Raw genomic sequence first — 288,358 nt, 5'->3', positions numbered from 1 at the left:
TAACGCACACATTAAAAATGGGTTATTTTTGATGTCTCAAATTTTCTAAACCTGTTGTCCGATTTAAGGAATTTTTTTAATATGTTATAGCCTTATTTTTTAACAATATCGCTGTAATAATATTCGAAACACCCATAAAATACTGAAATTGGAACCCAAAATGTTTTTTATTCATTTGCTTATGTCGGATAATAAAAAAGTTAGGTACTCTAACAACTAGTCATGTTTCTCATCAATACAGGGTGTTTTTAAATAAATATGACAAACTTTAAGAGGTAATTATGCATGGAAAAATAATGATCGTTTACTTTATAAATGTATGCTTCGTTTCCGAGATACGGGGTGTTGAAATTTTTCTTAAAAACTGACAATGTATGTATTGCTCTAAAACCGGTTGAGATATGCAAATGAAATTTGCTATGTTTTAAGAGGTAGTTATTGCACATTTTTTGACATACAATTAAGAATTTTATAGTCACCTTTGTCGCGCATACGGGTCATATTACCCGTATTCGCGCCAATGATGCATATAAAATTCTTGATTGTATGTCAAGGAATACACAATAACTACCTCTTAAAACATACCAAATTTCATTTGCATATCTCAACCGGTTTTAGAGCAATACATACATTGCCAGTTTTTAAGAAAAATTGCATGTAAGTCAAAAAATGCGCAATAACTACCTCTTAAAACCCAACAAATTTCATTTACACATCTCAACCGGTTTTAGAGCAATAAATAAATCGTCAGTTTGTAAGAAAAACTTCAACATCCTGTATTTCGGAAACGAAGCATTTGCGAACATATGTTTATAAAGGTCATTATTTTTTCATGCAGAATTACCTCTTAAAGTTTGTCATTCTTATTTAAAAACACCCTGTATTGATAAAACATGGCTAGTCGGTAAAGTATCTAACTTTTTTATTATCCAACATAAGCGAATGAATAAAAAAACATAATGTTAAGAAAACCTGAATATTCCAAAGGGTGTTGCGAACTGTGAGAAAAAACACTGTTTGGTACACCCTAAACACAATGACAATTTACCCGTCTAGCAACAAGTATTAAAAAATCACTTAAATCGGACAACAGGTTTAGAAAATTCGAGACATCAAAAATGATCTATTTTTAAGGTGGTGGGTTAATTTTGGAAAAGTGTATAAAAATGTAAACAAAAAATACCCTAATAATTATAGGCGAATATGCGTCACAGCTTCTGTGGGTAGTTTGTATGTGAAAATCATTAAAGAAAGGGTGGAGGAACAGCTACAAACTTCAGATCAAAAGTTCCATAAAACTTGCAAGCAAAAGAAACTCCTATACTACAAAGCCAAATTTATCCCCAAAGGCGCTTTGTTTTTACCTGAACTTTTGGATTTTCTAACACCGTCGTGTCCCAGCATTTCTGGAGCTGCCTGCAGCGTGACTGTTAACAAATCTATAACGTTCTTTTCCTCGTAATAGATTAATTCTTCCAAACTAGCGAAAATGCTGGAATCATTGATGTTTTCTGAGGCTTCTTTGGTGATTGTCTTTTCCGCTACGTCAGGAGGAGACATATGTTTCGTTAAGGTCCTTAAAATATAAATATCTTGTTAATATAATACCAAATCAAATATAGTACTAATACTTTAGTAAATTGTTAAATTATAAATGGACAAGTTAGCCCTAATAAGTAGGCAACTCGTAATACACTGCGTTATTATTTGGATTGCCTGTCGAAAAAAAAACTATAAAATAAATATTATATCTTACATGTATATTTCTAAGCTAGAATTATCTGAGCCGTCATCATCATCGTCGGAATTTTCATACAATCTGTATGTTTCCAGCAAGCAATCGATGAGCTTATGGCAGCACAATTCAGCTCTTTTATATGCGATAATTTGAAGCAACCTGGTCACTGAAATACTCCTCATCGGAAATATAAGATAGGGACAAGTGTTCTTGCAAATATTGTTATCATTGGAGACGTGGTATTTCTTGTCCAAGACCAATAGATTGTTGTACGATACAGATATTCTAGAAAACAAGTTTTATTCACTAAAACACGTTCCCTGCCACGTTGAGATCAACACTAGTATTGCCTTAATGGGCCAAGTTGGTCCCATAGTCTAAGATCCGAATAGGAGATCGAAATGTACCCATCTGCTTGCTGGATGAAACATTTTTTTATTAAATTTCATACATAGACAAACACGACCAGCATGGGTTGCCTATCAAAATCGTGACAGGGGGGGGTTGTAGGGGTTGAAATCAACATTTCAAGCACATTTTTGTGAATTTTTTTAAAGTATGATAAAATTATGAATTAAATAAACGTATTTAGTATAATTCAAAGAATACTCAGAAAAAAATTCAAGGAAGAATATTGAAAAATAAGTCAACGGTGGCAATATTTTTAAAGACACCTCGAAAAAAAAAATGGATTTTGTGGTGGACATAAGAACTTATCATTGGATCATGGTAAACAAAAAATTCAAAAAGATTTTATTAGCTTATATTTTATGTTTATCGAGATAACGCTGTTGATTTATTTTAGTTTTATCTAATTTTGACTTTTTGGTATCACTCAGAAATCAAAACAAAGAATTTTTTTGCACAAAAAATGGTGAAAATCAACATATTTATTATTGTTAAACAAATAATAAGCATAAAACAAAAAATATCCCGACAGCATTATTCTCAAGGAATATCTAAAGAAAATATATATAAAATTCCAGGTGAGTTGGTCAAGTAGTTTTTGAGTTACAAAGTCTACAGCCTGAAAAAAGCAGTTTTAAGAAAAACGCGTTTAAAGTGTTGTCAACTTTTATTTTCAATTTCTTTTTTGTCTCAAATGGTAAAAAGATGCACACCGGAATATGTTTTTAAATTGCGGAGTAATTTACAAAAGAAAATAAGAATAGCTGTTGACCGTTTCTCACTACGCTCAAGCGCGCTGGCACGAACTTGCTGCAAATCGAGTCGACGGCAGGGAGGTAAGGAGATAGTGTTGAATAGATTCGACTCGATTTGCAGCAGGTTCGCGCCAGCACGCTTGAACGTAGTGAACAACGGTCAACATCTGTTCTCATTTTCTTTAGTAAATTACTCTGCGATTCAAAAGATATTCCGGTGTGCATCATTTTACGATTTGAAAGATAAAAAAGAAATTAAAAATAAAAGTTGACAATACTTTAAACGCGTTTTCCTCAAAACTGCTTTTCTCACAGACTGTAGACATTGTAACTCAAAAGCTACTTAACCGACCCGCCTGGAATTTTGTATATATTTTTTACACATTCCTTGAGGTAACGCTGTCGAGATATTTTTGTTGTATGCTTATTTTTTGTTTAACAATAATAAATATGTTAATTTTCACCCTTTTTTGAAAAAAAATTCGTTGTTTTAACTTCTGAGTGATACCAAAAAGTCACAATTAGATAAAACTAAAAAAACTCGACAGCATTACCTCTAGAAACTCATAAGCTAATAAAATCTTTTTGAATTCTTTGATTACCATGATCAAATGATGCGTTCTGATGTCCACCGCAAAATTCATTAAATTTTGAGGTGTCTTTTAAAAATTTGCCACCGTTGGCTTATTTTTCAATATTTTTCCTTGAATTTTTTCTTGAGTAATCTATGAATTGTACTGAATATGCCTATTTAATTTAAAAATAAAATAATTCTACCAAACTTTCAAAAAAAAATTTTGCTTGAAATATTGATTTCAACCTCTACGGTTCCCTTAAGGATAGCTATGACACGATTTTGATAGGCAACCCGTGCTGGTCGTGTTTGTCTATGTATAAAATTTAATAAAAAAAAATGTTTCATCCGGAAAGCAGATGGGTACATTTCGACCTCCTATTCGGATCCCGTACTACCATGGGACCAACACTTTTTTATTTATTTATTAACGGCACTTTTAAATGCACACTAAGAGAACAACGTTGTCTAGAAGATATACACTAAACTGCTAAACCAAACTTATATGGAAACATCTGATATTTTTTATTATTATAAGCGAATTAAAGCTAAATTTAATTTTCTTTCATTGCACCTCTGCGGAGCCTAACTACAGGTTATACATATTACCAAATCAACATACCTGAGAGCTATAGGGCTTTTCATCGATTGTCATTTGTTTCGAGCTTCTGTCATAATGTTGTATAATCCGTGTATAATTACCAGAGAACGGCAGTTCTCGCCAGTGGCGCACACCTACACCTCCTACACGCGACACTATATATACACGAAATTTTCGATTTTCTAAATCTGACTGAATTGAAAATTGGGCCAACTCCCATCTTAAAGTTCAGGAAAAGACTCACCCATTTATATGTCAACCATCCATTTTGGTCCAAGGGTGTAGATTTTACGGCCCTTCCTATTTAGGGTCTGTTTTTCGTTCTCGTCCCCAAAACTCCCAAAAACTTCAAAAATTTAACTCCGACCTTTGCGGCTTCTAATAGTCCTGATCATTACCTTTCCAACGCATGTCTAATTTTGAAAATCGGTTATACCGTTCAAAAGTTATCGAGCTCAGAAATATGAGTCAATTTTTATTTAAAAAAGGGAAAATGTTTGTGGATATGTATGTATGTATGTATGTGTGTGGAGAAGTTAAACCGATCTGAATTATTTTTTCTGTGTTTGAAGAGGGGGTGAGGGCCGATTCAGAACCGGTGTAGTTTGTGAGTTTTGACTACCCATAAGCCAGCTATAGGACTTGGTAGGTACAAAACGGCATATTTTTTGGCGGTATATATCCTCGGTTCAAGAAGAGACAGGAGAACAGTAAATATACCAAATCAATAGCGTTGAGTTAAGCTTTCAAATGGTGTCTAAGCTGTCAGGATCAGACATACACACGGCTCAGTATAGCCGAAAAACTGAAAAACTAAACTTTGAAAATTTTGGTTTTTCGACAATTACTCAAAATTTCAACCTACGAATAACGCCTATAACTGAGCGTTTGTAGAAGGACTCTAGACGAATCTAACGGTGTATACCTTATATCCGGGAAAATTCGAATTTTTAAGTTATAGGCTTCATAAATACGATCAAATCTATTTCTTATGGAAAAAACGGTTTTTCAAGCTCAATAATTCCTGTAATAGCTTCAGTTATCATAATTGACCTTAGATGCATAGAGAGAGAGAGAATATATGTTTATTGTCTAAGAAAAAATCTATTATCTAAAAATCTATATAAGATACTACTTGTCAATACGTTTCAAACTCATGTTTAGTGAACAAAATGTTAAGCCGTTTAGAAGTTATTAAGCTACAAAATTATAATCCACTTAACGATTATTCCCTAAATGGTTTATGTAGTTGTACTGGTTACGACTTTAATTTGATCTGGCAACGGACAATCCAAGTTTATTTACCGGCCATCCCAATATTTTTTTTTTCAATCTATTTCGAATAGAAAAAATCTAGTGTACATTCGATGGACACTAGATCATTTGCGAGATAATGCGACAAAGGCGACCATTTATAAAGCTTAAGGTGTAATCGAGAAACATTGCATTCAACTTTATACATTTAATTTATAAATAACTTTGAAAAACTCCTAATACAAGAATAAAAAACCGCTAAACGCCGCAAAAATGAGTGGCGCATACAATATTCCAGCTACAAAAGATCTGATATGAATATTACGTGGCGGGAAAATGAATTTTCATTTTGATGCAAAACAAAATTCTAGTTTTATTTTAAAAGATTTTTTCATATTTGCTAAATTTGAAGTAAACGCGCCACAAAAGAGTTTCAAAGTTCAAACTGTATCAAAGTTACTCTTTTGTGGCGCGTTTTACTTGAAATTGGGCAAATATTATTAAAAAATCTTTTAAAATAAAACTAGAATTTTGTTTTGAATCAAACATTTTCGGGCCACGTTATATTCATATCAGATCTTTTGTAGTTGGAATATTGTATGCGCCACTCATTTTTACGGCGTTTAGCGGTTTTTTATTCTTGTATTAATATACACGGATTATACGAAATATGACAGAAGCTCGAAACAGATGACTGTGAATGAAAAGCCCTATTAAAGTTGGTTGGATGAAAATTTTTTGTACCGATCATAATTCCTCCCCAGAACATGACATTCTCAGAACAGAGACCCCATCTCTGTATATAAAAACCTACACCCTTGAGGCACATATTTGAAAATGTGGCTGGCACGGAATGTGTCAATATAAACTTTCGATCAGAATATTACCGTAAAGTTTGAACTAGTAGACTTTCTCCATAATAAATAAAAAGGTGAGTGATTTCGTTAATTATCTCTTGAACAAAATAGATCAATTGTAGCTCAGCTTTCCATAGCATGTCTTTCCACATTTGCAACTTGTTAGCTATTATACAATGCACCTGATTTGCCGCTAATTTAGGAAGAATGTTCTTGTAAGACACCTCTATAGATTCAAGCGTTAATGTTATGTCTTCTACATCCTAAAATTATTAAAAAATTCATCGTAAATGGTAGAAAGATAACAAATTCTGTCAATACCTATACTACTTGTAGAAATATGTAAAATGTTTAACGATCATTTCTTACAAATAATAGAAAACATACTAAAAAGAATTCAAGAGAAAAACAATGGATGACCAACGAAATTCTTGAACTGAAGGAGCAGAGAAGACAATAAAGATAAAGATCTTGAAATAACAGTGGATGGAGGATAAATGGCTTGAAATGGAAGAGGTAGAATACAAAAAAGACACATTCAATATGTTCAGGCCTCTATCATAAGAAAACTCCTTATACAATTGTAGACTAGATAGGGAAAATGATGATAAATGAAGAAGCTATACGGACAACATGGTATACATACATAAATGAACTACATATTTAATAATGCCAGCCTAGATAAACAACAGGTATTAGGTCCTTAAGTTATTTATATTCAAGATACTTACTGTTAATTGCAGATCGTTGTCGTGAAGAAGGGGATTAAATTTCGAAGAATGTTTACTCTTTAAATTATTTAACAAGACTTCCAGTCTAGACGTTAATGAACCACAAGTATTTTCCAAGTTTCTGCAAGAAGCAAACAGTTCTTCATAGTTCAATATCTCCGGAGGCAACCATTTTTGAATAATGTGGGCATTCCAAGTCATCAGAGATATTTGGTGGTTTAGATATTTTCTATAAGTATCATTGTTGGCTTACAAACTGCCAGGATATCGGTTGTTTGTTATTAATGCCCATAGATAAAAGTGTTAGTAAGATTGTAAATGCCTTTGTTTAATCGATAAAACGTAAGTTACTTTCCCCTGCTACTTAGTTTTTAACAAACAATGCCGCATCATGTAATGTGTGTTGCCTGTATCGTAGATGCCATATCCGGGATATTTAAAATATTTGAAGGAAATTTTTAGTTTTTTTTTAATCGGGGGATCGTGGTATACCGCTACCGGTTTACTTTCAATACCGGTTTATCGCTAAAAGTAGTGAAAAACACAGGTACTTGAACATCTGGACAAAAGACACTGAAAAAAAAAAGAATATGTGTACTTTGTACGCACGTAAGAAGTTATACTTCTATTATATAATTTCAAAGAAATAAATATACTTAACAGGTTATTTGTATTAAATATATTTAAATATTAAAACTTTCTTACCTACCAGTTTTAAATTTTTTTTATTAAAACGATACCAAAAAGTAAAAAAAAATATATATATAAATAAACCGTCCGGGATTTGAACCCGGGACCTCTCGATCTCCGGTCACACGCTCTACCACCGAGCTAAACTGCCTTTGCTTTTACAGGTTACAAGATTTCTCATATTATACTGACAAATTTAATAGACCAAGTGAAGTATACAAAAACACTTTAAACATACTTACTATTATTATAAAATATCTTATTCCCGAGGAAGACAAATCCAAAGACAAAAAAATTATAATAAATAATACATTTACTAAAAACACTAATATATCCTTTTAATGACTTATTTGCGCTGATACATACATATCTTGAAAGATTGGCAACGAACTACATACTGTCTGTGTGCGCATGCGCCCGGCATTATAAAATTTCACTCTCGATCGTAAAGAAGTATAACTTCAAAAAATGAGAAGTAGATAAAATTCGAGAAAATACTTTCTAGAATAGTTAATTCATAATCTACCTCTAGAATATGTTGTTATGACTGAATAATTTGTATCAGAGTAAAAATGCATAAAGGTCTCACAAGTAATTTAAAAATCTTCATAAAACAGGATGTTCCGTTATCGATTTTAAGCAGGGGTACATGAACAAGACAAGTAGGGGTATCCGAGTAAATGGACAACATATTTATGTACGAACTAATAAAAGAGATGGTAAAAATAAAAATAGAAAATAGGTAAAATCGTCGGGATGGTAAAAATAGCTATGGAAAACCCAATAAACGAAATAGCATGAAAGGGTCATAAATCAAATAATTTTTAATCAAATGAAGAATTACAAGGAGACCCACTATCAACGACTTTGTTTAATCTGATCTGGAAGAAATAATCAGAAAAATCAAAATAAATAGGCAGGGAACAGTATTTAAAATTTGACCATCGATGTATGGCATTCGCAGACGATCTAACACTATGAACGATAAGTAAGAAAGAACTAATACATGCATATTCAAAATAGCTTTAATATTTTACTTGCGTTGTAAAATTTTATGAACGGGGCATGACGAACGGGAGATAAAAACAAGAATAGCTAAAAGAAACAAGAGTATGGAGCATTGAGATCATTAATGAAATCCAAATGTCTCAAGAAAAACAAAAATTGGAATTTACAAAACAGTTATCAGGCCTACAGCTACATATTATGTACGCGAAACATGGGTACTTAATAAATCAGAAAGAGACCTTTTAGAAAGATGAGAGAGAAAATCAAAGAGCAATATATGGAGGTGTGAAAACAGATGGTCAATTGAGAAGAAGGAATAATAAAGAACTTGAAGAATTATATAACGATCCAAAAATGAAGACAGCACTCAAAGCTCAAAGAATACGATATTTAGAAATTGCATTGAAAGAATGGGAAAGGAAAGCATGCCAAAAATGGTACTTTCACGAAAGCTAACACGAAAAAGAAGCAAAGGTAGACCAAGAGATGTAAGGGCAACGTGTAAAGACAAAAAAGTAATATTGACAATTAGAAAGAAAAAGCATTGGACAGAAATCAATGGAAGGAAGTGGTTAAGAAATGTATGGAAAGACTATAAGAAATATTAATTGTGTTTTATATTATTAAAATGTAAATAGTAATTGTAATGGAAAATGTAAACTTTTTAGATTGAAGTCAGTCTTATGTTTCTGATCAGTTCCTGAAATTATTACGGAAACAAATCATAAAGAGTATAACTGAAAATACTTGGTGTTTTAACGTGTACTATGTGTTGCGTATATCGTAACTGGAATATTTAAAATCCTTCCAATTAGTGATGTTGAAAAAGTAACTATTCGTTACAAAGTACTCGTTACTTACGAATACGGAAAGTAACGATTACTATACAGAGAGGCAAATCGTTACTTTGATTACTTCGTACTAATCGTATGAGAGCGAGTAACGACTATTTATTGTATCTACTTTGATTACTCTGATTACTTCGTACCAATCGTATCAGAGCGAGTAACGACTATTGTATCTACAACCAGTACACTTGATTATTTACTAGTTTCTAGACGGGCCAAAAAAAGGTGGAAATGATGTTTTTACAGTTGTTATATCTTTGATAAAGTTATATCGGAATACCTATACAAAATACCTATCTACTGAGAAATACGATTTTCGATTTGATTACCGGTACTCAAATACAAAAGTAATCATAGTAATCAAAGTAACGGATACTCAAAAGTAACTATAATCAACATCACTACTTCCAATGTTTTATGCAGCATGCATGTATTTCTAAATTGGTATATAAGGATTAAAGAAATAAAAGAGGATCATTCAAGTTAAAACTTTTTTTATTCAGCTATAACAAAAATATCTCGAATACAAAATACACAGCCCAATGTAGGGAAAACATAATAAAGGGTAATAAAAAGAAAGTAAATCGTATTACCGTCTTCAACAACAAAGAAATCAAATATATTCCAAATGTTTATCCTATAAATTGTCATGACTGGTTGTATGAACAGTATTTCACGTAATAATTTAATTTACAGCAGTAAATAGATTACGTATGAAAATAATCAAATAATATAAAGTAACAGAATTCTCCTTGCGGTAGATAACTGAAAACTAAAATGCAAAATTTGGCCTAAGATCGAATTAGCGAGGGCAAATAATTGTCAAGCTTTGCGTTTGCGTATTCTGTCTTGAACGTCCCTTAATAATTGATCGAAAGAATCATCGGTGGGGCCCCCACGCTGGATGAAGTATCCGCTTTCGTCTCTCATATTATCTGCAACAAACGCATTATATCAACCATCTTTAAGTTTAAGCTATAATTTAATCTACAAATTGAAATTAAATCGAAAAATATTAAAAATATTACTAAAAGATTTTTAAATTGAAAACTTATTGGTACATTTCCCTGGTGATACCTCCAAGGCTTCTCCAGTTTGCAAGCCAAATGAATGCTGCAGTGAAGACAAAAGGGATGGAATTCTACACTATGCAATTCACAACCCCCGTCTGCAGCTTGGTAAAGTTCCAACGGAAAATGCACCTAGTTACTCCACGGAGTAATACTGCTATAAAATAAAAATGTATACCATTTTTATTCAGTGGCAATGCGAGGCCAAAAATGTCTTAATTTTTACTTAGATTAGAGAGCGCAACCAGCACTCTTATCGACGATTTCACCTCTTGTTAGAGGCTCTTCAGATTTTGCATAGGTTACTTTCTCTAATCCAGTAAATTTTTCGACATATAATATTAGTCCCACACTGCAACTGACGTGAATGGATTAGGTGATTAGCGTCATCTGGCAATTGAAAGATTAAGTTTTTCAATCCTAATAGCAACATTAATAATATTGAAAAATATTAAAAATATTTTATGTATGTCGAAATATATAATTGTCGAAATGTCGAAAAATTTACTGAATTAGAGAAAGTAACCTATGCATTCTCTGAAGAGCCTCTAACAAGAGGTGAAATCGTCGATAAGAGTGCTGGTTGCGGTCTCTAATCTAAGTGAAGATTTAGGGCCGGTTGTTCGAACGCTAATCAACAATGATCACTATCAAATATTTAATTACTGTCACCAAAACTGTCAATGTCAACTTTTATTGGGTTGCTGAAAACATAACTGATTATAATTATGAGATTAGTTAATCAATTAACATAACAATTATTAACATAATTGATTAAGTAATTTCATAATTCTAATCAATTGTTTTCAGCAACCCCAACAAAGTAGACATTGACAGTTGGTGACAGTAATTAAGTATTTGATAATGATCATTGTTGATTAGCGTTCGAACAACCGGCCCTAAGACTTTTTGGCCTCGTATTGCAACTGAATAAAAATGGTATACATTTTTATTTTTATATTAGTATTACTCCTATAGAGTAACTAGGTCCATTTGCCGTTGGAACTTTACCAAGCTGCAGACAGGGGTTGTGAATTGCATAGTCTAGAATCCCTTCCCTTTGGTCTTCACTGCAGCATCCATTCAATTGTCAGATGACGCTAGTCACCTAATCCATTCACGTCAGTTGCAGTGTGGGACTAATATATGTCGAAAAATTTACTGGATTAGAGAAAGTAACCTATGCATTATCTGAAGAGCCTCTAAGAAGAGGTGAAATCGTCGATAAGAGTGCTGGTTGCGCTCTTTAATCTAAGTAAAAATTAAGACATTTTTGGTCTCGCATTGCAACTGAATAAAAATGTTATACATTTTTAAGAAATTAAATCCTTTTTAGATATATTTTCCAGCATGTGTCACTCTTATGTAAAAGAAAAATATTTAAGAACAAACTAGGACAAACAATTTACATAGTCTGATTTATCAAAGAAAGAAAGGGAAATGCATGCCAAGATCAGAAAAATGGCGAAAGATGAAGAAGATAAATGTAATACAGGAAGGTCTCGTTTTATGCGGTGGATACGTTTTGCAGAAAAGCGCATATAAAAAAATCGCATAAAAAAAAGAGTTTACTTGCATTGAAAAAGTAGGGATACGTTCCGCAGTTTTCTAAAATCACATAAAATGGTGGACGTTTGTCCACCAAAAATTGTATGTCTTTGATGTTTTTTTCCTCCATTGGACCAAAGAAAATCTTAAGAAGAAATTAAAAATAGTGCAGTCATGCAAGCTTTTTAGCTCAGAAATTTTTTACTATGAACCGATTTACATGAAATTTTGGAATTAGGCTTATCCTACCCTGAACTTCAAAAGTGATATTGACCCGAACTCCGTTTTCACTCTGGGGGTGGTTACCACCACTTTTCGGTGGAGGAAATTTTTTTTCAGAATAACCTCAGATATCGATAGAAGACCTAAATTTAAGCAAAAAATGTTGTATAAAGTTTTTTCAAAAACCCAATACTTTTCAAGTTATTGGCAATTGAAAATTCTTAATTTTCTCAAGATTTTCAACAGTTTTTTGCAAATATCTCCAAAAATATGCATTTTAACGATAATATTATACTGAACAAAATTGTAGCAGGTAAAAAAAATGAACAAATTGGTTTTTTAAAGAGTGTTCTATGTGCAATATTAAGCGAGATATTAAAGATCAAAGCCGTTTTTTATATTGTGTGAAATTTAATCGATGTATTCAATGCCATCTAGCGGAGAGCGAATAAATTTTATGCATGCTAATGAGAAATGACTTTATAGTGCTTACAATAAGCTTTAAAATGAGCAGTGTTAAAAGTCTTTTATACGTAAAATGAGTGAGCTGTAATGAAAAAAAGAGGAACATCCAATGGTTTTTTTTTAATCAATGGATTTCATAAGTGCCATTTCCACCAAAATTAAAATTAATCGTCTTCCGTCTAGAATCAACTTTAATATAAAGAGTGTGATGGATTCTAGCAGTTTCGCTGCTTTGGACCATATTATTTTTGAAAAAATCACGATTTTAAGAAAAAAAATTTTTGAATTTTTAAAAAACCACCTTCTTTTCATAATATCTCAAAAATAATGAACGATACGTAAAAAAGTGTAATAATAAAAAAAATAGGTTTTTTTTGACAAAAATTTTGGTTTATTTGTTTTTCCTATCACGCAAAAATTGAACAAGATATGATTGATTAAAGAGCGCGCGGTAGGGCAACCACAGTCTCTCTCGAGCCCTTTGACCCTTCACCGTTTCAAGATAAAAGGTTTTTCACTACATATTATACTGACAAAAGTTGTAGCTCTTTTAATTGCCTTCAAAATGGTTTTTATATTGTGACAGCTTCAAAATTGAAGTAGTTATGGTCCAAAAACTAATCGTATTTTTATCTACTTAGTAAACTAAATATTTTTAAATGTATAATCATACATATTCAATGTTTTAATTTAGGAGTAGTTTTAAGGGTTAAAGAACTTGAGCATATGATTTTCCAGCATAGCTTTTTCGAGAACGTGGAACGATATTTAAATCCTTTTTAGTTTATCAAAAGACATTTTTTATACAATTTTTAATCGAGTAGTTGATTTTAAGGGTTGAAATGGGTTAACAATATGATAATTAAGATAGAGAACGTAAAATATCATTTACTCTATATTTAAATTTTTTTATATCATACTAAATTAATTTTTTGTAATTTTTTTCGATTTAGGGGTTGTTTGCAAGGGTTGTACTGTTTTCAAGGGATGAAAATGAGTTTAACATGAGGTTATTGTGTTAGAAAACACTTCACAATGTCACTCTTTATTATTAAACCCGTTTTCTGGCGATAAAATGGCTCAATGTCAATTTTTCCATTAAAGGGTTGTTTTCACCTCTTAAAAATAAAAAACGGCGTTCGGGTCAGTATCACTTTTGAAGTTAAGGGTAAGATAAGCCTAATTCCAAAATCCCATGTACATCGGTTCATAGTAAAAAAATTCGGAGGTAAAAACCTATTTGACGCTTCAATTACTGCACTAAAACGCAGACTAACGATATTGAGATTGCAAAAACCTCCTCTAATGGAACATAAAACTTTACGACACTTAATTAAATGTTTCAATCCAGAATACTGCAACTTAAAATCAGCAACATTTAAACTCTTAAATACTTAAAAATTTAAATTTAATTTCAAAACAGTTACAGGTTATACCTTTCAATGCGAAACTCATGTAATAACTACATGCTACATCATATAACAAGGGGAATACCCGAATTGCAAACCGACAGATTACTGACATCTGGATGGGAATAGTTAATAATTATACTAGTTGTTAATAATAAAAATTTTTGGATGAATTACAAACCGCACAACTTCCAAATCGCATTAAAATAATCCGCATAAAAAGAGACCTTACTGTACTACAAAGATATATGAAGATAAATGGAAAGGAGTGGAACTAGGACTTCTTCTTTTGGCATCACACGCCTGGATAAGTTCTTTGCCTGTCTGGCTATGTCCTTTCATTCAGATATCTCTTGTACCCTTCTCCTCCATTGTCGTATATTCATGGTTTTCATGTCGTCTTTCACGTCATCCAACCATCTCGTTCTGTACCTTCTTCTTTTCGCCTTCCATTGTATCTTTGTGGTTTTTGTATCATCTCGCATGAGAGTCTTTGACTTTTCCCAATTCTTACAATGTCATACAATTTTTTCAATTCATTAACCTTGTCGTTTCTCCTGATTCTCCATGTGCCGTCTTCCTCTTGCACCGAGCCATATAACTTTTCTCAGTATCTTTCTCTCGAATGTCCTGAGTTGGGCTTCATCTTTTTTCGTCATTACCCAGGTTTCACAACCATAGGTTACTACGGGTCTAATCAATGATCTGTAGATAGTCATTTTGTATAATAATTTCGATGTCATCAATCTTTTGTTAGCATAGTATGTACGATTCCCACTGGAATTACATGCATTAATTTTGCTACTTAAGGAATTCTTCTGATTGAGTTATGTGTCAGAAATGTGAAGGCATCCACACATTCAATAGTATATGTAGTTGTCTATTGCCATATTATTTTTATCGTCAGGTGCCCTTTTGATGGTCATGTACTTAGTTTTTGTTTATTTTAAGTCCTCTTTTTCGTGCTTCAGGATCAATTTCCTTGAACGCTTCCATTAGTTGTGGCTTGCTCCTACTACTGATAGCTACATCGTCTGCATACGCAGTAATGTGTACTGTTTTGATATTTATATGGCCGGTTACATTGGTTTTTCTGATTTTGTCTCTTTTCACACTGTTTAGCTTGTTTAGGAGGCCTACAATTATGCAAATACAGTAGCGAGACCAGGACACTAACAGAGAGACAAGAATTAATGCCATGGAAATGAGGTTTCTGAGAAAAATAGAAAATAGGAAAAGAATAGACAAAATAGGAAACAATTAGACAAAACCTACATCTAGAAAACATAACGATAAAATAAGAAAGGATTGCAAAACAAGATCAAGAGCTAGATGGTCTCTGGAAAGAAGTTGTGAAAAGGGGTTTACTTTAGGAAGAAGTATGAAATCAACTACTTGATCATTTATTTTCATTCTTGTGGCACCCGTTTTTGTGTGAAGAGACTTTGTGATCATTCTGTACCTTAAGTATTCCCAGTATAGTGTTATGGTAGGGGAGCCCAAGCGGGGATTTTTGCAGTTACTCGAGCGCGTCAGATTAGCATATGGGGAGAAACCTGGTACTCTGCAGATGTACCTCTACCATATATTGGCTCTTAACACAGGGGAGTTCGTTAAGGGGGGCCCGAAAAAAAATATCTATCCTTAAAAAAAGTCGAAATTGTCAGATTAAGATACGGTAAGTTAAGTACATGCAAAAGAGTGTATGTTTCAAAAATCTGACGATTTGAGCCGGGCGTAAGGAAATGGGTGAGTCTCAAAGTTTCACAAGAAAAAAGCGAATAATTCGCGAAATGATTGACAAATCGAAAAACTAAAAAATATGTGCTCAATATTTTTTAAAAATCTATCGAATGATACCAAACACGACTTCCCACGGAGAGGGGTGGGGGGTAAATTTAATATTTTAAATACGAATCCCGCGATATTTCGCGAAATGAATATCAGATCGAAAAACTGTAAAATACACTTATTCAATATTTTTGAAAAATCTATCGAATGGCACCAAAGACGACTCCCCATGAACGTGGGGTGGGGGGTTACTTTAAAATCTTAAATAGGAGCCCCATTTTTTATTGCAGACTTGGATTCCTTACGTAAAAATAAGTAACTTTTATTCGAAACATTTTTTCGAATTATGGATAGATGGCGTTATAATCGAAAAAAACGATTGTTGGAAATGGAAAATTAAATTAAAAAATGGCAAGCGCCCACTAAAATGGAAAACTTTACTTAACTTTTTTTGGTTTTAGGACCTACTTTTCACAACCCAATATGTCCCCAAAGCGCTCGAGTGACTTCACATTTAGCATACTTTGCTCCCCTACCATAGACAATAATAAATTCAGAAAAAACCCGCCATTAAGGCGAATAATTCACCGATACTCTAATGAAACGTGTTATCATTGAAAAAATCCTTGTATTGGGTATTTCCTTTTAAATAAAAGCGCTGCAGGTCATCCAATTTTGACGTTGACATTTTCGCACACAGTTGCCGTATTGTTTGGATAGTAAGTAGTGTACGGAAATAGTAGAAGAAACTTTTTCAATACTTACCTAGATCAGAATAGGTGGTCTGGCAAAATATCCTTCGTCCTCCGAAACTTAAATCATATTTTGGTTGCCAGGGATCATCGTTTCCGTGTTCTATAGCTTCGTAGGCGTCTAATTTGTTGGCGAAGGTCACAAACCCGTAGTTATCACTACAAAAACAATCGTTAAAATATCTTCAAACATTTTTACAATAAATAAGTCAAAAAATATAAAAACGAAAATGTAGTCAACAATAAAATTTACATCGAGGGCGTTGATATCTAAAATTTAATTTATGGCATAGATAAAAGGATAACTATAAAGGTAAATGGCTAAATTGATGAACATTATTGCAGGAATAACATGTGGGATGAAAAGTTCGTAGGCTGACACATAGATGGCACTACTGGTATTAAATTCATATGATTTGTAGTCAGTCCTAACCTTCAAAAGATGCGTGTATAAATTTGACAGCTGTCGAACTATTATTTTAAGAGATATAGCATTTATAGTCGTAACTTTATTTAGAGTCTTAAAGCATTGCTTTTTGGCGAAAAAAATACTGTTAAAGCCAAAGCTTGGTTTGATAAACATTATTCGGACTCTGCACCAGGAAAATAAACCGTTGAGAAATGGTTTGCAAAAGTTTAAACGAGGAGAAATGAGCACAGAGGACGATGCACGCAGTGGATGCCCCAAAGAGGCTGTTACCGAATTTTTAGCGTCGATATATGTATCACAATGAATGAAACATGGCTCCATCACTTTACACCGGAGTCCAATCGACAGTCTGCTGTATGGACTGTAAGTGATGAACCGACTCCAAAGCGTGGAAAGACACAACAGTCGGATGGCAAGGTTATGGCATCAGTATTTTGGGATGCGCATGGGAATATTCAATGAAAAGGGAAAAATCATTAACAGCGACTATTACATTGCGTTTGAAGGACGAAATCGCAAAAAAACAGCCCCATTTGAAGAAAAATAAAGTGCTATTTCATCAAGACAACGCACCGCGTCAGAAATCAATGAAAACAATGGCAAAATTTCATGAATTGGGATTCGAATTGCTTCCGCAGCCACCGTATTCGCCAGATATGGCTACCAGCGACTACCACCTGTTCGCTGACCTCAAAACAATGCTCGCTGGAAAGAAATTTAGCACCAATGAAGAGGTAATCGCCGAAACTGAGGCATATTTTGAGGCTAAAGATAAATTGTATTATAAAAATGGCATTGAAAAGTTTTATGACCGCTATAATCATTGTATCGCTCTCGAAGGTATTGGATAATAAAATCAAATTTTATCAAAAAAAAAAAAGAAAATGTTTCTATGTTAGCCTACGAACTTTTCAGCCCAACGATGATAACACTCATATGGGCAGTTTGAATTACGACGAGAGTCTTTGCAGAAATATTATGATCATCATGGTAATCTTCTCTTCTTATTAAGCACAAAAGTGAAAAAAATAAATAACTCCCAAATAGCCTATTTCATGACCAGAAACTTAGATATACATTAATGCAAGGACGGCAAGGTGATAGTGAGACTAAGCTAACAATTTAAGTTGCTTGTGCTGGAAATTGAAGTAAAAAGTTAAACCAAACCAAAATATTGAAGAGGATCACAACAAATTAAGTGGTAGATAGAGAAATGAGAAGTCTCAGATCTTAAGCAATAAATCTGAAAATTCTGTTGGAACCACTTTATGGTTAACATCCTTAATATCTGCCGTTTATAATTTATAAGGTAAGGAGACGACGAATAAAGAAGACGAAAGGGACTACAATATGCAGTCACATTCCATCTATTCGTCTAGGAAAAATTCCAACGACAGTTGATTCCGTGTACTCAAAAGATGAGTAAAATGAAAAATTAAAAAACAGTTTGCTTCATTTCGGTTCAGAGGTGATCCACCATCCCCATACGTACGTTTCTGTCTCTCCAGACGTCTTCAGTAGGGCTACAAGAACACCTCTGAATCGAAACAAAACCAAGCTGCCTATTTAAGCAGAATAGTAACAATAAAAAAAATAGTACAGAAATGTACTTTCTGAGAAGTTGTCAGGTCTAAAGATTAGAACATGTAAGAAATGAAACAATTAAAGAACATATGAAGGTGGAAAAAACTATAATAGACGATATTGAAAGGAGACAGCTGACATGGTTCGGTCACGTTAAAAGAATGAATGAGACTCGCTGGCCGAGAAATATATTAGAGTGGGTCCCACCGGAGAGAAGAAAAAGAGGACGACCACGGAGAAGCTGGAGGGAAAATATTCAGGAGGCAATCGATTCGAGGCAATTAGATGAAGATATGTGTTACTTGGAAATACATGGAAAAACGTCAGGAAAGAAGTTTGAGAATAAACAGAGCTGGTGGTGGAGCATGGACAAATCTATGAATTGCATCTCATCTCCACTAGCATTCTTTACCTCAGCATTCGTATGGTTTGCAAATTATAGAAACCGTGACGGCGTTACCAGAAACTTGGCCTAAATAATAGTTATTTATGTACCAAGTCAGTAAAGTTACTCTTTATCGAACGAGTCTCATATTATGGGCAGAGCGAGCGAGGCGAATAGCAGACGAGTTCGATAAAGAGTCTTTACTGACGTGGTGCATACAAAATTTTATCGCCAATCATAAAAAACATTAACACTTACTTAATTACATCCTAATGAAAAAAGAGTGTGTGTACTTGGTACGCACGTAAGACGTTATACTTCTATTATTATAATTTCAACGAAATAAATATATTTTAAACAGTTTATTCGTATTTTTATTTAAATATTAAACCAATTTTAACACTTAAAATAAAATACCAAAAATTAAAAATACCGTTAATAGTTACGTTATTGTTTATGAAGTGTAGGCTTCCGCAGCGCAGTTGCTTTTTCCTTGATGAATAGTGGAAAATCTAAATAAATATATTTGCTAACAAATTATCATCAATATCTGTCACCGTCCTATATATAATCGAATCAACAAAAACACCATTTCATAATATATTTGCATTAATACAAAACTTAAAAGATTTAAGTATTTTATTAATTTTAGACGAAGTAAAAATTTCGTATGACAGTAATGACAATTACAGAATGCGCATGATGGCCGATTTCGATGTTTAATCGATAGTTGTTCCAGTAATCAATATTGAATAAGTACCTAATTACTAACTCTGTAAAGTTTCGACTTATGTTTTACGAATATAATTGCAAAATACTAGAGAATTTCACTTTCTGGCATAAATTTAATTAATAATAACGTAAATTTTGTACAATATTTTTAATAATTATCGTAAATAAATTTTAAGTTCACTCAAATAAATAATCGATTACTGCCATCGACCGCTTACATTCAATCTCAGTTAATTTGATTAATCGCGGCAGGTAAAGTAAAATTCTTCTTTCAGTACAATAAAGTGTTACTTTACTGCCGCAAATGGCGTCAAATGAGTACAATAATGAATGACTTTAGTGACGGTTGGCGATAAAAGTTTTATTTTAATATTATTTTTAATTTTATTGAAGTAAAACTTTCGCTTGTTGTAAGCAGATGCCGCCACGGCACCCGTATCGTGTTGTTTTGTTGTAATTCGGTACAAGCAGTCTGATTTGTTTTAGTTCATTCAGAGAAAGTCCTATAAACACTCTCAAATGCTAGCTTAGGAGCTTGAAACCGGTTAGGTTGTTTATGGCACTCTCTGAATGAGTTGAAATATAAGACGTCTCAAGTTTTCGTTTTGCAACAAAATTATTATTTAAATAAAAATCAGTTTTTATACCTTTAATTCCAATATATGGCGTCAAAGTCATTTCCAGAGCATCAAATGTTGTATTGACGAGTTGTATCAAATTAATTCATTTAAACGTTAATACAGTCGGAAAAAAGAAAGAATACCCATGAACGATCACATCAATCACTTATTTTGTATTTACTGTCTTTTTCTATAACAAACGTTTGTTATTTATAGAAAAAGACAGCAAATACAAAATAAGTGGCAAACGTTTGTTATTTATAGAAAAAGACAGCAAATACAAAATAAGTGGCAAACGTTTGTTATTTATAGAAAAAGACAGCAAATACAAAATAAGTGATTGATGTGATCGTTCATGGGTATTCTTTAATTTTTCCGACTGTATGGTATTTAAATTTAACTATGAAATAATGAAACTAGCGGTAATAAAATGTCATACTCACAAATAGCTGTGGTCTCTCGAATGCAAACTGATGTTAGTGATAGGACCGAACCGCTGAAACCTCATTTTGAGATCTTCTTTCGTAGAACCCTTGGCGACTCTGCCTACGTATATAACCCTGCGTTCCTCTATCTCTTTCAATCTCTCTTTTTCCCTGCGAGAATATCTAGGCGAAGACGACCTGGATCTGGATCTAGACCTAGACGATGACCTACTAATATATCGAACAGGTTAGAACATATTATACAATTATTATGTTGTATAACAAACCTTGACGAATATGTAGAACATGTAGAACTGTTAGAATTTGAGCTTCTTGAACTTTTTGAGCTTGAGCTGCATCGCGATGTTCCGGAACTTCTATTTCTGCAATAAAAATTTGCATTAAGACGGAACATTTAGATTTCAAAGTGCGTAGAATTGAGTAAGAATATATTCTTGCAAAGCCTAACCTCTTTTGACGACGAGCTGGAGATCTACTTCGTCTGCTGCCCTGAGAAGAATCTGACGATTCAGAAGAACTGGAGCTGACTCTCCTTCTCCTGTATCTGCTGGCTTTCGTTTGTTGTATAAGGGAAATATTGGTCTGGCATTCGACAGATTGAGTTTCTTGGCACACTCTATTTTTGGGTAAATATACAATTGTTTTGTCTTCGCCGTGTTCTAGTCTGTCCTTGTTCTCAGGTGCGATGTGTTTGGGATCGCAACTGTCGATCACTTTGGGAATATTTTCTATGACGGAAGTGATAAGTGAGTTGCCGTTGATCATATCACTGGCTTTTTGCAACAACGGCTTGATTTCGTCTAATCTCTCGACCGGTGCCAGAGGATCCAAGTTTTTCCGACGAACCTTCGAAAAAAAACATTCAACAGTTCAGCAGGCCATCCGAAATACATTAGGGCAGTCAATGAGGGTATTTGGCTCCGAATTCCATCCTACTACATCGATTTATTTGATATTTTCACAGTAAGTAGGGAATAGCTCAAGAAACAAAGTCTACCCTATATACTATGGCGCTTTTTTTTATATCTTGTTGGGAGTTCCCACCCCTTGAAGAAGATGGAAATTTTTTTGGTTACAATAACTACGGAAGTGGCTAGATAACCTAATTCTAAGCAAAACCTGTTCTATAATTTTTTTAGAGCTCAGTATTTTTTGAGTTATTCGTGGTTGAATATTGGTCATTTTCATTGAAAAATTACACTTTTTCGGATGGTGTTTTGCGAATACATTAACCCTCTTTAACCCAATGATTCTCACAAAACACATGACTTTATAATTGATTTTTTATACAGTAAGTATGTCCCTGTAAGTTGTATCCATATGGAAAACTTTTTTATTATCAATTTTACGAAAAAAAGTTGTTTTTTACAAAAAGCTCTGCATGGTCCAAAACCTATGATTTAACCATCAAATATCAAATTTTTTCAATATTATACGAGGTATGTCAAAAAGTTTGAATTTCACTCAAGAGTAAAGTAGCTTTATTTTTCACAATATTGAAAATTGCTATTATGAAAAGTTGTTTGGAATTAAAAACTGTATTCTAGTATGCAATTACATCCTTCTAATTGAAATTTTTTTTTTTTTGAAAAATTATGGATAACTAACATTATTTTCAGTTATTTTAATTCATATAACTCTTTTATTATTAATTTTACGAAAAAAAGTGATTCTTAATAAAAAGTTCTGCATGGTCTAAAATCTAAAATACAACTATATTTTGTCAAATTTTATCAATTTTATACGAGGTATGTCAAAAAATATGAATATCGCTCAAGAGTAAAATACGTTTATTTTTCACAATATCGAAAATTGTTATTATGAAAAGTTATTTAGAATTAAAAACTATGTTTCAGTATGTAATAATATCCTTCTAATTGAAATATTCTGAACTATAAAGGAATTGTACCCTCGGAGATCCATGGAAAAAATTTCCACCCAAAATAACAAAATTTAGTTCGGCAACACTGTGTGAAAGGTGATAGTAACATATCCTTTTTAAGATAAACACAACTGTAATTTAGTCCAAAGAAATTAATAATTTTTTTGCCAACAAAAATGGAATTTTTCAACCAAATAATGTTTCAAATATGATGTGCAAAATAATTTTTAATTGGATTCTGCTAATGGGCTTGCTTTTTTTGTCATTAAAGTAAAAAAAAAATTAAATTTCACTCATTAAATAATTATCGTCCGGTTATCGTCTTAATTATTTTAACTGTACTAATATCCGTCGAGTAATTATGAATGATTAATAGGTTGTTAAAACATTTTATCTATAGCGGCTTCTGGAATATCTTAAAAATATCGAATTTCATTGATAAAATGCACATATCCCACCGATCTTCGCTTCAACCATACTTTTTAGAAGGATGTAATTGCATATTAGAATATAGTTTTTAATTCCAAACAACTTTTCCTTATAGCAATTTCCAATATTACGAAAAATAAAGATACTTTACTCTTGAGTGAAATTCAAACTTTTTGACTTACCTCGTATAATATTCAAAAAATTTTATATTTGATGGTTAAATCTTAGGTTTTGGACCATGCAGAGCTTTTTATAAAGAATAACTTTTTTTCGTAAAATTAATAATAAAAAAGTTTTCCATATGGATACAACTTACAGGGACATACTGTATATTGCGGGCTTTTTCGATAGTTCAAACCTTGGCTGTCACATTCAGATGTCCTTTCTCTATACAGTTGTCAAGCTCTGTTTGAGTTAAAAGGTGTCAAAGTATTAGGTTTTGTTGATTTATTTTCTTGTTCTGTAAGTACGCGCCATTTTTAAGCCATCAACACACGAGGTTTCAGTTTACTGTTACTATTCTATTATATGTTCTTTATGAAAACTAATTCAAGTCGCTTATTATTTTGTTATGTTAGTTTGATTATTCACAAGTTTTAGGCACTAATACTGTATGGTTCATTTGCAATATAATTTTATAAAATGTATCTTACAGTTCACATTTAGCAGCATGATCCTATTTGTGACATTGTCAATTCGTATATTTGGTTTCATGCAAAGGGTAGAATATTATTTTTTATAATTCGCATATTTTTAAACTTACCTATATCAATTTGGCTGTTTATTTTTGAAGTTTGTTTCCGTTTTGAAATTGTAATTTTTTGTTCAGATTTTTACTCTTGGCTCTCAATTATGTTCAAAAATAAATTTAATTTGGTGGAATATAACGGCCAAGTGCAATTTAAAATATTTTACTAATTTCAAAAGTTGTTTTGATGATGTTTATGAGTTATCTTATCTTTTTTCTGCAAACCGAATTGAAATTTGAACCACCAAATTTTTGCTACATTATTCACTGTGGTCAACAAAATGAACCAATAATTAATACTAATCTATTTTTATCAAGTTACACCTACACAAGAGGCTTGTATTATAATTCCCTATAACCCTATCAAGTGTTATCTTTAATTGGTAAAATTCTCACGGTTTATATGGGTTTATTTATCGGCCAATTGCGAATGGTTATCAGTTGTGTATTGAAAAGTGAAGTCATTTTTCACGTGCAAGAAATCCATAAAATCTCGTGCAGCAAAGAGTTTATAATTATACATGTATTTTGTTTTGTAAAGAGCGATGTTTGTAAAGAGCTATATAATCGTGCTTTTGGCGTGCACAATGTATCTCTTAGGGTACCGCTTCCAAGACCTATCTGCCCAATGTATCTTACAAGATATATATTTTTTTCCACCTACCTCTACGGAAAGTATACTTTTCCGGACTTGATGTTAGGGAGCAAAGTTGTACTTTTCCTCCCTAGGGAGGAAAAATTTTTTCCTCCCTAGGGAGGAAAAGTAAAAGTGACGTCATGGTATTTCATTCATGAAATACAACTTATGGACGCCCTGTACAATATCTATTTTCTATTACGTAAGTATCTATACATTTTAACGTTTATTTATAAAACACCCTGTATTTTGGTGAATGGTAAAAAACAGTAAATTGTTATTTTGATTTAACAATGTTTACATTAATAATTTGACTTATATTTGACAGTTGACAGTTATATTGTACCTACTTGTTTGTTTTAGTTCTAATAAATTTTGTTGGTTAGTTACGTAAATAAATTAAGTAGAAATGAAAAAATGACTTGTTATTTGAGGAAGGTGGAAAAACCATATGTATAACATGGGAGTAAAGTGCCTTTTCCTCCCTTGAATGATTACTGCCCTCCGCTACGCGTCGGGCAGTAAACTTCATTCTCGGGAGGAAAAGTAGCACTTTCCTCCCTTGTTATACAAATAGCTATTAAACGCCTTTCTTGCGGGGTCGGAGGGGGCGGAAAAAATTTTATATGTATTTTTTGCTTAATGGGACCCTAAAACAATACAATTCTAAAAGGAAATTATCATGGGTTGAGGATTTCTTAGCTTGGGTTAAAAACTATGCTTCTAGCTAAAAAAACTATATAAACATTTTTGTAGCTGATAAAAAGAGATTCGTTTCATAAGTCTTCTGGTTAAAGCACAAAAAGAGATATGGTAGGTGAAATGAATTTGTTTTTTGGTGCATACTCAAATCGGTGTATTCAACTTGAAATAACAGAGAAACGGTCGATTTAAGGTGTATAATGCCACCAATACCTTTTATAGTGCTTGAAAAGACCTTTAAAGCGAGATATGCTGCAAAAAAAATTGATGACTAATATGTTTCAAGAAAAAATGATAAGTATATTTAACCCCTCATCCACCAGAATTTAAATGCATCCATCATATTCTTTCTACAATACCTTTTATTATAGATTTGTTTCTATGTTCCAAAAGTTTGACAGGTTTAAATGAATGGTTTTGAAAAAAATAAGATCAAATTGTAGAACTTCCTTTTTCTCCAAGTAACTCGAAAATGACAACGAGATACAAAAAAAAAAAAAGAATGTGTGTGTACTTTGTACGCACGTAAGAAGTTATACTTCTATTACATATTATGTGATTTTAACGAAATTGATATAATGTACTTTAAACAGTTTATTTATATTTTATTTAAATATTAAACTAATTTTAATACTTACTACTTTCCAAAAATTTTTATTAAGACAATACCAAAAATAAAAAAAAATAAAAGAATAAAACGCACACAAACACATTGAAAAATGCCACAAAGAAAAAATGATTTCTGAACGATAATAATTGTTGGCAAAAATTTTAAATTCGCATTTTCTGAAAAAAGCATTATATAACAAATATACTTACAATCATAAAATGCATAAAAAAATAAAAACTTGCATCGGGATTCGAACCCGCGAATTTGGGGACGCTTTGATTCGTAATCGAAGCCTAGACTCACTCATCCAATTACACATTATTTGTCATGTGGAAAAATAGGGCAACTGAACGTTTTACTGTTTGACAGTTATTCTGAATTTAATCAAATTATGTAGTTTGATTTTTGTGGAAGAAAATATTAAAATATAACAAAACAGTAAGAAAACAATATATTAGATGAAGATTGGTAGAACTTTTGTTGGTAATCAAATTAAACATGTAAATCAAAGCATTACATACCTACTAGATAAATAAATCTACGCCAAAAAATCATAATTTAAAAATAAAAATCGGACCTAATTTCGGATTTCTCTCTAAAATCCCCATTCTTGAGAAAATAAATTTATTCCAACCTAATCCAAATGTATAATTACACTATGATTATAATAAAAACTACTTACCAAATTAGAATGAGTTTTCCTTGTCCAAAATAGTCCAAAAGTCCAAAAATATAGGTATATGAAAACTATTTAAAAAGGCAGTATAACTATTAACTAACTTTTGTTTGTTGTTTGTTTTCCCACAAATTTCAAAACGCAACAACCATAAATAATCAAACCACAGCTGTGCCACAGCCGACATATTGAATAATTTTTGACATGTCATTTGAACATCCAATCAGAACAAAGTTATAATACGACTGCGCCCAGATTGAAGATTTTAATCATATTAAAATTCACCCTCATATCGCGCCTAAAGTAGTATAACTTCAAAAAGATGTACAAAAATGTAGGGATTATTTGACCAAAATTTGTTTTTTTTTTCATTACTGTATCTCTTATTATTTTCAAGTTATATGGAGAAAAAGGAAGATTTTTAAGAACATTTAAAAGTGCGCTCTATAATTTGATCTTATTTTTTTCAAAAACCATTCATTTTAAACCCTTCCAACTTTTGGTACATAGAAATAACACTATAATAAAAGGTATTGTAGAAGGAAATCGATGCATTGAAATTCTGGTGGAGGAGGGGTTAAATACGCTTCTCATTTTTTCTTAAAATACATTATAGTTATTAATTTTTTTTTGCAGCATATATCGCTTAGTTTGAATGTAATCGACATTTAATATTGCTCATTTTAAAGGTCTTTTCATGCAGTACAAAACGTATTGGTAGCATTATACACCTAAAATCGACCCTTTCTCTATTGCAAGTTGAATACACCGATTTGAGTATGCACCAAAAAAAACAAACTCTTTTCACCTACCATATCTCTTTTTGTATTATAACTAGAAGATTTATGAAGGAACGACTCTCTTTGTTTTTTTATAAGCTACAAAAATGTTTTATATAGTTTTTTAGTTAGATGCATAGTTTTTAAGGTATGTATTCGTAAAAAACCGTTCGAAAAGGTGTTACGTTTCAATGAAAATGGCCAATTTTCAACCACGAATAACTCGATAAGTATAGATTAAAAAATGATAGAACAATTTTTGTTCAGAATTAGGTTTTCTAGCCACTTTCGTAGTTATTTTAACCAAAAATTTTTCCACCCCCGAGAAGAGGTGGAAACCGCCTCCAAGATAAAAGCACACATCGGCATAGGGTAAACTTTGAATTAGGAGATAAGTAGAGGCTATTCCCAAAATTTCATTAAAATCCATGCAGTAGGATAGAATTCGGAGGTAATATCCTGTTCTTGCTCTGATTGACCGGCGTATATTCCCTAATAAAAACTCACCTTAAAGTCGGTGTTTACTCCTATGCTCACCAATGTCTTCATCACCATGTCTGGCGGTACCACCAGAGGTGTTGGGGGTGCCACCACCAATGCGTGTTCTGGCTTCTTCTCGCCTTTGGGAGGCGTATTCAGAACCTCCTTCGCCATTTTCTTCAGTTTCTCTTGGTGCTTTAATAACCTCGTGTTTTCGTCTTCGGGTAGAGGTGAGCTGCAAGTGCTAGTAACTGGAGAGCAGCTCTGTGAGTTGTTTTGTGACTTTCCGAAGCCTTCACGTCGGCGCTTGTATTCTTCGAAATTCAGTTTCTTCTTTTGGGCCGTTTTGTTGGCGTGGATCGTGTTTACCTAAGAAACCCAACATTCATTTTTAGTTCTTCTTTATAACAAACAAAATGAACTGTTTGGCTGTTAGATAGCTAGTTGCCTATTATTAACTCGACTTCAATCTAATAAGTAGTTTACTATCTGTTTTTGTTCCAAAGTTATGGAGATGGTAATTTATATTTACTTACAATTACCATCAACGACATTTGGAAATTCATGTATTTTACTGATATAAAAGCGACGAAAGGGCAAAATAAATATAAACCAATTTAAAGTTCTTCTCATGGCGTTTATTTCGAGCCCCATATGTTTCTAATAGGTGTACTAGATAACGACAAAAATGCTGATGTCTGTGATTATTTATCGAAGAAAAATTTTTGTTAAATCTTTCAGATATACTCAACCTATATTTATGTAGGTAGAAGGGACAAATCAAGGGATTCATTTCCCGGTAAGTCTATCAAAGGATGTTTTCCAGACGGAAATAACGGCAATCCATCACTGCGTGGAAGAAATAGAAAGGGAGGAAAGAACATTCAGTTCAGTTGCCATCTTCACAGAGTCAGGCAGTGCTTAAGGCACTCAATTTTGTAGAGGTCAATTCTAAGCTAGTATGGAATTGTGTGTGTGAGTGTCCTAAATAAACTAGATTACGGTAGCCTGGGTACCGAGGGTCATAAGGGCAATGAAAAAGCAGATGAAATGGCCAAACAAGGCTCATCAATGCCATTCGTTAGACCGGAACCCTTCTGCGGAGTTGCGAAGGCAGTAACAAGAACCGGTACAAGAAAGTGGATAGCTCACAAATCTTTGGAATGGTGGAGGAATTCGCCAGGACAAAGACAGGCGATACAGTTCATAACAGAACATTCGCCAAAATGTACGGCAGACCTAATAAGCAAAGACTGGAAAACACTCAAAGCCATAGTAGGAGTAGGTCTGCTAACAGGGCACTGTAAGCTGAATAGGCACTTAAAGCTGATGGGATTGGCAGATGATGAGATGTGCAGATTCTATATTCTGTCACCTGGAAGAAGAAACAGCAGAGCATATTCTATGTCAGTGTGACAGTCTGGAAAATGTGCGGTTCTTTGCATTAGGAGAACAAAATCCAACGGCAAATAGCTACATGGAAGATTCAGTCTCGAAGCTATTTGACTTTTTAAAAAGGGTCAGGCTAGAGAATATTATATAGGACTAGAGGACAACAATAGATCTGAAAAGGTAGCAGTGGAATAGGCCAGAAGGCCACCTCTTTAAATCTATCTATCTATCTACCATAATATATAAAATATATCATGTGAGCCAAGTACAGAAAATAAAAACCAATTAAAAAAGGTACCATAAAAACGTATTAGCTAAGAAACACGAAACGGCAAAAATATTTGAGAAAAAAGTAAACGAAATATTTTACTAAAAATAATGAATAAAATATGAGACAAAAAGAAGATATCCCGGAAGATAGGAAAGTGTCACTGATAGTACCAATATACAAAAAAGGAGATAGGGGAAAATGTAATAATTACATACAGATTATTGACGATGCTATGTACATGAATGAAATTCTTAAAAAAAAATCATAAACAAACGTTTAAGAATAATGACAAAACAGATATTATTAAACATAAAGTGGATTTAGAAATAACAGGAGTATACAAGATCACACATTTACTTTAAAACAAATAACATATAAAACGCTGTCGAGAGAAAAAGAAAATATACTTAGCATTTCTTGATCTAGAAAAAAATCTTCGATTAAGTACTAAGATAGAAACTATGAATAGTCAGAAAAAGGAATAAACAAGTCACTAAGAATGATACAAATAATGTAAAATGAAAACAACAATGCCCCAATTAGTAATAATTCAACATCAGATATTTTTACAATAAATTGTGGTTTAAGACAGGAAGGAGCACTCAGCCCCACACTATTTCTAATATTTATAGACGAACTTATTAAGAAATGCACACAGTGGCGTAGCTAGAATGGGTGACATCCGGGGCGGTAATCGATGGTGTCACCCCAAATCATAAAAATAAAGATTAAAGAATAAAGTTAAATTCAACGAAAATCCGATAAACGTATGTTTTGAATAATGGAAAAACTAAGAGCTTTTATTAATGAAATTGTAGTAAATAGGATAAAGTAGTTTATTTATTTTTTGTTTTACATTATGTGAATGAATTAAACTATTTTTTTTCTAGCTTTACTAGCTGCAAACTCTGAAATCACATTTTCTTTTTTTTTTGTGTTGTTTCATGTTCGATAGTTAATAAACCGAGGTTATTTAGCCTTGTTTTGCACCATTTTTGCTCTCAAGTAATTCTTGATTAATTTTAGCTTACTAAAACTTGTCTCACATGAAGCAACCGAGACACAAAGTTTGGGAGGGATTCCATGAAATCCTATTTCACAATTAATTTTAAAAAGTCTACAGCTAACCATTTAGAGGTTGTATTATTGGCCGCTTGTATTGAGACTGAGACTTGGTATTTCTAGCAGGTTACTTCTGATACCTCTTCTTGGTAAAAGTCACAAAATGTTGAAAGAGCTAATTTCAACTGTTCACTGTTCCTGAAAAGCAAAGTGTGTGTCTGTACAACCTAGAACAATGAAACCACATCATGAATCGTGAATCATCAAGTGCCCCTCTTTTGGTCGCTGATTGATCAACGGTTATGCCTTTACTTTGAAATTCAATCTGAGCAAAATCAGCAACTCTGATATCTAAATTTTCTGGTTGATGACATAATTCCTCAATTGCAGCAACAACACTATCAACATGATCTTCTAGCACTTTAACTGCAGCATAGTGAGCACTCCAAAGCGTTGTGGAAAGTCGTTTGACAGATGCTTTGCTGTATCTAATAAGCAATTCCCAGCAGCTAGTGGAAACAGGAAAAAATTAAAATTGCCTCTACTGTTCCAAAAAATGTTACACAAGATGTATTTTATGCAAGAGTGTTGGCTACATAAATTAATTTAATGATCAAAACATCCAACGAAAATAGCCTTTTTGTGTTTTGCTTTAATAATAGCTTGTATTCCTCCATGTATGCCGCTCATAACAGCTGCTTTATCGTATTCCTGTGAATGGACTTTTACATTTAAACCATCAATTTCAAGCTTATTGAGAATTTCGTAACTTAGATCAACCTATTTTTTCCTTTTAATGGAAAAAATCCAAGAAATGCCTCTTTGACCTCGGCTTTTCTTGATTTCGTGTGTTCACAAAATAATATCGAATTGTATTTTGATTGTAAAGTGAGTCAAGTTACAAATTAACGATTCGTTCTGTTGTGATCGGGTCTCTCGGGTGTCACCCCCGAACGGGTGACACCCGGGGCGGACCGCCCCCTCCCCCCCACCCTAGCTACGCCACTGAATGCACAACAAAGACTGGTGTAATTAAAAAAACTGAAAAATAATTTGGAGACATCGAGAGAAGTACTTACTGAAAACGGAATGAAGATAAATATCAACAAAACAAAAGTTATGCGAATAGGAGAAACAAGAGAAGAACTTAAAATAGAAATTGAAGGAACAAAAATAGAAGAAGCAGAAATCAATAGCAGAGTAAAGAAAGTGTTACCACTGTATGATAAAATGAGCTAAAAATTTACATGTAGAAGAGAAATATCACGGAATACAAAAATGAAAGTTTTCAAATCATATTAATATACATGTATATACAGCAAAAGATCAAGATAGAGGCTATAAAGATGAAGTTTTGAAGAAGAATTAAGGGTGTTACCACAATGGATAAAACAAGGAATACAGGGGTATAAGGAACAAACTGAAAATACAATCTACATTGGAGTTTATAGAACAGAGATAGCTGAGTTGTTGTGATCACTCGCACCGGATTCAAGATACCATACCAGTGAAAAGAGTGTGGGAAGCAAAAATATTGAAAAACAAAAAAAGATTAAGACCAAGAGAAACATGATGCAGACGACGCAAAGATGTTGATACGAAACCGCGAAAAATGGAAGATGTTTCCCTAGCAGTGAAAACTTTGAAAAGCAAATTTTCCTTCCTTGTCATTTACATATCCTAAGTTTATAACGTTATTGTTTACATTTCCAGTGAATTGGAATACAATATTAAAAAAAATTAAAAGATCAGATCCAATCCAAGAGCATACTAATAGATCATCATCAAATGCACCAGAGTGCATCGTGAATATAAGGACGATTGTTCTGAAGCACTCACCTTAAGTAACGAAACCATCAATTTCCCATCGGCCGTTTTGACAGTAGGCTGATTCCCTATAACGGTTCGTTCCTCTTCCTCCGCCGACTCAAATCCGGAGTCTTTCTTTGGATTCTTCGGGTAACTCTCGACCATATTCATACTACAATAATTGTGGTCCAAGTGCACATCTCCCACCAGCTTAATCATCTTGTTTCTCGACAATTGAGCACAGGCTTCTTGCATCCGAGGACAGCCGCGCTTCTTAGTCGGTATGGGGGGTATCACAGATATGGGTTTCCTCTTTCCTGATTCTTTAATACGCTCTATCAGTTCTTGAGGTAGATAGTCCAGGATTTGCTTGTTCGGTGTATTAGAGGTAGTAGATTCAGAGCACACGGAAGGCTTTTGTCGGCTATCAGAGACCTTTTGAGGTAAAAAAAAAAGTTAAAAAAAGTAAGTTCTTAATCTAATAGCACACAAAATGATATTTAAAAGACCATTTTATATTCTACCAGATTAAAAACAATGGAAAACCCCTGATTATACCATCCGAGGATTCTAAAAATGCAAGCCATACGGATTCTGAGACCATAGGAAGATGAGGGAATTTTACAATTTATAAATCACATCCCATCTGCTCAGGCGGTAAATTTCCAGCGAGAATGGTTTCCTTTGTACTCCAAATAGAGTAAACATTTTCTAGATTGAACTAGAATATGATACGACTGCCGTTTCGGGTTGCAATGAAATTGAAAATGTTTATTCATTTTTAAACGCTTTTCTTTACTTCAATAGTTTGAATCAAATCTTTAGACGTTAATTTGACTTCCTTTTCTCCAATGCAAATGAATGAAAATTTGCAGACATAATATGTATTCGCGGGAACAATACACGAATAGTCAATAAATTTTTTTTTTCTACGACCATTTAATAATATGCTCATTATTCGCTATTTTTTCATAGATAATAGCACCTATTACTGTACCCGTGAGTAATAATTCATTACTCACGGGTCATTACTCACGAGCTGAAGTTCGATTCAAGCGACGCATGCCACTTTTAATATTAATCGTATATAAACTGCAAATAAAATTACTTAGTTGTTTATTTAATACAATAATTATTGTAAATTATATCAATAATTCACTTCGAAAAATGTTTAAAGGAATTTTAACTGTAACAATTTTACGTTTATTTTTTACGTTTATATCTTGTTTACTAAAAATTTTGACGTTTATCATTTATTTTAGTGACAGTGACATTCGTTCATTTTGTTTATGTTAATTGGAATTTACAACTAATATTGTATTTATTTTTCAAGTTATATTGTGTTAAATATGTTATAATTATAACATATTATGTATAGTTATATTATTATATTATATATAGTTAAATGTAAATATACATTATAACTATTGAAATACATCCACCGACAACAGCCATTTCCTATTTATTAGATTAATTGACAGTAGGTACAAATTTAAGCTTATAATTTTTGGGAAACGAATAGAACTTATATTGACTATTTCTAGTTGTATTTTTACAATAAATAATAATTTCGTAATAGTAGGCAACCAATTATTCAGCTACGTACTAGGGTTAAATGGCATTTAGATATTCTTGTAAATTATTATAATTTAAATCTCGAGTAGTTGATAATTCTATTTTTTACTAATTAAAATTAAAAAAAAAGGTCATAGAAAAAGTATAGTATTCTACTCGCATGTAATGGCTATTACTCACTCTGATGAATTACGACACTCGCCTACGGCTCGTGTCGCAAACTTCATCGTCGTGAGTCATAGCCATCATTACATGATCGTTGAATAATATACTATTATGTTTATTAATAATTGTTTCAATAAAAAAAAACGATTGTAATGGAAAATGCTTAATTTCTCTTGTTTTTTACAATGTAGAAACTTGAACCTTTTACGGATTGTGGCTAATGATATGAACTATGTACACATAATTTCACTTTTTACGTTAATTGTTTACGTTATGCTTCATAAATAAAAAATAAAGTTTCAAATTTCGAACGCTCATATATTTGTTTATATAAAAATCGGCGCTTATTCGTATCAAATTTCAATATGATACGAAACAAAACTTCAACCAAAACTCGAATTCAAAAAAATTGGTGTTTTTATCGTAGTCTTAGAAAAACCACCGGTAGAGACGTTTTGTGCTACAATTAACATTAGAATTCGTTTTGTCGTATTAATTAATTAAACGTGTTTCTTTAGTTCAATCGTTTGGGTCAAATCTTTGGACGTTAATTTGACTGCATTTTCTTCAATACAAATGACTAAAAATTTACAGACATATGCATTCGCGGGAACAATAGACGAATAGTCAATAAAATTTTTTTTATTTATTAATTGTTTAAATAAAAAAACGATTTTAACGGAAAATGCTTAAATTCTCTTGTTTTTTACAATGAAGAAACTTGAAACTTTTACTGATTGTAGCTAATTATATGAACTATACATAATTTCACTTTTTACGTTAACTGTTTACGTTATGCTTCATAAATAACAATAAAGTTTCATATTTTTTGCTGATTCCGACTACTTTTCATTTTTGTACATCATAAATATATTTTATACATATTTTAATAAACATGACGATATATTTTAATGTTTGAAAAGTGTAAGACTAAAAAGTAAAAAATAAAAAAATATGAAAAAAATATTTTTAAGAAACGCTTTTCGTTAGTTACGAGTGACTAAAATTAAACATATAAAAAATCAACGAAAAAGCAAAAAATAAAAAAAAAATTGAAAAAATCTAATACATTCGTTTAAAGAAAAGCGTGGTGCGAAAACCGTTTATTCGATGAAGACGCGCCACGCTTTTCTTTGACAAATGTGTTAGATTTTTCAATTCTTTTTATTTTTTGCTTTTTAGTTGATTTTTTATGTTTAATTTTAGTCACTCGTAAATAAAGAAAAGCATTTCTTAAAAATATTTTTTTCATATTTTTTTATTAATTTATATATTTACTCTATTTGCCATACGAAGGGAACCATTCTCGTTGAAAATTTACCGCTTGAGCAGATGGGATGTGAATAATTATAAATTGTAAAATTCCCTCATCTTCCTATAGTCTCAGAATCCGTATGGCTTGCATTTTTAGAAGCCTCGGATGGTATAATCAGAGAAAGTTTTCCTTTATTTTTAATCTGGTAGGATATAAAATGGTATTTTAAATATCATTTTGTGTGCTATTAAATTAAACACTTAAACTTTTTTCTAGCAGATGTCGCTAGGGCATCCCTGCCATTTCGTTCGTTGCAATCCGTGACTGCACGCGGAGTATTATCCTGGTTCCGTCAGAGAGAAGAGTATATGTATCTCCTGATGAGGGGCCAAGAAGCCCCTAAACCGTAGCGATGCTTGCTGTACTCTCTGATTGAACTAATAGAATATAATAGCAATGCAGTTTCGGGTTGCAACGAAATTGAAAATGTTTATAAATTTTTACCTTTTGAGGTGTTTCGAGAGGTTTCTTGGAAGGTTGCAGCGGCTTTTCGGGTGCTTTAGGTAGTTTCTGTATGTATTCGTCGGGTTTGAGAGAAGGGGGATCCACGGATTGGGGTTTTGAGGTGCTCGTTGTGACATTTTTAGTATTTACAGGCTTCGGCGTCGACTTATTCGGGATCGGGGATGGGAGTTCTTTCTTTACGATCACGGGCGGGACAGGTTCCTTCTTTGCAACTACAACTACAGGTGAGACAAGTTCCTTTTTTATTACTAGAGGCGATTGTGGTTCCTTCTTTATCGCTATAGGCGAGACAGGTTCTTTCTTTACAATCAGAGGCAACTGTGGTTCTTTCTTCGAAACCGCTGGTGCTACAAGAGGAAAAGTGTGTTAATTTTGTTTACAAACTAAAAACAAAAGGAGAAAACAACGGACCACATAACAGCGATTTGCAGATGCATTAACAATCAGTTTAATCGGTATGACATCAATGCCATTATGTTGCTTATATTGTAACAACACCTTGGTTGCACCAACAGACCTTAAACTTAAGAAGTGCGGTAAGCTTAGCTTACGAAACATACGCGTTGCACCATTAAGCCGTAGATCAATTCTCAGCTTCCACAATGGATTGCCAAGTGGACTGCATCTTAAACTTCGTCTCAGTTAAGACGTGCTTAGATAAAAATCGAAAATATGGATCTATGAGCTGACTTTAGCTAAGCTGGAGCTTAAGATTTTTTGGTGGAACCAGGCATAAAAGATGTAATACATCTCTTGTAAAATAAAGAGACCCGCTGAATATTATAAAAACAAATTAAAACGTCTATTAAAACAATAAGATAGAAGTCAGAATAGATGGATAACTTACGGAACCTAGAGATACAGGTAATGAAATAAGACAGTAGGATTCACTAAGCCGTATGCTATTTAATCTAATCATAGATGAAGTCAAAAAGGGCGTCAATAAAGGAAGATACAGAATGGGGAATAATGAAATTCAAATTCTCTCGTCGTTACGCAGACGATACAATATTGATAACTCATAATAAAGAGAGCCTTCAAAGAATTGAAAATATGGTGCAACGTAAGCGAGACTTTGAGCGGCCCTCTCTATTGGGACCGTGCAAGTTCGGCAAAGCGACCTCTATTTCTACGCTCTGTACTTTTATTCGCACTTTTAATTATATTGGCCAATTATATTAGTCCTGGTTGCTGGATAATTGTCAAGACCATAGTCCAAAAAAATAATAAGAAGAAAAAATAAGATGCAGGTTATGTTTAGCAAACGTAAACAATTGTATGTAGTAAATAAAATCAGTTATTAAAATGCAGGACTGCAAGCAAAATACAATTAATTAAATTTACCTTTATATAATAATTGCATATCATATCAATATTGTGGAGCAATATATATTTTTTCTGCGTCAATGACAGAAGGTATGAAATATACGTCAATTTGACAATTTCAATTGACAATATGAATTATTTAAGATAGTTGCAATATTTCTCCGCGACTCGCGCACGGTCGTTTCTCGTTTCCCTTTCCAAGTACTTGCACACCACGAATAAGCTGAACTGGGATAATTGGCCTGGCCTGTTTGATTGGGAGGATAATTCAAATATTATTATTTGAGTTATTTTCAAGCAATTTCTGCAAAAAAAATTGAGTCACCTCTCATCGTCCAAATGTACTAACATTTTATATTATGTCCCGTAGTGAAGCTTTGCCACAGTGCGTTACGACACAGTCGACGTAGCCAACCGTTAGTGTAATACGAGGTCTATTTGTCTCGTAACGCAGCCAAACTGTTAAAAAGGAACTATAACAAACCTGGGAAATTACCATCCCAATAAGTTTCTTATCGTATAAGTACTACAACTTTTCACGAGGATTATTAAGTCCATAAAAATTCCAAGGTAGATCTTCACCAAAGTATACATATAGACAGATAGAGGCACAAGTTAGCGTTGAAATTTGGAAGCGAAAGATGTAGTATGTACTCGGCTAAAATGTACTAACTCGATATGTTATTGACTTACTAATCGTGGTATTTTCTTTCTATATAGTACAAATTTTATATTTTAGTATTAATTATTGTATGTATTATTAATATTATTTATTATTTAAACATATTAAAGTCAGAATTTGGTATTAGTTTTTTGAAAGTAAATTAAATGTAAGACCAAATACTTACGATGTCGGGATAGTATCACGAGGTTTTTTCCTGGTTTTCCCTCGTGATTTACTATGGAATCTCTAACGCGAGAATTTTACTGTCATCGTTGCATTTGTTTGTCTTTTTAAAGACAGATCACATGCTATGATTTTTTTGTGACGGATATTCTTGAGTTGGGATTGATTTCATGTAATCGAATGAACTATCTTTTAGTAAAGTCGTCCCAGGAACGCAACTCATAAATATTGGCGATATCATTTTATAGTATTCTACTTTAAAATGTATAATATACGTCTGAATTGCTAATATAAATGAGTCAGATTAAATAAATTATTAGAAGAATTTTTTTACTTAGCAACAACATTTTTGTTTATTTTAGCAGTATTTTGTATTTTGACAACGAAACCCGATTTGGGCTTCGAAACGTTAATAAAATTATTTTTTCAATTTAATTGTGGCTTATTTCCCACTAAATAGTTAATAAATAGCTTCAGAACAACATTTTTATCACTACTTTTTCTTATATAATAATAGACAATTTCAACTACCTATTCTCAAATTTTCATCCTTCCTTTATTTTTTTGGAGATTTTCGTAAAATTTTGCGTTCCCTGATCGGGCTATATTGAATAAATAAATGTGTCAGGTTCAACTACCATTATTATCAGATTGTAAAATCAGGAAATATTTTTAACATGATTGATTACTGTTATCTAATCAAAAATATTAGGTCTAGTTAGCTACCGCACGTTTGCCCATTCTGAAATCTTTTTTATATCGATTATATAAAAGTATAAATATATTACGAAACATGGATGAGTGTACCGAAATGACCCGAAAGTAGAATAGATACCATACGAAAATTAATATTTTCTGAACGTACTTTCAATTAAAATTGTGGTTTATTTGCATTAAATAGAGTACACACTAAAATGAAAGTCACTGTTTTTTTATATGGAGTTTGAAGTCTTGGACAATTACGGACAAAACTGAAAAAAACTGCCAGTTTTGTCATGTGGTGTTATCAAAAAATGTGAAAAATATCATGCAACGTAACAAACACGGAAACGTTAAGAAAGATGAAAAAGAAAGAGAAATACTCAACACTATGAAGACAAGACGAATGAGCTACATATTTTGGTCACATATTAAGAAATGAAAAATATGAGTTGATGCGATTGGTTATATAAGGAAAAGTGGAAGGAAAAGTGGAAGAAAAAAGGGGACCAAGAGTGGAAAAACAACAAGATAACTCTTTAGAACCGCTGCAGTCAGAGTAAAATGGCCCGTGATGATCGCCAATGTCCTTAATACTCCAGGGTAATAAGCTAGAAATAGACCATGTTCGGGACACTCAAAGATCCAGGTAGCTGACTACTTTTTTAGTTATTGTAGACCTATAGGAAGAAAACCTACCTGTTTCCTGCCTAGATTTCGCGTCCGTTTTTTAATTATTAACAATTTAGTGCAAAAAACGCGACTTTATCAATTTTTTGCACCCCATTCAAAAGCTAAACAGTTGACAAAATTACAAAATTTAATTTTTTAGAACATTGAAAAACCTTCAAAATGCCGATATTTGAAAGTTAAAAAGTTAATTTGTTGCTACGCAAACTGCAAAATAAGTGAAAATCGTTATTTGTTATTAATAACTTTTACTAAAACTACTTTAGAACTTTAGTGTTTCACCCAAAGTCGTGTATTGGGGTACTTAACAAACCCTCAAAATTTGAGACCGATCCATTAATTAGTTTAAAAGTTATTCTATTTGTTTATTCCAGAGACCTTTAATTTGCAATAACATAAGACAGAAAATAATGAAGATACGGCAATTCTGCGTATGTCAAATGAAAGTAGAAAGGTGATACAGCCGACTCGCGTTAATTCAAACCTGCGATAATTCGAACCTCTCTATAATTCAAAGTTATCACGAGTTCCCTACAAAATCTCTTTATATTTCAAACTAAATCAATACATTTTTATGCACTTGGTAATTCGAACGAAAAAAATCATTGCTATTTAACAAAACGACGCGTTAATTCGAACTCATCGGCGTCCAGCACTCGACAATTCAAAGTTGCAGAGAGAAAGATGCGGAAAGATCATAGTAAGTACAGTTTTCTGTACTTTTTCTTCTGTACTTTCTTTGTCTGTACCTGCTTCAAAAAATCAGGTTTCTTAAAAGAAGATCAGGAAAAGCTTCCAATACTTATGGATGATAAAGAACCAGCAATAGAACCATTAGTTGACATCAGCGGTGTGAGTTTTTCTGACTTTGTTCAAGTAGATGAAGATGTTGCTGTCTCAGGTTCACTAACTGATGGCGAAATTTTATCTGCGACAGATACGAATGAAAAAAAGTAACGATGAAGATTAGTACGATACATAAGAACCTTTGGCAGAGGTGTCAGTTAAGGAAGCAAGATCCTCATTCGATACCTTACAAACCTTCTGTCTACAAAACGAAAGTGATGAAAAAGCATATCAGGCACTTTTTTCTCTTAAAAAAAATTATTGAGCACTCGGAGCAGCAGCAATGTGCTTTGAAGCAAACCAGTATAATACAGTTCTTTCGAAAGATTGATTAATTATGAATACATACATGTATGTACACGAATGTACCTCTAAACTTTTGTCATCGTTATAGAATAGCAGTTAATAAAAACTAATAATTAATCAACACTTAATAATTCGAAGATTTATTTATTTTCTCTCACAAATTTCGAACCATGTGATATTTCAAACACTCAATAATTCGTAATGTTTTAAGAGTCCCTTGAGTTTCGAATTAACGAGAGTCGACTGTACTATCAAAATGTACTAAAAAAGATAAAAAATACTAATGCCAAATTTTTGAAATTTTGTAGTTTATAAACATTTAGAACAACTTTAAAAATATTGTCCGTAGAAAAAATCATTATACATATTCGAAAAGTTGGTACTTTACACGAATTTTTAAAAATGTTGTTCAGTTGGTGACTAGTCGTGGTAAGTGAAGGGGGAGCTGGGAGCCGACAAATGCACGAGTTCAAAAACTAAAAAAGGCAACTTAAAACTACTATCATTTTCTATATCTCGGAATCTACTGAATATATTTTGATCTTTCTTTTTTAATTTGTATGTAATTTTTCTGTACATTACAAATATGTAATTTGTCTATTTGCAATTTGATATTTATTAATTAATAAAAAGTTTAATGTGTTTAAACAATTTTTGAAAAAATAATTTTTTCCCAAGAATCCATGTTTTTATTCAGACTATTATTATGAATCATACAAAAAGTTGAGGTATACTTTAATAAATAAATTATCTTCAATAAATAATTATCTAATAAAAATAATTCATTTATTAAAGTGAACTTTAACTTTTTGTATGATCACTAATGATACTATGATTAAAAAAATAGATTTTTATAAAAAAATATTTTTGTTTAAACAATTGTTTAAAGAAATTAGACTGATTATTAATTAATAAATTGATAAACAAATTGCATATTTGTAATGTACGTAGAAATTACATACAAATTAAAAAAAAAAGAAAGATGAAAATCCATTGAGTTGATCCGGAGATACAGAAAATTGTATTAGTTTGAAATTGCTTGTTCGGTATTTTAACTCGGTGGATTCGTAGGTTCCCTCTAGTAACTGTTTGAACTACAATTTTGAAAAATCGTAGAGGGTGTTGTGACGATACAATGTTTATGCAAATTTTTTAACAAAAAATACAAATCCCATTATTTAAAATGGCATCAATGAAATTCCTTAATTATTATAAAAAAATTAGCTGTGAATTAAAAAAAACACATGGCTAACTTTGTTCCTAATGAACCCAAGCTAATTTTTTTTTATTTGAAAATTCGTGTTAAAATACTATCTTTTCGAATATATAAAAAGATTGTTCCTACGGACAGTAGTATAAACTACAAAATTTCAAAAATTTTGCATTAGAATTTTTGATTATATTGATTAATTTTTTTATCTTTTTTTAATACATTTTCATACTATCACTCTTCTACATACTTTCATTGGGCATACTCAGAATTGCCCTATCTTCATTATTTTCTGTCTTATGTTATTACAAAATAAAGGTCTCTGGGATAAACAAATAGAATAACTGTTAAACTAATTAATGGATCGGCCTCAAATTTTAAAGGTTTGTCAAGTACCCCAATACCCAACTTTGGGTGAAACACCAAAGTTCTAAGATAGTTTTAGTAATAGTTATTAACAAATAACGATTTTCACTTATTTTGCAGTTTGCGTAGCAACAAATTAACTTTCAAAAATCGGCATTTTGAAGGTTTTTCAATGTTCTAAAAAATTTTGTAATTTTGTGTCAACTATTTAGCTTTTAATTAAGGTGCAAAAAATCGAAAAATCGCAATTTTTGTACTAAATTGTTAATAAGTGCTATTACCCTGGACTATAAGGATGAGGCACACGAGGAAGAGAAGAAAGAAGATAAAAGCGACAGTATATCCTTAGTTCTTTGTGCCAAATACAGAAATATGTACCTTAAAAAACTATCTTTTTTTTTTTAGAAATTATAGGAAAGATGAGTCACCGTCAACACTAAGAAACTTATGAATGAATCATCGATCGGTGAAAATATGTTGATATAGTGATATCTATATCAATTTTGTACTCGGTTTAGACGAATAACAATCACGTAAATGGGAAAAATTAAATGTTTATTAACGGTTTAAATACCAAATTCATAAGGTTTAAATGTGTCGTATTTTAACAAATCCGTATTTCAAGGATAATTAATGTCTATGAGATATTACAATGTAAATATCAAAGCAAAATAAAATATATTCAAAACACAAATTTAAATAGACACATTATAGAAACGTCTGTTTTAACGACGCAATAAAAAAATTCACATGTGTCTATAATAGACCTGGATCCCGCGTACCAAAAAAGGTTGATTAATAGCAAGCTGAAAATTTGTTAATAGCTTAACGGTATCTAATCGGACAATCTTTGATGTACGGGAAAACTGGAACAGGGGAAGTTTTAATTGTGGAACAGGTTTCGAACGTCACACTACGACAACGTCCCATGTATTTTGTCGGACAGAACTTCCAATTGCTTTGTTACCCTTTCATTAAACTCTTATGCAAAAATCAGACTGCTACTATTTATCACCAACATAATTCCTGTTGGAACTATCACCAACCATTTTTTCATAATATTATATAAAGTTTGCTATTGAATAAACTTAAAAACAACCTTCTAGTTTTCACAATCATAATCTTGTCAGGATGAGACGTTACACAATAATTAAAATCACGTTCCACAATTAAAACTTCCCCTGTTCCAGTGTTCCCATACATCAAAGTTTGTCCGACTAGACACCGTTAAGCTATTAACAAACTTTCAGCTTGCCATTAATAAACTTTTTTTTGGTACGGGGCATCCAGGCCTATAAGACAAAGTTTGCCAACGTGAGATATTTAAAAGAACATTAACCCTGAGAGAAATAATATAGAAAAACATCTACATACGCTACAAAAAAATGTACTTCGTATTTAATGGGGAAGGCGGAAAATTTCGGCCGCAACACTTTTTAAATGCATTGATTTTTTTCGAATCCTGAGAAAACTAATAAATATTTTTGAAAAATTTAAAAGCAGAATGAAAGATTAAGTTACTACCGAGGGCTGAATGCTCCTGAAAACTTATATAATGTTTATATTAATAAATTACAGGGGTGAAAACAAAAGAGAACATTTAGTGCGATTTTTATTTCAAATATCTCATTCAAAAGAAACTTTTTGTTTATTCTAAGGGACTTTCGGCCCTCAGTAATAATGTAATCTTTCATTCTGCGTTTAAATTTTTCAAAAATATTTATTAGTTTTCTCAGGATTCGAAATAAAATGAATGCATTTAAAAATCATTGGAGCCAAAATTTAGCAACTACGCCCTTAAATAATGATAAAGAAATAGAAATAAATCTGATCATCGTCCTTCGAGTGACCTTGATCTATAGGAAATGTTCCATAAGAGCCAACAAACCAGAAAAGTAGACCTTGCAAATTAATAAACGAATATCGAATAGTTGAACGTGAATAACGTTGAATTTCATAAAAATAAAAGAGAAAAACACATAAAATAACTGTTTAAAATATCGATTTAAATACAGTTACAGAACAACAATTTCTATAAAGGGTCGTTTAAACACAGCGATAAATCAAACAACTTATCAAGGTCAATCGAGTTGTTGCAACTTATCATTGTGTGTAAACGGTGCATCGCACAACTTATCAAAGTTGGAGTTGGGTTGAAGGTGGTATCGCATTGAATCGCAGCGTCTAAACAGCGTTTCAACTTGTCATCACAACTAGTTGCTATGACTTATCGTTGTGTTTAAACGACGCTTAATGATAAGTTGCAACAACTCGATTGACCTTGATAAGTTGTTTGATTTATCGCTGTGTTTAAACGATCCTTAATAGTTGAAAATACAAAGGATTCAACTGAAGCCAACTGTTGTAAATCTACATAAATTACGAATTTACCTAGCCTAGAAGTCAGAACAATTAGAACAAAGCCTCTTCACCAACAAGGATCAGAGCAGGTAAACAACTATGGAGATCAAAGAACAGCCTCTCATTTTACCTGACATAAAACCTCGGCTTAAGTGACCATAAAGTTTGATTCAATCACTACAATTGATTGTAAAATTGTCTTATAGTTTAAAAATAAAAATACTCCTCTTCAAAAAGGGAGAAAAATCCGACCCGGGGAATTAATTTATTAAACGTAACACTAAAATTACGGACCAATGTGATAACAAACAAACTGAATACAATTATGCACAATATTATCATTAGCAAAAGAACAACATGGTTTTAGGTCGGAAGATCTTGCACCGACGGTATATTTATAATGAGGCAGGTTCAAGAGAAATCATTAGAAGACAACAAATCGGCATACTTATGTTTCGTGAACCTTAAGAAGGCATTTGACAGGGTCAAATTAAAGGATGTTATCCATTTATTGTACGCAAGAGAGGTGCTTCTACTAGGAATAATTAAAACGATCAAAAATATCTACCAGAACAACACAATAAAGGTAAAAGTAGATGAAGAGCTATTATCTGACCCAATTGAAGCTAGCAATGGGATAAGACAGGGACACTCCTAGTATTGGAAAATTCTCGAGAATGAAAAATCGGAGAATATTCTCGATATGGAGAATTTTCTGAGAATGAACCCCATGACGCACTTAAGAAGATGAAAAATAGGGTTTTAAAAATCATGACCTTATAAACAAAATTATGAGACGAAACAACAGTGTTCTTTGTATATAAAAAATATAAAAACCACAGAAAACACAAAATTTCTTTGATAAAAAAATGAAATTTTCTTCTTGACAGCAAATAATCGGTGTGGTATGATAAAAGATGAGACCTCAGATTCCGAATCTATTTCTATCATTAGCTCATCCTAGTTATCTACAATCTGCATTTCAATGTACTGATGAGTTGTGGGATTTTGTTTTTCACGAGTGGCCAGCTCAGTCATGGATTGGTCTATGTCTAACAATTTTAAATTGTGAGCAATAAAAGTTACCTTACGAGCCCGTTCAGCAGTGAGCCGGTTTCATTTAGAGGAGTGGATAAAAACCCATAAGTACTGAAACTTCTTTCAGTCGCTGCACTGGATGAAGGCATGCTTAATATATCAACTACTGTTTTAGTTAATTTTGTTCCGAAACATGTACCTTTTCATCATATGATTAAGTCCAGTTTTTCAATTGATTTTACAAAGTATGGGTTTCCAAAATATCCCTCCTTAGACCAATAAAGTGCAAAATCTGCCATTATTTCAGCCGACTCATCACCATATTTTAAAGTTGCTAAATTATCTACAAACTCAGTTTCCTCAACTTGTTCTTCTCTACTTAAATGAACACCATTTGCATATTTGCACGTTAATATTGCACCAAAACAATAAATATTGACACTGTAAACACCCTTGCTAGTGGTTCATGGGATTGGCAAAAACAATATATAGTTTGTTCGCTAAACTCAGACACAATTGGCTAGTGATTTCAGTTGATAATATTTTTGCTTTTGGCCAATTTTGCAAAATTACTAACTATTTAGTAATCATTAACTATTTAGTAATTATTTTTTTTTGCCAATTTAACCAAATTGGCAAAATTACTTACTAAAATCAAAATCACTAGCCAGTTTTGTCTCGAGTTGGCGAACCGACTATACCTACATATTTTTTAAATTATAATAATTTGACCCGTATCTAGTTTTTATTTTTGTTTCGGTGTTTGAAAATATAGAAAATTTTTGCCGAGAATATTCTCGAGAGAATTTTCTGGCCGAGAATATTCTCTTGAGAATATTCTCTTCTAACATCACTAGACACTCCCTGAGACCTGATTAGAGATGCATCAAGTCAAACTAGTTTGATTTTATTCAACAAACTTGACTTGAAAACCAAACTTTTTTTGTAAAAAAGTTTGACTTGACTTGATTTCAATACCTTTAGGTTTGACTTGAAATCAAACTTCTTCAAACAGTTTGAAGTTTGAATATCATATTGCGCAACGTGTTTATTTCCAATTCTAATTGAGAGCGTACCGACTTTTGTTTTGACTTATTTGGATATGTCTGAATCTGCTACTCCGCAAATTAGTTTGTAGTTCATATTATTAAGAAGTATATGCTTGACTTGGTTATTACGTTCGTTTTGAAGTGGGTGCTTTGTGAAATAATATCTGAACCTGAATATTTTTCGGCTCAGAATAAGTACCAGATCAAATTGAGTCTGATTTTGAAGGTATTCCCAGTGCAAAAATTAAGAGAAAAAAATATGCATATTTGTATTATGTAAAAATAAAGAACAGCGTTATAAAATGAAAAATAGTGAACTAATTCTTTAAGACATTGCAAAATCGCAAAAAATTAATTAAAGCTACTCTATCAAAAATATAATATTTTGTTGTTCTTTCATAAATTTTTGTTAAAGGGGCCGTTCAAGTATTACGAAACGCAATTTTTTAAGCTCTTACAACCTTTTAATCCCATCTGTATCCTTTCATCTTTTGTTGTGAAGAAAGGTCCAGCTATTTATTGCAAACACGTGTTACTGTGCTTGATCTGGTTAATACAAATTTTAAGATTTTTTCACTTGAATACTATTGTCCTATTGTAACATGAGCGGAGCGTGAGGGGGCAATATAATACAATCCAGGGGTTCTATGTAAAATATAAACGAAAGTTGAAAAGTTGGGAGATTGTTGTTCCGTAGTTTTTTATTTAAGTTAAAAAACAATGTTACGTAACGCGCTGTACGAACAGCGTATATCTAGGTACTAAATAAATTATTTTTCAAACTCTTTCAAACTAGGTATGTAGTTTGACAAACAGTTTTAATTTTCAAACCTGTACGATTGACCAGTTTGACTTGACTTGAAATATTTGTCAGAAGGATTGACTTGAGTTTGACTTGAAATTAAATCAAACTCAAGTCAAGTTCAAACATTCAAGTCAAACTTGTGCAACTCTAGACCTGATAATGGATGAAATAATAAAAAAAGTAAGAAAAAAAAAGTAAGAACCAAATGAGAGAAAAACAACTAAAAACATTCTGCCATGCAGACGATGCAATACTAATCTCTCAAAGTGAAGATGATTTTCTTTTATGCTGCACCAATTTAATACAACCGCTAGAAAATTTAACGTGTTAATTTCCCCAAAAAAAGACTAAATTCATGGTTATAACAGCAAATCTAATAAGGTGTAGATTGGAGCTGGAGGGTCAGATAATAAAACAAGTCATGGAGTTTAAATATTTAGGCATCACACTATCTAGCTATGGAAAGCTCAAAACAGAAGTGGAAGATCAACTGAATACAGCAAACAGAGCCGCAGGTTGCCTGAATGAAGCAACATGGAGAAATAAAAATATCGGAAAATAGGTGAAAGGCAGAATTTACAAAACAGTCATCAGACCACTAATGAAATACGCGGCAGAAACATGACCTAATACAGAAAGAACAAAGATAATGCTGGAAACAGCAGAGATGAAAACAGAAAAATCGATGGTAAAACACTATGGGATAGAGCTAGAAGTGCAGATATACAATGGAGATGCAAGGTGGACAACATTAATAACCGGGTAAAAAATAGAAGAGTAGAATGGAACAACCCATAACCCGAATGACAACAAATACTTACAGTAGTAAGGACAGCGAGAGAGAATTCCCCAATAGGAAGACGACCAGTGGGAAGACCACGAAAACAATGGAATGACAATTTACTGGAGGCACATTGAAAAACACACAGTCACTTCTACACAAAGAGAACAAAAATCAAAATTATTAACTCACCTTGTTCCTTAAGGTTGCTTGCAGAATCATCTTTTTTCCTTTTATCTATCTTTCTGTTTTTCTTATCACTTCCTTTCCTCCTGCCGTAACCATATGTGTAGTCATCATCAATTGCTTCTTGCTTAACCACCAACGCTTCTTCTTTTTTAACTACTTGTTTAATATTTACAGGCGTAGCTTCTTCTTCTTCTTCTTCGAAAATATGACTAGGAATACTTTCCGATACGAAATTATCTGGAAAATGTGGTATTTGCGTGGCTTCGAATTGTTCTAAGAGCGTCGTAAGATCCTTCGCTTCTAAAACAGGCGTGTTTTCCTCGCACTCTGATATCGTTTCTACGTCTACATCATCGTCGTCTTCCTCTATGATGTATCTTTGCGCCTGTAGATCCATTTTTTTCATTCCCGCTTTGAATTTTCGGGATGACGCGTTTGTATTGCTTGTACAACTTTCTGAGGAAGATGTAGGCGAGACATTTGCGCTGTTCGTTGATACGGGAGCTTGGGGAATGGGGTCTACGTCATTTAAATATTCAGTGATGTCGAAATTGCTTGTATTTAATAGATCTTCCGTTTCTGTACATGGCTGTGGTACATCTTTTGTATTTAATATCGGTTCTTCTATCGCAAAATCTGTAGAGGCCTGAAATTTTGCAAATATTGTCTGACTGAGTAAAGAAATAGTAATAGTCAAATAAAAAATCAAATTAGCATGGCCGTATTCTTGAATTTGAGATGATCTTTAACATATAAATGAGTCTTACAATAGGGAACTTGCATAAATTTTTAAATATTAAAATGATATTAAAAAACATAAGGTAACATGATCTTAAAAGGCTTGCATGCGAAAAAAACAAATATTTTAACCTGTACGCTAATTACGACGCTTTGAAAATGCTATAAAATTCAAATATATTAGGAGGCTCTTGAACGTCCTTCTATTGGTCCCACGTCACGGGCCACGGCTAGCAGTCGGAAACAATGCGATTAGGGTAGGTATCACGGGTATATTACATTGTAATCGTCTTTAATGGAAAATTCCTAGGTATTATTTATGTTCATCTTATACAGGGTGTAACAAAAATACAGGTCATAAATTAAATCACATATTCTGGGACCAAAAATAGTTCGAATGAACTTAACTTACCTTAGTATAAATATGCACATAAAAAAAGTTATAGCCCTTTGAAGTTACAAAATGAAAATCGATTTTTTCGAATATATCGAAAACTATTAGAGATTTTTTATTGAAAATGGATACGTGGCATACTTACGGCAGGAGCATCTTAAAGAAAAATTATAGTGAAATTTGTGCTCCCCATAAAAATTTTATGGGGGTTTTGTTCCCTTAAACCCCCCAAACTTTTCTGTACGTTCCAATTAAATTATTATTGTGGTACCATTAGTTAAATTCAATATTTTTAAAACTTTTTTGGCTCTCAGTATTTTTTCGATAAGGCAGTTTTTATCGAGTTGCGGCTTCTTTTTTAATATGTTTACATAAAAATTTTATGGGGGTTTTGTTCCTTTAAACCCCCCAAATGTTTGTGTACGCTCCAATTAAACTATTAATGCAATACCATTAGTTAAACAAAATGTTTTTAAAACTTTTTTGCCTCTTTGTATTTTTTCGAGAAGGCAACTTTTATCGAGATATGGCTTCTTTTTTAATACGGTTCAAAATATACCTAAAAATGTAAATCATACATAAATTTTCATATTTTTACCTAGTCTCCATAATCGTACTTAACCATATACAAATATGTGGTGGATTTGACAAATATTCAAAATATCTCGATAAAAACTGAATTTTCGAAAAAGTACTAAGAGCCAAAAAAGTTTTAAAAATATTGTGTTTAAGTAATGGTACTACAATAACAATTTAATTGGAACGTACACAAAAGTTTGGGGGGGTTTAAAGGAACTAAACCCCCATAAAAAGATGCTACTGTCAGAAAAATGCCATATGTCCATTTTCAATAAAAAATCTTTAATAGTTTTCGATATATTGGAAAAAATCGATTTTCATTTTGTAACTTCAAAGGGTTGTAACTTTTTTTATATGCACATTTGTACTAAGGTAAGTTAGGCTCAATCAAACTATTTTTGGTCCCAGAATATGTGATTAAACTTATGACCTGTATTTTCGTTACACCCTGTATATTGTAATAAGTAGTTCCCCAATCAGCTTAGTTTTAAACTAAAATTGATATATAACAACCGTTTATAACAATAGTTTGGTACCATTATATTATAGTATATGGTTTACCCCGTGGGTTTGATCTACCTACCTCTAATCGAAGGATGGATTTCGTATATCCTGGAAAAGATTATGGTGTAATTTGCATTATAATAAAGATTATATTTTATTGTAATGTTTATTAGTACCTACTGGAGCCTTTCATTATTGTGTTCAAAGCCTTCTGAGAAAAGATTATGGTGATTAGCAGACATACCAATAGAACTTGTACATAACCAACAAAATCCTTCTTTACAAAGTTAATAATAGGCATAAATAAGAAGAATCATTATTGTAATTTTACAAGTTAATATCTTTATCATCTTAGCTTATACTTACACCGCATTCCTCGGTAGACAGCAAGCTATAGTAGAAACCCGACTGTAGACCGCATACTATAGTAGCACCAATACTTTTTAGTTACTCTTACTTTTATTACTAAAAGTTTTGTTTATTTTTAAGATACTTGTTTCTTCTTTGTTCTTCAACACAAGAAACAACAAAAGTAATTTCATAAAAAAGAACTTTTTGATACATGTCAACAGAGATAAAATGTTAATATTTTGCCACAGAGTAAAACAAGATATTTCAACTATATTATTTATCTATGGGCAAACTGCATTAAATGCAATAGCCCACCGAACGGGCAAACGATAAGAGTGGTCTGTGACGTCAGAGCCCAGCTCTCGCTTTTGAAGTTGTTTGAAATGGAAATTTTAGGCGCGGAACTTTGATCACATGTTGTACGTACACTATTCATTGTTAAGACGTAATATTTTGAATATAACATTTTAAAACATAAATTAACAATTTTATGCAAAAAAATTTTTTAGTGCAAGTTCCCTATTGTATAACGTTTTATATACACCTTGTTTTTGGGGCTTAAGGCCATGATCTTAAATTAATTATTACTGACATTTCATCTTCTAATACTCATAACATACACATATCAATGATGATGCTACCAACACTCAGATATGTTTATCCGAAGCTGAAGCTAAAAAAGTTAACAGAACACAGATAAAACTGTTGAACACATCGTCGTTGATAATGTCTGTCACAAATGTAGACAAACGTCAGGAATATGAAGATAAATGCAAGGGGAGTTTTTAGCGCTATATTGGTTGATAATTCCATTATCAACCCTTTAAATAGGACACTCTGTATTATCTACATTTAAATTTCTCTCAAATATCCCTGTTTTTACTATGAAGTTTCACCTATCTACCATAGTAAACGCCATGAAAACCAACAGTACTGCACAGCAGCCTTTATATTTTGGCATCCAGGCTTATCATGCAAAATAAAAAGAATTCTCCCTGCAAGTTACTACAACCTACTGAAAGCCTACCTACACAAACGACAGTTTCAAGTAAAAGTTAAAGAAAAAGTATCGGAATGTAAACCTATTCACTCTGGCTTACCATAGGGGAGCATACTAGGACCATTATTGTACATACTCTATACATATGACTTACCTACAGTCGGAAAAATGAAAGAATACCCATGAACGATCACATCAATCACTTATTTTGTAGTTGCTATCTTTTTCTATAACAAACATTTGTTATTTATTGAAAAAGACAGCAAATACAAGATAAGTGATTGATGTGATCGTTCATGGGTATTCTTTCATTTTTCCGACTTTACAAATGATAAAACAACCATTGGGACATTTGCAGACAACACTGTTATTTTTGCAATGCATAACAATGCTATTGTGGCAACCCAAAATCTGCAAGAGCATCTAAACTCGCTTGAAATATGGCTGAAGTGGAAGTTTAACCTGCCCACCAGTTACTATCAATTAAATAAGAATACCACGAAGTAATCAAGTCAAATATCTGGGGCTTCACTTTGACAGTAAACTCAACTGGAAACACCATATAACAAAGAAAAGAACACAACGTGACCTAAAAACCAAAGAACTTTACTGGTTCAACGGAAGAAACAAATTGCAAATATATAAAGCTGTGATAAAGCCAATCTGGACTTATGACATTGAACTGTGGGACTGTGCTAGCAAATACTTCGTAACTTCAAAAAACTTAGTTAACACATTTGCGGTCATGACTGCATATGAAGTCATTTACTCCATAAGAATACGTGTATAAAATGACAGCGTGTCCGCGAATGTGTTAAGTTAATGCAGCATGGTACATATCAAAATAAACTCTACACACTGACCTAAAAATTCCATATGTAAATGAAGTCATTCGAGAAAACAACAGAAACCATCACAACAAACTAGAAGATCACCCTAATCCATTACTGCATCTACTACTGCAACCTTCAACAATAGAAGAAGCTGGCCATCCGACCTAAGAGGAAACTGAGGCAACATCACTGGATGTTTACCTCTCCACGCCACCACATGTACATTAGTTAATTTATTATATTATTGTACAACCAACAAATTGACTTATAGATGTATTATATCTGATTGTCAATAAAGGGAGAAAGAAAAAAAATGTGGACACCAAAAATGTCACATAAGTCATGCATGGAACGAATAGGGAATGCTTAAAAAATGAAAGAGTATCATAAATGAAATATTTTGAAAAAATACAGGATTGCACACTTAAAAATATGAGAAAATCGCAATTTTTTTGTAGTTTTGTAATGATTTCTATTAAAGTTAATTTGAAAAGTGGAACATATTGTTTACCTTTTTATGTAAAATGAATAATTATTATATAATGTAAATAAAAATGGTCATAACTCGTTAAGTACCCTGTATAGTATTGTGAAACTTTATATAATAAGAATATTGATTCTGAGAGGATAAATATTATGAGAAAATAAAATATACTGGATGTCCTATTTTAAAAATTGTATGTTTGATTTACACAGTTATTTATCATCCTGTATACAATACAATATAAAATGCAAATGAGCTGTGTCATAAAAACTGCTATCAATCATTTTCAAATGCAATATATCGATGGTTAAATGCCAAAACCTCACATGACAAAAGGTTCAAAAAAATTCCAAGACAGCATTAGCTAATGACTTATTTATCATGTCTAAACACAATAATCATACTTAATATCTTAGTAATTATACAACAAAACTTTCTAAATGCATTAAAAGACATATTTTTAAACTCAAATTATTATTTTGGTATTTTTAATTCGAAAAATAATTATTCAGAGAAATTTAATAAATATTAAATCAAGGTTTAAATTTAAGAAAAATAGTAAGATAAGCTTATAAATATAAATATGGTGATTAAAATGTAACCAAAACTGCTGAATACGTCAATTATGGGTGATTTCTATCCAAATATGCTTAGAAAATAATTTTAAAGTCAACTAAACAAGGACAATATGAGTCTAATCAGTACAAATACCCAGACAGACATAAAATATTTGAATAGCAACAAAATAGTGGTTTGTTAAAAGAAATATTAGTTTGATGAATATTTTTTTGCAAAGTTCTGTCTTTCTTTTACTTTTTAATTATATTTGTATACATTAGAAATTTATTTATTAATTGTCCCAGTATTTGATGGAGATTTCATTGCTAGCATGTTTACTTCTATCAATATTTTGATCTTACAAACAAATTGGAATTACGGAAAAGTACAACTTTTATAGCCTCTTTCAGAAATTCTCCTGGCTCAAATAATTGATATATTTTAATGTTTCAATGTGCATTTAAAAGCTTATTTATTCTCCTATAATATGTAAAAAAATCAGTAGTTTATGTATGAAAATTTTCTGTGCAGTAAAATTTTCAAATTTCCCTGGGCAAAACTGAATTGCAAACTGATTGTACAAAAATAGAAGAGTGGGACCACATTTTTTTTGCTCCATTCTTTTGGAGATCTTATGATCTAAGCAAATTCCAAGACAGTTGACCTTCAAACAAGTTTAAAATATGAAACTAGTAAATATAAATCAAGAAAATATTTAGATTGTGTAATTGTATAAAAGACAAAACTATCTGCATTAAATAAACGACAACAGCACTAGTTGAAATTACCCTAACAATTTAATTAACCCTGAGTTGTGAAGGGGTGTGGTATACCCCAGCCGGAAATATTTTGGTGTTTCGGCACTAACGCAGGGTTAAAGTAAACATCCAACACTATAAAAAAATGCAATGATAAGATCCAACTTAAAAAAGTGTTGTTACTAAAAGTAAACAAGAAATATGGTATCACTATTATAAAAATCACTCAAATAAGCAGTGCCTAGTTTAGAACTGCTGCAAACTGATTCAAAACAATCAACAAAACTTTACTGTTTACTTTTTTGACACCTGTACTAGTATGTCTAGGCAGTTATGTTATCTAGATTCTAGGACATAAATAATAATATAAACAAATTATAACAAGCTTAACCAAGTGATTTAACTATTTTTTATAGTCTTTAACATAAACGTGAATTAAAAACGATAATTATTATCGAATAGGTGTTAATAGGAGATACAAATATAAACAAATCTTGTACTCACATCAACGTTAATAAACTGTTGCCAATCACTCATAATCTTATGGAAATCATCTATACTAGGGGCTGTATCATTAATATTAGTTAGGTTCATATCACATACTGGAATAAGAGCAATGTCTCCATTTATCCTACAAAGAAAAACATTAGATTTGGTTCGGGTTGCGGTACAAACATTAACTCACTCTTGTTCTCCTTCCAAGGTCCATTCGTAACCGTTTGGAGTCAAACTGTGGATCGAATCCAGAGTTGTCCCCTCATCTGGATACGGATCCTAAAATTCGGATGATGTTAGTTAACTAGCACTGTAAAGGGGGTAAGAATCGAAGAAATGAATATTTAGAGACTTACCAGAAAGCTAGAAGAGTCGAAAGTAGAGAATTGCTCTCCATCTCGAAGCAGGTCCACATCCATAACCTACAAATCAATATGCTCCTACGTAATAAGCGGAATTTTTGTTATTCGCGTTTTAGGACACCGGCAATATAGTCAATATCATCTTAACTTATTAAAAACACTTAATTTAATACCCCAAAACACTAAATTTACGTAATATTCAAGTTATTCAGAATCAAACACAGATTATAGGTTATGGTTCGAAAGTGTGCATATTTTCCCGAATAATTCACTAACACTTATTTAGTCCTTATTGTTTCTATATCTACACTTAACTTTGATGTACAAAAATTGATATTCTTATACTAGAGACGATCTATAATATCTTTATAGTTTAGTATTTGTCAATAAACTAAAAATTGTCACACGTGAGTCAACTACCTCTTTACACCTAAAGCAAGCGCGCATGTGCGGCCCATGTGACGTACGGTACATTTCACTCGGCCAATCGGAGCTCACCCGGTATTTTAATCCTGTTAGGTTAGGCGGGAACTTTCTAAATAACTAAACAAAATTAACTCTAATGACTGGAAGTCCCAACTTTCTCATCGGAGTCAAAAACAACGAAATAATTTCCTATGAACCAACACCCAATGTTGCCATTTAAACATAAACATTTTTAAAAAGCATTCTTTTTTAAACAATCGCATGTTACCACAAACCATACGAGTGGGATTTCAGTTGTCGTCAGTATGGTGGGTTGCCTAATTAGTAGAAATTTTAATAGCAAAATCAATTTATGATTTTTAACTTATTTTTTTAAATTTGTATAAATTAATTTTAAATCATTTGCTCAAAAATAATAAGTTATTTGATGTAAAATAAAAATTACTTATCTAAATTTAAGAATATTTATTAATTTGATTTTTCCTTGGCGACACCTATCGCACAAAAGTTCTCCAAGATCGGATATTGTTTATATATTTTTTAATTTTTTTATAGAGTATGAATAAAATATTAACAATATCGTTTTTGAACTAATTCTAGACAAAATTGTTATCTATTTACGGTACTATTTCAAAACGTTGGTGACAGTTTCTACAAATAATTGATATGCAACGTAGACAAAAACGCAACAAATTGAAGCATAAAATTGTGTATTTATTCTATAAGCACATAATTACAATCTTATTTCAATACTAGATCAAAAACAAATTAATAAATAAAAACATTTTTGTTTTAAGTTATTTCCTGGGCTTGCTGAGCTACAAGTAGTAGAAATTTTAATAGTGAACAAAGAACAATTACTGATTTTAGTTTATACCTTTTGTTTCAAAATATGTAATCAAAATTAAAGTAATTTTACAAAAGATTATCAGCTATTTTTTATAAACTAACTGCTAGTTATAATAACTTTACCGCTTTAAAGTTTTAAAAATTTATTGTTTTATTTTGCGACATCTATCCCAGAAAAGATCCAAACCAGAATGTTGGTCGCCAACCTGACGATAGGTGGCAAAATCGGCGTTTGTGCCCATCTCATCGAATCATGACTCACATATTCCCAATCTTAGAATATAAAAGAAGGTTTGTTTTATATTCTAAGTACCCAATACGCATACGTAGAACATACTATATATTATTTATCTATGCGTAGAACAATCGCTGGCTCCAAATCCAACTCACATACTTACATGTTAAGAAAAATAAAATATGGAAAATTCGTTTTCAGCTTCATTTTGTCCAAATTTTCAAAACATTAAAAATGGTAAATTCTCGATAAATAATGTTAATCTGTCATTTTTTATGAACTGTAAACCTCCCCGAAATAGCTTTTCTCTTTAGTAATAATTGTATAAACTCTAACAAACGTACAATTTCGTCAAAAAATTTTATACCATAAATTTTTCATAGCCTCTATAGCCATCTCTAGCCTTTAGGTTTTGTGATGTATTTTCGGCAAATCTTAAAAACCAAAATTAAAAATGGTAAATTGTGGATAAATAATGTTAATCTGTCATTTTTGAGGGACTACTGTTGCCTCCCCGCATCAATTGCTTTTCTCTTTAGTAATCCTATAAACTCTAAAAACGTAGAATTTCTATAAAAAATGTATACCATAAATTTTTCATACACTATATTTTCGATTTTGTGATGTATTATCGGCAAATCTTACATTAAAATGGTAAATTCTCAAACATTAAAAAAAGGGACTACTACATATATGGCTGCCCCACTTCCCCTACCTTGTTGAAAATATTCCTGAAAAAAAACCCTGAAACCATGGAAAAGAAAGTGCGAAGGAGAAGGAATGGATATACCAGTATAAGGAACGAATATCTATGTATACCTAGTCGGTTCGCTAAACTCAGACACAACTGGCTAGTTATTTTTTAGTAAGTAATTTTGCCAATTTTGGGATTATACTTTTTTTTATTTAAACGATTTGTTTTAAGGATGTTTTTACTTTCTATTAAAGTATTTTTACTATGTTGACAATCTAAGTCAGCCAAAGAACCAATAAGATATAAATTGGAGTTAGAAAATCAAATTATACAAGTACCTAATAACTTTCAAATATCTGGTAATTAAGCTATCAGCCAACAACAATATCAAAGAACAGGTAAAAGATCAAATAATTACCTAAATTGAAAAAGACTGTATGACTTGTACACACTTCTAAGTAGGTCAAACCGGCAAACAGGTGTATGTTCTCAAAAAAATTGATAGTGTGTAAAAATTTGTTTTATTAATTAGCTAAGTACTTTCAGCACATCACGTGTGCCATCATCAGAGCTTCGTCCATAGGTATAAATCCTTCATAGAAGAGCAATTGCTAAAAACAATATTAAAATGTATAGATACTGGGCCAAGTCACAGATCTCGGGTGTAAAAACCCTTTAAAATTAATAAAAATCAATGGGAAAAACCCAATAGTTGGCTGTATACCATAGTTTAAAAAACTCATACAGAAGTAAAAACTTCAACTTGTATTCTGGTATAAAATCGTTTATTTAAAAACTATCTAAAAAGTCATCCAAATGGATTGCAACACGTTTTCGTTCTAATTCAGAACACCTTCAGTGCATTCTGCAGAGTAGTTTGAAACTAGCACACCATTCAAAGTGGTAACTGATAAGTTGGGATGTTTTAAGTGTAAACACAGCTTAAAGTGAGTTGGTAGCTCTGAGAGAGATGGCCATCTGGCACTTACTGTTCTGCGGTGATGTTCCATGCGGACTGACAGGTAGGGCAGAGAACAACGGGGCAAAGACAGTAGTTGTAGTTATAGAAAAACTGAATGTAAAATGTATTGAATAACATATTAGTAATAAATATGAATTATTCCATCGACAGTGGTCTTATTAATTAAACAATGGTTAAGGTACTTGAGGACATATCAATGGCGACGAGGATAAAAGTGGTAACGAAGTAAATACTAATTGTTTTATGTAAACCGATGTCCGGTACCTTTGTTAGTGAATCAAGATGGCGAACAAAAAGTTCGAAGAATTTATTCCAGATTTACAACCGTGGACTATTTACGAAGAAAGATTGGAACAACATTTTGTGGCAAATGGGGTTGAAGAGGAAGCTATTAAAGTGGCGATCCTAATCAGTTCGGTAAGTGCACCCACATACACCTTGTTGAGAGATCTATGTTTTCCAGAAGCTCCCAAAACCAAAACATTTGCAGAATTATCACAGTTATTAGCTACCCATTACGGAGGTCAAGTGAGTACATGGAGAGAGAGATGTACATTTTTTGACCTGCGGCAAGAAACTGAGGAAAAAATAGCGGACTGGTATGCTAGGATAAGAAGTGCTGCAGTTACGTGCAAGTTTGGGGCAGATCTAACCAAAGTGCTGCTAAATAAGTTCGTGAGTGGTATGTGTCCTAGTAAAATTCTCGACAGATTATGCGAAGAGGATGAAAAGGCGACGGTGGAGCAGATGGTGAGTTTGGCAATGAAGACAGAAAATGCTATTATGGCTTCAAAAACAAGCTCGAGGTCAACTGTAAATGTTCACGTGATAGATCATCAGCAAGCTTCGTCATCGTCGAGTTCTCGAGTTCGTCGGCAGGGACAGGATGGAGGTTGGCAACATGGGACAAGGCGGACAATGCATGGCAGCTCAAACGTCAATGTAAATTCAAGTGTCAATCAGATGTCGAAATGTAAGATATGTGGAAATAAACACAAAAATAGTTGTAAATATAAAGATTACATTTGTAATATATGTAAAAAAATTGGGCACTTGGCTAGGGTCTGTTTGGCACATAAAAATAGTGTTAATTTTATAGATAGTGAGGCGGAAGAGGACATTTATACATTAGACAGCATAGAATCAAGAATTGTTGATCTGTGCCATGTACAAGTCAAGGTAGACAATCCCTTTAAAATCCAGGTAAAGATTGAAGGCAAAATATATGAGATGATCATTGATAGTGGCGCTGGTATAAGTGCAATCACAAAAGAAACATATATAAATAATTTTTCTCATTTTAGGCTAACCAGTGATGATCTGTTGCTAAAAAGTTATGAAGGTAGTGTCTTTTCACCAGAGGGATATTTTATAATAGATATGGGCTATAAAAGCAAGAAAATACCAGTAAAGCTATACGTTGTTCAAAAAGGTTCTGCAAATATTCTAGGGAGAGACTGGATAAAGGCCTTCAATATTAGGCTTGAAATGATGAATCAAATTGTAAGTAATAGTAAAATTCTAGATCTAATAAACAGTTTTTCAAACGTATTTACTAGTAAGTTAGGAAACTTTAATCATAAGGAAATTTCAATTAAAGTTGTGGAAAATGCTAAACCAGTTTTTTGCAAGCACAGAGCTGTTCCTTTAGCCTATGCGAAAGAGGTAGAGTTAGAGTTAGATAGGTTAGAGAAAGAGGGAGTAATAGAATTAATAGACAATTCAGATTGGGGAACACCTTTAGTCTTTGTTCAAAAATCAAATGGGAAAATACGAATATGTGGGGATTACAAAACAACAATAAATAAACATTTAGAAGATGTGAAATATCCACTTCCAAAAATTGATGAATTATGGAATAAACTAAAAAAAGGTCAACGTTTTTCAAAAATTGATTTACAACTAGCTTATATGCAGTTCTCCTTAAATATTGAATCAAGTAAGTTGTTAGCGTGGAACACTCACAGGGGTTTGTACGCAGTTAAAAGATTACCATTCGGAATAAAATCAGCAAGTAGTATATTTCAACGAGAAATTGAAAATCTCTTTAAGGGCATGAAAAATGTAACAAATTTTTTAGATGATATAATAGTAACGGGGGAAACAGCAGAAGAACATATGACTAACTTGAGGGAAGTTCTTAGCAAACTTGAAAAGGCTGGGCTGACAGTTTGTAAAGAAAAATGTGTATTTTTTAAAGAGGAAGTTGAATACTTGGGGTACAAAATATCAAAAGAAGGCCTTAAGAAAACAGATAGTAAAATTGCTGCAATAATAAATGCACCTAAACCAGAAAATATAACAGAAGTTAGAGCTTTTACAGGGCTAGTAAATTATTACCATAAATTTATACCTCGGGCTGCCCAGATCTTAGAACCAATATACAAGCTTTTAAAAGGTAATGTAAAGTTTTTCTGGTCAAAAGAATGTGAAAGGGCATTCAATATTATAAAAGATATAATAGCATCAGATAATTGTTTAGTTTATTTTGACCCTGACCTTCCAATAATAGTAACAACAGATGCAAGTGACAAGGGTATTTCAGGCATGTTAAGCCAAGTTAAAGAGGGAGAGGAGAGAACAGTAGCATGTGTGTCAAGAACTCTCATGCCAGCAGAAAAAAAATATTCTACAGTTGAAAAAGAGGCTTTAGCAGTTCATTTTACCATAAATAAATTTTACCAGTACCTCTGCTGTAATAAGTTTAAATTAAGGACAGATCAAAAAGCGCTAGTTGCATTATTTGGAGAACACAGGAGCATCCCTAAAATGTCCGCAAACAGGATACAAAGGTGGGCTTTATTTTTGTCATCGTTTGACTACAGTATTGAACATATCAAGGGAATAAACAATCCTGTAGCTGATTATTTATCAAGGTCACCAGTGCAGGTTACGGGAACAGTAGAGGAACCAGCGGAAGGAATGACATATATTCATTTCACGGAGTCTATAGAATACTGGCCAATTAACAACAAAGTACTTAGAGAAGAAACAGACAAAGATGGCATTTTAAGGGCAATAAAGATGTATATTAAAACGGAAAGATGGCCCAAACATTTAAGTGATGAAATAATGCCATTTTACCATAAACGACAAGAGTTGTATTTAGATGAGCACATAATAATGTGGGGACATCGTATTGTGGTACCATCAAGTCTAAGACCACAAATCCTCGATGAGCTCCATGCAGGACATTTTGGAATAGTCAGGTGCAAGTCATTAGCGAGATCATATGTTTACTGGCCTAAAATAGATTCCGACATAGAGCATAGGGTAAAAAGTTGTGGTCCATGTTTAAAGAATAGAGACAACCCTCCATCAGAGTTTTCACCGTGGCCTGAAGTGGACAAAGTATTTGACAGAGTGCATATAGATTTTTTGCAATTAAAAAGCAAGTTGTGCTTAATATTGGTGGATGCTTACAGCAAATGGGTAGAGGTATTTCCTATGAGTAGGGCGACAGCAGCAGAAACGCAAGAAAAACTAAGGGAAGTTTTTGCCAGAATGGGACTACCAAGGTTATGTGTGAGTGACAATGGACCTCAACTAGTTGACAAAACCATGGAAATATTCTTTAAGAAAAATGGGATTAAGCATTTAACAGGGGCACCTTACCATCCATCCAGCAACGGAGCTGCAGAACGGTATGTCAGGACATTTAAAATGAAGCTGAAAACAGCCCTAGATGATCCAAGAAACTCTGGTATTCCACTGTCTACATTAATATCAAGATATTTACTAACATATCGCAACACAAAACACCCAGTAACAGAAAAGTCACCAGCTGAACTTGTATATAATAGATCATTGCGAACAAGAATATCAATGATGGCCGAAAAGCCCAGTAAAGAACAGCAAAATATTTCTATAAAGGAGAAAAGATGTTTTGAAATAGGAGAAAGGGTTATGGTAAGAGACTATAGGGAAACAAACCGAAAGTTGTGGGTGGCAGCTAAAATAATAAATAAAGTAGGTAAGAAAACTTATTATTGCAGATTAGATAGTGGTCAGGTATGGAAGCGTCATACGAATCAGGTAGGCAGGTGTAGCACTGAGTTTGCAAACAACAGGGAAAATGAACTTGACAGTAACAATGACTTTCAATATATAAAACTACCAAACGTAGTACATCCGGTAGGTGAGAGTATAACACAATCTGAATCAAATTTGGAGAAGTTAACGATGGAAACCCAAGGTGAGCCAGTTTTGCTGGACATGGCTACTTCTTCAGACACTGGCAACAGATCATCAACTGATACAGTTTACAGGTCAGATAATGAACAAAACATTATTGTTGATTATCCATCTGATAATATGTCTCAAACAGGTAGAAGCAGACGCGTTACAAATATGCCAAAGAAATACAATGATTTCATTCTAGAGTAAGTCAAAAAAAAAAAAAAAAAAAAATTGTTCAGTTAGGTTTTACATAATCATATTAATCATATTTGGGTAGATATAAATTAAGGGTGAGGGTGATAAGTTGGGATGTTTTAAGTGTAAACACAGCTTAAAGTGAGTTGGTAGCTCTGAGAGAGATGGCCATCTGGCACTTACTGTTCTGCGGTGATGTTCCATGCGGACTGACAGGTAGGGCAGAGAACAACGGGGCAAAGACAGTAGTTGTAGTTATAGAAAAACTGAATGTAAAATGTATTGAATAACATATTAGTAATAAATATGAATTATTCCATCGACAGTGGTCTTATTAATTAAACAATGGTTAAGGTACTTGAGGACATATCAGTAACCCTATAATATATGGTTTAAATATGTTATTTTAACAAAACATGGTGACTACAAGTCGATGGTTATTAGATATAATAGAACACATGCTCAAAGGGCAACATGGTTCCCTACTCGAAAATGCTAGGTACTTGCCAGTACAATGGGCACAGACCAACCAAGATACTTTTGTACAAGGTTCCTACAATGAACCTTGTACCAAGGTACAAGGTTTGTACTTGCCAGTACAATGGGCACATTAATAAAATTACATCTCAATTCTTTTATATTTTTTTATATTTTTAAAAGACAATATGGCTGCGCTACACCATTGTGAAAGTGAACAGCTGTCTTTTGTCTTTGTCTTTTAAAGATATAAAAAAATTTAGAATTAATTTTATTAATTGTAAAAGGTTTTTACACCCGAGATCTGTGGCTTGGCCCAGTATCTATACATTTTAATATTGTTTTTAGCAATTGCTCTTCTATGAAAGATTTATACCTATATGGACGAAGCTCTGATGATGGCACGTGATGTGCTGAAAGTACTTAGCTAATTAATAAAAAAATGTTTACACACTATCAATTTTTTTGAGAACATACACCTGTTTGCCGGTTTGGCCCAAATAATTAAAGCCAGTAGAACGGCTGGATGCCTAAACGACACAATTCGGAAAAACAAACACCTAAGAGTGAAAACAAAGGCTCAAATATGTATTTTAACTATTTAGAATGGGAAATAAGCCACAATATTATTAAAAAATGATTTTTATTAACGTTTCGACGCCCAAATCGGGTGCCGTTGTCAAAATACAAAATACTATTAATATAAACAAAAATGTTGTTGCTTAGTAAAAAAATTCTTCTAATAATTTATTTAATTTGACTCATTTATATCGGCAATTCAGATACATATGATACATTTTAAAGTAGAAGACTTTAAAATGATATTGCCAATATTTATAATTCAAATATGTAAGTCAGTTATTAGACCAATTATTAATAATTACACGGCTGAAACAAGACCAGACACAAGCAAAACACAAAGATATCTGATGGAGACCAACGAAATTAAGGTCTAAGAAGGATCTAAGAAGGAAAAGGACTACAGGACAGGGTAAGAAGTGAGGAAATCCGACGTATATGTGGGGCAGACAATATAAATACCTGGGTAAAGAACAGAAAAGAAGAGTGGAATCAACACAAAAGCAGGATGTCTGAATCAAGGATAGTAAGAATAGCCAGGGACAAGTCACCGTTAGGCAAAAGAAGTATAGGACACCCAAAAGTCACCGTTAGGCAACAGAAGTTCAGAACTATAGCTCAAGGAAAATATGTAACGGACAATTTAAGGGCAGAATAAAAGGCACCGTTGAAGAAGAAGTACTGCCTATATAAAAGAAAAAGAAGATAATCTAAATAGGTACATAGCGCGAAGCCTTCGAAATGTGGTTTTACAGAAGCGTCTTAAGAATTTCATTGGTGGATCGGGTGACTAATGTTTTTCAAGGCAAATGTATCGAAAAAGAGGACAGGGGAGGAGAATAATTTCTTGACTTTAAAATTTGAGAAACCCGTTCTACATTCTACAACCGGACTAATCTGAATCCTTTGCTTTTGTAGTATAAGTAATTACTATATTTTGTTTTTGTATTTGTAGGTTATTTATTAACGTAGGTACTATTTCTTCATGTAGGTATTCTCTACTAGAGGAGTATTTTTCTTCATCAAGAGGTATAAGCTTGAGCGTATCTAGTTTAGTTTTACCTCAAGCTTATTTTTGAGGTAAAACTATAACTGTTACGATTGAATAGCCATTTAAAAGACATTTCCAATGATGTATTACAATGTACAAATTTCCATTAAAAAACTCTCGATGACGTCATCAGGTTGACCTAGATGACAGTTCACATAGAGAAACGCCTAAGTAGAAACAGAAATAGATATAATAATAAATAATAAAAACAATAAATTTGAAAATTCTCGTGGAACAACTTTCTGGTAACATCCTTAATCTTTGCTTTTTACAAATTATAAGACGAGGAGACGACGAATAACAGAAACGAAATGGACTCTACAATATGCAGTCACAATCCGTCTATTCGTCTAAGAAAAATTCCAACGAAAGTTGATTCCGTGTAAGTAGGTACTCTAGATACCCTAGAAATAGATCCCTTTAAGGTTTTTTTTAAATACGTTCTAAAGAGATTGGAATAGCTAGGAAAGATCGAATAAGAAAAAAATTTAAAAAAGACGAATTAAAAATTGTGGTTGGCAGAGTATGTTGAAAAAAGGCAGCTAAGTTGATGGCGTCATCTGCAGCGACTAAAAAAAATGAAATACCGGTCAAAAAGATATGAAAAACTAGAGTACCAAGGAAATAGAAGAGAGAAAGATCTAGGGAGACCTGGAACGATGTAATAGCAAAACAACTGAACACAAAAGGAGTTAGGTACATGGAGATAAGCAAAGGTTGTGACATAAGATACGAAGGTCTGGAAGAGATTTGATGAATATTTTCTTGATCTTGTGTTTTTAGTATTCTACTCTGTGTCAATTTAAAAAGAGTATAAATAATATAAGAACTGTATATAACCACTATAAACGTCTTGCAAATAAGAACTTCAGCAGTGACAAACCCCTAAAAGACAAAGAAGGACAACTGCCAACAACAACGTAGAGCCAAATGAAAATTACCTAAGAATAAACGAGGAAACGTCAACGAAGAAAGAAATCACTGAAGCAATCTAGCACCTGAGAAACAACAATGCAGCAGGAATGGATGATATCCAAACAGAACTGTGGAAAGAGGATCTGAGAGAACCATGGAGCTAATAGCACCGCATTAGCAGAAATATGGGTTGAAGAAATCCTACCTACAGAATGGAAAAATGGAATTATAGTTAAGCTCCCAAAAAAGGGGACGCACAGCTATGCGAAAACTGGAGAGGAATAACATTGTTATGTTCCATAAAAAAATATTAGCATTTATTGTTGATCAAAGAATCAACAATATAATAGACACAACTCTCAGAAAAGAACAATCCGGTTTCAAAAGGGGAAGATCCTGTATAGACCGAATATCGACGGCAAGAATCATAGACGAAACTATATAGAGAAGAAAGCAGCTTTGACAATGGCTTTTATAGACTTTAATAAAGCCTTGGACAGCATAAAACAGATACAGACCTGTGGAAAATCTTAAAGCTAAATAAATTACCTCCTAAGACCATTGATATAATCAAAATGATGTATCAGTAAATATGTCAGGTATTGCATAAAGGGCAAATGACAGATAAAATAACAATAGAAGTAGGGATAGAAGTCCATATACTGGAAAAAAACAATTGAAAGAAAAAATGGGATCCCTTGGAACTACCTTCAGAACAAGAAACTATACTAAATTCACAATCAAGATGCAGTAGAAATAAACAAATCAAGACAATTCAATGTTACGAGGAGCACTTCCGAATTATGATTTTCAATGTATATACATTGTATAAATCTCAAATCATGATTTACAAATTTTATACATTGTAAATCATGATTCGATGTTGCTCCTCGTAACATTGAAGTGTCTTGGTTTGTTTATTTCTACTGCATCTGGATTGTGAATTTAGTATAGCAGATATGGAATACGCAGATAATATCTGTTTCGTAGCGAACACAATAGATGATATGAAGAACATGATAAGGAAGCTGGAGGTAAAATCGGCAGAAGTGGGTCTTAAAATCAACATTAACAAGACAGTAGAGATAAGAATAGCAATAACTAACTGTGACAAACTGTACATCAACCAAAAAGAAATAAAACAGGTTCAAGAATATTGATATAAACAGTGCAAAAGGTGGAGCTCAAGCAGATATTAAACAGAGAATACGAAAAGCACAACAAGCCTGTGGAAGCTTCTAAATATATGGAGATCAACGCAGATTAGCCAAAATTCTAAAATAAGGCTATCTAATACTAACGTGAAAACTGTGCTACTTTATGGGAGTGAAACATGGGCAATAACTGACGGAAATGTAAATAAAATTCAAGTTTTTGTAAATAGGTGTCTACGAAAAATTCTAAATGTATATTGGCCCAATACCACAACAAATGCAGCACTATATGGAGGAAAACTAAACAAGAACCCATCAGAACAACAATAAAGATGAAAAGATGGAACTGGCTGGGATACACCCTGAGGAAAGAAAATGCAGACAAAACAAAACAAGCGCTCAAATGGAGTGTAGTAGGACGAAGAGGCAGAGGATGTTGGACCAAACATGGAGAAGTACCATTGAAGAAGACTACAAAAGCACGAAGAAAACCTGAGGAGAGGTAGCAACCATGGACAGAAATAGAGAGGAATGAAGAAGCTTCTTGGGTATACCCTATTCCACGAATATATGACTGTTTTGGATTATCTCAACAACGAATACTTTGCTGTGCAAAATATGAAGAACGAAACTAAATTGCAAATTACATTGTTGCCTATTGAAATAATTATTAGAGCCATTTACTTTGGTACGTCTTATGGTTTTCTCGATAATCCAAAACAGTCGTATATTCGTGGAATGACCTATACCTATACCCTATGTACACCGCAGTCAATGGGAGCAAGAATAGGATATTACCTCCGAATTCTATCCTACTGCATGGATTTTAATGAAATTTTGGGCCTAGCCTCTACTTATCTCCTAATTCAAAGTCTACCCTATGCCGATGTGTGCTTTTATCTTGGAGTGGTTAACACCCCACCTCGGGGGTGGAAAATATTTTGGTTATAATAACCACGGAATTCGCTAGAGAGCCTAATTCTAAGCAAAAATTGTTCTATAATCTTTTTTTGAAAACTCAATACTTTTTGAGATATTCGTGGTTGAAAATTGGCCATTTTCATTGAAACATTATACCTTTTCGAACGGTTTTTTGCGAATACCTTAAAAACTATGCATCTAACTAAAAAACTACATATATTAAAACATTTTTGTAGGTTACAAAAAATAAAGAGACACTTGTCTTCATAAATCTTCTAGTTATAATACAAAAAGAGATATGGTAGGTGAAAATAGTTTGTTTTTTGGTACATTCTCAAATTGGTGTATTTCAACTTGAAATAACAGAGAAACTAAGCGATATATGCTGCAAACAAAATTGATAACGAATGTATTTTAAGAAAAAATGAGAAGTAATTTTTAACCCCCATCCACCAAAATGTAAATGCATCGTTTTCCTTCTACAATACCTTTTATTATAGTGTTATTTCTATTTTCAAAAAGTTGGACGGATTTAAAGTGAATGGTTTTTGAAAAAGAAGATCAAATTATAGAGCGCATTTTTAAAATTTATAAAAAGCTTCCTTTTTCTCCATGTAACTTGAAAATGAAAGTACATACAGTACATACAGTAATGAAAAATAAAAAAAAATTTTATCTGAAAAAGCCCTACATTTTTGTATGGTATCTTTTTTTCGTGTCTCTTATCTTTTTCGAGTTACATACATGGAGGAAAAGGAAGATTTTTAAGAAAATTTAAAAATGCGCTCTATAATTTCATCTTATTTTTTTCAAAAACCATTCATTTTAATCCAGTCCAACTTTTTGAACATAGAAATAACACTATAATAAAAAGTATTGTAGAAGGAAAACGATGTATTTAAATTCTGATAGATGAGGGGTTAAATATACTTCTCATTTTGTCTTAAAATACATTAGTGATCAACTTTTTTTGCAGAATATCTCGCTTAGTTTGAATGTAATCGACATTGCTCGTTTTAAAGGTCTTTTCAAGCACTACAAAAGTTATTAGTATTATCATTATACACCTAAAATCGACAGTTTCTCTATTATTTCAAGTTGAATACATCGATTTGAGCATGCAGCAAAAAAAAACAAACTCTTCTTACCTACCATAGCCCTCTTTGTATTTTAACTAGAAGATTTATGAAGGAACGAATCTCTTTGTTTTTTTATAACCTACAAAAATGTTTAATATAATTTTTTTTGTTATATGCATAGTTTTTCAGGTATTCGCAAAAATCCGTCCGAAAAGGTGTCATTTTTCAATGAAATTGGCCAATTTTCAACCACGAATACCCTCATTGACTGCCCTAATGCTCCTTTACGGAGTAACAGGATTGGATATATATCTAAATAATACAACCATTTTTGAGCAATTTTTAATTAAATTTTATAAAACTTTAAACTTTCACAACGGCTTTACCAACATTCTTCCCGCTCAACATATCTATGAAAGCCTGATAGGTATTTTCAAAACCTTCGGTAACAGTTTCTCGGTACTTTAGTTTGCCTTCTTTGATCCATTCCAGGTTCTGTTTGACAGCCTCGGACCATCTATCCACCCAAGTAGCGCACTGGAATCCTTGTAGAAACAGTTCGTTGCTTATAATTGGACGGTGGAATGACGTTACTAAAAAAATCGTTTTTATACAAAATATGGATAAAAATATAAAAGCTATTTGTATTTTAAATAAAAGAACTACAATGTGAGAAATATAGAATTAGAAATGATCAAGTAAGAAAATAACTGGACCAAAAATCCATAATAAATAAAATCACCAGAAAAACATTAAAATGGTTTGGGCACGTACCGGGAATGGGAGACGAAAGATGGCGAAAAGAGTAAAGATTAAAACTAAAAGAGTAAAGAAACGAAAGAGAGGACCGTCAAAAAGCTGGATAATAAATGAAATTATAAAACCAGAGTAACGAACTACATAGAAATGAAAATGATATCGAAAATAAAAGAGAATGGAAAAAGAGAATAGACACAAAGAAAACAAAAATCCGACGCCCTAGCAGGTAAAAGGAGTTTATAGAAGAAAAAGAAAGATTAATTTTTTTGCACCATTCTCCTTCATTATTTTTCCTATGTTTTCTTTCGTCTTTCATATTATCTTTAATCTGCATTATTTTATATTTCATTACTTGTTGAATGGAACTAAAGCATCACGGATCACTTTTGGTGATCTATCAATAGAAACGAGAAAGAAAAGAGAAGAGAACTCAAATTAGCTGGACATTAACTATATCCGGAAAATATCAAACCGGGGATGGATAAAATACAAAACAAAAGTAGGTTAATTTGACCAATGAACTATTGATCGTTAGGTCAAAAAACTAAATTGAAGGTTTTGGTATTTAGTACAAAAAAGAAGAATTCATCTTCAAGTATTGTAGTTACATACATGTATAATATCTATCGCTAAATATCTATCTGTGGGAAATATATATCGCTAAGTTTTTTTAATATTATGGACGCCAATGGAAATTTTGTCAAAATTTTGTTACGTCCGTTAATGTTTTTGTTTAGAAGAAGTAACCGTGTTCTACTGCATTAAAATAAAAAGGCAATAAATTCTAAGTTGCCGGTAATTTTTACGATCGTAATCCCCGATAATGTACCTACTTTATCATATTTCTTGATCACTACTGTTTCCTTTTTATAGGGCTTTTCATTCACAGTCATTTGTTTCGAGCTTCTGTCATATGTCGTATAATTCGTGTATTTTAATATTATACAACATATATGCATACAACATATAAGCTCGAAACAAATGACAATCGATGAAAAGCCCTATTGTTCAGAATCATTAGGCAACTTTCACATTCTTTTGAGGTACAAAATTTTTGAAGAAGGTCTCCAGGGTCTACCAAATATGTCAATAGTAAATACTACATAAATAGATATTATAATAGATCATGCAATACTAGAAATTGTTTATGATGTTTTTATCATAGTTTGCATGCTATTTTTATATAAGCGGACAGAATGGAAAATAAAGTATGTATAAACCAACCAAAGAACCAGCAAAATTCCTTACCTACATACATAAAGGAAGAAGAAGAAGAAATTTAATATTATCAACTCACCTTTATTAGTTTCATTATATTGTGATATTGATCCACAGAGCCCTACGCGTCCAAACTTTTTTAGATTCCATATAACTGTACTACTAATTTCACCGCCTATCTAAAAATATAGTGTCTTTATCATTACTTCTACTTATTGTGTTACATAATACATATACAGTAGGAAAAATGAAAGAATGCCCATGAACGAACATATAAAACACTCTGTATTTTCCTGTCACCGTGTCACACAAAAAATTGGCCAGCGCAAGTACATGCAATAATTATAATTACATGTACTTGCGCTGGGCAATTTTTTGTGTGACACGGTGACAGGAAAATACAGCGTGTTTTATATGTTCGTTCATGGGTATTCTTTCATTTTTCCGACTGTACGTCATATACCTAGGTAATTGATATCTTTGTGGAAAAGTTACGAAAATACTAAGAATATCTATACATACTTCGTTTGAAAATGATTGGAAATGCACTTAATAGCACAGCACATTTCTGGACCTCGGAGGTAAACTACACTATGTCAATTCGAGCAACTGTGTTTAGCCTGTGTTTGCAACAAAGTTTAGAGCACTTAGAATGCTAATAAAAATCTGATATATGCCATAATGGTTTGATAGACAATACGTCTATATTTGAATGATAATATATAATCAATTATTACGATTAAACTAATAAAACAAATGGATTAAAAAAACTTGTTAAAAAAAACACCATGTCGACATAGTGTAGTTTACCTCCGAGGTCCAGATTTGTATTTTATGTTGCATTTAAAATTAATAGAATCATCATAATAGAATATAATAGAATCTCTAATAGCTAGAGAGTAAGTAGGCGGTGTCCATGTTTAAGAAAACCAATTATACAATTAACAGAAGAACAACTTATCCATTTCTTCCAATGTTTCCGGTTTGCACTCACTGCTATCATTTTTTCAATAATATTTCCTCTTTTATCATCAATTTCGTTTATTCTATCTATCCATTTTTTTCTTGGTCTACACCATATTACCCGTGTGCACGCCAATGGTGAATATAAAATTCCTAATTTTTCCTAAAACCCACCAAATTCCATTTGCCTATTTCAACCGATTTTAGAGCAATAAATAAATCCTCAGTTTGTAAGAAACATTTCAACATCCCGTATCGCGGAAACGAAGCATTTGCGGACATATATTTATAAAGCAAACTGTCATTATTTTCTCATTAGCACATTAGCAATCGCAGAATTACCCCTTAAAGTTTGTCGCACACCCTGTATTGATGAAAAACACGGCTAGTTGTACCTAACTTTTTTATTATCCAACATAAGCGATTAAATAACAAAACATAATATTAAGAAAATCTGAGGCTACAGTTGGGTTTTCATTTCAGTATTTTATAAATGCTAGAATATTCCACAGAATGTGGTGAACTTTGAGAAAAAAAAACACAGTTTGATTGGTACATACACTCGGTATACAATGACAATTTACCTGTTTAGCAACAATATTATTACAGCGATATTGTTAAAGAATAAGGCTACAATATATTAAAAAAAAATCACTTAAATCGAACAACAGATTTAGGAAATTCGATTAATCAAAAATGACCCATTTTTGAGGCGGCGCCTTAATTTCTTGGAGTAGTGTAGATCATCTTCTTTAAAAATTATAGTAAATTATTCGAAAATAATAAATAAGAAATAGATATTATAATTTAAATTTTATAAAAAAATTAAACATCTATACTTAACGCATCTTATGTAACCCGTGGTGATGCTTGTCCCAGTATAAAGTCCGAATTGTAGCTTCAAGGCAAAAACAAAGTTGATGGTTAGCGTTTACAAAAACTTATAATTACCATCGGGTACTTGTTTTGTTTCTGTCATTAATCACATCGCAAAATTTACAACCAATAAATAATTATTTATTGCTAAATTTAGTTAACAAAGGTTTGATTGATTGCCACTATCTACATAGACATATTTTTATTACAGACAGAAGTGACAACCGACAAAAGTAGTAAAAAAATGCAAGGACAATAAAAAGCAATAAATATAAAAAGACTATCTTAAAACATACTTCAACAGCAAAAATGGTAAAGCAATAGGTCCAGACCAAATCCCAGTAGAAAGCTTGAAATCTTCTTCTTCTTCTTCTTCATCCTCTTTATAAGCAATTCTGCTTGTTCATTGGCGGATTGATACCTCTATGGAAGGTTGTAACTCCATCTTTTGCGCGGTCGGCCGATACTTCTTCTACCGATTGGTGATTTATCTCGTGCTATTTTGACCACACGTGTCTCCCCCATTCTGGTTATATGGTTATTCCATTCTTTTTTTCTATTTAGTGTCCATTCGTTTATACACTGTACGTTACATTATCTTCTAATATCTTCGCTCCTCTTTCGATCTCTCAGTGTATTTCCTGTAATTCTTCTCAGTACTCTCATCTCTGCCGTTTCCAGTAGTCTTTGTGTTGTGGCTGTATCGGGTCTTGTTTCTGATGCATATGTCATTATTGGTCTTACACTGGCTTTATAAATTCTTGACTTCATCTTAGTGTTAATATGTCGGTTTCGCCATATAGTGTTATTAAGGCATCCTGACAATTTATTTGCTTTTTGTACTTGATTTCTCACTTCTTTGTCTAGGTCTCCGTAACTTGACAATGTAATTCCAAGGTATTTTACTTCCATTACTTGTTAAATACTGATACCATCAATTTCTATTTTTGCTTCTGATTGGTTCTTTACTGATTACTATTGTTTTGGTTTTCTAAGATGAAATTGTCATATTGAATTCTTTTGGTCTTATGTTAAATCTGTGGACTAATCTTTGCAGACTATCTTCATCTTCATCTTGGGCTATCAATATTGCGTCGTCTGCGTAGCAGAGTATTTTTACTTCTTTGTTTCCCATTCTATATCCTCTTCCTTTGTTGACGTTTTTGATGATTTCATCCATGATTAAATTGAAAAGCATAGGACTCAGTGAGTCTCCCTGTCTTATTCCGCTGCCTATATCTATAGCAGGGCTTCCCAAACTTATTCGTACTGTGACGCCCTTGAGACTTTGGAATTTTTTGCGACGCCCCTCAACCCAACCCCCAATAAAATTTACCAGTTTTAGTAAGTACTAGCCTAGTAACAGGTTATAACAAAAAAAACTATTTGAATATTTATATTTTTATTAGAAATTAAGAACGAAATCAAAAAGTAGGTCCAAAAATAAAAAGGGATATTTTTTATGTAACTGGCTGGTTAACGTGACGGATGTGCTTGCTTTCTTGAGCACAGCTTATGAAACCGGTTCTCCAATTTGGAAATTGCCACTCTCATTTCTTTTTCTAAGTTTATGTTTGACCTGTACTTGTTTTTAATTACTGTCCCTGCAGAAAATTCCGTTTCGCACAAGTACGAAGTCGCAAATGGTAATAAAACCTTTAATGTTGCAGTGCTGATGGCATGATATTCATGAGAAACTGAGCTCCAAAATTCAATTCAAACAAATCCAATGTGTCCTTGTCGTATTGAAGCTTTAGGCTGGAACCACAGGACAATTCTGTCAGTTGTTCTTCTTCCTCTGTTGAAAGTGTCGATAATGTGGGTAACTGGAAAGGGTTTCTGACCCTGTCATATTACTCCAGATCTTCGGGAAAATATTTCTCAAAGTGTTCGCTCAATGATAACAAGTGTTGTGCAAACATATTTTTTAAAGAGGGATAGAATTTATATCGAGTTTTCTTGTAGAATACCTTGTAAAGCAGGGAAACAGTCAATTTCTTGATCTTCTAATTTTCTCTTCCATAAGAGCAACTTATTCTGAAACCCAGTAATTTTATCTGCCAATTGCAGGATATGAGTATTGTAATAAATATATTTTCTGTATTAAAAGTCCGCTCTGACACGCGACGCCCCTGGGACAACTCGGCGACGCCCCAGGGCGTCGCGACGCACAGTTTGGGAAGCCCTGATCTATAGGTTCTGTAAGTTGTCCATCTATTCTGACTATTCTGGCTTCCATTTTGTTGTTTTGGTAGATGTTCTCAATAGTTTTTATAATATCTAGAGTTTTTTATGATATCTAGAGAGGGTTTTCTCTATTATACAGAAGATGGATTACATCTTTGAGTCTTACTCTGTCAAGTGCTTTCTTTAAGTCAATCAGATATAGAAATGCTGGTCTATTATACTCTAGTGATTTCTCAGTAATTTGCTTTATGACGAATATTGCATCTGTACACGATCTTCCAGTACGAAAACCCTGTTGTTCATCTGCTAAACTTATCCTCTGCTGATTCATTACGTCTTGTAAGATTTTAGTTGTAAGTTTTAGGGTAGTATTTAACAAGTTGATACCTCTGTAGTTTTCTGGCTGCTTTTATCTCCTTTTTTGAATAGTAGAATTAGTTCGCTCGTTTTCCATTCTTCCGGTATATTATTGTGTTTTATGATTTTGTTAATTAATGTTGTTAATTGTTCTGTTATTGCTGCTCCACAATATTTCAGTAATTCGTTTGGTATTCCATCCTTACATGCATATTTTCTGTTCTTCAGCTTTTCGAGTGTTTTTTGTACTTCCTCTGCACTTATACTAACATCTTCATTTGTGGTAATTTCTGTTGTTTCCGGTTCTAGCATCATTTGGTCTTCCTATGCATAGAGCTTTTTTAGATAGTCAATCCATGTATCCTTTTCTATGTGTTTTGGTTCTATTAGTTCCTTTACCTCCGTTCTTTGACATCTTATAAAGCGCCATATTTCCTTTTGGAGACCATAAAAATCATGTTCCATTTCTTTCGAAAAACGTTCCCAGTGATCATTTTTTATTCTTCTTACTACTGCTTGAAGCTTGAAATAGGTACATAAAAATGATGAAATCTTAGACATTACAGCAGACTTGTTCAATGCAATACTTATACAAAACTGGATATGTGAAACAATGGATACTCTCCACCCTTTGCGTTATCCCTAAAAATACAAACGCCAAAGACTGCACTCTTTAATAGAACAATATCATTAATAAGTCATGTTCTCAAATTATTCTTCAAAATAATACATGGTTGTATAAATAAAAAACTGGATGAAGGAATAGATGAGAGTCAGTTTTGGTTCAGAAACAGACAAGGAACCAGAGAGACACTATTTGCTTTTAATATAATGACTCAAAGATGTATGGATATTAATGTGGATGTTCATGTTTGTTACGTTAATTTGGAAAAGGCATTTGACAAAGAAAGGTATGAAACATTAGTCCAAATTCTTAAGAAAAAAAAACATAGACAAAAGGGACTTAAAAATAGTAACAAACCTTTACTAGAATCAAAGAACACAAATTGTAATGTATAACGAACCTAGTTCAGAAATTGAAATCAGGAGAGGAGTTACGCAGGGATATATTCTGTCTCCACTACTACTATGCAATGTATAGAGTGAATCCATTTTGAAGAAGCATTATTATCTAAAAGTGAAGGAATAATAATTAACGGAAAAACTATTAAAAACATAAGATATGCAGATGATATGGTGATTACGGCAAGCTCTATTGAATAACTCCAACTAATACTAAATAAGCCAAGCAGTTTCTGTGAAAAATATGGACTAAAAATGAATGAAGCTAATTATGATAATAACAAAGAAAACAAATACACAAACAAACATGCATTTGGAAGATGTACCGATAGAAAATATTGATAAATACAAATATTTGTAATCCTAGATTTCAGAGAATAATGATCAAACAACAGAAATAAGGACCAGGATAGAAATAGCAAAAAATGCGTTTGTAAAAATGAAAGCAATTCTCTGCAATAAAGAACTAAGATTAGAACAGAGAGTAAGGACACTGAAGAAAGAAGACATACTTAAAAGGCAGAAAGATGCTTAAAATAGCATGGACACAGAAGAAAATGAACACAGACGTGTTGCGAGAATAGGGCAAAGAATAAGAAATAATAAACAAACTAAAATGGGGTAGTTCCCTAGGTTGGCTGTATACACCATATAGTTAAAAAACTCTAACTAACATGAAGTAAAAACCATTTCTTTGTAATAGGTATATTTACTAAAACTTTAAAAATCCCAATGGATTGAATAAAATATGTCCAATTCAGAACGTTTTCGAACCTATCAGTCATTAGTGAATTCAAATACTTGCTAAATAGCCCCAGAACCAAACAATGGTTGTAATTATAATTTAATCTACATTATTTTGAAGTAATATTGAAAAGGTTAAACGCCGATGTTAAAGGATATAACCTCAGGGAACATGGTGAAACCCTATCACGAAACTTAATCAACCATCTTAGGCCAACGTTGGTACTACCGTCACTTGGTAGTCAACGTTGGCCTAAGATGGTAGATATATTTCGTGATAAGGTTTCACCATATTCTCGGAGGTTATATCCTTTAACATCGGCGTTTAGCCTTTTCAGTATTACTTCAAAATAATGTAGCTTGAATTATAATTACAACCATTGTTTGGTTCTGCGGCTATTTAGCAAGTATTTGAATTCACTGATGATGGACTGATAGGTCCGAAAACGTTCTGAATTGGACATATTTTATTCAATCCATTGGGATTTTTAAATTTTTTAGTAAACATACCTATTACATAGAAGTGATTTTTACTTCATGTTAGAGGTTATTAAATAATAAACACAATAAAAATAAGAAAGAATATCTGGAACACGCAATGAGGGGACAGCGATATGAAATGCTAAGATTGATAAAACAGAGAAAGATAAAAGAAGAAAGGAGTATAGGAAGAACGAAAGTGCCATGGTTGAAAAATTTCAGGGAGTGATTTAGATGCAGTTGAACAGAATACTTCAGAGTAGCGGTAGATAGAGTAAAGATAGTGATGGTGATACCCAACCACCGATTGGTAAACTCCAGTTAAAGAGGAAGAATACTTCCACAAAATAAGAAAGAGGTGGAATATATACTTACATTATCAAAGTATGAGTCAACCCCATTTGGTGCATATTTCTTGATAGCTGCATCAATAGACTCAGTCTTATAGTTTATGAAATGATCGAAGCCTAACTCTTCAACCAACCATTTTCCCTTTTCGTCAGAGCCAGCAATGCCTATTACTTTGCATCCCTTGATTTTAGCAATCTGACCAACCAGACTCCCCACAGCACCAGCTGCGCCAGATACTACGATCGTATCGCCTGCTTTTGGTTTGCAAATATCTAGCAGACAAAAATATGCTGAATGCCTGAAACGAAAATGAAATGCAGTATATGTTAAGGATTGGTTAAAGTATATTTATATGTATGACCATTAAATTACTTTACAATTAATTGTTCTTGTCATTAAATGTACATTTTACTCTGTTTTTTATTGTCTGTTTTTAAGTTCGAGATATTCACTACTTACATTGTTCTATCTTTCGCTCTTTTTGGGCTAAACTATGTTATTTTTCATTACCTGTTTTATGCAAATCTGCTTATTTGTTTTCTTGTCTTTCTATCGTATCTAAGCGTCTAATTTTCAAATTTCCTTTGGTTACTTTTTTATGTTGGTTCTTCTTTTAAATGGTATCTTCTATAAGATACCATTTTTTGTCTGTCTCAGATAGGCCAGGAATATTACATATAGTGAAAAGTTTCTATGAAACACTATATCAAAGTCAAGTTATTCCAGAGCTCATACGAAAAGTACAGAATGTAGGATCGAGAAGAATATACCAGATACAGCATGGAAGGAATTTCAATATACCTACCCTCAAAAATATGAATAATAATAGAGCTCCAGGGGAAGATGGTGTAGTGATTGAGAAAATTAAATTAGGAAGTCCACTTTTGCTGTCACTAATCCAAACACTTAGTATTATATGCCTGCATAATGGACCGATTCCAAATAAAAAGACAAATTAGACAAATTCGGTTGCAATCCCCTTTTAGTGTTTTCCAAAGTTTACGAACGCGCAAGTGATCTAGGACTTGTTGTAAACTTGTTGATGAAAAAACCAAACATATTTTGGTTGCTAAAAGCATTTAAAATATTCAACAGAGAATCCAAATTAACAAATATAGGTACGTTTGAGCAAGTCAAAGAATTCACATATCTTGGATCGCTAGTAAATACGACAAACACGACAAGCAACGAACTAAAAAGACGCATAGTGATAACAAACAAAACTCTCCATGGTCTTTAAATCATCCTAAACTTTATCCCAAAACGACTAGAATGAAAATAGTCATGGCGTCGAAGATATAACTTTGAATTACACCGGCTAAAGGCAGAAACAAATATAGTGAACAGACACTAAGATGACATGGACACATTGCTAGGATGGCAGATAATGGCATTCTCGTACCCAGAGAACAGAAGACGCAGAGGACGACCGCGTATAAAATGGATTGATGATGTGGAAGAAGACCTTAAGATTTTAAGGGCCAGAAAATGAAGTGAAGTTGCTAGGAATCGACGGGAGTGGTGACTTCTTCGATAGCAGACCAAAATCCACAAAGGATTTTCAAGCAATTATGACAATACCTACTGATGAGTTCTAGACATTCGTTACAATACGTTAATACTGGAAGAATTCTCCAAAAACTATATTTCTTTCCTGAGTTGCATTTGTTTTACATTCTTGCAGTTTTCCATTAATTTTATTCATATGTTAATTTTAGCTAAATTTTCTATATTGTCCTGTCTGAATCCTTACTCGTTTCCTGCAATTAGTTCATATTCTTTGATAGTAATATTGTATTGTCTGCAAATATCAGTTTTATCATATACAGTCCATTGATATTCTTTTATTTTTTTCAGTTTAAATTCTTTAACACGTCTTCAGTGAATATCTTCGGCAATAGATGGTCTCTTTGTCTGACGCATCTTTTTGTTATGAATGCCAATTAACGATATATGCTATTATAGTAATTATGGGATCAGCATTCAAGACATTATGAGCTGTGGCATTGATGCAGATTTGAGAGTTTTAAATGGAATTTAAACGTTTCTTCGAATAGTTTTAACACTTAAAAAAACACATAGACAAAATATACAAACCCTGGTCTTCCTAAAACCCCTAGTAAAGCAGATAAGGAAATGTCTCCTAAATCTTCCTTGATCAATTGTGGTACTTTATCTTTTTGAGGGTGACTTCCGTTAGATATAGTATGTGTTCTCCAACCAAAGAAACCTACAACGATTCCTCCAACTGGAAATTTTGGATTTTTGCTTTCTAGGATTCTAAAACAATGAGTAAACAACGAGAATGTTTTGGTAATTTTGTATAAATATAATTGACGTAGTTAGAAGTAAAAGGGTTTAAGTGCATTTTTCTAAAAATATGCTCGAAGTACAGATTCGCATACTTAATAGTTATTTATGATATAAGTGTTAAAAGTACTCGTTTAAGGCACGCATGTGAAAGTTTGCAGAATGAGCGATAGCGAGTTCTGCAATTCACATGAGTGCCTTAAAAATGTACTTTTTAACACGCATATCATACAATATTTTTTCTACAAACGTAATTACAGGACAATATCTACAAAAACTTTTACTTGAACTTGACTGACATTCCATTTTTATATTTTTTTGACATGACATCAAAATTGTCTATACGGTCAATACGAATTGTAGTGCCATAAAAATTTTAAAGCACTAGTGTCTTAAAGTAGCATTTTTAACACTCGTATGGAGTGCTAAAAATTGCATTTTTAACACGGTTGTAGAAAACTGATATTATAACTTGGTGGTAAAAAGATTCAAACATATTTCGCCCAACAGTCGGAATCTATCGCCATTACATTTAATTTAATGAAAAAAATTGCAGTTTCCATTCGTAGTAAACGGGTTTACGTGCGCTTGAACCGTTCTAACACAATAGTATATTAAGTATGGAGAACGGTAAGGGTTTTATACCGATCGAAGATAATTGTTTGGAGGAGGAGCGGCGCGACGACTCCAATTATTGTCTGAGATCGGTTACCCTTAACGTTCGACATGCTTATAACGTTTTTTGCACGATTGATACCATTATAAATTATAAAATTAAACATTTTCATCATATTGACTAGTTTCATTCATTTTATCAAGATAGATACTTTGGTTGTTAGGTAGTAACTAGGGTGCATAACAACAATGGAGAATTGAGTTTTTATTTAGTTGTCAATAATTTTAAGTACAATTTTGATTATTATAAATTAAAATATGAGCGAAAGTGAATTTGAAGAAATTGAACGGGCTTGGGAAGAAGGGTGTTCCGCAATTATTTTCGAAAAATCCAAAATCCGTTATCAAAATACCTACCAAAGTTTTAAAAAATGGTGCGAAGGCAAGAATTTAAGAATCGAAGAAAAGACTCTATTGGCATATTTCGTTCAAAGACATATGCAGTTGAAAGCTCCTGGAAGCCTCTGGGCAGAATATTCAATGATTAAATCCACCGTGTTTCTTTATGATGGCATTGATATTTCCAAGTTTTCAACTTTGATCGTGTATTTGAAGAGAAAAAATGTTGGATACTACCAATGTATGCGATTCTGCAGGAGTTCCTGTTAGAAGTGAAACCACAGCCCAAACAAGTGGGATTTCATTAAATAATTTAACAAATTGTACCATAAGTTTCAATATTAATAAATAATTCGTTAGTTTTCTTTATTCTTTCAAAAAATAAATTAAAATTAAGAGATTTTTTAACTCGACGGTAAGTGAATTACTTACCTTCGAGTTGGAGTACTTACCGTCGAGTTGGATTACTTACCGTCGAGTTGCTAGTAAATGTCACCTACTGACGTAAAATCTGTCACGGTAAACAGTCAAAAATGATCAATCGTGCAAAAAACTATTTTTTGTATTCTGTAAAAACAAGTATGTAGTAGTAGTAGTAGTAGTAGTAGTAGTAGTAGTAGTAGTAGTAGTAGTAGTAGTAGTAGTAAGTAAACGGGTTTATGTGCGCTTAAATCATTTTACCACAAAACTATTTTTACTATTCTGTAAAAAAACATGTTAATATAGGATTAGTATCAAATAAATTAATATAGTCGGTTCGCTAAACTCAGACATAACTGGTTAGTGATTTTAGTAGGTAATTTTTTTTTTTTGGCCAATTTTGCCAAAATTGGCAAAATTATTAACTTTTTAGTAATTATTAACTATTTAGTAATCATATTTTTTGACAATTTTAGTAAATTGGCAAAATTACTTACTCAAATCACTAGCCAATTGTGTCTGAGTTTAGCGAACCGACTATATTAGATTTGTGCCGAATTTTGAAGACTGATTAAGTATTATGCAACGTGCCAGTTGTAGTTACACTGTGGATAACAGCTGGGATACAAATTATTAGTAATAGTTAACATCTACACTTGAACCGTTTTACCAGTAACATTTATCAACACCATGTACCGATTCAAGTACATTTTTTAATAATTGAAAAAAAGGAACGATATAGTAAGGGGAATAATATATACCCTTATATTTTTATCATTTTATTTTATAGAACATTGTAGACTAGGACTAGACTATGACTCCTAGAATTTATAAAACTCAAATAAATTTGAAGCTGATTATCTCAGAACTATCAAAACTGCACTAAACCCTTTTACGTCTGACCCCCCTCAATTATGATATTGGTATTCTATTAAAGCTGCTTAGGCTACGTATCAGTTATTCATGATTCTGAATACTCACCGATAAAATCACTTAGCACTCACCTGGCTACTTGGACTCCAATCATAGTTTGGCCTAGAGGTAAAAATGGAGCTCGCGCCCTTATAAAGGGATCAACGCTGATATAAAGTGCTTCTGCTAAGAATTCTAGAACATATTAACGTAAATCATAAATTAAAATACTGAACAATACAAAAAAATGTTGTCATATGCTGATCAAGGTCAAAAACGCGGACCATGACATTGATGGAAATATGGTGTATGGATAGACGTCGATTTTAAGAAGTATTGCTGGCTAAATGGGCGCAGTTCGCAAAGGCCATAAAAGAAGAAAAAAAGGGAGAAAAGGAGAAAAAAGAAAGACCTAAGCAAAAACTTCGTTTAAAAATTTCTTAATAAAAAAATCCGAGAAAGAAAATGAGAAACTAAGTACATATATTCATATACATAATCGTTTCTTTTCTACCTTTAGGTGTCGAGAGAGGTGTATCTAGATTTTGATGAATTTTCTCCATTTTTTTCTGTTCTTCTTCATTTGTATTGCTTCTTGCCAAGATTTACCCTTATTTTTTAATATTTCTGTCGCTGCTTCCCTATTTTATTGGTTTACTCCATCTGTTTTTCCGTATTGGACTATTATTTATGTACTAACTTCATAGCTCCCAAGAGCTTTTCTAGTCTTCCTCTATTGCTTCATATAGTCCTTCTACCAGTATAGCTCCTGTTTCCTCACTGTCTTGTGGTCCCATATTAGTTTGGCTGTATTTATCACAGTGTTTCTAAATTCTTTCCACTCTTATTCTATTTCTGTCATTTCTCCTTCATTGTCCATTTCCTTCTCTCCTTTTCCTCCTTGTATATGATTTTCGTTGTCTCTTTCCTTATCTATATGTTTTAAATATTTACTTGTATTTTAAAATCTTTTTATATACTTGGCTTGGTTGGTGTCATGGACTCCGCAAATTTTGTAATCCATTTTAAAAATAGTTCTAGGCTACCTAGACACCTGAAATTTTCAGGATAGCTTAGAACTAGCTAACAATGCACTATTTAACTGCTATTATACAGGGTGATTAATTATATAGTGGGGTGAAGCTCCGTAGATCCGGTATAGTAATGTATAGCGATAAAACTTAATAACAAAAATTGTAGCGAACTTTGAGCTTTATATTACAAAATTAGTTAGAATGTTACAGGGTGTTCGATAACATAGTGGCAGACCAAACTTATGTTTTTTTAAATAGAACACCCTGTATTTTATTTTATATTCGAAATCTTTGTAGCTTTTCGATTACAAAAATATAAAGGTTTGGTATATTATACGGGGTATTTACAAAGTTATAACCAATTTTCTATGAAAATCGTAACAAGTTTAACTACATGTATAAATAAAAGCAAGCACAATTTCAATGGTTTATTGACGTCATATTTTTTTATTTATTGTCAAAATTTTCGTAAATGTTTGTTTTGCTAATTTTCTTTATATTGAATACAGGGTGAATCAAAACGCAAGTACATTATTTTCTCAGTAATTTTAAATAGATTACCCTGTATTTTATATCATTATCGAAAAGTACCATTACTATACTATAATTTTTGTATAACATTCCCTATGTGTAAATTTATTAGTTTTAGAGATATTTTTATTTTTCAGAGCAAAATTATTAATAATTACGGGTCTAAATCTTTCCAAATTTTAAGTAAGCCATGGCTGAATATTTGTCTAAAACTTACAATTTACGATTACTGATTATCAATCTGTAATCAAAGTTGGCTACAATTTTTGTTATTAACTTTTATTACTATCTATTACTTATAACGGATCGACAAAGCTTTACCCCACTGACCAATCACACTGTATGGATAAATCGATTTTTTTTTAATTTCAAACTATTTTAAAAATGTGACGAATGCAATGATATTTTAAAGTACGTTAATAAATCGATATCTACAAATTGATGGTGCCTCAGTGGCATTAGACTGCACATCGAAAGGTCCCCAGTTGGAACCCGGCTGTTGCGTATATTTTTTTAAATTGTTTTAATAAATAATTAAAAGTTTATATACTTAAAATTATATATACCATTTTAAACAACCGTGGTATGATAAAAAATACTATTTTATACTAGTGTAATTTTTAGAATCATAATTATAAATAACAGTTAATACATCCAATAAAAATTCATATTTTGTCATGTTGTGTCCTACATATGTACATGTACAATAACAAAACCTTGATATTATAAAATATTTATTTATGAAACAGTTCGTGAAGTATGCTTTTTGCGAACGCACGCAATTTTTAGAGCACGAGCGACAACGGAGCGAGTGCTATAAATTGCGTAAGTTCGCACAGTTTCATACAATATTTTATCTACGATAAATAAATAAAAAAACCTGTAACTCTTCGTCAATGGAATTCGTTTCTATTCTACAATTTTTAGAACTTTGACATTTAAAAATTCTAACTACTGTCAAACCACAAAACTGTTAAAACTTTTGTTGTAATTCATTGCTCATATTGTCATCACCATGACAACGCGAAAGTTAAGGATTGTAATCATGATAACTCGAAAGTTAAAAATAGTGCGAAAAAGTAAATCCCATTTAAAAAAAAATTGTTATTTCACGTACACTTTAAATCCTTCACTCACTGCTATCTATAATGACAGTTTTCACAAACTAAAAACTTATACATAATACGACATAGAGAGTTACTTTATAAAGTACTTTATATTTACTCTGTCATATTATGTATAAGTTTTTAGTTTGTAAAAACTGTCATTATAGATAGCAGTGCGTGAAGAGTTTAAAGTGTGCGTAAAGTAACAATGTATTTTAAATGGGATTTACTTTTTCGCACACTTTCAATGGGTTTTTTGGCACACTTTCATATAATCAAATATCCTTAACTTTCGCGTTGTCATGGTGATGACAATATCAGCAATGACTTACAACAAAATTTTTGACAGTTTTGTGGTTTGAAAGTAGTTAGGATTTTTAAATGTCAAAGTTCTAAAAATTGTAGAATAGAAATGAATTCCAGTGACGAAGAGTTACAGTTTTTATATTTGTTTATCATAGATAAAATATTGTATGAAACTGTGCGTAAAGTACTTTTTGCGAATTTACGCGATTTATAGCACTCGCTCCGTTGTCGCTCATGCTCTAAATATCGAATACTTCACGAATTGTTTCATAAATAAGTATTTTTATTAGAGTGTAATTTTTGGAATTTTAAGCATTTTATCGTTAAATCGTTTATCGTTAAATTATTTTACATTCTTTCCTATAAATAATAAAAAGGTTTTATTATAAAATGTTCTTTTTTATAAAAGTGTAATTATTTTATTCTTATCCTCTGTGCTTCTGTTCTCTATTCTTTTGCTGTTAAATGTAGTTTCCAATAGGTAGTTGGTGAGAAACTACAATAATTAAAAAACGATGTAAAAAATTAGGATAATGATAAAAATAAAACAGATGAAAGAGCAAAAACAACAAAAAACGTTACGTTATGTACGGCATATATGCATATCTATGTAGGGCTCCGTAAGTATACAAATAAAATTAACAATACCTAATAAATAATAATTAACATTTGAAATACAAAATTATTAAACAATTGTGATTATATTTATAATAGTAAAAATATTTACAATAGAGGTGCTTTTCGAATTTTCTGATTGGCAAAGATATCTATAATTTTCGAAAAATCGCACGATTTTGCCAAACCATGCTCAATGCACAAAGTTGCTAGACCCATTTAACTGATCATGCTTCATGGTAGATGGTAAAAAATTAAAAAGAAAAAAGAAAATTATACTGTAAAATGTAAATAGAAATCACAAAATATTTTCATATCACTATAGTTCTAATTGTCATATTTACTTACCTCCATTCTTAATTTGTCCCAATTCTTCTTCCACTAGTTTCACGTTTTCTGGTTTGGGAAAACCTTCAAAATGTTTCTCGAAAAGAAAAACGTTTGCTTTTACCATGTTCGTAGCCAGAGATATTTATTATTTGTGTTTTCAAAATGACTTGCTAGATACATTTTTTTGAGATAAACCAGATTTATCAGTTCATGTTATGATAAATATTATCAAGCTGTGTTGCCAAAGTTTAATATTTTTCTTTTACATTCTTTAGCTTTTATTGTGAGTATTTTGATGATTTATTAATAAATACAAAAATATCCTATAGATATTTTGTTTTAAGTCATTTTTTAAAGTTTTGATAAGACACACAGTCTGACAGACAGAAAAATAAAGACGTATTACATATTAAGGCAATAAATAAATACAGCAATGGGAAAATTGGGACTTTCGTTTAAATCAGAAAATGCAACTTATGATTTCAGCGAGTCAATTTACTTACAGTTCGGTTAATTTTGTCTTAAGCTAGTATTATAGAATGTTGGTTTCACCTGTCTCTGGTCATCATCATAATCATCATCATTCTCTTTGCCTTTATCGCTATGCGGGGTCGGCCTCCCTAATTGTATTTCTTCCATCTTGGGTCATACCAATATAAATCCCTTTATCGAAATATCTTGTCTAAGCTTCTCCCCCAGGTCTTCTTTGGTCTTCTCCTTCTACATGTGTGAGGATCCCGCAGATTAGCAATTCTTCGTCCGTTATTCTTCTTCTCTTCACTCCACTCATCCATCTAATCATTCTCATTCCCTAAACATGCCTTCGTTATTCCTTTCTCTTCTTAACTGTCCAAAACTTAGTTCCGTATATTATAGTAGCTGGTTTTATGGCAGTTTTATAGAATTTTCACTTCTAATCGAGGAAATGAAACTGAAAAAATTGCAAATCCTCGCAATTTTTTCGTCCAGCATCGATTTGTACAAAAATTTGGGATTAGGCTCATTTCACCCTCTAGTTCATTTTCTATATTGAACCGTTGTATGTTTTTGGTTTTTTAATGATGAAAACTACCCCTAATTGTAAAAAATTATAAAATAACATTTTAAACTTCTATATTGTCAATATTTGGTCCTTATTAGTTACATAACTATTGTTTTATCCTTTAAGATATAATATCATAATATTTCAACCCTTAAAACCACGCTTGTTGGAGCTATATATAAAAAATTTACTTATCTCAAAAGAATAATTTCGGCTTGCATCAATTTACATACAAATTTGGGATTAGGATCATCTCACCCTGTACTTCATATTTTATATCATGCTCAATGGCGTTGATTATTTTTAGGGGTGTTAACTACCCCCTATTGTCAAAAATTATATAAAAACATTGTAAACATTATGTGGGTAAAATTTTGTTTTGATTGGTTAAATAATTATTGTTTTATGCTTTTGGAGATAATATCATAATATTTCAACCCTTAAAAACCACCCTTAATAACATTGCAATTTTTATAAGTAGATAATTTAATAGATCTATACAGAAAAAAAGTAGAATTAATGAATTACAAAAACATTTATTTACACAAAAATACGAATTTACAAGTATGTATGTACAAATACAAATAATACAAATCGTTTTTTAGTCATCTTCCAGTATATCAACCGGTTCTGTGGTATTATATACACTTGAAGATGCTCTAATAAAGGGACTATTCGACTTTTTCCGTCATAGCTCCGACGAACATAGCACCGTCATTTTTGGCGATAAAAAGTTTTTTCAAAAATGGTTTTGTAGGATTTTTTAAGAGCTATTATAAGACTATGTAAATTAAATTCCGTAAGATCCCTTAGTTTTTAATTGGGGTGGGTTTAAAGGTCTCGAATAAGGGGGTGTTTGCTCGTAAATAGAGGTTTTAAATAGCTATATCTCGTTAACTGTTCATTGTAATGAAAATCTATGTACAAGGAAATTTTAGTTATTAAAAAAGCTACAATTTATTAGTCTATCATTTTTTTGTATCTCCAGTACTTTCGGAGATATTTTCCTTTTAAATAGGTCAATCCTATTTCATATCCAAGGACTTCTTGGGTGTATTGATAATACAAATATAAAAGGAATTACAGAAAGGCGAAGACCATTTTTTTAATTAGGAGGGTAGTTATTGTTTTCACTGATTTGTTCGTAGAGAAAAGCAGGTACCGACCTTTTGTTGATCATAAGTCGCTCAATTTTTATGCTAAAAACTTTTAATTCTTTTTTTTTGAAAGTACTAATTGTATACTTGAAAAAAGATTATGTAAGTTTTCCTCGAAAAATGCAAAGTTTCCCGTTATTTGGCTTTGAATATTTCAAATTATGCATTTGACGAAAAAAGCTAACATTTAACATGCCGTATCTCGGTTTGTATGAATCATAAAAATATAGAAAAATAATTTGGTTTGTGTTACTAAAAGATACAGTTTTGATATCTACAGTTTTTTTGATTAAATGCATATTTTTCGAGTTACATATTCTCTAAAAACTCTCTAAAAAAGTCGATTTTTTCGTCGAAAAACTGTTACTTTCAAGCCCGAATAACTCGAAAAATATTAGTTTTACGAAGAAAATGTAAAAAACATTTTTCTCTTATAATTACTCTTTACATAGATTTACATGGTTAAAATGTAATAAAAAGTTCCCACCCCCCGAGATGGAGTGGCAACCACCCCCAAGGTTTTAGCGTATAGCGGCATGATATAGAAAATGATCCTTGGGCTATTCCCTACTTTCTGTGAAAATTTCAAGTTAATCCATGCTGGATTAGCTGATATATTTTTCTGGTGAGATGAATCTGGGTTTTCTACATGTCTAAAATCTACACAAAAAGGATATATCCAGAAAAACAACAGAGCAAAATGGTCCAGTAAGGAACATGCTCCTCGACAGACCTATTGAACTGAGGAGAAGAGGAAGACCTAGAACAAGATTCCTTGAAAATATGGAAAATATGTTTTTGAGGACGAAGACGCTTCTCAGTTCTCTTCTTTTCCTTTCTTTAATACACATGTACTAAGATTAATCTGTCTTTTTTCCACAGTTTTCTTAAACAAACCTATTTTCAACTTTTTTATTTTTGCCTTATACTTCTCTATAAAAATCGAAGATACTGAAGAAGCCAACTGTCGAAACGTCTGAAATAAAATAAAACGTCTTTTATATTGACGTAATTCCCGAAGACAATTAACTTGTTATGCATCATTTTGTGAATACCTTACTCGCTTATTCCAAATAATCTTTTTATTCTAACATTCGGTTATGTAACTATTATACTCAAGGTCTGAATCCTCCCCATAGCGTGGTCCGTGGTTCACCAGGTGGAGAAGAACTCGACGCATCGCGAAACAAAACACAAACAAGATTAAGGGAACCAGCATAGATAACATCAGATATGCCGATGATACCGTCCTAATAGTAGCAAGCAACGCACAAGAACTGCAAAATATAATAAATACGGTAGTTAGTCATAGCGAAATGTTTGGTTTACACCTAAACGTTTCCAAAACTAAAATTTTAGTATTCTCAAAGACACCAATAAACGTGCATTTTTATGCCAAGGAACAAATAATAGAGCAAATAACGCTCATAAAATATTTGGGAGCAAATGTCAATAGCTAGTGTAACGTGTAACCCATAAAAAGAAATCCTATCAAGATTCGAACAAGCGAGGAAAACACTCATGAACATGAAAACATTTTTTCCACCTACCTCTAACGAAAGTATACTTTTCCGGACCTGATTGTAGGGAGCAAAGTTATACTTTTCCTCCCTAGGGAGGAAAAGTAAAAGTGACGTCATAATATTTCATTCATGAAATATAACTTATTGACGCCCTGTACAATATCTATTTTCTATTACGTAAGTATCTATACATTTTAACGTTTATTTAAAAACACTCTGTATTTTGCAGAATGGTAAAAAACAGTAAATTGTTATTCTGATTTAACAATGTTTACATTAATAATTAGACTTATATTTGACAGTTGACAGTTATATTGTACCTACTTGTTAGTTTTAGTTCTAATAAATTTTGTTGGTTAGTTACATAAATAAATTAAGTAAAAATGAACAAATGACTTGTTATTTGAGGAAGGTGGAAAAACCATATGTATAACATGGGAGTAAAGTGCCTTTTCCTCCCTTGAATGATTACTGCCCTCCGCTACGCGTTGGGCAGTAAACTTCATTCTCGGGAGGAAAAGTAGCACTTTCTTCCCTTGTTATACAAATAGCTATTTTACAAGATCAGACCTTAGTCTGGAGCTCAGAATCCGAATGATCAAATGTTATGTGTTTTCTGTTTTGCTGTATGGCTGTGAAAGTTGGACAATGGAATCTGAAACAGAAAAGAGAATACATTCCTTTGAGATGTATATATACAGACGGGTGCTGAGAATTTCATGGACACAAAAAGTTTCTAACAATGAGGTACTTAGGCGCATGAACAAACAAAAAGAATTACTAAGAATAATCCAAGAAAGAAAAATACAATCCTTGGGCGATGTTTTTAGAGGGGAAAGATATGAACTATGTTCGTCCGCTATAACTTTTTCCCATGCGTCACGATTCATTTTCAAACAAATTAAGTCAAAACATAAAGTGAAACGAACGTCGATGTGTATATACATTTTGTATACTATATACTATATACTACACACATCGGCGTACGTTTCACTTTATGTTTTGACTTAATTTGTTTGAAAATCAATCGTGACGCATGGGAAAAGTTATAGCGGACGAACAATACACACTTCAAATCATATCATATTGGAAGGTAAATTACAGGGCAAAAGATCAGTAGGAAGACGTCAGAACTCTGAAATCAGTGGCTGAAAGACCTGAGAAGATGGTTTGACCGCTCATCCGCAGAAATTTTTCGTGCGGCAGTTTCTAAAACTACAATTACCATTTGGATCGCAAAACCTCAAAAGGAGACGGCGTAATAAGAAGAAGTATCTGTCCTAACTTCATAGTTCTCTTAAACAAACCTATTAATCAATTTGTTTTATTTTGCTTGTTCTACTTATTCATTCAAAATCGAAACACTGAAGAAGTCAACTATCGGAACGTCTGAAAAAATTGCCTTTTATATTGACGTAATTCCCGAAAACAATTAACTTGTTATGCATCATTTTGTTAATACCTTATTCACTTATTCCAAATAATGATCTTGTTATTCTAACATTCGGTAATGTAACTATTATTCAAGGTTCCTAAATCCTCCTCCATAGCGTGGTTCACCAGGTGGAGAAGAACGCCACGCATCGCGAAACAAAACACAACAGTCCGCCAAATCGTGCGGTCTACATCGATCGAGGTGATTTTTTTCAATTCTTTGACTCGTTCAGATGTCGGCGTGATTTGAAAAAAAAAACCGCGTTAGTGTCAAGTGCCATTCATATCCTCTAAAAGTTGGATTACGTCCAAAAAGTTTATTTTATTAAGGGTAAGTGAAAATAAGAAGCATTTTATTTTTTTTTATAATATACATATTCAGTTGATTGTTTAAAATCTGACCAGAAAAGGTTATTTTTGGTCAAATAATTTTTTTCTATTATAAATTACTAAACTGTGTATATATATTTAACTTTTAAATTCTCTTCTTTCTTGCTCATTAGTTTACTACAGCTACAATTAATCCACTGCTTTAAGATTTTCAGTCATGAGTTCTTTGTTCTAGTAACATTACGGTTTTTTGTGGAGTGAATTTGAAAAATATGAACTGCTGGATCCTCGGCATTTGTCTTATTTTGCTCTTCTATACTCGTTCCGTAAATGCATGCTAGTACAATTATTGTTGTAGAATGTCACAAGGATGTTTGGAGTGTCTTCTAGTTTCTTCCAAATAAAACTAGATCGTCTGCAAATGCGCACTCCGCTAGCCAAAACACCTATAAACTTTCTGCTCTTGTTTCTTTCATGGTATCATCCAATATAAAGTCAAACAGAATGTGATCTAATACTAACCTTTGTTATCACTGACTCTAAACTCTTTTGACTCCATGTTCTGACTCTCATCTTGTTCTTTGGGTTCTTGTATAGAATAATAATAGCTTTTCGTAGTTTTGTATCTATTTAATTTTGCCGTACCACAGGTAACCTAGAAGAAATGTACACCACTTTCTATAATGCCTCAAAAAGTATGATCCTACAAATAAATACAGAAAAAACCAAAATGATGGGACCAACACTCAAAAATAGAGCCAGAAACATCGGTTCCCAATTCAATGTTAATACTTCTACCTTTAAGTAGTAGGCTATTGATTATGTTCAAAATGGGAGAGCTAAAAGGAACTACAACGTTAACGAAATTTTATTGTCTCATATGGTCAATGGACCTCTATATTTGACAAAACCGCGGAGTGCTACCATTTAAAGGGGTGCGTTTTTGAGAAAGAGGTGAATTAGTCCCTAGGCACAGGGTGAATCAGAGTGAGTTCTATGCACTTTTGGTGCAAACACGTCTACAGGAGAATTGTTGCTGGTTAAATTTACTGTCGAAATATCACATTTTAAAGTCAAAAATATTTTTTTTTACAAAAATATATTCAAAAGAAAAGCAAGAAAAAAACACGAAAGAAAGCAGTTTTGTTTTTTGTCCCATAACTTTTTTCCAAAGGGATATAGGTATAGGCATTGCCTCAGCTAAAAATAACTTCCATCCTTTATCTTTAAAACAGTGTTTGGTTGAAGTGTCTAGGATTTATAATTTCTGAAATAGAATATTTCAAAATTCGCCGATCACAGTATTTTTGGACCATTTTTCCCATTATTTCGCAAACATTGTTCTCTAACTTTTTACTACGGATTTTTAGGTATAGGCAATGGTAATTTATTAAAAAGAGAAGTCAATTACCTTTAAAATGGTCGATTGTATGAGACTATACGACCATTTTTAAGCAAGTTATGCTTTTTCAAGGTTTTATACTTTTAATGATTTTTGATATTTTTTATGATTATTTTTACCTTTCTCATTATGACTTTTTTTCTTGTACATTTAGGTGTATACATTGTGGAATAAAAGAAGCTTATTTTCTTTACTTTAAAATAGTGTATGGCAAAAAATTCTAGGGCTATTCTTAAACAAGATATCCGTAGGATATCCAAAGGTATCCGTAATTTGAGAAAAATTTTAAATTTTTTTATTTTTTTCAATTAGTAGAACATAATTGCATATTATAACATTATTTTTAATTCCAAATTACTTTTCTTAATAACACTTTTCGATATTGTGAAATATAAAGGTACTTTACTCTTGAGCGAAATTCATATTTTTTAACGTACCTCGTACACTATTGATAAAATTTTATATCTGATGATTGCATCTTAGGTTTTAGACTATGCAGAGCATTTTATAAAAAATGTTTATAAAGTTAATAATAAAAAATTTCCATGTGGTTCCACCTTAGTGGGATCTATTGCATGTGTATATGTCACACTTTAAAAAAGCATATGTTGTTTAAAAATAGCCGTAGTATTTTTTACGATACACCTTTTTAAAGTAAAGAAAATAAGCTTTCTTTTTTATTGCACAATGTATATACCTAAATATACAATAAAAAAAGTTATAATAAAAAATTTAAAAAGTAATCGTAAAATATATCCAAAATCATTAAAAGTATAAAACTTTGAAAAACCATATCTGGCTTAAAAATAGTCATACAGCCTTCTACAGTAAACCATTTTAAAGACAATTGACTTTTCTTCCTATTAAATGTAACATTACATATCGCACCTTGAAAACCATATGGCAATATCTGCAATTTTTTCATGAAATGACCTTTGAATGCAGTCTAATAGGAAAAAAAATCTATTTTTTAATCCTATATAGCAGCGTTTGAAAAAAAAATTTAAATTCGGCACCAGAAATATACATCTCTATGGCTTTTGTCAAAAATCGATTCTTCTTTGTATACCATCAGGCATTATCTGCAGTAGTTGATGCTCTACGGTTCTAAAATTGGAACAAAACCCCAGATCTATATGGCAATATGTGCAAAATGTGACCCACGCTCGTAAAATGAAAGCAAGATCTACTAAGGAAACATCCTTTGAATGCAACAAAACATAGAGTGCTGCATAGAGATTTGATTGCAACACTGGAAATAAGCGACAAGACTATAACAAATTGATATACAACGTCGTACTGCAGATGGGTTTATCCCAAAAGAAAAGCGAATTATAACCGACAGACAATATATAAGCGACAGATTATAATATGCAAGACTTTGATTAAGTGTTAACACTAAAAATTTGTAATAAATAAGTACAATCAATAAAAAACTGTTATTTTATATGAATTTTTACTGTATCATGTGCGAAAATTGATATATTTTTTAAAACCATATGGCCGTATGTGCTAAAATACCTATTTCCTGGGGGAAATTTTACGTACTTTTTAATTCATATAAAAATATGTAAAATTAAAGACAATTGTGCCAAATACCAGGTTTGCAGCTTAATTTTTGGAATTACAGTAAATAAAATTAACTTTACAAAAACTTAAAATGCTCATAACTCAATATTATGATTTTTGCAGTTACTGCCCTATGGTTTTCAAGGTGCGATATACCATATACCTAAAGCTGCGTAGAAAAAAGTTACAGAACAATGTTTGCGAAGTAACAAGGATAATGTCCCAAAATCACTTGTGAGTGGCGAACTTTGCAAAATCATATTTTGAAGACTACAAATCATAGAGACTTCTACTAAACGTCGATTTATAGAGGAAGGATGAAGGTTTGTGTTCTGGGAAGCAATGCCTATACCTATATTCCCGTGGGAAAAAGTTATGGGGAAAAAACAAAATTGCTATCTTTCGTGTTTTTTTCTTGCTTTTCTTTTGAATATATTTAAAAAAAAAACAATATTTTTTACTTTAAGATGTGATATTTCGATAGTAAATTTAACGTGGAACAATTTTCCTGTAGACGTGTTTGTACCAAAAGTGTATAGAACTCACCCTAATTCGCCCAGTGCCTAGGGACTAATTCACCCCTTTCTCAAAAACGCACCCCTTTAAATGGTAGCACTCCGCGGTTTTTTCATATTTAGAGGTCCATTGACTATATGAAACAATAAAACCCCGTTAACGTTGTAGTTCCTTTCTAAAATACATAATCAATAGCCTATAGTGGACAAATTCACATAATTAGACTCTCTGATGACTAATGATAGATCCATAACGGATGAAATCGAAAGGAGAATAATTCTGGAAAACAGGAGCTATTTTGGGCTGCATAAACATATGAAAAGTAGAGACTTAAGCCAAAAAAACAAAAATAACAATATACAAAATCCTAATTCTGCCAGTGTTGACATATAAATCGGAAACATGGAATATCTCCAAGACAGATGAAAACTTCTTGCACATTTTGGAACGCAGAATCCTGGGAGGAATATTCGGTAGCATCTGTGGGAACAGTATTTTTGGAGGATCAGGTACAACTTTAAGATACACCACAAATAAAATAGATATCTGGTGGTAAAGACGTAACATATCTCTCATAAAAATAGGAAGACATCTGGCAAAATTACAGCAGAAAAACCTTCCTAGATGGATCCTAGACGAATTCCACGTCGACGTGGAACGACGCTTCCCACTGGTCACAGCCGGTGAGCAGTGGCGTGCTGGAACTTTTCAAGCGGCCCGGTGAATTTATAGACAAGCGGCCTCTCATCCTCATTTTACCTTTCATTTATAAGAATATTTTACTCGTTATTTATAAAACAAAAACCGAAATACAAAAATATAAATTATTTGTAAATCAAACATAAAACTTTGATTACTAAGGAAGTAAAAATCTTCTCTTGTAGGTAGATGGTATATAATTTATTAAAATTTTCTAAAAAAGATCCAAGTTGGACTTAAAGTGGGTACATCACTAGTACAAAACAAACGTTTTCGGACTAATCAGTCCACCATCAGGTTAAAAACTTCAGATCCAAAGTAGTTGCAACTAGCTACATAGGTAGGTCGAATGACCTACCTAGTCGAAGTACAATGATAGAAGTTTTGCTTATGAAAGACAGCGTAACAGCAAGCTATATAATCTTTACACTTTTCAGTACCACACGGAGGTGAAGCTTTCACGGTATCAACAACATTGTCATTTGTTACTTCATGTTCATTATCACTTAGATTAATAATATCATTCTTCATATTTTCTGTAGACTGAACATATTCATAGTTAACTCGATCTTCTATCTATAATTTCAGTATTTTGCAAAATCCTATTTTTAATACAATTTATTTATCAGCAAAATCAACGAGTTCTTCTCTAATTGCAGTCGCAGATATGGTAGGATAAAAATTTCTTAATTTTTCAGTAAATGATTTAGATGTCGTCAAAGGTATAAGTATTACCATGTTTTATTGTATCAAAATTTCTAGGATGTAGGTAGAGTGCCGGATGTAGATGACGATTTGCCTTGATTACATCATTTTTCGATACTTTTAAAAATTTGAATGAGTTTATCATTATGTATCTCATATTTTTGGAAAACTCTTGTGCAAAATTTTTTTCCATTTTTATATTCTGCAGTGTACCTACGTATTTATTAGATGTTCGAAGGAAATTGGAAAACCAGAAATATACTTGCATGAATGAAAATAAATATTATCTGTAGCAATCATTTATGTACATAGAGTCTTATTCATTTACTTAAACTGTATTTTATAATTTACAAAGATTAAAATTGTTTTTGAAATGTTTTGTTAATATCATTCGATTACAAATTAAACAATTTTTTTGTTATAACTAAAATTTTTTGTGAAAAAAACTTATTTGACCGGCCTCAAGAGGCCGCAGCCTCTCGGTGATTGCACCGTTTCATTTATATGGCCAGCACGCCACTGCCGGTGAGAAGTATACGAAGAGTTAGGCGAAAACTCTTATAGAATGATGGTGTAGATAAGGGGTCACCAATTAGTTTCCGTGGGGGTCCGTTTCGAAAACCTATGACACTTCCGGGTTCCGGATTTAATGCTACCTGTATCTGGTTGTTCTGATTTGGTTTCTTTGTGGATTCTTATTAAGAAATATCCCCTATAAACAAATCAGAAGGGGACCGGCCGAAATTTTTGGGCAGAAATTGTTTAACAATTTTCTTTAATAAATTCAAAATACCACCTTTTTCTCTCGAAAATATGTTTTTAGCATTTTGGGGTCATCTCAAACAAAAACGATCTTCTGTCATTTTCTCAAAACTTAATAGATTTCGAGTTTTAAGCGATTTAAAATCGAAAAAATGAGAAAATAAGCATTTCCGAAGCTTGAAAACTCATCTATAAATTATTATTTTTGCGGTTGTCAAGTGCCTAAATTGAAGTATTATTTGTTACGCACCTTAAAGTGCGACGCGCGGCAGCTTAAATGTTGAGTGGAGGCGTATAATTAACAATTAAAAACAACGGTCTAAATATATTGAAATAAGTCCCTATTACTCGTTAAAATCTTGAAATTGAATGTCAAAACTCAACTTAGGTACTTGTCCTCCTGAAAACTAATAATTTACATGAGTTTTCAAGCATCCAAAATGCGTATTTTCGAATTGTTTAGGTTTTAAATCGCTTATAACTAAAAAACTATCAACTTTTCAGAAATATGAAAAGATACCTTTTTTGTTTAAAATCACACAAGAAACCTAAAAATACATTTATCAAGGTAACAAGGTAATTTTGAATTTGTTTAAAATAATTGTTTCGCCCGGCACCCTTCTGATTTATTTAAAGGGGACATTTTTAATTTTTATTTTTCAATCAGAAAATTTTTCATAGAGGAGCAGCCTCACGACATGGACTAATATGAAAAAAAAAACTAATAATATCTGATTGTTTTTTTTTTAGCAGTCAATTTCAGTTCAATAGCAGTCTGATTTTTGCATGAGAGTTTAATGAAAGGGTAACAAATCAATTGGAAGCTCTGTCGGACAAAATACATGTGACGTTTTCGTGGTCTGACCGTTCCAAATTTTTAACCTGTTCCACAATTAAAACTTCCCCTGTTCCAGTGTTCCCATATATCAAAGTTTGTCCGACTAGACACCCTTAAGCTATTAACAAATTTTCAGCTTGCTATTAATCAACTTTTTTTCATACGCGGGATCCAGACCTATTATAATAAGTATAACAGTAAGGCGAAACCTCTTTACAAAATTAAATTAATTGTGAGAAAAATGACATTTTTTATTATGTACAACCTGTCTGAAGCTTGGAGTGAGTTTAGTGGAACTGTTTCTTATTAGGGAGTTGAGATATTCATCTGTTAGCTGAGATCTGTACCGATTTTTAATAAAGTTCATTCTTGATAAAGCGGCTTCGCACACATAGGTTGAGACAAACATATTCAAGATTGCCAAACACTATTTTCTGGATTTAATGGAGGTCAGCACAAAACTAGCCCACGGTCCGGATGCGGACCGCGGTCCGCTAATTGGTGACACCTGGTGTAGATGATGATGCTCAAAAAATAGGTACAGCAAACTGGCAATGGTTGGTAATGGATAGAGCTGACTAGCAAAATAGACTAGGGAAGGTTGAGGCCCTGCTATAGGACTAACACCAATGATGATGATTTTCTTCATCTGTCTATAATGATTTCGTTCTCGCAAAGAATGTGATTGTCTTCGTTTTCATTTATTATGGTTGTTGCCTTTTTTCTGTTTTTAAATTTCTCAGAGTTTTGTAGAATAACTTTTGGTTGGTGTGGTAGTCTTCTTCTATTTTATTAGCAATTGACTTAGATAAGATGCAGTGACGGTCTCGATATGTGTCATCAGATTAGATAGAGACCAGTTGGATATATACGATAAAAATAAGAATATTCACATGATTATTAAAAATAATTTTGTATTTTTTTATCAATTTCAGTATTTTTAAATATCTACAAAAATCTAATTACATTAAAATTTTTTTTCATGCTCATAGTTGTTTCCTTTCTCGTTTCTTATGTATATGCTAATATTTTTTTAAATATCCTTGAAATTTCAAAACATATAAAAAATGTTGATTTTTCTGAATTAAAACGTTTAGCGCATATTTATTATTTGCAGTTAATTAAGAAAACAATACAATAATAAAAACAACGAGTTTTATTCGATAAATTTTGATTTACTATACATTGTATACATACATAAAACGAATGTTGGTATATTATGCCAAGTTTTGGTAATTTCTCGTAAACTATCGCAAATAATTTTTCCTAAACTTCACTAATATTTTGCCTTTTTGTTTATTTTGAGTTGTATCATGATCATCATAATTGACTCGAAAATCCTGTGGATCTTGGCCTGTTCGAGAAGAAGTCGCCACTCACGTCGATTCCTAGTAACTTCCATCCATCTTCTCACCCTTAGAATCTTATAAGTTTTCTTTTACATCAGCAATCCATCATCTACGCGGTTGTCCACTACTTCTTCTGCTCTCTTGGTTTGAGAATGTCAATCTCTTCGTGTTCTCATCCTACCAATGTGTTCAGCCCATCTTAGTATCTGCACTTTAATAAATTTCACAATGTCTGGATCTGCATATCGCACCCTCAGTAATATAAGGGCTTAACTCAAAATTTGTGTAAATTGTGATTTTAAATGATATGGACACAAAATTAAATTCTCTACCGGTTAGCGCTGACAGAGAGAGAAAAATAAGATTAAATGGTTCACTAATTATATATTTGTGCCTCTCTCTTACTCTCCCGCCCTGCCTACCTCTTGTTTTTACTGCTACAAGGTAGCAATCAGTAACATGTCTTTCTATGACAGATATCCTGGTGAGTTTGTGTTTTAACATTTTGTATTATATAGAACAGTTTTTAGTTGAGCCGTTATATTATAGAAAATTTAATAAATAAATGGGTATAATTCATAATAGATCGCTATTTTTCATAAACAGTGACAGGGCATTCATAATATAAGGGATCAAATTTAAAGAGTTCCTTATTTCTGTTGTTTTTTTGTACCATATGGGACTAACTTGAAAGTATTTTTTTTTCATTACATGTAATTAATGTAATTTATTTATATTATTATTTTTTATCATGGCTATTTATAGTGTAATTATTATCAAGTAACAAATCTGCCAAATTTCACGTTTATAACTTAAATAATAAGCATGTTATTTGAAAAACTAGTTGTAATATTGGAAACCAGAATCTTTAAACGCGATTTCCCAACAATCTGATTTTTTTGCCTCTATATTACTGAGAGTGCGATATAGCGTAAAACGAAGATGGCAATATTATGTAGCTCATCGTTGACATACGGAGCAGAAAACTTGGTCTCTTCTGCTTAAAATATGGATTTTAAGCAGAAAACACTAGAGTAGGATACAAGTAGCAAGGATCAAATACCTCAGAAGAATGACAGGGTCAAGAAGGACAGATAGACACAGAAATGAAGAAATAAGAAACACACGTAAAATTAAACCGTTACTTGACAAAGTAAAGGGGAAAAATTAGCACGGTTTATTAATGTAACATGGATGGACACTGGACAGTAACAAGAAAGTGAAAAGAGTGGGAAGCTAAACCAATAGGGAAAAATAGAAGGGGCAGTCTTATAAATGAGTGAAACATCGACATAACAGAGATATTATACAATAAGAGTAAATCTTGGCAAGAAATAATAATAATCAATAAATGTCGAAGAACAGAAAAGAATGGAGAAAAGGTTAGATGTATCCCTCTCGGCACCTAACGGTAGAAGAGAAAGAATACGTATACGTGTATTCTATTTCCTTTTATTTTTTTCAACATGCTTCTTCTTAACGTGCCCTATCATGGGCACGTTACATTAACATGTAATGGCGAAACTGTCTCTGTCTCAAGCTATTCTAAATAATTGTTCTGCTTTCTTTATTCCTGTCCACTCCCTGATATTCTTCAAGCAAGAGGCCTGCTTTCTACCAATTCCTCTGCGTCCTTCGATTTCACCCATCATAATAAGTTGAAGAATATTATACCGATCTCCCCTTACTACGTGCCCAAAATAGGCCATTTTTCTATATTTGATGTTATCAAGCAGCTCGCGGGCAGCATTTTCTCTCTAAAGGACTGCCACATTTGTCAGCATAGCCGTCCATGGTATTTTCAGTGTAAGTCTGTGCAGCCACATTTCAAAAGCCTCCAAACTATTAATGGTGGATATTTTTAATGTCCATGCTTCGACACCATACAAGAGGACTGACCAAATGTAACATTTAATCATGAGCTTTCGAAGTTGAAGTTGCAAGTTATCATTACAGAAGAATGGACCTCATTTTTAAAAATGTCGTGCGGGCTATCTCGATTCTACATTTTATCTCTTTATCTGGATCTAGTTGTTCAGTAATATAGTAACCAAGATATTTAAAACTGGGTACTCTTTGAATTATAATATGACCATCAACATATAACCGTGAATCTTGATGGGCCAAACGGCTAAATACCATGTATTTTGTTTTTGAACAGTTTATGTTTAGGCGAAACTCTCTTCCCACTGTGTCAATGGCATTTAAAAGGTGTTGTACTGTAGTGCATTCATAAATTCATATCATCACTTAAAATAACTGTATCGTCTGCATATCTGATTGTATATATCAGAATTCTATGTCTTTCAACATGCAATGTTTTTTTTGTCTGTTCTATTTTGACATTCTTCATCAAACCATTATGTTTTCGCTAGGTTGCGTTTTCCGTATTTTTTTCGTGTGTCTAAAGATTATTTAGCGAATTCCTGTATGAAATCACTATAACACTTCTTATCCTTCATCTAAATTCCTGCAAATTTGACAGTTTTACAAAGTTTAGTTTTTTGTGCTTCTATACCTTGAACAATGAATGTTTTTATTTTTCACACAGTTTTCTTATATTCTCTATACCAGCGGTTCTCAATATTTTTGAGTCAGGTACCACCAAATACTTTTTATTATTTTTGGTACCACCTAACTAAAATACTTATCTAGCTAGGTGATCTAATTACCTATAATTGTGCCAATAGTGGTGCTGATATTTTGACTGTTTTGAGTTTTGTGTACCACCTCAAATAATGAAATGTACCACCAGTGGTACATGTAAAACAGATTGAGAACCGCTGCTCTATACAACTGCAGAACATTGCATGATTTTGTTTTTAGCATACCGCGTTCTGTCCATATGATTATGCCCAGCCAGGGCCTATTTTACCACTAGGCCCGTGAGGCACCTGCCTCGGGCCCTCATTTTAATGGGGCCCGGAAAGATCACCAAAACAAAATTTTTATTGCAATAACACAATAAGTTTTGAAAATTCTTTCATTTTACGAACAGGAAATGATAAATGATAAATGATAAACTGTTGATTTTCAAGCGACATTTACCTGTCATAAGTACATCTCCGTTATCTCCTATAGAAAACGACAATGTCGATAACTATTTTCCTAGCGATATAGGGGATTGGCCAAAACATTTAAATTTGGAATTTCAACAATATTTTTTAAATAATCGACCGAATCAATATATTGATAAAATTAGTGAATGTATTAGATTAATAGTTATGTATCTAACACATTCACTAATTTTATCAATATATTGATTCGGTCGATTATTTAAAAAATATTGTTGAAATTCCAAATTTAAATGTTACTGTTAAATAGTAGTTACTACTGGATAATAATAAAACCAGACATTTGCAAAGTGCGATTTTTAAAAAATGAAAGCTAATGGGGAAATTTATTCTTCTCGAGTAGTTAGTGTACAGTCCTAAAAATGTAGCCGTGTTTATAGTTACGTTTGTAAACTGATTTCCACGAAAATTATTGTTCTTCCAACATACGATAGGTACCTACCTACCTATGATGACTGGAAAAATATTCATAGGGCAGTTGAATGAGTCATCTCCTGAACATATTTCATCAATTGGTACGTTAGTCAAGAGAAGTAATACAGCAGGACAAATTGTATTATTAATGGAAAAAAGTTATTTAGAAGAAAAGGAACATTGGAGAAACGTTCTTCAACGAATAATAGCAACCATTAAATTTTTGTCCAGGAACGGTCTATCCTTTTATGGTAGAACAATCAAATTATTTACAAAAGGAAATGATATATAGGTACACAGTGTGTCGCATATAAGATGAGGACAGCCCTATATTTTGGCTATCAAAATAAATACAGATTTGAAGTTTTGCACAGTCATACAAGTTTGATAGCCGAAATATAGAGCTGTCTTCATCTTAAATGCGACACACTGTATCTTTTTAAACAATGTTTAATTGTTTAAATATAAATTTTATTTATTGTTAATAAATATTTAAATTTCTGGTGCAACTATATTATTTCTATTAAATAATTAGTTAATTTAAAAAAGTTATTATTATAATTACATCATATGTAGGGGCCCAAAAATTGTGTAGTGCCTCGGGCCTGATTTAAAGTAAAATAGGCTCTGTGCCCAGCAATGGACAAATTTATAATAGCAATCACGATGATTCTTCCCTTCAGTTCGTATACATAAAAAACTGTTATTGAACAATTTAAAAAACTATTTTTTACCAACTATATATTTTTTAATGAGAGTAGTTCTCGCAAATCAACATTTTGTTTTGCAATAAAACCAAAATACGATGTCAGAAGCAGACTTGTTTTCAGATAATTCTAAGAAATAAAACAAAATTAATCGGATCAAGGCGAAGCAGTCATGTTTCAGAAGATAATATTGAAATTTTCCATGAACTTGTTGCGTTTAGAATGCAGACACAATTACCGTCTTTCTTCGACAAATCTTCGTCTACGAGTTAATTGCCTTCAAATTATTAAACCATTAAGACTCGTTAATGAAGAAAATAGTCAAAGTAGTACCTAATAGGAAAATTATGTTCAAATATATTTTTGGAATAAACCATTATTATAAATTATAAAACAATTTTTTAACGTTATTTTCATTACTTTCTCAGTGTTTCAATCAGAATGTCAAATAAACGTCAAATTGAAAGGCAGTTTATTTAGAAGTTCTCCTAAAAATTATTAATTTTTAAGGTTTTTTCTTAACTTTTTGAGTATTACGAGTAGTATAAAGAAGTACTAAACCAGTGATCTGTAAGAAAGTGTGAAATTTAGCGCCTAGAAGTTAAATTTCAGAAAACAAATAATATGGAAGGTATACCACCCGAACCTCCAGATAAAGGTAAATTTTATGTAGAAATGGAAGGAGATGGGATGATGGAATATGAGGAATTAAATAAAAATAACAATAGAGTAAATAATAAGGTAACAAACAAACAAAACCAAACAAGTAGTACTATTGAGGTAAGTAACAAATTTAGTTGCAATAACGATGAAAATTTGACAAATTTAAATCAAACAGATAAGTCAGGTAAGCAAAATTTAAATAAAGCAATAAATTTAAGATTAAAACATAGATATCAATTTGGAGATAATGCACCTTATATAGTACACATAGAAAATAAAAACGGTAACATTGGTCGATTACACAGGATCGGCACGGCCCGTTTGATTTTAAGTGCAGTTCCTGAAATTGAAAATAATATCACACAAATTACAGTAGTTGGTAGAAATAAAATCAAGGTAGAACTAAATAATTTTGCTAGTGCTAATAAATTAATTGATTCTCAAATTCTTAAAAGCAAAGAGTATGAGGCATTTGTTCCAACGTTTTTTACTCAAAAGAAAGGTGTTATAAAATTGGTAGATAAAGAGATAGAAGATAATGATTTATTATCATTAATTAAACCTAGATTTGGAATTAAATTCGAAGTATTACATGTAAAAAGAATTATGCGGAAAGTGATTCAAGATAATGGTAATACTAATTATGTAAAAACAGGAACCGTAATTGTCACTTTTAAAGGTCAGTCTATACCAAAAAATGTAATAATAGAAAAAATGATATACGAGGTGGAAAATTATACACCCAGAATAATCCAATGTTTAAAGTGTTTGAGATTTGGGCATATAAGTGCCCAATGTAGAGGAAAAGATAGGTGTGAAAGATGTGGCGAAGAACACAACAAATCTAATTGTTCCAATCCGAATAATTTACTTTGTGTATTGTGCAAAGGAAAACACAGCGCTACTGACAAGGGAGCAGATTGTACAGAAAGACAAAAACAGGAATATATTAAAAAAATTATGAATAATGAAAATATAACATATTATGAAGCTAATAATAAATATAAAAAATGTTATTCAACAGTAAGTAAAGACCAAGAAAATACTTCAAATAAATATACAATATCTAAACGAAAAAGATCAAGTAGTATTGATTCTAGTAGTGTAGATAAAGAAACAATGGAAGCACGCAGAAAAATTTTGCAAACACCAAGAATACAAAGTCAGCCTTGTTATAATTTTAATAATCCCATTTATTCTAACACAACACAAACACAAAACGATAATCAAAATAATATAGGAGAAATAATAGTAAACTTTATTTCAGCAACATTAAATCAAATTAATCACAATTTAGATAAAAAAACGTTGGAATTATTAAAAAACAATATTTCACAATTATTATTACCTCGTGATGGCTAACGTTTCATTTCTTCAATGGAATGCGAGATCAATTAAAACAAATAAGGGTTATTTAGAAAAATTCTTGTATGACAATAAAATAGATATAGGATTAATATCAGAAACTTGGTTAAAAAAAAGTAATTTTATTAACTTTACTGGTTATAATGTCTTTAGGAATGATAGAGATGATGGATATGGTGGAGTAGCCATCCTTTTGAAAAAATTAATAAAATTTTACAACAGTCCTACTTTTCACCAAATTAATGACATAATGTGCAATAGCATATCAATTAAAATTCAATCCGGAAAAAAGTTAAACATTTATTCAATATACGTAAAACCAAATCTTAAAATCACTCTAAATGAATGGAAAAAGTTTTTTAATAGTCTAGAGAAGCCTTTTATAATTGGTGGTGATTTTAATAGCCACAATTATGTTTGGGGTTGTAGTACTGTAGATACTATAGGAAAAAATCTGTTAGAAGCTATTGAGGACTGTAATCTTGTAATTTTAAATAATGGTAAAGAAACTTTGATGCGTAGACCGAATAGCAATAATAAATCTGCAATAGATCTTACAATATGCTCAGCAAATATTAGTCATTTTTTCGATTGGGATGTTGTGGACGAGACATTAGGATCAAATCATTTTGCTATTATTATTAAGTCAAATATTAATGTTAATAAAGCGGAATGTGTAAATACAAAATTCAAATGGAACATAAATAAAGCGGATTGGTCTCTTTTCTCTTCTATCACTGATAATTTCATGGAAATAGATAATAATTTAAATTACCAACAATTTTTAAATAAATTAAACGAATATTGTAAGATATGTATACCGGAGAAGAGAACAGGGACTAATCCACGATTTAGAAAAACTTGGTGGAATGACAATTGTAAAAAGGTAATAGAAGAACAAAAACTAGCTTTACGCAAGTTTAAACTACAGTCTAATATACAAAATTATATAAATTATAATAAATGTGTAGCGAAAACCAAAAAAGTTGTATTAGAGAGTAAGCGTAATGCATGGAGAAATTTTTGTAAAACTTTAAACAAAAATACACCAATTAAAGATATGTGGAATCAAGCCAAACGATTACAAAACATTTTTAAACCACAAGTAAATCCAGTGACTGAAGGAGAATGGGTTGAGGAGTTTTTAAGAAAATTATGTCCAGATAATATATTTTCAAAAATTAATGTAATGGAAAGAAAAAACTCTATGCATCCACTTTCAATTCCATTTAGTTTCTGTGAATTAGAAATAAGCCTTAAGAATAAGAAAAATACTTCTCCAGGTATAGATAATGTACATTATATTATGTTGGCCAATTTACATCAAAAAGGGAAAGAAACACTATTAAATTTTTTTAATCAAATATGGTTATCAGAAGATATTCCAGATAACTGGAGAGAGTACCGGGTGATTCCTATTCTCAAAACAAATCGGAATCCTGATTCAGCAGAATCTTATAGAGGTATTTCATTGAGCTCCTGCATAACAAAAACACTGGAAAGAATGATAAAACTTAGGCTCGAAAGTTGGCTAGAAAAAAACAATAAATTATCACAAACACAATTTGGATTTCGAAAAAATCATTCTACTGTGGAAGCTGTGAGTCATTTGGTAACAGATATAAATTTAGCGTTTACGAAAAATTCTTCAGTAATCGCTCTTTTATTAGATGTTGAAGCAGCATACGACAACGTTAATTTAAATATACTATATAACAAAATGATACAAATAGGTCTGCCAGAATGCTTCTGTCAAAAAATAATAAAATTGTATGACTGTAGAAAAATTTATATATCGGTAAATAATAACACATTTGGTCCAAGAGTAGCGATGGGTGGTTTACCTCAAGGAGGAATATTAAGCCCTTTGTTATATTTAATTTACACTTCTGATATAGAAAAAAATTTAAACTCAACAAAAATTTTACAATTTGCAGATGATATAGTTATTTATCAAGAAAACATTAAAATAGAAAATGCAGTCAAATCCATTGAAGAAGGAGACAAACATATTAAAATATGGAGTGAATTACATGGACTAAATATATCTGATTCCAAAACCAAATTATGTATTTTTACAAGAAAACGAAAAGAAATACCCAATCACATCTTAATAAACAATATATCCTATCCTGTACAAAGTTATGTTAAATATTTGGGTATTACTCTGGATAGACAGCTTCTCTGGAAAGAACATATAGACAATATAGTTAAAAAAACAGAAAAAGGAATAAACCTTCTTCGATTCGTATCACACTTACGTTGGGGAGCAGATCCAAATATTTCTTTGTTGTTATTTAAAAATAATATAAGAGCTATATTCGACTACGGATCAATATTATACAGTGACGCATCACAGTGTCATTTAAATAAAATAGACAAAATCATTAATAAATCCCTTAGATTGTGTATAGGAGCCCTAAGAAGTACACCGATAAATAATCTACAAGTTGAATGCTGTGAAATGCCGATGGATATAAGACGAAAAAAACTTGGCATCAACATTTTAGTTAGATTGTATGAAAAAAAGGCAAGTTTAATTTCCAAAATACATCAACTGTTTTTAGCAGACTTGACAGAAAAATATTGGATAAAAAAGAAAACTTTAAATATGGTAGATTTATATTCAAAAATGACAATATATGATAAACAACTTTATAAATATGACATAAACCCAAATTATAATATTGACTTTAATAGTATGGAACAGGTTCAGGTATACTTTTTAAGGGACTATAGCAAGTTGCCTATATCTTTAAGAAAATTAGTGTTTATCTCCGACAGTTCACAAATGTTCAAAGATTATTGTATGTTATATACAGATGCATCAAAAAATATTGAAGGTGTGGGATGTGCCTATTGGGATAGCAGTAATAAAATTAGTAAAATGTTTAAACTAAATTCTATTATGAATATATACACAGCTGAATTAATAGCGATAATGGAAGCACTAAAATATTTATCTAATATAAATCATTCAAAGTTTATAATTTTTAGTGACAGTAAAAGTTTTCTTAGTAAAATTAGTGCTATAAATCCTAAATCAAAAGTGAACTACATTGAATTATATATCATAAATAAAATTAAAGAACTTCAGCAACAAGGAAAGTCTGTTAAGTTGGCATGGGTTAAAAGCCACTGTGGAATAACTGGAAATGAAATGGTAGATGAATTGGCTAAAAACGCGGTGACACAAGGAGTATTAACCCATTATCTTTGTACGCCAAAAGATATTGAATCAAATTTATTCAAAGAGATTAAGAAAGAATGGAAAGAAAGGTATATTGATGAAAACGTAAATACAGGAAACCACTACAGATCAATCAGAAACTATATAACGGATAAACCTTGGTTTTCTAAAATGGAGTCGACAAAAGATATGATAAGAACCATATGCAGAATGAGATTTGACCACTGTCTTACTCCATCATATTTATTTAAAATTAATATAGCTGATAGTCCACAATGTATTTGTGGACAGTTGGGCAATCTACAACACAAAATTTTGACCTGTTCTCTTATCTCTAATAAAGTTAATATGTTTTTAAATCCACTGTATTCTTTGACTGATGTCCACCATCCCATTAATTTAAATTATTTATTAACATTAGAAAATAATGAGTTGGTATACCGACTATTGTATAAACATATTTTAGATATTAAGCTTAAATTGTAATTGTAAAATATAGAGTAAGTATTTCTTGTAAATTGTTATATGTTAAAAGAAAAAGAAAAGAAAAGAAAAGAAAAAAAAAAGAAAAAAAAAGAAAAGAAATATAAAAAAAAAATAATAAAATAAAAATAAAAAAAAAAAAATAAAAAAAAAAATAAAAAAAAAATAAAAAAAAAAAGAAAGAAAAAATATAAAAAAGATATATAAAAAAAAATAGAAAAAAAAATATAATAATTAAAAAAAATATAAAAAAAAAAATATGTAGATAAAAATGAATGACGAACTTGGACAGTCCATAGTAAAATAGCTTTCGAATGAAGTAGAGGGCTAAAGAAGAATGTTGCAGTTTTTGCTGTGGAACTCTGAGAACATCATTTGGAAAAAAATTAATAAAAATATATATATATAAAAAATTATTAAAAAAAAATACAAAAATAATTATTTATTAGTAGAATTGTTTGTTATATTAGTATTAGTTTTAGGATAAGATACGAAAAAATGACTAATAAAATAAAAAATAGTAAAATTGGCGAATGGATTTAGTGTCCGCAGTCATATAAACCCAAACAAACAACAGTGTTTCAATTGCTTTAAAGACTTAATGTATTACTCATTATCACTTAACCCCCTACGTAAGTATTCACTGTTGAATACAGAACTTCCTTCAATAGTAACCATTTTTCTGTGTTTTGAGCAGCTTTTGAAGTGTTTCACTGATTTCATATGGTTTACACGTTGTGTAAATGGTTTTTCTCTACATTTTTTTGTCAGTTCTTGGTCACCATTCTAATATAATTTAACATTATACAAAACTTTAAACGTGAATGTGGATTCATAGACGGATGCTGAAGATACCTTGGACAGCAAGAGAAACTAATAAGGAAGTAGGACTAGGGAGGGTCAACACAGATACAGAACTGCTAAAGACTGATAAACACTCGAACATGTCTTATCTGAGACATATATTATAGGGAGATAAAATCGATATAGAATTCTATAACTAATCCTTAAAGGCAAACTAGAGGGCCGTAGAAGTGTAGGTAGAAAACAAGTTTCTTGGTTAAACAACATTCCTGAAAGAACGCAGATATCAAATGCACGACAATCCATGTTGCTGAAGATCGAGAATCCTTCGCAATGGTGATCGCCAATGTCGGATAATTGTGATATGACACGTGAAGAGAAAATATGAAGCTATCTCGCAATATTGCCTAATAACATGTAGCGTTTCTTTCTAATAAATTACATAGGGTGTAAAACGTTTACAGTTCTCAGAAAGCATATAGTAGAGTGAAAATATTGATAGAGAAGGCAAACGAATACAACCAAGATTTATGTTTAGCCTTCGTAGACTATGAAAAAGCGTTCGATATTGTCGAGATATTATGGGCGATAGAAAAAGTTCTAAATATCAGCAGAATAGACTCCAGGTAAAGGCAACGCTTACATAACATATATAAAACAACAACTATGACAGTCGAATGGGAAAATAAAACAAACAAAATTAATCCCATAGCAACCCATAGAGGTGTAAGACAAGGAGATGTCATTGTAATATCCCCAAAACTCTTCATAGCTCTGGAAGACGTCTTTAAAGGACTGGAATGGGAAGACATGGGTATCAACATAAACGGAAAGAAACTCAATCACCTCAGATATTGCAATGATGTTGTTCTTATTACAACCAACCAAGAAGAACTAGCTACGATGCTGATTCAATTAGTACAAGCATCAGAGAAGATAGGATTAAAAATGAACATGAGTAAAACAAAAATCATGACAAATACAAATGACAGAATAAATATAAATATACATAACGTAAATATTGAGGTTGTTAACGAATATATATATATATACCTGGGTCAAATAATCAAAGCTAATAAAGAGAACCAAACAATTGAAGTACAAGCATCAGAGAAGATTGGATTAAAAATGAACATGAGTAAAACAAAAATCATGACAAATACAAATGGCAGAATAAATATAAATATACATAACGTAAATAGTGAGGTTGTTAACGAATATATATATATACCTGGGTCAAATAATTAAAGCTAATAAAGAGAACCAAACAATTGAAGTACAAAGAAGAATCAGATTGGCGTGGGCAGCGTTTGGGAAGTTAATATGGATACTAAAAAGCACAAAGATACAACAGTATCTAAAAACCCGTGTATTAGATCAGTGCATCCTTCCTATTCTGGCGTATGGGTCAGAAACATGGACATTAACAAAGGCCAACATAAACAAAATAGAAATAATTCAGAGAAAATGGAAAGATCCATGTTGGGAATAAAACAGCAAGACAGAAAATCAAACAAATGGACAAGAGAGAAAACAAAAGTAAAAAATGTAACTGAACATATAACAGGGTTAAAGTGGAGATTTGCGGGCTACAATGCGAGAAAAGAAGATAAAAGATGTAATGCTCAAATACAAAACTGGAGACCGTGGACAGGACGAAAAAGAAGAGGAAGATCTCAGATGCGATGGAAGGACGATATTGTAAAATCTGCAGGAACTCACTGGAAAAGCGCAGCCAAGGACAGGCAGATATGGAAATATGTAGGAAAGGCTTATGTCCAAAGTTGGACAGAAATGGGCTAAAGCAGAAGAATACAGTAGCAGTAGAGTAATTCCTTAGTAATAGAACCATAATGGAACAATTATCTAAATCCAGTCAACGGTTAAGAAGAAAAATAGCTTCAAAATTAAGATACATTTTTTAAGGTGGTGCGTTAGTTTTGGAGAGTACTGTATATACACATAAATATGTATATTAGATTAAAAGAAATATGTAAATAGATCTACAGATAGTCCAAAAGTAAATTGATTGATTTCATAAATATTATTCGGGATCGATTTCGAACACAGAAATAAATATTTGATGTGGGTATAAATTAAATATAGACTTAAAGAGGAATTATCAATAATTTCCTTGAAATTGAGATCAATGGAACTTAATGTGTGCAATATACCTTTCGACAGAATCGAGTCGTACAAAAAGATCAATATCTAATATTTGTACAACTAATAATACGTTCAGGAGTTAAATAAATACTGAAATTTGGCAATTATTCACGGAATTGGTAGGGAAAACAATGTAAAAGATTTTTTAAAAGTCGTGATTTTATAACCGCCATTCCCATTAATAACGTGAAATATGTAGGTTTTCATCTTCATGGAAAATTAAGCTACGAAATGTCAAATAAAAGAACCATTTACAAGACTATACTGAAATCAATCTGGACAAATGGTATAGAACTATAAGGATTGTATGGGTAAGCCATCTAATCCAAAGATTATTTATTCAAACGTTCCAATCAAAAATGCTCAGAATAGTAATTGGCCCCTGGTATGTGTCAAACCAAACTGTACATAAAGTTCTAAACAGTTCTGAACATAAAGTTTCTACAGTTCATGGAATAGAAAAGATACAAGAAAAGATAGAACAGCACATGGACCATTACGACGAAGAACAAGCCAGATTCCGAAAAGTCAGATCATGTCTAGATAATATTTATGGTAGGGATTTATGGTATTTATGGTTTATCCCAAGCAGGGATTTTTGCAGTTACTCGAGCGCGTCAGATTATCATATGGGGAGAAACCTAGTACCCTGCAGATGTACCTCTACCATATTGGCTCTTAACATAGGGGAGTTCGTTAAGGGAGACCCGAAAAAAAATCTATCCTTAAAAAAATTCGAAATACGGAGAAAAATTTCCTCCGAAAATAGCACGGAGAAAACAAACCACGAAAGCACTATATGGAATAATATGGAACAATACTCTATAAATAAAAAGAGGTTCTTTCAGAGCATAGTGCTGAACATTACACTATATGGAGCGAAAGGATTGGTCAATGACAACAATACGAAATAAAATACGAACAATTGAATTGGACTTTATGAGAAGATGTATACAAATCACCAGAGAGTGAAGATGAGAATCAGAACAAAGGAAATAAATGGAACATAATATAACTAGAATGCTCAATTACAAAAAAGTTGGAAAACAGAGCCGTGCAGTGGGACGGGCATGTACAAAGAATGTCAGAGCACATAGGTGGCCAAAAAGAATTTTGGACTGGGATCTGCTGAGAAGAAGATGGGGAGGAAGACCGAACAAATTGGAAAAGAGTTGTACAGTCAGCTAAGATTCACCCAGGGTTGCAGCGCTACGTGATGATGATGGTTGCAGCGCTACGTGATGATGATGATCAGAATAGAGTGTTGTCAATGGTGTTGTGGAGGACGGAAACGGCGAACGTAAAAAAGCCGAAGAAGAAGAAGAAAGGACATCGCACACATCTTATGGAAAATATAATGTCACTCAAATTCAATAAAATTTATACCAATAGATTAGTTTTAAATTAACGATCAAATCTTATCATTGCGCCAACTCTCTATTTTCAAAAATAAGAGCAGAAATTGATATAAATAAATCTGAAATCAAATGGGTAGGTACATAAGTTAGAGAGAGAAAAAATATTTTAAAATACCCAGATTTTCGGTACTCCATAAATCAGCGGATTAGTTTCACTAATCCGCTTAGGCCCAGCGGGATTTAAGCTGTTATGAATAGCACTCAGAGCAATAATGATTGTAAACTAACATTTTATGGACTCCAAAAATGTGATTTCGATAAACTTTAATTGCAATTTGCGCCGTAATTAATCATAATTAAGAGTTGGCGCAATGATAAGAATTGATCGTTATATTAAAACGAATCTAATCGTATAAATTTTATTGAATTTGAGTGACATTATATTTTCCATAAGATGTGTGCGATGTCCTTTGAATTAAATAATCTCTTCTATATTACTGCAATAAAATAATGCTTTGAATCGTAGGTCTAATTGCTATAAGGCTATTGATTTTCTTTTTAAGAATAATTATTATTTAGTAACAATATTTTTCTATACCTATCGCAATATTTGGTCAACATGGAATTCCAAATTCGAATTTTGTTAATTTGTTTGTATGTCGTTAAATCATTAACGTCCTATTAGCTTTCGCTTAAGATGTTTATAAAAAGTTCAAGGTAATTATCAAAATTACCTTGTTTCTGTACACTATTTTGAAATATTCGTAATAATTTCAGTCGGCCCAAGACAAACGCTCCTTCTCTGTTAGTAATTTTGACGATAGTTCTCTTATAGTGAGTCATCAAGTAAATTTTACTGCTTTACAAAATCTTTTATTTTTAAATGATTAAAACGACAGACTAATAAATGGTGTTGGTATAAAATGAATAGTTTTATTTTTGTGGTTAAATAATGTTAAGTATTTTTTGGAATTCTGATAACGTTTGTGATTGGGAACTGCTATTTTACCAGGCGTTCTCGATTTATAAATATTCCCTCATCTATATCAGTTAGCGCCATGCTCATAATGTGCTCAGAATATATAAAATATATTGAATAAAACTGAGGACAGTCAGTATACATCCCTCTCGCACACCTCTTTTTATCAATAAATAATTAAATGTGTCAAGTTTCTATATACATACATAATATACTAAGGATTTCCACAGTTTTCACTGCATTCCTTCATTCAACCGTTCTCTCCAATTCTTTCTGTTTTGCCGGTCCCCTTCCTGTAGATTTTTTCTTTCCATTGCTTCCTTAACTTCATCTCTGAAAGATCTTCGGGGTCTGGCTTTCTTCCTTCTTCCTATCGGACTCCACTCTGTTATTCTATTCATCCAACGATTTTGGTCTGCTCTTCTGACATGTCCGTACCAGGTTCTATGTTCTTCTATTGTATGTAGTCTATTATATCTGAGTGCATTCCCATTCTTTTCTTAATCTCTTTGTTATTTATTTTATCTCTTCTTGTTACTCTGCAGCAGCTTCTCCTTAGGAATTCCATCTCAGTTGCTTTTATTTTGTTTTTGGTTTTCTTATTTATTGTCTAATTTTCACACTCATAAGTGAGGATACTTCTTGTCATGGTATTATATATTCTTATTAAACGCTTTTATTTAGTTCAATAGTTTGCGTCAAATCTTTAGACGTTAATTTGAGTGCCTTTTCTCCAATGCAAATGAATGAAAATTTGCAGACATATGCATTCGCGGGAACAATACACGAATAATCAATAAAAATTTTTTTGTTATGTTTATTAATTGTTTAAATAAAAAAAAACGATTTTATTGGAAAATGCTTAAATTCTCTTGTTTTTTACAATGTAAAAACTTTTACGGATTGTAGCTAATAATATCAACTATACATAATTTCACTTTTTACGTTAATTGTTTACGTTATGCTTCATAAATAAACAATAAAGTTTCAAATTTTTTGCAGATTCCGACTACTTTTCATGTTAGTACATCATATGTTTTATACATATTTTAAGAAACATGACGATATATCTTAATGTTTGAAAAGTGTAAGACTAAAAAGTAAAAAATAAAAAAATATGAAAAAAAATTTTTTAAGAAACGCTTTTCTTTAGTTACAAGTAACTAAAATTAAAAATATTATAAAATAAATCAACTAAAAAGCAAAAAATAAAAAAAAAATTGAAAAAATCTAAGACATTCGTTAAAGAAAAGCGTGGGGCGAAAACCGTTTATTCGATGAAGACGCGCCACGCTTTTCTTTGACGAATGTGTTAGATTTTTTTTCAATTTTTTTTATTTTTTGCTTTTTAGTTGATTTATTTTATATTTTTAATTTTAGTTACTCGTAACTAAAGAAAAGCGTTTCTTAAAAGTTTTTTTTTCATATTTTTTTTTGTTTTTATGCTAATGTTATTGTCCCACAGTGCCTGGTTCAATTTTCGTATGCAGTCTTGTTTGTTCTAGGCTATTTTTTATATCTTCCTCCGTTGTTCCTTTGTTTGATATTATGAAACCTAAACTTGTACTTGTCTGTTCCTTTTATTTGTTTACCTTCGTTTGTTTCCAGCTGTTTTATTTCTGCATTCTCCGTTGTTAGGTATTCAGTTTTCTTTAGGTTTATTTCCATTCCATTCTTTGTATATTCCTCTTCCAGTTTTCTCATTATAAAACTGATACCTTGTGCGATCACTATTTGGTCGTCAGCAAAACTTAGGGTATATAGATATTCGTTCCTATTCCTTCGCACTTTCTTTTCCATGGTTTCAGGGTTTATTCCAGGAATATTTTGAACAGGGTAGGGGATGTGGAGCATCCCTATAGTAGTCCCTTTGTCGTCTTAAATGGACTACATTTCTATTGCCCGTTTTGATAGCTACTTTGTTCTTCTTGTAGAGTGCTTTTACTGCTTTTATTAATATTCATGGAACTCCGATGTCTTCCATTGCTTCCCATAGCTTGGTTCTAGGTATCGAGTCATATGCCTTCTTAAGATCTACAAAAGCCAGATGGACGGATCTATTTTTGGCCATTCTTTTCTCTATTAGTTGTTCGACCGTGTAAATGTGATCTAAACATGCTGTCCCCGCTGTGAAACCTGCCTGGTCTTCTCCGATTTTTTCCTGTATATACATATATTTCTAATTTTTCTTTATGGTCTTTCCATACAGTCTGCCTATAGATGATATAATGCTGATTTCTCGATAGTTTTCGCAGTTTTTCTATTTCCTTTCTTATATATTATTGATGTCATATATTATGCTTGAGCCCATTCTACCAGTAAGTCTTCTCCATTCAGTGCTCTCTAAAACATTTTCTGTATCATGCGGAATAGCTTTTCCGATCCGTTTTTTATCAATTCATTTGGTATTCAGCCGGGGCCTTCTGTTTTTGTTCTTTAGAGTTTTGATCGTTCTTTTTACCTCAGCTAGATTAATTCGATTTCATCATGTGTATAGATTTCTATTCCATCTATTTCTGATTTTTGACGGGGCGGTTTTCTGTTAGCAATTTTTTATAGTATTCTTGCTATTCGTTTTTTTTTATTTGACCGATCTTGACCTGTCTTATTTCTTTGGAGCGACTTAAATACGCCATGATTATGAATTTCTCGTTCCTCCTATGTGCTCTTCTATCTTTGTGCATGTTTTTTCCATCTTAAATTTTTTTCATTTACCACTTTTCTATTTACTTCTTTATTTTTCCCTGTATAACGTCTAATTGGAACTCTAAAGGAATCACACTGTATCTAATCATACTTAGGTATTGATGGATTCGACCGTTACTTGATGGAAGTTCATTTTATCTAACAATAAAACACTGAAAACGTTTGTTTTCTATACTTCCGCAAAATTTATTTTAACTATGTGACTACAGCTGTTTCGGCAGATTGCCTTTCTCAAGTGATATAGTTTACAATGTGTTTGCCTTTTTAAGTCTTTAACTGAAGAGGTTGAGGAGTGGGGAGCTGTTTGTCTCGAGTTGGTCATTCAGAATTATATCTGTATTTTTCAGTTTATTAATTTCCATAGATTCTAAAAAAGATAGCTTAAGGCCTTTATTTTGGATATGCAGAATTTGAAACTCTTCATTGAAAGAATGATTATGATCTAGAAGGTGAAGTGCGTATGTAGAAGTGTCTGTTTTTCTATCGTTGAAAGCCCTTTTGTGTTCTGCTATCCGTTTGTCAAAAGTTCTGCCAGTTTGACCGATGTACGTTTTCGGACAGTCACCACAAGTTAGTTTGTACACACCACTCTGTAGTTGCTTTCTCTTTCGGCTTTTATTGTTCTTAATATATTTGCTTAAGTTGTTGTTAGTTCTGAAAGCTGGTGTTATTCCTTTCTTTTTTATGTATCTGGCTATTTTTGTTGTTATCTTGCCAGTATATGTGAGAAAGCAGAAGGTACTGGGTTCTTTCTGTGGTGGTGGATACACTAATTTCAGGGCTTTCTTATGGAGTTTTTGGTTTAAAATTTTGTTAACTGTTTGTTCGTTATAGCCGTTGTTTACTGCTATTTGTTTAATGATGTTTAGTTCTATCTCGAAGTTATTTTTTGTCATGGGAATTTCTGTCAGTCTATGTATCATGCTATGGTAGGCTGCTAATTTGTGTTGTGTAGGATGGGATGATGAATTGTGTATAGTTGTGTCAGTATGGGTAGGTTTATGATATACGGAGAACTCATGTTTGTTGTGTAGTCTGGTAATCGTTACATCTAGAAAGTTTATGGAGTTATTCTGTTCTGTTTCTATTGTAAACTCAATATTACTATGAAGTGAATTAATGTATGATAGAAATTGGTCAAGTTGTCTGTTAGTTCCTGTAAAGCATACTAGTATATTATCCACGTATCTCCACCAATATAAGAACTGTTTAAATACGGGATTTAATACGTTGAAATTAGTGTATCCACCACCACAGAAAGAACCCAGTATCTTCTGCTCTCTTGCATATACTGGCAAGATAACAACAAAAATAGCCAGATACATAAAAAGAAAGGAATAACACCAGCTTTCAGAACTAACAATAACTTAAGCAAATATATTAAGAACAATAAAAGCCGAAAGAGAAAGCAACTACAGAGTGGTGTGTACAAACTAACTTGTGGTGACTGTCCGAAAACGTACATCGGTCAAACTGGCAGAATTTTTGACAAACGGATAGCAGAACACAAAAGGGCTTTCAACAATAGAAAAACAGACACTTCTACATACGCACTTTACCTTCTAGATCATAATCATTCTTTCAATAAAGAGTTTCAAATTCTGCATATCCAAAATAAAGGCCTTAAGCTATCTTTTTTAGAATCTATGGAAATTAATAAACTGAAAAATACAGATATAATTCTGAATGACCAACTCGAGACAAACAGCTCCCCATCCTCAATCTCTTCAGTTAAAGTCTTAAAAAGGCAAACACATTGTAAACTATATCACTTGAGAAAGGCAATCTGCCGAAACAGTTGTAGTCACATAGTTAAAATAAATTTTGTGGAAGTATAGAAAACAAACGTTTTCAGTGTTTTATTGTTACATACTTAGGTATACCCTTATACCCATATGCCCATATAATATTTTCAATCATAACGTATAATTATTACCAAAGTAGTAGTTGTTACAAAATTCAATTTCGATTTGTGTCAAATCTAAATGAATCACTTTTGTACACAGCTTATATTTAATTCTTAATAAATCATCCTATTGTTGTATAATATTAAATTAATAATAACTACTTTCGTCTATTACACAGCTTATTGTTTTGACAACAAATACATCCATTACAACACTCTAGTCAGCATTATTGGCATTATCGAATATAATTATTATTGTTCTACTTAGAATGAGTTCATTTTTATGATAAAATTGTATGCAAAAATAATGATCTGAATGGTATATTTTATATTATGTAAAATACACTTAATTGTATAGCAAACGAATAGAAGTAAAAAAGAACAGAAGATAAGAGTAAAAAATACAAGAAAATAATTAAAATACATAAACTAAGGGAAGAAACAACGAAAATCAGATATAAGGAGGAGTTAGAGAACGAAATGGACAAAGAAGAAAAAATGACAAAAATACTACACGGATAGTGGAGAAAATTTAGAAATGCTATGATAATTATAGCATAACTACTACGTAGGACCACACGAAATAATAGAAAAGATAAATGTAATCCATAAAGAAAAATAAAAGAAAGGGAGAATTGTGGAAAGAGTAGGTAGGTACAATATAAGATAAAATGTAACAGAAATAAGAAAAATACAAAAAACAGAGAATAAAAGATAAAGAAATGTGCAAAATAAAATTTGAGACAAATTCGGAGAAAAATGGAAGAAAACCTAAAAGAAAATCTAAAATTCTCAAATATATAGGAGAAAAAAACAAAGAAAAGATTATTATACATAATGGCAATAATATAAATGTTAAATGACATAATAATTTTATTGTGAAAATTAGTGTGATTTCTCTATTTTCTCGTTTACTCTATTCCATCTCCACTCCTCCCCATTTACTGTAACTTTATTGTATCCTATTTTTACTTCTCTTCCCTTTTCTTTTTCGTCTTTAGCAAGTTCTCGGAGCTGTTTTTGTATTTTCCTCTCTTGTTTCGTCATGTCGTTGTTTTTAGGAAGAGTTTTTTATTTCTAATGTTTTTTAGTTTATATTTGTTTTCCGTTACTGTTTGTTTTGTCTTCACCATTGTTTAATTGGATGATATAGTGGGATTCCCTATTTTGATTACATTTCTGACATTTATTTCTAGCTACAGGTGGTTTTGTAAAAATAAAAATTTTGTAAAAAGTTCTGCTTGGCTTTTTTCAGATCTGCTTGATTTCTTGTATCAATATTCAGGACGCTTAAAACAATATTATTTTTCCTTTTCTCTTTATCGATCCATTCTATATTCTGTTTTATTTGTGTTAATTCTGCTTTTATACTTTCATTTTCTTTTCTGGGTTTCTCGTTCTCTTATTTTAACTTTTTTTATTTCCATTGCATAAGATTTTTGGTCTTCTCTTATTAGTTTCATCATATGTCTGTTATTTCTGTTTTCATTTTCACTTGTTTCATTTCTGATTTTGTGGGTGTTCGATGCGTTTTCTTACTGTTTTGAAATATCTCGAAATTTTCAGCCGCTCTTTTCCTATTCTGATCATCTGAATAGTCATCTGAGCTCATGGTTTTCTCGTGATATCCCTTGCAGATCTTGGGCAATATTGGGAGTCTCAGGAAACTGATTGCCGAGAAACTACTCCTTACAAAAAATAAAAGGAAATGTACAAAAAATGGTGAATAGAATATTCCCAATTATACTGAACTATTCACCATTCGCTTGAAAAATAATGAAATCATTTTAAAAACCTAACAATAATTTATTGTTTGACTAATACTCCACAAAGGACGAAACATCTATTTAGTTCTGTAAGTAGATAATTGTTAAATTGATAAGTTTCTCATTAGGATTGAATTCTTTGTTAACATGCACGAGTAAGGTCATTTTGTAAATTGAGTACATTTTAAGGAATTATATTTATCAAACAAATAAATTGATTAATTAAGTAAATTTAGAAGAGGTTTTTGAATAAATTTATATTTTTTTATAATGAGACAAACTCTTTGTACCTATCTTTGTTTTAATCTTTAATTTATTTATATCATGACGTGATGAATTTAAAGAAATTAATGAGTTAGTCGGCAAAAAAACCTTGGTGCCAAATAACTTACTGACATAACATAATATATTACACGATGAGAAATATCAGAAGAATAAGGAAATGCAGAGGAAAAAGGTGCCTTCTATTAACTATATCTTACAGAGTCTTACAACTTTGCTTCTGCATAGCTATATTGATACCGATTCATACAAAGAAGGTAAGAATTGTGCTCATGTGCAACATTTTTGACTTTGAATGTCTCTAAGTGACAGCAAAGCTTTTTCTGAAATCTTAAACTTTTCGCAAATTTCATACAGGTCAAAAGTATAGAAACCGACTTTATCGAGTCGTGTTTCGTTTATGGCTCTTTTGTAGCTATCCACTTGAAACGAGAAATAGCAAAAGATATTCTTCGGCGGTTCTGGTTCTGGGTGTCAATTTGTATCACCCCGAGCCTCTGACGATGCAGGGATCGGCGGAAACAACGTTGTAAGAGTCTATTGATATCGATTCATACACAAAAGTTTTGATGAATTGTGCTCTTGCGCACAATTGGTTTTAACTGCATCTAAGTGACAGCAAAGGTTTTGCTGAAATCCAAGTTTTCTCCAATAACCAATTTTGTATTACGATAAACTAATAACCTATTTATGAGGAAATTGATGAGGATATCAAAAACCCAAAATAATGATGAAAGCCTGACAATTAACGGTAAAACTTTAAAACAAGTTGAAAACTACAACTATCTTGGCACAATAATTAATCACACAAACGATTACTCCAAAGAAATCAAAGTTTGAATAGAGAATGCACGAACAAGCTTGAATAAATGAGAAAGGTACTTTGTGCAAGAGAACTGAAATTAGACTTGAGAGTTAGGCTGGCAAGGTGTTATATTTTCTCGACTCTGCTTTACGGGATAGAAGCATGGACACTTAACGCGTCGACTACTAAAAAGTTGGAAGCATTTGAAGTGTGGGTGTATAGAAGAGTCCTGAAGATATCATGGACCGAGCATGTAACAAACAATGAAGTCATGAGAAGAGTCAACAAAACAATGGAAATATTGGAAACCATCAAGACAAGAAAGCTGCAATACCTGGGGCATGTTATGCGTAATGAGAGATACAACATACTTCAATTAATTATACCAAAGGAAAAATCCAGGGCAAGAGAAGTGTAGGAAGGAGAAGAATCTCATGTTGTGTAACTTGAGGGAATGGTACGGATGCACATCAATCGAACCTTTCAGAGAAGCAGCATCTAAGAACAGAATAGCCATGACGATTGCCAACCTCCGTCGCGGAGATGACACGTAAAGAAGAATTAACATATTACCCTAGATATCATAAAAACTATTGAAAACATCTACCAAAACAACAAAATGGAAGTCAGAATAGATGGACAACTTACAGAACCTATAGACATAGACAGCGTAATAGACAAGGAGACTCATTGAGAGATACTCTACAAGGAGACTATACTCTTCAATTTAATCGTGGATGAAATCATCAAAAGAGTCAACAAAGGAAGAGGATACACAATGAGAAACAAAGAAGTAAAAAAACTCTGTTACGCAGACGACGCAATATTGATAGTCCAAGATAAAGATAAGAGCAAAATAATTCAATATGACAATTTCATCTCAGAAAAATAAAACAATAGTAATCAGTAAATAACCAATCAGATGTAAAATAGAAATTGATGGTATCAGTATTGAACAAGTAATGGAAATAAAACGACTTGGAATTACATTGTCAATTGTCAAGCTACAGAGACCTTAACAAAGAAGTGAGAAATCAAGTACAAAAAGCAAATAGACTGGCCTTAATAATATGGCGAAACCGGCATATTAACACTGGAATGAAGACAAGAATTTATAAAGCCAGTGTAAGACCAATAATGACATATATGCATTACAATTAAGACCCGATATCTCTACAACACAAAGATTACTTTAAACGACAGAAACGAGAGTACTGAGAACAATTGCAGGAAATGCGTTGAGAGATCGAAAGAGCATTGAAGACAGAAGAAAATGTAACGTATAATGGATAAACGAATGGACACTAAATAGAAAAAAAAAAGAATGAAATAACCACATAAGCAGAATAGGGGAGACACGTGTGGTAAAAATAGTAAGAGATAAATCACCAATCGGTAGAAGAAGTATCGGCCGACCGCGTAAAAGATGGAGTGACAACCTTCCATAGAGGTATCAATCCGCCAATGAACAAGCAGAATTGCTTATAAAAAGGAGAAAGATAAACTATTAATAGATATATATTTGATGATATACCGTTATTCAAACAAGGTTTTTCAATATACATATTCCTAATTGAAAACTTAAATATTGAATCAACTATGTAAGGAAAATCCATCTTGCGTTAGGAATAACTTCCCCGAAGGTCAATAAATTTTGAATCATAGCTATACGGAGAAAATAATGTACTTCCATGTGCAAAAAGTAAATATTTGCCAGTAAAGTTGTTAATTAATATGTAAACATGATTTTGCATATTTTCAATAATGTTATATGACATTAACGTAAGGAACATACCAAGAAACTATATAATAATGATTTCTTTTTAATGCACTTGGTTTATATTCAGGATAGGTAGGCTATTTTTCGGCTATCGGATCGATCGGACATCGGATAAGAAAGGAGTAGAAAAAAAAACGATAAAGATGAACGTATAAAGACAATTTAATTTTACTGCAGCGAGCTTTACAGAACAAAACAAGCTGTCCATAATGATTAAAAAAACAACTTATTAGGGGAGTGCAATTAGAACGAAAACATGCATTGTTTCGGAAAAACAAGCTTATATTTTTCTAAAACTTTTTTTGTTAGTTTATATACTTGTTAAAGTAAAAAGTTCTATTCGCAAATTTGGCCGCTAATTGTTTATTAATTGTTTAAACAACAACAATTGTTTTGTATAAATAATTTTAAAACTATCGTTAAATTCATCATTTTACTTTGATCAAATATGTTTCTATTTTGTTTTTGATTATGCTGAATCCGAATATGGTTTTTTTGAATAAAACATCATTTAGTAAGATTCTTGAAAGGTAATTGTGCAAAATTGAGAGTTTTATAAGAAAAATTGTATTAGTTACACATTTTTAAATCATTTTTAAACAAAATTAATGTAAGACTCACTTTCCGCCCACACCGTACCTATGCCCATACATTTTATTTCTTTTTATTATAACAATAAGATAGCTTAATTATTCTTCTTTCATGTTCAGTTTGTAAAATTTCATTTGATCCATTAGTGAAAAAATTACATTAAAATAACTCAACCGTGCACTTCGCCGTACGCTTATTTACAGTGGCAAATGTTTGTGAGAAGGGTGACTTTAGCGTTATAAATAAAAAATTATAGAAGATACAGATTTAATTTTAAAAATTCTTTATATAAGGTTTTTTTTGTAAAATTTTCTGAATTTTTCAATGGTCAAGTCAGTTTTTTCTAAAATTTATATTTTTGGAGTTATTAAAAAACATCTAATTTCGTAGTTCATTTGTTTAATAAAAAATGAAGCCCCACTTTTCGAGTAGAACTTTTTGATATATTGTTTATTAAACATTTTTTAATGAAATTACAAAAAGTTCTATCTTGTTTGATTTTTTCCGAAGTAAAAATCTATATGCTCTCCTCTATATAAAGAAAGTGAAAAACGTGGTATCAGAATTCTAACTTGTTCTGTGGTTTTCTGATCCCATTTGACCAATTATACCTGTCCATAGGGAGGATACAGCACAGCTACCCTTAACGCGAACATAATTCCAAAATTTATGAATAAATTCATTCAATCAAACATTCATTCAACCATGCAACTCACTCACAATTCGTAACACAAAAATAGTTCTGAAAATAACCGTTTTCAGGCCCCTTCTTTACTAAACACACTCTGAAGATGACTTTATATGTAGGACACCAACAAAACACTACCTAAAACCACCAGGACCAACAACAAAACCCATACCGGCATCCACAAAACACAACACATCCTGAAGAGACGACAAAGTCACCTTCCAAAATAGGACTTCTAGTCTAGAACATCCAACCAAGAAAAACACTACTACCAAAATCCAATCGACAATGACTCGAACGTTGAGTCCGAACACTTAAGTGATTATTTACTCTTACTATCTTTAAAGGGAATTAACCATAATTTTAATTTACAATACGTTTATTTTATTTAAACCTTGGATTGTGTGAGACAATCAGTTGGAGAAAAATAATATGGAGTTAGAAAAACGACTCAATGAAGCAAATGACAGAATAGAACGAATTGAGAAAGATGAAAGAAAAAAGAACATAATAATTAAAGACTTAACTTTGGATAGCAACGATAACAAGTGTGTACCGTTTTTAAACACAAAGAACAATTCATTGTAGCAAATCTTCAGCTAAAGGTTCAACTGAGGGAAGAAAATAAAATTTTATGATAAATCATTCCTTGAGAATACTTAAAAACATAACAGGACAAAGAGTATAATATACTATAATATACATTTTTGTCATGTCAGACTCTACAATGACAAATGGCAAAAATCGCTGACATGGCAAAAATGGCTATAATTAGGAAAATGGCGAACGAAAGAAAAAGATAAGGGTAATATAGCAAAAATAGGGTATATGAAGCGAAATATTAATGGAAAAGATATAAAATGGGATAAAGAGAATGGTAAACTGATTGAAAGCACACATAACATCCAGGGAGGACTCCCAAAAAATGGATAGGGCAATAATGCCAAAGAAGGTACAGCTAAGAAGACCAGTTGGGACAAGGGACAAGGAAAGGTAGACCAAGAAATAGATGACACGAAAAGTTTCAGCAAGATATAGAGTCTATGGAAATTACAGACCTACTGGAAAGTGAAAGCAAACAATAGGACACAGTGGAAAACCAAAGTGCAGCAATTTTTACATGGACATTAAATATAATTATTATAATATAAGATATTAGTATACTGTTACCGGCCAAACCCGATTTCACGATAAAGTAATTTGGCCTAGGCCAAAAATAGTTTGTCCTGAACGCGATAGAATAAACAGTTTGTCCTAAACGTGATAGGATAAACTAGTTTAGCCTAGAAAAACTAGTTTATCCTATTTTTAATACAGGGTAAACCAGTACAGCCTAGTATAAACATTATAATATTAGTCCAGGGTAATAAGGTTTTTTCCATGACACTCGAGCATCCAGGGTACTAAAGCGTTTTTTCGAAAGGTAATACCTATAAGAGCAAATCGTAACTATTTCCTGCGTAGGATCTGGCGGCCATTTTTATTTATAAACAATAAGTGTCAAAAAATGGCATTTTTCCCTTTTTTTTTCAAATCAATGGAAAACAGTGAAACTTATGGTTTTTTAGTACAAATATCTTTGAGGTTATGGAAAAAGCTTTAAAATGATGTATTACAAAGTTTGATATACTCATTTATTGTTAATATAATTGCGAAAAAAGGTCGGAATTGCAAAAAAAATTAATTTCGCAATATCTATTGTAAAAATTAGTGTACAGCTTTGAAATTTTTGTCATATAAGGGTTCTTTGGTGCTTAATATGTGATAAAAATTTCAAAGCGATTCATTCAATTGTTTAAATTTTATTCAATAATTGTTTATCCCAGATAGCATTTTTTTTACAATAACATAAGTCAGAAAAAAATGACGTTAGAACCATTCCACGGCTGTCAAATGAAAGAGCATGAGCTATATTTTCAACTTGGTTTAAAAAAGCGAATAAAAAATGAATTTATTAGTAATAAATAATTATGCAAAAGTATCGTAAATCTTTCCTTATACACTTTTTATTTTGTTATATAAGAAATTATATATATTTATTACAATTTTTTATCAATTATGATATAAATAACATTACTTGGTAGTTGTGCACTTAAAACAGGGTAAAAAAGTTAATTTTTTTGGAAAAAGTTATTCAAAAAGTTTATAAGGAAAGATTGACGATACTTTTGCACAATTATTTATTACTAATAAATGCATTTTTTATTTGCTTTTTTTAAACCAAGTTGAAAATATAGTTCATGCTCTTTCATTTGACACCTGTGGAATGGTTCTATCTCATTTTTTCCTGACTTATGTTAGCGCAAAAAAAATGCTCACTGATATAAACAATTCGAATAAAATTTAAACAATTAAGTGAATCGCTTTAAAATTTTTATCACATATTAAGCACCAAAGAACCCTCAATTGACAAACATTTCAAACCTGTACACTAATTTTTACAGCAGTTATTGCGAAAATAATTTTTTTGCAATTCCGACCTTTTTTCGCAATTATATTAACAATAAATGAGTACATCAAACTTTGTAATATGTCATTTTAAAGCTTTTTCCATGAGCTCAAAGATATTTGTAATAAAAAAATCATAAGTTTCACTGTTTTACATTGATTTGAAAAAAAAGGGAAATAGTACATTGTTTACCGAGTAGGAAAAGCTTAACATTCCTGGACGACTGTGAAGATTGTCTCGGCTTGCGCCTCGACTTAGCAACACAGAGTCCAGGAATGTGGCTTTTCCTACGAGGTAAACATACTATTTTTCCGCAAATCGTTTAAAATTCGACAGATATTGATTGATTTAAAAAAAACGCGATAATTTTATTCCCAAATAAATGGTGCTTTGAAATTCCTAATAAAATTACTTGGGTTACTATGGAAACGTATTGAGGTTGAATTGTCAAACTTGACGCTTATAAATTTAATTGCTGGTGTTCTCGAAAGTAAAATGATAAGTGATGATGAAATTTCCATTCCTGGGACTCCTCCAGAGCTGGTTGAGGCAGTGAATACTGCTTCATTAGAATTATTGCCAAAGAAATCAAGAGAAAAGTACGAAAATGCATACAGACGTTTTATGGATTATCGCATGAGTAAAAATACGAGTTCTTTCTCAGAAAATGTTGTAATGGCATACTTCCTAGACCTTTGTTTAAAGATGAAATCTTCAACATTATGGGCCAATTATTCAATGTGTTTTTTAATAATTATATTAATAATTAATTTTTTAATAATAACAATTAATAAGCAATGTGTTTTCTATCATTTATGTAGAACACTAACAACTGTACGGAAATATCATTTCCTTACAGTAAGGAAATGACATTTCCTTACAGTAAGGAAGTCCTGACTTTTTCTTCAAGAAATTTTGACAGGAATGTCAAAATTTCCTGGCGATTTGCGGAAAAATGACATTTTTTGACAGTTAATTGTTTATAAATAAAAATGGCCGCCAGATTCTACGCAGGAAATAGTTACAATTTGTTCCTATAGGTATTACTTGTCGAAAAAACGCTTCAGTACCCTGGCTGCTCGAGTGTCACGAACAGGGTATATTTTTGTCTTATTACCCTGGCCTATATACCTAGAAAGAAAAAATAAATAGATATACTGAATATAATACTCTGTAAATAGAAAATAATAATTTTTATTAAAACAATAATGATTCGTCGTTAAAACTAATGGACAATTGGTAAAACAATCATATTATAAAAAATAATCAATGTTTTTTTTTATAAAAGCAACAACTACATATTATATCTCAATCATTAAAATTGTGATTTATTTTCACATGGAGTGCTTTGGTGACACTTAGAATTGTGGAGTATCATTACAATCTTGCACTTGCATCTGTTTGTGGAGCAGTTTTTGTTACAGCTGCATTTAATAGCTGTAATCTTGTCCTGATCCAACTGAATCTCTCGTAGCTGCAACTTTTAACGATATTTTAGAGCCTTAGTTTATATTATCTGCTTCCTCTCAAAAAGTTTGGTGGCAAATGTCGAATTCTGATCTGAAAAAAAAATTATCAAATAGATGCAAGTGCAAAAAGGCAATGATACTTCGCAATTCCAAGTGACAGCAAAGCACTCGATGGAAAAATAAATAATAATTTTTATAATTGAGGTATAATAACTATTGCTTTTATAAAAAAAATTCTGATTGTTTGTTTGTATTACAGAATATTTTATTCAGTTTAAATATCTGTTAATTTATGCTTTGTAGGTATACTTATATGTTATACTAGGCCAAACTAGTTTATCCTGAAATCGGGTTTGGCCGGTAACATAATACATACTGTCATGTGTATTATGTAAAATTGTAAAGCCCTAGGCCTACAAAGCCTGTAGATGAGTGTAGAGAATATTAAATAAATAAATTATTTTATTTAATTTTGATTTTGGAAACAGTTTCAGAAGTCACCGTCCTCAACTGCACCATCATTAAACATTACCAAACCAGGTAATCTTATAAAAAATGATTATCGTAATATCCTCCGATGTATATCTATCAAATTTCTAAAACAGGTGAAGCATCATACGAAAAGTGTAAACTTGCTAAAGGTCATCTTTGTCGTTGCACAATGGTGTTGTTTCTTTTTGCAACACACACATAATATAAGCACGCATCTATTCATATCTGGATCATGGTCACCTTCATTTATTAATTTTATCGAAGTTTGTTCATATTTTCTTGTTTTTTAATGTGCCGACAAGATATTATATTATACGCCTGTGGAAATCGATGAGAAAATAAGTACGGAAAGGGCAATTTCCACATAGAAACTATACTGGTACTGGTACTGAATATGACGGGACATAAAAGCATTAACTAGAAAAACATTAGAACCTTATTAATTGAATATGTACAGAAAGTAATTAGATTTTTAATGTATTTACTAAAGTACAAGGTTGCGTTGGTTAAAGTTTAAAAAGATGATAATTGTTGGTGACCCATGTATGTATGTGCATGTGAACCTATCAGCTTGTTAGTAGATAGGTATTAAAAAGACAACCATTAGTTAAAGATATATGTATTATATTCGACACATAATAATTTAGCGACACAATATCCCGATGGTAAGGTCAGCTGGTTTTTTCGTAAAAGGCTAATGATATAATCGGTCGATTTTTTGTTAGTAGTTTTTTGTTGTTTTCGTTTACTAAAATACTAAAATAATAAAAAAAATTATAAACATTTTCATCTTCTCATCTTAATTTCCTCGGCATCCTGTTTGTTTTATAAATTTTGAAAATCTCAGGAGGTTGTAACCAAAGAAAGTATTCCACCTGTTGTCAATCTGGTGGTATAGGCTATTGATTATATCCAAAATAAGATAGCTAAAAGGAACTACAACGTTAACGGGGTTTTATTATTTCATATGGTCAATGGACATCTATATGTGAAAAAACCGCGGAGTGCTACCATTTAAAGGGGTGCGTTTTTGAGAAATGGGTGAATTAGTCCCTGGGCACAGTTTACATTAGGGTGAGTTCTATGCACTTTTGGTACAAACATATCTACAAAAAATTTGTTCCTGGTTAAATTTTCTATCTAAATATCACTTTTTAAAGTCAATGATATTTTTTTTTACAAAAATATATTCAAAAGAAAAAGCACAAAGAAACCCAAAAGAAAAATTTTTTGTTTTTTGTCCCATAAATTTTGTCCACGAGGATATAAGTATAGATATTGCTTTACAGAAAAAAAATCTACATATTTATTCTTTAAAATGTTGTTTAGTAGAGGTAATTAGGATTTATAGTTTTCGAAATATGATTTTTCAAAGTTCGCCACTCCCAGCAATGTTGGGCAATTTTCCTTGTTATTTCGCAAATATTGTTCTGTAACTTTTTTTCTACGTAACTTTAGGTATATAGTATATGGTACATAATTGCCTTTAAAATGGTCTACTGTATAACGTTGTACGACTTTTTTAAAGAGATTATGGTTTTTCAAGCTTTTATACTTTAACGATTTTTTATAATATAATATAAAAATAAAATAATATTATTATATAATATATTATATATTATATAATATTATATTATATATTATATAATACATAATATTATAAAAAAAATATTATTTTTTACATTTTTTTACGATTATTTTTGAAATTTCTCATTCTAACTTTCTTTCTTTTACATTTAGGTAGGTATATATTATATTATATAATAAAAAAAGCTTTACTTTATTTACTTTAAAATGGTGTATTATAAAAAATTCTAGGATTATTTTTAAATAAGATATTATTTTTCAAAATGTAATAAGTAGGTACTTGCAACGATTTTTGATTTTAGGATTATTTTTTAAATTTCTCATTATACTTTTTTTTTCTTGTACATGAATATACTATATATTGCTCAATAAAGAGGGCTTACTTTCTGTTCTTTAAAATGGTGTATCATCTATATTTAAATCATGGAAACCGAGTGATTCTTTGATATTTTTTTACCTGTATTATTTAAAATTATTTCTTTTACAAAAATTACATAAACATTAGTCTTAGAAAACATCACTTTAGTTAAAATTATTTAAACGTTGACATTTAAAAAATTTTCAAAATCAAAGTCCATCTCTTCGTTAGCATTAGCTTCAATATCTTCCTATGATACCTCAATTATCTTAGAGTTCCCACAATTAGTACCCCTGCACATGCACCCTTTGCAGAATATTGAACAACTACTTCCTACAATCGCAGTTTTTTGTACATCCTTTGGTACATTTACATGCTATTTTTTCAAGCAAAGCTTGTGGTGCAGGAGCTTTGACAGTAAATATTGGAATTAATTAATATTTTGAAGCCGAGTCAAGTGGATAGAAAGTATTACCTATAAAAAATAAGATTTAATCATAACACACAATCACATAAAAAAGTTATAATGAGAAATTTAAAAAATAACCCTAAAATCAAAAATCGTTGCAAGTACTTATTACGTTTTGAAAAAGCATATCTTATTCAAAAATAATCCTAGATTTTTTTATAATACATCATTTTAAAGTAAACATAATAAGCTTTGTTTTTTATTATATAATATATACCTAAATGTAGAAAAAAAAGTTATAATGGGAAATTTAAAAAATAATCGTAAAAAATATAAAAACTCGTTAAAAGTATAAAATCTTGAAAAAGATAACCTCTTTAAAAGAAGTCGTACAACATTATACAGTAGAACAGTTTAAAGGTAATTTATTTCTATTCCTCTTACATGTATCATTGCATATGCCTAAAGTTACGCAGAAAAAAGTTACAGAACAATATTTGCGAAATAACAAGGAAAATTGCCCAAAATTGTTGTGAGTGGCGAACTTTGAAAAATCATATTTCGAAAACTGTAAATCCTAATGACCTCTACCAAACATCATTTTAAAGAGAAAATAAGTAAGTTTTTTTTCTGTGAAGCAATGTCTATACCTATATCCCCGTGGACAAAAGTTATGGGACAAAAAACAAAATTTCTTTCTTTTGGGTTTCTTTGTGCTTTTTCTTTTGAATATATTTTTGTAAAAAAATGTATCTTTGACTTTAAAAGGTGATATTTAGATAGGAAATTTAACCAGGAACAATTTTTATGTAGACGTGTTTGTACTAAAAGTGCATAGAACTCATCCTAATGTAACCTGTGCCCAGGGACTAATTCACCCATTTCTCAAAAACGCACCCCTTTAAATGGTAGCACTCAGCGGTTTTTTCATATATAGATATTCATTGACCATATGAAATAATAAAACCCCGTTAACGTTGTAGTTCCTTTAATCAATAGCCTAGTATGGGAACGATATTTATTGTCGTTTTCTGTGTTACTTCGATTGATAACTTACTTTACTTTTAATAAACTTGTGACACCATAATCGAACATGCACCAGGAGAAATAGCAATAACAATAATTTAATTCCTAATCATTTACTCTTAATTCTTCTTCTTATTTTTCTTCTAATGGCGCTACAACCCTTTGTGAGTCTTGGCCTGCTTAACAATGTTCTTTCATTCTGCCCTGTCGGATACTTTCCTTCGCCACTGCCTGATGTTCATGGTTTTAAGATCCCCCTCTATGTGCGTCGTCTATCCATCTTTTACGGGGCCTTCCTTTTGTTCTATTTCCTTGGGGCTTCCATCTTTGGATTACCTTCACAGCTCGATTATCTGGCATTCTTTCTAAGTGACCAAGCCAGCTTAGTCTTTGAGACAAATCTAACAATATCTGCGCTCTGCAATATTTCATCTAGAGCTTCACGATACGATACAATATCGATACTTTTTAAGTATTGAGTATTGTATTGGTTATGCCAATGAAGTATCGTATCGAGTATCGATATCGGCAATACTTTCTTATAAAAATATCGTATTGATATTGATTTCGATACGATATCGATACAATACTCAATAAAATATCGACATAAAAAGGATTATACATCTGAGCTGTGTAGGCCCTTTATGCCCACTTTTGCATGCTTGGCAAATGGACATTTTTCTAAAAATATTACGAATATTGCTTATAACTTATATGTATAGTCCGTCCGCTATAACTTTTCCCATGCGGTACGATTCATTTTCAATCAAATTCCTTTCATTCCTTTATAGTCAAAACAGAAAGTGAAACGTACGCCGATGTGTGTAGTATATAGTGTACAGTATACAAAATGTATATTATACACGGACGGACTATATATTCTTATAAAGACTGAATATGGCTGAATGCTTCTTTGAAAGTCGAAAAATACTTACTAATTCTGTATTGTTTAAAAACTACTTTTGAAAATATTGGGAAATCCCCGGAGATTCAGAATAAATCGCAATTCAGTATTTGTTAAAAATTATTTTTAAGTCATCATCACTTACTTCCATAATATTGCCACAAATGCCACATGATATAAATAGTGTAATCATAACAGACATTTACTCACTCTCAAGAATTTCAAGTTCATGCACTCAAGTGTAAAATATTATAACAGCTGATGCTTGGGTTGCAGATCACTTATACTTTTATGTAATAAATAATTATGATCTAAATACCTATTCCACAAAATATAATCAAACGACTGTGGCGTTTTATTTTTTTTTTCTCGATATCGATATTTTGATATATTGATTTCAGATAATGAGTATCGTATCGACATTAATATTGCTAAGGTATGTATTGTATCGGTATCGTATTGATTTTCGATACGACATCAATACAATATCGATATTTTTATCGAATATCGTGAAACTCTAATTTCATCCAGCTTGGGGTTCATGTTTAATTCTCCACGAACCGTCGCTCCAATGTGTTGGTCCAAATATCTTTCTTAGTATTTTGCGTCGAAATATTCTCAATTGATTTTCATCAGTTGTTAAGAGGGTCCACGTTTCACATCCATATGTGACCATTGGTATAATTACTGTTTTGTAGATTCTAAGCTTAGACTCACGATTCAGTAACTTACTTTTCATTAAGTTTTTTTTATGGATAAAAACACTTATTACCGCTAAGAATCCGTGCGTGTATTTCTTGACTGGTGTTGTTTACCCTTAATTACTATATTTAAATACACCGGGTGGTAAATCGTCAAACGGGCCATAGAAACTCAATGGGAAATTCTAAATTGTTAAATTCTTGCTTCACTAATTATTTTACATCAAAAGTCATGAGAAACTAATTGTAGACGACTGAATGAAATCTGTATTAAAAGCAAATGTTAAAATTGTTTTATGAATTAAACACATGCCAAAATTTTGCAAAAATATAATACATTTGCCAGAGTATTATTAGTTCCATCACTAGCTATTTGACTTCCAAAAATCACATCTAGCAAGATCACAGAAGAACAACCCTCCTAGAAGGTCATGTCACAACCTGTGGGAAATAGAAATAGGGGTAGGCCAAAACTCAAAACTCAGATGGAAGGATAGTGTAGATGAGGATGGTAGAAAAATAGGCGCAGCAAACTGGCAACAGTTGGCAATGAGTAGAACTGACTGGCGTAATATACTTGAAAAGGACGAGGCTCTTTTATAGAGCTGTAGCACCATTGATGATGATGCTATTAATTTTGGTTCCCCAAAAAAGATGCACTATCACCGCGCTTTCCCCTAAAACCCCTCTCGAAGAGGGGAGGGAGGGCAAAAATCATTGATTTAGCAATAAGCTGCATGCCGTAGAAAACAATGTTTCAAACAAGAAATGTAGCTGATATAATTTTGACCAAAAATGTTTATTAGCACTTTTTGTGTTAGAAGTACCGTTGTGTAAAAATTCGATATCTTTTGATCAGAGTGTCCTATTGACAAAAATCAAAATGAATTTTAAAGGTGAAAAGGACAGCTTTCGTATCCAATTTTTGTATTTTGTCGCAAATGGAGTCAGTTTCTATACAGTTGTTAATTAAATAAAAATTGACCGATTTTTTCCTGTTTTACGATTCTTATATAAATACCTTAATAAATTAGTCTGTAATTATCTATTTGTGTCCTTCTTGAATTATAATATCTATAGTTTCAGAACTACATATACCATTCTTCTGGGACTTTCCCCTATCTAGACATGTATTGAACAGAACCTTTATGACTTTTTCTTTGGTATTCTACCATCATATTTTCGAATTTTTCTTGTAATTTGGTCCTCTGCTGGACATTTTATTATTTTCCATTTGTTTTAGAACTGTTCATATCTCATCCATGACAAGCTTTGGCAAGATCTTCCAATCCCACGTTTATTATCTTATTGTGGTTCTTTTTTGGTAACATAATTGTGGCGGAGGCTAGGCGGAGAAGTAATCAACAATATTAGATACGCTGACGATACAGCCATTCTTGCTGAAAATTTACAAGATCTTCAGACACTACTAAATCTAGTCAGTGAAGCAAGTTATCGGAGAGGCCTTAAAATCAACATTCCAAAAACAAAGTGGATGGCAGTTGGAAAGATTAATATAGATCAAGGTCAGCTTTCTCTTGATGGAGAGGAGTTAGAAAGCGGGTAAATCATTTCAAGTACCTTGGCAGCTGGTTAAATGTAAATTATGATTCTGATAAAGAGATAATAACTAGGATCGAAATATCACGGAAGGCTTTTATGACCTGGAAACCAGTTTTATGTAACAGAAACCTGTCGATGAATATTCGAAAGAAGGTGCTGAAATGTTATGTGTGGTCTATCCTATTGTATGGTTGTGAGACATGGACGTTAAAAACCACAATGCTAAACAAAATAGAAGCATTTGAATTGTAGTGCTATCGACGAATCCTAAAGATATCGTGGGTTTCGCACACTTCCAATGAAGATGTTCTTCAAATGCTGAATTCAGAACGTCTGCTCATAAGCATCATAAAGAGGAGAAAAACAGAATACTTCGGCCATATAATTAGAGGACCTAAATACCATCTGCTTCGCCTTATAATACAAGGAAAAGTGGAGGGAAAGAGATGAATTGGTCGAAAGAAACTTTCATGTTTGCGTAATATTAGACAATGGTGTGGTTCCACGGTAGAAGAATTATTTCGCGCAGCAGTCGATAGAGAGAGATTTCAGGAAATTGTAAACATGATGACGGCCAACGTCTGAATACAGACACGGCACCTAAAGAAGAAGAAGGTTCTTTTTTGTAAAGAAAACAAATTGTACTACTTGCTCACTACCAGTTTTTTCTGATTTTTTTTTTTCATTTTTGTGATCTTTGTTCTTCCTGAACATTATTTTGATCATTGTGCAGGTATTTTGTCTAGTATATTTTATAATTTTAGTCTTAAAGTTTCGTTTATTGATGTTTTATGGTAATTAATTTTTTACAAATTAATTAATGTATCTGATAGTCTGTAACTTGTCGAAATGTACGCAATAATTATGAACATATTTCACTAAAAAAATTAAGCAAGTGATTTGTCACAAGCAGGTTTTACGTCAAGGATACTTTTTCCCGAATTGATCAGTAAATTATAACTTATAGGTACAAGGTAATATGAAAAAAGATATCAACAGCCAAAAACATGGCCATAACTCATTTTTATTGCATTTTTTAGAATTAATTAAATGATTAACTAATAGCTAGATAAAAAACGTGTTCCGTAGAAGAACATGCTTCTGATTAGACAAATAAGAATGCGATAGTTTTTAAATAAAAAGAATGACAATTCTTCATTGAATATCACTTTGAAAATACTGATAAATTTTTAATTTGTTCCGTACGATATATCTTCAGGATCTAGGTTCTAGTAAAAAACGTCCCACTTCTCTTAATTCTCTTTTAATTTCAGTTTTATTTATTAACTGTACCGTCTCTTCGTTATTAATGTTAACTTCGTCAATTTCTCCCAGAAATTTTTCCTGGTGTCTATCAGCACTAGCTTGTAATGAAACTATCACTTCTTTATCTGGATTAGGTCTATATTTCCTATTTTCTCCCCATTTTTTCGTACATTTTTAATAAATTTCCAGGCTTGAATTACTATACTTCCTTCCAGATATCTCTCTACATTGTCACATTCCCGCTCCCAGAGTTCCCAGCTCGTTTTTCTTCTGTGACACCATTCATTTGATTTCTCAGTTAAGTGATACAATGTTTTTTTGTCTTCTGATCTTCTTTCCAAGTCATATATTCCTCTTTTCTTTCGATTTGTTGTTTATTTGATCTCATCTGTGATCCATTCGGGACTTTCTTTGCTGCTTTTGTCCAAATATCTCAAAACCTCCCTTCCTGCTTGATGTAAGCATTCTTTCACTAACTGGAACTTCTCTTCTGCTGTTTCTACGTCAGCTAAAATTCCCAGCTTTGCAGCAAGTCCTTATCTTGCAGAGGTATTGTGTAGATTTATCTCTTCAGCTATAGATTTCTGTTTGTGATCTGTGATGTTGGCAGGATTTTTTTTTCGTTCGTCTGCCGCCAAATTTTGCTAGTTCATTTAGCGTTACCCAGGGTGCACCACGTGGAGGAGAACTAGCGTTACACCCCAATCACGCAAGACAGACGATCAGTCACATTGTTCAGGACTACCCACGCAGAGCATACACAGGCGACCCTATAGACTTTGTAATGGCAACCGAAGGGTCAATCGAATATATAAAAAAACTGGACATCTGTTTGTGATGCATTGTATAATGCATAAATCTAAATATATATATATATATATACGGAATTCTGAGGTTATTGGGATATGCAGCGGTGAAATAAGTGTACTCTTTTAACTAAGTTTCAAGCTTTCGAAAATGTTTATTTTCATCATCAGGAATAACTGAAATAAAGTGCTACTGTTAGTACAGCATCCTCGAAAACATACAGTACAAGGTGTAAAGGTTTAAAAACTTACGTTATTGAGATTTGCTTTCCGTGGATGTTATACTCACAGGTGACAAATTCACGCACCACTCATTGATTGAGTCAAATATTAAAAAATACATGGTGTAAAAGACCAAATTGACAAATTATTTTCTACACTAACACATAAGAAAAAGACAATTAAAAAGGTTTACATGCCACGTGTGCCGGCAAGTGTGAAATGTGAGGTTAGAAGTCAATGTCATTCCTGGACATACGCAAATGACACCACTTCTTCTTTTTTTTTTTCTTTGTCTTATGTAGTACTAATACTTTAAGAATACACATCAAAAATTTACCAGAGTTTTGTTTGAAGTTAAAAACCAAAATTATAAATAATTTACATTTCAATGTACTGAAAGCTGGAAACTTTACAATGAATCAGTTGATAAGACATCATTGAAATGAGGATAGTTGTCTAAACATAATAGATATGAGTAAATAGAGCTTAATTGATTTATGTCACTCCTTTTGTTCATTGCATTAGAATTCTGCGAAATGAAAGCCATCTCTAAGAACAGTCTTTTAGTATAGTTGGATTCAGAAGCTAAAACTCTGACCGATTCGTAATTCATTTTGTGATGTTCTTTATTAACATGTTCGGCAAGAGCAGATCTTTCAGGATATAATCTGCTATCACTGCGGTGACTAACTAAACGACTACCTAAATTGCGTGCGGTTTGTCCAACATATACCAAATTACAGTCGTTACAGGGAATCTGGTAGACAACGTTAGAACAATCCCTAATGTCACTCTTGTCCTTAACCTTTGAAAATATAGATCGTGAAGTTAAAGATGTTTTAAAGGCTATTTTCAAGTTAGGGATGTCTTTAAACAGTCTAGCCAGTCTGGGTGTTATGCCTTTCACGTATTTTAAAGAAGTATATAAACAATTGGCATTTTGTTCTCCGCTTGTAACAGTAATTTGCAACTCATCATTATGGCGTATTATGTCAGGGGTCAAACTGAATAATATCTTGGTGACTAGGTGTTTTGGATAAGAGTTGTCGATAAAAAGGTTAGACAGGATTCTCAGGTTCTTCTGATGGCAAGAAGGATCACTGATAGCTATGATTCTAGCCTTCATTTGCTTAATCAAGTTGATTTTTATTGAGTGTCGATGATATGACCAATAGTTAAGAAAACGTCCAGAACTATGAGGTTTTCTATGCCAGTCAATTCTCAGGGAGTTGTTATGGGTTCTAATGAACCGGGTATCAAGAAAGGGGACTGAGCATAGATCATCCTCATGTTCAATTGTGAACTGTAATAGAGGGTCATAACTATTGAATACTTGCAAAATTTCAGCTGATCTATTGCTAGGAATAGCGAGGATTAAGTCATCCACATACTTTTTAACAAAAGGAATATAGAAGGACAATTCTGGGATCACCATATCCAGTAAATGATCCATCACATAACAGGCCAGAATGGGAGAGATAGTACCTCCCATAGGAGTCCCTTGTGTTTGTCTAAACACAGTATTATTAAATGTGAAATAGGTGTTATTAAAAAGAAAGGAGATGAGTTTTTTGAAAGATTCCAAGCTAATATTGCAATGAGAACTAATAAAATTCCAATTGTTTTCAACAGCTATTAAGGCTGCATCTAGATGTACATTAGTGAACAAAGAGACTACATCCAGACTGATAATAACATAGCCCTCAGGTAACTGATAGTTGTTAAAACTGTTAAAGACATCAAAAGAACTTTTCACGTCATATTCATTAGAGACATATGCATTGGTCAAAATCTCAGTCAAAAAAGATGCTAATAAATTAGTAGGTGAACCAATGCATGCAACAATGGGACGTACCGAAAGCTGTGGTTTATGAATCTTAGGTAAAGCGTAAAACTTGGGTATGACACCCTTATACCCTGTTAATTTTTTCTTTGTATCATCATCTATTTGTCCCAAACTGCATAATTCCTTGATGAGGTTATTGCATTTAGTTTGAACAGTATTAGTTGGATCTCTGTTCAATCTCTCATATATGTTATCAGAATTTAGCAATTCGAGACATAGATCTAAGTATCTCTGCTTCTCCAGAACTACAGTTACATTACATTTGTCAGAAGGCATGACAATAATGTTAGTGTTTTCACTAAGAAACTTACGAGTTTTATGTAACATAGCTCTGTAGAAGTTAAAGCTACTCTTACTGTTATTTTTATGTACATAATCAGTAATGATGTACGTAGATTTAGCTACTAGTACGTCCCTCAGTTGTGCATCCGTGACAGAGTGCATAATTGTTTCAACGTCAGCCAACATATCCCTGATAGGGATATCTTTCCCTACAATAGGTTCTATACTGAACTTTGGACCCAAAGACAAAAATCTAGAAATATCATCGGGCAAGGTTACATTGGAGAGGTTCTTAATCCAACCCGGTTTTGTCTTTAGTTTCAAGTTCAGTTCTTGATTAAATAATCTATTATATTTGTTAGTATTTACTAATTTGGTTTTATGAAAAGTTTTGTTATATAAAACTTGTTGTTTACTAGAAAAGTTGTTAAAAATGAATTCAGAAGTAAAGTCAATGATGTCTCTTTTGAGTTTAGATAAATTAGACTCTAAATTGTTAATGACTTTAATGCAATTAGAAATTTCTAAATTCAAAATTCTGTTTTCTAACCTGGTAAATTGTAAAGCATCCTTGTTCGACTGGATGTCCTGTCTTTGTAATAATTTAGTGATGGATGAAGTGGAGTGTATGATGTGTGTAGGTGAAATCAAACATTTCACCTACACACATCATACACTCCACTTCATCCATCACTAAATTATTACAAAGACAGGACATCCAGTCGAACAAGGATGCTTTACAATTTACCAGGTTAGAAAACAGAATTTTGAATTTAGAAATTTCTAATTGCATTAAAGTCATTAACAATTTAGAGTCTAATTTATCTAAACTCAAAAGAGACATCATTGACTTTACTTCTGAATTCATTTTTAACAACTTTTCTAGTAAACAACAAGTTTTATATAACAAAACTTTTCATAAAACCAAATTAGTAAATACTAACAAATATAATAGATTATTTAATCAAGAACTGAACTTGAAACTAAAGACAAAACCGGGTTGGATTAAGAACCTCTCCAATGTAACCTTGCCCGATGATATTTCTAGATTTTTGTCTTTGGGTCCAAAGTTCAGTATAGAACCTATTGTAGGGAAAGATATCCCTATCAGGGATATGTTGGCTGACGTTGAAACAATTATGCACTCTGTCACGGATGCACAACTGAGGGACGTACTAGTAGCTAAATCTACGTACATCATTACTGATTATGTACATAAAAATAACAGTAAGAGTAGCTTTAACTTCTACAGAGCTATGTTACATAAAACTCGTAAGTTTCTTAGTGAAAACACTAACATTATTGTCATGCCTTCTGACAAATGTAATGTAACTGTAGTTCTGGAGAAGCAGAGATACTTAGATCTATGTCTCGAATTGCTAAATTCTGATAACATATATGAGAGATTGAACAGAGATCCAACTAATACTGTTCAAACTAAATGCAATAACCTCATCAAGGAATTATGCAGTTTGGGACAAATAGATGATGATACAAAGAAAAAATTAACAGGGTATAAGGGTGTCATACCCAAGTTTTACGCTTTACCTAAGATTCATAAACCACAGCTTTCGGTACGTCCCATTGTTGCATGCATTGGTTCACCTACTAATTTATTAGCATCTTTTTTGACTGAGATTTTGACCAATGCATATGTCTCTAATGAATATGACGTGAAAAGTTCTTTTGATGTCTTTAACAGTTTTAACAACTATCAGTTACCTGAGGGCTATGTTATTATCAGTCTGGATGTAGTCTCTTTGTTCACTAATGTACATCTAGATGCAGCCTTAATAGCTGTTGAAAACAATTGGAATTTTATTAGTTCTCATTGCAATATTAGCTTGGAATCTTTCAAAAAACTCATCTCCTTTCTTTTTAATAACACCTATTTCACATTTAATAATACTGTGTTTAGACAAACACAAGGGACTCCTATGGGAGGTACTATCTCTCCCATTCTGGCCTGTTATGTGATGGATCATTTACTGGATATGGTGATCCCAGAATTGTCCTTCTATATTCCTTTTGTTAAAAAGTATGTGGATGACTTAATCCTCGCTATTCCTAGCAATAGATCAGCTGAAATTTTGCAAGTATTCAATAGTTATGACCCTCTATTACAGTTCACAATTGAACATGAGGATGATCTATGCTCAGTCCCCTTTCTTGATACCCGGTTCATTAGAACCCATAACAACTCCCTGAGAATTGACTGGCATAGAAAACCTCATAGTTCTGGACGTTTTCTTAACTATTGGTCATATCATCGACACTCAATAAAAATCAACTTGATTAAGCAAATGAAGGCTAGAATCATAGCTATCAGTGATCCTTCTTGCCATCAGAAGAACCTGAGAATCCTGTCTAACCTTTTTATCGACAACTCTTATCCAAAACACCTAGTCACCAAGATATTATTCAGTTTGACCCCTGACATAATACGCCATAATGATGAGTTGCAAATTACTGTTACAAGCGGAGAACAAAATGCCAATTGTTTATATACTTCTTTAAAATACGTGAAAGGCATAACACCCAGACTGGCTAGACTGTTTAAAGACATCCCTAACTTGAAAATAGCCTTTAAAACATCTTTAACTTCACGATCTATATTTTCAAAGGTTAAGGACAAGAGTGACATTAGGGATTGTTCTAACGTTGTCTACCAGATTCCCTGTAACGACTGTAATTTGGTATATGTTGGACAAACCGCACGCAATTTAGGTAGTCGTTTAGTTAGTCACCGCAGTGATAGCAGATTATATCCTGAAAGATCTGCTCTTGCCGAACATGTTAATAAAGAACATCACAAAATGAATTACGAATCGGTCAGAGTTTTAGCTTCTGAATCCAACTATACTAAAAGACTGTTCTTAGAGATGGCTTTCATTTCGCAGAATTCTAATGCAATGAACAAAAGGAGTGACATAAATCAATTAAGCTCTATTTACTCATATCTATTATGTTTAGACAACTATCCTCATTTCAATGATGTCTTATCAACTGATTCATTGTAAAGTTTCCAGCTTTCAGTACATTGAAATGTAAATTATTTATAATTTTGGTTTTTAACTTCAAACAAAACTCTGGTAAATTTTTGATGTGTATTCTTAAAGTATTAGTACTACATAAGACAAAGAAAAAAAAAAAGAAGAAGTGGTGTCATTTGCGTATGTCCAGGAATGACATTGACTTCTAACCTCACATTTCACACTTGCCGGCACACGTGGCATGTAAACCTTTTTAATTGTCTTTTTCTTATGTGTTAGTGTAGAAAATAATTTGTCAATTTGGTCTTTTACACCATGTATTTTTTAATATTTGACTCAATCAATGAGTGGTGCGTGAATTTGTCACCTGTGAGTATAACATCCACGGAAAGCAAATCTCAATAACGTAAGTTTTTAAACCTTTACACCTTGTACTGTATGTTTTCGAGGATGCTGTACTAACAGTAGCACTTTATTTCAGTTATTCCTGATGATGAAAATAAACATTTTCGAAAGCTTGAAACTTAGTTAAAAGAGTACACTTATTTCACCGCTGCATATCCCAATAACCTCAGAATTCCGTTTTCTACGTTGTCAGCAAAGACTTCTTTTCCTATATATATATATATATATATATATATATATATATATATATATATATATATATATATATATATATATATATATTCTGTGATGTACTTAAGCCATACGCTAAATAAATATTCAGCTATAGATACTATATTTTATTACTTTAGGTTTGATTTGGCGCTATTTTCGTTCTTGATTCGTGTTCTTCGTTTATCTCCTTCGTTTAAGATCACTAAATGTTTAATAGTACTTTCTGAATAGTACTGTAAGCTACATTTCTCCAGTTTTACTTCCTCTTTAGTAAATTTCGTTTTATTTTTGTTCTAGGACGATTCTTGCCAATATGGAACGTCCCAGTGACATCGAACTACGCAGAAGGCAGTTCAAAACTCAAGCTTCTACATTGAATTCCAGACGACAACAAGCGGTTTGTGTCAGGAGGGCTGTGAAAAAATATGGCACCAAAAGTAATCCATATGTTATATTGGACAATCTTAACATGACAGTGCCCAAAGGATGTATGTGAGTAAATCAAATACAGTGCGCTGGAATAAGTGTTACTCTCCTTAATAACTTATTTATTTCTAGCACATAAGCAAAACGCTCGGGTAGGTCTATTTTTAAAATAATCAAAGTATATGTATTATAACATCAATATTTCGAATTTTACGCGATCCCTCTTCAGGGGACAGGCAAAACTTTGATTTTTTTAAATGGGAAAGAAGATCATGTGATAGCTCATTTAAAAGCGTTTGAAATACTGATTACAAAAATGTATAATACTTTAATCCTTTTTAAGAGCGTAGGCGCAAAATTTTGATCGAATTGTTTTTAAACGCATTCAATTTTTTCTAATCATGAGAAAACTAATAAGTATTTTTGAAAAATTTAAACGCAGAATAAAAGATTACATTATTACCGAGGGCTAAAAGTTCCTTAGAATAAACAAAAATTTCTTTTGAATGATATATTTGAAATTAAAAATCCGACTAAATTTTCTTTTTTTTTTCACTCCTGTGACTTATAAAAATAATCATTATAGACGTTCTCGGGGACTTTTGACCCTCGATTCTCGATAATACGGTAATATTTCATTCTGCGTTTAAATTTTTCAAAAATACTTATTAGTTTTCTAAGGATTCGAAAAAAATGAATACATTTCAAAATAATTCGACCGAAATTTGGCGCCTACGGTCTCAAAAAGGATTTAAAGTATTATTCATTTTTGTAATGAGTCTTTCAAAAACTTTTAAATGAGGTGTCACATGATGTACTTTCCCATTAAAAAAAATCAAAGTTATCACTGACTGTCACCTGAAGAGGGACCGCGTAAAGTTCGAAACATTGATGCTATAATATACTATCACTATTTTAAAAATTGACCTGTCCGAGCGTTTTGCTTATGTGCTAGAAATAAATAAGTTAGTAAGGGGGGGTAACACTTATTCCAGCGCACTGTATATAATTACATATACGAAAGAAAATATAATTACGTTTGCAGACATCTTTAGGCAAACAGCCCAAAAGCTACCAATTTTTTGCCGTTGGATGGTTCATCAATGAAATCTGTTTTCGATTCGTAAGAGAATCAGGAAATTTAGTGAACTAAAGTAGTGATGTCGAAATGAAAATTGCATTATTTAACAAGGAAAATGAATTTTCCAAAGTGCATTTGGAAGTGGAGAAAAATAATAAATTTGTAATTCGGAAATATTTGACAACAATGAGGGGTTTTTGGGGTCGCTGAATACAAATATTATGTCGGGATGGTTTCCGAGGCCTTTGATGTCGAGGACGATTTTCGTCTCCTGGAGTTTTGTAGAAACTTGATACAAAATCAACGCAAACTAGTTGCTTGGGGGATTTTTCATCATGTCGACAATTGGTCTTCGAGGCACCTGGTGCCCCGGATGGCCCCGCCTCGCGGAGTTTTGTAGAAATTCGATACAAGATCACTGCAAACTCGTTACTCGTGGGGTTTTTTGGATCGCTAAATACGACTATCATGTTAGCGATAATTTTATATCGCAATTTACATCAAACTCCAGGATGCTCTGCTGGACACTACGTCCCTCGGAGATCATTGCCAACATGATATTCGTATTTTCTCAGGGGTAGAATTTCTCCTAACGCCGAGAAGGTTCGATCGTGGGCGTAGCAAGACTGGCGTAACAAAAATTATGATAACCAGGAACGTTAGAAAGCCTTGAAGTAGAGCCCCACCATCCAACCTACCAAGATTACAGCTACGGATTGGCAATCAGTAGCTGGTAAAACACAAATACAAATGTTGTTGACCTAATTTGTTTCCTTTTGCTTGTCTTATCTAATTTATCTCATAAGTGTACATAGTGGATCGTTCACTAAGTACGTGTTTAACAGAGAACTAGAGAAAAGTTGAAATAAGGGCCGAATGAAAGGGAAAATTGAATCGTTTGAGGGTTTCTTGCTTTTGACCCATTTTCAATACAATCTTAGGACTTTATTTTGTAGTTTCATAATCGTCAACGAAACCTGGACATCCTATTATAATCTAAATCTAGAGGTCAAGAATGGTTGAAACAGTAAATAGAGAAGAATTATTTGCCATCAAAACAGGCAAGAACAGTTTGGTCAGCAGGAAAAATTATGGCAACTCTGTTTTGAGATTGGAACAAATGAAATAGAACAAAAATCTGAGAATTGTATGATAGCAAATTAATAAACTCAATAACATTGACGAAATCCTTCACCCTTGATCCGTTGGTTCAAAGGTAATTGTCTGTCTAAAACAATCAAACATTAGAAGAGCTAGTTATATTTGATGTACAAAAACCAATTAGCGTTAATGATATCAAATTAAACAAGTTTTGCTGTTGACGGAATTTGACATTATGGATTTGGGACTATTTAAATAAAAACAATGGACTATCTAATAAAATTTAAAGAGATCCTTGAATTTGAACTAGAATTAATTGAATAACGATTGTTTTAGAAGATCAACAAAGAATCTAAAATGTTATCAGTTAGTGTAAGTAATTAACAGCAGGAAGAGACAATACTATGACATAGTTTGAACATTAAATTAATAAAATATATTCCTCATTGTTTTACTGGTTTCAATTTGAACTTTGTATAAAAATAAAAATAGATATGGTAATAAATTCAATATAGTGTGAAAATATAGAACTAATGGGTTCAAAGTCGCGGATAAACTATTATAATAAAGAGATTTCCAAAGTTTAAAAGTCATTATACAAAAATTTGTTCATGTTAGAAATAACATCTGCGAAATAACACATCATAAGGATAACAGTAACAAATTGAAGAAATCCTTGAGATAGTTAGTGGAAGGTTTTGAGAAATAATTGTACCGTCTTATTCTCCTTCTTCTTCTTCTTAGGCTTCTATCGTCTATTTTTTGATATTTGCCGCTCCCAACTCCTTATATCGATCTCTATCCTGAGTAACATACTTTCCAATTTCCAATTTGTTCCGGCCATTTTTTTGATCTCATCTACCCGTCTCATTTGTGGTCTTCTTCTCGGCCATCTACCTTTGTAGGGTAGTTGATGTATTTAGGCGTTCTACCGTTGGTTTTTTGTCTAGCAGTGTGGATTGCGAAGCTCCGTTTGAGTTTGGCAATTTTTGTTGTTATATCCTCGGCTTTTGATCTTACCAAGTCGTTCTTATTTTTATCTAACAATCGTGTACCTAACATTCCATGGTCCTTTCTGTTGTCGCTAGTTTGGCCATATATGTAGTCCAAGCTGTGGGTAAAAAATAGGTCGATTTCAGGATATAATTCAGGAATTTTTGAAACCTATCAGGTGTTGTAAAGGTCGATGGCAGGAATAACTTGTACTAAAATGTAACCAAAAATTTCAGGAGCTTTTTTATTTATGACGTTTTTCGTTTTTCATTTGTTAAATTTGCAATTTTTAAAGATTTTTAATTTTGCAGCTTAGGATATTCATTTTAGAGAAAAACTTTTAAATAGAAATTGTAGTAAATTAAAAAACCTACCATTTGAGTTATAACAAGTTTAATTTTGTTAATACGTTATTGCAAAACAGCCTGCGAAAGGTCCAAAATGGCCGTTTTTTGCAATTGCATTATTTATTGTAAAAATAACGTTTATGTATTTTTTAAGGCTTTAAAATAAAGATCTTTCAAAACCAAACCTAAACAAAGAATTGTAGGGCCCGATTGATGAATTTGTTGCGTAGATATTATAATTTGTTTATCCCAAGGGGTCAAATGTCGAAGGCTATAACTTTTTCAAAAAAAAAATCGTAGAGAGTTAATCTAAGGTCCACTCTCCTTCTAAAGACTTATATTTTCATATTCTGATGTAAATAAATGTAAAAAACACGTTTTAAGCGGTTTTTTGCAAATTTACTTTATTGAAAAAGACATTCTTAGAAAAATATAGCCCATTAAAAATGAAAAAAAAACTGGTGTATGTATGAACTCACTAGACCCAGCAGAAGCAAAGTTCTAGCTAATGAAAAATAGGTTCATAACCGTCAATTTTCAAAGTGAATATGTCAAAGTGAAATAACCAAAAAATGATGCACTTTTTGGAGAACACTCATTAGAACTTTTTTAAAGTTTTTAACAAAATATTATTTTTTGTTTTTTAAAAAAGTTTCTAGTATCAAAAGTAAGCAAGTTACGCTCAAAATCAAGTTGATCTCTTTTTTTTTTATTAAAAAAAAACGCGGGAAAGTCATCCTCTAATTACTATCTTAAGTCAAATTAATCGTTATCGCTTCACAAATTACTTTGCTCATGTATTATTTATATGATCTGTAAGTATAATCGGTTCAAAGGGCTTATTAAAAAAATGGTTTTAAAGTAAATCTGTTTTAATTTTTAATTTTGAAAAAAATGTTTTTTTTTTTCAAAATAACTTAAAATTTATTAGTGTGACCAAATATCACAAAGAGTAAAAAATGTAGTTTTTGCTTTTCTGAGTACCTATTTTGGATTTTTTGTTTTGTTTTGTAAGGCAAAAATTGGTTAAGATATGGCTGTTCTAAATTTGCGTACACTCGTGATTATTTACTAGTTCAAGTCCTTTCAACTACAGTCCCTTCAAAAATAAGCACTTTGAACCAATGAAACTTGCAGACATAAACGACACATACACGAGTAAAACAATTTTAAAGTAAAAAGGGTTAATTTAATTTTTGATGCTAATTAAGGGGTGACCTTTCCAAGTTTTTTTGACAAAAAAAAAAAGAGACCAACTTTGTTTTCAGCGTAACTTTAATGAAAAAAAGTTGTAATGAGTGTTCTTCAAAAAGGGCATAATTTTTTGGGTATTTCACTTTGAAATATTCACTTTGAAATATGACGGATATGAATCTATTTTTCATTAGCTATAACTTTACTTATGCTTGGTCTATTAATTTCATACATACATTTTTTTTAATTCTTAATGGGCTATATTTTTGTTAAGAATGTTTTTTTTTCAGTAAAATACTTACTTTTTGAGTTATTTGCCAAAAACCGCTTAAAAACGGGTTTTTTCTTGTTGAAAAATAAACGTATTTACTCGGAAATATCTCGAAAAGTATTAACTAAACGAGAAAATGTTGTAGAACAAAAGTTGCTTAGAATTAGACGGTTTGTCCATTTCCTAACTTATTTTGAACGTATAATTTTCACCCATTCTAAGGGCTGAAGGTCACCTCCAAGGCAAATGCACACAGAGGCATAATACAATTTTTATTCTTTGACATGTTATCTATGTGTTTGCCAAATTTCAAGTTAATCCAAGCGCTGCTTTAAAATTTGGAGCAAAAACCGTGATTCAATGTATTACTATAGTTGCTAACCGTGGCTAAAGACAACCGACACAATAAATCACATTCGTACAGAAAAATAAATCTCCACTACACTTTAAAAATCATTTTTAATAATTAAATGTAATTTTTGTTTAAAATAATTTTTATTTGAAGATAATATAAGTCTTTCTTTAGTTGATGACTGTGAAATAATTTCTTAATTGTTATAAATAAAGGCACTGCGATTTAAGGAAACAAAAGCAATTATCTCGGCTTCAGTTTGTCGTAGAAAATTTTTATTTTGTTTTGAATCTTTATTTTGTCTTCAACAACAATAATCTGCAAGTTAGAAACTCATAGAATGTACAGTGGCGGCTTCAGTTCTAAATGTTTATAACGAAATTTGCCCCCTTATTTTCAAATCCAAAATAAGAGGTTGAAAAATGTTTTACGCATTTATTTACATCAGAATATGAAAATATAAGTCTTTAGAAGGAGAGTGGATCTTGGATTAACTCTCTACGATTTTGTTTCAAAAAGTTATAGCCTTCGACATTTGACCCCTTGGGAGAAACAAGTAATATCTAAGCAACAAGTTTACCAATCGGGCTCTATAAATTTTTTTTTGTTTGGTATTGAAGGATCTTCATTTTAAAGCCTTAAAAAATAAATAAAAGTTATTTTTACAATAAATAATGCAAGTGCAAAAAACGGCCATTTGGACCTTTCGCAGGCTGTTTTGCAATAACGTATTAACAAAATTAAACTTGTTATAGCTCAAATGGTAGGTTTTTTAATTTACTACAATTTTATATTTAAAAGTTTTTCTCTAAAATGTATATCCTAAGCTTCTTCTTATGGTGCCTATCCGTTACGGATGTTGGACACTAACATGGCTATTCTGACTTTGTTGACTGCTGCCCTGAAAAGTCCGGTAGTGGTTAAGTTAAACCATTTTCGCAGGTTATGCAGCCAGGATATTCTTCTTCGTCCTGGACCTCTTTTCCCATGCACTTTACCTTGAAGTATGGTCCGAAGTAGGTCATATCGTTGTTCATTGCGCATTACATGGCCCAGGTATTCCAGTTTGCGACGTTTTATGGTTACGACTAGTTCGCGCTCTTTACCCATTCTATGTAGAACCTTCTTCGTTGGTAACTCTGTCTATCCAGGAAATCCTCAAAATGCGTCTATAGCACCACATCTCAAATGCTTCGAGTCTCTTCAGTGATGCTTCAGTTAAGGTCCATGACTCCACGCCATATAAAAGAACGGAGAATACGTAGCACTTTAGTAAACGAATTTTTATTTCCAATTTTATATCATGACTGTTAAAGATTTTTTTCATTTTGACGAAGGCTGATCTTGCTTTCTCGATCCTTATCTTAATTTCCGTCGATTGGTCCCACTGTTAATTTAAGTTTGCACCCAAATAACAAAAGTTGGTGATTTGTGTTATAGGTTGTTGGTTAACTAGTAATTGACCAGGTGGTATCCTATTTTTGCTTATAACCATGTATTTGGTTTTTTTGATGTTAAAATCAAGCCCAAACCTGCTACTTACTTCTGCCACCCTGGAGACAAGTGTCTGCAGGCCTTCAAGACTGTCTGCAAAAATGACAGTATCATCAGCGTATCTTATGTTGTTCAATCGTTCTCCGTTTATAAGTATTCCCTCGTCTATGTCCGTTAGCGCTAGGTTCATAATGTGTTCTGAATATGTATTGAACAATAATGGGGACAATATACATCCCTGTCGCACATATATCCTAAGCTACAAAATTAAAAATCTTAAAAAATTGCAAATTTAACAAATGAAAAACGTCATAAATAAAAAAGCTCCTGAAATGTTTGGTTACATTTTAGTACAAGTTATTCCTGCCATCGTCCTTTACAACACCTGATAGGTTTAAAAAATTCCTTAATTATATCACGTTTTTTCACCCACAGCCTGAGGTAATATTTGCCCGAGTTATGTTATGTCTATAATGCATCTCCTTTTATGGATTATATCCCTTGCTCTTCGTTTATATCTTTTTCTTTATCTAAACTTTCCGTATCCCTATATGTTAGCTCTTTAAAATATCTGTTGCTATAATATTTCCGTCTTTATCTTTTGTATTAGTCGTTTTGTGTATCTTCTTTTGTCTTTTTTTTGTGTATCTTCCCTGCCGTAACCTCTTTGACTTCTAATTGCTATTTTGACTTCTTTTCGGGTTCTTTGTGAGTTTCTTACTTCCATTTTTGTCTGTTCCTCTTTATATTTGCTTGTATCTCCTCCTATACTTTAACCTTGTCGTCCATATCATTTATTTCAGCTGATACATTTTTTCGCCAATTCTAGCCCCTCTCAGTTTGAGCTGCATCTCCAAATTTGTTTCAATAAATTTCTACAGTGAATCTTTGGTTACGTTTCTCTAGCTGCTCTATTTTTTTATTTGCCATTTTGACCCCTTCTTCTAGTCGCTCATTATTGCTTTTCAATTCTTTGATGTACTCGAGTATCTCTTTCATTTCTTTGCGTTTATATGCATTATAATGTCATCGTTATTTGTCATGATTTCTTTCAGCATATTTATGATGTCTTCATAAATATGTGCTGTTCAATGGGGACCTTCTAGTCATTTGGGTTCTTTGGAGTCATAATGTTGTTATTTGCACTAATAGCATGCATTCCAGAATGAATGGAAAAACAGAGGTTTGAATGTTGATGGCGAAAGGCTGAACCACTTACGATTTGAAGATGACATAGTTCTAATAACCGACGACTTAAAGGAAGCCCACGAAATGCTGCAAGAACTACGAGTTTCCCAAAAAGTAGGGTTGGAAATAAACTTTGGGAAAACTAAAATGATGAGCAATTTAGTACCAAGTGGACCATTGAAACTAGAAAACTGGCATATTGAAACAGTTGAAAAATACATCTATCTGAGCCACGAAATACAAATAGGTAGAGAAAACCAAACATTCAAGGATGGGCAGCGTATGGCAAAGTAAGAGATGTGTTCAAGGAAAACATCTCAATAAAGCTAAAAAGAAAAGCATTTAACCAATGGGTACTTCCGGTGCTCACTTATGAAATGATCCATGAAAGAAAAGATCCATGCTCGGCCTAACTTTTAGAGACAGAATACGGAATGATGAGATACGGCGAAGAACTGTAGTGGAAGACATCAACGCATTACAAAGTTGAAGTGGAAATGGTCAGGACACGTCGCAAGACAGAGAGACAACAGATGGACAAAGAAGATTTTAGAGTGGCGGCCAAGGGCAGACAAGCGAAATCGTGGAAGACCACTTACCAGATGTACGGACGACATTAAAAGAATAGCGACAAACTGGAATGCAGATGCGCAGGACAGAGAAGAGTGGAGACATCTTGAGCAGACATATATCCGACAGTGGACAAATTTGTCAGTGTGATAATGATGATGACTAATAGGGCGACTCCTTCTTTGACTTTAGTTTCTTTCGCAACACTACTGGAGATCATTCACATGACCACGATAAAGAAATTACCCATAACATCAAATTAACTGGTTTCTTCTTTGTTTCAGATACGGACTTTTGGGTGCTAGTGGCTGTGGTAAAACGACTTTGCTCAATTGTATTGTAGGTAGAAAAAGACTTAATTCCGGAGAACTATGGGTACTGGGTGGTACGCCTGGTTCGAGAGGCAGTGGAGTTCCTGGTCCACGAGTAGGATATATGCCACAGGTAAAAGATTACTATTTATAAAAAAATTGATCAGAGTTCGAATAACTGACGTAACTTGGCTGTATCATTCAACGAATTTTCCTTTCTTCTTCTTGTTGTGCCTATTCGTTTCGCATGCTGGTGACCATCATGGCAATCCGTACTTTGCACACTGCTACTCTGAAAAGATTTATAGTTGTTGTGTTGAACCACATACGTAGATTTTTCAAGCAGGAAATTCTTCGCGTTCCTGGTAATCGTTTTCCTTCTACTTTTTTCTGTAAAATTAGTTGCAACAGTCCATATCTCTCGCTGTTCCTCATGATGTGATCGAGGTATTCGATTTTGGCTATTTTTATTGTGGATATTTATGGTTTTTTATGTGGTTTTATTGTGGGTTTTTCTTTTTGTATTCTTAATAAAACGTCTTGATTAGTGCGTCTAAATTTTCCTTTGCTCCCCTTATTTTCTCTTGCATTTCTCTGTGTATCTTGTGTACAATTTTAATGATACTTCTTCTGTTCTCCATTAACTTTAGTATTTCATCGGTCATCATCAAGAAAAAATATAACTCCACAATAGATCGAGACAAACATCTTAGTGACAGAATAAATTATTTAAAAATAATTATAAAAAATTAACAAAGAAATAAGCCGTTGATAAACGCGTTATAAAAAAAGAAAACTTTAATATACCTGACACAGTTACCTTAACCGAGATTTTCGTCAAATCGTGGTTAAATAACGTCAATAAAATTTTTATGGTGAGACGTAACGATCTATTATGCAACATTCTAAAACTAAATATTAAAATAACAGGCATAATATGCGGTACAAAATTCCTTTTTAAATCAGAAGATTAATAATTTTCACTTTGACATAATATTATGTATGTAAATCAACGGTTTCAGACAGACACATTAGTTATAAACACAAAAAAACGTCGTTTAAAACTCGTTATAGAAATAATTTTAAAAGATCGTAATGGTTATTATTTGTCTACTAATCGATTGAAGTATTTTCGTCATTGCATTTGTCACCATCATCAAAAACTAATTTTGGGAACATTTAGTATTTTCCCCGAATCTTTAATATGTTTTCGAAATCAATAAGCGTTCTGTGTTATACTTTTTATTTGTAGCGAGAAATCAGTTCCCATTCACTTTTTTTGGTAAATTTTTTTAGGTGACTTTATTTTCTCCACAGTATTTCTCCATTCTTTCCTCGTTTTACACATTGATTTCCATTCTCTACCTCCTATTTTGATAACGTCCTCTATTATTTGGTTCTATTATCTACTTTTTGGGTCTTATTCGTGATCTACCTGTTACAGGTCTCCAGTTGGTGATTTGCTTGATATTTGCTTCTGGATCTACCTTTCTGTATCTTTCTGTCTCATTACTTCTTCTTGTTATCTAGGTGCCTTCTCCGCTTCGAAGGTTGGCAATCATCAGAGCGATTTTTACTTTTGAGACCGTGGCTCTAAATAATTCGTTGTTCCCTAAGGTTCTTCAGCCATGAGTTACGTCTCCTTCCTGTGGATCTTTTTCCCTGGATTTTTCCTTTCATAATGACCTAGAGTATTAGATTATTTATCTCCTCTCATCACAGAAATCTCAGCTTTCTTCTCTTAATTGTTAGAAGTACCTAATTCTCTTTCCTTAAGCATACGTCTCATTACTTCTACGTTGGTTATTCTATCTACCCATGAGATATTCAGTACTCTTCGGTACATCCACATCTCGAATGTCTCCAGTCTCCTAACGTCAATTTTCTTCAGTCTCCACGCTTCCATCCCGTAGTATAATACGGATAGCACATAGCACCTCAGCAGTCGTATTTTTAACTTAAGGTTTAAGTCTCGACAGCGGAGCTGTCATTGTTTTCATTAATGGTTACACCTAGGTATTTGTATTTGAATTCTCTTACTCTTTCAATAGACTGATTCTGTACATATATCTCGCGAATGTCCTGAGTTGTATTTGTTATTATCATGTCATTCACTTTTTTATCATCTATAATTACTGGTTGAATTACTGCTCCCTAAATTTTCAATTTAGTATTCTAAATGAACTCCTTATCTTCCCAGGAACGCAACTCATCAATATTGGCAATATAATTTTAAAGTCTTCTACTTTAAAATGTATAATACATGCCTGAATTGCCGATATAAATGTGTCAGATTAAATAAATTATTAGAAGAATTTTTTACTAAGCAACATTTTTGTTTATTTAGTATTATTTTGTATTTTGACAACGACACCTGACTTAGGCGTCGAAACGTTAATAAATTCATTTTTTTGGTAAAATTATAGCTTATTTCCCATTTAAAATAGTTCATTATAAAAATGCCACAAGGAAATAGCTTCAGAACAACATTTTTAGAAAGTTGTTGCGTTTCCAGTAAGTTCTGTTTCCTGCTACAATTCGTTTATTGATTACCAAGCAGAGTTCACAAATCTTGGTAGCGTTTCTAAGGCAGCTGGTTAGTTGATTCTTAGAAAAACCCTTTGATTTAGTCGTGTTTGATGTTTTTTAGAGGGAAGGGTCGAAAGCCCTTATCCCTTGTCGTACTTCCCGCCCCCCACCCTCCCCCCCACAGGCCGATCAGACACCAGCTTATTCCAGACTAAGCCGTAGATTCTTAGAATTTTATACTACTTCGTTAGCCTTTTTATTTTTCTGTTCAATGGGCCATGGGCTCGACCTCGAACTCAGATCCACTAGATTTGTCGATCGAGTGCCTCGCACCGTTTGGCTATTTGACGTATGATTTTTATATTTGTCTCTTAAAAACTAACCAGAGTAAAGATCTTTGGAATGCCTTACCAACGCTGTAGCTCATTGAACATTACTCAGAATATAGGTGTAGTATTTTACTATGAATCAGGAATTACAGAATCAGGAAGATACATAAAGAAAGATTGATTTTCACACATCATTGAAAATTTTAGAGCCCTCTTTCCCAACACCAAATAAAGTATATGTATATGGATTTGATGCTAAGATAACGATCAGATCAATTTTTATCTTTCTCAGATCAAAATCAAGGTAATTTTAAAGAAGTACACTATTTAAAAGCGTCGTTCGACTAGCATCAATAATATACTGAGCAATCTGAAAATAAGACTTAAGTATATTATTATTACCAGGATTCACGGTCAAACCGGTTAGATTTTTATTTTTTATTTTCTTCATTCAGACATCGCGACAAAAAATTTAAATCTGCTATAGCTATCACACGATCCTTTTATTATTTTCCAACATCATGGTATTGCTTTTTTTATACATACAGGAACAAAAACAAAACAAAAACAATAATTACAATTTTATTTAATAACGCTATGATAAAATCTTCTTATTGATAGATCGTAATTTTTTTGGTGTCAGAATGCTGCCTGAATGTTCTTTGTAAATTTATTTCTTTAAGGCTTATTTTATAATATCTATATTTACATAATTTGTTTCATAATTTACATCAATGTGGCAATCAAATGGTAATAATATAATAATGGTAATAATCAAATGGTAATATGACCCGCATGCGTGCCAATGGAGAATATAAAATTCTTAATCGTATGTCAAACAATGCGCAATAACTACCTCTTAAAACCCACCAAATTTCAATCGCATATCTTAACCGGTTTTAGAGCAAAAACTAAATCGTCAGTTTGTAAGAAAAATTTCAACATCCCGTATCTCGGAAGTTTGCCGCACTTATTTAGAAACATCCTGTATTTATAAAGCACATATCGCACCTTGAAAACCATATGGCAATATCTGCAATTTTTTCAGGAAATGACCTTTGAATGTAGTCTAATAAGAAAAAAAAATCTATTTTTTAATGCTATATAGCAGCGTCTGCAAACAATTTTAAGTTCGGCACCAGAAAGATACATCCCTATGGCTTTTGTCAAAAATCGGTTCTTCTTTTTATACCATCAGGCATTATCTGCAGTAGTTGATGCTCTACGGTTCTAAAATTAGAAAAAAAACCCAGATCTATATGGCAGTATGTGCAAAATGTGACCCACGCTCGTAAAATGAAAGCAAGATCTACTAAGGAAACATCCTTTGAATGCAACAAAACAGAGTGCTGCATAGAGATTTGATTGCAACACTGGAAATAAGCGACAAGACTATAACAAATTGATATACAACGTCGTACTGCAGATCCCAAAAGATGAGCGAATTATAACCGACAGACATTATATAAGCGACAGATTATAATATGCAAAACTTTGATTAAGTGTTAACACTAAAAATTTGTAATAAATAAGTACAATCAATAAAAAAAACTGTTATTTTTACTGTAAAATTTTTACTGTATCATGTGCGAAAATTGATATATTTTTTAATACCATATGGCCGTATGTGCTAAAATACCTATTTCCTGGGGGAAATTTTACGTACTTCTTAATTCATATAAAAATATGTAAAATTAAAGACAATTGTGCCAAATACCAGGTTTACAGCTTAATTTTTGGAATTACAGTAAATAAAATTAACTTTACAAAAACTTAAAATGCTCATAACTCAATATTATGATTTTTGCAGTTACTACCCTATGGTTTTCAAGGTGCGATATCTAGTTGTTAAAGTACCTAACTTTTTTATTATCGAACATAAGCGAATGAATCAAAAAACAGAATGTTAAGAAAACCTGAGGCTATAGTTGGGTTTTAATTTCAGTACTTTATAAATGCTAAAGTATTCCACAGGATGTGGTGAACTTTGAGAAAAAAAACACAGTTTGATTGGTACACCCGGTATAGTGACAATTTACCTGTCTTAGCAACAATTTTATTATAGCGATATTGTTAAAGAATATTAAAAAAATCACTTAAATCGGACAACAGGTTTAGGAAATTCGAGACATCAAAAATGAATCATTTTTAAGATGGTGTGTCAATTTCTTGGAGTAGTGTATTATAATTTTGTACAGTTTTGCTGCTACACATATCTCTATAGTCCTGACAATCTCTTGTATTTTCCTTCTTATTCTGATACAATGATTGCATTTGGCCATATTAGATTCTTAGGTTGTATAATAATATTTTTTTGCTATTTTTCCTATATATTTCAGCCTTTCTGAACTAACTTTCTCGCTCCCATGAGCTTGCCCATTCTTTATCTTTTTTATTGTTTCCTCTACTTCATCTTCGTGTAAGTATAGCTTCTGTTCTTAGTGTTTTCCTCTGAGCCACCAATTCCGTTATTTCCATGCTCCTTTGATTTTCCTTGCTCTCTGGTCAACAGCTCTTCTAAATGTTTCCTCCATTTTTCCATTATATCCTTGCCGTCGGTTAATACTGTTCCGTTTTTGGTCATTATTTGTCTTAGCTTAATTTCTTTGCTGCTTTGTAGGATTTTCAGTGTTCTATAAAACAATTTTACATTTGCTTTACTGCTTTGTTCCATTTTTTTTTCGTTTTCTCAAATTGTGAGTATACACAGAATCAACTTTCGTTGTAATTTTTTCTAGAAGAATAGACGGAATGTGACTGCATATTGTAGAGTCCCTTTTGTCTTCTTTATTCGTCGTCTCCTTCTGTTCCCAGAAATTGGTCCCACGAGAGGTTTCAGATTTACGAATCTGTGACTTATTCTCATTTTCGTTAAAATTATTGTTACAATATATTTTAGAGATATTTTTATTGCAGGAGACAGCACTGAACGGCGAATTCACAATCCGAGAAACTCTAAAATACTTCGGCTGGATATCCCGCATGACCACAGACGAAGTAGAAGCCAAAGTTGATTTTTTCATCAACTTCTTGATGTTACCGGACGCAGATAGGCAGGTCAAAACCCTCAGCGGAGGGCAACAGAGGCGAGTTTCCTTAGCAGCTACGCTTCTTCACGAACCTGAGTTACTAATTTTGGACGAGCCCACCGTTGGTGTTGATCCTTTGCTTCGAACGAATATTTGGAACCACTTGGTTGAAATAACTAAATATGGTAGGACGACTGTGATCATTACCACGCATTATATTGATGAGACTAGGCAGGCTCATTTGGTAAGTGAACTCACTGATCAAAAATTGCTTTATACATTGCTTTATCTCTTCTCTAGAAAATTACATTAAAGCTAATTTTCGTTGTCAATTTATCCCATATGTCTGCAATTCTCGACATCTTCCAGACTTTCGATAGAGTATAGCATCCTGGACTGCTCTTTAAATTAAAAAATACTCTATCGAGTAACTACTATATTACCTATTAGTCCAGGAACCAAAGCTTTTCACCTCGCAATTTTTACTGAATGGATCAATTTGCTTGAAAATTTGAGAATAAGTAGTGGATAGTCCAAGGATCAAAATCTATATGATGCCGACAGGCACTTTTACCATGGGGGTGGTTGCTACCCCATCTCGGGGTGGAAATTTTTTATTATATTTTGACCGCAAAAGTTAATAAAAACATTCATTCTAAGCAAAAAATGTTCTATACATTTTTTTGATAAAATTAATAGTTTGTCATTTATTCGCTATCGAAATTGTTAGTTTTATATCTAAAAAATCAATGTTTTCGATGGTATACTCATTTACGATTCACTCAATTTTTGCCGTAGAACAAATTTTATCAAACCAAGTTCTTGGTAATTAAATTACCTACAATTTCATATTGAAACATTTTTTCATATCTCTGATTCCAATCTTTCTATTCTGAAGAAAATAGCATTTTTTTACCAAATTTCAAACATTCGTTATTCGCTTTAAACTTCAGTTTTTTAAAAACTGATCATTCTAAGCCAGTAAAACTTCTAGAATTTATTAATAATACATAAATAAAGAAAAATAAATAAGACCAATGACACTAAAAACACCGCCAACTTACATTATTATGCTTACAATTGGATTTCTCCCTTTTTTTTCAAAAAAATATATTGATTTTTTAACCGTAACTTTTCCATTTTTTATTTTAGAAAGTTCGCTAAAAAAGAATTTTGTAGGTTTTTTCAAGGTCTATAAGGTTATTAATATTAAATCCTTTTAAAATTCTCAGTCACAAAGAGGTGGCGTTGAAAGGGTTGGTAAAGGTGGTTTTGCATGATATTACAAGTTTTAATTGTCAATAGCTCACTCAATTTTTGCCGTAAGAAAAATTTTTGCAAACCAAGTTCTTGGGAATTAAATATGCTACAATTTCATATTTAAATATTTTTTCTTATCTCTGATGCTAATGTTTCTATTCTGAAGAAAAGGGCATTTTTTACCAAACTACAAAAACTCGTTATTCGCTTTTGACTCCATTTTTTTAAACTAATCATTCAAGCCGACCAAACTTCTAGAACCTATTAAAAATACATAAATCAAGAAAACCAAATCGGGTCAATGACAAATTTTAATTAACGTGGTGATTAGGGGGTTGTTTACGATAAATTTTTTGCTTAAAAAAATAAGGACTGACATTCTTTTCATTATAAGCCACTTAATTTTTTGGCTAGAGATTTTGTTTTTATTTCTGGAGATATATATTTTTAAATACTTTAAATTAGTTTTAACAAGTTATCCTCGAAAAATGCATAGTTTTCCCGTCTTTTGACTTTGAATCTACAATATTTAGCATTTGACGAAGAAGAGCCAACATATAATAAAGTATAGCTCGATTACTATTGGTCTTAAAGAAAATAAAAAAACGGTTTTGTTTATTTTTTCAAAAGGTACATTTTTGTTAGATAAAGTTGTTTTGATAAAACGAAAACTTTTTGAGTTATTAGCAGAAAACTGATTAAAAACAAATGATTTTCTCGATATAAAACTAACACATAAAATATCAATTTTATAAAAAAAATATATAGAACGTTTTTTGTTTATAATGAATGTTTTTATCAACTCTTGCGGTCAAAATATAATAAAAATTTTCACCCCCGAGATAGGGTGGCAACCACCGCCATGGTAAAAGCGCCTTTTGGCATGATATAGATTTTGATCCTTGAACTATTCACTACTTATTCTCAAATTTTCAAACAAATCGATCCATTCTGTAAAAATTGCGAGGTTTTGTCCTATTTTAAACTTCATTACTTGGACTATATACCTTTTACTCAGATTATATCTATCCAATAGAAGCTTCTACGTTACACATGGTAGGGCAGAATCCACCATTTGTACCATCGAATCGGGGGTCTCACAAGGCAGCGTTTTGGGTCCACTACTTTTCCTGATTTTCACAGCGGATGTACGAAAAACACACAATACTACAATAATTGAATCATTTGCAAATGACGTAGCTGTATTATCAACTAATGAGAATCCAGTAGATGCTTCTTCTCATCTCCAAACCCACCTAAACCTACTCGCAGAATGGTACAATCAATGGAGAATTAAAATCAATGAAAGAAAGTCAGTACAAGTAACACTTATCACCCGCCGGGAAATCTGTCCTCCACTCACACTTATCAATACACACATCCACGTTAGCACAGAAGTGAAATAATTTGGATGAATTCGACCAAAGGCTAACATGGAATAAACACATCCAAATGAAACGCAGACAGTTGCATCTTAAGTTCAGAAAAATGTACTGGCTCCATGGTAGGACATCTAAATTGTCATTAAATAGAAAATTACTCCTATACAAAATCATATTAAAACCAATTTGGATGTACGGTATCCATCTCTGAGGATGCGCGAAAGTAACAGAGATCACAACCATACAGCGATATCAATCGAAAGTCACACAATTCACAATGATCTGAGCACCTGAGTATTCCCTTTGTAAGAGATGAAATAGAGCTGGCAGCGACCAAACATGAAAGTCGAACAAGAAACCATGACAACGAACTGATTGAACATCTCTACCAGAATGGACCAATAATAAGAAGACTCCAGCGAACGTGGCCACAAGATTTAAAACAACAGTGAAATAAACCTATAAGACGGAGCATCATTGGATGCTCCCCATTCCGTGCTTAAAAATTTCATTCAAAGGGTACCCCCCGTTAAGATAGGCCAAATGCCATCACTTCCAGAATTCAATTATATTAATTTTTTTACGTTCTATGCAACTAAAAACTGAGATAACGCGGATTTTTAGCTCGCCACCCCCCTTACCCTTCCCCCACAGCCAAAAACGTAGATTTTTAGATTTATTTTTTTTTAGTTGGGTTGCAATTGATTTAAAAATTTCAAAAAATTCACACTTGTAGCTGAGGCTTTTACAAAACATGTCCATTTTTTATGGACCCATAGGTCGAGTGTACATAACCTCAAATTTTTTTTTAACTTTTTTAAAACCTATAACTTTTTTTCGGAGGGGGCTGCAGGTCCAATTTTTTGTATCCTACCCAGAAGATATCACAATGACATCTTTACTTTATATAAAAATATTTACTTTATATAAAAATCTTTACTTTATATAAAAATATTGCAAAAATTTGAATTTATTTTGTTAAAATGTAGTTTACTTGAGGACAAACTGAGCAACAGATATACTGAGAAAAAAAATTAAAACGAAAAAATGATGATTTATTGGACAGGTTGGGAGGAGGGCTAAAATTGGTCTAAGGCTTATTTTTTAAACACATCAAACGTAAAAAAATGAAAAAAAATATTCAGGCTGTATTGATCTCAAAAAATATTAGGCCTGGATCCCGCGTACCAAAAAAAGTTTATTAATAGCAAGCTGTAAATATGTGAATAGTTTAACGGTGTCTAGTCGGACAAAATTTGATGTAGGTATGGAAACAGGGGAAGTTTTAATTGTGAAACGTAATTTTAATTGTGGAACGTATCATCCTGATAAGTTTATGATTGTGAAAACTAGCAGGTCGTTTTTAAGTTTATTCAATAGCAAATTATATAAAATACCTATCCCTAAAAACTCAGTTATTTCAGATTATACCTACATAACCTTGAGTTACCAAACCAACTTAAAAAAAATAAAATCGAAAAATTGACATTTTTGGCTGTGGGGGAGGGGGAATAGAGGAAGTGGGCTAAAATTGCGGTGAGTCCTAATTTTTTAAAATCATATAGAACGTAAAAAAATTAAAAAAAATACTCAGGCTGTATCGACAACAAAAAATATAATTAGACCCGCAAAAATCCTTAAAAAACTTTAAAAAAACATGGTTTTTGGGTTTTTGGGGGGTTTAAAAGTGTTTCGCCCAATTTTTGAATATCCTAATATACTCAGTTATTTTAAATTATACATAATCTATTAACAAAACCTTGAGTTGATCTATGTTGCAGTCTATAAAATGGAGAAAATCCCCAAAACCCCCTAAAAAAACAGTTTTATTGATTTTTCAAGATGGCGCACCTGACGGAAAAATCTGAAAAAAATCAGAGAGATAGCTTTTGATAAAATACACAAAATGCAAAAAAAATTGGACCTGCAGCCGCCTCCAAAAAAAAGTTATAGGTTTTAAAAAAGTTAAAAAAAAAATTGAGGTTATGTACACTCGACCTATGGGTCTGTAAAAAATGGACATGTTTTGTAAAAGCCTCAAATACACGTGTGAATTTTTTGAAATTTTTAAATCAATTGCAACTTAACTAAAAAAAATTAAATCTAAAAATCTACGTTTTTGGCTGTGGGGGACGGGTTAGGGGGGTGGCGAGCTAAAAATTCGCGTTATCTCATTTTTTAGTTGCATAGAACGTAAAAAAATTAATAAAATTGAATTCTGGGAGTGAGGGCATTTTGGCTATCTTAACGGGGGGTACCCTTTACTTACAACTCTTAAGAAGTTGATTGTAAATAAAAGTTCATAAGGAAAAAAATATGTCTGCAATGAAAATCCTATGTGAAATTAAGTGTTGACTATCGTTTGTATACAGTGCTAGTCAAAATCCGTACCTCCACTCCGTTATACCTACGGTTATTAGACTTTATTACGGTTGCCTTGACCGACGGTGGTGGGGAGACTTATATTTTTGACTTTACGTCACAAGAGTTCACAGTCCCATATTTTTAAATGATTTTCGACCATTGAATGTGTGTTATTGTGTATATATGTGTATTATTTGTGTTATTATGAAATAATAGGACAAATAGTACACATTTTATCTTATACCGGGTGGTGAATCGTAAAAAGGGCCATAGGAAACTCAATGTAAAATTCTAAATTGTTGAATTCCTGCTTCCCTAATTATTTTACATCAAAAGTCATGAGAGAATACTTGTAGAGAAGTAAAATCTGTATTAAAATCAAAAGTTAAAATTGTTCTACGATTTAAATGCATTCCAAAATTTTGAAAAATATGATAGATTTGCCACAATAGGTATGCGTGTAAAAGTTAGGCCACACGTTACTATTTGACTGACAGTGCTCACACCATTGACTGAATAAAAAAATCTTTATTATTAATACTTTCTCCGCAACTGAGGGTATCTTATCAACTGTATTGTTTTGTTTTTAAACAATAGATGATATAAAAATATTGACAGTTCAAAAATGTGAACATTATTGCATTGTGTGTGGCCTAAGTTTAAGCTGAAAACTAAAATGTATTACATTTTTACAAAATTTTGGAATATGTTTAATTACGTAGACCAATTTTAACAGTTGTTTTCAATACAGATTGCAATCCTCTACAAATAGTTTCTACTGTCTTTTGATGTAAAATAATTAGGGAAGCTGGAATTCAACAGTATGGAATTTTACATTAAGTTAATGCAAAATTTTGACGTATGTCAAAGTTCTCAATGTGTTTTAATTGTATTCATTTTTTTCGAATCCTAAGAAAACTAATAAATATTTTTGAAAAATTTAAACTCAGAATGAAAGACTACATTATTACCGAGGGCCGAAAGTCCCTGAAAACTTCTATAATGTTTATTTTAATAAGTTACAGGGCTAAAAATAAAAGAGAAGTGTGATATTTAATTTCAAATATTTCATTCAAAAGAAACTGCTTGTTTATTCTAAGGGGCTTTCCGCCCTCGGGAATAATGTAATATTTCATTCTGCGTTTAAATTTTTCTAAAATACTTATTAGTTTTCTCAGGATTCGAAAAAAATCATATTACGATTCAAATGACAGTACACCCGTGACGTAATCACACCCTTAATGTTCATTGGTTAGGCGATCTGGGCAACCGTAGTAATGTCTAAGAACCGTGCCACTTGCCCCCTTGTCCCATTTAAAGTTATCTGTCACAGTGGCGCTGTAAAGTCATCTGTCATAATTACGTCACCTGTCATGACTAGTTATGAAGCTTACGTCCGTTTATTTCCTCCCTGCAAATTTCACTATTATAGGTACAACGTTCATATAGGGGGTACGGACTTTTGACTAGCACTGTATAACGTTTAAAAACCTCATAAAATAAATGATTCGACATGCCACTGCCAACTACTTTAATAATTAATGCTAAAATCCTGCTACGGCAAATTAACTAATAAAGTACAGGATTCGCAAATGACCACCAAACTATCTCGTACATTGAAAACTACTTATTGAATGACATTCGTTTTTTTAATGTGAACAAAAACTACCTTTGACAATTCGATAATGATATATTATTTGAATGTCGGAATAAGTATTTGACGGATACCTATATATGTTTGAAGGCGAACCCAAGGAAATTTTTACAAGATTATGTAATAATTATAGTCACTAATAGGTACATAATCATTAATTTAATATTTAGGTGCCTACATACTTTTCCGTGGCTTTACATAGCATAATTCTGTTTGTTTCACAATATCGTCTCTTTGCTGAGGTTCTCTTCCTGTTGACGTTTTTGGCACTACATACTGTAGTAGTTCTCCGCTTTTGTCATTTCAAATTATGCTTGATCATTTAAAACTTCGACCAATACTATGGTTTGTTTTCAAACCAGGAAGAGTAAAGTAAAAAGACAGATTCGCACCCAAGAAAGTCACTAGAAAAATCACCAAATAAATCTTTTTTTTGGTTGATCATGTCGACCTTCAACGGTAATCCATAAATATTATATTATGCTAATACCTCGCTAAAGAGTTCTAAAAACAACTGTTTTTTTTTATACAAAAGCAAACTAAAAATCTAAAAATTAAAGGAATACCGCAGAAAACGCAAAAACTCAACGACACTCCAACACATGGCGCCCACCATTTAGTTATTTTAAATTCATTTTCTCTCTTTAACTACCTATATCAAATTGCATATGTTTCCATTTTCGTTCTAAGATTCTTCTTTGTGAGAACATATAGATGAATCCGTATAGGTCAACATACACCTACACTCTGGTATAGAGAACTTCAAAATGTTTAAATTTAAACAAGAAACTAGCTTAAGGTGACAACAAATTCACTTTTTATCGATTAAAACAAAGATATCTAGTTCTTAAAGTATCGTCTATTAAGCAAGAATACAATTGTTTTTTCTGGCGTTAACAATTTTAACAAAATCGGGTTTTAGGGAAGCTCCTCCCACCAAGAATCCATCTATGTCTGGTTGGGATGCTAATTCTCTACAATTGTCAGCTGTCACAGATCCTCCATACTGGATCCTTATATCTACAAATATTTAGATTATTTATTTAATTATTATGTTTATACGGGATTAAGCCACAATCATTGGTGTAATTAAAATGGCATTTTGAAATAACTAATTGTTCAGGCAGTGGACTGTCAAATAAGGATTTCTTTGAACAGGCTTCGCCGGTGGATGGAGATGGATGCACTGGAAAGGTGTATTATTACCAAATTCAGGATTCAAACACAATTTATTTGATAGCACAAAACTTTGTTACATTGCTTACGGTTGCAAGTACAAGAGTGTGTCCTTACGGTCTACATTTCAAAATCACGCTTGCGCTCGGGTCGCCCATGTTTTCCCAACTGTCATCAATACGACTAACTTCACGCGTAACTTTGATACAAGAATTATAAAAAAAAATATGCATTGAAGTATAAATCCAGATCCCGTAACTTTTTAAGCGTTATAAAGTGAGTACAAAGACATACATATTTCTTTTTTTGTAATTACAGCTTCAATTTACCGTACACTTTTCGCAGACTCTGCCGATAAGGTAGAGTCGTGTTGGGGAAACCTGGCGCGCCCCTTGCGCTCGACGCCATCATATAGATCCCTACACAGGTCGATAAGAAAGATTTTAACAATCTAGGTAGCTCGCCGCTCGCTGTATCTGCAACAGTTCTACCATTCGAAATGAGATGGCGCAAACACTAACGTTTGACGTTTCGATTTCTACTCCGGAAATCGTTCACAAATTTTATTAGATTATGTATTTTCAAAATTCAGATACTTGGCCTCGATCTTGTAAGCCACCTCATGTGTATGGTTGGAACAACCATATTGTTGTATCATTGTTGGTGTATCATAGTTGAGATTGTGCAACGTAAGTTTTTTAATATATATTTGTGTTTGTGTGTTTTATATTGCATATTATGTATTGTGTATGAGATTGTAGATGATTTTTTTTTCGAGTGGAAATCCATAATTGTGGATTTGTGTTGTTTTTGTGGTTACTGAACACGTGTACGCCATCACAACTGATCCACGGAGCACCTTGTACCCACTGTCACTGCTAAGGCACCTCATCTTCTGGAGTTTTGAAAATTTTCGGCTTCGAATGGATGCAAATAGATTACTAAACAGCACCTAAAGACTTGCAACTTTTTGCATAATGTTCAGGATGATGTCAGAAAAAAAGTCTACTATAGAAAAATGGGTGGAAATGCATAGTTGCATGTTAAAGTGCATAAAATGCATCCAAAAGTGCATAAACATGTCACAATTAGTGTATTAAGGGCCAGATTTTGTTATTCGGGGGTTTTTGGTGGCGTGGATTACGAATACGCCATCAGAACCGAGCACCGGACCACCCGGTTCTCAAGGTCACTGCTAAAGCATGTTACCTTCTGGAGTTTGGAGGGTTTTTGGGTACCAGATGCACCGGGGGTCGGGGATGCACTAATTTTAACATGTTCATGCACTTTTGGATGCATTTTATGCACTTTAATATGCAACTATGCATTTCCACCCATTTTTCTATAGTAGACTTTTTCCTGATGTCATCCTGAACATAATGCGAAAAGTTGTAAGTCCCTGGGTGCTGTATTTAAAAATCCATTTATTTTGTGCTAAATGTCCTGGTCTAGTAATACAAACGGTAGGATATTTTTTCAACGGTACCAGTAAGGTAGCAAAGAAGATATGAAAGGTATTATAAAGAAAAGGGGACGGTTAGAGCATTTAGAAACTCACAACAACAAAAAATGTAACCAAAATAAAATATTGAAAATTATTATCTACATAAAAAAATACTGGATCCTTTGTAAAAGGAATATTTAAAAGACCCCAATAAGGGTTACATCACATAAACAAAACGTTTTCGGATTAACAAATCATCAGTGTTTAAAAGCCAATAGCATGCATGCGTCAGCCACCAAAAAGTTATGGGTAAAAACAATTTAAATGTTGCAAGATCTTAAATGATACTACAATATTATATATAAAATTAATGGATGTTGCAAATATTCCTGGATATTACCCAGGGTAATATCCACGTAGGTTAGAGGCCTGTGTTGCCCTGGGTAATATCCAGGAATATTTGCAACATTCATTAATTTTATTTATAATATTAGTCCAGGGCCCATCTGTTTTGAGATGGACGTTGAGAGGTGACTCAAATTTTTTTGCAGAAATTGCTTGAAAATAAATCAAATAATAATATTTGAGTTATCCTCCCTCTCAAAAAGGTCCGGAACATTGTTTAAATAATCAAAATGTCAAAAAATGAAGGAAAAATTCAATTTTTTTCTTCGTTTTTTGATTATAACTTTAAAAGTATTCATTTCCGAGAAAAGTTGTACTGACATAAAAGTTGCGTAATTAAATTTCCTACAATATAGAATTAGTTACAAATTTATAAAATAGTCACCCTAGTTGCAAAATAGCAATAATTGCGAAAAAACCATACAAAAACACGTGTTCGCATTTTACGTTTTTTAAACATTTATGCTACACTTAGGACCATCAAATTTCACCCAGAAAAACTTTATGATACAGTAAAACAATAATGTAAATTTCATTAAGACCGGTTCAATACATTTTGCAAAATAAATTTTGCAATCCAGCTTTCGAAAAAAAATTAATTTTTTCAAAATGTTACAGGACTGAAAATAAAGCAGATAGCAAGTTGAAATTTTTTTTGCTTATAGAAGTGTACTGTATCTTTCATTTGCAATTTGCAAAATTAAAGTCGATTAATTACCACGGCGTCAGGAAATTTTTTAAATAAACATTAATTTTTGGTGCTACGCGGAGGACAGCGGTGTTCGATTCACATAAGTTGATTTCCACCAAAATTTCTTCCAATCTTTATCTAATAAGTATATTATTCTCTTACTCTATATTTTGTTGTATTTTAATATTTTAATTCCACAAATATCAAACTAATTTTATTATTGTTTGTGAAATATTGTTTAAACAATTGCATATGTTTAAAAATAATAAACTTTTATTCTCTAAGTTAAAATATATGAACAAAGAAAGTTTTTGCTAATAAAAGTGTTATTTCAAAGGATAGAGTATGTGTTTTTATTTTACAATAAACAAGTTTATTTATTTATATCGAAATGTAATAAAAATTAAAATGTATCAATTATTATCAAAGGTCATTGGAATGCCCAATCAGAGCAAACTATCCGCTGTCCTGCGCGTAGCACCAATAATTAATGTTTATTTAAAATAGTTCCTGACGCCGTGGTGTTAATCGATTTTAATTTTGCAAAATTGCAGATGAAAGGTACAGTGCACTTCAATACGCAAAAAAAATTTCAACTTGCTATCTGCTTTATTTTCAGTCCTGTAACATTTTGAAAAAAAGAATTTTTTTTGCGAAAGCTGGATTGCAAAATTTATTTTGCAAAATCTGTTAAACCGATCTCAATGAAATTTACAGTCTGGTTTTACTTTATCATAAAGTTTTTCTGGGTAAAATATGAAGGTCCTAAGTGTAGCATAAATGGTTGAAAAACGTAAAATGCGAATACTTGTTTTTGTATGGTTTCTTCGCAATTATTGCTATTTTGCAACAAGGGTGACTATTTTTTAAACTTTTAGTCAATTCTATGTTGTAGCAAATTTAATCACGCAACTTTTATGTGAGTACAACTTTTCTCGGAAATGAACACTTTTGAAGTTATAATCAAAAAACCATGAAAAAAATCGAATTTTTCCTTAATTTTTTGACATTTTGATTATTTAAACAATGTTCCGGACCTTTTTGAGAGGGAGGATAACTCAAATATTATTATTTGATTTATTTTCAAGCAATTTCTGCAAAAAAATTTGAGTCACCTCTCAACGTCCAAATGTACTAATATTTTTACAGATGCGCCCTGGTCTATATGTAGTATCATTTAATATCTTGCAATATTTAATGGATTTTCACCCATAACTTTTTGATGGCTCACGCATGCATGCTATTGGCTTTTAAACACTGATGATGGATTATTTGTTAATCCGAAAACGTTTTGTTTATGTGATGTAACCCTTATTGGGGTCTTTTAAATATACCTTTTACAAGGGATCCTGTATTTTTATTTTTCTCGTGGATTATTATCTACATACTTTCAGCCACATCGCTACTGACGGCTTTTTTAATATAGCATCTAATAGTTTTATGGACTTCCTGGGCTTGATCCGGTGTGGCTGTTTGTCCCGTGCCGATGGCCCAAACTGGTTCATAAGCCAGCACTATATCTGCCCAATCGCCTTTGAATGTACTGGCTATCACACCCAACTGCCTCGTAACCACCTCCTCGGTTTTGCAGCGTTTACGTTCCTCCAAAGTTTCACCAATGCACGCAATTATTTTCAGACCATGTTTATGAGCACTGTCGACCTACAAGAAAAAGACATGTATAAGAAATAATTGTCAAATTTGTTATAACCCGGCGTTTTTCTTCATATGGTTTCATTATCGAAATTCGTTCTGTGAACAGAGGGAGAACAGAGGGAGAAAACAATACAAGAAGAATAAAATAAGATGAAAGACGGCTAAATGAGTGATAGGAATTAAAAAACATCAAAGAAAAGGGCCTTGGTTTTATGAAGAATATTAACAAGCAATAGACAAAAGAAATGAACTATACGTTCAGTATACTTAAAGAAGAAGGAATAGAGGCAGACAAAACATGCATAAGAAAGAAGAGAAGATATGAAAACGACCAAATGCTAAAAATGAAGGAAGATTTCAATCAAGGTGACACTAGAGGAGCACATAAATTACTTGTACAACGCAGATAAGGATATAAAGCACCCACTAAACTTTTTAGAAATAGTGAAAGACAAATAATTGTCCGTGATGATTCAACAATAATAGTAGATTGGAAAAACTACTTCAAGGGTCGGCTAACAGAGAAAATACAAACAAATACAGTCCATGCAATAGTGGAATAATTGTAGATAACAGAAGATCAGAACCAGAGTAAGGTGGGTATTAACATACCCACCCACAAAGCCCGAGGTATTCACAATTTACCAGCTGAAATTCTCAAAACTGGAGGACACACAGATAGATAGATTTCATAAACTAATAACAGCCGCGTGGAATACAGAAAAAATTGCAAGAGACTGGAAAAAAGCAATTATATGCCCAATCCACAAGAAGGAAGACAAACTCAGTACAATAACTACAGAGACATATTCTTACTCTGTGTAAGCTGTAAGTTGTTCACGTGGATTATAAACAAAAGATTGTGTCACTTCCCAGAGTAAATCATAGGAGATTATTAAGCCAGATTCAGATCAGGATGGCCTACTATTGACCAGCTGCTACGTAAAAGAAATATTAACTAAAGCTTGGGAGCAAGATATAGATATCGACCAAAGCTTTGTAGATTTTCGACAAACATAATGACAACATAAACAGAGATAAAATATACTTAATTATGTAAAAATTTGATATACCAAGCAAAATGGTTCAATTTAGTTAAAACCACCATGACTCACACAGAAGTGCAAGTACGGGTCCAAAACCAACTGACAGATCCCTTCCAGATAACTAAGGGGGTAAAACAGGGAGATGGGTTCCGACTCTGATTAATAGATATCTGTATGGAACAGAATAAAAAAATGACTATAAACCCGAAAAATATATTGTTTAATAAGCCTAAACAGTTCGTAATGTATGCAGGACGATGTAAACTTGAGCTAGCCCGTAAGAAACATCCCAGAACTTTATGTGCAGCTTGAAGAAAATGCGAAAGATTTGAAAATCATATTATTTACCTTTTCAGCCACCAATTCATCGCTTTCCTTGAAAACAATTCTTCTTTCCGAGTGACCCAAAATCACCCATTTGACTCCGATGTCCATGAGCATTGGTGGTGAGATTTCCCCAGTGAATGCTCCCTTTTCTCCTTTGTAACAGTTCTGGGCAGCAACGTGAATGTGAGCAGGAATATGACATTGTACAAAATCTATGAAAAATAAAAAAAATAGATTAGAAACACATAATAAACTATAAGTTGTGATATTCATGCTTCAATTGATTAAAACAACCAAAAGATGCAGAAGAAAATAAAGATATATCTACTGTATTCGTCTGGGGGTATGTTATTATTTTTAATAAAAAATCGTAAAGAACCTAAATAAACAGATGGAACAGCTACAACTACATCAGTACTACAGTCTCTTGGACATTTATCCAAGAATTTCATGATTTCCATTATTTGCTTTCTGTTTCCGTTCATTTTCCAATTTCCTCCTACTATAAATTTCCTTTTGACAAAATTAGCTGATGGACTATAGTATCTTCGTGAATGGATCGACGGAAGTAACTTCAATATTTGACGGAAAATTTTAATCATGGTGTAATTTGCACTAGAAATTTTAATTTTGAATATTCTTGTATATTCAATAGTTTAAAGTATCACATATTTGGTATTTTGCTTTGAACGAGTCATTGTCAAAACTATGACAGGATTTGACTGTTAAAAAAGTAATGTTTTAATATGTCATATTTTGAGTGAGTAATCAAGTCAATGTGATCAAAATGATAGTGTATTTGATGAAATACAAATTATTTTGGTTCTACGATTTTATTTGTACATATTTGTAGTGGAAGAATAAACACATATTTTACCTGGTTACACCGTAGTTTTAAAAACAAAAAGCAAATTTGTTCGCTTCATACCTGAGAATGTATTTCAAAACCACGATATGGAAAATAATCATCAAGGAATAATCAAGACTACTACTCCTAAAGAAATAACCAAAGCTGTCAAAAAGAATGGCAATTCCAAAAATTTACAAAGGCCTTATAGCCCAGTCAATGAACGGGAAATACGGCGATACCGTGTAATTTTCAGGGGCAACTCCGAATTCCATGAAAATTTGGATTTAGGTTCTACTTACCCTCCACTTCAAAGTTGAAATTGTGCCGTTGGTTGCTTTTACTTGGGGGGTGACAGTCACCCCTTCTCGGGGGTGAAAAAACATACGTTCAAGATAAGACCGGAAATGGATAAATTGACTGATTTTAAGCAACTTTTGTTCTATAGAGTTTTTTATGTAAGTCAATATTTTTCGAGATATTGGCGATTGAAAATGTTTATTTTTCGACAAAAAAACTACGTTTTCAGACGGTCTTTCGCAAATAACACAAAAACTAAATATTTGATCGAAAAAAATATTCTTAGCAAAAGCGTAGCTTATAAAAACCTGAAAAAAATGGTGTATCAGTAAAGTCTATCAATCGAGTAAAAACAAAGTTGTAGTTCATGAAAAATACGTTCTTATTCGTCTAATTCCAAATCGAATATTTCAAGGTGAAATTACCGAAAATTTTTCGGGAAAAACCCATTTAAACTTTTTTAAAGTGTTTATAAAAAGCTTTATTTTAATTGTTTATAAAAGTTTTTAGCATTAAAAATAAGCGAGTTACGCTCAAAATAAAGTTGGCCATCTTATTTTTGGTAAAAAAATCATGAAAATCTCCCCGTGTTTAGCTCTCCAAATGAAATTAATCGCTACCGCTTTACAAACAATTTACTTACTTATCTATTTTTTATATGATCTGTCAGTCTCACCGGTTTAAAGTGCTTATTATTGAAAGGGTTATAGTTGAAAAAACTGGAACGGGTTACTAATCACGAGTGTATGAAAAATTTTGAACAGCCATATCTTCACCAATGTTTGTCTTACGGAAAAACAAAATGAAACTAGCATATTTATAATACCAAAACCTACACTTTTTTACTTTTTAAGATTTTTCTTATCACTAATACTTTTTAAGTTATTTTGAAAAAAGGAAATTTTTCAAAAATTTTTAGAAAACTTTTTTTTACTATAAAACCAAATTTTTTCAAAAATAAGCACTTCAAACCAATCAAACTTACAGATCATATAAACAATATACATACAGTTAAAATAAATGGTAAAGCGGTAACGATTAATTTTATTTAGGGTGCTAAATAGAGGGAGGTTTTCACGATTTTTTTTTTTTAGCAAAAAAAGGGGCCAACTTTTTTTTCAGTGGAACTCGTTTATTTTTGACGATAGAAACTTTTGTAAAAAACATATATAAAGCTTTTTTTAGATACTTTAAAAATGTTAATAAGCTTTTCCCGAAAAGTGCTTAATTTTTCGGTGATTTCGCGTTGAATTATTCGATTTGGAATTAGACGATTTAGAATAAGAACGTATTTTTCATGAGCTACAACTTTGCTTTTACTCAATTTATATATTTTACTGACACACCATTTTTTTCGTTTTTTTATAAGCTACACTTTTGCTAAGAATATTTTTTTCAATAAAATATTTACTTTTCGAGTTATTTGCGAAAAACGGTCTGAAAACGTAGTTTTTTTGGAGAAAAATCAACATTTTCAATCGCGAATAACTCGAAAAGTATTGACTTACGTAATAAACTTTATAGAACTAAAGTTGCTTATAATCTGTCAATTTATCCATTTCCGGGTTTATTTTAAACACGCGTTTTTCACCCCCGAGAAGGGGTGACTCCAAGTAAAAGCAACCAACGGCACAATTTCAACTTTGAAGTGGAGGGTAAGTAGAACCTAAATCCAAATTTTCATGCAATTCGGAGTTACCCCTGAAAATTAAACTCCAAAACGGTCATTTATTGGGCTATTAGTAAAACTCAAAACGTTATAAATGCAGTATTCAGGTTATAGGTCTGGATCCCGCGTATGAAAAAAAGTTGATTAATAGCAAGCTGAAAATTTGTTAATAGCTTAAGGGTGTCTAGTCGGACAAACTTTGATATAGAGGAACACTGGAACAGGGGAAGTTTAATTGTGGAACAGGTTAAAAATTTGAAACGGTTAGACCACGAAAACGGCACATGTATTTTGTCCGACAGAACAGACTTAAACTCTCCGAACAGAGATTAAACTCTCATGCAAAAATCAGACTGCTATTTATCACCAAATCGGCGTTTTAATGAGTGGAACATGTGGAATATGTCAAATGACAGGAATTATGATAGGTGATAAATAGCAGTCTGATTTTTGCATGAGAGTTTAATCTCTGTTCGGAGAGTTTAAGTCTGTTCTGTCGGACAAAATAAATGTGTCGTTTTCGTGGTCTGACCGTTCCAAATTTTTAACCTGTTCCACAATTAAAACAGCCCCTGTTACAGTGTTCCCATATATCAAAGTTTATCCGACTAGACACCCTTAAGCTATTTTTCAGCTTGCTATTAATCAACTTTTTTTTCATACGCGGGATCCAGACCTATTACAATATGTACCAATAACGTGGAAAACAGCTGAAATAACCATGATTTGGATTCCGTAATAAATACTCAAGAATAGACCAAATACATCGTATAAAAAATATTATACACAGATCTCTAGAAAAGAATAAAATATGCTCAACTATTTTCCTAGACATATCAAAAGCATTCGATAAAGTGTGGCACAAAGGCTTGTTACTAAAACTAAAAAGATATCTCTCCATCCACTATGTGCATCTAATACAGTCATATTTGGAATACAGAACTTTTAGGGTTAAACAGGAAGATGTCAAAGGGAATTCAACAACAGAATTCAATTCAACACAGGAAGGAATTCAAAACTGCGGCCAATAAAAGCAGGAATCCCACAGGGCATTGTTCTGGGACCCATACTGTATTCATTATATACCTATGTTATTCCTGTTACGGAAAATATCAAACTGGCTACATTTGCCAACGACACTACAATACTGGCAGTCGCTGAAACATTCAAAGAATCAACTAGATACCTCCAAAATGCAGTAAACAAAATAAGCACTTGGAATAATAAATGACACATAAAAGTTAATGTGATTAATAATCACCCAGTTAGACTAAACAATAAAATCGTCCCGTACAAGAAAACAGTTAAATATTTTAGGCAACCTGTGAATAGCAAATTAAGGAACATATCAGAAAGAAAACCGAAGAACTAAAACTGAAATACAAGGAGTTATATTGGTTATGAAAACGTACAATCAAAAACAAGGTAATTGATGGATTCGACCGTTACTTGATAAAAGTTCATTTTATCTAACAATAAAACACTGAAAACGTTTGTTTTCTGTACTTCCACAAAATTTATTATAACTATGTGACTACAGCGGTTTCGGCAGAGTGCCTTTCTCAAGTGATTTAGTTTACTATGTGTTTGCCTTTTTAAAGTCTTTAACTGAAGAGGTTGAGGAGTGGGGAGCTGTTTGTCTCGAGTTGGTCATTCAGAATTATATCTGTATTTTTCAATTGATTGATTTATTTTGAATATGCAGGATTTGAAACTGTTTATTAAAAGAATGATTATGGTCTAGAAGATGAAGTGCGTATGTAGCAGTGTCTGTATTTCTATTGTTGAAAGCCCTTTTGTGTTCTTCTATCCGTTTGTCAAAGGTTACAATAAAAACAGAACAGAATAAGTCCATAAACTTTCTAGATGTAACAATTACCAGACTACACAACAAACATGAGTTCTCCGTATATCATAAACCTACCCATACTGACACAACTATACACAATTCATCATCCCATCCTACACAACACAAATTAGCAGCCTATTATAGCATGATACATAGACTGACAGAAATTCCCATGTCACAAAATAACTTCGAGATAGAACTGAACATCATTAAGCAAATAGTAGTAAACAACGGCTATAACGAACAATTAACTATTAACAAAATTTTAAACAAAAAACTCCACAAGAAAGCCCTGAAATTAGTCTATCCACCACCACAGAAAGAACCCAATACCTTCTGCTCTATTACATATACTGGCAAGATAACAACAAAAATAGCCAGATACATAAAAAAGAAAGGAATAACACCAGATTTCAGAACTAACAACGACTTAAGCAAATATATTAAGAACAATAAGAGCCGAAAGAGAAAGCAACTACAGAGTGGTGTTTACAAACTAACTTGTGGTGACTGTCCGAAAACTTACATCGGTCAAACTGGCAGAACCTTTGACAAATGGATAGCAGAACACAAAAGGGCTTTCAACGATAGAAAAACAGACATTTATACATACGCACTTCACCTTCTAGATCATAATCATTTTTTTAATGAAGAGTTTCAAATCCTGCATATTCAAAATAAAGGCCTTAAGCTATCTTTATTAAAATATATGAAAATTAATAAATTGAAAAATGCAGATATAATTCTGAATGACCAACTCGAGACAAACAGCTCCCCACTCCTCAACCTCTTCAGTTAAAGACTTTAAAAAGGCAAACACATAGTAAATTAAATCAGTTGAGAAAGGCACTCTGCCGAAACAGTTGTAGTCACTTAGTTATAATAAATTTTGTGGAAGTATAGAAAACAAACGTTTTCAGTGTTTTATTGTTACAAAAACAAGGTATTAAACAAATGTTCAAACCAGTATTGTCCTATGGTCTGCACATACGGAGTTATACTAGTGATAATAACTATGCTTGCCGTCAAAGAGTGCAAAACCGATTATTAAGGAACATAGTCAACGCTCCGTGGTATATCCGTAGCAAAGACCTACATCGGGAAGTAAGTATAGCAATAATATTAAAGAAGAAATGAAGAAGATTGCCAAGACTAACCACTTGACAAATCTCGTATCAATACAACACGGAGTACGACAGGGATGCATATGGTCTCTCTTCTCCTTAACATATACTCCAAACACATTTTTAAACATGACTTCCTCTTTTAATTTATTTTTTTTTTTCAGATTGGTCTTATGCGTGGAGGCTACTTCTTGGCCGAGGAATCCCCAGAACGACTGATAACACAATTCGGGGTGGATAGTTTGGAAGACGTCTTCTTGAAACTCAGCGTGATGCAAAACATGGGAAAACGAAGACGCTCCAGTATAGCAAAAAGTGTCGTCGAGACGATAACGGTGCCTGAACTAGGTGGAGCTGTTAATCCTGCTGCTGTGTTGGACGACGACTTGGGAGAGATTTCTGGGGAATTCGGAGACAGTGTTTCGGTTACTAGTAGGACAGGAAGTAAGTATTATGCATATTATTATTCATTTTTATTGGTAGATAGACCAACATAAATTGATAGTGAAGAAGAAGCAATAATATTAAATCTGAAATCCAATATACAGAGTCGGTATTTTCTTATCGATAGTATGGGTCTTTAATAAGAGCAACAAAGAGACATGCATTTATTATACATTTAAAACGGGTTAGAAGATATTGGGCGGCCGAAGTAGCCGAAGATTGGGCGTTGTAGGTATGGCTTTGTCAGACAGCGTTGCCGAATTTGGAAATTATCAAAAGAAAATATTAAAGTAGAAAAAATAATATAGTTAACTTTTTGTAAACAGATAGATATAATAAACAAATTATTTAAAAATACCAAAATATTGTTTTCATCCATTTTAAAAAAATGTGAAAACGTTGAATTATAATTCAACGTTTATTTTTTTACTTATATTTTTCTTTTAAATAATTTGTTTAGTAGATGTACTTATTTGTTCACAAAAAATAATATAGGTACAGTAATGAGTGCGCTATTAAGAACCGGCAAAATAACGCAAAAGATGGAAAGCATAATACGTTGTGAAATAAAAAGAGATGAAACTAATAGAGATGTAAAATTATCGATAGGAACCTATAAATTTACATAACATTACATAGTTTCGCACCATTAGACATATCTGAGGAGTATAACAAATCTAACCGTGACAGCAGAATTTTATAAAATTCTAAATGTTTTCTGTCACAGACGTCTAAATAGGAGGGAAACTATGTAGGTACCTGATGTAATGTAAACTTATAGGTTCCTATCGATAATTTTACACATCTACTAGTTTCATCTCTTTTTATTTCACAACGTATTAAGTTTTCCATCTTTTGCGTTATTTAACCGGTTATTAGCGCGCTCATCACTGTATTATTTTTTTTTTTCTACTTTGATGGATAATTAGATACGCATGTCTGTCTCTCTCAGAGACTTTGTAAACACAACTTTTCCGTCATTAGATAAGACAGGACAAATGAGCTGTCGAATGAAAGTTCATTACCCAACATCTTATTAAGGTGAGAAATTTGACCTTGCACTTCCAGTTTTAGAGTTGAAACTTGAAGTACTATTTTAAAGTCGCCCAATAAATATTATAAACGACTTATTATTGGACGCGATGTAGCAAGACGAAAACCATTATATTTTTCCGGCTTTGTGCAAGTCTGTCCGTCCGTCTGTCTATCGAATATAACTCCTACTTTATTAAAACACTCAACTCCGGTAGCAAGATAATATAGCAGGAGACCTGAAAGCTACGGGCGTGGAGAACTGGACAGAGATTGTCTACGACAGAGAAGAGTGAAGGCATGCTGTCGAGTGGGCTAAAACCCACGAAGGGTTGTAACGCCACGTAGTACGTAGTAAGTATGAGGTGTCGAATTAAGGATGGTATTAAAGCTGAGAAATTTGACTTCACACTTCCGGTTGCAGAGTTGAAACTGGAAGTAGTGTTTTAAAGCCGCCGAAATAGTACAAGCGACATATTATTCGATGCGCTTTAGCAATACGAAGACAAGGTATCAAATTAGATCTTATAACCCAAAGATGGTATCAGTTGCAACCGGAAGTACTGTTTTAAAATCACCGAAATAGTACAATACATTTGTTTTCGTCTTGCTAAAGCGTGTTAAATAATACATTGCTTGTATTAATTCGGCGTCATTAAAACCGTACTCCCGGTTGTAACTCTATAATCGGAAGTCCGAGGTCAAATTTCTTACTTCTAATGCCATCTTTGGGTTATAAGCTCTCATTCGACACATCATTTGTCATTCTATTTTTTTGTCGGACGGACTGACTTGACTAATACCGGAAGCATCTTGCTACGGCGCGTCGAATAATATGTCGCTTGTACTATTTCGGAGACTTTAAAATAGTACTTGTGCGATCAAGTTTCTCACTTTAATAACATCCTTGGGTTAAGAGCTTTCACTCTTACACCTCATTTTTGTCCTTCTGTCTGATCTTATGACGGAAAAGTTGTGTTTGCAAAGTCTCTGGGACAGAAAAACTTGCATAATTAATTAATTAAAGTAGAAAACATATTATATTAATGTTTGTTAACAAATAGTGTAGGTACTAACCAAATTATTTAAAAGAAAAAACTAATAAAAAAATAAACGTTGAAATATAATTCAACGTTTTCACATTTCTTAAAATTGGCGAAAACAATATTTTTTTACTTAAGTTTTTTTTCTTTTAAATAATATGTTTATTATATCTGTTTACAAAAAGTTAAATATATTATTTTTTCTATTTTAATATTTTCTTTTGATAATTTCCAACTTTGGCAACACTGTCTGACAAAGCCATTACCTACGACCCGAAATTTTTTGGTGACCCTTCCCAGTTCCGCCACGTTCGACCGTCCCACATCTTCTAACCCGTTTTAAATGTATAATAAATACATGTCTCTTTGTTGCTCTTATTAAATTCGCATACCATCGATAAGAAAATACCGACTCTGTATATAGCTATAAACAACTCAAAAACCTGGCAGAGCCCCTGGGAAAAAACGTTCACATCGAGCTGATTAAATATAGATATAGATAAAGACAAGATAAGCGCAATAACTATCTTCTTCAACAACATATACAAATGTGGTAAGATACCTACATACAGAATGACTACTGTAGACCTTTATTCCGTTACCAAAACCTAAGAATTGAAACACTGTAATGACTATAAATTAATTAGCTTAATGCCACAATTATTGAAAACATTTTTGTAAGCAAGAATATTAAAAAAGTCTGAAGCGGATATGAGTAATAGACAGTTTGGCTTTCGTCTTTGGCTTAGGAACAGTAGAAGTTCTGTATACATACTTTCACAACTCTTATCCAAAAACGTCGGGACCAACAAAAATATCTTTTCATCACATTTATAGAGTATGAGAAAGCTTTCGACAAAGTTAAACATAACATGCTCATGGAATGTCTAAAGCAAAAAAGACTCGACAAAAATGATATTAACATAGTGAGAAATCTATATTATACAGGGTGTCCAGAAACTCTACCGACAAACGAGGACAGGAGATTCCTCAGATAATTTTATGATATTTTAACTCAATTCACCTAGTCCGAAAATGCTTCCTAAGGGAGCTAGAGCTCTTTGAAGATGGGGTCTTGTAATTAGTTTTTCTTAAATAACTCCAGAACGCTTCTATTGAGAAAAACGAAAATTGGTAAACATATTTATCTTTCAGAGATAAATCGACTCCATGCATTGCGAATTTCTAGTACCGGTCATAGGCGTCCGTTTTGGGTAGGGCAACAGTTATTTTATCGCATAACTTTTTATCTTTAATTTTTAAGCATTTTTGACTCTGGATTATTAAATTGTGAGGTATTATACAACCAAAAGGTACTTTTGTTTTAGGTCGATAGGATACACAGTTTTCTAGAAAAATAGATTTGAAAATTTTTCTTTTGAATTTTCAAAAAAAAATTCAAAAAAAACTATTTTGAAATCCGAAAACTGGTACGTTTATTTACATTTCAGAGACAAATCGATTTCATTAATTGCAAATTTCTAGTACAGGTCATATGCGTCCGTTTTGGGTAGGTCAACGGTTATTTTATCGCATAACATTTTTGTCTTTAATTTTTAAGCATTTTTGACTCGAGCTTATTAAGTTATGAGGTATTGTAGTACTAAAAGTTACTCTTGCTTTAAGTTGGTAAAATACACCATTTTTTTTGAAAATTATTTCAATTTTTATTCAAATTCAAAAAACGAAAAATTTTCAAATCGATAGTACCTTTTAGTACTAGAGTACCTCACAATTTAATAACTGAGTGTCAAAAATGCTTAAAAGTTAAAGACAAAATAGTTATGTAATAAAATAACCGTTACCCTACCCAAAACGGACGCCTATGATCGGTACTAGAAATTGGCAATGAATGGAATCGATTTATCTCTGGAAGATAAATATACGTACCGATTTTCGTTTTTCTAAATTGAAGCGTTCTGGAGGTATTTAAGAAAAACTAATTACAAGACGCCATCTTCAAAGAGCTCTTTCTAGCTCCCCTAGGAAGCATTTTCGGACTAGATGAATTGAGCTAAATTGTTTTAAAATTATCTGAAGAATCTCCTGTCTTCGTTTGTCTAGAGTTTCTGGACACCCTGTATATATAAATAGACATTTTTTCTGTTTTCTGCCAGCAGTAGAATGTATTTTGAGTTAAATAAATTACATACATTCTTCTTTTTGTGTCAATTAATTTAATTTAAAATAATTTTTCTTGGACATCCTGTACAAATAATTATGCCAATGTTAATATTACTGAATAGAAAATTGACTAACCTTTCAAATGAGCTAGCACGCGACCCCTATTCCCTGTTTAAAAATAAGGGGTGGGGATGTGGAAGGGAGGGGGTTGGCAAATGACAGATGCATATACCGTAAACATGTGTCCCCCTTAGATCAAAAATCGACCTGTTTCGTCATTTTCGTAAAATCTAATAAATACTGCCAAATATCGAGGTGGACACTTTTATTTGGCCCCCTTCGTATATTCCGATGAGTCATTTACACAAGCACTTGAAAACTGTAGCACATTAAAAAAATGTCTAAATTATCTTACGTTATACTTATCTTCTCTCGTGGGTTCAGTATCTCTTAGTTGATCCTAATCGGGATAAAATAGGGAAAAGAAATAAAGCAAAATATAAAATAAACATACAGAATTGTCTTTTATTTATCAAAATCGATACTCTAAAAATCTATCAAATCTAAAACCTGTGGACACAGATGTCCGAATGAAATTTCTACCATTTAAATTTATTCTAGTTAAAAAAAAACAATTTATCGGTTTGTTCCCGATGACTTTGGTACAACAAAATAATCAAAACCAAATTATGTATTCGCAAGATTAGCTATACTTCCTATTTACTTTTTGAAATATTGGAATTTTAATTCCTACGCTTTTTACTCAAAATTTTAGTTTCTGAACATGAAAATATCTTTCACATAAGTTGACTGACCTTTTTCTTCACTCACTCTGATGTCTTCTCGTGACCCAAAACAGCTCTCCCTCGTTGACTATGTTAAAAGCTACTCATCAAAGCCCTCTCCGTTCTCCAGCTTCAAAACTATCAGCATACCAGCACCAATTCTCCAACAAGCCGGGCCTCTTTTGACCAGTACTCGATTCAAACAAAACTCCAAAAATTCTCTGCTCTCCTTCTCACAATAATACAGAATCAAAGAGGTATTTCGTCTCAATTTGATCTGTCTCTCGTTCCACTTTTCAGCACTATTCTCCACTATCAAACAACCACTGGTACTTGCTAACTATCTATCCACGAAAACGTCGAACCGCTCCTCAGCGATGCCAATAACATAATGACTTCTTTTTCAAACTCACTCAAACATTCCAACCACTTTTCCCTTCCAAATTGCCAAGAATCAGAAACATTTCTCTTTTCCATTCGATAAACAAACAATCATTCTTTCAAAATTATTCCGACCATCCTAATTACGTTCGGGGAACTCTACAACATTTACTCGGGGTGAAACAAAGATATTAAAATTCCAAACTTTCTTTTAAACCATTTTTCTAGAAAATGATAATTACCTCTAACTGTGGATTCTATAGTTCCCGTAATAAACAATCTTTTTTCCATTTTAAACCTAAATACATCGTTCTTTTCACTTTAATTATTCACAAAAGTCTTTAATGGTTCATCGGAAAGCTCATAAAAAAAGAAATCCACTTACATCCAAACTAAATTCTAATAAATATTTACAGATCAATATACAGGGTATATCAAATTTATGTGCCCGCGTTATTTAAAAAAAATTTAATTTAATTTTTATTTTGCCTTTGATTGATAAAATTGAAAACACAATAATATATTTAGGAGTCTGGATTACTGAAGATCTAAATGGATCAACAATAGGGTAAGATCAAGAGCAGCCTTTATGTAGATGAGGAAATTTCTGATTAACTAAATACTAAACCCGCAAATCCGATGTCGGATGGTAAAATGTTATATCCACTCTATTCTTCTTTATGGTGCCGAAGCTTGGACTGTTAATGTTAACCTATGTAATGACAAAGCTGGAAACTTTTGAGATGTAGCTTTTTAGGAGAAATTAGGAGAAACATTCGCGACTGAACCGGGCTAAACACTTTTAAGAAAACGCTTTTAACAGAAGATAAAGACGTACTGGTTGTACTGGTTATAGGCAATCTTTATTAGTTTACTCAATTAGCACTGTATGAAGAAGAATTGATAGTCTTGTTCTCTTCTTAATTCTAGGTTCTCAAACTATTTTCTTGTGTTATTTTTAATTGTGTTTCCATTAATGATTATATATATACTCAACCAAACTTATATGTAATCGCTATGCATTTGAAACCTGCAGCTTTTGCAAGCTATAGGTGCAAATATTTTAGTTGAAATGATAAGAAGAGTTGCCGTGCCCAAGGACTATAAAGCAGGAGGAAGTTACGAGATTCCGAGTTAACCAGGCAGCACAAGATTGATCACGTAAATTGGTGTCTTCAACACCAAAACTGGAACATTGGAAATTGGAAAAGTGTGCTATTTTCAAACGAAGGTAGGTTGTCTAAAATCAAATGATTAACGAATTCGTGTACTTAGAGGGTGAGGAAGACAAGAAACAACGGGAACTGCCAGATTTGTTCATAAATTTAAAAGAGGAAGGGTCATTTTCTTGGGAGGAATTATGATCGGTACAAAAAATCCTTTAATTTTCATCCAACAAACTTTAATAGCTCGCAGGTATGTTAATTTGGTTCTCTAACTTGTAGTTAGGCTCCAGAGAGATGCGATGGAAGATTTAATTTAGCATGAATTCGATTAAAATAATAAACAAGCTGAAAATGCGAGCATTATCATAACGAAAACTTTGTTTATATACGTATTTAAATTCATAATATGGAAAATTGCTATTACGAAAAGTTGTTTAGAATTAAAAATTATGTTTTAATGTGCAAATATATCATTCTAATTTAAATGTTGTGAACTACACTGCGCGTCATAGAAAACGGGCACACCAAAAAATTGGTCATTTTTCATGTCTCATATCTCGTAAACCTGTGGTCCGCTTTAAGTAATTTTTTCAATATCTTATGGCTTTATTCTTTAACAATATCGCTGTATATAGTTATAATGTTGTTGCTAAACAGGTAAATTTTCATTGGATACCTACCGGGTGTACCAATCAAACTGTGTTTTTTCCTTAAAGTTTGCAACACCCTGTGAAATATTCTAGTATTTATAAAACACTGAAATTAAAGCCCTACAATAGCCTCAGGTTTTCTTAACATTCTAAATAAAGATAGTATAAAGATACTTTACTCGAAATTCATATTTTTTATATACCTCGTATAAAATTAATAAAATTTGATTCGTGATAGTTGCATCATAAATCTTAGACCAAGAAGAGCTTTTTATGAAGAATAACTTTTCTTCGTCAAATTAAAAATACAAGATTTATAAATGAAAATGATGTTGGTATCCATAATTTGAGAAAATTCGTCAAATATTATAATTTTTTATTCCAAACAACATTTTAAGAACAATTTTCTAATATTGTGAAATACATAATACATAAAGATACTTTTTACTGATGAACTGTAGTAGTACTTATGGAACAGTCTATTTATCATTAAAGGGGAGGCCGTATACTTACTCGTACAAACCTTTTGAAAGTTATTAATACATTATTGCTTTCAAAATATACTCAAATTGTATTTTTATACATTTATTACACATATTATTTTATATATTAATTAAATTCACTATAAAATGTCATTTATATTTTATTAATAGCTAAATAATTTAAAATTTAGTTTGACATTCACGAAGTGCCAAACTCAAATGTAAATAATAACATTTGCTTTGCTTAACAAATTCAGATTAAAAAAGTAGCCTACTTCCTAATCAAAGATTTCAGCTGACGTTTCGTGCGTGGTATGAAATAACCGGATTGTGACGTCACATTTTAGACTTTGAGGTCGATTATCTCGAAGACGGTTAGAGATATCGAAATTCCGTTGTCAGATTTGGATTCAGAAGACAAAACTACATAAGAATCCATCGATACATCTGCTCTAAGTATTGCAGGAGCGGCAACGCAATAACACACAGACTTTTGCAAATTTATAAACGAAAAGTTTTCGTTGAAAATATCAGATGATTCCATATAAGTTTGGTTGAGTGTATGATTCTCTATTCATTCAATTTTTTCTACTCATTTATATTTTGTTATGCACTTACAGGAAGAGTGTCTATTGCTCCTGAACCCACGGCAGAACACATTATTCCAGAACTACCACCAGACGAGGAACCGGAAGTGTCCTTCAAAGATTATTTTAAATTTGTCCAATCGCATCACATGCGCGCCTTGATATGGAAAAATTTCCTGTGGATGTGGAGAAATATTCCCATGATGATGTTCATTATCGGTTTACCAATAAGTAAATATATGTACTTCTTCTATTTTGATACAATGCCCGTCAGAGAAAACAGGCCCCCACAAAATGGGTCATTTTTTATGTCTCGATTTCCTAAACCTGTTGCCCGATTTAAGTGATTTTTTTAACATGTTATAGCCTTATTCTTTAACAATATCACAGTAATAATACTGTTGCTAGACAGGTAAATTGTCATTGTATACCGGGTGTAATAATCAAACTGTATTTTTTTCTCAAAATTCACCACACCCTGTGGAATATTCTAGCATTTATAAAATACTGAAATTAAAACCCAACTACTATAGCCTCATGTTTTCTTAACATTCTGTTTTTATTCATTCGCTTATGTTGGATAATAAAAAAGTTAGGCACTTTAACAACTACCCATGTTCTTCATCAATACAGGGTGTTTCTAAATAAGTGCGACAAACTTTAAGGGGTTCTACATGAAAAAATAATGACAGTTTACTTTATAAACATATGTCCGCAAATGCTTCGTTTACGAAATACGAGATGTTGAATTTTTTCTTACAAACTGACGATTTATTTATTGCTCTAAAACCGGTTGAGGTATGCAAATGAAATTTGGTAGGTTTTAAGACGTAGTTATTGCGCTTTTTTGACATACAATTAAGAATTTTATATTCACCATTGGCGTGCATACGGGTAATATGAACGTATGTGCGCCAATGGAGAATATGAAATTCTTAATTGTATGTCAAAAAATGCGAAATAACTATCTCTTAAAACCTATCAAATTTTATTTGCATATCACAACCGGTTTTAGAGCAATAAATAAATCGTCAGTTTGTAAGAAAGAATTCAACATCCCGTATCTCGGATACGAAGCATTTGCGGACATATGTTTATAAAGCAAACGACCAGTATTTTTTCATGCAGAATTGCCCCTTAAAGTTTGTTGCACTTATTTAGAAGCACCCTGTATTGATGAAGAACATGTCTAGTTGTTAAAGTTCCTAACTTTTTTATTATCTAACATAAGCGAACGAATAAAAAAACAGAATGTTAAGAAAGCATGAGGCTATAGTTGGGTTTTAATTTGAGTATTTTATAAATGCTAGAATATTCCACACTGTGTGGTATACTTTAAGAAAAAAATACAATTTGATTGGTACACCCGGTATACAATGACAATTTACCTGTCTAGCAACAATATTATTACAGCGATATTGTTAAAGAATAATGCTATAACATACTTATTAAAAAAAATCACTTAATCGGACAACAGGTTTAGGAAATTCGAGACATCAAAAATGAGCCATTTTGAGGGTGGCCCGTTTTTTCTGGCGCGTAGTGTATTATGTTTGAGTAAATACTTAACTTTCGTTGTTGCAGGTCAGACCATTTTGTTCTGTTGGACTATTGGACACGACCCTCAAGGAATAAAAGTATCAGTTGTCAATAACGAGATTAATTTCCCTGATGAGACTTGTCATCAGCAACCTCTAAATTGTAATGGTACAAAAATAAGTTGTAATTACTTGAACGAAGTGGCTAAGAGTTATTCTATAACGTGGGTAAGTCATTTATCAATGTACTATATATGGGTTCAGTGGTATTCAGGTAGTACAATAACTTCGGAGGTACTGGAAAACTCCAGATAAAGGAGATCAAACAATTTGTGATAACTACAGAGGTAACCTACAAAATATTGGTCCACATTCTTTACGGCCGACTATCGGGATATTGTGAAAACATAACTGGCACATACCAGTATGGTTATCGCAAAGAAAAATCAACCATCCCTCAAATATTCCTTCTAATAAGGAGAAGAGGCAGGCCAAGAACACGATTTAAGGATCAGGTGGAAGACGACTTGGGAGTGTTAAGATAAGAGTACGAAATTGAAAAACAAGACGAAGTATAGGAAGAAAAATGAAAGCTGATCCTAAAACAGGACCTAAAATTGTCATCTCCTAAAATTATTCCTAAAGGTAATCCATACGAGAATTTACAAGCTATGTGAAAGTCAAATTTCGCCCAACCAGTTCGGGTTCATAAATGCTGTTGGTACGAGAGAGGGTTTGTTTTCAATACAAGTCTTATTCCAGAGATGCAGAGACGTAAATTGCTACGTATACGCATGTCTGGTTGATTACGAGAAGGCTTTTGATCGAGTACAACACTCCAAGATGATGAAAATACTAAAAGAAGCAGGAATTAACAACCAATATCTGAAAATAATTGGAAACCTTTATTGGAATCAGACTGCAAACCTCAGAGTTGACGGTGAACTCACCGAATAAGTCAAAATCATGCGTGGAGTGAGGCAAGGCTGCATTTTGTCCCCCCTAATTTTCAATCTTTACTCTGAAAGAATATTTATCGAAGCTTTGCACGAAACTGAAAAAGGTATTCTACTAAACGGGTACCGGCTAAATAATATCAGGTATGCGTATGCAGATGACACCATAGTATTTGCGGACAACCTAGAAGACCTACAAGTCCTCATGGACAAAATCACGTATTACAGTCAACAATATGGACTCAATATAAACGTAAAGAAAACAAAGCTTATGATCGTCAACAAGAAAAAGATAACAGAAGGTCAACTCTATATCAACCAAACCCCTGTAGAAAGAGTGATGCACTGCAATTACCTCGGCACCATAATAAATGAAGAATGGACCAACAACCAAGAAATAAGAGCGCGCATCGGAAAAGCTCGATCAATCTTCAACCGTATGGGGGCGTTTTTCAAGAGCCACAACCTTTCTCTTGGTATAAAAGTAAGAATGTTGAGATGTTACGTCTTCTCTGTCCTTTTTTATGGTGTTGAATCATGGACCTTGAACGAGGATATGTGCCGAAAATTGGAAGCATTTTAGATGTGGCTATATCGGAGAATTCTTAAAATCCCATGGACTGATCGGGTCACAAATGAGGAGGTTCTTAGAAGAATGGGGAAGAACCTAGAAGTACTGACCGCCATCAAATCTCGAAAGATATAATACTTTGGACACATTATGCGAAATGAATCCAGATATGCCCTCCTACAAGCCATCCTGCAAGGAAAAATATTTGGAAAGCGAGGTCCAGGAAGAAGAACATCCTGGTTAAAGAACCTCAGAACCTGGTTCAACACAACATCTGTGCAGCTTTTCAGCGTTGCTGCAGATAAAGTGAAGATTTACATGATGATCGCCAACATTCGTCACGGATAGGCACATCAAGAAGAAGAAGAAAACAGGACAAGATCCACTATGGGTTGTAGAGCCGATGATAATGATGACAAGAAGAAGTTTTTAGTTAGCTTATCAGTTCTAATCTTTAAGTCTAGTAGTATAGTTTTTGAACATTTCAACGCATCTTTTATTTCTTTCGGGCTTTATTTTTACAACTCGAAACATTTTTTTATAGGAATTTATGAAAACGGAAGAAGAAGCGAGACATAGAGTGGAACGAGGAAAGTCCTGGGGTGTTGTAGTCGTTCCACACAATTTCACCGACGCGCTTTGGAGTAGAATTGAAAATTCGAGAGATACTCCTCCAGAAGATATAATGGCTTCTACTATCAGTGTCTATGAAGATAAATCAAGTGAGTTATTAGTACAGTCGAACCCGCTTATTGGAATAGCCTTCGTGCCCAGCAAAAGTATTCCTATAACCGGGATATTCTAATAACCGATCATTGGTGGCTAGTAGAAACGTTTTGGAACCTCAAATTTCTATTCCTTAAACCGGGATATTTCTATAACCGGTAAACCGGTATTCTAATAAATGGGTTCGACTCTATTTGAATAATTTTATATCCTATAAAAATTAATAAACATTTCCATTTCGTTGCAAAACGAAACCAAAGCCGTCTTATATTTCAGTTCGTTCAGAGAGCGCTACAAGCACACTGACCGGTTTCAAAACTTGTTAGTTTATCATTAGAAAATGCATATGTAGCTATCTCTGAACAAACTAAAATAATTCAGGCTTACTATCCCCGAATTGCAACTAACGAAATAGTCCAGGGTAATAAGGTTTTTTCCATGACACTTGAACAGCCAGGGTAGTGAAGCGTTTTTTCGACGACAGGTAATACCTATAAGAGCAAATTTCACTTTTTTTTGAAATCAGTGGAAAACAGGGAAATTTATGGTTTTTTTAGTACAAATATCTTCGAGATTATGGAAAAAGCTTTAAAATGACGTATTACAAAATTTAATATACTCATTTATTATTAATATAATTGCGAAAAAAGGTAGGAATTGCAAAAAAATATTTTCGCAATAACTGTTGTAAAAATTAGTGTACAGCTTTGAAATTTTTGTCAAATAAGGGTTCTTTGGAGCTTAATATGTGATAAAAATTTCAAAGCGATTCCTTCAATTGTTTAAATTTTATTAAAATTGTTTATCCCAGATAACATTTTTTTTTGGCAATAACATAAGTCAGAAGAAAATGACGTTAGAACCATTCCACAGGTGTCAAATGAAAGAGCATGAGCTATATTTTCAACTTGGTTTAAAAAAAGTGAATAAAAAATGCATTTATTAGTAATAAATAATTATGCAAAAGTATCGTAAATCTTTCCTTATAAACTTTTTATTTTGTTCTATAAGAAATTATACATATTTATTATAATTTTTTATCAATTATGATATAGATAACATTACTTGGTAGTTGTGCACTTAAAACAGGGTAAAAATAGTACATTGTTTACCGGGTAGGAAAAGCTTAACATTCCTGGACGACTGTGAAGATTGCTAAGTCGAGGCGCAAGCCGAGACTTAGCAACACAGAGTCCAGGAATGTGGCTTTTCCTACGAGGTAAACATACTATTTTTCCGCAAATCGTTTAAAATTCGACAGATATTGATTGATTTAAAAAAAACGCGATAATTTTATTCCCAAATAAATGGTGCTTTGAAATTCCTAATAAAATTACTTGGGTTACTATGGAAACGTATTGAGGTTGAATTATCATTTATGTAGAACACTAACAACTGTACGGAAATATCATTTCCTTACAGTAAGGAAATGACATTTCCTTACAGTAAGGAAGTCCTGACTTTTTCTTCAAGAAATTTTGACAGGAATGTCAAAATTTCCTGGCGATTTGCGGAAAAGTTAATTTTTTTGGAAAAAGTTATTCAAAAAGTTTATAAAGAAAAATTGACGATATTTTTGCATAATTATTTATTACTAATAAATGCATTTTTTATTCACTTTTTTAAACCATGTTGAAAATGTAGCTCATGCTCTTTCATTTGACACCTGTGGAATGGTTCTAAGGTCATTTTTTTCTGACTTATGTTATTGCAAAAAAAATGCTCTCTGGGATAAACAATTTGAATAAAATTTAAACTACAGTTGAGTCCGCGAGTCTTTACCCGTGCGTCATCATTTAAAGCATACGAAATAAGTCGGAAATCTATTTCACGCAACAACAACTGACAGAAAGTGGCTACTGTTCCGATTACGGGTTTTATTATAAAATTTGACGTTATCTTATATATAAAAATCTATTGCTGTGCGTTAGTCTCGCTAAAACTCGAGAATGTGTGGACCGATTTGGCTAATTTTGATGTTGAATTATTTGTGGAAGTTCAGGGAAGGTTTATACGGTTTTATATTGTCATTTTAGTAGCCACCAAAATTATTACAGGTACAGCTATATGTATAAAATGCTCTTTTTACAGTGTTTGTTGCCATACTCCTCCGAAACGACTTGACCGATTTTTATGAAAGTTTGCAAGTGTACTCAACCGGACCGTGAGTAGGTCGTTATCTATATTTCATACCCGTGCGTCTTAAGGGGGCTTGCCACCCTTATATTTATTTCTATTTTTTCAGACAAACTCTCTTTTTTTAATTGCATATGATGTGGAACGTAAAGATACATACAACCCTAAATTTTCACTTTTCTATCACTAACCGTTATTTTTTAATGGCCATTTAAATATTTTACATCTATATAAACAAAAGAAAGTCGTGACAATTACCAACACATAACTCGAGAACGACTGAATAGATTTTTATGAAATTTTCCACGTGTATTTGACCGGACCGAGAATAGGTTGTTATGTATTTTTTATATCCGTACGTCGTAACGGGGGCTGCCCCCCTAAAATATTTTTTTATTTTTTTGATCAAACTGTTTTTTCTTAATTTTATGTGATGTGGAAGGCAAAGGTAAATACAACCCTAAATTTTCACTTTTCTATCTTCGACCGTTATTTTTTAATAGCCATCTAAAGTTTTGCATCTTATATATAAAAATCTATTGCTGTGCGTTAGTCTCGCTAAAACTCGAGAATGTGTGGACCGATTTGGCTAATTTTGATGTTGAATTATTTGTGGAAGTTCAGGGAAGGTTTATACGGTTTTATATTGTCATTTTAGTAGCCACCACAATTTTTACACATATATGTATAAAATGCTGTTTTTACAGTGTTTGTTGCCATACTCCTCCGAAACGACTTTACCGATTTTTATGAAATTTGGCAGGTATATTCGACCGGACTGGGAGTAGGTTGTTATCTATATTTCATACCCGTACGTCATAAGGGGATTAGCCATGACGCCGTAAGTCTCACAATAATGACGTGAAAAATACGAAATTAAGTAGTTGGATTCCTTGCTAATTCCGCACAGAACCGTGTTAAAATTTTTTCTCTAGCTCAATCGGTGTCCAAAATACAATCTCTTAAGCCGTATAAATATTCTGAGGACAGAAGAAGAACGAGCAACAAATTTCATCGAAGAAAAGTGCAACTGTTTAACTTTTCGACTTAAATTGGGCAAAATATGAATTTCTTAATTTTTCGAAACTTTCAAAAAATATCTCTGTCGAACTTTTCTGACGAACGGCAAGCAGGAGAAAAGTTCTGAGCACACGAAAAGAACGAGCAGCAAATTATAAAATTTTATTTAATTTTAATGAATTTTGTTTCATTTTATTTAATTTTATTTAATTTAAGTATTTTATTTATTTTCGTTTATTTTATTTTATTTCATTTTATTAAATTTTAATTATTTTTATTAGATTCTATTTTTTTAATTTTATTGTTTTTTAAATTTATTTATTATTTTTATTTGAGTTTATTCAGTTTTATTTATTTTTATTAACTTTTATACAATTTTTAGAAATTTTGTTTCATTTTATTTAATGATATTTAATTTTAATTTTATTTTATTTTGATTAATTAACACCTATATCATTGGACAACGCCGTACACAATTATAAATACAGGGTTGTTTTGAATGTATATAAAATAAAGCTGTTATATTCATTATACGATAAACAAATTTAAGATTGCAACTGTTGCACTGCAAACTTTATTTTGTTATTTCTAACTAAGCTTTATTACTTCAAACATCATGTGTAATTCATTAAAAATAATAAAAACTCATTCACATCGAGCATTTTTTGTTTATTAATTACTAATTTCTTTTGTTTATTTTAGATTTATTGTTTGCAAAAGTTTGTTTTTATCTATTGAGGCAGTACGAAGTCTGCCGGGTCAGCTAGTCAAATATAAAGAATGTCAAATGTAAGTTTTGCTTCAAAATTTTTGTGCAGAATTACAGCTACATTTGAAGTAGCTTAATAAATTCGTTTATTATTATTGATTAATAAATAAATAAACAATTTATAAAAAAAATCAATAGCATATTTTATTTTTGTTATTTTATGCACTTTGACGGAAATCTAAACACAATCATTTGTTTACTGTTTGAGTGACGTTAGCTTTGTATGTTTTAAATATTAATTTCCAAAATATAATTATTTACCTTAAAATTTCAAAGCCCAATATAAAATTAGTTGTGAAAACAACTGTTTGTGTAATATAAAGAAACTTCAAAACGCAAAAATTCGACAATAATCGCAAAAAATTCAACTGACTGACAGCCACAAAAGTAAACAAAGCAGAAACGTCAAACAAATTGTGCTTAAAATATGAAAACATACCGAATCGTCTTTTTTTGTACCTATCTCTTTTCAATAGGGCTTTTCAAGTCATTTGTTTCGAGCTTCTGTCATGTGTCACATAATATTAATATATCTACGTCATACGTTATTGGTATTGCTACAAAGGCTATTGGTATTAATACAAACCAAAGACGTATGACGTAGATATATTAATATTATGTGGCACATGACAGAAGCTCGAAACAAATTACAATCGATGAAAAGTCCTATGCACTGAGTCTAGATGGTTCATAAAAATCACATGTGTTTTTACTTAATAACAAACGGCAGCTGGCTTGTCATGAGTTTCATACGTGGAAGAGAATGATGCTAGATAAAAAGTATGTGTTTTATCTCACCAGGTATTAATGACGCACGGGTAAAGACTCAACTGTATTGAATGAATCGCTTTGAAATTTATATCACATGTTAACCATCAAAGAACCCTCATTTGACAAAAATTTCAAAGCTGTACACTAATTTTTACAACAGTTATTGAGAAAATATTTTTTTTTGCTATTCCGACCTTTTTTCGCAATTATATTAACAATAAATGAGTATATCAAATTTTGTAATACGTCATTTTAAAGCTTTTTCCATAATCTCGAAGATATTTATACTAAAAAAATCATAAGTTTCACTGTTTTCCGTTGACTAAAAAAAAAAGGGGAAAATGCCATTTTTTGACAGTTAATTGTTTATAAATAAAAATGGCCGCCAGTTAATTGTTTATAAATAAAAATGGCCACTTCAGCAGCCAGGGTCACGAACAGGGTATATTTTTGTCTTATTACCCTGGCCTATAATAGCATGGGTGTCTTAGCGACATCTGCTAGAAACAAGTAAAGTTTTCAATAAAATAATTAACCTTATTGGGACCATTTCTCTGGTTACACCTCCGTGGCTTCTAAAAATACAAGACAAACGGATGTTGGAGCAAAAAGAAGATGAGGGAATTCGACAGTTTGCAATTCACAACTCACCTGTCCAGCGCGGAAAAATTCCAACAAAAAATAGACCCTTATACCCAGGTAGGAGTAATAGAAATAAAAATAAATAAACATTTTCATTTCGTTGCAAAACGAAACCAAAGCCGTATTATATTTCAGTTCGCTATAAACACTGTTTATCAAACTGGCTATATACCAACGGATTGGCTGCTGTCGACTTTTGTGACGATACCTAAAAAAGCAAACGCGAAAAGATGTAGTGACTACCGAACCATTAGCTTGATGAGTCATGTTTTAAAGGTATTTCTACGAATTTTGCACTCTAGGATGTACCAAAAAATAGAAGAACAGCTTGGTGATACACAGTTTGGATTCCGCAATAACCTTGGGACCAGAGAAGCACTGTTTAGTATTCAGGTTATGGTACAGAGATGCAGAGATGTCGGACATCCGGTTTATATGTGTTTCATTGACTTTGAGAAGGCCTTTGATCGGGTAAAACATACGGAAATGATTGCTATTCTTCAGAAAGTGGGTACTGATGATAAAGACCTACGCATTATCAAAAATCTTTACTGGCATCAACGTGCAAACATCAGGATTGGCTGGGACACGTCTGAAGAACTTCAAATACGAAGAGGAGTAAGGCAGGGCTGCATTTTGTCCCCACTAATATTTAACATCTATTCTGAGTTTGTTTTCAATAAAGCAGTGGATAATGCTCAATGTGGTATCAAAATGAATGGCGTCAATATTAATAATTTGAGATATGCGGATGACACGGTGTTAATTGCGAGCAATTATGAAGAACTTCAACATCTGATTAATAGGATTACCACAACGTGTGATGAATATGGACTCAAGCTAAACACCGCAAAGACCAAGGTGATGGTTGTCAGTAAGACGCCAATACAACCGGAAGTAGTAACAGCTTATGGTGAACAATTAGAAAGAACTAACAGTATCACCTACCTTGGTTGTAATCTAAATGAGAACTGGGACATGAGCAAAGAAATTAGAATACGTATAGAGAAGGCCAGAGCTGAATTCTTTAAGATAAAGAAACTTTTATGTGGAAACAACATTACTTTGAATCTTAAAATTAGATTAGTGAGATGTTATGTGTTCTCTACTCTTTTGTACGGTGTCGAAGGTTGGACTTTAACAGATACTCTTCTCAAGAAATTGGAAGCCTTTGAAATTTGGGTATACCGAAGAATCCTACGAATAAGTTGGGTGGATAGAGTTCGTAACGAAGTTGTTTTGCACCGGATGGGAAAAGTCACAGAAGTCGTCAGAACAGTTAAAAATCGAAAACTTGAATATTTTGGCCATGTTATGTGACACCCAGAGAGATATAATATACTCCATTTAATAATACAAGGCAAGGTAGACGGAAGAAGAGGGCCAGGTCGAAGAAGAACGTCATGGCTTAAAAACCTGAGAGAATGGTATAACAGATCCTCTGCATCCCTTTTCCGAGCTGCCGTTAACAAAATTACTATAGCCAATTTGATAGCCAACGTTCGATAATCGAGCACGGCACATGAAGAAGAAGAAGATAAACACTGTGACCGGTTTCAAAAGAGAGCGCTACAAACACTGTGACCGGTTTCAGAACGTGTTAGTTTATCATCAGAGAATGCATATGTAGTTATATCTGAACAAACCAAAATAATTCAGGCCTACTAGCCTCGAATTTTATATTCCTTCATTTACTATAGTGGAAGTCACATTCAGATAGCAGTGTACGGATATAGGATGACAGTGTAGCCAATTCTACTGCCATTGTAAATTTTGCTACTTTTTTTTAAATAAGCAGGGCCAAACTAAAAAAAAGTTCACAAAAGTGTAGTATTTTTCTATTTTACATTCATAAATATTTCCTAAATTATAATTCTTTTATAGGAGCCGGCCCATATATACGATTAAAAACTTTGACAACATTGTAGTTATTTGTGCCATATAGAAAGCACAGGCGTATCTCTGTAACGCTGCCATCTGAATGTGAACTTCAGTATAGCTTATTCAATTTTATTTTAAGTTTAAATTTTTTAAATTAATATTTTCTTTGTATTTCAGATGAAAACATCGCAACTTTCCTTACAAGAGATATGCTGTATGGATTCCTCACCTTTATATCTGAATTTGTGAAAAGTTGTGGATATAATGAAAAAAGTGTTGGCGTTCCTATTCGAGTAAGTAGCAGCCCATACATTAATCTTGTTCTAGAAACAAAAGGCTACAAGGTATTTGACGAGAGCCTCACTTGCACTTTTCGATACTTACTTTACTTTATCGTGTCCGGACATGTCATTTCGTCATGTCATAGAATTTCGGCCCAGTATCGAGCTACGTCGTTTCTTTTTAGTATCTTTATTGGCGAGCCACAAATCTTTGAATGTACACCGATGAGGACAGTCTCTGCATGTTCCATATTCTGTATTTCTGCACAGTCACAGTTCACCTCATCTTGGTCTATTTTCCCCCATTTTATCATGTTTGATTTTACTGGAGCGATCCCCGCTCGTATCCTTTTCACAGTTTTCCTCGTGTTAAAGTCTAGAGATTGGCCGGTCCATTGAACCTGGAAAGAGAAAGATACTCAGGCTGCTCATCCTGCACTGTTCCAAGAAAGCTTTTCCTGGATTTTAGTTGCTTTCGTGGTGTTAGAGCTTTAATAGGGCATGCTGTTCGTCCTCGACCTGTTTAATTTTCTCTAAGGGTTCTGTAAAACCCGCTGCTTTATATAGATTTGAGAGTGACTTTGGTTTAATGCATCCCGTTACTATCCTGCACGTCTCATTTAGCGCAGTATCAACTTGTTTGGTGTGGGCAGATCTGCCCACACGCGGAGCACGCATATTCAACAGCTGAAAAACACAATGCCTGTGCCGTTGTACTGACGCCAGGACACGTACCCCATTTACGTACAAGGTTGCGCCAAGGTGAAAGGCGCAAACTTGGGTTTTAGAAGGATTGGGTCTCGGGGAATTCTACAGGTAGTATGCTGTCATTGTTTTTAAGGCAAGGTAGTTTCGAGTTTTTCCTCCACTTCCACAGTAAGGAATATACGACCTTACATAGATGGTGGTCATTGAGAGTGTCTTATAATTTGTGGAGCAATGTTGTGGAGCGAAGAGCCTCACTTGCGCTTTTCAATAGTTTAATAGAGAGTTCACATCAAGAGCTATTTTATATATCTCTACTTTGATAATATAATGTTCTTTGTGTTTTTTGACAGAGCAGAGATAACGTTCTATGTTTTTTGTCTTGAAATAATTCCTGTGTGTATTCCTTCCATGTGTGTACAAGACTGTTTGAATTATTCCGTGTTCGTACTCTAGCTAGTTCTGTGACTTTTTAAATGCATATTGATATTTGGATTGTCCTCTATTTTCTTACATTCTATCTATGCTACTTTTTATTCTCCTATTTTTCACTTTAATATACTTTCTAGCTTTTGGTATTATTTACAAGTATATGTTTATATGTTTTTTATATGTTTTTTATTTTATGTGTTTTTTAGTAGTATTGTTCTTAAATTATCTTTTTTCATTTATTTACTCCAAAATTTTATTTCTCGTTAATTTTCTTTGCATCTTGTTCAAATCGCTTTTTTACTTGATTCCTTAACCAACGTTTTAAAACTCTACCGCCGATATTTTACATCAACTTCTTTTAGTCTAGATATACTTGAACATCTTTGTAGATTGTAATTTATATCTAGTTTCAACTGCACTGCTGATTTTTGCCGTTATAAGTTGTTTGTATTTAGTTTTACATATTGTGATTTATCTGTATCTCTTTTAATTGGAGCTAAAATCTGGACAATAAAAAGTAATCAATCTGCTTCCTTACTATGTTTTTGTCCAGCTAGCGCAAAGACATCAGACAGAATTCAATTACATATTAATTATTCCCCCTATTTGAGCTGTTCTCAAAATATTATTTTATTCGAAATTGTACATCCGTACATTCGAAATGTCATCATTTTTATTTCTGCTGTTTCTATTAAGAGCACACAGTAGCGATCAACAGATAGCAACAAACGCGGTGCAAGATTGCGAAAGTTCTGCGAACTTTCAAAAGTAAGGCAACAGTGCGTCGGTAATTCGACGCTGACAGTGACGTTTATACCATGCGTTTGTACTATCAAAAAACAATAATTTTTATACACATAGGCGCGAAATGTTGCCAAGTCAGTGACGTTCGATTTCTTGTTATAAAAAAATCGATTTTTAGTAGTTCCAATGTGACACAAAATCTAGTCACGGAATAAAAAAGTTTATTTGAAGAAAGTGTATTTTTTGTCTTTCTTAATGGCGGTACAGGCTCCTTTTTTCAATATTTTATTTAGTTGTAGAGTAATTTCCACATACTAACATATTTCTGAAATTGGGCTCTGTACCACCATTCTTTATTATATTACGAATATGTGTGCCAAATATCTCAACAAAATATTCATAATTAGAGCCGCAATCTTGGAACGCGTTTGTTGCTACCTGTTGATCGCTACTGTTTGCTCTTAATAATTTTCAAAAGAATTAATCGCATTTTTATCTAAAAAATTTTCAGTACAATGAACCAATTTATGGATACCAAGACCCAGATTTTACCGATTTTGCAGCACCTGGAGTAGTCTTGACGTAAGTATTAAGCAAACAATTAACAAATAAAACTGTGAAACGCGGTGTACAGTATAATAGTCCACAGTACATCGTCCTTTTTGGAAGATGATTACTAAAATCTTAAAAATGGTCTTAACTGCTTCGTTTGAACGAGTCTAACACTTTCTGAAAAATTTTAGTACAGGTTGGACGCGTTTCCGCGTCCGCGTCATTAACATATTTATGTAGTCAAACTAACGAAACGCGACTGTACATTTGTCGAACAAGAAATCGACAATCTCTATTAAAGTACCTACTTTAAGTACATATTATAAGTACCTACTTTAAATTGAAAATTAAGAGTTTTGTAATAACAAAACTACCGCACTAGAGTGACATCTTACGGATGTCGGTCTCTACGATTTTGTTTGATTTAAATTCCCATTTGATTTATTTATATCAATTTACGCCGTTATTATTGAAAATTCATAGTTTATGCAATGATATGAAATGATTGTAATTTATCTATTCATGTAAATTTTATTTTTTGAGTGACATTTTATTTTCCACAAGATATATGCGGTGTCCTTTGTGTTTCTTGTTTTCTAATAATTTCTTCGTATTTTTTCAGTATCATCTTCTTCATGGCTGTTGCCCTCACGTCCGGTTCAATGATCATGGAAAGGAACGAAGGAATCTTGGAAAGATCTTTGGTCAACGGCATCAGCGGAACGGAGCTGTTGTTTTCCCAAATTATCACCCAGTTCGTCGTCATGTTGGGACAGTCTATCGCAGTACTTCTTGTCGCTTTCATTCTCTTTGGTTTAACGCAACGAGGAGATTGGACGACAGTGACAACCTTGACTGTACTGGCCGGTATATGTGGAATGTGTTTTGGTTAGTAGATTTTTTCTGAGTCAATAAGTCCCGGGCTTAAATATTAAAACAAACAGTTCTTTGCAAAAATTATTCTTTATTCATCAAAATAATCTCCTTTAGAGACGATACAATCATCCCGACGCTTTTCTAATTTTTCGATGCAGCCCTTGTAAAATGATTTATCTTTACCTTCAAAATAAGTTTCCTGAAGCGAATACTTCTTCATCGGAGCGATAGCTCTTGCCACGGAGCATCTTTTTAAGATTCGTGCATGTTTGCCATCGTTTTCATCGACTGACACGGTGCATTGTCTTCGTGAAACAACAATTTTTTTCTTTAACAAATAAGACCTTTTTTGCCATTTCGGTTTTCAAATGCTACAATAAAGTAGTATGGTATATAAATGCTACAATAAACAAATATAGTAGTCGCTGTTGATTGATTCCCCATGTTTCAAATAGTCAATAAAAATAATTCCTTGCTAGGTCCAAAATACAGAGGCCATAGCCTTGCCGGCGCTTTGCGTCTTTGGTCGCTTCGGACGGCTTTCTCCGGGTGCCATCCACTAGGATGACTTCCGATTTGATTCCGGAGTGAAATGATGGAACCATGTTTCATCCATTGTGATATACCGACGCAAAAACTCACTTATTCCGATTGAACATGTCCAAACAGCGCCGAGATTCATCAACTCGTTGTTGTTTTTGTTCTGGTGTGAGAAAACGCGACACCCGTTTGCAAAACAGCTTTCTCAGACCTAAATGTTTATGTATAACAGTCAAAATGCTGCCCTTTGATAAGTAACTTAGAGTGTTAGCTATCTCATGCACCTTCACGTCGCGGTTTTCTATAAAAATTGTCATTACTTTTTCGATGTTTTCGGGAATAACTGCATAATTTAGCCTTCCGTAGCGTTCAGCATCGTTGGTGTCGGTATGGCCGCGTTTGAATTCGGCAAACCCTCGTTTGACGGTTGTAATAGTTGGAGCAGAGCCTCGGTAACACTTTTTGAGCCATTGCTCAGTTTGGACGGTATACAGGGTGTTTGGTAGGTCGATGAAAATTTTTTAAGGGATAATAGGGGACGCCATTTGCAACATTTTTTGCTAATAATGTATCGCTCAAAATAAACCACTTCATAGCAGGTAGATTGTTTGTTAGCATAGCAGGTAGATTGTTTTTTGTTTGTTATGCGTTCGGAGAATGACGATAGCTGATGGAAATTGTATGCAAAGAGTCAATGTTGTAGGTTTACATTTTTATTCCATTCGTAAAACAGGGAGGTAGTACGCCTAGATAATTTTTAAACGTGAAATAGACGGTTGTCGAATATTGACAAATTTAACTTTATATCGGAAACCTTAACAGTTTGAGCGATACATTATTAGCAAAAAATGTTGCAAATGGCGTCCCCTATTATCCCTTAAAAAATTTTCATCAACCTACCAAATACCCTGTATTTTCCCGTCAAATAACAGTGATATGTCAACACACGAAATCGCTTTGAATCCATTGTTTATAAAAATCACCAAAGTAGCGTCACTTTAGGTCTGGATCCCGCGTATGAAAAAAAGTTGATTAATAGCAAGCTGAAAGTTTGTTAATAGCTTAATGGTGTCTAGTCGGATAAACTTTGATATATGGGAACACTGGAACAGGGGCAGTTTTAATTGTGGAACAGGTTAAAAATTTGGAACGGTCAGACCACGAAAACGGCACATGTATTTTGTCCGACAGAACAGACTTAAACTCTTCGAACAGAGATTAAACTCTCATGCAAAAATCAGACTGCTATTTATCACCAAATGAGAGTTTTAATGAGTGGAACATGTAGAATATGTCAAATGACAGGAATTATGACAGGTGATAAATAGCAGTCTGATTTTTGCATGAGAGTTTAATCTCTGTTCGGAGAGTTTAAGTCTGTTCTGTCGGACAAAATAAATGTGCCGTTTTCGTGGTGTGACCGTTCCAAATTTTTAACCTGTTCCACAATTAAAACTGCCCCTGTTCCAGTGTTCCCATATATCAAAGTTTATCCGACTAGACACCCTTAAGCTATTAACAAATTTTCAGCTTGCTATTAATAAACTTTTTTTTCATACGCGGGATCCAGACCTATCAAGCACGGTCACTCGATAAATATTAATCCGAATGACGTGAACATTTTGACAGTATGCTTTTGAAGGTCTACCGAAATGTCAAATGGAACATTCATTAGATTCGCCATCTCATGGTTAGGCCCGGGACTTAATGACCGACATAGTACATACGCTCCTTATTTTTCACATGTTTATATTTTTTAGGTTTCGTGGTAGCCTGCAGTTGTGAAAATGAAAGATCTGCTACCTACCTAGCTATGGGCAGTTTCTTACCGATCGTAATGTTGTGTGGCATCATTTGGCCCATAGAAGCCATGCATAAGTACATATCGTGGATGTCGGTGGTACTACCTTTGACCCAAGCCACAGAGAGTTTGAGATGTATACTAGCAAGAGGATGGCCCATCAGTAATCCCACAGTTTACAACGGTTTTATATCGTTGACCATATGGATCTTTATATTTTTGACGATCAGTATTCTGTTACTTAAATTCAAGAAGGGTTAGGGGGTGTATTTTCCATTAGGAGTTTTTAATTTTGTACTTAATTTTGTTCTAGTTGGTAGATAAGTTATTTAATTTTTTAAATGTTAATAAATAATTTAGTTGAAGACTGTTTTTTATTTATTAACTGTCCATATAAAATATTTTAATTTTTTTTATTATGACTGGCAGGATGTCTTAATTACACTATATGGCGAAACCGACATATTAACACTGAGATTAAGTAAAGAATTTAAAAAGTCAGTGTAAGACCAATAATGACATATGCATCAGAAACAAGGCACGATACAGCCACAACACAAAGACTACTGGAAACGGCAGAGATGAGAGTATTGAGAAGAATTACAGGAAATACACTGAGAGATTGAAAGAGGAGAGAAGATATCAGAAGACAATGTAACGTACAGTGTATAAACGAATGGACACTAAATAGAAAAGAAGAATGGAACAACTCCATAACCAGAATGGGGGAGACACGTGTGATAAAAATAGCAAGAGATAAATCACCAATCGGTAGAAGTATCGGCAGACCGCGCAAAAGATGGAGTGACAACCTTCCACGAGGTATCAAACACCCAATGAACAAGCAGAATTGCTTACAATGCCAACTTCTGATTAGTAATAGTAAGAAACAGTGCATTTAACATGTTTCTTCATAAGTAATTTTAAGGCTATGGTTCATTTTTTAAATAGGAGGAGTAAACTTAAGGCTATGGGTACATAATTCGCAAATATTTTACGTGTATCCCTACTTTTTCTGTCTTTACACGGCAAATTACGTGTAGTAAAATTCACACTGGTGTGGATATGTAAACATTACTAGAATGTCATTCTACTTGAAAATGTCATAATTAATTTAAAGAGATGGCTTTTGAATGTTCTTGGATAACTGTTATTTTTATAATTGCAAATTATTAATTCAGTTAATAAATGTGATAATTTTTTCACTAACTATGTTTTCAGTGATTGTAATAATTTATTTGTACAACAAAAACTAATAATCAATCGAGAAAAGAGGAAAAGTGTTAAACTGATTTTTTAATAATATATTGTTACTATGGAACGCTTACAATTTTGAACATCTTTAACCACGGTTCTTAGACATTACTACGGTAGCCTAAATCGACTAACCAATGAACATTAAGGGTGAGATTACGTCACGAGAGTTTACTGTCATTTGAATCGTAATATGATTTTTTTCGAATCCTGAGAAAACCAAGATTACATTATTACCGAGGGCGGAAAGCCCCTTAGAATAAACAAGCAGATTCTATTGAATGAAATATTTAAAATTAAATATCGCACTTCTCTTTTATGTTCAGCCCTGTAACTTATTAAAATAAACATTATAGACGTTTTCAGGGACTTTCAGCCCTCGGTAATAATGTAGTCTTTCATTCGGAGTTTATATTTTTCAAAAATATTTATTAGTTTTCTCAGGATTCGAAAAAAATGAGTACAATTAAAACACATTGAGAATTTTGACATGCGTCAAAATTTTGCATTAACTCAATGTAAAATTCTGAACTGTTGAATTCCAGCTTCCCTAATAATTATTGTACATCAAAAGGCATTAGAAACTATTTGTAGAGAATTGAAATCTGTATTGGAAATAACTGTTAAAATTGGTCTACGTAATTAAACATATTCCAAAATTTTGTAAAAATGTAATACATTTTAGTTTTCAGCCCAAACTTAGGCCACACACAATGCAATATTATTCACATTTTTGAACTGTCAATATTTTTATTTTATTATTTATTGTTTAAAAACAATACAGTTGATAAGATACCCTCAGTTGCGGAGAAAGGATTAATAATAAAGATTTTTTTATTCAGTCAATGGTGTGAGCACTGTCAGTTAAATAGTAACGTGTGGCCCTACTTTTACACGCATACCTATTGTGGCAAATGTATCATATTTTTCAAAATTTTGGAATGCATTTAAATCGTAGAACAATTTTAACTTTTGATTTTAATACAGATTTTAATTCTCTACAAGTATTCTCTCATGACTTTTGATGTAAAATAATTAGGGAACCAGGAATTCAACAACTCAGAATTTTACATTGAGTTTCCTATGGACCTTTTTACGATTCCCTTTTTACGATTCACCACCCGGTATAAGATAAAATGTGTACTATTTGTCTAATTATTTCATAATAACACAAATAATACACATATATACACAATAACACACATTCAATGATCGAAAATCATTTAAAAATATGGGAATGTAAACTCTTGTGACGTAAAGTCAAAAATATAAGTCTCCCCACCACCGTCGGACAAGACAACCGTAATAAAGTCTAATAACCGTGATCTTTAACAACAAAATACTTGGATCACAGAATATATCTTGATGTACTCTCTGCTTCTATCTTCCATAAATAATACACAATAAATAATAAGTGTTAAAGTGATTTTTTAATAATATGTTGTTATTTTGGAACGCTTACAATTTTGAACATCTCTAACAACAAAATACTTGGATCACAGGATATATCTGATGTATTCTCTGCTTGGATCTTTCACAAATAATACACAATAAATAACTTTTTATTAAGTTCACGTCTTAAATCAATTATTTATCAAATACACTATATATCAATAATATTTAATCAATTTCTCAAAATATTCCCGATGCAATGTCAAATATTTAAAATTGTCACTGATTGTCTGTGTCTGACTGACAATATATGCTGACAATATTATATTCGGTTGAGTGCGTTGTAAGACAAAGACAGATTTGGAAAATATTACCACGGCATTGTGTTAATTTTTTTCAAATCCTGAAAAAACCAATAAATATTTTTGAAAAATTTAAACGCAGAATGAAAGACTAAATTATTACCGAGGGCCGAAAGTCCCTTAGAATAAATAAAAAGTTTATTTTGAATGAGATATTTGAAATTAAAAATCACACTAAATTTTCTCTTAGTTTTTTCACCCCTGTAACTTATTAAAATAAACATTGTAGAAGTTCTCAGGGACTTTCGGCCCTCGCTAATAACGTAATCTTTCATTCTGCGTTTAAATTTTTCCAAAATACTTATTAGTTTTCTCAGGATTTGAAAAAAATGAATCCCCATTTGAATAGCATTGCAGCCGAAAATACGTTCCGATCCTCTTAACAGACAGATTCACACTCAATAATGTCGCTAGAAAAATAACCAGATCCATTTTCTTTTTTGGTTGATCATATCGGCCTTCAACGGTAATCCATAAATATTATATTATATTAATACGTCGCTAAAGAGTTCTAAAACAACTGTTTTTTATATAAATTCAGACTAAATATCTAAAAATTAAAGGAATATCGCAGAAAACACAAAAAAATCGCCCATTTAACTTAATTAACCTATTACTTTTAAATGTCATTAGTGTCAAAATTTTATAATTTATTGGAGTAAGCTTGCTTGCGGTTGAACCAATTACATACAAACAAGCTTTCCTTTCATTTAAAATTACTCCTCCCATTTAAAATATGAACCATAGTAGACATGGAAAATATAACTTACATACCTTGTTAATTTTATCATCTGATGTGTTATGTTAGAAGAAACTAAAAATCCTGCCTTATCAACAGATTCTAGACCATCATTTCAAATTGCTAATTCTCTTGTGGCTTTACCAGCATCCCTTTATTGTTGTTTACTGTTTCTACATCTCGTTGATGAGTGAGACTAAACTATTTCCCTGTGGGGAATGGCACACCTGCAGTTAAAGAATAGATAATTACTATAACATGTACATCACAATTAAAAAAACAGTTTAAACTGAATTTGAGACAAACAAAAATCAAATAAAAATAAAAAGATCAGCCAAATGAACCAAAATTCTAGATAGCTTACCTTGCTTTCCAGAAAACCGTTAATCAATCTTTTTCTTAGAGATGTACCTCTGATTTGAACATAAACGAATTATTTTTCCAGTTCTCTTACATAAATTTGCACTGAAGGACTTTTGATTTTGACGATCATTCTTATTGTACATTATTACTTAAAATCACATTTATACAATAATAAATACTGTTATTATAGACTTATCATCTTTAAAAAGACTAAGTTTTCACTCTAATGGCATATAAAACAACATAATGCTATTCTACATCCCACCAGAATGAAAACAATGGGAGCCTTCTCTGGTTACACCTCCGAGGCTTCTACAATTTGCAAGCCATACGGATGCTGAGACTAAGGAAGATGAGGGAATTCTACAATTTACAATTCACGTCCCATCTGCTCAGCGCGGTAAAGTTCCAACGAGAATGATTCCCTTCATACTCCACACAGAGTAAATGTAAATCAAAAATGAATAATTACCATATTCATTTTTTATCATCTTTAGTTTAAAAGAAACAAAATACTCTACCCCCTATAAAAACCACTAATAATTATTTGAAAGGGAGAAACCTTTCTGTAGCTTCTCTAGGGGTGTTGAAATTTTTCTTACAAACTGAAGATTTATTTATTGCTCTAAAACCTGTTAAGATATGCAAATGAAATTTGGTGGGTTTAAAGAGGAAGTTATTGCGCATATTTTGATATATGTACTTATTATCATAATATTATTAATTATATATTCGTCGCCTTAGTACTATAACTTGATAACTCCAAAATTGACGTTTTTGAGATAACTAGTTCACAAGATGTATTTGATTTTCCTCCATATTGTGTAAAAACTTGATAACTCTCTTCAAACGGGTTAAGTATTTATTTATGATTGACGAAAGTTGATAAAACTCAAATTCCCCTAATATTCAGTGCTAAAACTTGACAAGATGAGTTATCAAGCTATTATTTAATCGAAATAATCGTGAATGAGATGTACACTAAATGCTACAACTAGCTAACTCTAGTTATCTAGTTGTAGCACTTCTTTTTCTGAAACCATTAAGCCTGTCACGTAATTGCTATCTGTTGATTCGGTTCATGTTAATGCAAAAATTCGAGAATTGTTAGCAAATCTGGCAACCTCCGTGGCGTTATTAGTTTTGTTAAAAAGTTCACTTAGATACAACTTGACAGGACAGGCTACATTACCAAATGTTAACATTATGCTAGTAGGTACTAAAAGTTGATAACTTTATTTTTTCATGTTATTTTCCATATTGGAAAACAAATTTGCATCGTATTCCTAAATAGATCAGTAGCCAAAAAGTTAAGGAACAATATTTTAGAGGTGCAGAGTGAATTCCGTAATTACCAACATCATGGTAGCAGCACAAATATCTTTAAAATCTTTAAACCAGTTTATCTCAGAACTACTAATTTCGATGTTGTTCTGAAGCTATTTTCTTGTGGCATTTTTACAATTTTAACTATTTAGAATGGGAAATAAGCCACAATATTATTAAAAAATGATTTTTATTAATTTATTTATATATAAATATAAATATAAATATAAATATAAATATAAATATAAATATAAATATAAATATAAATATAAATATAAATATAAATATAAATATAAATATAAATATAAATATAAATATAAATATAAATATAAATATAAACATCTATTTCTATGTATTTAAATTTTGTAGTTTTAACTATTTAGAATGGGAAATAAGCCACAATATTATTAAAAAATGATTTTTATTAACGTTTCGACGCCCAAATCGGGTGTCGTTGTCAAAATACAAAATACTATTAATATAAACAAAAATGTTGTTGCTTAGTAAAAAAATTCTTCTAATAATTTATTTAATTTGACTCATTTACATCGGCAATTCAGATACATATGATACATTTTAAAGTAGAAGACTTTAAAATGATATTGCCAATATTTATGAGTTGCGTTCCTGGGACGACTTTACTGAAAGATAGTTCATTCGATTACATGAAATCAACCCCAACTCAAGAATATCCGTCACAAAAAAAAAATTCATAGCATGTGATCTGTCTTTAAAAAGACAACTACATGCAACGGTGACATTAAAATTCTCGCATTAGAGATCTCATAGTAAGTCACGAGGGAAAACCAGGAAAAAACTATAATATATAAGGGATATATATATAAGGGATAGTATCACGAGGTTTTTCCTGGTTTTCCCTCGTGATTTACTATGAGATCTCTAACGCGAGAATTTTAATGTCACCGTTGCATGTGGTTGTCTTTTTAAAGACAGATCACATGCTATGATTTTTTGTGACGGATATTCTTGAGTTGGGGTTGATTTCATGTAATCGAATGAACTATCTTTCAGTAAAGTCGTCCCAGGAACGCAACTCATAAATATTGGCAATATCATTTTAAAGTCTTCTACTTTAAAATGTATCATATGTATCTGAATTGCCGATATAAATGAGTCAAATTAAATAAATTATTAGAAGAATTTTTTTACTAAGCAACAACATTTTTGTTTATATTAATAGTATTTTGTATTTTGACAACGGCACCCGATTTGGGCGTCGAAACGTTAATAAAAATCATTTTTTAATAATATCGTGGCTTATTTCCCATTCTAAATAGTTAAAATACTAATTTCGAGTTATCAAGTTATAGTATTAAGGCGACGATATCATATAATATTATCTAATATGACCCTTATGTGCGCCAATGGTGAACATACAATTTTTAATTGTATGTCAAAAAATGCACAATAACTACCTCTTAAAACCCACCAAACATTTGCTTATCTCAACCGGTTTTAGAGCAATAAATAAATCGTGTTTATTAGAAAAAATTTCAACACCCCCTATCTCGGAAACGAAGCATTTTGCTGACATAAATTTATAAAGCAAACTGTCAATATTTTTTCATGCAGAATTACCCCTTAAAGTTTTAAAAACACCCTGTGTTGTCTTGTATTGAAAAAAAAAACAAGGCTACTTGTTAAAGTATGTACAGCCGGTTCCTAAAAAAACTGATACGACTCTTGGTAAGATTTGATCATGTTGAGCAGTGTATTTGATTGATCTGACATTATATTTATTATGACATACAAATAATAAAATAAACAAACAACAAACAACTGATTACATATTATGTTAATTCATAAATTGTACTAATTATTAAGGTCTAAATGTTTATATTATTTTAAATATATCTAAACTTTCATATTAACTATCTAACTGATAGTTTTTACATCAAATAGATCACATAATTATTGTAAACGTGGATTATACAACAAAACAAATTAATATTCAATTCAGCCCTGTAACTTATTAAAATAAATATTATAGAAGTTTTCAGGGACTTTCAGCCCTCGGTAATAATGTAGTCTTTCATTCTGAGTTTAAATTTTTCAAAAATATTTATTAGTTTTCTCAGGATTCGAAGAAAATGAATACAATTAAAATACATTGAGAATTTTGACATGCGTCACAATTTTGCATTAACTCAATGTAAAATTCTAAACTGTTAAATTCCAGCTTCCCTAATTATTTGACATCAAAAGACATTAGAAACTATTTGTAGAGGATTGAAATCTGTATTGAAAACAACTGTTAAAATTGGTCTACGTAATTAAACATATTCCAAAATTTTGTAAAAATGTAATACATTTCAGTTTTCAGCCCAAACTTAGGCCACACACAATGCAATAATGTTCACATTTTTGAACTGTCAATATTTTTATTTTATCATCTATTGTTTAAAAAAAAACCCAGTTGATAAGATACTCTCAGTTGCGGAGAAAGTATTAATAATAAAGATTAATAATAAAGTCTAATAACCGTGGAACAGAATAAGCTATCTGACAAATTTTAAGATTTGGCAGTGACATTGACAGTATGTAAATATTAAGTATTTATCCTTCAAAATACACTGCTCAATTTTCTACAAAATACGCTTCAAGAGTCGTATCAGTTTTTTTTGGAACCAGGTGTACCTAACTTTTTTATTATCCAACACAAGCGACTGAATCAAAAAAGAGGATGTTAGAAAACATGAGGCTATAGATGGGTTTTAATTTCAGTATTTTATAAATGATAGAGAAAAACACAAAGTTTGATTAGTACACCCGGTATACAATGATAATTTACCTGTCTAGCAACAATATTATTTCAGCTATATTGTTAAAGAATAAGACTATAACATATTAAAAAAATCGCTTAAATCGGGCAACAGGTTTAGGCAATTGGAGACATTAAAAATTACCAATTTAAGTGGTGCGTTAATTTCTTGGAGAAGTGTATTAAGACCATTGTTTAATCAATATCACGCACCCAAGTTCCGCTAAAAGTTTTTCCGTTGCCTGGAAATGGGCCACAAGTGAAGCAACGCAACTACATGGATGCTCTAGTAGACCAAAACATCGGCATTGACAATGTCAAAAACAGTTTAAAATATTTTTTATTTATACCGAACGCATACACACATTTTTTTAGTTTTAAATTATCGAAATGGAGGATAGTGATTTCGAGGGTGATGAGTTTCATAGCGAAGAAGAACGACCCGCGGAGGTTCTCGATCCGGAAAACCCGGAACATTTTTTTCCGATTGTGGAACGAGATTTTAACAAGGTAATGTAGGCCACTAAATAACCGTGACGGATTTTCTTGAACAATTTGGATTTAAAGTAACAAAATTTTTTTTTGTAATTTTCAAAAAATTCCTTTTTTCAAAATAACTTATAAAAAGTATTAATGATACGAAAAATCTCGAAAAGTGAAAAAATGTCGGTTTTTCTTTTCTGAATTTTTTGGATTTTATTGTTTTTCCGTGAGGCAAAAGTTGGTTAAGACATAGCTGTTCAAAGTTTGCATACCCTCATGATTAGTGACTCGTTCAAACCCTCTCAACTACAACCCATTTCAAAAATAAGTACTTTGAACCGGTGAAACTTACAGATCATAAAAACAATACATATGTAATTACAGTATATTTTAAAGTGGTAACGATTAATTTCATTTGGGATGCTAATTAGGGATGAATTTTACGATTTTTTTACCAAAAAAAAGGATCAACTTTATTTTGAGCGAAACTTACTCAATTTTGATGCTAGAAACTTTTATATAAAAAAATAAAGCTTTAAAAAAGTATTAATGAGATTTCCCCGAAAAGTGCTTCATTTTTTGGTTATTTCACGTTGAAATATTCGATTTGGAATTTGACGAATAAGAACCTACTTTTCATGAGCTACAACTATGTTTCTACTGGGTCTACAGACTTCATACGTACACCATTTTTTCGTTTTTCTTTTTCGAAAAATGAGCATTCTCACTTACAAATAACTCGAAAAGTGAAACTTAGTGAAAAATTCTATCAAACAAAAGTTGCTTAGAATTAGTCAGTTTATCCATTGCAATTAATATTTGGCTTAAAGAAACACGAAAAACTCACAAATTAAAGTAATCAGGTATAGGGAATAATTAAGACATAGAAAAATACAATAAAATAGCTTTTCTTGTATAGTCCAGAGAAATAAGATTTTTCTCTTGACACATCCCCCTCCAGGCCGAAACCAAATTTTTTAAGTAGTATGGACATCTATATTATTAACCTATATGTTTCCTGCAGCCGATTTTGATGATATACATAGTTATAGTGTCATGGTTAAAGAATTTAAGGGACTGGTTTAGATGCAGTTCTATGGAACTCTTTAGAGCAGCGGTGGATAGAGTAAAGATAGTGATGATGATATCCAACCTCCGATTAGGAGACGGCACTTGAAGAAGAAGAATAGTTATAAACAAATGAAGATCAAAAAACAGTAAATTTTAGCTTTTTTCGTCTACTACTAAAAAATTGGGCATTTTAAACAAATTTGAGAGTAATAAACTCATAAACCGTATAAAAAACTTCAATATGGCGTTCGCTGAATATGTCTATCCTTATTTGTTGCTTAGAAAATTGCAAAATAAGTCATAAATTACTTGAGAAAGGCACTCCGCCGAAACAGCTGTAGTCACTTAGATATAATAAATTTTGTGGAAGTATAGAAAACAAACGTTTTCAGTGTTTTATTGTTAGATAAAATGAACTTCCATCAAGTAACGGTCGAATCCATCAATTAAGTCATAAATTTTGAGATTTTATAAATGTTCATAACTTATGTAAAAATAAGTTAGAACCTTCTTATTACACAGAATGCTAAGACTTCTTGTGCTTAAATTATATTTTAAATTTCAAAGCAATTGGTCAAATAAAATTTAAAAGTTATTTAATTTATTTATCCCAAATTCATTTTTTTTCAACACTATAATTCAGAAGATTATGAAGTTACAGTAATACTTCGGACAGTTTATGAAAGAAGAACATTTATACTATTAACTTAATTAAAAAAAAACAAAAAGTAATTTTAAACAGTGTAAAATTATTTTGCAAAAACATGTCGATTTTTTGCTTACTTATAAACAATTAGAATAACTTTTTAACCGTTACCCGTAGAAAAATTATTTTTTTCATATTTAGATAGACTGAGTTTTTATACACACTAAGAAAGAAAAACAATTGCCCTAGGACAATTAGGGACGAAGTTAGGCCTTCCCCCCTATTTTTAATTCACATGTTTTGCATAATAATTTTGCAATATTTAGAATTATTTTTTGTCATTTTTTTTTAATTAAATTAATAGTGTAAATTTTCTTCTTTTATAAACTATCCAAAGTATTACTTTAACTTCATCATTTTCTGACTTCTACGTGTTGCAAAAAAAATTGGGATTAACAAATTAAATAACTTTTAAACTATTTGACCAATTGCTTTGAAATTTAATGTATGATTTAAGCACAAGAAGTCTCAGCATTCTGTGTAATAAGAAGGTTATATGTTAATTTTTACATAAGTTATGAATATTTATAAAAACTCAAAATTTACGAATTTTTTTGCAATTTTCTAAGCAACCAATAATGATGAACATATTCAGAGAACGCCATATTGAAGTTTTTTATACGATTTATTAGTTTTTTAATCTCAAATTTGTTTAAAATGTTTAACTTTTTGGTAATAGACGAAAAAAGCGAAAATTTACCGTTTTTTGATCTTTATTTGTTTATAACTATGTATATCATCAAAATCGGCTGCAGGAAACATATGTTATTATTATAGATGTCCATACTACACAAAAAATTTGGTTTCGGCCTAGAGGGGTTATGTCACCAAAAGGATATTTTTTTTCCTTATTTCTCTGAACTAATAATAAAATACTGGATGTTCCATTTAAGAAAACTCAGAAAATACTCATTCCGAGTTTCGACCAAACCTATATACTAAAATTAAACATTTCCCTATATTAATTTTTAACAATAGTTAGACTATATTAAAAATCATTTGAACATAAATAAATTTTTTAATGTCAAATCCCCACAATTCTGCAGGGTGTTACGAAATTAATAAAAAAAAAACGTAATAATTATATTTTAAACTATCTCGTATAGCATTTCAAAACCTTATATTTAAAGAAAGAAAATATGGAGGAGAATCCAAAAATGTAAAAATATACAGGGTGTTCTATTAAAAAAGATAAGTTTGTTTCGCCTTGTCAATACACGTGGCCCTTAATATTTGAAAATATATTTAAATCATGGTCCTACCTGTAATCCAACTTTTACCTAAATAAATTTTTTTCGTATCTCTTATGACAAACGAGTACTCGTAATTGGACTTCCTCGAAATAATGTCACACCCTCTTCAGCGGTTCTTAACCTTTTTGAGTGATGTACCACCTACAGTTATTTTTATTATTTTTGGTACCACCTACATTTTTAAATTGTATTATCAATACTTACTAAGTATGTACTACTATTTTAATTTTTTCTGTGTTTGTGTACCACCGCCAAGAATGATATGTACCACCAGTAGTACATGTACCACAGATTGAGAACCTTTGCATGATACTTCTTTTAAATATGAAAATCCTCTGACTGTTACTTTAGCATTCTTGTACTTCTTTTCCAGACAATTGCAAATCTCGAGCAAAACCCAGAGGCTCTCCCGTTCACCGAAGACTTCAACAAACTCTTCGAAGCTTTCTTCCAGACTTATTCCAGACAGAAGGAACTTGAAACGCTTGCCGAAGACATGACATCGGATCTAACGGACAAAGCCCACAAAATCGAGCTGTCCTTGAAACTAGCCGATGAAGATCAGAGGACCATCATCGAGCTACGACGGCAGATAGAAAACGCTTGGAAGCTAGCTGATGCTGCTCATGCTAGAGAGCAGCTGGCTCATGAGATTATTGACAATTTGAGGCGACAGGTGGAGAATTTGAATGCTGAGATTGAGTTTAAGAACAAAATGAATCAGGATACGGATGAGTAAGATCTAAATTATGTTAATCTTTTCTGTCAAAGCAATCTGAACTTTCTAGATCTCTGACGGTCATTGCATATTCGACATCTTCTCTCCAGGATCGTCTTGGTCTACCTAGTTTTCTTCTAGTGGGCGAAGTCCAGTTTTATATTTTTTTGCCATCTATTTTCATTCTCTGAAGGTGTCCATACTAGTTAAGTCTTTTGGCTTCGATCGTATCTATTATGTCTAGATCAACTTTCATTCCTCTCCTAATATCTTCGTTTCTCACCCTGTCAAGTCTAGTGAGCCGGCAACATCATCTCCAATAGTTAATTCCCACACCGTTAATTTTTGATTTGTTTCTTTGGTTTATTTCCCAGAGTTCGGCGCCGTACAACCCAATACTTTCTATTATTGTTTTATAAATTCTTCTTTTATTTTCGTTTGTTATTTTATTATTCCACAATAGTCCGTGTACTGTTTGGTGGCTGATCTTGCTTGGCCAATCCTGAAAGGTATTTCTTCCATACTACCTGCTATTGATGTTATTTGCACTCCCAAGTATTTGAAATATTTATTCTCAAGTATTTGAAATATTATTTCATAGATGTAGAGGGTGCTTATGATAATGTTTGCCTCCCCATTTTAAAAAACAAGATGTTAAAATTATTTCACATTCCAAATCAGGTGGTCAACATGATTATTAAATTCTATACCAATAGAAAAATATTTTTAGGAAAATTTGATAACAAAATTGTAGGTCCAAGAAATAACAATAACGGACCTCCACAAGGCTCCGTTTTGAGCCCTTTTCTGTTTAACCTGTATACCGTTGATTTACACCAATTATATTACATTTAAAATAGTACAATATGCAGATAACCTTTGCATATATACTGAAAATAAGAAATTTGATACCACTATGGCTTCTCTTAAAGATATCTTTGGTGTTGTTCATGAATGATTAACAGCAAATGGTCTTCTGATTTCCCATTCCAAGTCTGAAATTTGTGTTTTCAGTAGACACAACATACCTAAATTAAGTCACATTACCCTAGGTTCTTATCAATTTCCCCTTAAGGACTCAATCAAATATCTTGGCATGGTACTTGATAGAAAATTGACTTGGAAATGCATATCAATTACATGTTAGACCGACGTATGAAAGGTTTAAATTTTCTAAAAATGGTCACTAGAACTTGGTGGGGAGCTAACGTTGAAACCGCATTACTTTTCTATCGTACCTATATCGTCAATATTGGATTATGGATGTATCCTGTACGGATCTGCTTGTTCACAAGTATTAAACAAAATAGATGTATTGCAGAATTCAGCCCTACGTGTATGTCTTGGTGCCATGAAAACAACTCCAGTTAATCCTCTTCATGTAGAAGCTATTGAGCCTCATTTGAATCACAGAAGGCAGCTTCTTGCAGACAAACTTCTTTTCAAGATATCAAAAACCAACAGTAGTCTATATTTATATTCGAGAATAGTAATATTAAATGAATACGATCTTACAAATAAATATTGGTTGAAGAAAAGTTCTTCACTACTGTGTATTGCGCTACAATCAAATCAAGATATCCTTAGTGAATTATATTATCCCAGCCCAATTCTGTCAGAGCTTGATGATTACAATTCATTGTTCCTGAATATCAAGATTGTAAAACCCTCATACAGTGATAATTTTCACATTAATATTAACTTATTAAACTGAATACTAGCAAGATTTGAAGAATCCGTGGCTATATATACTGATGCTTCCAAGTCCGAGGATGGTGTAGGATGTGTTTTTATATTCCCTCCAAAAATATTAATTATTCCTACAAACTAGATAACATATTTTCTATATTTAGTGCTGAAGCTATTGCAATCTACGAAGCCTTGACGTATGTAAGTCAGTATACAATAATTAATTCTGCAATAATTATATCGGACTCCCTGTCTCTTTTAAATTCCTTGGTTTTGACTAAGTACCTAAGTTACTCCTCCAATTATATCATATAGGCAATCAAAAAACGCTTTTTGGAACTACATAAAGTTAATAAAAGATTAATTTTGTTTGGGTTAAAGCACATATCGGCCTTGAACATAATGAGCATGTTGATATGCTGGCGAAAAAAAGTGTAAAAAATGGTTTGCCTAATAAACATCCTGTAAGTTTTTATGATGCAGTCTCTTATATTAAGAGGATCGGTACGTATTTTCGGCTGCAATGCTATTCAAATGGGGAATCATTTTTTTCGAATCCTGAGAAAACTAATAAGTATTTTTGAAAAATTTAAACGCAGAATGAAAGATTACGTTATTAGCGAGGGCCGAAAGTCCCTGAGAACTTCTATAATGTTTATTTTAATAAGTTACAGGGGTGAAAAACTAAGAGAAAATTTAGTGTGATTTTTAATTTCAAATATATCATTCAAAATAAACTTTTTATTTATTCTAAGGGACTTTCGGCCCTCGGTAATAATTTAGTCTTTCATTCTGCGTTTAAATTTTTCAAAAATATTTATTGGTTTTTTCAGGATTCGAAAAAAATGAACACAATGCCGTGGTAATATTTTCCAAATCTATCTTTGTCTTACAACGCACTCAGCCGATGTATAATATTGTCAGCATATATTGTCAGTCAGACACTGACAATCAGTGACAATTTTAAATATTTGACATTGCATCGGGAATATGTTGAGTTATTGATTAAATATTATTGATATATAGTGTATTTGATAAATAATTGATTTAAGACGTGAACTTAATAAAAAGTTATTTATTGTGTATTATTTGTGGAAGATCCAAGCAGAGAATACATCAGGATAATATATTCTGTGATCCAAGTATTTTGTTGTTAAAGATGTTCAAAATTGTAAGCGTTCCATAACAATATATTATTAAAAAATCACTTTAACACTTTTCCTCTTTTCTCGATTGAGTATTAGTCTTTGTTGTACAAATAAATTATTACAATCACTGAATACATAGTTAGTGAAAAAATTATCACATTTATTAACTGAATTAATAATTTGCAATTATAAAAATAATAGTTATCCAAGAACATTCAAAACCCATCTCTTTAAATTAATGATGACATTTTCAAGTAGAATGACATTCTAGTAATGTTTACGTATCCATACCAGTGTGAATTTTACTACACGTAATTTGCCGTGTAAAGACAGAAAAAGTAGGGATACTTTTGTTAAAGACTATAACATAATTAAAATGAATATTAAATTTCAACAAATATACATTTAACAAATTTAAATAAACAATACATTTGTTAAAATATTTTTGGTACTATCAGCTCCCTTCTAAGTTATAAAGACAGTCCCTCTATTTTCAGAAGAGAGTTGGTAGTCTTTTTTTTTTAATTTAAATCAATTTAATTTATTTTTAATTATATATTCAATTCAAGGATTCTCCAGTGAGCCTTAGACCCTTAGCTAGTGACCCCTTGAACTGTTTATATTTCATTTTTATATAGTATATATATAAATTTAATTTTCATTTTCATTTTTATTTAGTTTTTAACACATTAAATTCAGTGTTTTTAATAATTATATTATTTATTGAATTATTATTTTTATTTATTTATTTTATATTGAATTATTATTATTATAATTGTAAATATCTATTTTTGAATTTATATTTTATTTTATTTATTTTAACTTTATCTTACTCAACTTCATCTAGGTTGGATTATTTGTTGTCTTCTTCTATTATGTATTACAGATTTCTTGTTGATTTTTAGATATTATTTCTGTTAGATTGTTTAATATTCCAAAATATTCTTCATTGTGTAATATATCTCTTATACAAAAGAAAATACCGAATAGAACGTGGTTCCAGCCATATAATTATTCAAGAAAATACATCACAACTATAACACGTCTTCGTTTTGGTCACACCTGTTATCCCACACACCTGCATAAAATTCGTGTTCTAGAAAATGATCGATATCCAAATTGTGATAAAAAAGGTGATTTAGATCATATTTTTTTTTTGAATGTCAAAAATATAAGAATGAAACAGTTCGATTTATTCAGCAGCTACATAGACTTAAGATACCAGCTCCTTTTAATAACCTTAGTATCTTAGCCAATGGACAAGAGAGTATGTATAATGCTTTGGTGATGTTTCTGAAAAGTACCAAAATAGTTTTGTAGTGTCAAGTATTAAAAGTATATGTGTGTATATTATGTGTATGTATGTATATAGAGAAAGTGTGGTCAGCAACTTGGACAGTCCATAGCAAGGCAGCTTTCGAATTGAGTAGGAAGCCACGAAAGATAAAAACAAAGAAAAAACTTGCTATGGAACTTTGAGGACCTCACCGTCTTGTTTATTGTTATTCTTATATTATTGTGATTGTTATTAAATTTTTGTAGATCGTTTTTGAACACACCTATAATGTTGAAAGGAGGCTATTAGCTTACCTTAGCTTAGTACCATCTTTTTATTTCAGTACTTAAATTACGTCTCAACAGCTACTGAACTAATTTTTCGTCGTTATTGATATTTTATGGACTTGCGGTCTTTAAATATTTATCCTTCTTGATATAGTAGTCATTTTGTGACTGGTTGATTGACATAAGTCCATGTCATTAAAAAAAAGTATTTAAAATTTTCTGTTGGTTTTATAGTTAAATAAAAATAGACGGTTTCGTTTTGATTCAATTCGAGTCTCTTGCCATTCCCTGACACGTGTTTCTAGGTTTACCCGTTATCAAAGAGGCTTTGCAAGAAGACTGATCTGAGAACCAAAACGCACCGACTCGTTTATATATTTAAATCGTAAATATATTTAAATTAATATTCTACCAACCTATGCCTTTAGCGACTCTGAACCTGAGGCATATTCATGCCATCGATGCTGGCAATTTGTTCCACTGAAACAGTAGCAGTTTACCCGTTTTAATCGCCATCATTTTGTACTCTGCACCGACTATAGTGTGAATCCAAATAAAAATTTGTAGGCTTTCCGATTTTTCTCCTACAATTAATTACTCGGTTTTTTATCTATTAATTGTGAGGGCCCACTTTGTGTACTCCTCTTCCAGTTTTTTAAGGATATAATCTATATCACTTTTCGTCTTCAGCTAGAATGGCTTGGTCGTCAGCGAAGTGTATCGTGTACAATATATTGTCTTCGATTGGGATGCCCATATTGCAGCACTTGCTTCTCATTCTCCATAGTGAGAGTGCCTCATTTAGATATATTTTGAAGAGTGTAGGTACCTACTATGCAGCAGCCTTGCTGCAGGTCCTTACTAATAGGAATTTCTCTAGTTAATTTATTTCCAGTTTCAATGTATATCGTCATATTTTTGTATCGCTGTTGTATATATCGCTTGTATATTTTTTTGCTAATTCCTTGTCTTCCATTGTAACTGAGAGCATTGAACGTGGTACACTGTCGTATGCCTTTGTCAGATCTATAAAGACTACATGAGTTAAAAGGTTGTGGACTAATATTTTCTCAATAACCTGCTTTAGAGAAAATCTTCTGTCCATACAGTATCTGACCGCAAGGAAGCCATTTTGTTCTTTAGTTAAGGTAATTTTAATCCATGTTAATCAATAGAATCCTGTCTGGGTTTCAGAACCGGAGAACTCAGCAAACACAAAGACGGTCTAGAAAGAGAAAGAGATCGATTGGTAAACGAAGTGACGCAGTTGACCACCAAGCTCCAGAATGCAGTTACGTACCAAGAGGAACTGGAGAAGAAAAACTCCGAAGCTGATATGAAAATCAACGAAATAGCAGGACAGTTAGAAGTAAATCTACTAAAACCATTATTTTTGAAAGATTAATGAGTATACCGTTGTTATTTTTAGGATCAAACCCAAGAAACCAACCGTCAGAAGAGATTTAAAGAGAAACTAGAAGGAGACATACAAGACGTCAAGTTTAAACTTGACGAAAAAGATATTCACATCCATGAACTTAATGAAACCATAAAGGATCTAGGAAAGCAAATAGCTGTTTTGCATAAAGACATTAAGGACTGGCGATATGCACATGATAAGTTGTCCAAGGAATTGGAAGCAACTCTGATGAAGCTGGCCAAGCTGACAGACGAACATAACACTTCTTTGTTTGAGGTGGATGCTGTGAAGAAAGCATTGCATGAGAAATCTATAGATATGAAGGTAAGAACAAATCTTCTTCTTCTTCAGAGCCAGGACATTTACTTGCGTCCTATTACTCTCTTGCCTTCAATTTTACCCTCGATTATAAGTTGGAGGAACTGATATTTTTCCTTTTCACCGTTTTCCTTTTTTTGATGGTTTCGAAAAGTTAGCGTTCTTGGTTGATTCTTTTAAGGACATCTCCATTTGTGACAGAATAATAACAAATAGACTGGAAACAAAATTGGATTTTTACCAACCTAGAGAACAGGCGGGTTTTAGGAAAAACTTTGGCACTAACGACCACCTACACTTCATAAAAGGAATTATAGAAAAATCTATCGAATACAACCGACCATTGGTCCTGGCTTTCGTAGACTTTCGCAAAGCATTTGATACGATAGAAATTAACAGCATAATGAGAGCACTGGAGGAAAGTCGTATAGATTCTCGGTACTCCAAACTGATAGCGAACATATACAATAATGTAACCATGACCGTCCGACTACGCAAAGATACCAAATCTATAAAAATCAAAAGAGAAATTAGACAGGGAGACACGTTATCTCCCAAACTCTTTACGGCAGTACTTGAACATGCTTTCAAACAATTGGAGTGGGACGCCAAAGGAATAAATGTCGACGGTGAAAGGCTCTCCCACCTACGATTCGCAGACGACATAGTTCTTATAACAGACAACTTAAAAGAGATTAGAACTATGCTTACTGAGTTAGATGCCGCCTGTAAAAAAGTTGGTTTAAACATAAATTTTGGAAAGACACAATACATGACAAACCTGGTACCAAGCGAAAATCCAAAAGTCGACGTCAACGAAATAGCATTGGTCCATAAATATAAATACTTAAGGCATGAAATCCAAATTGCCAGGGACAATCAAACTGCTGAATTATAGAGAAGGATCACCTTAGCATGGGCCACATATGGAGCTCTATCAGACATCTTCAAGAGCAACTTGCCAAATTATTTGAAAAGGAAGACGTTCAATCAATGTGTGCTTCCAGTCATGACTTACGGCGCCGAAACATTATCGTTAACCCAGGCCACAGCAACGAAACTTAGAGTGGGCCAAAGAAGAATGGAACGGTCACTACTTGGACTGACTCTCAGAGATAGGGTCAGAAACGAAGAAATCAGAAGAAAGACATGCGTCACAGATGTCATAGAGGAGTAGCATGGCCGAAGTGGAATTGGGCGGGCCATGTAGCCAGAATGAAGGACGGGAGGTGGACCCAAAAAATTACAGTGTGGAGACCAAGAGAAGACAGAAGAAGTAGAGGTAGACCACCTACATGATGGACAGACGACGTCAAAAGGATTGCTGGGAATTGGTTGCAGAAAGCCCAAGATCGACAAAACTGGAAGAAATTAGGGGAGGCCTATGTTCAACTTTGGACGCAGAACGCTGGATGATGATGATGACATTTGTGACTTTTACCGTCCATGGTATCTTTAGGATACGGCGATAAAGCTACATTTCGAAGGTTTCTAATCTGTTTATATCCCTCGTTTTGAGTGTCTAGCCCTCTACGCCGTATAGCAGCACCTACCAAACGTAGCACTTAGTAAACCTTAGTCTCAGTTGAAAATCGAACTCTGAACAGGTCAGTACCTTCCTGAATTTTACGAAAGCTTGTCGAGCTTGCTCAATGCGACATTTTACTTCCCTGTCCGATTTTCAATGCCCAGTCTTCAAAAAGGTACGTTTCCAGGTATTTAAATTTGCTCACTCTTTCAATGGACTTGGTATTCACGTGTTATGGTGGAGTTTTCAAGTTCATCCAAGTTCATCTTCTCCTGTTGCTGGAAAATATATACTTTTGTATTTATTTTAGGTATTACAAGACGAAAGTACCCGTTACAAAAATGATCTGTCGAAAGCTCAAAAAGCAAGAGACTTACTGGAAAAGAGAGTACTGGCAATTATCAAAGAAAGAGACGAAACTACGATAGATAGAAACAACCTCCGACAGAGAATAGGTATCTTTGAGAAAGAAATAGAGGACTTTAAAAAATACATAGACGAAGATAAGAGAACAATAGAAACACTGGGAAAGGAAAAAGACGTTCTTAACAAAACTATTCAAAGGTAAGTAGATAGAACTAGATGCTTTTGATCTTCTGGACATTTTTTTCGATTCTAGGCAACAAGTCGTCCAAAAAGACCACCAAAAGCTCATTCACATTCAAGAACAGTCCAAGAAGAAACTGGAATTGGAACTGGACTTGTTCTTCATCGAAAGCGGGAAACATAAAAAACTCATCACCCAGTTGGAAAGAGAAAGAGATAGACTTGCTGAAGAACAGCTGGATTTGACCAATACCATACAAGATCAACTGGAAGATATTCGTCAGAAAAAGGTCTTCATTTTTGATCTGAAAAAGGAAGCATCTGAAAGAGATAACAAAATCAGACAGCAACAAAATATGTACGAAGCCATGAGGTCCGATAGAAACGCTTTGCAGAAGCTGCATCAAGAATCAACTGCCGAAGCTGGGGAACTGAAGAAAAAGCTAAGATTGGTATCGCATCAGATCGAGCAGCTGAAGGAGAACATCGGGCAGAAGGAGAAGCAGTTGATTAAGGACGAGAGCATTGTGAGAAAGTTGACAAAAGAAAAGGAACAGTTAAAGTGAGTATACATAATACAGAGTCAGTTTTTAGTGCCACATTGACCGATAAATGTTAAGGATGTCCTAATATACATATATACTTATTCTAATTTTTTTATATAGAATAGAGGTCATGACAGGCCTGGATCAGATCCGCGTCTTGAGAACCGATAATAAGGAACTGCACGAAGAAGAGAAAAGGCTTCATAAAACCTTAGCTGTAAGTTTAATATCAAACCGCATTAAAATTTACATTTTACCCATAGCAATTGTTACCTACTTCTTATGTCTAGAATCTGAATCGAACCATCAAAGAACAAGCTAAGGATCTGGAACAACTGATGAACGAACGGGACGTCCTGGGATCACAATTAGTAAGAAGGAACGACGAGATTGCGTTGCTTAACGAGAAAATTGTTATTTTGCAAGCTACGCTAACAAGAGGTAAGTGTCTTACTAAAACCAGACAATCACTGTTGTCTCAACAACAGTCAATCTTCTTCACATGCCGTGTCAGAATTATCCGACGTTGATGATCACCATTGCGAAGGCTTCTCGATCTTCTGCAACATAATTGTCCTGCATTTGATATCTGAGTCCATTCACGAATGTTTTTTAACTAAAAAACTTGTTTTCTTCATACAGTTCTACAGCCTTTAAGGATCAATTATTGTAGTAGTATTCTATATTGATTTCCTATCTATATATGTCCCAGATAAGACATTTGTCGGTGTTTAACAGTCCTTACCAGGTTCTCTATCTTAGTTGACCCTCCTTAGTACTTCTTCGTTAGTTTTTCTTGCTGTCCAAGGTAACTTCATCATCCTTCCAATCCACAGTTACAATTCTGTTCATGCTTGAAACTTTTTAACTTATTCTTCTTTATTTCTCCATTTATTTTTCTTTTATCGTTATTTTCTTCTTCATTTATTGTTCTTTCTATATTTTTTACTTAACTTGCTTATTACTTTAGTACTCAACTTCTTTTTCTTTGTTGTCCATTTTTCCTGCCATTTTTTTAAAATTATTATGGCTTTTATTCGATTCTATTCGATTATAGAAAGGCCTTCTAACCTCATCAAACACGAAAAATTAATTGAAGTGCTAAAGAAGTAGGGTTGGACGTACATCACATAGCTATCATAATAGTATGGTATAACTAGACCCAAACCCAGACATCCAAAGTGAAAGTATCCTCCAACACCAAATTGTTCTATATAGTCCACATAATGTTCAGAAAAAAGTCACACCATTTTAAGCGTCGGGTTTGGGGGGAGAGGGGGGAGAAATCGGTAAATTCGTAGTTTTGTAGGTTTTTCGTCAATATTTCTAAAACTATGCGGTTTAGCATGAACAACCTTCTATACAAAAATGTTCTACATTAAATTTGAAATAAAAAGGCCCTATGCATAATCCTTCTAAAATGAACGGTTCCAAAGTTACGGAGGTAGTATAGTATAATTGGTCCAAAATGGCCTAACCCAGACATTAAAAGTAAAAGTTTTCCTTCAACACCAAATTTTTCTATATGGTCCACATATTGTTCAGTAAAAAGTTACACCATTTTGAGCGTCCGGTTTGGGGGGGGGGAGAGATGGGGGAAAAGTCGGTAAATTAGTAGTTTTTTTACGTTTTTCGTCAATATTTCTAAAACTATACTTTAGCGTAAACAATGTTCTATACAAAAATATTCTACATGGAATTTAAAACAAAAAAGATCCTATACATAATTGTTATAAAATCAACGGTTCCAGACTTACGAAAGGTGAAAAGTGGAGGTTTTCGATACTTTTTATATTCTTTGGGCAATTTATAGAAATTTTCTTTAACAGGATTGGGTTTTGTAAATAAAATTTGCTATTTCAGTGGCCGATGGTATGTTAGTGATAAGCCCTTGAAGATAAGTCAACCTCACCACCCAAAATCATCTAATTGTCCAAATAATATAAAAAGTATCGAACACCTCCACTTTTAACCCTCCGTAACTCTGGAACCGTTGATTTTATAACAATTATGTATAGGACCTTTTGTATGTAGAACATTCTTGTATAGAATATTGTTTACGCTTAAGCGTATACGCTGTGAGCTTCGCTGGTGTCGCTCCTGGCGGATTACTAATCAACTTTCACTGGTAATTTTTAAATTTATTATTTAATTGTTATCGCTTAATATTTACAACGCAAAAAAGTAATTAAATTATAATCGATTTTTTTAAGATTTTTCTAATCATTTTGACGTTCTATTGATAAAATATGAATTTCTTACTTCGGATACTTTCACAATTATCGTATAAATGGCGGTAAGGTTAATATATTAATTTATAATTATATATTACGGAACATTAAAAAAACTTAAATTCAGTATTTAAAACGTATTGTATATTTAAGGTAAAAATATATAACACAGCTTTGGCAAACTAATACTTTTTATAATTAATGTTTTTAATTTTAATTTTAAATTAATCACTTTGACATTTATGTCAAATTTCCAGTAATCGTTTACAGACTTGTCACTACTGGCGCTCGAGAATTTGTAAATATCCCTTCTACGTACGAGCTCACAGCGTATACGCTCTGAGCTTCGCTGGTGTCGATCCTAGCGGTTACTAATTCAACTTTCACCGGTAATTTTTAAATTTATTATTTAATTGTTATCGCTTAATATTTACAACGCTAAAAGTAATTAAATTGTAATAGATTTTTTTAAGATTTTGCTAATCATTTTGACGTTCTATTGATGAAATATTAATTTCTTACTTTGGATTTCACAATTATCGTGTAGATGGCGCCAATATTATTAGATTAATTTATATACTACATTCGCTCTCGCGAGATTTCTTTTGACACTGACGTTAGTAATTTCTTTTTTGAAAAATTCAGTTGTCAGAAGTGACTGGAAATTACTACAAAACCAACGCACCTGCTCATATCCAATATTATTAATAGTAAACAGACATAAAAATAACATAAACCTTACGCCAATCAATATTTATTTATTTAAACCATTATAATGTATTGATAGCAAATGAGAAAATTATTTATTGTACAAAATAAAAATATTTTGTAGAAATAAACTTCACAAAATTTTATGAGATTAGTAGACACTCCCACTATTTCTAATAATTCTTCTTTTTTTAATGAGAGATTAAGTTGATTTGAGTTGATTTTAGCAGTTAATAGTGTGAGGTAGGAATTTTTGTGTTGTACGTTTCCTATTCCGAATGTCTCAAAAAAAATCTCGCGAGAGCGAATGTAGTTATAATTACATATTACAGAACATTAAAAAAAGGTAAATTCAGTATTTAAAACGTAAGTATATTTAAGGTAAAAATATATACCACAGCTTTGATCAACTAATATTTTTTATAATTAATGTTTTTAATTTTAATTTTAAATTAATCACTTTGACATTTATGTCAAATTTCCGGTAAACGTTTACAGACTTGCCACTACTGGCGCTCGCGAATTTGTAAATATCCCCTCTACGTACGAGCTCACAGCGTATAGTGTATTTGATAAATAATTGATTTAAGAGGTGAACTTCATAAAAAGTTATTTATTGTGTATTATTTATGGAAGATATAAGCAGAGAATACATCAAGATATATTCTGTGATCCAAGTATTTTGTTGTTAAAGATGTTCAAAATTGTAAGAGTTCCATAGTAACAATATATTATTAAAAAATCACTTTAACACTTTTCCTCTTTTCTCTATTGAGTATTTGTCTTTGTTGTAGGTACATATAAATTATTACAATCACTGAATACATAGCTAGTGAAAAAATTATCACATTTATTAACTGAATTAATAATTTGCAATTATACAAAAATAACAGTTATCCAAGAACATTCAAAAGCCATCTCTTTAAGCTAGTTATGACATTGTCAAGTAGAATGACATTCTAGTAATATGTACATATCCATACCAGTGTGAATTTTACTACACGTAATTTGCCATGTAAAGACAGAAAAGGTAGGGATAGCCGTAAAATATTTGCGAATTATGTACCCATAGCCTTAATAATATATTTTGTTATATCGAAGTATATAATAGGGAAGGGTGCTTCCCCCGCTTCCATGGACCGCACGCCTCTGGATGACGTCAACCAATTGAATTCATTCGAAATGTGGATGTACCGCCGAATCTTAAGAATAAGCTGGAACTGCGAATGAAGAAGTACTAAAAATAACGAACACACGTCCTCATCTGGTCAATACTATCAAAATTAGAAAGACGTCACTTCTAGGACACATAATGCGCCATAGGGAATTTGAGCAGCTCCTGGTAATGTTAGAAGGCAAGATCGAAGGTAAAAGGGATATAGGAAGAAAGAAAAATCTTGGCTACGGAACATGAGAGATTGGACTCACACAACAGGAAATGACTTAATTCATCAAGCCCAGAACCGAGAGAAATTTGCCATATTGATCGCCAACCTCAATAGAGAAGGCACTTAGGAGGAAGAGGATGGCTTTTATCGAAAAGTTAAACAGGAACCATTCAACAAAGACTAAGAAAAAATAAAAAGGAAGTATCAACATCGAAGAAAAGGTTTTCCTGCTTCCAACCCAAACTGTGAGTCAGTTATACTTTTTTGTATCTAATGTAATCACTTTGTAGGCGAAACTCACTACGAACTAAGACTTGACGACATACGACTGCTGAAACTAGAAATCAAACGTTTGAGACAAGAGAAAGGACATATTTCCAAAACCATGGCAAGTATGGTAGAGCTACGACAGGAGGTGTTCCATTTAGAAAGAGACTTGACCAGAAGCAGGTTGAAATGCAAGGCTCTGGAGCAAGAGGTACAAAATCCCCTCAACATTCACCGATGGAGGAAGCTGGCTGGATCTGATCCCGAAGTGTTGGATCTCTTGCAGAAGATACAAATATTACAAAAGTAAGTGCAAGTTTTTTACGTTTGTTTTTGGTAAATTTTTAGTAAAAATGATTATTTTACAAACGTTTTAATTATCTTACTTATTTTAAGTCAGTCTTTAGTGATCAAAATCAAGGTTTATTAATAGCAAGCTGAAAATTTATTAATAGCTTAACGGTGTCTATTCGGACAAACTTTGATGTACGGGAACACTGAAACAGGGGAAGTTTTAATTATGGAACAGGTTACAGGTTTCGAACGTCAAACTACGAAAACGTCCCATGTATTTTGTCGGACAGAACTTGCCCAATGCCATGTAAAATGCCCAAAATATTTGTCAGACAAATGTTTTTTCATAAATATATTATACAGGGTGTAACAAAAATACAGGTCATAAATTAAATCACATATTCTGGGACCAAAAATAGTTCCAATGAACCTAACTTACCTTAGTACAAATATGCACATAAAAAAGTTGCAGCCCTTAAAATGAAAATCGATTTTTTCGAATATATCGAAAACTATTAGAGATTTTTTATTGAAAATGGACATGTGGCATTCTTAAGGCAGGAACATCTTAAAGAAAAATTATAGTGAAATTTGTGCACCCCATAAACATTTTATGGGTTTTGTTCCCTTAAACCCCCCCCAAACTTTTGTGTACGTCTCAATTAAATTATTATTGTGGTACCATTAGTTAAATTCAATATTCTTAAAACTTTTTTACCTCTCAATATTTTTTCGATAAGGCAGTTTTCGTCGAGTTGAGGCTTATTTCTTGTTTAAATAAAATTTTTATGGGGGTTTTGTTCTTTTAAACCCCCCCAAATGTTTGTGTACGTTCCAATTAAAATATTACTGCGGTACCATTAGTTAAACACAGTGTTTTTAAAACTTTTTTGCCTCTTTGTATTTTTTCGAGAAGGCACCTTTTATCGAGATGTGGCTTCTTTTTTAATATGGTTCAAAATATACCTAAAAATGTAAATCATACATAAATTTTCATATTACATATTACCAAGTCTCCATAATCGTACTTAACCATATACAAATATGTGGTGGATTTGACAAATATTCAAAATACCTCGATAAAAACTGACTTTTCGAAAAAGTACTAAGAATCAAAAGAGTTTTAAAAACATTGTGTTTAACTAATGGTACGACAATATTAATTTAATTGGAACGTACACAAAAGTTTGGGGGGTTAAAGGAACAAAACCCCCATAAAATTTTTATGGGGTGTCCAAATTTCACTATAATTTTTTCTTGCGATGCTACTGCCATAAGAATGCCACATGTCTATTTTCAATAAAAAATCTCCAATAGTTTTCGATATATTGGAAAAAATCGATTTTCATTTTTAGTGTAGGAAACAGAGGCTGAACCTTGCAAAATGGACACAAGTCCGGTTTTATTTTTTTTCTGGTAGATCAAGGGGTGCTTATTGTAAGACTAACTTTTTCTGAAAAAATTTCGCCCCGGAACCCCCTTTTTCACCCCTTTAAAGGGGGAAATTTGTGGTTTTTGCGGAACGTAGCCATTCCTGTACCTTTTACAAAAATTTTTTTTTATAGAAATATGAAGATGACCATATTTTCTATGATTTATTACCCGACAGCATATGTCTATCATCCACCGTTTAGCGGGGGTGGCGCCCCAAAGTTGACAAGTTTTTAAAAAAGATGTTTTTAAAAAATATATATTTTTCCCTAACTGTAACGGAAATTAAGAAAAAGACCTGCGACAATTTTTCACAAATAAGTGACTGATTTTTTGGTATAGGTTTCACTTAAGGGTAATTGCCCTATTTTTAATTACAGGGTGTTACATTTTAAAAAACCCCTTTTTATACCATCTGAACCGTTTATGCTAGAGTAAAAAGACTTTCAGAGATTACCCACGTACTGGTGCTATTTAAAAATTTGTATAACTTACCCCCATTTTTTCCTCGGAACCACCCCAAAAAAAAGAATAATTAATAAATAAAGTGATTTTCTTGAAATCCTTCACACACAATGCCCTTTATTAATATGCTTCATATATCATTTTGTGCCCGTTATTATTACCCATGCATGGACACCAAAAGCGATTTCCTAGTGCAACCCCTGTAGCCAAAAAAAAAATAAATAAAATGTGGGTTGATTTTTTTTTTTGTTTTTTGCTTTTTGATCCATATGGGCATATGCTTCATCAATTTTGCTTTTCAAAAATATATATGGTTATTGCAACATTCCTGCGGAAACCACCCCTATCCTTGAAAATATACTGCAGAAACTACCCCTATCCCTTGGCGAGCATGTTTTTACGATTTTCTCATTACCTATGCATTATTTTTAAACAAAACTTATACAAGGTTAAAGACCACTATTAACTCTAAAAATTAGGCTCTATTCATTTTTTTCGTATAAGCAACCGTTACGGCACAGTGGCGCCGTAAACTTCGTGATATGCTTTGGCGGGCTCCAGTTTTTGCTTTTTATTTCGTCACTTGTTTGTTTTATTGATAAAGTACTTATGTAAAATAAAACAACACAGTGTAAGCTACAAATTATGACCTATACACATTTTACATTCTTTGCCCCCCAAAGCCACAGTGGTGGCCCAAAATCAATTTTTGCATATTTTCGCCACCTACACGCATTTTATTTCATTAATGCTACCTTAATAGCACAATATTCACCCTTAAGTGGTCGCTAAGCAGTGGCGGATCCAGGGAGGGGTGATGGGGGCGATCACCCCCCCCCCTCTCACACCCAAAGTGATATTATATTTAAAGATTATAAAAATATTCATTTATTTTTATAGAAATTTAGCCAATTGGCACCCCCCTTAACGATGCTGGATCCGCCACTGTCGCTAAAACATAAAAAGTACGCCATCATTATAAAAATAATAATATAAGTATTTCTATAAAAATAAATGAATATTTTTATAATCTTTAAATATAATATCACTTTTGGTTTGAGGGGGGGTGATCGCCCCCATCACCCCTCCCTGGATACACCACTGCTTAGCGACCACTTAAGGGTAAATATTGTGCTATTAAGGTAGCATTAATGAAATAAAATGCGTGTAGGTGGCGAAAATATGCAAAAATTGATTTTGGGCCACCACTGTGGCTTTGGGAGGCAAAGAATGTAAAATGTGTATAGGTCATAATTTGTAGCTTACACTGTGTTATTTTATTTTACATAAGTACTTTATCAATAAAACAAACAAGTGACGAAATAAAAAACAAAAACTGGAGCCCGCCAAAGCATATCACGAAGTTTACGGCGCCACTGTGCCGTAACGGTTGCTTATACGAAAAAAATGAATAGAACCTAATTTTTAGAGTAAATAGTGGTCTTTAACCTTGTATAAGTTTTGTTTAAAAAGAATGCATAAGTAATGAGGAAATCGTAAAAACATGCTCGCCAAGGGATAGGGGTAGTTTCTGCAGTATATTTTCAAGGATAGGGGTGGTTTCCGCAGGAATTTTGCAATAACCATATATATTTTTAAAAAGCACTATTGATGAAGCATATGCCCGTATGGATCAAAAAGCAAAAAACAAAAAAAAAGTTTCAACCCCCATTTTATTTATTTATTTTTGGCTACAGGGGTTGCACTAGGAAATCGCTTTTGGTGTCCATGCATGAATAATAATAACGTGCACAAAATGATATATGAAGCATATTAATAAAGGGCATTGTGTGTGAAGGATTTCAAGAAAATCACTTTATTTATTAATTCTTCTTTTTTTGGGGTGGTTCCGAGGAAAAAATGGGGGTAAATTATACAAATTTGTAAATAGCACCAATACGTGGGTAATCGCTGAAAGTCTTTTTACTCTAGCATAAACGGTTCAGATGGTATAAAAAGGAGTTTTTTAAAATGTAACACCCTGTAATTAAAAATAGGCTAATTACCCTTAAGTGAAACCTATACCAAAAAATCAGTCACTTATTTGTGAATACTTGTCGCAGGATTTCTTCCTAATTTCCATTACAGTTAGGGAAAAATATATATTTTTTAAAAACATCTTTTTTAAAAACTTGTCAACTTTGGGGCGCCACCCCCGCTAAACGGTGGATGATAGACATATGCTGTCGGGAAATAAATCATAGAAAATATAGTCCGCTTCATATTTCTATAAAAAATTTTTTTTGTAAAAGGTACAGGAAGGGCTACGTTCCGCAAAAACCACAAATTACCCCCTTTAAAGGGGTGAAAAAGGGGGTTCCGGGGCGAAATTTTTTCAGAAAAAGTTAGTCTTATAATAAGCACCCCTTGATCTACCAGAAAAAAAATAAAACCGGACTTGTGTCCATTTTGCAAGGTTCAACCTCTGTTTCCTACACTATTTGTAACTTCAAAGGGTTGTAACTTTTTTTATATGCACATTTGTACTAAAGTAAGTTAGGTTCAATCAAACTATTTTTAGTCCCAGAATATGTGCTTAAATTTATGACCTGTATTTTTGTTACACCCTGTATAAAGTTTGCTATTGAATAAACTTAAAAACAGCCTGCTAGTTTTACAATCATAAACTTGTCAGGATGACAAGTTCCACAATTAAATCACGTTCCACAATTAAAACTTCCCCTGTTCCAGTGTTCCCGTACATCAAAGTTTGTCCGACTAGACACCGTTAAGCTATTAACAAATTTTCAGCTTGCTATTAATACACTTTTTTTGGTATGCGAGATCCAGGCATATTACTAGTTTTTGGGTAATTTATGCAAACTGTCAAATAAATATGAAAATTTTCAAATGTTTTAAGCATGCCAAGAATGGAATTCTCTTATTTAGCCAAGGTAAATAATGGGTACCTTATGAAGGTACAGTCGGAAAAATTAAAGATTACCCATGAACGACCACATCAATCAGTTACTTTGTATTTGCTGTCTTTTTCTATAACAAACGTTTGTTATATATAGAAAAAAACAGCAAATACAAAGTAACTGATTGATGTGGTCGTTCATGGGTATAATCTTTCATTTTTCCGACTGTAAATAATGCTCATTCCTATTGAAGATTTGAAACTAAACACGAAATTAATTATTTTATCAGTCTTAGCCCATCTCTTCTTCTTTATAACATAGATTAGACATTTGTACAATATTCTGGAATAAAACTTCTTCTACTTTATCTTTATAAGAGGCTTCCTACACTGCTTCTTCCAATCGATATCGGTTTATAATTTTTAATACGTGCTTATTTCTTCTTCTTTTTGCATCATAACCCTGAATGGGTCTATGGTTGTCTTAGATTATTTAGTATAGTAGTATGTACGATTTCCACTGGAAATACGTGCATTCATTTCGCTACTTATGGAATTCTTTTGATTTGATTTCTGTGCCCAGATATGTGAAGGCATCCCCACGTTCTATGGTATATAGTTATATTATTATTATTATTTTCATTGTCAGGTGGTCTTTTGACGGTACGTACTTCGTTTTTGTTTCGCTTATTTTAAGCTCCTACTAATAGCTACTGATAGCTACATCATCTGCATATATGTATTTAAATGACCGGTTACATTTGGTTTTCCGGTGAGTTTTTTCTGGTGATTGTAAACGATTGGAACGAGAAATTCAAAAGAACGAGAAATAAACGACGAACTAAAAAATCTATATTTATTTCAATTAAAATGGCTTTTCAAAGTATATTAACATTTTTAACGTTTCATTTTATCCAATTAAGTCGTTTTTATAGCATTCCCTTGAACATATTATAGAGATATTTGTCAAATTCTTCGTCAAATCTATAATTTTATGTAAAACGTTGATACCTATATCTAATTTTTCTTGTTTCTTGGTTGTATAACGCGACAAAAATAAAAATGCCAACTAGGAAATCAAGTGCAAAAACAAGCGAGCTGCTAGGTTAACGAACGTAAAAATTCAAGGACTGTGTTGAATGCACTTCTGCGCTCAAGGTAACGAACCATATGCTTGCGTTAAAAAAACGTGACAGGTTCGTACAAAGACAACTTACTTCTTAATAATATTATAGACTAAGAGCCGTAGAGGAAAATTTTGCTAAACTTTAGGCACCGTAAGAATCATGTCAGGCCAGAAAATCTTTCGAAAAAAACAAAACTGCTTTTAGGGGAGTGCAATTAGAACGAAAGCTTATATTTTTCTAAAACTATTTTTGTTAGTTTATATACATGTTAAAGTAAAAAGTTCTACTCGCGGATTTGGCCGCTTTACTTTACTTTTTCGTGTCTGGATCCGACTACAGTTTTTCTGCCCAATATCGGGCTACGTCTACGCCCTTTGTATTTGCGAGCCATAAATCATCGAGGGTGCACTGTGATGGGCAAAGTCTGCATACTTTGCATGTTTTAAACTTTCTGAATTTTTCAATGGTCAAGTCAGTTTTGTTCTAAAATTTATATTTTCGGAGTTATTTAAAAAAACATCAAACTTCGCGGTTCATTTGTTTAATAAAAAAAAAGAATGTGTGTACTTTGTACGCACGTAAAAAGTTATACTTCTATTATATGATTTCAACGAAATCAATATACTTTAAACAGTTTCTCTACTACTTTCCAAAATTTTTTATTAAAACAATACCAAAAATTAAAAAAATAAAAGAATAAAACACACACAAACACATTGAAAAATGCCACAAATGATTTCTGAACAATAATTGTTGCCAAAAATTTTAGTTAAATACCTATTTTCTGAAAAAATTATATAATAATATACTTACAATCATAAAATCTATAAAAAAAATAAAAAAATGATATAACTTGCATTGGGCTTGAACCTACTTCCCATGGATCCCGCCGTACGAGAGTTGAAGCGATTTCAAACTGCACCACCTTCGCGTATACGTCATGTGGGAATATACACAAACTGAGCAACTTTTTGACATTTTGTTTATATGAATTTTTATTAGTTTGATTTTTGTCGAATCAAAATACAACAATATATAGAGTAAGAAAACGATACATTAGATGAAAATTTGTAGAAAGTTTGTTCGTAATCAGATTATGTAAATTAAAGCATTGCCTACTAGGGGTATAGCATAGCAAGTACTAGGTAAGTACATTATTTTTTTTACATTTTCCAAATAGGTATGAAGATAATTTTTTATTGGAATACAACTGAAACATTTAGAATTACGTACCTGTGGCTTTTCAAAACTATTTAAAAAGTCACTATAATTATAAATTTGATTTTATTTCTGTCCTCACAACAATAAAAACTAATATATTATACAACATTTTTATTTACCGATAACCTCCATATTGAACAATTATTGACAGATAATTTCAACACCCAATCAGAGCCCGTATAAAGACTAATACCAAACTGTCGGTGTGCGCATGCGCGCAGATCAATATAAATTCACCCTCAATCTCAATCGCACCTAAAGAAGTATAACTTCAAAAATAAAGCACCTACTTCTCGAGTAGAACTTTTTGATATGTTGTTTATTAAACATTTCTTAATGAAATTACAAAAAGTTCTATCTTGTTTGTTTTTTTTTTTTTTCGAAGTGAAAATCTATATGCACTCCCCTATTTGTGATTCTGGAATAAAACTCGAAATTCGATTACGTTTATCAAAATTCTACGTCTGATCGACTTTTGTCTATGCAGTTGAGACATGGACCCTATAGTATCCTCCTCTATTTATAGCAGTTGTTATGTAATGTTATATGTAGTTATGTCAGTTCATATTTTATTAGTTGTCAAAATATATTTATCGAAATGTTCTACCTATTCAATCTGCAGATATAACAAATTGGCGACGAGGATGGGATCCCACCGAATTTGGTTAAGTTGACCCAACTAACAATGCAAAATGTAAGCTCGTGCGTTAGAATTCAAGGAGAAAACTCGACATTCTTTGACATTAATAATGGTCTAAGGTTTAAGACAGAGGGACGCGCTGGCCTGTCTCCTCTTTAATAATCCTTGGAAAAGGCATTGAGAAAATTAAATATTAGAATGAATGGAATTATTTTTAATAGATCGACGCAAATTCTCGCATTCGCTGACGTTATAGTTATAGTGGGCAGAAGTGTGAGAGACATGGTGCAGTATTTTACAAGACTTGCGGACGCGGCAAGTGAATTAGGACTTGTGATACACGAGGAAAAAACCAAATATATGTTGGTTTCTGAAAACTCCTGAAATATCGAACAGATAATTCAAATTAACAACCATACTGTTAACAATTGTGCCAAATTTCCAAAGTTCCTGGTTACCTTGGTAATACCGTAGAGAATTGTTATTCCAACTCAACTCCAACGACTGGTCCTATCGGAACTCCACAGAACTCACATAGGTATTACAAAGATGAAACAACTTGCAAGAAAGTATTGCTATTGGAAAAACATTGACAAAGACATTGAAATTATGGTCAAGTCATGTCAACCTTGCGCTGAAATTCGAAAATCACCTTCAAAAGCTCCACTGCACCACTGGGATACTCCAACAGAAAATTGGGACCGCATCCATATTGATTATGCGGGTCCATTCCAAGGTTTTTATTTTTTTGTTGTGGTTGACGCTAAATCACGCTGGGCTGAAATCAAAATTCTTAGGGATGCGCCAACATCAGAAAAACCATCGATCTTCTGTTAGAGATATGTTCTACTCACGGATATCCTCAGGTTATGGTGTCAGACAACGCTACAATTTTTGTAAGTGATCAATTTAAAAAATTTTCAAAAACTCATGGTATTTTTCAAAAGTTTATTGCTCCTGGTCATCCTGCTACAAACGGCTTAGCTGAACGAAACGTTCAAACCCTAAAAATGAGACTAAAAGCTATGTCTACTGATCGTTTACCCATGAGTAAGAAAGTACAAGAAATTCTTTTAAAATATAGAGCGACACCACTTTCCTGTGGAAAATCACCAGCTGAAATGTACCTGAACAGATGTTTAAGAATCAAACTCGACGCACTACGTCCACCAAAACTTAGAAGATCAGAAAATCAACCCAATGGTGCAAGACAATTAAATGTGGGGGAGAGAGTACAAGTACGGTATTACCAAGGTAACCAGGAACTTTGGAAATTTGGCACAATTGTTAAAAGTATGGATTGTTACATTACGAAGTCCAACTTGATGATGGCTATTGTTTAAAACGTCACATTGACCAAATTCGTAAAACCATGGTACCTAAAAAGAATGTAACCTTTGTAAACGAACCAGAAGTAATTCATTATCAGCCACAGTATCAAGAACTCCCCCTGCATCTTCTGACATCTATCCAACCTCCAGTCCATTTACATCCAAATCCAATCAACGAAAATGTAGATCCAATGATAGAACCTGATCATCCTGATAATGAACTGGTACCCATTAATGAACCTGCTGCGTTACCCATTAATGAACCTGCTGCGGTACCCATTAATGAACCTGCTGTTGAAGAACGTAATGATCTTCCACAGTTAAGAAGATCTGAACGAATTCGACTTTTCAAGTCAAGATTTTAGATTTAGGTTTTTAATTCTTTTCTATTTTTTTAAGTTCAAAATAGCGTGGGAGATTATAGTATCCTCCTCTATTTATAGCAGTTGTTATGTAATGTTATATGTAGTTATGTCAGTTCATATTTTATTAGTTGTCAAAATATATTTATCGAAATGTTCTACCTATTCAATCTGCAGATATAACAGACCCTTAAAACATCAACCGTAAATAAAATGGAGACCTTTGAAATGTGGATCTACCGGAGAATCCTCAAAATTTCATGGACATCGCATACCACAAACGAAGAAGTGCTGCATCGAATAGGCAAGGAAAGAGAACTTTTCAACACAGCGAAAGTTGGAAAAAGATCATACCTAGGCCACATACTGAGAAATAATAAGTATCAACATGCTCAACTTATAGTGAAAGGAAAGATCGAGGGAAAGAAAGGAGGAGGATAGGAAGAAAAATACTACCGTGGCTAAGAAACATCCGACAATGAACAGGGCTCAATTTTGAACAGTTGTCATCTAAACTCTACCATGTAAGGTCCAACCTTTAAACATTACAACCAATATGGTTGATGTCATCTGATGCTGATAATTAATCTGGGAATATTTTTAACATCCCTTAAATTTTTATAATATAATGTAAACTTCACAATTTTAAAACAGCTTTTAGTCCAAGTCATGAAGCTTAAAATAGGACAAAACCTCGCAATTTTTACAGAATAGATCGATTTGCTTGAAAATTTGAGAATAAGTAGTGGATAGCCTAAGGTTCAAAATCTATATGATGCGGAAAGTCGCTTTGACCATGGGGGTGATTGCCACCCCATCACGGGGGTGGAAATTTTTTATTATATTTTGACCGCAAAAGTTGGTAAAAACATTCATTCTAAGCAAAAAACGTACTATACATTTTTTTTATAAAATTACTAGTTTTCGACTTATTCGCTATTGAAAGTGTTAGTTTTATATCGAAAAAAATAGTGTTTTTAATCAGTTTTCTGTTAATAACTCAAAAAGTTTTCATTTTATCAAAACAGCTTTGCTGAACAAAAATGTACCTTTTGAAAAAATAAACAAAACTATTTTTTTTTATATTGGAGTGTGGACAGTACAGACAAAATATTAAAATAATGTATGAAGAGTTAGTTGATCTAAATTGCCCTTTACCTATTAATTTAAATGAAATTATTTTTTCAAATAATAAGCAGACGTTAAAATGTCTTTACAAATATGTAACGTCCTGTAAATTTAAATTTTAAATAGGCTTAGGTAAGAAAATTAAAAATAATTGTAAACATATCACACAAAATTGAAAAATGTATCCATGAATATTATAACACACTGTAAATTTAGATTATAAGTAGGCTCAGATGATTAAATTAATTGTTATTGTAATACCATACAAAAAACAAATAGTCTGGCTTATTGGCTAAGCCAAAGCCATTATAAAATAAAAAAAAATCCACAGAAATAAAAAAAGTCTCTAGCTCAAAAAGTAAGTGACTTATAATGAAAAGAATGTCAGTCCCTATTTTTTTCAGCGAAAAAGTGATCTGAATCAACCCCATATTCACCACTCTAATTAAATTTTTTTTCTCTGATTCTGGCCTTGATTTAGAACTAGAACCTTTAGCCACGTAATTGTATAACTTATCACTAAGTCAGGTGTAATGTGTAGTTAGTCTGGGCTGATTATCGGAGAATAGGCCATTTTTGGGAAAAGTTATTTACCAGCAATTTTATTGCTGGAATCGAATTATAAGATCCTATATATTAATATTATAGGTATGCAAAGTCCTCAGATAGTGTGCTACTTTTTTTATAAACAAAATGGCGCACGAAAATCGTGTTTTTTTCAATTATTGCTCTATAACTCCGAAGATTTTAACTTTACAACAAAAACACCCAAATAAAAATTCACCGTGATTAAATTCTGCATAGAGACGCGTTTTTTCCGATCTGCTTCGACGAAAGTTTTCCTCGGAAAATGCGGGTTTTCCCAACAAAATCTTTAATTTTCAAATAAAGTTTTAGATAAGTAATTATCCACCAATAATTAAATAATTTGGTGACTTAAAAGCCTTTTTGGTTTAGATTATAGTTCCAGAAGCTGATGAAAATTAAACGAATATTTAAGCAACAATTCAATTGTAAATTAATAATTTACGGTCGCAATAATAACCAAAATAATTATGATACACTGATCAAGCTTTGAAATCTTATAAAGATGAGATGCCTATTTAATATTTTGTCGACAAAATATGAATTTTTTATTTTTTTGCATAATATTAAAATGTTTAAAAAAAATAGTTATAAACAAATTAACGTTTCTCAGAAAGTTTTTATTATATTATAATTTAAAAAATAGCTAAAATGGGCATTTTAAATATCTTTAAAATGAATGCTTTAAAACTTTTTTGCAACCATTTGTAAAAACGGTATGAACCAGCAAAGTAATCATATGATTACTACTGTGTTCATACTTTTTTTTAATTCTTTCAAAGCGTAGAAGTGAGTTTAAAGTACAAGCTAATTATTTACAAAAAAATATAGATTATCAGTTTAATAGTTATATTTTAATTAAAGATTATACATATATTTTTTTGTAATTTACACGCGCGAAAGTAGAATAACACAGTACTGTAGCTAACATTTTCACTCGGAGTGACGACGGGCCGCGTGATGTACACTTTTAATAAATAATGCATGCTGCGTGTCAGTCGCTTCGAGTGAACATTTTAGCTCCGACTCTGTATCAGGCCTACGTTTGCGCTAAAAATTACAAAAAAAAGTGTTTTTAATCTTTGATTAAAATATAACCATTGCAGTAATTTTTGACATTCTTTGTGAGTAATTAGGTTGTACCATAGACTCACTTTTAAGCTTTGAAACAATTAAAACTAATTATAAACAACGGAGATTTCGTATATTTAGTTTGCTGTTTCATAACTTTTTTGCAAATGGTTGGAAAATTTTTTTAAAGCATTCATTTTCAATACCTATGAAATACGCATTTTAAGTATTTTTTTAAATTAGAATATAATGAACAATTTCTGAGAAATGTTAATTTGTTTATAACAATTTTTTTTAAACATTTAAAGATTATGCAAAAAAATGAAAAATTTATATTTTGTCGACAAAATATTAAATAGGCATCACACCTTTATAATCTTTCTAAGTTTGATCAATGTCTCATGATTATTTTGGTTGTTATTGCGACTGTAAATTGTTAATTAACAATTGAATTGTTGCTAAAATATTCGTTTCATTTTTACCGGCTTCTGAATTTATAATCTATAACAAGAAAGCTTTTATTTCACCACGCTATATAATTATTGATAAATATTTACTGGCCCAAAAAATTTATTTGAAAATTCGAGATTTTGTTGGGAAAACCCACATTTTCCGAGGAAAATTTTCGTCGGAGCAAATCGGAAAAAACATGTCTCTATGCAGAATTAAATTGGGGTGAATTTTTATTTGAGTGTTTTTGGTGTAAAGTTAAAATCTTCGGAGTTATAGAGCAATAATTGAAAAAAAATAAGATTTGTCGGCGCCATTTTGTTTATAAAAAAAGTAGCACACTATATGCGGACTTTGCATACCTATAATAATAATATATAGGATCTTATAATTCGATTCCAGCAATAAAATTGCTGGTAAATAACCTTTCTTTGTACTTTACTAATTAGACCAGCGTATTATAACTATTTTTTTTTTCAAAATTTAAAGATTATGCAAAAAAAAGAAAAATTTATATTTTGTCGATAAAATATTAAATAAGCATCTCATCTTTATAATCTTTATAAGTTTGATCAATGTATCATGATTATTTTGTTTATTATTGCGATCGTAATTTGTTAATTAACAATTGAATTGTTGCTAAAATATTCGTTTAATTTTCACCGGCTTCTGGAATTACAATCTATACCAAGAAAGCTTTGATGTCACTAAGTTATTTAATTATTGATTAATAATTACTTACCTAAAACTTTATTTGAAAATTAGAGTTTTTGTTAGGAAAACCCGCATTTTCCGAGGAAAATTTTCGTCGGAGCAAATCGTGAAAAACATATCTCTATGCAGAATTTAATTGCGGCGAATTTTTATTTGGGTGTTTTTGTTGTAAAGTTAAAATCCTCAAAGTTATAGAGCAATAATTGAAAAAAATACGATTTATCGATGCCATTTTGTTTATAAAAAAAGTAGCACACTATCTGCGGACTTTGCATACCTATATTATTAATATATAGGATCTAATAATTCGATTCCAGCAATAAAATTGCTGGTAAATAACTTTTCCATGAATTTTGCTAATTAGCCCAGAGTAAGTGTGTGTGTGTGTTGAGTAAGTGTCTTGTTACTTTGCAAAATCGACGTCATTGTCTTTGCAAAGAGACGCTAATTGTATCCGAACGTCTGCGGTCCCTCCGGTGAGTACCGATCCCACAAGTAATTAAAATTAGTCATTTACCTTATTTTGTCTTCTTTATTTATGTATTATTAATAGATTCTAGAAGTATGACCGGCTTAGAATGATTAGTTTTAAAAAGAATGGAGTTAAAAGCTAATAACGAATTGTTGTATTTTGGTAAAAAATTCCTTTTTCTTCCGAATAGAAAGATTAGAATCACAGACACGAAAAAATGTTTCAATACTAAATTGTAGCTTATTTAATTCCCAAGAACTTGGTTTGCAAAAATTTTTTCTACGATAAAAATTGAGTGAGCTATTGATAATTATAACTTGTAATAACATGCAAAAACCACCTTTACCAACCCTTTCAAAGTCACCTCTTTTTGCGATTAAAGATATTAAATGGATTTAATATCAATAGCCTTATAGATCTTGTAAAAACCTACAAAATTCTTTTTTACCAAACTTTCTAAGATAAAAATAAAAAAGTTACGGTTAAAAAATCAATATATTTTTTGAACAAAAAAAGGAGAAATCCAATTGGAAGCATAATAATGTAAGTTAGCGGTGTTTTTAGTCGTTGGCCTTATTCATTCTTCTTTATTTATGTATTATTAAAAGATACTAGAAGTTTGACTGGCTTAGAATGATTAGTTTTTAAAAAATTTGAAGTTAAAACGAAAAACGAATTAATGTAGTTTGGTAAAAAATGCCATTTTCTTCAGAATAGAAAGATTAGCATCTGAGATACAAAAAAATGTTTAAATATTAAATTGTAGGTTATTTTATTCCCAAGAATTTGGTTTGAAAAAATTTTTTTACAGTAAAAATTGAGTGAAACGTAAATGAGTAAGTAATCGAAAAACATTGAATTTTTCGATATATAAACTAACACTTTCGATAGCCAATAAATCGAAAACTATTCATTTTAGCAAAAAAATGTATAGAACTTTTGCTTAGAATGAATGTTTTTATGAACTTTTGCGGTCAAAATATAATAAAAAATTTCCACCCCCGAGATGGGGTGGCAACCACCCCCATGGTAAAAGCGCCTTTCGGCATCATATATTTTTTGATCCTTGGACTATCCACTACTTATTTTCAAATTTTCAAGCAAATCGATCCATTCTATAACATTGCGAGGTGAAAAGCTTTGGTTCCTGGACTATTAAGGGTTTTTACCCGTATATCTTGGTGGCTTAAAACATGTAATGTGACCTGTGATAACACTGATGATGGAATATTGATTTCGAAAACGTTCCGTTGTGATATAATCCTTTTTATGGATTTTAAATATACCTTTTACAAATAAAGTTTTTATCTTTTATTTTTTTTCTATTATTTAAGTTAAAGACTCTTACGGTGCCTACAATAATCATTACTTTTACAAATTTTTACTACACGGCTCTTGGTCTATTGAGGTAATATTTATCTAATGCATTACGTATAAAAATCTCGTGGGTAGGATAAAAAAAATTACTGATGATTGTATAATCATCGATACGATAATAATGCATAAATACAATATTTATATTATTTATATGATTCTGTTTTATTGTTAAGTGTTAATTGAACAATTACTATTAATTGTGTATTAATCATTTTTGATTAATCTTTTTATGAATAACTTTATGAAGAGCAGATAACTTCTATAATTATTAAGTTGTTCCTGTCTATCAATGTCTATATAGAGCCATGATTCTATTATCTGATTTTTGCCAAATATATTAATAGCCCGATCAGGGAACACAAAATTTTACGAAAACCTCCAAAAAACTAAAGTAAGGATGAAAATTTGGAAATAGGTAGTTGAAATTGTCTATTATTATATAAGAAAAAGTTTACAATTCTACATCCCCTCCATTTTACAAAAATTGGGAAATACGGGGTGAAAAATATTTTCTCGATAAAATGTCTAATTCTAAGCAACTTTTGTTCTATAGAGTTTTTTCACTAAGTCAATACTTTTCGAGTTATTTGCGAGTGAATATGTTCATTTTTAACAAAAAAAAAAACATTCAACTATTTTTAATGGGAAATAAGCCACAATTTTACCAAAAAAATGATTTTATTACCTTTTCGAAAATAAACGAAAATAAAAAAAAACGAAACGTTAATAAAATCATTTTTTTTTGGTAAAATTGTGGCTTATTTCCCATTAAAAATAGTTGATTGTAAAAATGACACAAGGAAATAGCTTCAGAACAACATTAAAAAAAACATGTTAATGGACGGTTTTTCGCAGATAACTCAAAAAGTAAGTACTCTAGCGAAAAAAATATTCTTAGTAAAAATATAGCTTATAAAAATTGAAAAAAATGGTGTCCGCGTGAGGTCTGCAGACCCAGTATAAGCAGAGTTGTAGCTAATGAAAAGTAGGTTCTTCTTCGCCAAATTCCAAATCGAATATTTCAATGTGAAATAACCAAAAAACAGAGCACTTTTCGGGGAAAATCCATTACAACTTTTTTAAAGTGTTTAAAAAAGGTTTATTTTTTGTTTTTTAAAAAAAATTCTAACATTAAAAATAAGTGAGTTACGCTCAAAATATTGTTGGTCCCTTTTATTTTTTGGTACAAAAATCGCGAAAATCACCCCCTAATTAGCTTTCCAAATAAAATTAATCGTAACCGCTTCACAAGTTACTTTACTTATGTATTGTTTATAATATTATCTATAAGTATCATTGGTTCAAAGTGCTCAGTTTTGAAAAAAATTGGGTTTAAATAAAACATTTTTTTTTTATTTTGAAAAAAATGGAATTGTTCATGGAATTTACTTAAAAATTATTAGTAAAGTTTTTTTCAGCTAACAAGACCGCTTTGCCATTAAATGCTGATAAGTTTGTTACTAGCGGAGCAGATAAGCGGCGATATATTTTACACTACCTTTATGATAACATTTTACTGGTCTGTTCTTTCAATCAGCACTCCTCAACAAGTTATCGTTTATTGGTTTTAATATTTTTTTGCAATAGTACGAGTACGGAATATTTATTTAAACAGTGAATTTATTACATGTTATTTTTTTTTAATTTCTTCTGAGGTAGTAGGTTTACCCAATAATCAAAGTTATGCCTTTACGAGAATATATTATTTGAAAAATAAGGAGTATATACCATGTGTCATAATAAATGCAATCTTCTTTATTCACACTTTAAAAATTTGTTTAGTGTATATGTATTTCTTAAAGACACACAATCATTGAAAAATGATTCATGCTATTTAAAAATATCTTTCTGTTAACGACACTGTTATCAACAAAGTAGATCAAATTCAAACTTGTCATCAAATTACACTTCTGTGTATCGTTAAAAATTAATGGATGGTCGTGGGTTGTATTGGTGTTGTTTAATACATAATAAGCAAAAATCTTATTTAAAACATGCCAATGGTTTTTGCAATCACAATCAATGCAGTGTTTATGCCTGTTATTATAGCATTGGCTGTTAAATAATTTTTATTCGATTGTTTCGTCTGTTGTACAACCCTCGTCCTTTTTAGGGTGTAGTAGTTGTATATAAGTACATACCTATTTTTTTATAGTAGTGTAGTGAAGCGGTACTTCAAAGTAAAATGAATAATTTGGAGAAACGTAGAGTGTTGTCTCCAGAAGAACGGCGTTTAGTTCTGAAAGTCGAAAGTTATTTCAATTTGGAAAAAAATAATATGGGTCCATTGACATCTGTTATGGCAGTTCAGAAACGCACATGCGATGCTTGCGGTATCTCAGAGAGGACATTCCGAAGAATTAATAACATGAGTGAGGATGAAGTAAATAAATTTATCACAGTGACATATTTTTAAAAGTTGATTTACTTCAAAGGTGTGGAGGTGGAGAGCACAAAGTTCAAAAGAAATTTGTTACTGACCAAATGGCTCTTAAATATGGCCATGAAGTTCTTCGACTTCAGCCCTACCATTGCCACTATAAGGCAATTGAGTTAGTTTGGGGTATAGCCAAAAATTTTTATGATAAACATGCGTCCAAAACAACAGATGACGCTAGCGTTCTTAATTTATGGAAATAATCGCTAGAACAAATAAAAGCAGTACAATGGCAAAATTGTATTAGACATACGGAAGACATAATCGTTAAGTCTTTTCAAACCGAGCGAGTTACAGACGAGGTCCGGCCTCTAATTATTCGGATAGACAATTCAGATAGTGACGACTCTGATAGTGAAATATCAGACAGTGAATAGGACAAATCGTTTGCTAAAAAGAAGTGTTTCGGGAATTCAATTCGGACTTGCAAAGCGGTGTGTTTTAGTTAAACGATAAAGTACCTTCGGTCTAATTACTGGACTGCATACTCTCAATAGCTTCGGTATTAATTACTGGACTACACGTGTTTAAACCTTTTGTTTTGTTGAAAACTCGGAAGTGATTTAGTGCCAATTTGTTTCAAGGTTATATTTAATACAGTGTCTGCAGAAACTAAAGTCTTGGATGTATTTTATTCAAATTTGGACATACCAGCAACTTGGCAAGTATTTTCCAACTTTACTGCATGCAAAGCAATTCGTATAATTTTCACTCTACGCAAAATAGAGATTTATAGAGATCTTTATGAACATTTGATGTCGACAAATAATTTCGAGTAATCGAAATATTCCGTCCCACTTCTTTTAGCACGCCCTGTATATACATATTATAATCATTTTATTTGCCTTGATACAGTAAAATCCAATATTATTACTGAACATAAAATACAGGAAATTAAATATTTTTACTTTTCAAGCGATAGGAATTAAATATTAACGCCCCACTGTTTGAGGCCCACTGATCATATCTTAATTACATACCGGTCGTCATAGGGTAAAAGGACTTTAATACCAAAAATCTTAAAGAATAATAAAATGTACGTTTTGCTTTTCTGAATATTTTTCCTTTTTTGTTTTCTTGTTATACTAAAATTGATTATGCTATGGCTGTTCAAAATTTGCCTAAACTCGTGATTAGTTACTCGTTCAAGCCATTTTAACTACAGCTTTTTCAAAAATAAGCACTTTGAACCGATGAAACTTACAGATCATATAAATAATACATAAGCAAAGTAACTTGTGAAGTGGTAACGATAAAATTTATTTGTGATGCTAATTAGGGGGTGATTTTCGCGATTTTTTTACCAAAAAATAAAAGGGACCAACAATATTTTGAGCGTAACTCAGTTACTTTTAATGTTACAAGTTTTTTAAAAAAACAAAAATAATCCTTTTTTTTAAACACTTTAAAAAAGTTGAAATGAATTTCTCCGAAAAGTGCTCCGTTTTTGGGTTATTTCACATTGAAATATTCGATTTGGAATTTGATGAAGAAGAACCTACTTTTAATTAGCTACAACTCTGCTTCTACTGGGTCTATAGACCTCAAGCATACACCATTTTTTTCAGTTTTTTATGAAGTATATTTTTGCTAAGAATATTTTTTTCGCTGAAATACTTACTTTTTGAGTTATCTCCGAAAAACCGTCCAAAACCATGTTTTTTTCTGTTAAAAATGAACATATTCACTTGCAAATAACTCGAAAAGTATTGACGTAGGGAAAAAACTCTATAGAACAAAAGTTGCTTAGAATTAGTCATTTTATCCAATTCCTGACTTATTTTGAATGTATATTTTTCACCTTCGAGAGGGGGTATTCCCCTCTATTTTTGTAAAATGGAGGGGATGTAGAATTGTAAACTTTTTCTTATATAATAATAGACAATTTCAACTACCTATTCCCAAATTTTCATCCTTCCTTTATTTTTTTTTGGGTCAAATTGTTCTTTGATCGGGCTATAAAGGATATTAGAGACTTCACTGTCTTTCCGCTATCAAACTTTCCTATTTATCTCTACCTAGAACCTACCTCTACCTAGAAGATGGGCATCTAATATCAAAAGAAGATATCTCAATATTTCTTTCGTCTGAGAATGGGGTTCCATTCTGTTATTTTCTATTTATTTTCTCTCATTGGCTTCCACACCCGTAGTACCATACCAGTTCGATATTTCCTTTTACACGTTAGTCCATTAACTAACGGTAAAATATTGTAAAAATTGCAATAATGACATTCTCAGCAAAATTTATATTGTTCGTATTATATGATTTATAGAGATTCAGTTATTTTTGTCTCCTACGACTAGACTAAAAATGCCAGAAGAAAATAGCTTCGGTTGCCTGTTCTGAATTATTACGGTGACGTCAGTTCTGCCTAAACATAAATCACTTATATCGATGGCATTGTCAATAATCTTTCAAAATTTGACAGTTTCTAAAATCATAGCAAAAGTTTTGAAATATTTACCAAACAGTGACTGTTTCTTAATGCAATGGGCATCCCTGCGGGCAATGTAGAATCAGGCAGGAAGCTCTTCCAGCAAAGATGCGCCCAGTGTCACACGGTAGAGCAAGGTGGTAAACACAAATTGGGGCCCAATTTGCACGGTATCATGGGAAGAAAAGCAGGAACAGCCCCTTCGTACACTTACTCGGACGCTAATAAGAGCAAAGGGGTGACATGGACGGAAGACACGTTGTTTGAGTACCTGGAAAATCCGAAGAAGTACATACCGGGCACCAAGATGGTGTTTGCGGGATTGAAAAAGGCGAATGACAGAGCGGACCTGATAAGTTACCTTAAAACTATTTAAGTTTATGATATTTCGTTTGTTAGAATTGTAATATTTAATTGAATAAACATTTGGTAATTAGTATAAGGTCTTGTTAAAAGATCCTACTACTATAATTATTAATGATTCAACGTAGATTTTTCTTTAAATACATTTTTAATAGGTTTTATCTCTCAAATTATTGTTTTTTAACAATAGATTAAACAATAAATTATAACTATTTTGCTCATAGAGACAAGAATATGTTTCGGGATAGGACGAATTCAACGAAGACGGCCAACGCAAGAAAACGAAAATGAAAAATATTTAACAATAAAACACTGAAAACTTTTGTTCTCTATACTTCCACAAAATTTATTATTTACAACTATGTGACTACAGCTGTTTCGGCATAGTGCCTTTCTCAAGTGATATAATTTACAATGTGTTTGCCTTTTTAAGTCTCTAACTGAAGAGGTTGAGGAGTGGGGAGCTGTTTGTCTCGAGTTGGTCATTCAGAATTATATCTGTATTTTTCAGTTTATTAATTTCCATAGATTCTAAAAAAAGAAAGCCGAAAGAGAAAGCAACTACAGAGTGGTGTGTACAAACTAACTTGTGGTGACTGTCCGAAAACGTACATCGGTCAAACTGGTAGAACTTTTGACAAACGGATAGCAGAACACAAAAGGGCTTTCAACAATAGAAAAACCAGACACTTCTACATACGCACTTCACCTTCTAGATCATAATCATTCTTTCAATGAAGAGTTTCAAATTCTGCATATCCAAAATAAAGGCCTTAAGCTATCTTTTTTAGAATCTATGGAAATTAATAAACTAAAAAATACAGATATAATTCTGAATGACCAACTCGAGAAAAACAGCTCCCCACTCCTCAACCTCTTCAGTTAGAGACTTAAAAAGGCAAACAGATTGTAAATTATATCACTTGAGAAAGGCACTATGCCGAAACAGCTGTAGTCACATAGTTGTAAATAATAAATTTTGTGGAAGTATAGAGAACAAAAGTTTTCAGTGTTTTATTGTTAGATAAAATGAACTTCCATCAAGTAACGGTCGAATCCATCAATTATTGAAAAATATTTGCCTAATCTGTATGTAGAATGTAAAATCACTAACCACAAGAGAACAAGAAATGACCAAAGAACTTAAAGAGAAGAATATTGATATCTGTGCACCTGACACCTACGTGTATTTTGAACGTATATTTGAACCACAAAGATAAACGTTCAAAATCTGTAGGACGACACAACAAGATATTTATATAACAAAAAAGAATAAAAGACAAATAATGCAGAAACACAATATCATCCACAGCGATAGAGTCGCGGAAAGCTGGGAAAAATAAAAGCAAATATCTTAAGAAAGGAAAGAAAGAAAGATAAATAAAAAAGGAAAGAAAGATAAATAAAAGCAAGTTTCTCCCAAAGCGGATAACTCAGTGGTTTTGAACACATGTGAAGAAAAAATGCAAGGAAAAAAAAGAGCTTACCTGAAGTACATATGTCAATCGAGACATAACAAGCGTATGAAAATTACAAGAGAATAAAAAATAAAACACATGCATATTATGTAAGAATAATGAAAAACGAGTACTAGGAACGATTCTCAAAAGAACTGGAGCATGACGCCTATGTTTGATCGACTTGAAGAACGTATTTGACAGAGTAAGGCATAAAGATGTACCTAATGCATTTCTTGTAAAATAAAGAGATAGATCCAGCTGGCTATTCTAAAAACCATTGAAAATATATATCAAAACAATATGGACGATAGAATAGATGGACAACTTACGGAACCTACAGATACAGGCAATGGATTAAGACAGGGAAATTCACTAAACACTATGCTATTCAATCCAATCATGGATGAAGTCATAAAGAGCGTAAATAGAGCAAGGCGGTACAAAATGGTGAACAACGAAATTAAAATTCTCTGTTACGCAGACGATGCAATAGTGATAGTCCAAAATGAAGAAAGCCTTCAAAAACTGATTCACAGATTTAATACAAGAGCAAAATAATTTAACATAAAATAAGAACAACAGTAATCAGTAAAGAACCAATAAGATGTAAACTTGAAGTCGATAGAGCTAGCACTGAACAAATAATGGTAATAAAGTACCTAGGAATTACACTGTCCAGCTATGGAGACGTTGAGAAAGAAGTAAAAGATTATACAGGGTGATTGATTAGTAGGGTAAAGCTCAATAGCTCCGCTATAGTAATAGATAGCAATAAAAGTTAATAACAAAAATTTTAGCCACCTTTGAGTTTCACATTACAAAATTAGTTAGAATGTTACAGGGTGTTCGATAACACAGTGGCAGACCAAACTTATGTTTTTTTAAATGAAACACCCTATATTTTATTTTATATTCGAAATCCTGTTAACTTCTCCATCACAAAAATATAAAGGTTCGTAATATTACAGGGTATTTACAAAGTTATAACCAATTTTGTATGAAAATCGTAACAAGTTCAACTCCCTGTATAAATAAAAATAAGCAAAACAACAATGGTTTATTAACGCCATATTTTTTAACGTATTGTCAAAATGTTCAAGAATGGTCGATATTGCTAATTTTCTTTATATCAAATACAGGGTGAGTCAAAACGCAAGTACATTATTTTCTCAGTAATGTTAAATGGAACACCCTGTATTTTATATCATTATTGAAAAGTAACATTAACGTACTTTAATTTTTATATAACATTCCCTATGCCCAAATTTATTAGTTTTCGAGATATTTTCATTTTTGAGAGCAAATTACTTTAGGTGTTTAAATTTGTGTAAATTTTAAGTAAGCCATGACTGAATTGACAATTAAAGATTACCGATTATCAATCCGGTAATCAATGTAACACTGTAGCAAATAAAGAAATAAAAATAATTTATTAGTAATTCATTTTACAAACAAAAACCCAACCACTACATGCAACATTTTTGAAACAATTAAAAACTATCTTTTTATCTAAATGCAACAAATAAACAAAGAAAATTAGTAATAAATTTTACAAAAAAACACACAAACACAAAATACAATATTTTGTGAAGACAATTAAACACTACTTTTGTATGTAAATGTAACAATGTAACAAATAAAGAACGAAACATAATTTATTAGTAATACATTTTGCAAAAAAAAACATGTTTGAAAAAATTAGAAGCTACTTTTAATAAAATATTTTTAATATTTAATTATAGAAGGCGTTCAAAATTATCTCCTAACACATTTATGTACGCCTAAAAACGATCATTGAATGAGCTACTTACTCTACGGAGCATTTGTAAATTAACACATCGAAATACACTTTGTATTCTATTTTTCATCTCATCCCTTGTTGTTGGAGGTATTTTATAAACTTCATTATTAACGTAACCCCAAAAAAATCAGTCCAGTTTATTAAATTCTGGTGATTTGGGTGGCCACGCTACTGGTCCATTGAAAAATCAAAATATCTCGAAAACTAATAAATTTAGACATAGGGAATGTTATCTAAAAATTAAAGTACGGTAATGGCAATACTGATATAAAATACAGGGTGTTACATTTAAAATTACTGAGAAAATAATGTACTTGCGTTTTGACTCACCCTGTATTTGATATAAAGAAAATTAGCAATATCGACCATTCTTGAAAATTTTGACAATACGTTAAAAAATATGGCGTTAATAAACCATTGTTGTTTTGCTTATTTTTATTTATACAGGGAGTTAAACTTGTTACAATTTTCATATAAAATTGGTTATAACTTTGTAAATACCGTGTATAACATAACAAACCTTTATATTTTTGTGATGGAGAAGTTAACAGGATTTCCAATTTAAAATAAAATATAGGGTGTTCCATTTAAAAAAACAAAAGTTTGGTCTGCCACTGTGTTATCGAACACCCTGTAACATTCTAACTAATTTTGTAATGTGAAGCTCAAAGGTGGCTAAAATTTTTGTTATTAACTTTTATTGCTATCTATTACTATAGCGGAGCTATTGAGCTTTACTCTACTAATCAATCACCCTGTATAAGCACAAAGAGCAAATAGATTAGCAGGATGCTTTAATAACAGTATATGGCGTAACCAACACATTAACTTTGAGAGGAAATCAAGAATTTATAAGGTCAGTGTAAGATCAATAATGACATACGCACAGGAAACAAGACCCGACACAGTAAAAACATAGAGAGTGATGGAAACAGCAGAAATGAGAATAATCGGAAGAATTGCAGAAAACATGTTGAGAGACCGAATAAGGAGTGGCGAGATCAGAACAAAATAATGTAAAGTACAGGGTATAAACGAGTGGATACTAGAAAAGAAGAATGGAGCAATCACATTAGTGGAATGGCGAGCACAAGAGTCCTTAAAATAGTAAGGGACAAATCACAAGTGGTAGAAGAAGTAGAACCGATATGGAGTGACAATCTTCCATAGAGGCAACAACCCGCCAATAGACAAGCGAAGTTGCTTATATAGGGTGTTTCATTGGGAAAGGAAATACATACTTTAATTGTGAATAGAGGTCACCTAGCCGGTTCTAGACATACTACATTTTTTGCCCTGCCGACTTTTATAACCGAGTTACAGGGTGTTTTATCGATTTTGCCCATTTCTTTCCTAAGCCATAACTTTAGAACCACCCTGTATATTTTTTTTATATTTGGTACACATATGTCTCATTCGAAACCCAAACGACCGGCATTCTAACCATAAGAAAAATCCAGGTCCGGATTAACAAAAAATTATAAAGTAATTGTGACCTTAAAACAACACCCTGTATATTCAAATTTTGAAAATCTGTTTGCACATTTGAAAAGAGCACAAAAAACTAAGTTTAATGGTTCGCTTCAGTTTTTCGGCTAGACAATTTTATGACTTTAATTTTGAAATTATATTGAATTTTTTAAGAACTCTGACATTAAAAAACAGGTATTATTAACTTTTAGTTATAAATTATTAAAGTTAATGAATAAATAGGTACTCAGAATGATGAAATACTAGGATGATGAATAAATACTCATTTTAAAAATAATCAATACCTACTTATTTACCACATTGGAACGACCCAGTTACTAATGACAAGCAAAATGCAGGTCTGGATTAACAAAAAAATATAAAGTAATTGTGACCTTGAACCAACACCCTGTATATTGAAATTTTGGAAATTTGTCTGCGCATTTTAAAAGATCATAAAAACTGTGATTAAAGGTTCATCTTAATTTTTTGCGCCGTTGATTTAATTACATCAATTTTGAAATTATATTGAAATTTTAAAGAACTCTGAGATTAAAAGCCAGGTTATATTAACTTTTAATAATTTAATGTTAATGAATCAATACTTATTTTAAAAATACCTAATACTTATTTACTACGCTGGTTTCATGGATTCTCTGTACTTGTAGCTGTATGCACATCATTAAAAAGTAGAATTGCGAGAATTGGGGTATTTTAATGATTTAGTAAAGAATTAAAAAGTAACGTCTATATCTAATAAAAAAAATTCGTTTAAACAATTCAACAACTTAACATAAATTAAAAATATTTGAACTATTATTACAGTTCTTCAAAATGTCTGCCGTTGCTCTTTTAAAATACGCAAACAAATTTTCAAAATTTCAATAAACAGGGTGTTGTTTCAAGGTCACAATTACTTTATATTTTTTTGTTAATCCGGACCTGGATTTTTCTTGTGATTAGTAATTGGGTTGTTACAATGTGGTAAATAAATATTGGCTATTTTTAAAATGAGTATTTATTCAATAACTTTAATAATTTATAACTAAAAGTTAATAATATCTGCTTTTTAATGTCAGTTCTTAAAAAAATCAATATACATAATTTCAAAATTAAAGTCATAAAATTGTCTGGCCAAAAAATTGAAGCGAACCATTAAACTTACTTTTTTGTGCTCTTTTTAAATATGCAAACAGATTTTCAAAATTTGAATATACAGGGTGTTGTTTTAAGGTCACAATTACTTTATAATGTTTTGTTAATCCGGACCTGGATTTTTCTTATGGTATGTCGGTCGTTTGGGTTTTGGATGAGACATACGTGTACCAAATATAAAAAAAATATACAGGGTCGTTCTAAAGTTATGGCTTAGGAAAGAAATGAGCAAAATCGATAAAACACCCTGTAACTAGGTTATAAAAGTCGGTAGGGCAAAAAATGTAGTATATCTAGAACCGGCTCGGTGACAAGGGCGGATCCAAGGAGGGGGCCCCCATGGCCCCCTCCGAGAATTAAAAAAAATATAAATTTAGATATTTGCAGTTCAAATGTTTTCAGTTTCAAACACATATATAGGTATGTATAAAACAGGAGATAAATATGTTTTCTGGACTAGAATTGAACAAAAGCAGTAATGGAAGCTTCACGAATGACATAGGATGTTTTGAAAATCAAAATGTTGATAATTTTACAAAGTGTCAATTTTTAGAACTATTGGCAGTCATCAAAATCGTATCAATTTCCATATTCTGTACATATAAAGAATAAAAAAGAAATGAAGCATTACTTGGGTCACTAGCACTTAGAACAAAGGAATTGGTTGGTACTTTGGCACAGTCAAAGGGGATTGTTTTACAAGTATTGCGTTCTATTTTTCTAACGAAAAATATGGTCACAATAAAGGGATGACAGCCCAAAGTCTTGTCACGAAACCTTTAACATGTTTCGTCAAACTCATGGTCAAAGACGGAGCCATACAAACCCATGAACAAACATCATACCACAAGGAGTGCGCGTTCAGGTTGGGCTGGATTTTCTACAAAGTTATCGCAACCCACAAAAATCAGTCATTAACCAGATAGACTCTCAGAGGTCTAAACAGATAGAGAAAGACCAATAGTAACATCTATAATATTCTTAGGTCGACAAAATATTTCTTTAAGATGCCATCGTGATGATAGCCTTCTGATTCTAGACGAAGATGCTGGCCCTAGCAATGAGGGGAATGAACAATAAATAATGAATCAGGTTCAAAGTGCAATTATTGCTCTGTCATATTTGACGAAATGACCAACGTCTCCCACGTGGAACAGCTTTCTCTAAATTTGAGATACATAATACACAATAACAACATTCGTGAAGACTTTGTCAAGTTCATTGGCGCTTATGAGAATATAAAAATAATTAGTGAAAATCATCTATAAAGAGAGGAAGAACAAGGCCTGACAGTAGAAGCATTGGGAAAAATAGTATTAAACTTGTTGAAAGAACTGCACATGGATCCGAAGAAATGTGTAAGAATCGGTACTTTAATAATACTTAAATAACTATAAGTTTTAAATGTCTCTATGGTACTCAAAAGTATGTGAAAAGTGCCTTAACACTCACTATTGTACTCCCAATTTTTAAAAATTACCCCCAGACCCTCCGGTACCCCTACACAAAAAAATTCATGGCCCCTCCCGAAAATCGGTCCTGGATCCGCCCTTGCTCGGTGACCTCTATTTACCATTAAAATATTTCCGTTTCCCAATGAAACACCCTGTATAAAGGATGAAGAAGAACTAAATGATCTTATCTTGACGCTTCTCCTTCTTTTCCGTTTTAACTCAACTTCCGCCTTCAGTGCTTTTATTGCCGTTCGTCAATGTCTTCTTCAGAGTTCTGCCCATCTCTGCGTGTAGCACAAAAACTTGTACACTAATCGCCAAAATTAACGCACCACCTTAAAAATTGGACATTTTTAATGTCTCATATTTCCTAAACCTATTGTCCGATTTTAGTGATTTTTAATAGGTTATAGCTTTATTCTTCAAGAATATCTATGTAATAATATTGTTGCTAAACAGATAAGTGTCATTATATACCGGGTGTAACAATGATAGTGTGTTTTTTTCTCAAAGTTTGGAACACCCTGTGGAATATTCTAGCGTATATAAAATATTGAAATTAAAACTCAACTATAGCCTTAGGCTTTCTTAACATTTTGCTTTTTGATTCATTCGCTTATGTTGGATAATAAAAAAGTTAGGTACCTTAACAACTAGCAACGTTTTTCATCAATACAGGGTGTTTCTAAATAAGTGCGACAAACTTTAAGGGGTAATTCTCCATGAAAAATAATGACCGTTTGCTTTATAAACATATGTCCGCAAATGCTTCGTTTCCGAGATATGGGATGTTGAATTTTTTCGTACAAACTGACGATTTATTTATTGCTCTAAAACCGGTTGAGATATGCAAATGAAATTTGGTAGGTTTTAAGAGGTAGTTATTGGGCATTTTTGGCATACAATTAAGAATTTTATATTCACCATTGGCGTGCATACGGGTAATATGACCTGTATGCACGCCAATGGTGAATATAAAATTCTTAGTTGTACGTCAAAAAATGCGCAATAACGACCTCTTAAAACCCACTAAATTTCATTTGCATATTACAACCGGTTTTAGAGCAATAAATAAATCGTCAGTTTGTAAGAAAAAAATTTAACATCCCGCATCTAGGAAACGAAGCATTTGCGGAAACATGTTTATAAAGTAAACGGTCATTATTTTTGCATGCAGAATTACCCCTCAAAGTTTGTCGCACTTATTTAGAAACACCCTGTATTGATGAAAAACGTTGCTAGTTGTTAAAGTACCTAACTTTTTTTATTATCCAACATAAGAGAATGAATCAAAAAGCAAAATGTTAAGATAACCTAAGGTTCCAGTTGAGTTTTAATTTCAATATTTTATATACGCTAGAATATCCCACAGGGTGTTCCAAACTTTGAGGAAAAAACACACTATCATTCTTACACCCGGTATACAATGACACTTATCTGTTTAGCAACAATATTATTACAGAGATATTCCTGAAGAATAAAGCTATAAAATATTTAAAAAATCACTAAAATCGGACAACAGGTTTAGGAAATATCAGACATTAAAAATGTCCCATTTTTAAGGTGGTGCGTTAATTTTGGCGCTTAGTGTATAAATAATAATTAACAACTAAGTAATAACAAAATGATTCTGCAACGCTTATGCTGGAAGAACTTACATAACCTCCACCTTGATCGCGGACACCAATACCAATATCCCTCTCTATGCGTATATAAACGAGTCTGATTATCATCTCTTTTCGAATTGCAGAAGATTGCTGCAGCAAGGTTCGCTGGCCGTCGAAAGAGAGAGGCAGTTGAAGCAGGCGGAAAGGTTGTATCTCAATTTGAGGAAAGTTGTGGCACGGCAGCCGGGACCTGGGATACAGGAAGAGTTGTGCAAGACTCAGAGAGCCTTAAAATCGAGAGGGAATAAGTTAAAGGTAAGTGACTTACTAATAAAAAATATTACTCTAAGATCCGATATAAGAACGACTCCCTTCATTAAATTCATTTTTTTTTTCAAATTTTATTTTTCGACCCGTGCAGATATTATTTTAGATTTTTTTAGATCATTCGAAACAAAAAAGGTCTTTTGTAACTATTCTCTTAAGGGAAAGGCGCAAAATGTCGAAATTTTTAATGTGTTTTAAATGTATTCATTTTTTTTAATCCTGACAAAACTAATAAGTATTTTTGAAAAATTTAAACGCAGAAAGAAAGAATACGTTATTACCGAGGGCCGAAAGTCCCTTAGAATAAATAAAATGTTCCTTTTGAATGAAATATTTACAATTTAAGATCACACTAAATTTTCTCTTTTATTTCCACCCCTGTAACTTATTAAAATAAACATTATAGAAGTTTTCAGGGACTTTCGGCCCTGGGTAATAATGTAATATTTCATTCTGAGTTTAAATTTTTCAAAAATACTTATAGGTCTGGATCCCGCGTATGAAAAAAAAGTTGATTAATAGCAAGCTGAAAATTTGTTAATAGCTTAAGGGTGTCTAGTCGGACAAACTTTGATATATGGGAACACTGGAACAGGGGAAGTTTTAATTGTGGAACAGGTTAAAAATATGGAACGGTCAGATCACGAAAACGGCACATGTATTTTGTCCGACAGAACAGACTTAAACTCTTCGAACAGAGATTAAACTCTCATGCAAAAATCAGACTGCTATTTATCACCAAATGGGCGTTTTAATGAGTGGAACGTGTAGAATATGTCAAATGACAGGAATTATGACAGGTGATAAATAGCAGTATGATTTTTGCATGAGAGTTTAATCTCTGTTCGAAGAGTTTAAGTCTGTTCTGTCGGACAAAATAAATGTGCCGTTCTCGTGGTATGACCGTTCCAAATTTTTAACCTGTTCCACAATTAAAACAGCCCCTGTTCCAGTGTTCCCATATATCAAAGTTTATCCGACTAGATACCCTTAAGCTATTAACAAATTTTCAGCTTGCTATTAATCAACTTTTTTTTCATACGCGGGATCCAGACCTATTATTAGTTTTGTCAGGATTCGAAAAAAATGAATACATTTAAAACACATTTAAAATTTTGACAGGCGACATTTTGCGCCTTTCCCTTTAACTTGATCGTTTTCGTTTTCGAGTTATGAACAATTTAAAACTAAAAAAAAGAAACGGAAAATGACGATTTTCAAGGCTTAAAAACAAGTAAAAAATATCATTTTTGACATTACGAAGTACCTAAATTCAAGTTCAAGCCTGATTCTATCAATTCTTGATAAGTATTTTGAGCTCATTTTATTTTAAAAGATTTTTTTTTTAGTTGTTAATGCAGGCCGATCGCCCGTCTTCCCATAAGAAACCTTCATCATTAGCAATTAAAAAAATATATTTTAGAATAAAACATGGCAAAAATTCTTACCGGGAGCTCATATTAAATTTAGGTATTTGATAATTATTATTACGAAAATAATATTTTTTGCTTGCTTTTAAAAGTCTTGAAAATCGTCATTTTTCATTCTTTTTTCAGTATTAGGTTAAATTTTTTACAACTCGAAAACGATCAACCTAAGAGGGTAGGCGCAAAATGGTCCAATGCTATTTAAATGCATTCATTTTTTTCGAATCCTGAGAAAAGTAATAAGTAAGTATTTTTGAAAAATTTTAACGCAGAATGAAAGATTACATTATTACCGAGGGCCGAAAGTCCCTGAACACTTCTATAATGTTTAACTATTTAGATGGGAAATAAGCCACAATTAAATTGAAAAAATAATTTTATTAACGTTTCCACGCCCAAATCGGGTGTCAAAATACAACGGCAGCCGATTTGGGTGTCGAAACCTTAATAAAATTATTTTTTCAATTTAATTGTGGCTTATTTCCCATCTAAATAGTTAATCATAAAAAGAATGTGTGTGTACTTTGTACGCACGTAAGAATTTATACTTCTATTATATGATTATAGGATTATAAACCAAATTAATATACTTTTTATTTATATTTTATATAAATATTAAACTAATTTATACTAACCTACTACTTCTCAAACATTTTTATTAAAACAGTGCCAAAAATTAAAATAATAAAAGAATAAAACACACACAAACACATTAAAAATGCCACAAATGATTTCTGAACATTAATTGTTGGAAATTTTTTTAACTAAATACGTATTTTCTGAAAATAAAATTATATAATAAATATACTTACAATCATAAAATGTATAAAAAAAATAAAAAAATAAAAGTTTCTATTGGGATTCGAACCAACTTATCAGCGCGGTTGGTATTGGCATTGTATTGGGGTTCATTCGCATTAAACGCTTCGCCACGGAGACAATGTGTCATTATCTGCGAAGATCGACTAACTAAACGGATTAAACTTTTGACATTTTTGAATTAAATCAAATTATTTTGATTTTGAATTGAAATGATTTAGAATTGAAAAAATACAACAAAACATAGAGTAAGAAAACAATATATTAGGTGAATATTGATAGAAATTTTGATGATAATCAAATTATGTAAATAAAAGTATTACATACTATGTGTTTTGGTAGGTTCAAATAGGTAGGTACCTATGATACATTTACAATTATTACGTACCTGTTGCTTTAAAAACTATTTAAAAGTCACTACAATTATAAACTTTTTTGTTTCTGTCCTCACAACAATAAAACTAATATATTTTACATTTTTTTACCTTCATATTGAACAATTATTTATTATTGACAGATCATTTCAACACCCAATCAGAGTCCGTATAACGACTAATACCATACTGTCCAGATCAATATAAATTCACCCTCAATCTCAATCGCGCCTAAAGAAGTATAACTTCAAAAATTCCACAAGGAAATAGCTTCAGAACAACATTCTATAATGTTTATTTTAATAAGTTATATATATATATATATATATATATATATATATATATATATATATATATACATATATATATATATATATATATATATATATATATATATATATATATATATATATACATATATATATACATATATATATATATATATATATATATATATATATATATATATATATATATATATATATATATATATATATATATATGTTCGGAAAGGTTTCCGCGGTTAATACAATGAAACTTAAAGCTAAAATCAATATCAACAAAAGAATTAATATTAAAATTAAACTCACCAGGCTTCCGGGTTGAACCGCGTCGTTGGTTTCTAGGCCGAGCTTTCGACGTCCTCTCTGACGTCATCTTCAGGGCTTCCGGGGTCTCAGTCTCCTGAGGCTCCAGACACTACACTCACTACTCACTACTTCACTACTCACTGCAATACTGTTGTTGCTGACGCTGGGGCGGTCATTTATACCGTGGACTGATGTGACTGACGTGGCTGTCGATGACGTGGCGGAGTGGGAATTAGCGCGAAGACTATTTGGAGTGGCGCGAAGATTTTTGACGGCTGGAATTGTATTTGTAGATGGAGCGGACGATGTTTTCTTTAGGAGGGGTCTCCAAGTCGAAGGTAAACGGATGCCGTCATCTCTTTTATTGAGACAACTTGGCCGTTTTTCGATTTCTATGGCTTCTCAGATATCCGGATATATATACATCGTTATTATTCGTCAACGCCCTTGCGGTAACGATCTATGGAGGGGTATCACCAAGCCGCAAGCCCTTATCCCTTGCCGTACCTCTCCTCCATAGGCCGATCAGACACCTTGCTTATTCAAGACCAAGGCGTAGATTCTATATAGAATTTTATACTACGACGTTGGCCTTTTTATTTTTTAATGATCGGACCTGGAATCGAACCTCGATCGTAAATCCACTAGAGTTGCCGATCGAGCGCCTCAGTCCTCTAAGCCATCTGACCGACTATTTTAATAAGTTACAGGGGTGAAAAAAAAAGAAAATCAAGTGTGATTTTTAATTTCAAATATTTCATTCAAAAGAAACTTTTTGTTTATTCTAACGGACTTTCAGCACTCAGTAATAATGTCATCTTTCATTCTGCGTTTAAATTTTTCAAAAATGTTTATTAGTTTTCTCTTTAATAGCATTGGATCAAGATTTTGCGCCTACCCCCTTAAAAGAAAAATTACAAAAGACCTTTTTTGTTTCAAATGATCCAAAAATCTACAATAATATCTGCCCGGACCGAAAAAACTTTGGTAGAATTTATAAAAGAAGTTATTTTTTAATTATTAATTATTAATTAAGAGTGCTAGAGTTCACTAAACAACGCAAACTAGGACTCAAAGCTACTTTTTTTATTTCATACACTTGCTTGTCATCTATCTCTTTGCTGATTATACAGACATATTAACAATCAAAGACAGAGATCAAATTAATAATACATTTACAGCTTTATCATGAGTATAAATAAATTTGTTTGTGTAAATTAAACGGAATTATTATTTTTAATTGTGGCAAAATGCAAAAATTGCCTACAAAAGCTGCACTCTTTACCTGTAAAACACATTTTGATTTTTGTTGATAGGACACTCTGATAAAAAGATATCAAAATGTTTACCTTTGAGGCGATACAAATTTTATTTAAAAAGTTGATATCTGGGGAATAACTGACATTTAACATCACGTGTTTCTAAGAGAACAATTCATTGTACATAAAAAGTGCTAATAAGCATTGTTGTTGTTGTTCAAAATTATCTCAGCTACATTTGTTGTTTGAAAGATTTTTTTCTATGGCATACCTACATATTCTTGGTAAATCCAGATTTTCCGTTTCCCCTCACATAGGGAACGTATTTTAGGGGGTTAGCCCGGAGGTAGGAGTGGCAAACTTTAATGCATCTTTTTGAGTTACATTGACATTCTAAGCAAAATTTACCTAGTTCATAATATGATTTTTAGACGTTCAGTGGTATTTTCGTCTCTAACCACTGAATTATTGTTGTATATAACCCCTCTGTGGCTCAGTCATAAGAGTGGATCGAAAAATCCGAATGGTCGTGAGTTCGAATCTCACCAGGGTCAGAAATTTTTCGTTTATTATAAATTAATAAATAAAAATAGTTTCTGTCCTTGTGGGATCGGTACTCACCGGAGGGACCGCAGACGTTTGGATACAATTAGCGTCTCTTTGCAAAGACAATGACGTCAACTTTGCAAAGTAAGAAGACACTTACTCAACACACACACTACACATTACTCCCCTGAGTTAGTGATAAGTTATGGTACCTATAAAAAACCATTATGAAATTGACTGGCCAGTTGGTTGTGAAAACCAGTGCCAATAAAACACAAAACACACACATTGTTGTATATGTATTGCCACATCCATAAATAGCACAAGATGTACATTTTTAAAATTTTGCAACTTACTTTAATTGAATTAAAAGTTAAATACGAACTGTTAAATTAATTTTCCTTACCTTTTAAAATAAATAGAAAAGCACACACTTATAGCTGCTGGTGGGCTTAAAACTCTCTATAACAGCCTAATAAACAGTATTCTCAATAGTTTGTCAACCTAATACCACACTTAAAAGTACACCATACAAACTAATACTGTTCAGAATAAACAAATTTACTAAAGAGGAACTTTTTTAAAAAGTGTACCTTCACAAGTGTAAACAATAAAGTTCCCGCTTCTCGCACACGATCAGCTGATGCTTGTCAGTTTGGCGAGTGTAATGTTGGTCTTATAGCATGCAGGGGTTGAAATGCTCTCTTTTTATATTTTGTTGATTTTTAATTTTAGTGTATGGTATCCGAGCTAAACATGGCAGATTTCAAAGCAAACGAATACAAATCGGACCTACAAAGAGTCACCGAAGAATTAGCCGATTTAAAAAAGAAATATTTGGCGGAAAAAAAGGCAAACAGAACCCTGCGCATGGCGTATGAATCTAGCCGAGAGTTGAACCAAGGCCGGTCAAGTAGCGGCGGCACCGGCGAAGTGAAGTTTACTGGTGGCGGTTTTCGAATGTCAGTCTCCCAAATTTCAACAAAATAAACAAAAGTAAACTATTTTCATACAAAATTCTACATCTATCACGTTCGCTGAACATTCCAGATTTCGTAAGTACAAAAGATTATTCGAGTAATCGTTTAATTAGTCTAATTTTCGGTTTGTTTGTTTGTAGATATGAAAATGTCAAAGGTTAAACTTGAAGTTTGTGTTGACAGCCTGGAGTCAGCAGCGGCGGCCCTGCAAGGGGGTGCCGATCGACTCGAGTTGTGCTCTTCTCTGGCAGATGGAGGGCTAACTCCTACCCCCGGTTTGCTGATCCAAGTTCAAAATTTAAATTCCAGAAATGTTCCAGTTTATTGTCTTTTGCGTTGCAGACCTGGAAATTTTATTTATACTCCTGATGAGATTGAAATTATGAAAGAAGACGCGAAAATATTACGCAGAAATGGAGCTGACGGGTTTGTTTTTGGGATCCTGATGGAAAATGGGGATGTTAATATGAAATTGTGTCGTGAAATCATCAAATATTGCCATCCTCTTCCTCTCACATTCCATAGAGCTTTTGATTTTTGCAGAAGGCCTACTATTGAGGTTGAAGTCATCATCGATTTGGGTTTCCAAAGAATTTTAACAAGTGGAAAGCAACGTACAGCGCAAATGGGTGTCAAACTGATTAAAAAACTCATGGAGCAAGTGGGAAATAGAATCATAATCATGCCTGGAGGAGGAGTCAACAAAGACAATGTTAAATTCATCTTGGAAAACACTGGTGCTACAGAAATCCATGGTTCGTTTAGTTCTCCGAAAGAACCTGAAACCGAGAGACCAGAAGAGGACAGCGAGGCTGTAGTGGGAAACAGGGAGGCTCCTATTATGGTAACTAACGAAAATACTGTGACCGAAATAGTAAATATGTTAAAAGAGGTGTAAGTTATTTAATGTTGTCAAATGTGTATTTTTCTTAAAAGTGCTATTTTAACATAAATGTATAACAAATACTTCAATGTGTATAATAAATTTGTTTCTGTGAAACTGGTATGTAAAACAGATAATAAAATATGTCTATGTTGAATTATTTATTTCTATGAAAAACAATTTAAAAAAAAGGGGATGATTAACTATGAAAATTAAATGTAGATGGCGTACGAAATCATTTTGATGTGTCTAATGATCCACAGGTCACAACAAAAAATATATGAAAATGATTTTCAAATATTCTTATGGAATTAGTGGATAAATATCATGATGAAAAGTTACAAATATTTCAAAATTTTCCTACATTATTTGTCTAAACATAAACCGAAGTTTATGTTCTTTATAACTTAACAAAATTGTATAGAGTTTAAAGATGGACGTCATATTAGATGTGGCAACACTGTCGAGGTGTCAAATAGTGGGCCTGTACCAGTGATGTGGAAGCCCACATCACTCTGGCCTGTACCGAACAATTAAGACTCGCGTCTAGAAATTATAAAATTTTTGGCTCCTTGGCTTCCACAAGGTCAAAGTTCTGACAGTTCTCTTCGAATGTAAAGTAAAATGCCGCGAAATTCAAATATGATTAATATTGCTCAGAGTAATCTAGATGTTATTAATAAACTTTCCTACAATAGTTTGAGGTTATGATTATTGTTTATTGTTAGTCATAGATTTATAATACTCTAGATTGCGCCTTACGATCTTAAAATGGGTGACGGTTGCGACAGAGATAAATGAGCCTATTTGGTCGGTAGTCTCTTTTTAATTTAAGGGGAATATCGACGACGTGACTATCCCACTTTATCGAGTATTATGTATTGACAGTTCGAGCGGGTGGTGACGAGAAATGGTCTTTGGTCTTCGGACATGGATAATCGTGGTTCGAATCCCATACCAACTTTACCTTTTTTATTTTTATTTAATCAATATTGCGTTTATTAGATATTTTTACATCTGAAAAATGGACCTAAGTTAAATCTAGCAGATAATAAATGTATGTATAGTAAGTTAATATTGGAATACATAATTATTTGTAAAATAAGTCATTCGTTATTAATATAAATTCGGCCTTATTCGAATGACGTGAATAATGTTTGTATTGCTTCTACCTTTTTAAAAAATTGTAATAATAGTTTCATAAATAAAAATAATGTCTAATTACTTATAATTGAATCGGTCATTTCAAAAACAGCAAAGTCCACAATTTTCAGAAACTAACTTTTTGAGAGGAATAGACTCCTTTAAGATAAACATTGTGTGCAAAAACGACACCAGTCCAGTAAAAACATTAGGAACAAAACTACAATATAACTCTGAATTTTGATGTCATCCATTTCATCCATCTTTCGACTATATAGGTAGTTTTCTTTGCTCTTCTGTAAAATTAGGAATATGTGACTCGTGTCTCGTGTTGTTTTTGAAATGACCGATTCAATTAATAAATCGATGATGGTACATAATTTGATATTAATTATTGGTAATTTGTACGAATATTTTTAACAATTACTTTATACTATTGTACCATTAACTTATTAAAAAAATAACATTGGCTTTTATATTTTTAAAAATCTATAGGTACCTACACAGTTTTTCTTATTTGTTATATATTTCTTTGCTTAGATTTATTTTAGAGATATAATAATATCTAATAAACGCAATATTGATTAAATAAAAAATAAAAAAAGTAAAGATTGGTATGGGATTCGAACCAGGATTATCCACGCCCGAAGACAAACGACCAGTTCTCGTCGCCATCCGCTCGAACTGTCAAATCATCTAAAATACTCGTCGATAGGGTAGGATAGTGACGTCGTCGATACTCCCCTTGAATTAGAAAGAGACTACCGACCAAATAGGCTCATTTATCTCTGTCGCAACCGTCACCCATTTTAAGATCGTAAGGCGCAATCTAGAGTATAATATATCTATGTTGTTAGTTATCTACATAAATATTATTTTAAAACTATTTCCGCTAAAATAGGAATATATTATTGTATTATTTCTTGTAATGTTAGATAGATTCGACATAATTGCACCCAACAAACGTTCAAGTGTATGGCACTACGTAATAAATGTTCCAAAAGGTTCTCTAAATATTTAAATTTAAAAAGGCATACCACTATACAGGTAAGGACAAAACTAAAGCAAAACTATTTAGTGCTTTTTGGCTATTATTCAGAATCAATAGGGGACATTATTTTATTTTGTTTCAGAAAACATAAAGTAGCTGACTAACTAAAATTTGCCCATATCAATGCAGTGCATGAATGCCAGAAAAATTGTTCACACTTACAAACTATTAGAAAACATCAAAAAATTCATACAAAAGACATTGATATTGGAAAAAAACAAGGAAACTTCAGGTGCATATTGTGTAACTACGAAAATTCTGTAAAATCCAATTTAATTCTTCTTTTTGAAGAATATCATGCTAATAAAATAGAACAACAAGATCTTCACTTTTCTAGTGAACTGGAATTTCAAAAATCGAAAATTGACTTTAAAAAAAATAAGAATTGTCTTTATATGTCACGTACAGTCATCCATACATGGCTGCAGAGAGCAAACAGAGTTATATTTGTAATCGTTCAGGCTTTTATGTGAAAAATAAGGATATGCAGTATGTATTTAAAACCTCAAGGAAGCAAAAAAAAATAATGGAAAATGCCATTCTTGATTGAAAGTTAGTATTTTACCAGAAAACGGCACTGTTAACATAAATTTTATACAAACTTACGTTGGTCATGACAATGACATGGGTTATTTAAATATTACTAAAAATGAAAAAATGAAATAGCTTCTAAAGCCTAAAGCTTCTAAAGAGATTCTGTATCGAATCTGGAATCTGTAATCTTCTGTACAGAATCTCTAATATCACCTAATACGGAAACCAGAGGAATTTTAGAAGCAGTTTTGCTAGCTATTTCTATTTTTTATTTTTAGTAATATTTAAAAAATGACCCAAGTCATTGTCATGACCAACGTAAGTCTGTTAAAATTTATTTTAACAGTGCCGTTTTCTGGTAAAATACTAACTTTCAATCAAGAATGGCATTTTCCATTAATTTTTTTTGCTTCCTTGAAGTTTTAAATACATACTGAATATCCTTACATTTTTTCACATAAAAGCCTGAACGATTACAAATATAACTCTGTTTGTTAATGCCCTCTGCAGCCATGTATGGATGACTGTACGTGACATATATAAAGACAATTCTTATTTTTTTTAAAGTCAGTTTTCCATTTTTGAAATTCTAGTTCACTAGAAAAGTGAAGATCTTGTTCTATTTTATTAGCATGATATTCTTCAAAATGAAGAATTAAATTGGATTTTACAGAACTTTCGTTACAAAAACTGCACTTACAGTTTCCATTCCTTTTTCCAATATCAATGTCTTTTGTATGAATTTTTTTATGTTTACTAAGATTTTGTAAATGTGAAAACTTTTTGAAACAAAATAATATCGCCTATCTTTCTGTATACAATAATAGCCAAGAAGCACTAAATAGAAGTTTTTTCCTTACCTGGATGAAACTTAGTGACATGCTTTTTAAATTCTAATATTTAGAGAACCTTTTTAGTTTTGAGACATCTGTTACAAAATGCAATACATTTGAATGTTTTGTTGTGTGCAATTACATATTTGTCGAGTTGATCTAAAATTACAAGAAATAATACAATATTATGACAATATGTATAACAAAGAGAAATCTTTAATATATTCCATTATATATTCCTATTTTAGCAAAACTGGTTTAAAATAATAGTAGGTAATAATTAAATAGTAAATAATAATCTTAACCTCAAAATATTGTAGGCCTTTTTATCTATATACTAGAACTAGATTATTCTGAAAGCAATTTATGATATTATGCCTGTCTTGTGTTAAAAATGAATAACCATTTTCAATTTTTTTTAATCAAATAAACAAATTTAAACACAAACATTTTTTAAATCTTATTAGTGTTTGAATCATGTTTGAATTTCGCGGCATTTTATTTTACATTGGAATAGAACTGTCACAACTTGACCTTGTGGAAGCCAAGGAGCCAAAAATTTTATAATTTCTAGACGCGAGTACAATTAAGGCCGCGTCACAGAATAGAAAACAATTCGGACACGTTCTTTATTCTGTACTCAATTATTATTAATATATTTGATTTACATACAGAACAGATACAGCATCCAAATATGTGGGAAGTATAATAATATAAAAATGGTAACACCGAGAAGACAAACAATAGAAATAGATGAACAGAAACTGAAAATATTGAATCCAATTGAATATTTGTTGTTCGTTAAAATGAATATACATAACTGCCAAGAAAAACAAAATTACCTAAATAAATTTCGGAATCATAATCTTATCCCATATAAAAAGCTAATGTATAGGAAGAAAAACATAAGATTTTGTGATGGTGTGATAGCCACTTCCTTCTTTAAATAGAATTTTATTTATAAATATTTATTATAATATAGGTTAAATAAGTAATTTTATATTTATTTTACAAAAAAAATGTTTCCTAGTCAAAAGAGACCACTGTATACAAATTTATTAACAATGTCAGAGGATTTTACTGAGTATCCTCAAAAGCTCCTTTCAGGCCTTGGAAAATCAACAAAACGGGGCATTAAAAAGTGTCCTCGATGTGGCACCTTCAATGGTACTCGAAGTACAGTGTGTAAGAACAAAAACTGCAATGTTGTAAACGTAGATGCAGTGAAACTATTAACAAACACTGAAAAGCAGCTGTATTCTGTGAAAATATGGGACATGGGGCCTAATTATAGAGCCTTTGTACAACTACCACTTCTGCAATCTTCTTCGAACGAAGACCCACACGTTTACTCTGATGTAGCTCTTTGTTTTGTCGATTCTTGTAAAAACTCCTTCGACAACTCAATTCTAAAGTGCCATGAAGAAGGAACCGATTCGAATTCTAAAAAGCTTCTCTTCTGTACTCATATTAGGTCTGCTCTAAAAAGCCAGAGTAAAGCTAGCCCCATGGAACTTAAACCTTCAGTTCTCACTTCGTTAAATGTTACAGATGATATTAAGGAAAAATTGTGTTCTTTCAACTCTGAAAAAGAAGGAGTGTTTGTACAGAGAGTTTCCAAGTCTGTCATGGCTGTTAAATGTCAAGCTAGTGCTAAGCATCCTTTAGGATACCTACATTTTACATTTATTAAAGGAAAAGGAAGGGATGTATATGAAAAGTTCTATTGCAGTTGTTCGGAATTTTCAGGTTTGTATTTTTTCTCTTACTTATTAACGAAGTGTTACTGTGACACAAAACTAGATAAAACTTCTATACTAAATTTACAATCAAGATGCAGTAGAAATAAACAAACCAAGACATATTAAAGTTACTAGGAGCCCTCCCGAATCATAATTTACAATGTATAAACTTTGGAAATCATGATTTGGGATTTACAATGTATATACATTGTAAATTATGATTTGGGAGTGCTCCTAGTAGCATTTAACGTGTCGTGGTTTGTTTATTTCTACTGCATCTTGATTGTAAATTTAGTATAGGTATACAAGACTCAAGGAATTAACTTTAAAAAATGTATATTAGGTGTATTAACCCATTCACTGTCCTTAGACGCATAATATATGGGTCATAAACTCATTTACTTATGAGTCCTGGGAACCATAACGTCGGTAGGTCACAAATACATGGTCTATTTTTCCTGATATTAAAAATAGGATGTGTCAGAAAACTGTTGCTCTTTGAAGAGGATTTTATATTTCTTAATAACCTACTTAATGCATACACACTTGTTCGCTCGCATTAGTCTATTTCGAATTTGTTCTATATTTGGTTTTCGTGTTATAATTGTTCCTAGATTTTTGAGACTCTCAACTTCCTCCAAAAATTATATTATGTATTATTAATTGTTTGTACTGTTAAATACTTTTCTCTTACATATTCTTGGTCTATCTATACATTCCATGTATTTTGTTTTTATGTCAATAATAGTCCTTTTTTACGACTTTTCCCTATAATTCTTTAGTTATCCATATCCCTTCCTGTTTGCTTCTTGCTACAATTGCTATATCATTAGCCAACTCCAGGCATTAATGCTTTTTGTGATATATAATTAATTCCTTTTCTATTTATATCGACTAAAGAGAATAGATGAAAGTGGATCTTACCTTACTGTGCCTTATTCCTTCGTTTACTACGAAACTGTGTGGTATATCATTATTTGCTTTTACTTGGTTTTCAGTTCTTCTTGTGGTTGGTTGTATCATTCTAATATGTTTTCTGTTATTCCTAGTTCTTTAAATGATTCATACAGTTCATTCCTTTTTACTATATGAAATGCTTGTTTAACCCATTCGCTGCTGGTCACGCACCAGCAAGTGATATGGTTACTTCAGTCAGGTGCTGTTCAACAGCATGGCTCCTAGCCGAGTTCCATCCTCTTCAATAGGCAGCCAATAAGTTAAAGTCTATAAATAATATCATGGTTGGTTTCTGGTATTGGTAGCTCTCTTTCATCAAGAAAATCTATTCTATTGTGCTTCTTCCTTGTCTCATCAGTTATATATCGTCGGCTTAGCGACACAAAATTGTATCTCAGAAATGACTACTTTTCAGCAGAGCTTATTTAAGGTTTTTAAAAAAGTGATTTGCATTTTGTAATGTTCTGTAGTTTATTCTCAAATTTTTTGTTCCGAATTATTAATCTTAGAAATGTTTACTTTAAGGTAATACAATCATACCCAACAATGGATAAATTGTGTTCTCAAAATAACAACATTTAGATAAAAAGTGGTGGAGATACATTTTTATGTCCCTAAATGAAACGTCTATTATTATAGAGACTTACTGTTGGGATCAGTAATTTATGTGTAATTCTTTGTTGCTATAGTATTATAATCTAATTTTACAACTGAGGGTTACCCAATTTTCTAATAATAATAAAAGTAATAATCGTAATTCATTTTAGAACTTTATTTAAAATCACAAAATAAAAGTAATCGACTTTAGATATTGATAGAACCGATAAACAGTTTTTTATTTATTTTTTTAAATAAACATCAACTTTGAAAACATTTTCAAACATTAATTTTAGTTGTGTCAATCACTTACACCTGATTGATTGTGATACGCTCTGCTGAAGAGTAGTCATTTCTGAGATACTGTGTGCCTAAGCCGATGAAATTATCAACTTATTCACTTTTTTACGCCTTCACAGTTGTAACAGAGCTGGAAATGCAACAGACCACGCTGCTAAATATACGAAACAAATTATTAAATCCATTGTTGCTACCTGCAATCACCATTCAGTGCAATAAAATTTATGCCACAAAAATGTAACGCAATATCATCAGTCAAAACATAGTATCACAGAAATGTAAGACCACTTACATTTCTGTGACACTCAAAGATTGCTAAGAAATATAGTTACGAAAACTCCTTACTGGGGTTTAAGGTGTTCGGAGAAATACAATTTTGTGTCACTCAAAAGAACTTAATAAGGTAAGTTCAATAGTGTAGATATCTCAAAATGGAAAAAAATGTAGTTACGTTTTTGTGTCCCTAAGCCGACGATATATTAACCAAGAATATCTATCGGTTATATATCTTGATTATTTTGAACCTCTGTTCTACCTGTTGCCCTAAATGTGAATCTCAAATTCAGTAAAGTTGAAGACCAGAAAACAGGGCTTACATTCATATCATCTTCTCTACTTTGGAGACTCTTTCTACTCTGCGTTAAAGCACCTTCTCAACTTCAGTTTCGTCACTCACTACAACTTGAATTGTCAACTTTGAATTTTTATTTTGTGACCCCCATATGGGACATAGGATGTAGGTAAGGTCCTAACATCTAAGATTCACATATCTTCGGCCTAATATGAAAAATGGATAAATCCAAAATATTCAATTTTAAACTTTTAATGGCATCTGTTAGCATTATTAAAGTTTACTAGATTTTGCTAAAATTGTGAAAATGAAATATTCAGTCCAATTTCAAGTCCATTAATGTTTAAAACCATATGAAATCTGCACAAGTCCGCTCTTGTTAGTGGCCAAACCGTTCAAATGTATGGTGCTTTTCTGATGTTTATACAATAAAAAGTCTTTTCATTGTAAACGGCTGAGTACCTACAGGGTACAGGTTAAAAGGAGACAAGATATTGTTTGATAATTAAACATTTGATAATAATTGTTTAGGGACTTATGCAATTTTCACATTACATATATTCAGTTGTATACAAGTGGCGTTATGCACACTTAAATAGGTAGGTATTGTCTCTTCTGTAAAATCAGGTATTTTGGACTTATGCATTTTTCACATTAGGCCGACGATATATGGCATATACCATCAAACAGGAATATATGGTAAATGAAAAAATGTTGTTAGGACAGTGAACATGTTAAAACTATCATAAAAATACTTCATTTATTCTAGGTTTTATTACCATTAATATTTCCATTATCTGTTGTTTATAGTGTCAGAACTTTCTGGTGAAGGATTTGAGAGTGTAAAATACAAATGCATCCACTATTATGCATGTATATGGGCCCTAGCAAGTGATCAGAAATTAAGCGAAGAATTTACAAATATTCTCAGAAACGAATTTTCATTTGTAGGTAGGAAATGAAAGATTGTGAATTTAATATTTATTCTTAGATAAGAATCTTTTTACAGGTTCAAATAATAATACCACTCAAAATATTAAATCTAGAGATAATGCTGTACCGAATGATTCAACAAAAGTTACTGAGAAGGTAGACTCCAATCGTTCTACTGATCCAAACAACGATTTTAATGTTACTGATTCAAAATCTAAAGATAAGGTCTTAGTGACTGATTCAAACAAAATTACGCAAAATGATAAATGTAGACATAAGCATGCAGTAAATTTAGTAAATAGAAAAAATGGTTCAAAAATAGTGAAGAAGGTAGGTGAAAAAAATGATATTTGTGAAGGGTTATTAGATCAAATCTAATTCATTCATATTTACATACAGGGTAGCAAAAAAGTATGGCAACACGGTAATTTCTCGGAAACCGCTAGAACGATTTTTATAGATTTTGATAGGTAAGTAGTAATACTAATTTATAGATTTTGATAGATATTATAGTAGTAATTACATTGTTGTCAAATTTTCCGTTTTTCTGGAAATCTAATGAATTTTCTTATTTTAAATGGAACACCTGTATATTTTTTGCGTTTTGAAGTGCTTAAGAAATACTGATTATTTTTCATGTTATATTCCCTATACCTTAATGCCATAATTTCGGAGTTTTTTTTTGGCCCTTGGGAGCTATGCCCTTTAGCCAGCACCAAATCCTAAACTAAAAACTTATCTAATCCTAACAAGCACCGAGATTATGACGAAACCAAAACGAGCAAGGATGGGAAAAGGAAAAACACTTTTCACACCCAGGGATCGATCAGGGTGACTAACCACAGAATAGGTAGACCACAGAGGCAAGGGATATTATAACAACCAGGATAAAAACAAAGGTTATTCAAAGCTAATCCTAATCTAAAGTTTTAATTTACACGACTTGAGGAAACCTAAAAGAATATTAAAGATTGAAATTTTATTTAGAGCCAGTAAATTCATGAGATTGTAAGGGGGAAAAGGTTTTCTTGCATCAGCTGAATGTATAGTTTATTTCTATGTATGTTAAACTTGGTACATGCGAAAAAAATGTGATTTAAATCGCTTGGTATATTAAGTACATATTTCACATAAATCAGACTCTATCAGACCAATCTTGAACAAGTGAAATGGGAAACAGGCATGTCCAAATTTTAAACGGCTTATGGTAACTATATTATATCTCGACAAATCTTGATTTTTGTGCCAGTACTGCGTTGGGACACAGCATAATAAACGAAACCAGCAAGGACACTCCCTGATGCCGCCTTTGAAGTTGAAAAGTACAGAGTCGCCGTTTTTCGCGTAGTACATTTCAGTGGTGATGTGATGTGTTGGTTCATCAGTGTTGCCGATGTCACCAACTTTATTACCCATAAGATATTCTTTTTGAATAATTTCTGGAATTTATGCAAAAGATTAACAATACAATCGCCATTCATCGTCAATATTTTGCGTTATGTCCCAATTATTGACATAATTCCCACAGGCATACGTATAAAATTATGTTAAAAAATATGAATGTCATAAAAGTTGAGTAAATCTGATAATTATGTACAAATCGGCAACACTGTCGATTTTCTACATTGTCTGTATTGTCTGGTACTACGCACAAAATGGCCGACGATCTGCGCAGTAATAGTGCGCGAACTTTTCCCGCCTACTAGTGTGTCACTGCTGTTGCGTTTTCTATGCTGTGGTTGGGATCTCTGGATGTAAAAGTGTGTAACTTGTCGGGTGGTTTACGCAATATTGTTTCCATCTTAATTTCCAGCTATTCTTTAAATTATATTTACTTATCGAAATGCATTCTTGTAGCCCAATATCATTTGAAATTTCCTCGCCGTTCAGACTACCGTCTTTCGCTAACTCATCTACTTTTTCGTTATTTTGGAGACCAATGTGCGCTTTAACCCAAGTAAAAATTATCTTGAATTGTCTGCTCGTTAGGTCAGATATTAGTATTTTTAGGTCTACTATAAAGGGATTACTGCTTACAGAATTTGCATCTATTTGGCTAGAGAAACTTTTTAGGACTGATAAAGAGTAAATTTCGGAGTTACTGCTACATTTATTAAAAAAAATTTAAACAAATTATAAAGATCAATGTTTTCGCCCCAGGTAGACATTATTTTAGGTTCTTTGGATCATTGGTAACAAAAAAGTTCTTTTGTAATTTTCCTCTAAAGTTATTCGTTTCCGAGTTATAAACAATTTAAAACTGAAAAAAATCGAAAAATGACGATTTTCTAGGTTCAAAAACACAAGTAAAAAATAATTTTTTTGAAACTACGAAGTGCCTAAATTCAAGTTCAAACCTTATTGTATCAGCTACCGATAAGTGATTTGGTCTTACTTCATTTTAAAACATTGTTTTTTAGTTGTTAATGCAGCCTGATCGCCCGTCGTCTCATATGCGCTTCATTAACAATTATTAAAAAAACAATGTTTTAGAATAAAACGTGCCAACAATTCTTATAGGGAGCTGGTAGAAGAAGGTTTGTGCTTGAATTAAGGTACTTCGTAATTTTAAAAATTATTATTTTTTACTTGTGTTTTTTGTGTTTTTGAACCTTGAAAATCGTCATTTTTCGATTTTTTTCAGTTTTAAATATTTTATAACTCGGAAATAATTAACTTTAGAGGAAAATTACAAAAGACCTTTTTTGTTCCCAATGATCCAAAGAACCTAAAATAATGTCTACCCGGGCCGAAAAATTTGATTTTTATAATTTGTTTAAAATTTTTTGTTTAATAAATGTAGCAATAACTCTGAAATTATGGCATTTAGGTATAGGGAATATAACATGAAAAATAATCAGTTTTTCTTAAGGACTTTAAAACGCAAAATATATACAGGGTATTCCATTTGAAATAAGAAAGTATTAGATTTCCAGAAAAACGGAAGATTTGATAACAATGTAATTACCACTATAATATCCGCCGCATTAGAAGACGCTTACCCACCAAAATCTATAAAAATCGTTCTAGGGGTTTCCGAGAAATTACCGTGTTGACATACTTTTTCGCTACCCTGTATATTAGTCAACTGGTCCTTGCATTTGTCGATTACAAGAAGGCTGTTGTTCTGTTTGAAAGTTTGAAACATTACTTGAAATACTAAAACAACGCTGAATATATTACACTAATTCAAAACATCTATGAGAACGAGACATCATGTATATGACTACACAGAGACACAGAAAAATTCAACTTATGTTGAGGAGTAATACAAGGAGACAATATTTCATCAGAATTGTTCACGGCAGCTCCAGAGTCAATACTTAAGAACGCTTAATAGCAAGCTATGGGCATCAATCTTAGATGAAAAAATAGTAAATCATCTGAGGTTTTATACATTATATTATCATACATATTTGTGTAATACCCTATCCGAGAAAGCAGAATTAAAAATAAACTTCGAGAAGACTAAACTTATGATAAATCTCGTAATGAGCGGAAATATAACTATTAACAATAATACCATACGACAAACAGACACTTACAAATATCTGGGACAAGAGATCAAAATATGTAGAGGCAATCAAATACATGAAATACAGAGACGAATAGACCTGACATGGGCAGCATTTTTCAAAATAATCCATATCTTAAAAAGTGTAATTTCCATGTGTCTCGAGCAATAGGTTTATAACAAATGTGTTTTGCCCATACAAATTTATTAGCCCGATCAGGGAACGCAAAATTTTACGAAAACCTCCAAAAAAATAAAGGAAGGATGAAAATTTGGAAATAGGTAGTTGAAATTGTCTATTATTATATAAGAAAAAGTTTACAATTCTACATCCCCTCCATTTGACAAAAATTGGAAAATACGGGATGAAAAATATTTTCTCGTGAGTGAAAAAATATACGTTCAAAATAGGCCCGGAATTGGATAAAATGACTAATTCTAAGCAACTTTTGTTCTATAGAGTTTTTTCACTAAGTCAATACTTTTCGAGTTATTTGCGAGTGAATGTGTTCATATTTAATAAAAAAAAAATGTTTTTGGACGGTTTTTCGGAGATAACTCAAAAAGTAAGTATTTTAGCGAAAAAGATATTCTTAGTAAAAATATAGCTTATAAAAAATTGAAAAAAATGGTGTATCCGTGAGGTCTGTAGACCCAGTAGAAGCAGAGTTGCAGCTAATGAAATGTAGGTTATTCTTCGTCAAATTCCAAATCGAATATTTCAATGAGAAATAACCAAAAAACGGAGAACTTTTCGGGGAAAATTCATTACAACTTTTTTAAAGTGTTTAAAAATAGGTTTATTTTTGTTTTTTAAAAAAACTTCTAACATTAAAAGTAAGTGAGTTACGGTCAAAATATTGTGGGTCCCTTTTATTTTTTGGTAAAAAAATGGCGAAAATCACCCCTTAATTAGCTTCTCAAATGAAATTAATCGTTATCACTTTACAAGTTACTTTATTTATGTATTATTTATATTATCTATAAGTTTCATTGGGTCAAAGTGCTCAGTTCTGAAAAAAAAATGGGTTTAAAATAAAACATTTTTTTTAATTTTGAAAAAAATCGTAATTGTTTATGGAATTAACTTAAAAACAATTAGGAATACCAAAAATCTAAAAGAGTAATAAAATGTACGTTTTGCTTTTCTGAATTTTTTGTTTTCTTGTTAGACAAAAATTGGTTATTCTATGACTGTTCAAAATTTGCCTAAACTCGTGTAGTTACTCGTTCAAGCCATTTTAACTACAGCTTTTTCAAAACGAAGGACTTTGAACCGATGAAACTTACAGATCATAGAAATAATACATAGACAAAGTAACTTGTGAAGTGGTAATGTTAAAATTTATATGTGATTCTAATTAGGGGATGATTTTCGCGATTTTTTTACCAAAAATTAAAAGGGACCAACAATATTTTGAGCGTAATTCACTTACTTTTAATATTACAAGTTTTTTTAAAAAACAAAAACAAACCTTTTTTTAAACACTTTAAAAAAATTAAAATGAATTTTCCCCTAAAAGTGCTCCGTTTTTGGGATATTTCACATTGAAATATCCGATTTGGAATTTGACGAAGAAGAACCTACTTTTCATTAGCTGCAACTCTGCTTCTACTGGGTCTGCCGACCTCATGTATACATTTTTTTCAATTTTTTATGGGCTATATTGTTGCTAAGAATATTTTTTTCGCTAAAGTACTTACTTTTTGAGTTATCTCCGAAAAACCGTCCAAAAACATGTTTTATTTTGTTAAACATGAACATATTCACTCCCAAATAGCTCGAAAAGTATTGACTTAGTGAAAAAACTCTATAGAAGAAAAGTTATTTAGAATTAATCGTTTTATCCAATTCCGGTCTTATTTTGAATGCATGTATTTTTTTTCATCTTCGAGAAGGGGGTATCCCCTCCATTTTTGTAAAATGGAGGGGATGTAGAATTGTAAACTTTTTCTTATATAATAATAGACAATTTCAACTACCTACTTCCAAATTTTCATCCTTCCTTTATTTTTTTGGGGTTAGATTGTTCTTTGATGGGGCTATATAGAGCGGATACTTCAACACTGACACGAAAATCTGCAAATAAACTCAGTTATTCGATGAGCCATGGAATATGCAATGCTAGACTTGAGCTTTTGAGACCACATAACAAACCATCAAATCAGGCAAAGATCAGGAGTTCCAGACGTTATTGAAAGAATTACGACTGTGGACAACACAAATCATGGAACGGAGGCCCAGAAACTATAAACAAAGCCAAGGACGACCATTGACTAGATGGACCGATGACATAAAAAGAGTAGCTGGCTACAAGCGGCCCAGTGTAGCGAATATTGGAAAGAACTCAGGGAGGCCTATGTCCAGCGGTGGGCGCGATTGTTTGATTGATCGTAATGATTCAACGGGTTATTTAAAATGGAAAATACATGGCAAAGAATGTAAGGAAAAACTTTAAAATACCTCGGGACCAGTATTACATTGAAGTTTTTGGTAATGTTAGGTTTACCCAATAATCTTTCAGAATTATTAACAAATTACAAGACTGGTTCAGTACTACTAAAACTCTCAAGTGGTTATACTAATACAATACTGACTTTTTTTCTTGTGTACTGTTGTTTGGACTCGATTTCTTTAACAAAATCTAATAAAAAAATGTCTTTCTAAAGTCATACAATATAAGTAACAATTTACAACATAGGTAGTGATTGCTTTTCAATTTTTAGAACTTGATATTACATAGAAAAAAGGAAACATTGAAGCAGTGCCAAAAAATAATGCCAAAAATTTTACCAATTGAAATAAAAGTACTGGAAGAAACACCAAAATCAAACGATGTGGTTTCATGGGGGTTTGTGGATTGGTTGTCCTTTGTAACGGAGTCTATAAATCGCACTATGCAGTTTGAAAACTATGGTATGGTGAACACTACCATTCTTCAAATACCAGAGGTATGAAATATATGTTTTTTTTTTTCTGAAGGACACCTCACACCAAGGGCGGATCCAGGGAGGGGGCCATAGCCCCCTCCGAGTATATAAAAAAATATAAATTTAAATATTTGCAGTTCAAATGTTTTTAATTTCAAACACATATATATGTACACATATATATGTATCAATTTCCATATTCTATACACACAAAGAATAATAAAGTCACTAGCACTTAGAACAAAGGAGTTGGTTAGTATTGTCACACAGTCAAAAGGAATTGTTTTATAAGTATTGTGTTTTTATTTTTCTAATGAAAAGTATGGTCACAATAAAGGGATGACAGACCAAAGCCTTGTCAAGAAACCTTTAACATCTTTGACCAAACTCATGAGCAAAGACGAAGCCATACAAACCCATGAAAAAACATCATACCACAAGGAGTGCGTTCAGGTTGAGCTGGATTTTCTACAAAGTTATCGCAACCCTCAAAAGTCAGTCATTAACCAGATAGACTCTCAGAGGTCTAAACAGATACAAAAAAATAAAGAAAGACTACGACCACTAGTAGGGTAATAAATATTTCTCTAAGAGACCATCGTGATGATGGCCTCTGATTCTGGACGAAGATGCTGGACCTAGCAATGAGGGGAATTATTGTTAAGGTTTAAAATCGCATTAGGAGATAAGACTCTTAAATAACACCTATCCTCAGCATCTTCCTGAGCAGCATACATTAGTAGCACCAGTCAAAAGCAATTAATAACATGTTAGTTCAAAGTGCAAATTATTATATTAAAGAACTGTCTGTCATATTTGACGAAATGACCGACGTATCCCATGTGGAACAGCTTTCTCTAAATTTGAGATACATACACAATAACAACATTCGTGAAGACTTCGTCAAGTTCATTGACGCTTGAACCTAAACGCTCATTGAACCTAAAAAAATTAGTGAAAATCAAGAAAGAGGGAAAGAACAATGCCTGATAGGAGAAGCATTGCGAAAATAATATTAAACTTGTTGAAAAAACTGCACTTGTATCCGAAGAAATGTGTGGGAATCGGTACTAGGGCAGGAATGGTGAATTTTAAGGCACTTCTCATACACGGTAAAAGTGTGTGAAAAGTGCCTTAAAACTCACCATTGTAACCCTAATTTTTTTAAATTACCCCCCGTACCTCCGGTACCTCTCCCCAAAAAAAGTTCATGGCCCCTCCCGAAAATCGGTCCTGGATCCGCCCTTGCCTCACACTTAGAATAGATTCGTCTCGAAATTACAATAATTTCATCATACAATTTACGTCGTTATTAATCAAAATTCAGAGTTGGTACAATGATATGAAATGATTGTAATTTCGAGACCAATCTATTCATGTACATTTTATTTCGTTTGAGTGACATATTTTCCATAAGATGTGTGCAGTGTCCTTTATGTTAATGGATTAATGTTTGAATGCAGATTAAAGAATAATTTTATCAATTTTTACATAGGTATACATTTTTGTCACAGTGAAATTATTAAAAAATATTTAATTTTAGGATTTCTACAATTATTTTGCTAAACGGATCCCGAGTATATATGAAGTGGTTCAAACGGGAAACAGTTCAGCATACTACATAATGAACATACTACATCTAAAGGAAATTTTTGATACTCCAAAGGTAAATATAAAAAAAAATTAACAACAATTAATTTTCAGCTTCAAACTGGAGAAACTAAACCTAGCCTCCTTACAAGTAGGATTAAAAATCAACCATACAAAAACACAAATCATGACAAATCTTGTGTTAAGTGAAAAAATTTTAGTAAATGGCATGCATATCGAAGAAACCACCTCTTATAAGTACTTGGGGCATGAGATACGCATAGGAAGAGATAATCAAACGTGCGAACTAAGCCGCCGTATAGGACTCACTTCGGTGGCATTCGGCAAGCTGAGCTATGTTTTTAAGTGGAACTGCCTATGTGTCTCAAAAGAAAAGTATTTAATCAGTGTGTGTTACCAGTATGTACTTACGTATAGTGCAGAAACTTTAACAATAACCAAGAAAGTATGAAATAAAATTTGTGTTATCCAAAGAGCCATGGAACGCTCAATGTTAGGCATTTCTCGTAGGGATCGAATTACGAACAAGGAAAGAAGACGAAGAACAGGAGTGACACATGCCATAGAAAGAATTATGACCTTAAAGTGGAACTGGGCTGGACACATAGCTAGAATGTCGGATAACAGATGGACACAGCGAATAATACACTAGAGACCAAGACAAGAAGCATATCGAAGTAGAGGTCGCCCGCCAAGAAGATTGTCAGTTGACATAAAACGGATGGACAAAAATTGGACGCAAACAGCACAAATCAGAAATGCATGGAAAAGACTGAGGGAGATCTATATTCAACAGTGGATAGCAGTGGCGGCTCGTACCACTTTAAGAAGGTAGTGCCAGAATTCGGACAGTCGCCAAAATTTTTAGTGACGGGTTCACGATATTGTCAAAAAAGTTATAAAACAAAAATTAAAAAAACATAGGCGCTGATATTTTTACCTTATATATCTTATGGTAGGGGAGCCCAAGCGGGGATTTTTGCAGTTACTCGAGCGCGTCAGATTAGCATATGGGGAGAAACCTGGTACCCTGCAGATGTACCTCTACCATATATTGGCTCTAAACACAGGGGAGTTCGTTAAGGGGGGACCCAAAAAAAAATCTATCCTTAAAAAAACTCGAAATTGTTAGATTAAGATAAGGTAAGTTAAGTACATGCAAAAGAGTGTATATTTCAAAAATCTGACGATTTGAGCCGAGCGTAATGAAATGGATGAGTCCCAAATTTTCACAAGAAAAAAGCGAATATTTCGCGAAATGAATGACAGATCGAAAAACTAAAAAATATGTGCTCAATATTTTTTAAAAATCTATCGAATGATACCAAATACGACTTCCCACGGAGAGGGGTGGGGGGTAAATTTAATATTTTAAATTCGAATGCCGCGATATTTCGCGAAATAAACATCAGATCGAAAAACTGTAAAATACACTTACTCAATATTTTTGAAAAATCTATCGAATGGCACCAAACACGACCCCCCCACGGAGGTGGGGTGGGGGTTACTTTAAAATCTTAAATATGAGCCTCCATTTTTTATTGCAGATTTGGATTCCTTACGTAAAAATAAGTAACTTTTATTCGAAACATTTTTTCGAATTATGAATAGATGGCGTTATAATCGGAAAAAACGATTGTTGGAAATGGAAAATTAAATTTAAAAATGGCAAGCGCCCACTAAAATGGAAAATTTTACTTAACTTTTTTTGGTTTTAGGACCTACTCTTCACAACCCAATAGGTCCCCATAACGCTCGAATGACTGCAGAGTTAGCATACTTTGCTCCCCTACTATTATGTATATTTATCTGAGGTGCCAAGAAATTGTTCAAAATTTGTCAAAACAGTTCCGTAAATTCATTAACAATAAAAAAACTCTCAACTTACAACCATTATTTACTGCTAATATTACTTAGCTTGTATTACGATTTAGTCTCTATTTACAAAATTATAAAAATAATACTATTTCATTATTTACACACATGCACAAAGTTGTGTTAATAACACTTTTAAAGTTTACGATACATGCTTCTTGTTTTTTTTTTGGTTGCAAAGTTTTCAATGACTTTATTATTAAAATTATCAATACCATTTACAAAATGCTTTTCTGCAGATAACATACCTAATTCGTTCTTCTTTCATTGTATTTTTAACTAATGTTTTAATTCGTTTTCACATCGAAAAACAGCGTTCTGCTTCAGATATTGATGTAGGAATGGTAATTAAAATGCTTAAAAGTTTAATAGTTTCTTCCAATGTGCCTTTTAAACCTTCCTCATTTAATAAAACTCATAGCGGAACAGCCCCAGAGGTAGTACTTAATTCGTCTCACTAATACAGTACTTCTAATTCAGTTTTAAACCGAGTTTTGTTTAAAAATTAAAATTGTCTCTATGTTTCATTATAAAATGATTCGAGACGGTAGACCTTTGAAAGATCTGGAACTTTAAATATTATGAACCTTTAAGTCGTTGTCTAATTCGGCGCTAAAATTGACCAGTTCCTTAAATTAATATGCCTCTATTTTGTGAATTTTTTTTTCGTCGTGACCTCTTTAAGCTAACTCGAAAGCTCCACAAAACCTTATAAAATTTGTAAAGAAAAACCACCAAAAGAGTTTTTTAAGATACTAATCTGATTCATTGTCAATTGAAATAATCAAAATATTATTTATTGCCCTTGTCGGCCTTGCGCCCGGCACGAGATTCTCATTTAAGGTATACTAAATAGTCCAATATAGCTCTTTCTCTGTCACTTATATAGGATGCTCGTAAAATCTTTCTCTTTTCAGCCGTGCCAGTACTAACCAATTTTGGCTCAAGATTCTCCAGCCGAATAATCTCCGCTGTTAGTGGCAACGATTGTACTGCGCGCACAGTTGCCAGATTTTATATAATTTATGAAGATAAAAAGAAATACACACAAAAAATTAACAGGCATTAAAAGATTTTAAAAATAAAAAATATGCTTCTGCATAGTTAGGAAGGTAGTGCCATGGCTCTATGGCCATGGCTCTATGGCACTACCTCACGGGCCGCCACTGGTGGATAGATCCGGGTAAATGAAGTGTAACGTTTATTTTAGAAATAGTTTAGATATTCGAAAACTTGTTGATTTTCCTCTAAAATGATCTTTTTATTGATAACACTTTTTGTTTTTAGATTAAATTGAAAATATCCAAGAAGTTCGTCCACAACGACGAAAAGGGCTATGTTGAATTCGACGAAAACGACGACAACGAAGACGAATCTTTTCTTTGTCCGTTTATATACTTCATAAACGTCGGCCAATCAACTGTAGATGAAAGTGACAATACCAACAATTATTTTTATGTAGAATGGACGCCTTCCGTTTTTAGCGTGACGAATATAGGACAGCTTAGGTTTCAGTATAAATATGGACGTAAAAGTACATAATATAAGTTTAAATTTCGATAAGTTTGATTTATTTTATTTGACTATTGTTCCTGTATGTTAGGCAACTAATAGATATTATTAGAAAAGACAAGTTTTCAATCTAATAGCACATAAAACAACACCAAAAATATTACTCTACATCCCACCAGATTGAAAACAATGGTAACCTTCTCTGGTAACACCTCCGAGGCTTCTACAATTTGCAAGCCATAACGGATGCTGAGACCATAGGAAGATGAGGGAATTTTACAATTTATAATTCGCGTTCCATCTGCTCAGCGCGGTAAAGTTCCAACGAGAATGGTTCCCTTCGTACTCCAATCAGAGTAAACATGTAAATCAAAAATGAATAACCATTTTCAATTTCGTTGTAACACGAAACCACATACAGACAAAATAACTACACTCACGGCACAAAATTCCGCTACTAAAAATTCTTGATTAAGTTTGACAACTTATAACTTTATTATTTGTAACAAAAAATTTTTGCTTATAATAATGCATTATACGGGTCTGAATGGAAGCGTTATATTTTCTCCTAACTTTAAAAAAAATTAAAGCACTCATGGGAGTGCCGACAGAAGTGAAAACGTCTTATAGTATCTAAATTACGAGCTCAATGCTTTTTCCCCATCCAAAAAGAAATGCTATACCTATATTATA

General features: G+C 32.2%; 9 protein-coding genes across 13 annotated transcripts in view; 5 read left to right on the top strand and 4 right to left on the bottom strand.

The window, feature by feature from the left end:
• Positions 1–7,213, bottom strand: part of LOC114325248 (uncharacterized) — a 20,477-nt gene extending 13,264 nt beyond the window's left edge. Inside the window, exons 1-4 of the mRNA XM_028273257.2 lie at positions 6,919–7,213; positions 6,218–6,450; positions 1,757–2,023; positions 1,365–1,576 (exon numbers count right to left, since the gene is read on the bottom strand). Coding sequence (XP_028129058.2) covers positions 1,365–1,576; positions 1,757–2,023; positions 6,218–6,450; positions 6,919–7,119 — 913 coding nt within the window. The 5' untranslated portion in view covers positions 7,120–7,213. The remainder of the gene's footprint in view (positions 1–1,364; positions 1,577–1,756; positions 2,024–6,217; positions 6,451–6,918) is intronic.
• A 2,728-nt stretch (positions 7,214–9,941) lies between these two features.
• Positions 9,942–55,923, bottom strand: LOC114325063 (uncharacterized). 2 transcript variants are annotated; one of them, XM_050648938.1, is made up of 12 exons: positions 55,479–55,923; positions 55,313–55,401; positions 55,132–55,258; positions 48,432–49,074; positions 35,903–36,262; positions 32,426–32,838; positions 27,889–28,230; positions 21,367–21,764; positions 21,185–21,280; positions 20,916–21,125; positions 16,735–16,880; positions 9,942–10,399 (listed from the first exon to the last, which is right to left on the bottom strand). In XM_050648938.1, the coding sequence occupies exons 1-12, from the start codon at positions 55,539–55,541 to the stop codon at positions 10,287–10,289; spliced, it is 3,000 nt and encodes a 999-aa protein (XP_050504895.1). In that variant the 5' UTR covers positions 55,542–55,923; the 3' UTR covers positions 9,942–10,286. The 2 variants fall into 2 exon arrangements, with proteins under 2 accessions (XP_050504895.1, XP_050504894.1); XM_050648937.1 differs by having other exon boundaries at positions 20,916–21,128; positions 55,479–55,922.
• Positions 55,924–69,548: 13,625 nt separating this feature from the next.
• LOC114325258 (prostaglandin reductase 1) lies at positions 69,549–86,947 on the bottom strand. The gene is made up of 6 exons (XM_028273267.2): positions 86,775–86,947; positions 82,927–83,029; positions 80,276–80,458; positions 78,203–78,476; positions 71,277–71,376; positions 69,549–69,813 (listed from the first exon to the last, which is right to left on the bottom strand). The coding sequence occupies exons 1-6, from the start codon at positions 86,878–86,880 to the stop codon at positions 69,584–69,586; spliced, it is 996 nt and encodes a 331-aa protein (XP_028129068.2). The 5' UTR covers positions 86,881–86,947; the 3' UTR covers positions 69,549–69,583.
• Positions 86,948–91,841: 4,894 nt separating this feature from the next.
• Positions 91,842–205,209, top strand: LOC114325274 (ABC transporter G family member 23). Of its 2 annotated transcripts, none has more exons than XM_028273293.2 (12): positions 91,842–92,243; positions 145,098–145,292; positions 154,102–154,261; positions 159,903–160,259; positions 179,374–179,653; positions 187,937–188,134; positions 189,488–189,669; positions 191,513–191,690; positions 199,091–199,206; positions 201,587–201,657; positions 202,250–202,515; positions 204,804–205,209. In XM_028273293.2, the coding sequence occupies exons 2-12, from the start codon at positions 145,114–145,116 to the stop codon at positions 205,103–205,105; spliced, it is 2,289 nt and encodes a 762-aa protein (XP_028129094.1). In that variant the 5' UTR covers positions 91,842–92,243; positions 145,098–145,113; the 3' UTR covers positions 205,106–205,209. The 2 variants fall into 2 exon arrangements, with proteins under 2 accessions (XP_028129094.1, XP_050504899.1); XM_050648942.1 differs by lacking the exon at positions 91,842–92,243 and adding an exon at positions 144,570–144,588.
• Positions 167,515–264,036, bottom strand: LOC114325296 (triosephosphate isomerase-like). Of its 2 annotated transcripts, none has more exons than XM_050648944.1 (4): positions 263,894–264,036; positions 173,442–173,632; positions 171,780–172,053; positions 167,515–167,695 (listed from the first exon to the last, which is right to left on the bottom strand). In XM_050648944.1, exons 1-4 carry the CDS (start codon positions 263,958–263,960, stop codon positions 167,538–167,540), a joined length of 690 nt encoding a protein of 229 aa, XP_050504901.1. In that variant the 5' UTR covers positions 263,961–264,036; the 3' UTR covers positions 167,515–167,537. The 2 variants fall into 2 exon arrangements, with proteins under 2 accessions (XP_050504901.1, XP_028129126.1); XM_028273325.2 differs by lacking the exon at positions 263,894–264,036 and adding an exon at positions 173,800–174,133.
• LOC114325265 (cilia- and flagella-associated protein 58) lies at positions 213,386–266,753 on the top strand. Its single transcript, XM_050648939.1, has 11 exons — positions 213,386–213,572; positions 216,949–217,310; positions 222,888–223,062; positions 223,123–223,437; positions 225,270–225,523; positions 225,579–226,067; positions 226,171–226,267; positions 226,341–226,491; positions 230,668–230,950; positions 260,500–260,671; positions 266,434–266,753. The coding sequence occupies exons 1-11, from the start codon at positions 213,453–213,455 to the stop codon at positions 266,686–266,688; spliced, it is 2,673 nt and encodes an 890-aa protein (XP_050504896.1). The 5' UTR covers positions 213,386–213,452; the 3' UTR covers positions 266,689–266,753.
• Positions 251,018–251,488, top strand: LOC114325038 (cytochrome c-like). The gene has a single exon (XM_028272964.2). The coding sequence runs from the start codon at positions 251,102–251,104 to the stop codon at positions 251,420–251,422; it is 321 nt and encodes a 106-aa protein (XP_028128765.1). The 5' UTR covers positions 251,018–251,101; the 3' UTR covers positions 251,423–251,488.
• Positions 266,721–267,718, top strand: LOC114325308 (copper homeostasis protein cutC homolog). Its single transcript, XM_050648945.1, has 2 exons — positions 266,721–266,753; positions 266,819–267,718. The coding sequence occupies exon 2, from the start codon at positions 266,821–266,823 to the stop codon at positions 267,574–267,576; it is 756 nt and encodes a 251-aa protein (XP_050504902.1). The 5' UTR covers positions 266,721–266,753; positions 266,819–266,820; the 3' UTR covers positions 267,577–267,718.
• Positions 267,719–271,534: 3,816 nt separating this feature from the next.
• Positions 271,535–287,716, top strand: LOC114325283 (uncharacterized protein C2orf42 homolog). 2 transcript variants are annotated; one of them, XM_028273304.2, is made up of 6 exons: positions 271,555–272,871; positions 276,100–276,240; positions 276,299–276,552; positions 282,464–282,688; positions 284,211–284,333; positions 287,441–287,716. In XM_028273304.2, exons 1-6 carry the CDS (start codon positions 272,142–272,144, stop codon positions 287,693–287,695), a joined length of 1,728 nt encoding a protein of 575 aa, XP_028129105.1. In that variant the 5' UTR covers positions 271,555–272,141; the 3' UTR covers positions 287,696–287,716. The 2 variants fall into 2 exon arrangements, with proteins under 2 accessions (XP_028129114.1, XP_028129105.1); XM_028273313.2 differs by lacking the exon at positions 282,464–282,688 and having other exon boundaries at positions 271,535–272,871.
• The last annotated feature ends 642 nt before the right edge of the window (positions 287,717–288,358 follow it).

The sequence above is a fragment of the Diabrotica virgifera genome, chromosome 4 (genome assembly GCF_917563875.1).
Source record: "Diabrotica virgifera virgifera chromosome 4, PGI_DIABVI_V3a".
NCBI lineage: Eukaryota > Metazoa > Arthropoda > Insecta > Coleoptera > Chrysomelidae > Diabrotica > Diabrotica virgifera.
The sequence above is the reverse complement of the archived record's forward strand: the minus strand, read 5'-3'. Positions and strand labels throughout refer to the sequence as shown.

Excerpts from the sequence above, each read along its gene's own strand:
- LOC114325274 (XM_028273293.2), top strand. The coding sequence starts at position 145,114 with ATGGAACGTCCCAGTGACATCGAACTACGCAGAAGGCAGTTCAAAACT. Across the intron at positions 154,262-159,902 it reads GAGTAGGATATATGCCACAG|GAGACAGCACTGAACGGCGA; the intron begins GTAAAAGATTAC and ends TTTTTATTGCAG. Across the intron at positions 189,670-191,512 it reads AGAGTTATTCTATAACGTGG|GAATTTATGAAAACGGAAGA; the intron begins GTAAGTCATTTA and ends ATTTTTTTATAG.
- LOC114325296 (XM_028273325.2), bottom strand. The coding sequence starts at position 174,022 with ATGATTAAAATTTTCCGTCAAATATTGAAGTTACTTCCGTCGATCCAT. Across the intron at positions 173,633-173,799 it reads TGTTCCATCTGTTTATTTAG|ATTTTGTACAATGTCATATT; the intron begins GTTCTTTACGAT and ends TATTTTTCATAG. Across the intron at positions 167,696-171,779 it reads CAGTAGCGATGTGGCTGAAA|ATATAAGGATCCAGTATGGA; the intron begins GTATGTAGATAA and ends AAATATTTGTAG.
- LOC114325265 (XM_050648939.1), top strand. The coding sequence starts at position 213,453 with ATGGAGGATAGTGATTTCGAGGGTGATGAGTTTCATAGCGAAGAAGAA. Across the intron at positions 225,524-225,578 it reads CTTAACAAAACTATTCAAAG|GCAACAAGTCGTCCAAAAAG; the intron begins GTAAGTAGATAG and ends TTTCGATTCTAG. Across the intron at positions 226,068-226,170 it reads AAAGAAAAGGAACAGTTAAA|AATAGAGGTCATGACAGGCC; the intron begins GTGAGTATACAT and ends TTTTTTATATAG.
- LOC114325283 (XM_028273304.2), top strand. The coding sequence starts at position 272,142 with ATGTTTCCTAGTCAAAAGAGACCACTGTATACAAATTTATTAACAATG. Across the intron at positions 276,241-276,298 it reads AAACGAATTTTCATTTGTAG|GTTCAAATAATAATACCACT; the intron begins GTAGGAAATGAA and ends ATCTTTTTACAG. Across the intron at positions 282,689-284,210 it reads CCATTCTTCAAATACCAGAG|GATTTCTACAATTATTTTGC; the intron begins GTATGAAATATA and ends ATTTAATTTTAG.
- LOC114325038 (XM_028272964.2), top strand. The coding sequence starts at position 251,102 with ATGGGCATCCCTGCGGGCAATGTAGAATCAGGCAGGAAGCTCTTCCAG.
- LOC114325258 (XM_028273267.2), bottom strand. The coding sequence starts at position 86,880 with ATGGTAAAAGCAAACGTTTTTCTTTTCGAGAAACATTTTGAAGGTTTT. Across the intron at positions 83,030-86,774 it reads GGGACAAATTAAGAATGGAG|AATTCTTAGCAGAAGCACTT; the intron begins GTAAGTAAATAT and ends AATATGTTCTAG. Across the intron at positions 69,814-71,276 it reads ATATAATGAAACTAATAAAG|TAACGTCATTCCACCGTCCA; the intron begins GTGAGTTGATAA and ends CGATTTTTTTAG.
- LOC114325308 (XM_050648945.1), top strand. The coding sequence starts at position 266,821 with ATGAAAATGTCAAAGGTTAAACTTGAAGTTTGTGTTGACAGCCTGGAG.
- LOC114325063 (XM_050648937.1), bottom strand. The coding sequence starts at position 55,541 with ATGGATGTGGACCTGCTTCGAGATGGAGAGCAATTCTCTACTTTCGAC. Across the intron at positions 49,075-55,131 it reads AACAGTTTATTAACGTTGAT|GCCTCTACAGATTTTGCGAT; the intron begins GTGAGTACAAGA and ends GCAAAATTTCAG. Across the intron at positions 21,281-21,366 it reads CCAGCTCGTCGTCAAAAGAG|AAATAGAAGTTCCGGAACAT; the intron begins GTTAGGCTTTGC and ends TTTTTATTGCAG.